Source organism: Xiphophorus maculatus, chromosome 4 (genome assembly GCF_002775205.1).
Source record: "Xiphophorus maculatus strain JP 163 A chromosome 4, X_maculatus-5.0-male, whole genome shotgun sequence".
Classification (NCBI taxonomy): domain Eukaryota; kingdom Metazoa; phylum Chordata; class Actinopteri; order Cyprinodontiformes; family Poeciliidae; genus Xiphophorus; species Xiphophorus maculatus.
The window spans coordinates 27,362,422-27,650,779 of record NC_036446.1 but is presented as its reverse complement, the minus strand read 5'-3'; the positions used below and the strand labels follow the sequence as shown (position 1 = coordinate 27,650,779).

Here is a 288,358-nt window from a genome sequence, read left to right as displayed (position 1 = left end):
GGCAACTGTGTGAAATTTAAATCCCGCTGAAGGATGGTCAACACTGTAACTTTTTATTAGAAAGTCGGAAGGGGGAAAAATTACGGCGCCTTAAAGCGCTTCTATTGTTTTATCGGCACCATCTCCGGTTTTATACGTCTCATCCTTCTCTGGAAGGAAATATACGGAAATAACAGCCCCGGTTCCTCTACGTCGTCCCTTTGTTTACGACTTTCCAAATTATTTCCCGAAGATTTTGTTAAAGTCTACATCGGCGACGGTACTGGCATGTTACGCTTCACGTAGCGTGTGAAGATTTGCTGTTTTTCCGTGCTGACACAATGTCTTCCTGTCTTGTGTTCAGTCATGTGTGCGCAGGGATTACAGGCCAAGGATAAGACGGGATCCAGCGACCCATATGTCACAGTCCAGGTGGGGAAGACCAAACGCAGAACCAAAACCATCTTTGGCAACCTCAACCCCGTCTGGGATGAAAAGTTCCACTTGTGAGTGCTTTTTAAGAACGCGACATTTCTTTGACCGGCTAATCCTCGCACCGGCGGGATTAGGAGTCGTCTGTTTTTGTGAACCTGGAGTCGTTCGCAAACAAGTTATTTCCTCTGTCATGCTTAACCAGCAGAGAGACACCGCATGCCAGCTGGGGTTTTAGAAATTCATTTTTTATTTTTATTTTTTTCCATTGGTATGCTGCTGCTGCTGCTTCTGTTGTAGTGGGTTTATGTCTTTGGCGAGTAAAAATATATCTCAGTAATCTTTTACTTTTAGATTGACTCCACACTGTAGTATTTCATTTTTGTTTCATTTCTGACAAATTTGATGACTATGACTTGCAGCTTTTGACAACCAAACATGCAGTGCAACGCTGTGGCCCCCGGGGGCTCCCCAGCTTTTCCATGCCGTGGCCCTCCAAAGAGCATTAGTTTCTGGTCAGGAACCCTACTTTGCCCAACCACAGACAATGTTAATATGTACACAAACATCAACTTCTAGAATGTTTTCCTTGAATTTTATTCAATATCTAATAACTATTACATTTTCTTTTAGCATGAATGCTAAAATCAGACCTTCTGATTTTAGTCAGCCAGGCATTATTGGGCGTTTTTGTTTTTTTTACAACAGCAGGACAGTGAATCTGGTAAATCTGACGGGCATTCAATCAGAAAGATGAGGATGGTAAATAACATTTAAATTCTGGTAAATATGGTAAACAATATTTTTACCATATTTATTTTTATGTATATTTTATAGAAATGATTAAAAACAGATTAGATTCTGTGCAAAAAAAAAAAAAAGAATAAAAGTGATTTAAAAAAAGATGAATTACATTTTTTGAGTTTTGAATTCTTTTTTGCTCATTTCTTGCCTCCATCTTCCTGAGGTCCCCCTAGCGCCCCTGCTGGCCCCCCAGGGGGCTGCAGCCCCCACTTTGAAAAACACTGCTGGAGTGTTTTTCAGGTTTATAGACATGCAGCATGTTTTTGTTGGTGAATATCTCCTTTTTAAAAATCCTTTTATTTTATTTCTTATTTGATCACTTTCTGAGAAGCTGAAGTTGGAATGTTAATCAACTGTTTGCAAGAATCATTTAAATTAATAGAAAACATAGTTTCAATGAAAATGAATTGGAAAAATGGAAAAAATAACCTATAATTTTGTTATTTATTTAGAAAAGCCTGCAGTAGACGCAGACGCATTATTACTTCCCATCCATCATTTGTTTTGTTTTTCACTTTTTCTCCCCATAGCAACCTGAATGGGTCACTGTGTTTTCTTGCTCATCTGAATGAAGCTCGGTTCTAATTAAAAACCGGCGTGCAAGTTTCTAGGAAACAACTTTGAAATATTCTCTTCATCCTCAATAACAGGAGGCTTTGGCTTCACTTCGAAAAAAAGGTCGCCATGGTTACCATAGTGCATGTTGCAGGCGTTGAGTGAAACGTAAACAGTGAAACTAGAGGCTGTAAGAAAATTGTTATTTATTTTTTATTTTTTTCAGGAGCTTCTGAGTTAAATAATGTTTTCCTTAAACCCATTTCCAGTTTATTACCTAATTCATGAGCACAGCATTGATAGGTTCTCTCCTTTGGGCCTGTTCCAGCACTAATATTAACACTTTAAGCCAGAGCAAAACAGCATGGCATGGTTGGTCTAGACAGGTGCAAGAAAACCGCAGGCAATCCCAAGGCTTTGTTTTGAATGCCTTCATTAGGACGTCAATTGCTGCTGTTTCTTTTTCCTTTTTAATTTAGCGTAACAATGAACTCTTTCCCACAATGAGCCTACCGGGTATTTGTCTTACAAGACAGTGGAATTATTTCTCTCTTATCACAGTGGCCGACTTTAATATTAATTTAAAATTAATGCGAGGCCCCTTTGCCTTCTCCTAATGCAGTTGGTCAGTGAAGCAGCATCTGTTACGACAAATAATTTGTATACCACGGAGATTTTCTGAAAGTTTTGTGTTTGCGGGGCTAGCCTCCACGTATTTAAAAAGACTCCTGTGGTGGCTCCAATAAAACGCTTTTCCTTTACTACAGGGATGTGGATTAATAGAGCGATACATTACTGTGTGCTTAGCAGAGACTCCGGCCCCAGTGCAGCAGCAGCAAGCAGCCGGTGCTTCTCCTAGAAAGAGATTAGTTAAAATAAACCCAGTGACGGTCAGAGGTGGGTAGACTACCCAGAAATTGTACTCAAAGCGAAATGTAGCCGTCTGAGAAATGACTCAAGCAAGAGAAAAGAAGTGTTTGGTAAAAAAAACTGTCTATTCAAGTACTGAGTAACTGATGAAATTACCAATAATTTAACATTTGAAAATTACATCATCTGATGGACCAAAAACATAAAGTTAAGTGGAAAAGTTGGTATCTTAAGGACGAAAAATGAAGACGATTCATATATGTAACAAAATCAGGAAAAACAAATTTTTTCCACATCAGTTTCTTTAAATAATAATAATAAAAAAAACTTATGAAACTTTAACAGAAACTGCAGGTGTGTGTCTGTGTCTGGTCATGCTTGTCCCTTCATTCAGTGGGTAGAGAATCCATAAATATTACTCGAGTAAGAGTAGCGATACTTCATAATGAAGTTATTCAAGTAAAAGTTAAACGTACAGCATAGTGAAAACACTCCTAAAAGCAAATATAATTGAGTAAATGTAACTATTTACTACCCAAATCTGGTGAAGGTCTCACACGACATGTCATTGAAGAGAAATGTAATCTGTTGGTTTCAATTCTGGAGCGTCAGAGCCTGACTCTGTCTAACATTTCAGTCTGAGCTAAGTTACAGAAAAAGAATTAGGGACGAGAATTTGACAAGTTTTTTGCAAACACTTTGATGTCCCATTAGCATTTTAACATTTCGTCAGGATGCAACCTTAACTGAAGTGTATTTATTAGATAAATCGGCCCCAATTTTCTTCATTTTGGGAGTTTGTGATTGGCTGATACCAATATGTGAAGTCGATCTGATCTGCATCAGCAAAAGTCTAAAAATCAGCCACTGTCTTCTTTGCTCTGCTGTGAGAGAAGTTTGACTAACAGACCTGGCTCACCAGGTCATGTCTGCATATTTGCATTTATCAATAGTCACCTCACTGTTCTTGCTATGTTTATTGACATTTCAAACATAACCAAAAATCAACCATGGTATCGGCCCAAAATCGGATTACGGCATATCATTCTTTTTTATTGACACTGCAATCGGTGCACCGCTAGAATTTATTTGGACTTTTCAGAGGACATATTGACACAAAGTGGTGCACAAATGTAAAGCAATAAGAACTTTTTATTCATCTATTTTTTTTGGTTTGACTTGGGACCAGATTTTATTTATTTATTTATTTTTTACTTACACACAAAATGGTTTCCATGGCAGAAAACAGGCTCTTCATATGACCAGATCCTACAGTTATTCTGCTGTATCTCTGGAGATATGGTACATTTGGTTTGCAAAGCAGAACTGAGCCCCCCCCCCCCAACCCTCTCCACCCCTTCCCTAATAAACTAAGGGTATTTTAAAAGTCGCATTACTTAAAAAGGTTTCAGTCAGTGTCTGAACCTAAACATGCAATGTAGCTGTTACGGCCTCTCTCCGCTCTGCTGATTACCCCGACCTGAAGAACTTTGACTCTCAGTTTCTGTTGCTGTGATTGTGATTTAGCTAACCTGGTGAAATCGTCTTTTGACCCACAGCGAATGCCACAACGCTACCGACCGAATAAAGGTGCGTGTTTGGGACGAAGATGACGACATCAAGTCACGGGTGAAGCAACACTTCAAGCGCGAGTCAGACGACTTCCTGGGCCAGACCATCATCGAGGTTCGCACGCTCAGCGGAGAGATGGATGTTTGGTACAATCTGGGTACGCCGCCTTTTAATCTGATGGACACACGGCGTTCTGATGAGCCGATTGTTTTTGCGTTGTGTGTCATAGCTGACATTATGATGACATGTTGTTTTTCCATTAAATGAAAAGAGACATACATACATACATCAGGAGACACACTGTCCATTACAATTCCAAATACGGGATTTGAGAAAAAAAAAAGTGAGATGTTTTTTATTTAATAGAAAAAAAAAAACTAACGATACAAACTCAATTTGAAATTTTAAAACAAAGGAAAGTGACTACGTAAATAGAAAATGTGATTTCATAACAGATTAAGTAAAGAATGGCTATTTATGTACAGTGTCATATCCTGAACATTGTGAACATTACTCATTAGTAATGTGTTTTTCTTTCAAGCCAATTTTTGTCATGTAAAGGCACACTTTATTTTTTTTGCAATTTTTTATTTATTTAGATTTTGCTTTACAATTTAATAGAAAACTGTAAAAATTAGAATATTATCAAAAAGTGATTCGGGGAGAAAAGTTAAAATCATATGTAGATTCTAATTTCACAGAATGATTTATTAGAAGCTTTTATTTCTATGCTAAAAATCAATTTCTATAAAATCTCGAATTGCTTGTGACCAACAAAAACACCATTTAATACAAAAATGTATTAAGAAATATATGTATTTTTTTGCATGATGTACATAGTTATGGGGAAAACCTATTGATATGAGGCTTGATAACCAGACTGTCATTGATAGCCTCCATAAATAAGATTGTTTATAGGATGGTGTATGACACAATGGAAAGTTAAGTGGAAGGGAAAGAAAAGTTGAAAATGGTGCACAAGAACAGGGATAACTTGAGCTTTGAGGGGATTGTTGTAGAAAAAAATTATCTGCAAGATTTCAGGGGAAACTTACAAGTAAAAACTTTAAGACCCGTTAACACACGCACACACAAGTGCTTTGAAATCCCTGGTGTTGATGCACTCCCGATGGAGAGACCAAGTTACTTTAGTCCCAGTGAAAAGTTTCTGGTTTAGCGATTATTGCAGGAGCTTCTCCAACACCTCAGCAGAGCCACAGGCTGATGACCTCCATATGTACCACACCTCATCAGAGCAGCAATTCATGCAAAAGATCCGAGTAACAAGTTCATACACTCTGCAGTGCATGCACATCTTGTTCAGTGGGAGAACGTGTCTGTTTACAAAGCCATTATTATTCTGTTTGTCTTATGTAATATTCTAAAGCATAAAGACGGGGAGCAATTTAAATCCGCCTGTGTGGCGAGCGTACGAAATCTGTCTGAATCGAGTCGGTAAAATAAATATGTTTTCCAGTGATATTCGGACGTTGCCGATCGCTGATCAGGTGTTACACGTTGGCCTGTCACAATAGTCAATAAATTAATTGCATAATGAGTTAAAACAAACTCAATAATTTTCATTGGCATGATTTATCGTTCATACTTTTTTTTTCTCTTTTTCTACCAAAATCTGTAGGATAAAAGTTTTCAGCTTGGTGTTTTGGTCTCAACTGGCTCCTTTTTTTGAAGGACAATTTTGTTTACAAAGACTTCAAAATCCATTTTATTTGTTGTCTTATTCATTTATTTGGATATTTAAAATGTCTTCCAGACATAGGATTTAAAGTTTATCCATCTTTGAGAATATGCTCTTGCGTTATTATTACGCTATTACCATTACATTGCTTAAAAATGGTCCCAAAACAACAATATCATCGTTCATCGCAATAACTTCTGGAACAATCTATCGTCCAACAGAGTTTGTTATCGTGACAGGCCTGGTCACACGCCTTTCACGTGACACATGCATGAGGTCAAATACCATCATAATGAATTCTTCCACTTCCATTAAAGTCCTATGACTGGCGGCCGTCTCTCTTTGTTTGCCTCTCCGGCTGAAAGGAAGCAATTTGTGGTAGCAGTGACCCCTGTCAGCCACCGCCGCTGAGCGGCTTTTTAAACGTTCAAGGTGTTTAAACAGGACACTGCTGCCGTCGGCGCCCTCCTCTCTGAGCCTCTTGAGCCCCTCTTCAATCTGGAGATTTTTTATTTTTTGCATTTGAAGCTCTGTTCTCTGTCACTTTGTCGTGATGTTACATTTCACTTTCCTGACTCTTGACTAACTGTCTCCAGAGGAAATTTGGCCCATTAGACAAGGACAAGATCTGAGGGCTGTTTCAAACCCCCGCAGTTGTGAGAACTTTGCGTGTTTAAGGTCTTCGTTTGTGCATGGGTTTGTGTCGTTTGTGTGGGGTTTTTTCTACGCTTCCCGAAACACAAAGTGTTTGTAGATTAAAACTGTGAAGCTGAGTAGAGATGTCTGTTATAGCTATCAGCTTGTAATGACACTGGGTTTTTTGGGGGGCGGGGAGGGGGTTCTAGCATGTTTAAGGACTTTTACATTGTGACATTGAGAGATTTGGATTTTAATATCTTAGTGCTTTATATATCTTGTGTTTTTTTATGTTGGCAAGGACAGTTAAATGTCGCTTCTCTGGCCAGAGACATTTGCTGTCCTGTTTTCTGTATAAAACATGGTTTTTACTGTAGGACTTTAGAGGATTCTTGTCTTGCTCTACCATCTCCAAGTTCACGAAAATGTAAAAAGCCGTGAAAAGACAAACAGCTAAGTGGAAGCGTGTTTCAGAAAATGGTAAAAATGATCTCAGATGGGTGTTGGCTATTTTCCTTTCTCATTTATTTTGTACCCAATGTTCGTTTTTTAGTTTTTTCGGGTTATATTTCTGTTTTGTATCAGGATGTTTTGTATTAACCATTTGTCAAATAGCACCTATGTTGGAAAAAAAAAATCAGAGCCAATTATAATTTTCTACACTCAGTTGTCTCCAATTAAGTTGCACCTTTAGGACCGATTGAGACTTTAGAGACAATCTCATTCAGTAATAATTAAATACTTATTTATTTATTCATTGCTGAGAGTAGCTCTGCTGTTTAGTTAAGTTCTAGAAACATACTGACAAATAAAAAAAATTATTTCTTAATCCACTGAGTCTGTTTCAATAAAACATTTTTTTAATAAATAATATCTACCAGCAGGTCGATTAAATTGGTTTATTGTCTCAAACACAAATCAGAACCAACACGGAGGGCAGTAGAGTGTTACACAAAATATCCAGGATAACAATACAAACACAGCCACAACAGTGGTGCTTGGGTTGCTTCTGTCCCATTGCCGTCACTGTTAGGTTTTTTCCTACGGCGGTTCTGTATTCGCAGATTCGCATATTTGTGAGTTTTTCACTGGAACATAGCTCTAAATTATTAATGAAAGATTTGCCTATTTTTAAATGTTTTGTCATAGAGCAAATGAAAAATATATTTTTTTTAAATCCAGCTTTAGAAGAAGAAATACCCGAGTGCAATGCCACTTGACACGCTATTGGCTGGTGCTTGCAAAGCATTCAGCCATTTTCCTTGAAGCTGATTGGCTGTAGTCTCTCTCTGGTGGACATGGGAAAGACAGATGATAGCTTATCTGATTGCCAAGACTGTTTCCACTTTGCATATTAATGCATATTAAGGTATAGTTGGTGGCGTGCTGCATGGTGTGGTGGTAGAGCGGGCGCCATACATACAGAAACTAGTCGTTAACGTCCTGGGTTCAATTCCCAACCTTGAGACCTTCACCTCATGCCTTGGCAACCTTGTGCGTCTTGAGAGCATTTCGACGAACGTTCCCCGTCTTTCTCATGTGTAACAGATAAGAGGACCGACAAGTCTGCAGTGTCCGGTGCCATCAGACTCAAGATCAGTGTTGAAATGAAAGGGGAGGAGAACGTGGCTCCCCCTCATGGCCAGTACACGTGTTTACATGAGGTAAGTGGCAGAAGTGATTTTGTTTCTGCTAAATTTGAGCTCTTGCTCCGATTCAGTCGTTCTCGAGGCTTAGCTTGGCCTGGGCTGTGATGAGATCCCTGCAAAAACACAAGGTTTTACCAAGTATTTTTTTGTCTAGTTTCTAGTGTAAATATCTTAGTACACCAGACATGTACTGAGGTAAATTTTCAGTAAGATTTAGGAGGTTCTTTTAAATCAGTATTTCTTTAATGTTGTTTTAAAAAGTACTGGTTCCACTGGAAGATATTTTCTCCTTACAATAAGATATTTTCCCCATGTTAAAAGTGAAATGATCTACCAGTGGAACTAGCACTGTTTTTAATTAATATAAAGGAATTATTGACTTAAAACAAGCTAAAATAGCTTACTGAAAAGTTCTTTCCAAGTTAGCTTTGTTCTATTTCATGTTTACTGAGATATTTGGCTAAAAATTAGACAAGAGTAATTTTTCCAAGTAGGCAAGATTTAGCATTTTAGCAGAGATAAAATAACAAATTTAAGCTATAGCTTAAAAATCTACATAATTAAACTGCTTTCTTTAAAATAAATATACCAAAAACAACAACTATTGATATTGCTGCCAAAATAATATTTTACTATTACAGTTTTAACGATATCTGATGCCTGTTTTTATTTTAATATTGATACATAGACATATGCAAAGACATAGAACGCATGCCATCTAATTTACGTAGTTTGTGATTTCTGCCGGAAAATATTTCCAAATGGCAAAACTTATTTTCCTTGTCTTTCTTGTAAATGAGGGAGAACAGCAACCCTCTCTTCAGCCAGCTGACTGGCAGTGCGCATTAACATTTTGGTCGTTTTGAAATCGTGACTGTAAAACCTCGTAACTGGCCCACGCCCAAATGTAGCCTGGCATTGAAAACTCTGTTGCAAAAAAATACATCTTTTAAGTTTCAAATCTCTTTGTTTTGTTGTCGTTGTTTTTTTCCTCAACAGAACCTGTTCCACTACCTGACCGAAGTGAAGAGCGGCGGCGTGGTGAAGATCCCGCAGGTGAAAGGGGACGACGCGTGGAAGGTCTACTTTGACGACGTGTCTCAGGAGATAGTGGACGAATTTGCCATGAGATACGGGGTGGAGTCCATCTATCAGGCTATGACGTTAGTACCTCCCCGATCTATGGCCTTTTACCTCATCAATCTGTCATTGTCTCATCGGGCAGAGTGGGAGGAGAGCTGAAGGAACAGAGGAGTTGTAAAGATGTCTCCTCAGCAGAATCGGAGCAGGGGAAGACAATCGAGCTCCTTCGTCCGTTTGATTGATTAGTTGTTGGTTAGTGGGGGGGGACTTCAAACCCGCCCCTGGTCGCATTGATCATGGGAACCCGTTAACGGCCTCGTTTCCCCCTCTAGCTGTCTCTCTGATCAAGTGTTGCCTTGGCTTTCCATAAATGTCGATTTACTTCCATTCCCACACACAAACACAAAGAGACATGAAAAACTCTATTTTAAGAAATAAATTATAGCTAACTATTGATTGCTGACATGGAACGATTTCGTTGAAGTCATGAGTTGATGCTGCAGGAGTAACCGTCATACATGTACCTCAATTTCTAGTGATTCGTTTTTACTTCCTCTTTTTTTTTTGTTTGGGACTTGAATCACACTTTGAAAAGTTTGCCTCTGCGGCCTGTAATGTATCTTGACCATTTACTCGTTTGTGCCATTAAGTGGCTGATAAAATTTGTTAATTTAGAAGCAATCCTCTATTTTCCGACCACTGATCAGAACAGCACTGGAAGCATTTGGCCGTTTCCCTGGAGCTTTCGCTGCTCATTCAGCTGCGTCACTGTGGCTGCACATGTTTTTTTTCCCATTATTTGAATGTTTAAAGGATGATTTAGGTCCTTCAAATTATGACTATCAGTTCGCATCAATATCCTCCATTGTGATGATTTGTTGTCTTTTTAAAAGCTCCGGTTTTTTCTCTTAGTTTTGTTGATTCTTATAGTAGAAGTATTATATTTTTAGTTTACATCAAATTAGCATATTTAGTCAGAGCACTTGTATTCGAACCTCCTGAAAGTTTCAATAACTGAAGTGGAAGAGGTTAATTTACTTAATTTAGCTTTTAATCTATTAAAATACGACTTTAAATTGTTATTACAAGTCTTGTTACGTATGTGAGTCAAATTTTTCTGCACAAAGTTTTTGTAACTATAACAGCTAAGCTGTAGAGACCTGCGAGTTCAAGGCGCTGGTTTTAGCTAACTACTAGCATGATTGTTTTCAAGCCAAAAATAAATTAATCTATAATGAAAACAGTTAACAAAAACACAGCATGAATGGTTTGATTTAAATAGTTTAAAGTCACAGTGCATCCAGTTTCAGGAGTATAATACTTTAGTAGATTTGTATGGAAAGCTAATCTTGTGACAGATTTCTTTTTTCACATAGCCTATCACCTCCCTGTTACTTCAGTCACAAACTTCAGATTGAAATATATAGCTAAAGGTTTGAAAGTCCACATCATGGAGCAAACTAATGCCAGCAGTACATTTCTTAAAAATAACATCTACAAGGAAGAAGCAACAAAATTACGAATTTAAGACGAAAATGTGACGTAAGCCCTTCTATTGAAAGTGTAAATGCCACTACCTCTCCTTTTAAGGCCTACAATTATGATCATTTGTTTCTTTAATTGCATTTTAGGACTTTGTAGAAATCCTGTTCAGCATAGTGTTCACTCCTTAGAGCAGGGATAGACATTTTGAACACTGCTAGCATCCTTTGTTTTTCTAGTTTTCTCCTGGTAAATATAGTTTGGTAGGCAGTACTAGCCACTAACTTTGCAATCAGTAATCATGAAACTTCTTGCTCTTCTTTTGGACTGCCACCAGAATTCATGTAAAAAAAAAAAAAAAAAAAAAGAATTAGAGCTAAAATAAAACAAATGAACAATGCACTTTACTATCCTAAAGTCTTTAAAATGTTGGAAACATGGGACACTTTTCTCACCTCAGGGTGACTAAAGACGTTGCATTAGCAGGTCTTTTAAAGCCTTGTGTACTTAACCATGTTTCAGAGTTTTATTACCCATTTCCCATTAGGCCCTGAGCATATTTGATTCTCCTCACAGCAGCTTCTTTATCAATCGGCCTGCTTTCCCTGTAGGGCCATCATGTCATTGGCTTTCCTGTTAGCTCTGCAAAGCTGCTTTTAACAATCTCTAATCCGTCTCAATAAAAAATAAAAAAAAAGGAAGAAAAAACATCTCTCATTAATATCCACAAGAAATGAGCGCATTTGCTGCAACATTACAAATAATAGTAATCCGATATCACTAAGCAGAATAATCACTGTTTTGGTAGAATTTCTGTGTAATTTCCCACAAGAAGAGTGGAAAGGTTTGCAAAAGTAATGTAAAAATGTTCTTAAACTCTTAAATGAATGTGTCTAAAGCAGGGGTGTCAAACTCCAGTCCTCGAGGGTCGCAGTCCTGCAGGTTTTAGATGTGCCACAGTTACAAAACACTGGAATGAAATGGCCTAATGACCTCCTCCTGGTGTAGATCAGTTCTCCAGAGCCTTAATGACCTAATTATTCTGTTCCTGTGTGGTGCAGCAGAGGCACATCTAAAGGTTGCAGGACTGTGGCCCTTGAGGACTGGAGTTTGAGACCCCTGGTCTAAAGGTTACCAAAGTGATCCAAATTCCACATATAATAATGTATAACAGATTTTTGTTCCAAACTTCCTAACTTAAGTACATTCTAACCGCGTATAGAAAAAAAAGTAATCTGATAGGACTTTTGATTCACAAAATTAAAAAGTAAGTCGGTAAGCTTTATTTACATAGCACCTTTTACAGGTCAGAAACCACAAAGTGCTTTACAAAATACAAGACAGAATGTAAGAAAAGGAGAGATAAAATATCGTACATAAAACAAAAATAACACTAATTAAAAAGCAGTCTAGAGAAATGTGCTTTTTAAAAGTTAAAATTCAACATAAATAGCCACGGCAACCAGAGGCATCCCGTGTCTGTCAGTCTATGCATCAGGATTCAACAGAACAGTATCTACAAACGAGCAGCATCTACATCCCCGCTAATGATTCATCTCAAGAATCCTCCGGTCTTAATCTGATAGAAAACTCATACGGTGTCATCAAACATGAAAGGCAAAACCAAGAAACGCAGAGAACATGAAGAACCTGGTGATACCCGTTCACAGCTGGCAGAACTTGGTCGACTCCGTTCGACGCAGTTCACAAAAATACTGCCTATACGGCTAAATATTAGCTTCATAAGTCACAGAAAATGTCCATCTTGAAGCATTTTAATGTTTTTTTTTTTACAGTAAATACTTCACTATGTTAATGAAACACATTTTTTTCCAACATCCTTATTACTTTCTGTCGCTTGGAAACAGATTTGCACATTTTTTCCCCTTGTATTATGATATAGAACAGGATGCTTAGTGTTCCCAGGACATTTGTGTGTATAGAAATTGAAGCCGATATAATAATTGAGGCTTTAATCACGTTTTTAAAAGCTGCTGCTACGCTTTTCAACACAAACATACATCATCTCCTTTGCTGCTTCGGTAGGGTGTGCAGTTTTAGTTTTTTTTTTGAGGAGGAGTTGTTGTTTCGGGTGTGGCGTTCGACGCGTGCTGGACCGCATTGATTGTCTTAAGTCCAGAGAAGCGAGGGGGCTGGCTGGGGTGGGGGCTTGTTACCGGCTCCATCAGGTGGAGTTAATGCTCCGGGCCAGAAACTTGTTCAGAATCGCTGTTTCTCTCCGGAGCGTTTGTTACGCTTCATCGGGAATGTGTGAATCTCCTCACAGTTACAATTTTTGCTCTCATCAAAAAGCCTCGACTCCCAGTCACTCCTAACATGACTGCCGCATAAATCAGAGCAGCTGTGAGTAGTCACTCTCTCCCTCCCCCCCACACACACACCCACTCATAAGAACTGCAAACGCGCACTCCTTCATTATCCCTCATCTCTCCCCACCAGCTGCCCTCACCTCCTAACCCTCACTCCTCATTTCATAATATCTTTTTCTCATTTCTCTCCCTCTCACCCCCTGCTGTCGGAAACCCTAATATCCCGCAAGAAGGCGCTCTCATTGGCCGCTGAAGACCGTAGCAGGGAAGCCACCGGGTTACACAATGCGACCCGTCTCGAAAATTGGCTCAGGAAATCCAGCTCTGAAAGCATCATGGGAATTCGGCGGATGCCGTCATCACTCTCCCCGCATCGCTCTCTTAGCTCGCCTTACTCCAAGTGCTGCTGGGTAATTTGGAGGCTGAAAGCAGAGTAATTAAATAGGCCTTCCAATGAGAACATATTTGTGTTTGTGTGCGTGGGTGTGAGTGCCTGGACTGCACTCAGAGAAGGGAAGGGAATCTATAATCGTTACCCCACATAACTCTGTGCATTCATGAGGCAATGACTCACTGTGTGCGAGATATTCTTGGTTTTGAAACCTGTTTTGATTTTCCCGTTCGGCACCCGGCTTCGCAGCACCGCTTTAAAATATTTATAGAGAAACATGCTACAACCGTCATCGGGGTTTGTGTAAAAAAGATTCTCTTTCGTGAGATGAGTAAACGCGAGCCTCAAAATAAACTTTGCTCAGCCTTCAGTTTTCTGCGTTCAGTGTCTCAAGCGTTCAGGTGTTTGGTTGCTGCGGGTCATGCCGGAGGCTCATAAGACGCCTCGGATGTGTGTTGTTTACTTAAACAATAAAGAAACTATTATCTCTGCGTTTTCTTGGTGCAGGGTGTAATCTGTAATAATTAGACCGGATTTCCTCTGAATGCAAAAGAAAGAATCTGTCAGGATTCATGACGGGGCTCGTAAAGCAGCACGATGGTTTGGAGTTGTTCAAAGGAATCTGCGCTCTTCACTCATTAAAGTACTCTATCTCTTAAAGCAAGAAATGTGCCAGGTCGGAGTTTTTGCACGGTTCTCAGTACTAATCGTAAACATCGGCGTATGCGCGCCTTTGAAAATGTAGACTGTTACCGTAACTTTGAGATTTTCAAAATGCTGAAAACTATCCAAACCATCATGTTTCATGAAAGAAAGAGGTTGGAAACCTCAGATGGATGAAGCAGAAAGACTTTGCCAAGGCACATCCAGCCTTCCTGTTATCTCCTGAACCCGCTTAGTTTTTGTTAGAGGGTGGGGAGAGGCTTCTGCCATGAACCCCAAAAGACAAGACCCACTCTGAGATGCCTCTGGTTTAATTTTACATAATTAATTTTACAATCAAGCCGACGATGTGCATGTTCATGTCAACTTTCAAAAATCAGGCTAGCACAGTCATATTTCATAGTTGAGTGTACCGATTGCAGACATTTCTTCAGATTCCTTCATTTCCCACAACCCAAGTGGATACTCGTAAGCTTGATGAGCAAGTTGGGTGCATAGCCCCATTTGTTTTCTCCACCTGCAGCCGCCGTACGCCTGTTAGCGCAGCACAAAGTTGCAGTCTGGCTGAGGCACATCCTCGCGACTGGCTCAACCTTATCATCGTCTTGGTGTCGCACACAACACAGTTTGATGTCGACACCATTTCCCGCTGAGCTGTTTATTGTTGGAACACCGAGTACGCAGTCGTAAAACTTTACCTTTGGCCAGACATTAAGTCTGCATTGAGTACACGCAGACCTCTGCGGAGTGAAGTACTCCAGAGTGTCTGGGTGGCCTTAAGAGTGGCCGATATATAAAGAGTTGCACATAGTTTGTGCGTTGGACACCTCACTTTCTAAAAGTTTTTTTTTTCTGTTTAGCTCCTATTCTCAAACATCACCGCTACTGAGAAAAAACTCCATAGGTTGTGTCTAGTGATGTGCCTGTATGATATCGGAGTGGCAAGAAATGATTTTTGTCCAATGTGCTTAGTGCAGAGGTGTTTTCTGTGTGTTTTCACCTCAAATCTGTCTGTAACCAATACGTCACGCTGACAAGCTTCAACGCCAGTTCACTCCTACTCAATCCAGCTGACATGGGGCTTTGACTTCCTCGCTTAACAAGTCAGAAGCCTGTCGATAGAAAGTTAACTTCGAACATGCTTCCCACCTTTGCCCTTTCACCCAACGCACACAAATACCAAAACGTAGCGGTCTAAACTACCTGCCATTCTGTCTTCCAAGTAAATGCAGCTTCCTTTTAAATAGCTTCTCCATTAACGTGGGTTTGCTTTGAAGAGCCAGAGAGCGTCGACGTTAGCGCATCCCGTTAACTCTAGCAGGTACACCAGTCCTGGCTGGTCAGGATGAAAATGTCCCACTCATCTCATTGAATATCTCTTGCTAGAAGCCACACATTTTAGCTTCAGGAATCCAGAAATCTCTGACGGCTTTACTTTGAGAAACCTAGCAGCGACGATTGGTTTAAACGTGCTAATAACAGCTTTTGGCGTTGCTCTAATAATTAAAAAGACGCTTTAGTCCACTTGCACAAAAACAGCCTCGAATCCTCCCCACCACCCCAAAAAACAAAATAAAAACAGTGTAGAAGGTGTTGACTTCCAGAGAAAACCTGAAATCCCTCCCTTAGACAGCTGAACTCTCTTCACACCTTGACATCCTACTCTGACAGCTCACACATGAGCTTGTTGGGCTAATGACCCCACAAGAGGTTTAATGCTCAGGGTTCCCTCTTACTATCAGTTAAAATAATTTTTAAAAAGCCTCTTGAATGAAATAAAAAGATTTGTCTTCAGCGAACTCGAGTGTGTCCGGTTTGCTTTGTTTAGCTCTCAGGATGACTGATTATCTGCACAGCGATACAATTCTTCCCCGTACAGTGGGAGGTCTGAATGTCTCCGAGTTAAAAAGCAGCAGACACGGAAGAAAGATTAAGCTTGAAGGATAAAACCTCTTTCAAGATGCATCACTGTGTGAATGTCGAAATTAATACAAAGAAAAGGAAACTATGTTGTTGTTGTTTTTAGCCTTCGGCCCCGTTGATGTTTTGGTTCATGCATTATTCCATACACCTCAACAGCCCCCTCATGTTGTTATCAGTATTTGACAACAGCTTTGATTAATGCTATGATTTTTGGCCACTGAAGAGACTTTTCTGGACTACTAGCATTCCACCTCTTCTGGCAAAGGTAATTGTTCAGAACATTAAAATGAATCCTGTGACAGACAGCAGTCTGGAGGTGAAAATTCAGCGCTCCAGGACTATTAAGCAATGCGTCTTGTTGTTTCTCTGCCTTGAACATTTTCAAGCATTATGAGGCTGTGACATTATATTTTAGAAATAATAATAATATTAATAATAATAATAATAATAGCAAAAAACTTCCACAGATATTTAAAGGTATATGATGGTTTTTAAAATTATTGTACATTATTGATGCATATGGCATCTAATCAATGCTTTTGAGAACTTATTATTATTGCTGCAAGTACTCTGAGGAAGATTGGAGTTAGGTCTGGACTTTGACTGGGCCAAAGTCCATATTCTAGAACATGAATATGTTTTGATTTGAGCCATTGTATTGTAGCTCTGCCAGTATCTTTAGACTGAATCATCTTTCCAACCAGCTTTGCTGTTCATTCTCCCACAGACCGAGTCTGCCACCATCATGTGTTCTCTGATTAATGTTCTACTTTCTTGGCCTGTGAGGTTAAGCACAAAGTCCTTTACATTAGATGCCATTACAAACACTTTGTCGACATCCTGCTGATGTCGAAAAACTCTAAATAAGAAATGAAATTAAAATCAGACGCCAATAAGCTCTTTTACGTGACAGTTCAGTAGAAATCATGGCAGTGACTAATGTAAACAGTTGCCTGAAATATGATTTTACTTCAGCCATGACACCGGTGCTCATCAAAGAAGATGCTGGCATCTTTTTCGGCCATCGGAGCGGCTGCGTATGTGGCGTTTTGGGGAAACTGCACTCGGCAGTTTTACAGAAAAGCGATGGTATACCGCTCTGCTGTATTTACACTACTGTCATTAAACGACTCGCGAGAGGACTCTATTTACCAGTCACTTAATTTGTACAGGCGGTTAGCGGCAATGTCATTTCATTAGGCGATAGAATCAGCGAGAGTGATTTAACAGCGTCCGATAATTTTCCGAATTGAAAACCTCGCGTCCCCCTCCGTACCTGCCAGTATGACTCAATGTCCATCATGTTCAACGCCGATGGTATTCATTGACGTTTGCGTCTGTAGTTTGTCAAAAAGGTGAAAAGGGTTCATGGCATGAGAATTACTTTTTCAAGGCGCTTTGGGTGCGTCTCTCAGTGCAGTATTTCTTCATGTGGTCCTCGTCTGTTTCTTAGCAGCGAAAGGATAAAAGCGTTTCTCTTCGACTCTCTGAGACACTTACAGTAAGCTGATAGCTGTTTGTTCTCCTCTGCAGGCATTTCTCCTGTCTGTCTGCCAAATACATGTGTCCCGGCGTGCCCGCCGTGATGAGCAGCCTGCTCGCCAACATCAACGCCTACTTCGCTCACACGACCACCACCACCACCACCACCGCCTCCGCGTCTGACCGCTTCGCCGCCTCCAACTTTGGGGTGAGTGTTTGTTTTGTTTTTTTTCCTGCCTCTGGATTCTCAGTTGTCTTTTTTGTTTTTTTTTTAACAAGCTTGTTAAACTTCCTGGCCTTTTCCTGACACCTTTGTATTCCTGTGCTAGTTTACGTTTAACATTCCAAAAGGAATTTATACTCCTTAAAATCAAAACTACTTGGCATGCCTCCCAAAGTCATTCATTCAAACTTTTTAATAAGCTAATGTTGCAAGACCCCAAATAATATTTTCGGGCTCCGAGCCGAGTCTGGCAGCATCGCTAAACAACTGCATTTTACTCCAAGAAGTAAGAATGAATCACTGCAGACAGGCAATACCACAGTCCAGGCGGTGTTATAAATTTATTTATTTTTTTGGCATGGCGCTTTGGGTGGAAGCTGAATTATTGAATTCTGATCCTAACAGAGGGAAAAATTCGTCAAATTGCTGGACCAGCTGCATAACTCTCTGAGGATCGACCTTTCGAAATACCGGGTATGTAAGAATTTTTTTCTTTAAAAAAAAAATTATAATTTGGTGTTTACATGTGTGTGTGTGTGCGATGAGATTTTATTAAAAAAAATTATCGAAAAATTATTTGTGTCGTTTTTGATATTTTCAACATTTAAACCTTGAAAAATGACAAGCGACTGCTGTGTATTTCTGTTATATCCGACCGCTCGTTCAACGCAGTGCTTTGAGAACGTATTCATGTCCATTTATGTTCTTTTTCCCCCCACATCTTGTCTTAAAACTGCGCTGTGTTTGTATGTATTCACCCTCCTGCGTTGTTACTGCGTGGAACCGCTGCAGTTACAGCAGCAAGTCTCGGTCTGTGTCAGAGTTGCACAGGTAAAAACTGAGATTTTTGCCTTTTATGCAAAATTGCTCCAAATCAGAGTAGATAGGGAAGATTTGCGAACATCAATTTTAACATTACTATTCTCTATTGGATTTTATAGACTTTCTCTGGTTGTTGATTGGTTTTGTTCTGCTGGAGGGTGAACTTCACCCACAGCATCTTTTGATATTCAGCACCGTCCATCTCACCAGCTTCCTCATCCCCACAGCACAACACTGCCACCACCGTGTTGTCCTCTGGCGATGATGCAGAGTAATTTGCAGGTTTAGTTTTCCTCCATGCGTCGTCTGTTGCCAAAATGTATCCAGATCACCATCCTATACCTACCTTTTTTTTTTCTTTTTGAATAAAATGCATTAAAAAACGGCTGGTTGCTATTCAATAAATATAACTCATAATTAAAACCCCATCTGATATACAATCCAACACAACCCGTTTAAAGTCATTCGTAACAAACTCAACTTTGCCATAGATGCCACTCTTTCACATCCGCTCATGTTTAAAATAATAATAGAAAATGCAATAAAACAGTAAAATCTACTCATGCCCCACTCTTCAGGTTGTTTCTTTTCAAAAGAAAATAAAACTATGTGCCGTTTTATATCCACACCGCTATTAGACGTAACCTTTAAAAGGATCTATTGCGTTAAAGCTCGATAAAATAGAATAAAATATGCGGCTACGATGGGACTAAATGTAAAAACGCCCAAGAGGTGTAAGTGCTGAATGTGCTGCATTTGGGGGGTTTTTTTAGCCGCTTGGAAAAGTGGACTCTGTATGCTTACATTACAAGTTTTTTTGTTTTTTTGTGCTAAAATATGACGTGTAAGACAGCAGCACACGTCGGTAGTGCCAGTGCATGGTGTATTTACATGTATTTGAGTATGTAAATTTGATAGGTATTGTATTTACACTTAGAAACATGAAAGTCTTCATTATTATGTTTGTTGGTGATATGTCTGTCTGAAATAAATGATCATCATCCTCATCATGATTGTTGCCAGTTATGGCTCGTCTACAGAAGCAGTAGGTGTGATAAACGCCGAGGATAAAGGTTGTTGTTTCATACTAAAAATTCGAATTGAGACGGATTGCTCCGCAAATGCCTCCGCAGACCCGCCGGACGCCGACGCCGTTGAGCAAACGACATCCGCTGATGTGTATTTTGGAATATTTATGTCGCTGCAACGCTGGTAAAAAAGAAAAAAGGAGATTTTGCAACTACAGCATGGTGGTGAGAGGCAGTCATGTTTCCCTCCCAGCTATAGGGGCTCTTATGTTTGTGGTTGAGCTGCAGTGTCATCATTAATTGCTAGTTACTCACCACACACACCGTGCAGGAGCCGTAAACAGGAGCTGATGCACACGCTGCTACAGCTGCTGCTGCGAAGTTGGAAACTTTAACGTCCTGCAGCGGTGAAGCAGCTCTTCCAGTGGGAATCGCCCGCCGGTGATTATCTCAAGAATATTCACCGGAGCAACATATCACAAAGCAGCTCGCTGTGTGTGTGCGCGCACGTGTGTGTTACCGGATACCAGTGCAATAACAAATCTTTATGGGAGATAACAACTTGTATTGAATGGGTTATCTGAAAACAGGGGTGTATTGATCCACGACTGCAAAATTATTCATTTGAAAGTCTGTGATGGCATTTTCGAAGCCATACGTGCTGCGTTGTAAGGAAACGCGTGTAACCTCACGCTCACACTGACTGGGAGAAATATTGTCACTTTATAAAGTGTCGTAAAATGCCGTCGCCCAGCGGGGTCACTCTCACTTGTTAGCCCATATATGGGATGACACCGGTTCATTTGTCATGGCCATTAGTTCAGTGATTGCTGCTGAGTGATAAGCCTCGGGGAGCACCTCTCTGCGCTTAATTATGGCGCTTTATATAGGATTTTCTGGTTGACTTGTTACAAAAATGGCATGAATGTGTTTGATTTAGCCTGCTGTCACCTTCATGTATTAATATGATGAATTCTCAGGCTGCACGGTGTGGCGCTGTCGCCGCCCCTCACATGACATGTAGCCTTTATTTTCTATCATCTTGTTCAACGACGGATAAGATCCATCGGCTGAGGTTAAACGGTGGCAGGTTGGCGCCGGGATGTTTTCTGCAAACAGGATTCCAGAGCAGCCGAGTCTTTATGATGAAAAAGAGGAAGTCCATAGTTTTGTGCGAGACTAACTTTGAAAGTTTTACTTAAAGAGAGTGAAACGGAGAGAGAATCTGAGGATTGTTTTAAATTCTCTTTTATTTTTACACTTGTGGAAAAATAAAATTCACGTAACCAAGAAAGTTTTTTGCTGCCGAGACTCGACGCTGCAAACTACTGTTGAATACGTGCATTTTATTTTTTTTCATTTCTAGAATAAGTCACTTCATTTTTAACAGCAAGATTGGACATTTATTATATCCGAGTCCATAAATTATGAACAAAGGCTTTCTTGATACAGAATGAATTATAGATTTATTGTGCCACCTCCAGAATGGGATTATTAACAGAAAATTGAAGCTCCTATTATGTGGACTTTGCTGATGTATAATTTGTCCATAAGTTTTATCCTCCTGTTAGACATTAGGTAACACTGGAGTTAAGCAACAATCAGACTAATTATGGTTATGAATCCAACCGCAAAAAAAAAAAAAACTTTTCAGTTTTGCACTTCATTAACAACATTATGAGACGTTGCATTTCTGGCTGATGTTTTCTTTAAAATGCTGATCAGAAGTAAAGTAAGAAAAATACTGTAGATATCAAATCAATTAATTCATCAAATCAATCGCTGATTGGTTTTTCACTACATAAACATCTGGGCTTAAAGAGACAGTGATCATTTTGTAGATACACATCTGATTTCAGCAACTTTAATGATAAATCTCTCACATATTGTTTCTCTTATTATTGTGAGATTTAGCAAGTCGAAATAACTTTGGTAATTCTTCCTAGCCGAATACAAGTTTGGACTGACTTAACTCAAACAGTGAGAAGGAAAAAGGGTGCATCTGTCTCTTTATTCAAGAGACAGAGTAATAGAAAGAGATTAATCACACTCTAGCGCTGTGATTAATCACAATTAATCACTATGCCTAACTTTGTTGGCTTGAAATGTGAAAGAAATGCTCATTTTCAAAATGCTTAAAGCCTAACATCTTAGTTTCCCAAACTTTCACCCTCAGGAAGGTTTAAAGAAGCAATTTTGCTACAAACTTAATTTAGAAACGTTGAGCTTCACCGGAAGAATATTTCATCATCGTAATAAGTAGGCTACGTACTACCTCGATTTCATCAGTCTGACTCTCCTCTCTCATCCTTTCACACACGTTTGCAACTCTGCATTGTTGACCGCAGGACAACACCGTGTAATGTGCTTCTGTGAACTAGCTAACCCTACTGTTAGCTAGTCTCTCTAGCTAGCTAATCCTAGTCTCTCTAGCTAGCTAATCCTAGTCTCTGTAGCTAGCTAACCTTAGGGTTGGCTAGAGGGGTTTTTAAGTCAAAATAGGTAAACGGTAACACGTTACCATTGACAGCCCTTTCTGCTCATGGAAATTAATGTAAAGAATTGTTGTAAAGAACTTAATTTTCCAGAGTAATCCCTAAAGAGTTAATCCTGTTAGACAGTCATACCCATCCTGTATTCCTCTTTCTGCTCACACACCCTTCTATATATACACACACCGTCTGAATTCATCTCCTGCTCATTCATTTGTTGCTCTGAAGAGCAGATATTACAGTATGCGGGCACAATCCTGCACACGCTGTGTGCACAGCGTTGTGTATGTTTCCCCGCTGACAGCGTGACAGTAAGCTGTAGCTGAAGGATGACCCAGTCACCTTTAACATGGCACATAAAGCAACACGTTGTCGACTCGGGGGGTTCGGGCAGCGCTTTTGTTCCTCTGTTCTGAGCAACAGTGTGAAGTCCCCAGTGATTGCAGAGCAGCAGGTACGACTGACGAAAGACGTTTTTTTCCGAGACGGGCTGAAGTCGCTAATAGTGAGGGGTACGATTAAGAGGACTTGGCAACGGAGGTGGATCTGAAACGGATGAAGAAGAAGAAGAAGAAAAAAAAGGTGCGGAAGGATGACAGAGAAGGAGAAGGGGGGTAAGTGAAGGAGAGAAGGCCCCTGCTATCGTCACACGGCCCTGGCTGTCTGCCTGCGAAGGAAAAGCCGCGACATATCACATTGCGTTCACCTGCCAGCTCTGCCCTGCTGTTCTCTTATCAACGTCGCCACAGACCGGCGGTTCACGCACGCCCTCTCATCCACAAGCCCTTCCGTTCTTTGTTTTGTTTTTTTCTTTCCGTGGCGTCCCGCAGAGCCGACCTGCCACTGTTCCGCCGTAATAAGATTCAGATCTGGCTGCTCCGCTCACTCACCATATGGATTTCCCTATAATGTCAGTCTGAGGGAGATTGAGTTTGCTTTTGTAAAACAGAGGGGCTTGAATCAGCAGAGAGAGGGAGCTTGGAGTTCAGCTGTCGCTCCACATTTGACCACATATGCACTTTTTTTCTCCCCTCCTCCTCCTTCTCCTTCAGCTTTGCTCCCGACGGCGCTGATGCATGGTGACACCTTGTATAGCAAATCTCTGCTAGCTGGGATTTTGCAAGTCTCTCTGGGTAGAGCATTAAATTGCTGGGTGGGACGGGGCATTCATGAAGCAGAGTGGTCTTCGCCAAGTTTTTTTTTTTTTTTTTACTTTTTTGCAGTGGTTTTGTGCTAGCCGTTTGTTTATTTCCGCACTTGGAACCAGATTTAGATTCTAACTATAGGCAGAAACAAACACCAACCAACAAGTCCAGCAAATGAGAGCGACTTGCAAGAATCTGGTGTCGGGTCACGGTTCTTTAGCCACAAACAGCAAATGGAATAAAATCATTAAAGAAATATAACATTTTTTTTACATTTTTAATAACAAACAATTCCATCTAGATAGATAGATACTCACTCACTCACTCACTCACTCACTCACTCACTCACTCACTCACTCACTCACTCACTCACTCTCCCCCCCATTTGGAAATCCAACACAATTTTGACAATTCATCCCCCCCAAAAACATTTTTAAAAATATCAAGCACATTTAATGCCAAAAAGATCATTTACAGGTTCTGTTAGGTAGCTTCTGTTTTTCATGAAACCAGCTGAAAGCTTCTCTCTTCCTTCTGCTCTGCTTTCAGCCGTTGGTATTTTTTCTCCTGTGCCATCTACGTAACAGATATGTAGCTTTGGTCTTTCAGAAAGTAATACTCTCTTTCTGAGGCTTTAAATGACATTGACATAGAAAGACTTTCCTTTAAATTCTGGCAGGAAAACTCACTTAAATGTGGGCTAGCCGAAAGATGCTACCTGAGCTGGTATTTTAAGTCAGATCTGTATGCAAACCTTGTTTACACATTTAGCACCTTTAAATCCTTCCGAGAAATATCGGTGTTCAGAGAAAACATTGAGGAATTTGTTCTGTTAGTTTAGTTTGGTTTAGTATCTGCCCCATTTTCTTAAAAAGGAGTTCAGGGATTTTTACAGTGACACAATTCTGGTTTGCTGCTTTAAACGTTTTCTTTTGCTTCCTGTACTGATAAAGAGAAAGCAAACCACAAATCATCCCAGTTGCCCAATTATCCCCGTTTTCTCATCCTCACAAGAAAGGAGAGAAAACATAATTTTATCGTTTCTCGAGGAAAGAATTGTTTGGGAAACAAAAGCTTTGGGTGCACAGAAAGTATTTGGGATTATCTAGTTCTTTGCTGAACAAAACCTGCATAATCCAGATCTTGCCGTTGCAAACGCATGATAGACAATGTAGAGAATCCCACCAGAGAAGGTAGGTTTTTATCACCTGTCACATAGGGCGGGGGATAAGACACCTTCCCGGCAAAACTGTCGAGGAAAAACGTGAAAATCTCGAAAGTCGTTGAAATGATTGAACGTGTAAAGTTTTTGCTTGGTTGAAAAACAAATTAACGAGCTACAGAACAATATTTACGGCACCTTTGATGAGTATTTGCAATGAGAGACGAGGAATTCTCTGCTTAACGCAGAAGTGGGCCACGGTGGCTGCAGCTATTTGCATCTGAGTCATCACGCCTCTCTCTGTATCCGTTTTCCTTTTTTTCATTTTTCCTTTTTTTTTTTTTACGGGAGATCCCTTGAGTTTCCCTGTTCAGATGAGACCACCACACGCGCACGCTGGTTCTGCTTTGAATCTTGCGGAGGTTTATGTCGGTTGAACAATCTTATTAAGCACAAAACACACAGCTATCGGAGCGCTGTCTCAGATCAAATATACCCATAAACACTCGGTGGATTCAAACAAAAATACAACTACATAAATGTTTGGAAATACTACTCAGCAGAAAATGTTACATGTTGCAGTTTTGGGTTAAGAACGTATTTTATAGCTGATATTTTGAACAACTATTCAGTTCAATAACTTAAAAAAAACAACCCCAAAACAATTCACAACAAAATGAATTAAATAAATAACCAACTAAAACTTAAATCTATATTCAGTATTTCAATCCAATTAATACTTAATGCAGTATATTCATTTTTGAGACTAAAAACAGTGATTTTGTCACATTACAGCCACAAACTTCAATCTACATTATTAACTGAAGACACTTTGGTAAGATGAGACCAAGCATAGCTTTTTATTTTTTTTGGTCTGAAACAAAACTTATACTGCTCTTTATGCTCGTTTTCACACTGTGAAACATGGCGCTGGCAGAATCATGCTGTGGGATTTCCTTTTTATTTTTTTTTTTCCCCCAGCAGGGACAGAGTTGATAGGAAAATACATGAAGCTAAACCCAATTGAAATCTAAACTGAGGCAGAGGTTCACCTTCAGGAAGGCACAAAGCACTGCCAGATGACGGAATAGTTTGGCTTAAATCATATTCATATGTTAAAATGGAGCAGGAAAAGTCCAGAACTACATTAAAAGGGCATATCTGTGGCATAACTTGGTAACTGAGATAATTTACAGTCTGTAGTTGGGTTGAACAATGAAGGGATGTGCTATTAAGTATTGATTCAGATTATAATTGTACACCACACTTTTAAAAAGAGACAAAAAACAGTCTAAACCACAGATATCTTACAATTAACTGTTTTGCACAACTTTTATTAATTTTTTGGCATAAAATCTCCTTTAAACTTTTGAAGGTTTCAATTTTAACTGAAAAAAATAAAACATTCAAGTTTTAAAAGTATCTTAGCAAACCACTGTACAAACAGTCCTGCTCTGATCATCATAAATTAAGATCGAATTCAGGAATCATGGAATGACAGATGTGTCCGTGCCGATATTTAGCATGCTGTTTAAATTACAATGGCCTAACTAAGAGTTGTTTCCACACACTAGCTTCAAAGCTCTATATGGTAAATTGCATAGGCCTGCATAAACACTGGATTTGTGAAACGGTTTGAAGTTGGTAATGATTTGCTTGCTCTTCCTCGCTGTGTGAACTGTTTTTTTGTTTTTTTTTTTTGTTTTTGATGATAAGCAGCAGCTGCTGCTGCCGCTGCTGCAGAGTTTGGGCTCTGGTCCAAAATAAGATCCGGCGCCGACAACACCAGAGACAAACACCTCAAAGCTCATCAGCATCACTTGCTCCCTGTCATCTTTCTAAGGCACTGATGATGTTTGTCTTGACTTTTGGCTCACAGATGGATTCCCTGCTTTAGTTTACTCATCTGACGGTGCTGGTGTTTTTTCTCCATCTCTCCTGTGTTTTTTGTTTGTTTTTTTTCTTCCCGTTTCTTCTACTGAGCTTGCTTCTTGCTGTCACTGTCGCTTTTCAGACAACAGCTCAGATAGCTATAGCTCTCTTTTTGACATTATTGTTAACACCTGGAGAAAGGAACCCCCTAATGTACAGCGTTTTTCAGACTGCATATCATTTGTTGCCCTCTAGCGTTTTCACATCATGTCAAGTTGCAGTCAGCTTGATGACGTTTATCAGAAATTGTGTGCGTTGTAAACCAGTGCTGTAATAGTTTTTCACTATAGTTTAGTTTTATTTTATTGTGACTTTATATTTGTCTAATTCAGTTTTTAGAGTGGGTTTGCTAGTTTTTACTAGTCATTATTAGTTAAATTAAACTTAGTTTAAGTTTAGTTATTGTCACAGTTTTAGTTTTTTCCATACTTCAGGCCATTTTTGGTGCGGAATTCAGTACTTTATTACAATACTTAATACTGAAAGTATTGTGATTATAGATATATCGTTTGGATAATGAATACTCAGGAGAAGATACCAAAAATCAAAATGTATCAAATCAATGATGGGACAACAAATCCCAAATATAAAACTATATTTGTGGCCATTTTGCGGATTAGCATAATCAATTTCACATCACAAAAATGAAGGACATTTTCGTGATGTTTTAGTTAGTTTTATAAATCCGTAATATAGTTGCAGTTAGTTTTAGATTTTTTTCCCACTAATTAACGTCTTTATTCATTTCAGCTAATGGAAATGTTTTCTCAATTTCAGTTTTTGTTATTTCGTTAGTGTTAGCTGACCTTGCTGTAAACAACCGTCCTCCACTGCGAAGAGAAAACTGCTGAGCCAAACAGGTTTGCAACAACAGACAGACTTCAGTTCGAAAACAGCGGAGAACCTCGACGTCATAACTCCCCCTCCTGCGAATGTGTCCTGAGAAATCAAACTCTATGGGACAAATCCCAGACAGAGCACTCAGGGGAAATGAGAATCCAGCAGATTGCAAAGGAAGGCAAATAGGCCCAGATCTGCTTTAGAATCTGTGACACTGTATCTGCTATTTACAGATTCTCTTCTGACTGACCTTGAGAGATATTTTGCAAAGGAGATTGGACAAAGCAGTCAGAGACATATTCCCCGCCTTTGTGACTGCAGGTTAAAAAACTTTCACGCCACACTTTTCAGGTTTTTACCTGCACAAATTTTCCTTCCATTTCACAATTTCTCTAAAATAGAATAGAATAGAATAGAATTACTTTATTCATCCCAGCAGGGAAATTATTTCGCAGTTACAGCAGCATAGAGACAAGACACACAACATCCACCACTGAGTAGCAATTGTAGACAAGATAAAATAAGAATAAAATGTGACATGCTGTCAATATAAAAAGCAGCTTAGAGCAGTCCTTGCAAGGATTCAAAATGCAGAACAGAATGTATATGTAAATATATGTACAGCAAGTGTGCCACAGTGCAGTTGTGCAAAATTGGACTGATTAGTGCAGAACAATGATTTAGCTTTTATTGTACAGTGAGGTGGCATGTGGCAGGAAGGATTTCCTGTATCTGTCCCTACGACAGCGGAGCTGGAGCAGCCTATGTGAGAAGGTGCTCCGCTGTCTGTCCACTATGTGGTGGAGAGGGTGCTGTTTATTGTCCATAATAGACAGAACCTTCTTCAGTGTTCCAGCTCAGTGTGATTGCCCGGTTTTGGGGGGATGATGATTGTGTGTGTTTATAAATGGAGAACATAATGCTTTAATAACAACCCTGAGCGTCCTGTTCATCAAACTGTAAACTAACAACTTACAGCCTGATGGCGAAGACATTTTGTGGGACTTACTCCTCTCTCTAAATCACTTTGGAATATCAAGTATTTCTGAAATGAAGAGGGTGCTGTTTATTGTCCATAATAGACAGAACCTTCTTCAGTGTCCTCCTCTCCACCACAGTTTCCAGGGACTCCAGCCTTAGTCCCAGTACAGAGCCAGCTTTCCTGATGATTTTGTCTAGTCTATTAGAGTCGCCGGCTCTGATGCTGCTTCCCCAACACACAGCAGCAAAGAAGATGGCACCGACATCAAACATCAAACTGCAAGTTTTTGGATGTTTTCTTTAACTGTTCAAGTGGAGGCATTGGTCTTCTATTAAACCATACTTCATATTTTACAGATTTTGTGAACATTATGCAGTATAAAAGCAACAAAAAGGCTACCACTGGTTGGCATTCATGACTCTCACGCAGCTGAATCAACTGTCACTCAATACCTGACTTAAGTTGGACCTCACTAGCCACAGTTAGCAGTAAAATGTTCTTGTTTTCCTGAATCCATTACTTAAAAGCTAAACCTTGAAGCCTTTTTTTGTCCAAACAGAAGTAGAAAATAAGACTTTATTTTTAGTGTGCAGATTTAAATTCATTATTACGTGAGGGTCAGATAGAAGGCAGAGCGAAAAATGTGAAAACCACGCATTTTGGAGTGCAGTTTCAGCTCTTTTCGATGTCACTTTTATTTGATATAAATGCTAATGTCACCATCAATATATTCTCTGTAAAACCAGGAGAGCTTTTTCTTACTTTACATGAGAATGCTGCAGACTTACCGTATTATGCCTCATTGAAATACACACAACGGACTTAAGTCAGTGTATTAAAGCTGCAGTGAGTGCGATACGATGAGTGTCTCCGACATGTCTAATATTCAAATTGTTCAATTGTATGCGGAAAGGGAAATAATGCCATGCTCTCCAGCTATACTGTGTCGATTTCTAACTACAATTTCTCTTGAATACAATCTGACCTAAAAGGAATTGTTAAATAAAAAAAAACAACCAGTAATTCAACATGTTCATAAATGCAAAACCATATTTTTGATGTAATCTATCAACCACATTCCTTAGATCTAGCTACAGTGTTAAAATAATATTTATATATATATCATAAAAAAAACAACAACAACTTTTATTAGGTCTTTTGGAATCAGTTGCAGAAACAGCTGAATTGTCTCAGGCTGTTTTGTCTAAATTAAGGGAATTTAAAAAGACTTGTAGGCAGTCACATCTGGCTGGAAATATGATTGACTATTATTGCCCCTTTTTTTTTCTTTTACTTAGCGGCTGGTAAATGTACTATTTTTTTTCTACACCTCGGAGAAGATGAAAAGTAATGGACGATGTGGCAAAAGCTGTGTAGAGCGTTTGTATATTTTATGGTGCTTTTGATTTCATGCTCGGATTTTGACAGTACTCAATGCTGCAGTCAAAGACATAAATAGTCCTTGTTAGATATTCAGTAGTGAAAAAAATAAGAAAAATCCTCTTTGAACAGATATAGCACATATGGTCTCTGTGGCAGCAAACAAAGACTGAGGAAGCGGATTATATGGAGCGGGGAAAAAATAAAATCTTGCCATTTTCCAAAAAGACATCAGCTATTGATTCTTGCAATAAATAGATTTTTAGTTTCAATCTTCGCAATATTAGACTTTCCTCTAGTTAAACCATTAAAATCAGCGGGGAAAATACATCAGCAGTATAACAACTCGTCTAGCAGCCTAGCGGCTAATGTGACATAGCTTGACGTTTAGCTTGATGCTAACATTCTTCATAACGATTTGGTTAGTCTGTGTAACTCGTTGCCAGCTTGTCAGATTTTTTTAATCAAGTGGTATTTTTTAAGGGATCGGTGTATCCTCAAGACAATACAATTCATAATGACATTTTTTTTGCCTGAAAAAAAAGTAGCAAACTCGTCTGCTAGGAGTTTGCTACTTTATAGCCTCATCACAACAGATCAACTGAAACACAAATATATACAGCTCTGGAAAAAAAAAGTTAAGAGACCACTTAAAATGACCAGTTCTCTGATTTTACTTTTTTTAAAGGTATTTGTTTGAGTAAAATGAACATTGGGCTTTCATTTTATGAACTACTGACAACATGTCTCCGAAATTCCAAGCAAAAATGTAGTACTTATTTGCGGAAAATGGGAAATGGTCAAAATGGCGACAGAGATGCCATGCTTTCAGACCTCAAATAATGCAAAGGAAACTAGTTCATGTTCATTTAGAAACAACAATACTAATGCTTTAACTCAGGAAGAGCTCAGAGATTAACATTTGGTGGAATAACAACAAGGTTTTCAATGGGGTTCAGTCCAGTGGTCTCTTCGTTTTTTCCAAAGCTGTTGGAAAATATATACTCCCCTATGAATAAAAATAAATCAATGTTGGGTATGTGTTGCTGTTAATAGGGAGAATCATAACGCGATAGCATTTACGCTTCTGGAAAATGGGAGCAGTATAATGGCTATAACCTCATTTCGTAATAATGCCGTTTGCATATTTTTAACACGCTGATAACCGTGACAAATTTCCTCACAGTAATCATGTTGTGCAATTTTCATCTTGCTACGTCTTCACCAGGGACTCACAGAAGCCTCTTGCAGCGTCTTGCAGACAAACCATGATGAAACACTTCAAGAATAGAGTAGTTCCTGTAAAAGCGGTGATGCGAAACAGCATCAGTAAGGCAGAAACAAAAAACAACAAGAGCAGAAGCCTCTATTGATTTTTCCTTTTCTTTTCGACATCAACAGCCAAATATAGCATATTTGCTCATAAGGATGCGTGTCGTGCTTGTTTGCCTGGCGGCTGTTTACTACTCTTTCACCTCTAAATTCGACTCTTCCTATTAATCATGAGCACGGAGGACAGAAACTGTAATTTCTCAGTAGGCCGCTGACTGTTTGTGAGACATTTAAAGGGCCTCCGCACTGTTTTCTCTCTGCTAGCTTTTTTTAGACCCTTCTGCAGTTGTTGCTGCCAATCATCTGTATCTGCTTTTTTTGCCTTCATCGCCTCTTTCATCGGCTCTCGTCCTGAAGACGTGGACGAAGGTCTGCTCCAGCTGCTCGGCGTTAATCTCAGAACTCCCCGGCGCTGCCGTCGTCGAGCTCGGAGGCCGCCGTTGAGACGGGGTGCTCTGTTTTCCGAGCCCCCAATGTGAATTTATCGACGGCGTCGAGCAAGAGACGCAACAAGAACATTTTTATTAGAGCCCGGCGAGAGCTGGAGAAGTAGGAGAATGCATGGAGCAGTAATGCGTTTCCTCCGAGCTGTCAGGGCTTTATATGCTCCCCACCCCCTGCCCCCGTCACGCTGCTCTGCGCCGCCTGATGACTTCATGCCCCTAAAATAGGGATTTTCATCAGCAGAGGCCTCCCCTGTCCACTAAACGATTAGACAGACTGTCATGTCGCCATGATTGCTTGGCATTCCTCGGTAATCAATTTTCCTGTTTTTTTGGGCCGACTAAGTGATATGACGTGTCAGGTGGAGTTGTGTGACGGTGCAAGGCTGCTTCCAGAAAGATGTCCTTCCTCCCTCATGTTGTGTTTTTTTTTTGTTTTTATTTTTGCTCTCTTTGGTTGACTGCAGGACAACTTCCCGGCAGGAAACCCGGAGCGTCTCCAGGATCTGAAGTCCACCGTTGACCTGCTTACGAGCATCACTTTCTTCAGAATGAAGGTAACGTCCAGATTTCAGAATCTAAAAAGCCAGACATTAAGAGGGGCAGTATTGTGTATTTTCCAGGTATCATCATTTAGCATCATTTTAAAGCACAATCAAGTAATTGCGTTGCCTTCAGTTGTTATAGAAATTTTACTTCATGATTTAACACCTTGAAATTGGGCCTTGGTCGCTCTGAAAACTTTTTTCTGAAACTCCGCCTTCAGGAAGTCAGCACATCTCTCCTCTATTAACCCTTCATCAACATTTTTTTTTTTTACCAGCGTTACACTAAGAAGTAGCTCATAAAATGAGCTCAGCAGATGCATGGTTCCACCAGGTGTTTGCTATTTGCTTCTGGCTAGTCTGAAGGAGCTGGATCGGGGAAGCTTGGGAACTGGAGCTACTTGGAGGAGCTTCTTCTCAAAGACAGAGCTAGGTCCAGCGATGCGTATTGCTCGGCTGAATGGTTGCCACGGGAGATTAAACGATTTCTCAAACATGCATGAAAGAATCAAGGCAACACTCCAGGAATTAATTTTGATGACGGAATGGCATTACAACATGATGTAAAGCTCAAAAAAGTAGATTTTACAGTATACTGCCCCTTTAACACAGATTGTACGTAAAATATGACAGGAATGCGTGGGCTGTATGTTATATTTGACTCTCACAGTCCCATTGCCGTTACGATTAATTACATTTTCTGACACACACTGATTGTGTCGCTCCTCTGGAGGTGACTGGCGGTGCACGGGCTAAGCACCGTTAAAAAGCATAGTGTGTGTTGACATGTGTTCTGTTACTTGGTTAGGTACTTTTTAAAAGTTTTTCTTTTTATCTTGTTTGTACTGCTGCTGCCTTTTCAAAAGCCTCTTGGGAATGAATATAGCTGTATTCAACTGAACTGAATACTTTCTGTTACAGATAGAAACCAACTATGATTCCAGCTAATTCTGAATAAATCCATTTAAAATCTGAACAATTTATCATCTTATTAATTTATTGTTGCAAAAAGCTAATACGTTTAGCATCTGCTGCAGAGCTGCTGTCTTTCTCTGAGGTGTTGACCTGTTTTCAACAAACAACCCTCATAGTGTGTTTAAAATTATCCTTGCCATGGTTCCAGTGGCCCTTTGAAATGCCAGTGGAGGTTATTTTGACCCAGTGTCAGAAGAGCCTTTGAAATGACAAGTGTGACATTTAAAAAAGGGCTACTCTTGCTAAATTTCTCTCTTTGTTTTATGTATTTTTAGTAGAATAAGACTCGACCAGGAAGAAAACAAAAAAACAAAGCAAAACTTTCCATTGAAAAGTTAATCTCACTGTAAAGGTAGCTACTTCTGGCTTATTGTGTACTATAGGCAGAAGTACTAATGAGTTCCCATCATCCATTAATGTTATGCCTGGATCTTACAAATTGTGTTTTAATTCATTTTAATGAGATCAAGAAAGATCAGTTAACTCAAACAAATTGAAGCGTTATCCATTGTATTCGATAATATAGGATTATTCTAAATGTGAAAACCTCCACCCACATATAAAATTAAATTATTTAAGACCCATTCCATTTATTTTGCACGTGCTGCGTCCTGCTTTAAAACGGCTTCACGGTCCTACAAATGCTCTGCGCGTCGTAACGACCACTTGGCCGCTCTGGAGTCAAAAAGTCACCGCCATTTTCCTCGTTCCCCTGCTCCTCCTCTGGCAAACTACAGGATGCTGACTTGTTTCCAGGCGACAAGAAAAGCTCGGCTCCTTCCAGCTCCCTTTCTGTGGGTGGGTGGGTTCGGCGCACTGAGGCAGAGCTGAGATGGCAGCTGTGAGCGGAGGAATGAAAACTGTCACTTTAGGTCATCAAAGCCTTCACTCTGTGCTGTACCGATGCTGAGCCCCACTGTGTGTACGGCGTGCACCGCTGCTCACACACAGCCACGGCCTCTGCTTTTACTGTGACCCGCACAAGCACCTAAATGCTGGAGCCTCCAACACCAGCTAAGGTTCATTTATAAATCAGGGGATGAAAAAACTCCCGATTTGTTTAAACATTTAAACAAGAATGATTGGTACCGCTTTACAATAAGGCTCCCCTTATAGATTTTCAATAAATAGTTCATATATATGTTATTAATTCACCTCTAGACGCATTATAAGTCATAAATAAGTGTTTATTATGCATTAACTAAGGGTGAGAAGGAGAAGAAAAATCTACTGGTTTCTTGCCAAATAATGAACCAAGTCTGTTCACTTCTATATTTGATCTAGAGTTGTTATGCTAAACGTTTTAGACTACCTTGTAAGCACAATAAGTATATGTAAACATATTTATTTGCAGCAGAAAGTCTCTTTATCACTCTTAATTAATAGAGCGTTATAGGGCTGTTGCAAACAATTATTTTAGTAATTGAGTATTCTATCGATTATTCTGACGATTAATTGAGTAATCAAATAAAAACTTGATAAGAAAAATATTGGTAAATTCTTTCACCAGTTATTTTAAAGATGCTTATTGTTCCCCAGAAAAACAATACAAACCTGGACATTATTATAAATCAATGAAATTCCCCTTGAACGTGAAAATTGAACTTTATGCACTTGGCTTTCGTCAACAGCTCAGAGGCGGGAGTGAGAGCGTGGCGCAACATAAACAACGACCCAGCCGGAACACGACGCGCTAAATAATGAAACATAACTTAACGGAGCTTCGAGGCAGGTGATTTTCCTCGAGGAATTTTAATAACTGAGGTTCTCGAATCATTCAAGGAATCGCTGCAGCCCTAAACCATTATTAGTGATTTCTAAACTGTTTATTAATGAATGGATAATATATCTGTAAACTGTTTATTAGCGATCAATAAGGAGGGCCTTTTCGAAAAGTGGTAATGAATTATTGTACTGTTAATACCTTATTATGTAAGCATTGGTATTTTGTGAAATTTGAACAGTGGGAAAAAGAAAAAGTGCTTTAAAACTGCTTTGTGGTTGTGCGTAGCTTTGACAGGGAAAGAAATTAGAATTGCATCAACCAAAACCATAGTTGATGTTTTTATCAACTTTTATCTCCTCAACCGAGTGATTAACTTCCCCGTGTTTTCTGGACGGCTCTCAAACTGAACCACCACAGGTGATTACTCTTCCTACAATGACTCTCTTTTATCACCTTCTGATTGTCTCTGACGTAAAATAAAACAATTCTGGTCACTGAGCCGCTGTCAGAGTGATTTCAGCACGGCGCTCTATAAGCTGTCGTGTCACTGCCCCGAAGCTGTTGCTAGGCAACTGAGTTGCACTGGGAGCAGGTGACACAGAGATTGGCCCAAAAGTTTCCCCGCAACAAAATTGTTCCGGTTTAGTCTATCGAATGCATTTCGATTAGTGTCTTTTTTAAGATTTACAATGTTAATAACAATTAAAGAAAAACACGTGGAACCACAAAAAAAACAAAAACTGTTGAGCCTGTCCTATGTGCTTCAAACATTTTCGTTTTTATTGAGGGGTAACCAAGAAAAGCGTTTGTTCCCCCTGTTAGCACTGGTTTGCACTGTGTAGCACATCTTTGAAAGCTGAAAAAAATTACAGGAAGGTTTCCCACAATACAAAGCCGTCAGAAAGTTAATACTTGCTGTTCTTTCCTACGTTCTTTCCAAGTGTGTTTTTTTTAAATGATTTCAATGGTGTATAAATTCTTCAGCGACCATTTTGTATTTATGCTTCTGCAGGTGCAAGAGCTCCAGAGTCCACCAAGGGCCAGCATGGTCGTAAAGGACTGCGTGAAAGCTTGTTTAGACTCTACGTACAAATACATTTTTGACAACTGTCATGAGCTCTACAACCAGCTTCTCGACCAGGTAATCCCGGTTTGTTTTTGTATTTCTACCTCCACATTCAGTGACCGAGGTCGTCAGAGGACAGACAGCAGCACGGGAACCAAGTCGCAGTCTTGGTCAAGTTGTGGATCTTACGTTTGTGGAGGAGCGGAAACACCTCCTGTTTAAAGTTTGGTGAAAAATGTTTGTCTTCAGTTAAGGTGAATGAAGTTTTGATTGAGCTACGTGGACAAAATAAAGAAAAGAAGCTGCAAAAGACATGATGGCATATGTCGAAGAATCAACAAAGTAATCGTGTTGCCTTATAAATGTAATATATTACTTATAAAATATATTCTTAGTGATCCAAATGTTTTTATGTTTCCCGTGACAGTTTGCTTCAATACTGGTAGCATTTTGCTTCCAAAAACCTTGGTAGTCTTATTTTCCCATAGCCGTAGTTTAAACCTGACATTCGCAGCAAGTCCAGCTTGTGCTTTTTATACGATTTTGCAGCTCTATTTTTTCCAGCGTGGAATCAGCACTTTGCCCGTTCTCCTTTGATCTATCCTATTTAGCTGCAGTTGACGCTTTTTTTTTTTTTTACAGCAGAGACTTTCGGTAAGTGGGTGAGACGACAGCTTCACTGACAGCTTGCTGGTGTTCAGGCTGTAAAAAAACAAAGAGTTTTCTGCTCGCCTTTTGGCAGAAGGGGGGATTGTCCCATGTTTTAATACTATTTCTTATAAACAGCAAAAAATGAAGAGAAATTTTTCTTTAATAACACTGTCGCGCTCTCGTCGAAATACTTTCATCAACGCAAACCTTTGCACCGTCATGAAAGTTACATCTTCCCTTTCAGTTTTAGTGTGTTTGTATTGATAGGTGGCGATGTTGGGAAAGATATAAATCCATCCCGTCACGGCTGGAAATCAATAGTCTATATGTCGCACCTGGCATTTACCAGGCTGTAAAATGTTCAGTGTTTATTTTAACTTTGACTTGAAGAGTCTGGAGCAAAGATGAAAGCAGGTTGGGGGGGGGAGCATTTCTCAGACAAATTTATTTAACTGATTTCATCCTTTTAGGGACCATGTTGATTTCTCAAGAGCACAAAAACCTTTTTAGGAGTAATCTTGGAATACACAACATATTCAACCGTGGCCCATAGCTCCCAGTTATATCTGTTTTCATCTGTGAAATTGAGGAATGTGCAAAAGAGTTTGAGAGAAATGAAGTTAGCAAACAGAAGCGATGCAAACAAGTGGAGGTTGCTGAAAGGGGAGATGAAGCCACATTTGGAATGCTGAACTCTGGCACCCTAAAAGAAAATTGGCGATAAGTGAGGATTTATGTGTGGAGGATGAAATTAAAAAAGACTAATATCACAGAAAAGTAGCTTGGAGAGCTAACAGACCAGCACACCTTCCTAGGGATTTAAAAGTGTTTTGTGGTAAACCCCTTGTACTTGTCCCTCACAAAAGTAGTAAATGACCGTAGCTTGCTAAGCAATCAGTCAAAAACGGCTGAATATTATTTTCTTGTTTTGCTCATTTGGACAAGGCACTGACAAAAAAAAGAGAGTTGTGGCTGAAATTATTTTTTACGGAAAATAATGTTTATTTGATACAATGTGTGTACATACAACCAGATGTTTTGTACTGACAGAGGACACACGAGAAGGGAAATAGTTCAGCTACACAAATAACAACTGCAGTGACCTTGGTGGTGGGGCTGTCGACTCCCTGCCTGAGCTGTCTGCCCTAGCAGTAGGAGAAACCCTAGCAGTTATGAAAGATAAAAAGAAAAAGTGCAATGAAGAAAACATATTTTGATGAATTAGGAGAAATTCATTCTTCTCAACCCCGTTTACTTAGCTATGTTTCCTGGATTCTTATTATTTTCCGCTGGACATATTCCGATTAGAAATGTTGGTTTTGTCAAAAGAAAAAAAAAAGGAGGGGAAAAGCGTTCTCTTTTTACAGTCATTGGTTTGATAGACATTTTTTGTAACCTCATTTTTGCAAAAGTCATCCTTGTTTATTTTATAATTATTAGTATGCTTTGAAAAACAACAGCCGAGCAGATTTAGTTATATTTTATACAAAATTAATTCTGCAGGGCTTTTAATGCTAGGCTTTTAAAATGTTAAACACCACTGAAAAAAAGGCTTATTAAAACATCTGAATGATCCGAAGGAGAGCAGTTTTCAGTTTGTGTGACTTTCATCGCCTCGGTTTTCTGCCCTTTTGGTTTCACTTCAGAAAGTAATCAGTCAAAACGCAGCGCCACCCAACTATTTTTACGGCTTAATTCTTAAAAAGAATAGCCTTCGCAATGACAGTGATAACGTCGTCTTAGGTTGCAAGAGGCTGGAGTCTCTTCAAAAGCTGAATAATACGCTTCCTTTGTTTAGAATAGCCGGAAGGGTTGTAAGCAATTACCAAACTTATGCGATAGACACTTGTACTAATTACATTCTCATCTGCCGCCGTTTCACAGTAGAAAGACTCTCTATCAACGTTTTACTGCGTGGATGAGAAAATAACGCATCAGCCTCAACCTACAGCAAGCCCTGACGATAAGTGATTGTGTTCACGTATACTAGGTAGCCTCTGACATGGCAGAGAAAACCCATTCCAGACCCCAGTGACTGAGTGTGGCGACATGAGAGCAGCCGCGGGGTCCAGGCAAGTGGGGAAATACCCCGGCCTACGATGAGGCATCTTGCACAGTAAAACAGCGAAGATATGTGCTATTTGTGGACTACAGGAAAGGGGGATCCAGTTTAAATTATTGTCTTACTAGTTAGTCATGAAACTGAATTAATATATAAACTATATAAATTTTTTATTACTGAAATAGCAATAGTCATTCATTTAAACATGTTAGATGATAGATGATGCTGAAGTTTCTTCTGTAAGGACATTTTGTGACCTCACATGAAAAACTGTCAATCACTTTGATTAATGAGCAATTCCAATGAATGCCAATATAGCATAACTCAGCAGTCATACAGCAAAAAGTGGCAGAAGAAGTGAAGTTCTACACATCAAAAGTAAAATCTAAGTCAGCTCCGGTCCCCATGGTGATGGGTTTCCAGGCGGCCGCCTGACACCGGGCCGACAGGGGGCGCGGCTGATGGCGTGGCCTGTTCCCCGTAAGTGAGCCTTCGGGCCCAGTTAGTGGGTTCTTGGCCCCTAAAGAGCTTCCTAGTTCCTCCGAGTTTCCTAGCGTCCCCTCTAAGCTCCCTAGCTTTCCCCCCCGAGCTCCCTAGCATCTCCTCCAAGCTCCCTAGTGTTCCCAATGTTTCCTCGTTGCCCCCTAGTGCTCCTCCCGAGAACCAGCCTCCTAGTGCTCCTCCAGATTCTCCCAGAGACTCCTTGTCACCGCCTACTGTGGACCGGTCCCTGCGCCGACGTCGCCTGGCAGACCCGCCTCCCACAGCCTGGCCTCTGTGCTCTGGGCCCGGCCCCAGCACCGACGTTGCCCGCCGGACCCACATTTGGCTCCTTCCTGTGTCTCCGCCCACCCTGCTGGGTTGGTTTTTGTTGTTATTTGGACTCTGGCCCCTCGTCCTGCGCCCCTCCACTCACCCTTGTCAGGTCCTCGTCTCATTTGGTGTCATTGTGCTGTCTCTGTCTTTACGCCGCACCTCCTGGTTCCCGTCCCCAGTGCCGTGGATGTCCTCTGGACCTTCTCCGGCGCCGTAGACACCTGCCGGACCTCCCACGCGGCGGACGGCCGCCGGACTTTCCCCGCGGGTTCCATCTCCGGTGCCTCCGCCCACCCTGATGGGTTGTTTTCTGTTGTTTTTGGACTCTTGGCTCCTTCGTGTGTCTCTGCCCACCCTGTTGGGTTGTTTTTTGTTGTTATTTGGACTCTGGCCCCCCGTCCTGCGCCCCTCCACCCACCCTTGTTGTGTTTTGTTTTTCAGACTTTGAACCCTACACTGTATTGGTCCTGTCCTTCTGTGGCTTTTTCGTAGACATAGATGTACCCATTGCTGCAAACGTCAGCTGCACAGTCGATCGTTTCCAGTGATACCCGCTCATTCTCCGCCTTAAACACCAGTTCTCCACACATCAGATATGTGTAAAAGCTGCTGGTGTCAGAAGCAGTTGAATGTCTCCAGCAAATGACGGAGGACAGATGATATAGCTGAGTTCCATTTTTCACAGGAACTTCCAGGGCTGGGTCGGGTATCACAGGATGTCTATCATCTGGACTGTCCGGCCATGGCAGTATCAGGGTCATCACGTCAGTGTCATTAAAAAAGCAATCCCTCTTTTTGTTGGACTTGCAGGTGTCGCAACTTTCTGAAATTCCATTCCAATAATCCTCCAGAAGAGTTGATGTGGTGTCATTTACTTGTTCCTTTGGCAGAGGAATGACAGGACCAAGGTCACGAATAATTCGTGAACACTTCTGACAATGTTCACAGTAGTCGGTTGTATATATTTTAGTGTTTGTGTAGATGCCACACTCCGCCAGATAGTGCAACATGTAAAACAACAGGACTCCTGGCCTGTCCTGATGTTTCACATCCTTAATTTTCAGAATATCAATTAGTTCATTCTGAACAGCAAACACTTCATGTGGAGGAAAGTCTCTTCCTGGATGGCACATTGCTGTGAAGAAGCATCTCGCAAACAATGGTGTCGCTGAAAAAAGTTCAGAAATCTCCTCAGGATGCTGAGCCACAAACCTTCTGACAACAGTCAAGTTAATGATGCTTTGCGTTGTGGAATTCATCCAACAGTTAAAAAAGGAGTTGGAGAATTTACAAAAATACATGGCTGGGTAAATATTTGCATCCATGGCATCGAAATCGTTGGTGTCATTCAGATTTCCGTCTTCTGAGTTTTCTTCTTCAGAAGATGATTCCTCTGATGAAGAAAACTTATATACTTCTCCAAATTCTGTCCACGTATCCTCAGCATTTGGGCTTCCAGAACCAACTTCCTCATCCTTAGAGGAAGCATCAATGTTCTTAGTATAAATGCTGTTGTTATAGTCAGGGTCAAATTCAACATCATCTTCAGAGCTTTCTTCATCTGAAGACCATTCTTCTGATGAAGAAAGCTCAGACACTTCATCAAAATGTGGCACAACATCATCCTTATCTTTAGTGTCCAGTTTCTCACAATGGTCTGTGTAACTTTTAATTTCTGTGTCCCCAGAGAAGGTTTCAAATTCCAGCTCCATTTTGCTATCAGGAAGACATATGCTTTCCAAAGCAGCACTTTCTCCAGATGTCTTTACTGTCAAACATGTATTGGTGGTAACTTCCTCGACTTTAGAGGAAGCATCGATGTCCTTCTGATTTTCAGGAAAAATGTCAAAACTCATGTACTTCCCTGTCTTATCCTCTTCGAATTCTCCCGAAATTCCATCGTCTTTTACATCGTCTTTGGCGACAATGTCAAAACCAGAGTATTCCAATCTTCCATCTTCAGATGAGCTCTCTGTAGAAAGATCACTGTGTTTTACATCATCTTCGGAGACAATGTCAAAATCAGAGGACTCAAATCTTCCATCTTCAGATGAGCTCTCTGCATAAACATCCTTGTGTTTTACACATTCTTCAAAGAAATCTTCAAATCCAAAATACTTGTATTGTTCATCTTCAGATGAGCTCTCCTTTGAAACAACACTGTGTTTTACATCATCTTCAAAATCAAATTGTTTCGAACCTTCGTCAGTTGAGCTCTCTGCTGAAAGGTCTTCATCTTTAATCCGATATCCCAGCAACTTTTCTACTCCCTTCGTAACAAGATACCCAAGGCCCCAACCGATAGTTAAAATCATTGTGACTGAGGTTGAAATGGTTTCTAAAATCACTGTCCGAAATCGTCTCTCTATCAAAGTGTTGTACCTCCAACGTTGAAAAGCAAACTGAGAATTCTTGTATTCCAAATGATAATAATAATCGCTTGAACCTTTATGACATCATCGATGAGAACACCGATGACATGATGATGTCACACGACCTGTGTCAGGTTCTTGTTTGTTTTAGTTGCTATGGAAACACAAGGAGTTACGTATGAGATAAGACTACTGTCAATTAAAAATTCATGCGTAGACATCTAAATTTGTGAATTTAAGTCCGTAAATGTACATAAATGTAAGTTTTGTATTTATCCTGTTTTTCAACTCATACGTACGTGTAACTTTACCTATGATGTGCCCCTTTTTTAAATTTGAGCCCCTGCCCCTCCATAGGTCTCTGCACGGCCCTGCTCCTTCCCACAATTGCTAAGTCTTAGCCGGTCCGCGGTAATGAAAAGGTTGGAGACCACTGTTCTTAAAGTTTAAGGTAGAACATGTCAAAGTTTAGTCTTTCATGACTGGCATCCTCCAACTTTTAGCTGTTCCAAGTCCAACACATCTGAATGAGATAACTGAATGACTTACTCATCCACTCAACTTTCTACTGTGTCCTGCTAATATGCTAATTATGTGCAATAGTTGTGATTTAGGTGTGTTGACACAGAGATGCATTTAAAAGTTGTAGGACAGTGCTCTCTTGAGGACTGGAATTGGAAACAGCTTGGGCCAGTTTTAAAAACCATCTTTCTTTTTTTTTTTAATCATACATTTTCAGTGGCTTAAAATCCCTCCAGCAAAACTCCAGAAAGATTTCTGAAATTAGCACTTTGAATCAAAGCTGGTCCTCCCTTCCCTGTTTCACAGATTTCATTCTCATTTCTGTTGTTTACAAGAACGACAGCCAAGTCCTTGGAAAGATATAACGTAAAGTTGGCTAGCGAACTGAGACCAGCTAGTTAGCCGACAAATATCAGCTTTCGGAGGAGCAGAACAGCATGAAGCCATGATATTCTACACAAGTAGCATATAAATGCTTCTGCTAAAGTCAGCAAGTGTTTGCTCCTTTAAGTACTTCTATCTCTATGTTCATCTCTTAAAAAGTAATTGGCTCGTTTTAAACTGACACTGACTTGAACTTTATTTGACCACTTGTGACTGAAGTAGCATTTAATTCTTTTTTCCCCTCTTGAGTAACTCAAGAACTCAAGTATGTCAGTTAACCTTTGAACCACAGTTCCAAGGTTAACTCAAATACTTACAACAAAAATGTCCTTCAAGAAATAAACAAAATATTAACTTGGGCAGGAAGCTAATGTTTTGTTTATTTCTTGAAGGACATTTTTGTTGTAAGTATTTGAGTTAACCTTGGAACTGTGGTATGGAATATGTAGTAGTAATAATAATAATAAAATCGGGTTTCAAAATGTAATAAAACAAAATTAAAATTGCATTATGTAATGATCGAAAATTTGATAAAATCCAATTTTCAATCCCTTAAGCCACACATGTAATAACATTGTGTGGCGTTTATTACAAAATGTGAAAGTAGTTATTAGGGTCATTGTAGATTCATCTAAAGAAGAGAAGAAGTAAACTTCTGGCAAAAAAATCTCAGACATTTTGAGATTAATCTCAGAGATTTTCTAGAAACAAACTTTTACGTTTCTGAGCTTGAAAAGTCAAAAAAAAAAAAATCCCAGAAAAAAAAACTCTGAAAATTTGAGATTAATTTCCACGATTTCTAGAATATTTCAGAGTTTCAAAGTTCGGAAATGTTCAACTTTTAGAAATTTTCAGAATTTCATAAGTCAAAACCTAGTAAACTTATATTACTATCGGTGCCGACTTGGGCTTTGTACTTTAGAAGAGAATAGTCCTTTATTACCTCTTGAAAACCAAATGATTAAGACAAAGAAAAAAAGCACATCTTCATTATTTATTCACTGCAATTTATTGAGTTGATTATGTAAACTGATCAATATCTGGGTAAAGGAAAACATTTGATTAAATCAATTAAATCATACAGAAAAGAGGGCTTGACAAAAATGACAACAACAAGAATGGGAATGGAATTGGACAAAAGGAGCACATGCTTGTGTTTATCGGGTTCACCTACTTCAAAAGGGTCAAAATGACAGAGTATACAACAGAAAAAAAGTGGAAGAAAGGCAGCATATGCATTTCATCAGCTTCCAGAGGCAGTTGGTTGATGGACATGGAGAAGGGATCCACATTTCTTCCTTCATTCTTAAAAAATGAATAAAAGAGAAAGATGAAGACTTCCCTTCTTAGAAAGTCTCTTTTTCTTTTTTAATCCTCCTGCAGTTTTAAGAGACGGGGATTTAGACCCTACAAGTTTTTTACTCTGTACGCAGTCTGGCAGGGTGGCGCTGACCCCGTGTGTGCTTTTATGAGGTTTTTTTTTTTTTTTTTGGTGAGTATGCGGTTTCGGAAGCTGACGGGACAATTACCCCACTTCCCAGCTGTCCAACTGTGACATTTTCCGTGCTCCTGGTGAGCGTTGGGCTCGGGTTAAAGAAAAAACAAAAAACAAATGTAAAATTCTACAAAGAAGTGTTAAGGAAACTGTAATGCGGTAGAAGAATCGAAGCTTCGTAACGCTGACAAATTAATAAAACTGGAAATATACCATGAAGGAAATTGGTTTACTGATTCAATATTGAGGGATAGTTGGACGTCATTGCAAGATAATTTCCAACCCAGACAGTAAAGAAGTCCACCAACAAAGAAGTGAAACTCTGGGTTTCCTTCAAACCCGGATTTGTAGGAATTTCTACCATTTTCTGCAACAAGTAATGTAATCTCCAGATCAATAGCTATGGAACAACAAACAAAACAAGACCAAGTGTAACATACCTCACTCTGATGTGAATTTGTACTTGAAACCACTTTCGGGCCATGCCCAATGGTCTTTATTTGTTCGTATTTGTAGGCTTTGTTCTTAGATGTACATGGCAAGATAAAAAAAAAAACAGTACATAGCATAATATTTAACACAGCCATATAAATCCAAGCAATACACATTTAATACATCAATAAGACAACTTGTAGGAGTTTCAGTTCAACACATTGCCGATGCTCCTGGGAATTTGATTGTACTCCGTGAGACCAACCTTTAATCAGAAATTCAATATTTCGTGACACGTTGGTAGAATTGATCAGAAGCTCGATGTATGCTAATGCCGAATCCTCCCACTCCAGGAGCCTGAACAAGCAAACCAATCATTTAAACCGCTATGTACGCAACAGAGGAGTTATGCAAGGACTGTTTTGACGTGTCGACACTACCCACTAAAGTATGGAAACTTAGCTTAGACTCGGTGCTGCATTTTTTGCTTCCTACCATAAGTGCAATTGGAGGTGGTGTGTTCTTGGCTGTATAAAGACAGCAGATCACTCAATCACCCCTGACAATGTATGTGGGCTTGTCGCAAGTGAATACCAATGAGGAAAGGGATTCTACTGCACATTTTAGTGGGATGTACACTCTGTTCCATTTAATGGTGATGACACGACCTTCAGTGTCCTTTATGTATGCATATCATTAGACTAAGATGCTCTCACACTAGCAAAGACACTCACCTCCTGCAGAGACATTATTTTACTTTTTGTCCCCTAATCACATGCGAAGGAAACCAAAATTACAGGTTACAGCTCTCTAAAGTAACCACCTGTTATTTATCACTAGCTGTTTTTTGTACTTTTATTTAAAAGGGACAATATACATTACTTAGCACTTCAGTCAGATGTGTAAATATTTCACGTTTAGTTATAGGTGTTCATTTCTATATGCGTTCTCTGGCAGTTCGAAGGTATAAAATACATAAAAAAATAAATAGAAATTTTTTAAAAATCAGAACTTAATAAAAAAAAAATCTCTATGCGCCTGATCTTGAAAAATTACAAATAAGGAGCGCTAAATAGGCAAAAACTTGCACAAGCAGTAAGTTAGTGTGTTGGACATGATCTACAAAGATTGATTTTGGAAATTGATTGACACAAATCTGATTCTGGTTAATTGCATTTTGGGTGGTAAGTCATTACATTTGTATTCCCTCCTTCTACAGTTTCGTAATTTCTGATGATCACCATATGGATGCATATTCATGAAGGCAAACGCGCTCAATGGATTGCGGCTGGTGTGCTGGTTGATTTTGCGGACGCAATCTTGTTTTGCGTGTTGTTTGTAGATCAAGTTTGCATTTTGTACGTGCAAACCTTTGAAAGATCAGAGCCAAAGTGAATATATCATTCTTACATGGTTGCTACTACAGTTTTTGTGTGTACAGCATATACTCCCTAAACAACGTGCATTTATCAAACCTTATAAATTGCTAACAGTCTTTTTTTTTATCCATGCTTACAATTGCTTCCACGATTTGTACCTCTAAATTCTTTGCTGAATTGTGATTGGGTCAAAATTTCAACACAAGCTATCATGGGTCCACTTGATGTTGTGACAAGATTATGTCATTTTCATCTTTATTCAGGAAACAAAAATAATTGGAAAATACAATTGTTAGTAAATTTGGTCCTTTTTGATGCAGGTCATCAAAGAAGAAGAAATACCTAAACTGCTCCAGCTAAGGAGTTTAGCGAGGAATGAGTTGCCTTTTGCAGAATCAGCTGTGAACTCTCTTCTTGTTTCTTGTTGGTGTGAGATTGAATTCCTAAATGCAAAGTCAGCAAGGTAACGCATCAGCATGACATGTGTGGAATCTCCATATATTTAAAGCCTCAATCCGGAGACTAGTTGATTATCTTGGGAATCGATTGCAGTCAAAAAGATTACGTTGAGGATAAATGAATTTGTTTCACCAGACACACACGGACATGGTGTCAATGTTGTTGGTATTGTCAAATAATACAACATGGGTTATTCAAGAGCTAATTTGAATGTAATTTGTTTTAATAGAATATTGTCTCCAGAAATACAATATGCATCACCCTGTCATGTAGAGAAACAAGAAAACACACCCAGGATTTGAAGGGTTTGTTCTTAAAGTCTAGATGGTCTACAAATTTTATGTGCTCCAACTAGTTTGTGCAAGAGCATAAAGTGTACTGATGTGCTAAAAGTTTCTGTGCAGAATTAACTTTGCAAACCAGTACCTGTGTTTTCTGCACAGACTAGACTTTTCCCTCCCTGATATGCAACCTGCTTGTGGCAGATTGAGCGACTGGGATGGCTGCTTTCTAACTGGGGAGCAGTGCAGTCATGCACAGTGTGGGGGTAACAGATGGTAGTGCCAGTGAGCGGTTTTGGATTTGACACCTTTCACTGTAACGTTGGAAGAGAGATTTCCGCAACAGGCTGTGACAAAACATCCACACATACAACGTACAAATACAGCATTTGTATTTGTACGTTCTTTCAATAAAAAGAAACGTATTGAAACTTTCAATAAAAAAGTTATAATCTGGAAGATATTAGAGCTTATTGATTTGACAACATGCCATGTCTGTCTGATGTAGGCAAAAGGTGTGTTGGGGTCAAGACTGCATCAGAATGTAGTATGTTACCTTTAATGTGATGTCGCTGTCTCACTTTACTTATTTATTTATTTCTTTATTATCTACAATAACTTTCTCTGTACAGTGTGCATTCCAATGTACTACCATTTTCCCCGGGTGGTCAAATGATCGTGAGCCGAATTATTCAGAAAGCAGGTCAGGTTTCACTTTTAGTTGGACGCATTCTGCAGGCCAAACTGAGTGAAACTGCATGCAGTTTCACTCAGTTTATACATTCTGTCACTGTATAAAGACAGAATAATGGTATTACTGCATGGTTGCTGTCATAGTTAAGTCTGTCACATTAATTCTGTAGCAGCGTCTCAGATTTGCATCATACATGGGATGTGAAACTTGTTGCAGTTATGTGTAGGAATTTTGTCTAAAAATTGTAGCACTGACTCATCTAGTGGTCAAATTGTGTATGCTAGTTTCAGTTGCATTGTGAGGCGATTCCAGAATTTTATGTTCCCATAGCATCATGAAATGAAAGGCATATATACAGTATGTCTTAGCATAATTGGGATATAGTATTTTGCTTTCTATTCAGCCGGATAGCCTTATTATAATAACAGAGATATAACAGGTTTTTGTTGTTAAGCAACCTTTCATTGTATAACTCGTATGTCACTCAGTGAAGCATTTAAAATCAACCTGTCATAAGATCATCTTGATAAACTGTGTTCCTTTGACCATGAGAGAAATACAGTTTATTTCTACTTTAATATATAATACGTTTTTAGGTCAAAGGGTTTCTGACAGTGTATTGTAAGCCTGGCTGACCTGTTTAGATATTGTTGATAATGTTTCCCAATTACACATAATTACTTAGTGATATTTTCAAATTTCCTGTCAACTTCAAACATTTTTCCTCTGGATTTAGCCAGTTTTCTGGGGGAAACCCTGGGTCAGTTTGCATGAGTTAAACCAATAAGTGTCTGCAATGGGTTAAAAGGCAAGATGCAAAGATTTGCTTACAAACTGCAGTCGGAAAAATACATTCAGCAATCCTACAATTCACATATTGTCCGTTTTTGTATTTTTCCTAACTAGTTTTTTGGGAATGATGTAGCCAGTTAATCTGGGAACGTCAAATCAAGTCTGATGATCCCATCTCAATGTTTCTCATTATCACTGAGGTCAGACTTTCAGCACACCAACTTCCTTTGACCCAATTTTTTTATTATTTTAGCAATTTGCATATGAATGTCAAGTATTAGATACATGTGCACGCCCTGCAAAACACCGCAATTACCCATGCAATTCCATTCTTTGTCTCTTTCCTAATTCGGTGCTCAGTGAAGCGCTGCTTCACCCCTCTTTATCTAAATTTCCTTTTCCACAGAGCCGGAAACAGGAGCTTCCCAGAGAGGAGCAGGGTCCGTCTATAAAGAACCTGGACTTCTGGCCAAAACTCATCACTCTTATGGTATCTGTAATCGATGAGGACCGCACAGCCTACACACCAGTCATTAATCAGTATGTACTTCTTCATTTTATTTCACTTTACTTTTTCTTTTCTCCCTTTTCCCAAGGCATCTAGTCATTGATTAGTATTGTATTTAATCAAATACGTGCTCAAACTGCATTTAGGTCGATGCCGATGTGTTTGATGGGTGAATGGTAATCTTATTTGGGATTAAACACCTTTGTCAATTTCACCTGAGATCTGCTGAATACTTCCTAATTGAAGAAAGTATATAAAAATGTATAAGTTGGTAAAATATTGACAAACATGTCAATAAATGTTACCATATATGTCCGATTTTTTTTTACGATATGATTAGAAAACTAAAGGACGGAAAATGTCACTCTTGAAAAAAACAAACAAATAGGCCTGTCACAATAACAAATTTTACTGGCCAATAAATTGTCCCAGAAGTTATTGCGAAACGCAATAATATTGTTGTTTTGAGACCATTTTCAAGTAACATAGTGCTAATGTCATAAAGACGCAAGAAAGAATGATCAAAGATCAATAAACTGTCATTTCTAATGAACATTTAACACTGGTCCTGTAAGACATTTTAAATGCCAAAATAAATAAACAAAACAACAGGAACAATAAATAAAATGAATTATGAAGTCTTTGTGAACAAAATTATCCTTCATAAAAAAGGGCTACTTGAAACCAATGAACCAGACTGAAGGATTTTGTCATCCAGTTTTGGGTAAAAAAAAAAAAAAAAGAGAGAAAAGCTATAAATAATGCAACAGGAAATTATTGAATTTCTTTTAATTTATGAAGCCATTAATTGATTTATTGCTTATTGCAACGGGCCTATGCACAATCTACATTGCAAGGGGCACAGACTGGTAAAGGTGGTCCCATTTTTATTATTAAACAATGTTCTGTGGGAAAAACCTGCATTCTGACATCCATATGGATATTACTGCAGCAGTTGTCACCTGCAACGTATGACAGAAAAGAAATAGCTTAAAGAAACCTGAGCTGATCTCATGGACTGTGTGCCACTCCGATACCAATCTGATGGGATATGATTGCATCTGTGGGAAATGGGTTCAGCCCACAGGGACCGAGCCTCGTAAACCGCAGGGCCAAAAGGAAGCCATGTTAATATCCTGCCTCTTTCAGACGCTTTATTACACTGCTCTTACGTTCGTTGTTAATTCTCCGACTGGTCTGACGTGTTTTGGTGGCGACGCACTCAGTACTGGGTCTCTTGTTAAAATGTGATGGCTGATGGTCGTATGGTATTATCGGGTTAATGAAACGTGGCCAACAACTGTGTTTCTCTTTTTAGCTGGTTTCCAGTTACTGCCTTTTTTTTTTTTTTTAGAGCTGAACTATTCCTCTACAGGTTTGATCCAATCCCATTATCGGTTTTAGAACTATAATAAAAGAAGATGTAAAAACAGTAGTAAAAACTGCCCACCGTCCATGAGCATTCATTAATTATTTATATTTGGAGCAGAGTTGAAGTCGCAGTAAAACAGGGTTTTACTGGCAAAGATGAAATGACTTCAGTGTTCTGAGAGTTTTGCCTGTCATGTTTGCGATTGTCAAAGCATTTCCAGATGCAACATGTTTCATGGCAGACAGGAGGCTGTAGCTCAGTAGGATGAAACAGAGCATTTTTCTGTAGCTTCGTTCGTTTGGCGAGGTGTGAATGCCCAATCAAACTCGGACGTGGACCAGAAAAGCGAACTCTGCCTAGAAACCTTGGCCTCGATTCGGTTGAAATGAACTCTGGTGCGGTTTGAAAGCATATGTAGATGCAAGTGAACTGGAGACCGCTCCAAAAGCAGGAAGTAAACGATAGCGGCAGGGCATTATGACGTCAACGGAGACAAAATAAAAGCGCGAGTCTTGCATGACGGGGAGAAATAGCTTGTGATCTTCAACTTGAGATGAAAAAAGAAAGCCTACAACCGCTAAAATTTGACTCCACTCCATTTTTGTTTAGATGTTGTGAAGAAGGAAGTTGCGCTGGTCTTCTTCGGCGTTTTCTCTCTCATTTCCTTCTGTAGTTCTTGGTGCAGCGCCACCACAGGTTGTTCAACGGGTTTGGATGGTTTGACGTAGAGCAGTGTCAAAGCAAACCGCACCTGCTGAAAATGTAACGAAATGTTGCAATTTTGGTTCCCAATCCAACCGAGTCTACCAAACTATCAAGTGTGAAAAAAGCCCTGAATCAACAGCAGACATTTCAGAACATGTTTCCTTTTAAATAGATCTTACACCCTAATTATATTATGTTTGTTAATGTTTTGTTTTAATGACATGGGATGTTATCAGGTAAATAACACTCTCATGTTACTTTCCTGCAAATCTTAACACTTCAAGACTTCCAAAAATTCCCAACATAAACTGTTGCAGCTCTTACATATCCTGTACCCCAATGTCCCATCTACACCGTGTTCCAAATTATTATGCAAGTGATATTTTCTCAGATTTTCTTAAATGCAAATGATGCTTAGTATAGTTTTCAAGTCATGAACTATTACAGTATAAATCAAATTTTACTGAACAAAGCTCCCCATGGGAACAGTATTTTTTTTTTCAAAAATAAAAAACTCAAAATGCAAAATGTTCCAAATTATTATGCAGCAAATAATAATAATAATTCAAGCTACACCTTCAGGGTCTCTGAAGGGGCCGACCAATGATTCTCTCCCCATGATTTCGGCCCAAAGCATGACTCCACCACCTCCTTGCTGACGTCACAGCCGTCTTGGGACGTGATGGTCGTCCACCACCAATCCACTACTGCGTCCATCTGGACCATCCAGGGTTGCACAGCAGTCATCAGTGAACAAGTCTGTTTGAAAATCAATCTTCATGTACGGCTGGGCCCACTGAGACCGTTTCTGCTTGTGAGCTCTGGTTAGGGGCCCAATAGCAGGTTGATGCACCACAAGCCTCTGGAGGATCCTCCACCTTGAGGTTCCAGAGGCACCAGCAGCTTCAAATAACTGTTTGCTGCTTTGTAAGGACATTTTAACAGCTGCTCTCTTAATCCGATGAATGTGTCTAAGAGAAACCTTCCTCATTCTGCCTTTATCTGCACAAACCCATCTTTGTTCTGAATCAGCCACAAATCTCTTCACAGTACAATAACGCTTCAGTTTTCATTAAATATCTAATGTTTTCATACCTTGTCATACGGCACTACACTATCTGATGATTTTCGTCAGCAGAAAGATCCTTTCTCTTTCCCATATTGCTTGAAACTTGTGGCCTGCTTAATAATGTGGAACATCCTTCTTAAGTAGATTTCCTTTAATTGAGCTCACCAGACAAACTAATCAACCAGCTCTCTGAAATTAATTATAGTGATTCAAAGAGCCCTGACACACAATACCATCTATAAATTTAATAGCACAGCAAAAAATTTAATCTTTATGACACTTAAATCCAATTTGCATAATAATTTGGAACACGGTATATATTCTTACACTTTATGCAGACAAGTAAATGTTGCTACTAATTATTTAACCTCTGATTCTTTATCATACATAGAACAAAACTTCATGCTGCAATATTAATTGTGAGTCTGACCTGGTAGCAGGCATGCGTTGTGCCGTCGCTCACTAATTGCAAAACATGTTTCATTTTCCAGTACAGGCCAGCTGAGCGCTGGTCAGGGCCCATCAAGCTATAAATCATCATATTCAGGTCACCAGCTGATTTCTTAGGGCAACTCTAAAAATAATCTTATTAAGACCACAGCAAGCCTCTGTTATTCATTAAAACAGGAGGGGGGGGAACAAAAAAATGTTTCCTGTTGCAGGAAAAAAGGCTCGCCCTATTCATATGGTTTGGTGTAATATGATAAACAATGTACATGGCTTGAGAAAAAAAAACGCATTAAAATGTAGCATGTTTGTGTCCCTCGTACACATTCACTCCTTTTTTCTTCTTCTCCTCCTTCTCGCTGATTTACGATGCTTATTAGGCCTTTGTTTATGCCTTGAGCTTTCCTCTCCTATACCAGCTAATGACAGCTTTGCAATATTCATGCTCAGTGTCTCCACCTTTTTTTTTTTTTTTTGGGTCAAGCTGAAGAGTGACAGCGAGTGTGATGTTTTCCTTTTTTTTTGTTTTTTGTTTTTTTCCTCCACAAACTTGCGAGTGGACTTGTTGCCTTAAAATAATAGGCTCTGCAGCCAGAGGGAAATAGCTGTCAGTCTGTTGCTCTCTGCTGAAAATATTTATGTGGGAACAAAGCCGCTGGAAATTTGAGGCAGTAAACTGATCCGCAGAATTGATCTCATGATAGGAAATATAAAACAGAATGCTGTAGTTGTTTTTCAAAGTTAAAAGGAGAAGAAGAAGAAGCAGCAGCAGCATGCCGGGATGTTCTGAGAAAAAAAAAAAATTCTTCTTGCAGATAATGCTTCTCTCCAGCAAAACGTAAATTGTGAAGCAATCCCAAACATGTGCACTGACTGCAGATTCATATTCATTTCCACTATAAAGGGTTTTCATTGCATGATTCAGCCATAATACGCCCAAGCGGGTGCATGACGAGACTGAGGAATAATGTCTGAAAGCAGAAAGGTTTTCGAAATGGTAGAGGAAGTACAACGGCAAAAATAAATCAAAATAGTTTATATTTTGTTTCATTAGAAGCTCAAACTTTATGGAGTTTATTTGGATTTTAAACGGTAGCCTATAAAAATGCAACACATGATTGGCAAGTAGAAGAAAGTTAACTCAGATTATTTTTTTTTTTACCAATAATATTTGTCATTGTGACATGTTTGTGTGTTTAGTGACCCTGAATCATTAAACCCGAGTCAATAATTCAACCACAATTAAATGTCCTGTGGATATTTCGGGGTGAGTCGCCATGACAATAAAGGCTTACCCAGTCTTTCTTTCTAAGATATCTCAAACTTTGTCAGGTTGGGTGGAGAGGGTCAGGTTGGGTCAGGTTGGGTCAAATCGTTCCACATATTTAGAATATTTAGAATTTTAGTTGAGTCTGGATTTTTATTGGGTCACTCCTTCCAACAACGGATTTGAGCTCTTCCATAAAAGGTACGCCGGTTCTAGTCCTCCTGTCTACACACTCTCCCTCGGCCGAAACGAGTTGCCACAGGCAACTCCTCTGATTAGCACTCCGCTTGGCCGACTGGCAGGTCGGTTTAGGTGAAAGGCCGCGTCCTGGTTAGTTTGAGGTTCTGCCATCTTTCCTCGCACTTTTTTTTAAGAGATGCATTGAATAATTCCTCCTGAGGGCTTCAAATATTAAAACGTCCCATAACCCGGTTGTACATTTGAATGCAAATGTACAGCACAGTTTTCAGACCGTTGTTCAAACAAATGATAACGCGTCGGTTTGAAGGTTGTGTTTTTAGAGTGACGGGATGTGAAAAATTTTAAGGATGTGAACATTGCTTAATGGCACTTTATGTAGACTGTAAAAAATAAATAAATCAAATTTACGGTAAAATACCGGCAGCTGTAGTTGCTAGAATTTTACTGCAATTCTGTAGATACTGTATTTCTATAGTATTTTACCATAAATGTTTTACTATATATTTTTTTTCTCCATATGACTTCTATTAGATGATTAATCTTGGAAGAAGATTTTGTCCTTTTTTGGCAGGGGAGGCATTTCGTTTGCTGTACGACACAACATAGCCTCCATAAAAAAAGTGAAATATTTCCAGATAAAATCACCATCTTCGGGGGTGGCTCGGTCATCCTTAAATGTCCTCCCATCACTTCGCCAAGCCACGGATAATTAAACCGACGACATCTCGCATTCAAGCTTTGACTGGAAATCCATACACATTCAAAGCAGATTACTTGCCAATTAGGCTGCCACCAACCTCTGTCTCTCCCTTAAAGTGTTGATCTTTCCTCCCACACTTGCTCTTATGCATAACCGTTTCTTTCCCATTTACCCCTCAGCTCAACCAAAAGTTTTGGGAGTGGCAAAACGGGGGGTGGAGGGGAAGTACACTGAGAGACAGAGCGACCAAACCCGCTTCCACATCTGCTAAGAAAGCTGCTGAAAAAGTCAGAGGAAGGGGAGGACGTCAGAGTCGTCCGGTTATTGTCGCGTGGAAGCATGAGGGTGATTGGAATTTCTCTCGATCCCGACAGGTTTCCGCAGGAATTGAGCGCGGGGAAAATCAGCGCCGAGATCATGTGGAACCTGTTTGCACAGGATATGAAGTACGCGATGGAAGGTCAGTAAATCTGTCAATCCGTTATCGTGTGTGTGTGTGCAAGTCTGATGGAGCGAAAGAATCAGATAAAAGAGCTCAACCGAATGAATGTTGGTCTGGAGTGTATTGTGTCAGCTAATTAGCAGCTTTACTGCCATCTCATTTCACTCAACCCTGCTACGGTTTGAATGTGCCACTCTGCTGTGTTCCCTTAATTGGCTGGTGCTGAGAAGTGTTTCTTTTTCTTGGCTTTGTCCCGCATGTGGTCATCTTTACTGCCTATCTAGATTACACTTCCCCCTACCTATCGATCCCTGCAGAGAAAAAGGAAACTTCTTTAAATCAAGATCAACAGTTGATCAAAGGCACAGCAAAAAACTGATCAGACGCTCTGCTATTTTTTCTTTCTTTTTTCTTTTTGTTTCCCTTCTTGCGTATTTTTGTGCCTGTGTAAATCCAGCAGCGCTCGCAAGTAATTTTAGATGGGGAAAAAGGAAAAAAAAAAAAAAAGAATCTACAAAGAAGGACCGGTTTTGTGCTTGAGAAAGGGGCATGTATGAGATTTGTGTTGTTCACTTTAACCCGTGACGACAGGGTGGCCGGTAGTCATGACTCGCGAGGTTTAAAATCCGAAAATGTGTGACAGAAACGCAGCAGCCATTGCAAGCGGTTGCCCTTGCATTGTCCTGTGTATCGGGCAGTTGAAATAAGATATTTAATACACTATAAAATGTTGAAACCTTTATTCTTCTTCTGAGATGTAATTGGACTAAACAATTTCTGTTTTATGTCAGTCGGGAATACCAATGTTATTTCTATTTGCCCAATTCAAGAGCAAATAGAGAGAATTTTAGATTTTCTTTTCTTCAGTGTTGGGAAATGTACATAAACTGATATTTTGATGCATTTAAACAACTTGAGTTTGCCTAGATAAAGTCACAGTTTTGTGGTCTTTCACATCAGTGAGCCTTAGGGACACTGTATCTTAAGTCAACATCTCAAACACACTGCTTGTGTTTCAGCCGTAGCGATTTAATACCAAATTCACCTTACATAAAATCCACTTTTTTATATGCCTCTCTCTCATAAGCTTTGAAAGTTAAGTATCGATTTTGTTTTAATGTCTGCATCCCAAAGAAAGCAGGGAATCAAACGCTAAATCTCAAATTGCTTTGCTGCTATGGGAGAGAGAGGGTGTTTCTCTTTTTGTCTTGAGTGTTGACTTTAATCCCTAACTCCTATTTTTAATTTTTTTTCCCAAACCCAAACTCCCAGAAGTCGTTTGCCTCCTGAGTTCGGTCTTTTAAGTTGCTCACTTCTGAATGTAACTTTGTAGTATTTAACATGCAGCGTGGATGTGGAAGGCTGAGCAGATTTATTAGGACTTGGGCTGCGAATGAATGTAAAAAGATGTTTATCGAGTGCAGATAGAAGACAGATTCTTCAGTATGAACTACTAGGGTAATATTTGTGAAACTGAAATAGTCACTTTATAAGTATAAGCTTCAACAGATGATGAATTACCATGAACCGTGGCTGTCGACATGAATTTTGTGGCTTCAAGAAAGATAGAGAATTCACATAGAAACTCCATTTTGAATATCTTAATGAGGCCAAAATGAATTTAAATCCTTATTTACATCTCGAAAGACTAACAACTGGGTTACTTTGTCAGTTATTTTTGTTCTGGTTGGCATTCGCTTGCAACAGACACAATAAAATGAACCCTTCATGGCAGGTTAAGACTGCTCCTTGGTTTAACAATCCACACATGATTGTGTTGCAGACAATTTAGAAAGCCTTGTGTTACTGTGATGATGTTTCACCCTGACCATCAACCGAAGCGCACTCACGTGATTCTTTGTTTCTCTGCGTCCTGGTCACAGTTCTAACATGGTTTCTGCACCTGCATCATCAGTTTTTTGTCCTGCTGCATGGGTGGAGCCGCTGTCAGTGTTAACAGCTTATTAGCAGCGTGAAAGAATGAACTAGGTTATTCATTTATTTGACTTGCCTTGGAGAGTTGACATTTTTTTGTGCTTTCTTTCATACGCAATGGCGATAAAGGAAATTCTGATTCTAGTTGGAGACCCAATTCAGAAGCATCGAGTTTTGTTTTTACGAGTCTGTTCTTCTGTTCTGCATCATCTTGGAATATTTACAACTTTTTTTTTTTTTTAAGTCAACCAGCCTATGCACAATTTGGAGACGTGTGCTCCACTCCACGGGGTGCCTTGCACATACTGACGTCTCTTTGCAGTTGGCTCCGTTGTTGAACAGTATTTATAAGAATAGATTTATGATTCGCTCAAAATTAATTTAACCATAATGTCCATAGCAGCCGTGCCCGCCGAGTGTGTTTAATCAATTTACTTTGATTGCTGCCAGCCTAGTGTGAGCTTGATGAGGTTGTAGCCTTGGTAGGAGGCTAGCGAAGCTAATCGCCACAGATAAGCTGCTGCTAACAGACTCCTACACTCCGCAACTAGGAACAGTGTGTTTCAAGCCATGATACCGCCACAGCAGTAAACCCCCACAAAGTCACAGCAGATGTTGTGTGCATGCATAAAACAGCAGGGGAACTCTCATTGTTAAGACAGCGAGCTGTTAATGCGCCCCGCACCCCGAAGTCTTCTTTATGATTCTGCAGAGAACCTTAATGTTCCGGCGGACTCTTAATGTTGTGCTGACATCTTTGTCGGGCAGGAATGGGAGCTGAAAAGCACAGAAACCGTGTTGCTTTTCAGAAAAGCAGAACATAGTCGGTGATTTGTGGATTTGGTTGCGTTTGATTCTGGGTCTGGAAGATGTTCTGCTAATTCAACACATATTTTCTTCGTCGCAAGTTCGCCCTCCGACACGCATCTTTGCTGACTGAAGCTGGACAGGGAGCGTGATATTTGATGCCTTGAAAGGGGGGAGGGGGGGTTTGAAGTGGCAGGAGCAGATCTGCGGTGAGAGTTGATGTTCTTGAAATTGCTATTTAAGCCACCAGGAAATGATTAGCAGAACCAAGCAACCTGCTTGTGGTCGGTGCTCTGCTAAGTGCTTTGCCTTGAACTACAGCGTTGCAACGTTTACATGTCGAGACAGCAAATGAGATGCTCATCAACCCCTACACCTGCCATGTTTTCTTATAAGGTTTGAAATGTAATTTTCTTTAGGTTAGAACGAGAGGGTAGGATTCAGAATGCAGATAACCTTCTTTTGCATGTAATTTATGTGTTTTATGAACTCCAAAATCGGTCTGTGGGAATATTTTAGAGCACTTCTCGCTCCCTCTGCTGCCAAGCTTTAAAAAGATGCTGATTTTCTTTTTGCAGTAGGACTTGGCACCTGCCTACACAGCTGATAATACCAAGGCCTGCTGTAATGCTTGAGTGATATACTGTAGAACCCATGGACAGACGTTTCAGCAGCTTTTCTGATTACATTGATTTCAGTAGAAAAGAACTGTGATCCATTAGGTTTTATGGCATATACAGCTCTGGAAAACATAAAAAAAACACTTAAAGTGATCAGTTTCTCTGATTTTACTTTTTATAGGCATATGTTTGCGTAAAATGAACATTATTATTTTATTCTATGAACTACTGACAACATGTCTCTGAAATTCACAGCAAATAGTTTGTTTTTATTTGCAGAGAAATGAGAAATGGACAAAATAGCAAAAAAGATGCAGTGTTTGTTTTAACTCAGGAAGAGTTCAGAGATCAATATTTGGTGGAATAATGGAGGCCAGTGCAGTGGGCAACAATGGCAAAAATATTTGACATGGGATGTTTATATTTTTGTTCAGTATATATTTTTTGTGATACTGAATGAAATCTACGGCAGGAAATGCTATCTAGCTAGCTAGCTATCTATGTAATTTAGCCCTTCAATTAAATGATCATTTATTAGGAAGCAGGTGTATGTATAACATGTGTACATTAATATTTTCTGTGATCCATGGATTTATATTTGATCATTTCTTGTTACTGTGCCACATTGCTATTCGTCTTGGTTTCTAAAATTATTAGATAACTTCTTTTCTGATTACAGTGATGCAATACTTCACAGTGTTTGTGTCACTCATGCTGTTATTTCTACAGTTTATTTCATTCTCCCTGCAGATTTTTCGACCTCTATCACACAAGCTCCAAACCACCTACTGAGCACTCGGTGCATGTTGCTGTTGATCTCATGTAGTTGTGTTATTGCATCTGCTTTTGAGCTCCAGTGGCCCAGCTGTCAGAGCATTTTCGGCAAACGGAGTCTAATTGGACTTCTGATTCCGGTTTAAAAACACCACCACCACCTCCGTATTACTCGTTGAAGCAACGCAGTAGAACAATTTCAAATTGCGGTATGATGTCTGCGGTAAGTGTCACTTCTCCTTGCAGCCAGGGATCATTGTAGAAATTACAATGTAATTTAGTTACATTGCCCATTTACTAAACTTGTAATTTAGTAAATCAGTGACGAATAACACAGAGAGGGTAGTTCTATCTCTTTTTTTTCTTTTCTTTTCTCCCAGTGCATATCTGAGTCAGGGCAGGAGAACATGTGACCACATAGGGTGTCTCTGACTGCTGTCACAGGAGGTTTACGTTGTGTGTGTTTGCGTGTGCAAGTGTGCGATTTGCCCCCCCGAGGGTGTCCGCGTTACAAAAGGAGATAAGAATCATAGATGCACTCAGTCACATATACCCTCCCTCTCGCTCCTTGAGCCCGACTCCTCTCTCCCTGCTTGGCCTCCTCTTGCCTCCACTTGTCATTGCCCCGGCGCACGCCCACAGTGACACGTGCCAGGAGGAAGACATGACTTGTCATGTTCCTCCGAGGAGCACTTTGAATTACTGCTCATTTCTGGTTCCTTGTACTTGGCTTGTTTTGTACGTTCTGGTTTTGATTTGTTGGTTACGGGGTTGCGCGTGTCTGAAGGACAGTCCGACGTCTCGTAAACCCCAACGTGACGTGGCTGCAGACGCGCACGCTCCGAATCGTATCATCGGCTCTGCTGTGAAGGTCTTCAGTAAAAAACAAACAAAAAAAAAAAAAACAAAGGGACATAAAATGTCTTGTCTAATTCAGTGCAAGTTCAATGTTCAGAGGAAATAATGTACGTAATGTTGCAGAATGTGATGCAGGTTCATAATATGGAAAGAAAAAAAGAAACACTGATCTCGACAATTGCTACAAATAAAAACATATATAGGAAAATTTTTATTATTATTATTATTACTATTTTGTGAAATGACTCATAAATCAGACTGGATGCATTTTTTGTGAAACGTCGCAATGTCAAAAGTTGAATTTTTGTATCATACTTTGAAAAATGCCTAGAGCTAAACAAAGTGCTTTACGGTTAATCTAAAACAAAATAGATAAGACAAAGAAAAAATATAAATAAATGTATATAGAAAACAGAAAACGGCGAGATACACACTGCTTTCATATTCCATTGGAATAAAATGCCAGGGTAGGAAGACGAGTCTTGAGTCGTGATTTAAGCGTCTCTGTGGTCTGAGCAGCAGCAAGTACTGCTAGTTTTGCAAAGTTTTGCAAAGGTCCGGTCGCCTTTACTTTTCAGTCTGCAGCTCGGAATATCTAAACGAGACGGGCCGCTTGACCGGACCGCTCTTACATTTTTGAGAACGTTGGGGAAGATCCATTAGGCCTAGACCAGACCGGGCCATGCTGTTTAAAACAGAGATTCACTCAGATGGGAGAAATGTGTCCATGCTTTCAGGTGCTAGCTTGAAGATGAGCTGCAGAAATCTGGAATATCAATATTCAAGTCTTGCGGCAGACTCTCAATTCTGAGCTTTGGCTTCTTCCTCTGCAAGACGCTGAATGTTTTAGTTTAGGTGCGACACATTGTCTTTGTTTTTGCTTCTTTTTGGAGAAGTTAGAACTTAATATAACTTTGCAGCAGGGTTGGTGTTTGTGGAAAGAAGGAGGCAACAGACAGAGAGTGGGGCGTCTCCACGGGAATCTCTAATCAGAGGCTGCAGGAGCGCAGGTTTCCCACAGAATTAGGGGAATTAGGGGAAAGAGAATTACTCTACATAAAAGGACTCCTGAAACAAAACCACTCAGATAGCCTCTGTTGTGTTTGTAATCTCTGCACCACCTCCTGTTTAGAGGAGGTGATAAGCAGTGTATTGTCTTTTCGCCTATTGATCTGATGACCAAAATCGGAAGAACTTTCCCTTGACCTTCTCTGACCAATGATTGGCAGATCAAATGTTGTTCTGCTCAGTTTCAAGGGATTTTGACCTCTTAGGATAATGGAGTATGACTTAAAGATATACCGACTGGACGGCGTAGTCTGGGAAACATTCCCGTAGCTTCATGCACAAACCGATTGCGGCTGCCAGACACAGACACAACAATCCTGATTTCATTTGCCCTCAAAAATATCAAACCATTTCTCTTCTGGCCAGTCAGTGGGATTTTTTTGGCTAATGGTAACATTGACAGCACAGAGTTCTTGACAATATCTTGATTTCACATGGATGTCTTAGTTTGTAGATCTTCTTTCTTTAACCCCTTTATTGTGAAGACCCTCTTGGAATCAGTGCAATTGGCCCCAAATTTGGGGCGAGAGTTTTAAACTAGCGCTAATCACTGAGTCTTTAGTATTTTATTTCTTGTTTGACCCATTAAATTCAATTCAAAAACACTTTAGTGAGCCCAAATGGGAAATGAAATGTTGTTGTCACTCATATTAATTCAAGAGTTTTCAAATTGTATTTGTTTTTCTTTCTTTCTTTCTTTCTTTCCTTCTTTCTTTCTTTTTTAACATTTTTCTTCCATTTAAAACCTATTCTTTGTTTAGAATTGCTTTAAATAAGTGTAATTTTTGACACTTATTTATATGTTTTCCTCTTGCCAGACAACCTTTTAATTAAAGACCGCTGTTCTTCTGAATAACACCTGGAAACAAACCATTTTACTCACATTTTCAGAGAGAAGTGCACTACAGTATTTGCTGCCTTTGTCCTTAAATAAGGGCCACCACTGGTCCTCACTGACTGGCGCGAAAATGTGCGGCAGCCAATCAAACTTTTTCTGTGGACAATATCAAACTACAAAGCGTCAAAACTCATCTAAATACGCTGAAATGTGACCAAGTTCAATGTTATTTAGATCAAGAAGCATCAAACCCGATGTTTTTCATGATTTTAATATTTTATTGTTTAAACGTAAACGATGAAACTGAACCGCATTTATCCTCAGACAATAACCTAACACGCACAGAAAATAAAGAAAATTACTAAAAATAATCAACAGGTTTGATTGTTTTTAAAGTGATCAAGGTGTGTAGACAATCACACATATATAAGTAGCTGCTTAAAGGTGAGTTGTGTAAATGTGAAGCGCTTTGGCTCTGATGGAGAACTTCGTCAATGGAAGGATTCAGAGGGAGCGATTGATCATATTGATCTGCTGGGAAATGTTGATGATGGTTTATGAGCGTTTAGAATAATCCAGACTGATCATCCTGGAGCTCTGAGCAGAACTTAACGAGCCGTGCGGTACCAGTACCAGTACCGGTCCAGCTGCAGTCATCTTTTGGTCGAGTCACCAGCTTTGTGAATGCGCCTTATAGACATAAAGCGTTCTAGTATTTAGAATAAACGTCCACATTCCCACTCAACGGACTCTCTGACTCTCTGTCTGTCTTTAAATCCCGGCTAAATGCCTGAATGCTACTGTTTCAAACAGGCATTTGCAGGATCTCTTTATTTTTTAATTTGGATTTTTTTTTCCTTTTTCCCAAAAATAAAAATGTATTTTTATTTTTGTGAGGTGACATTATGTGTCCTCAAAGCACGTTTCACATACATATATTGTTATTATTATTATTATAAATACTAATGCTGCTTTGAACAAGGACGTTGCCATGGTTATTGCTTCACGTGGTGGCAGACTTCCGGGTATTTATACTAATTTACATTTGTATTTATGGAGGCGACAGGGCGGACCAGCAGCTGCGCTCAGTTTCACGCAAATTAGGGTTCATAAAGGAAAGGTGCGCGGCCACGTGCGTGCGAAACGGCTTTATGCATCCGTTTTTTTTGTGCGCTGCGGTTTTAGTTTTAGTATGAAAACTGTTCACTCTTTTATGCATGAGGCCCCTGGTTAATGACATTCAACTGATATTACTTTTAACAAAACTGCTTGACTGATAGATTCTTAAATGTTTCCATGTAAATAAAGAGTGAAAATATAAGAGTTATTATTTTTCTGACCTTTTTTTTTTCATATTTAAACAACATCCATTCACAAATTGGTTTCTTACTCTCCATAGTCATTCACATTTGTACCTCAGACAATACAATAAGATGCAGGTAAAGTAATTTAGACCAAGGGGGACATTTTTGTTCACTCCCACATGAATAAATGTACAGTGTTGACTATTTGAGTGACAACCTAAGAGATCGTTTACAATGCCCTCTCTCGCTGCAAACTGGTGTTGCATTTTGCATGCAAGGCAGGCGTTTTGTTACTCATTAGCATATATTTATGGTAAACATGTAAACGCGTTTATATTGGGCTTGTTCATGTCTTGCTGCGTGTGTCGTGCTGTGTCTTTCGCATTAAGACAAATGGAAAAGGAAAAACAAAACCTCACAGTGACCTGTTTACATAATAGGGCACACAAGACTGTCAGAGTGGCTGACAGAAAGCCTAAAGGAGGTGGGCTGGAATGGTCCTGCTTTGTTCCTCTGTAGGCGTGTTTGTCTGCGCATTTGTTCAAGCGTTCAGTTCTACATGAATGAATGGGAATAAAAAAAATAAAAAATAGGGGAAAATGTGTGTACGTCTGTGCTGTGCATGCGCGCGAGCTCGCGGATCACCTAATGAAGTCTTTGATGCATCCTCTGCTTCCTGCTCCGAGGCCTTTCGAGCCGGTGCCGATGCAGAAATGGGTGCTGCTAATTTTAGAATCTCTTGAATGTGTGACGGAATGTGCAAATGAGAGAGGTAGACAAAAAAAGAGCAAAAAATGAAGGAGGGTTTATCGGCGACGGAGTGATGGGTCTTTATCAGGGCTTATTCCGTCGTTCGTTCAGCCACAGTGTGGTTGCTAGAGGATCGAAACGCTGAAAAAAAGAAGCGGTATGGAAGAACAGAGATTAATGTAAATGAACTGGGGAAGCTTGCAGGACTTTTCTTGAGGAAAACAGATTGGGAACCATGGTCAGGGTAACGGCAGAAACCAGAAAGGCACAACAAGAAACAAGATGTTGAAATACAGAGGAGGACTGAAGAGTGATATAAAAACCAAGTGAGTCTATTAAGGGGAATGCTAAACAGCTGAAAGAAAGTGGTAAGCATGGTAACTAATACATTCAGAAAGAGCCAAGTTAAATACAAAGATATTCAAACTAAAGGGGAAAAAATGCCAGAAGAAGACTACTACTATAGCTAGACAATGTGGAGAATATTCCCTGTGATGCAGGTAACTTTCACCATGGCTATCTTTTCTGTACTAAACTTATTACTTATTACTATTATTACCAGGTCTTTCAGGAAGTGCCTATTAAATCACAGTCAGAGTAATACTTAAGTCAAAACTTAAACTTAAGTTTAAAAAAAAGAAAAGCAAATAGGACTGGATGAGAATACAAGTTTATTTTGCCACCATGCAGAGTAAGAATGATTGTAAGCATGGTAAGAAAATAAATCAAAAGCGCATCTCTAAAGCGGACATGTCGGAGAACTGCGACAAGTCCGGGAGAGATCTCTGCTTGCATTTGTCTTGTACTCTGAAATCAGATTTTGCAGTCAGAAGTCCAACGATAATTCCCCTGAAGTTAAAATTGTGTTGGGGAAACTCAGACCAAATTCCAACAAGGATTGATATCCAATATGACTGCTTTACATATATTTAGGTAAAAAATAAAAAGTAAAAAAAAGAAAATATCTACACTTATATTTGTGAATATGTTTCATGTGTATGTAACTGGACAGGATTAGCTGAAAACAGAAACAAAATTGAATAGTTGGCACCCGAAAAACGAGCAAATGCTTCTAATGTTCCCAAATCTCCGTCTTTCAACACAAGTTGAACGCCGTTAAAAATTTTCCTTAAAGAAATGTAATTATTGTACAATTTAAAATTGTGCATTCACGAGGTTGATTGACATCGCTATGCCCCTCCTCCCGGATCTGATTGGTTGTTTTTCACCTTGCATTTTTTTCAGACAGCAATAGCAGCACAGGGAGGAGATCGGTCTTTTCACAGATGATCTGTCTCATATTACACTGTCAAGACATGGTGACAGCTTTAACAAACGCATATAAAAAAATAAAATGTTTCTTTTTTTTCAATAACAGTTACAGACAGCACTTGTAAGGAGTTTTATACATTTGAACCAGGGACACCGACAGTTTTGAGTGGTGCCACGTATCTCAACAGATTTAAATCTTAATTCTTCTTGAAGTTTCCTCAACAAGAAGACAAGTGGCAGCAGAAGCGTTTTACCGTACAGTGTATATCCTCTTGCGGCAGTCTCTGGGGCATGTCATTAAAGCAGCAGCGTTTCAGCAGCCCATTAACTCATCCTCACACACAGAGTGGTGCCTCACTCCATAGAATATTTTTGATTGAATATCAATAATGTAACTGAGCAGTGGCAGATTTGTGTCCATGGAAAGCAGCGCTTACAGGGCTGGGGCCGGGCTTTGGTTTTACTGTTCCCGTTCCACTTCTTTGTGCCGGAGCCATTATATCAGCGGAGTTTATGAAGCACTGACGTGTCGTTTAAGCCTCGCAGGTGCTGCGGTTAGTTCGCTCATGGAGAGTTCATTAATTCTTTATAAATCTTTCTGATAAATCTAATAAAGTCTGCCAATCTGCTGAGACAAAAATAACCAGATTTGATAAAATATGCCTCTTTATAACCTCATTGTTAATGAAAATAAGTAATCCATTTGTCACATGACGTCTTTTTTTTAGTTTTTTTTTTTTTGCGTTACCATTAGCGACTCGCACGTTTGCTTACTCCTAAATTCATTAAGCTTCTGTTGAGCCCCATCTGTGCGGCTCGGCGTCTCCTCGTGTTCCCCGCGCTTCAGCTGAGCCGTGTCAGCAGGCCCTCGCGATGCCGCTAAGGAGGAACCGCGCGACAGAACTGGGTCAGAAACTAAAGATGAATGAATTATGTCACAAAGGAAACCTGGGCTGCCACGGGGAAGGAACTCCTTTCGCTCAGCTCCTTTGTCTTAAGCAAATCTGTCCAAGCCTGAGCTCCCGTAAACGCATTCATCGAGCGGTAATTGTCGGACGGAAGAGCCGCGGTGGCGTTGCAGTTCATCATATTATCCACGGCGTTTAAATCAATGAGGCAGAGGGTGAGTGAGTGTCCCCTGTGAGCTTGTCGGTCCCCGTGGGCCGCCTCACACGAGATGACATCCTCACCAGGGATCTTGGGCCGACTCTTCCCCTAGGACGGCCCGCAGAGTTTAGCACCGGCAGGGCGGCCGCTAACACACACATGCATCAGTCTGTGAGCGGACAGATTTAAGCGTTCAAGCCTACACACATACATACCGGAACAGATGGAGGGTCCAGATTTAGCAAAAAAAAAAAAAAGTGATTAAGGTGTAGTCTTACTGTACTGTTTCATCATGCGTAGTTCTGGTAATTTACATACACTTATCCTTGAAAACATTGACGTCATGTTGGAAATAAATAAACCTTTTTGTATGGCTTTGTACTTTTTTCTTTCTTTCTTTCTTTTTTGAGAATGGCTTCATAAGGGTATATATAATTCACACAGATATACATGTAGAGCTTTGGAAAAAAAAAAAGAAGAGACCACAGCACTTGTTTCCGTTTAATTATTTGAGGTCTGAGAGCGCTGCATCTTTTTCGTTATTTTGACCATTTCTCATTTCCTGCAAATAAATACTAGATTTTTGCTTGGGATTTCGGAGATGTGTTGTCAGTAGTTCATAGAATAAAAGAACAATGTTCATTTTACTCAAACATACACCTATAAAATGTAAAATCAGAGAAACTGATCATTATAAGTTGTCTCTGAATTTTTTTACAGAGCTACATGTCAGTTTAAGCAATAATAAAATTTTTCTGGAATGCAGCTAAGTAACAAAAATTTAAAGCTGCCGAATGTAACTTTGATAAAAAGAAAATTATTACATATTTATTGAAACTGTCACTTATGTCGTGAGTATGGTATGAGACAAATATTGTGTGAATGAACTTGAGCTCCTCTCTGTGCCTCCATTGCTAACTAGAAACAACCAATCAAAGTCAGGAGGCGGGTCTAAGCGCTGTCGATCACAATATTATATGACGCTGCTCATCCAACCCGATTTCCCCCTTGATCTCTGTTACTTTAGCAAATCCTGTCATGAATGCTCAGGCCAGTTTGCATAGCCACCAATAACAATGGATAAATGTTGCGTTAGCACAAGTAGGAATAATTTTTGCCTTATGTGAAAAGAAGAGTGATTATGTCACATGGTACTGCTTTTCCTTTTTAATTTATTTATTAATACAATAGTTTTTTATTGAGAGTTTGAAGTTGCGCGGATAATGTCAGTCTAAATGAGGTGAAATCAGAAAGCTCTTATGCCATTTCCAAATTTAATGTTGCGTTAACAACAGACGGGTGGTGAAAGGCAGAGATCTAAAAACAAAATTGAGTTTTGTTCTGAATTATCACCATCTGCATGCAGACTCTGTACCACTTTGTCTTTCTGTGAGATTTTGCATCATTTACATCTTGCAGTGAGCATGAATGATAAAACACATTTCAAGGCAAATGCAAGTGCCGACAGCTTCAAATCGCGCACACATTAAAACACGCACAAACGTGGTGCTTTGCAATTTTTTTCTTTCTTTCTCCTTTTTTTGTGACAGTTTATTTGAAACCACCAGGCAATCTCTGGAACCTGGATTTGCATAAATCAGCGTCGAAGTTCTCATTAATATGAATGGAATAGCTTCCCACAATTACAGCTTTCCAAAGACAAACACCTTCTCCTACAGAGTTAACTGTGGTCCAGGAGCCACACTTCATCAATAATCGCTGAATAAATTTGTACTTACATCGAGGTCATTTGGAAACTATAAAAATGCTTATATTATTTGAAATAGTCGTTTGAGATGTAAAAGATATAAAAGCAAATCTACTTTCATGATGAAGTCAGCCAGTCCCAGTGCATTCTGTTGTAGTATTTAAAAAAAACAACAACAAAAACCCTGCTCTCTCGGGTCTCGTTTCATCAGGTCTCTCCTTTTGTTCAACAGTCGCACTTGGCCAAGTGAATAGGAAATCAAATCTTAGTACTTGTTTTCAGAATATGCCGAGAGCCAATCTCTGTCTCCATTTTCTGGCGAAATAAAATCATATTTTTATCTCTTTTTTTTTTTTTTGGCTCCTATAGTAAAGCATTTTGAAACTACAAAAGCTTCAATTGACAGATTGACATTACTACAGGGCATTTTAAGTCACCGTATGAAAGGGTTCATTCTTTATCCATAGCATTTATCTGCGATGATGCATTTGTTTGCGAAGGCTAATGATTCCTTTCTGCCGATCATGGAGAACTCTCGACCGGCTTTAATTCTACCCTGTCCTTAACGCCAGGGAGGCGATCTGACTGGGAGACAAAAGACAGAAACACTTTAAATAAGAATTTTAATTAGCTTTACATTAAAAATGCATGATCTCCAGAAGTTGACCATGGCAGCGCTTCATGAATCCTTTCCAAGCAAGTCTTGGAACAAATTTGACCTCAAAGGGGCAACATTTTGTGTTTTATGGCACCATCAAGAAGCTTTTACCTTCAATTGTTATAAAAATGCTGCATAATATTAAATATGACTGAAAAAAAAATTGACTTTCTAATTCAACAACTCTAAACTGAGCAATTGCTTCCTTAAAAACTCCCGCTCTTTCTGAAACTCCGCCTTCAGGAAGTGGCGACAACATGGCTCTTCTAAAAACCCTCTAATAACGTTTTTCTCAAAAAGTTAGCTTGTACAATGAGCTCAGCACACCCGCAGTTCCAACACGTGTTTGCTAGTTGCTGCTGGCTAGTCTGAAGGAGCTGAGTGGAGTAGACTGGTGCTTGGTGAGGAAACCGCAGCTCAGAGGAGGAGCTTCGTCCTCAGAGGTGGTGCTCGGTCCCACCCAGGGGTTTATTTTTGTTTGTTTTGTTTTACAGCTGAATGGTTGCCACAGGAAATTTAAGGATTTCTCAAACATGCATGAAAGAATGAAAGCAACAGTCCAGATATATTTTTGATGAGGGAATAACATTATAACATAATGTGAAGCTCAAAATTCAAATTTTTACATAGTACTGCCACTTTAATCTCTTTCACACGGAAACAATGCAAGGCATCCACTCCACTGGACCTCTGAAGGAGTCCTGTTGGGTCTTGTCAACAGCAGATCTTTTATGTTCTGTACCTTTGCGGGGTGGAGCCTCTATTTAATGGGATTTGTTTCTCCAGCACATTCCACAGATCACAAATCTGGAAGACAAGTCAACACTTCGGGTTGTTGTGCTCCAGAAAGCATTCCTTGACCATTCCTTTCTTTGTGCCCTGCCTAATTAGCCTGCTAAAAAATTATCCACAGCCACCACATACTACCTGTGTTCATCAAAGTGTACGCTTAGCTTGGTGATACATGTCAAAATACCATTCTTGTAATGACCAGACCCAATGTGTGGCCCCCTAATTGGTCTGTGCAACCTCGTGTGAAACAGAGCATACTTTTTTACTCTGACACTTCTCTGTCAGAACCAGCAGTAATTTCTTCAGTGGTTGGAATTAGAAAAGCTGGCAGCACTGAACAAAACGCATGCTGATCTCTAATTTTCTCTCTCTGATCTGACCTCCGTGTGCTTCCTTTACATTAGGTGACAGAATGAGGATGTGTGAAGTCAGAGCTCACTGCAGAAAGGTTGACAAAGTGTGTCGCTTTGTGTGTGTGTGCGTGTGTGTTCCTAAGCTGTACATGCAAAGCTAGCAATTCCTGTGTGCTGGCTTAGTTATTGAAGTGACACAGCCACAGTAGATCCTTCGGCGCAGGCGCTGTACTGCACATTCTCTGCAGCTGAATAAGCGCACGTCCCTTCCACCGAAACAATCTGGACTCACTTTCACAAGGTTTAGGCCACCTGCTCCCTCAGTGACACACGCTGAACCTGTGAATCCAGGTGAGACCTCAGCAATTTCAGCCCACAAGACTGCCTCGGCTGAGAAGGTTAGGTGCTGATGGGAGCCGTGACATTTACGAGGATTTATTTTTAAGAAGGCGAATTCACAGTGAATGACATCACTGAAGTTTTGCTTTTCCACAATGTGCAGCATGCGTCAAATCTTCTAGGTTTTGTTCAAATTTGCTTGACTTGTATTGTTTTGTTTTTTTTCCTAATGGCTTCAATAGCAGTGCTACTCCAGTCAGCCAAATGTTACTTATGTTATGGGACTGGCAAAGGCTTGTTACGTCCCCAGACACAGGTTGCTGTCTCTAACCCACTGAATCACTGAATCTGAGGCTAAATTTCTTGACCAAAGTAAAGGCGCATTGATCCCTCCAGTTTTGGGGGTAAGTCTTTGCGTCAAGTAAAGATGTTCATGGTGTTGATATTTTGTTCATGCGTGAAGAATCGAGTGGTAGATGAGTAGACAGATTCGATCCTCTCATCCGGTAATGTGATTTGCTAGAGAAGCAAATCTGTTGATTTACAACCATTCAACCTTAAATCATTAGGCTCAGATCCCGGACACAATTTGGTAGGAAATTGTTTGCTCTGTAAAATTCCTGACTTTTCTTTTTGTTAGTGATTGGATGTGGAGGTCCGTCATGTGGGCCAAGCTCAGAGTCGACATGTCAGCCAATTTATTGATGCAATAATCCTGATCTGGAACCTCGAGTTTGTTTGGTGCAAATACTCAAAACAGCCTGGGCAAAATATGTTACAGCTAACTAGCAAAATGTCATCAGAAAAGTATACGACTACACAAATATGTACAGTACGTTAAAAAAGACCAAGACTGCTAAGCAGAACCACTGGAAGAAGGCACTTGAGCCAGTTCTGGTATGTGATCTGGTGACACCTTGAGTACATCCGTTTGGAGATTTTCCAGGGTATTCCATGAGGAGGAGCTCAAACCTGGTTGTGGAAAGTATACAGCCTTGGCCAGAACATCCACTGAGGGGAGATTTCAGTATTTTACTCCTGTGCCCGTTACCTCAGCAAAACAAGGTAAAAAAAAAAAAAGAAGATATCTAATACAATGGTTGGTTCATAGTCTTCCTTATTTTTGGTGAGTAAAAGTGTTGCATTGCACCTTTTGACTGAATTGAGATACAAGTACACTAATAAATACGCATGTGTAAATATTTTCTTTTGAGCTCCGGGTGACAGGCTGCTATTCATCACTGTAAGCACCGAAGCACTTATCGGGATTAAGCAACGCCAGCCGAGGTGCCAGGCTCCGGATTCAAACGAGGCTTTGATGTTGGTGTGGATGCATGTACGGGGTTTATGAACTCTATTCGTGTTTGTGAAAATGCTGCTTTTATTTCTGCTAATCAAATAGGCGGTGTCGTAATGGCGGAGCGCTAAATTGCACTTTACGCCGTTGGAATTGATAAACGTTTTCCAAGGCTTATAATTTGACCTTTTCGTATTTAGTATTTTGATCCGGGCAAAACTGCAGCACACACTGTACAAAAAAATAAGGGCGTCTGCATTCTGAATAAAATGCTGTCTGTGCGTAAATGTGAAAGAAGACCCCGTGCAACACTGTGAAATAAGATGATGTTCATAGAGTGAGGGACTGGGGAGGTGAGTTACCCTGCAGATAGGGGCTGGAGGAATGTTGACCCGCCTCAGGTAAACGCAGAGATTAGGACATTTGTTATTCACCTCATCAGTGCATTATGGAAATCATCACCTGTTATTGCTGTTTGCAGACATGAAGAGGCAATGTTCTTTTGCACCCAAAAGAAAGCCTTGGTCAGGCATTCTCCTCCATTCTCTTCTGTGATACAGAGAGCCTTCCTCTGCAGTATTTGAATTTAAAACAGAAATCTACTCCCTAATTGTCTATTTTCCCAACATAGGCCTGATTAATGGCACTAAGTTTAAAATGTTGGCCTAACTCTGAGTGGTAAGGAGCTAAAGTGAATTTTCCTTACATTTTTTTTTTTCTTAGATCAGACCATGAAGTGTCGAGATTCTTTTTCCTTACTTTGTCTTGTCAAACAGGTTCTGTTCCTCAGAGTGTATTGGACTTAATATACTATTAGTGGCTCCAGTTCAGGAAACCTTCTAGTGCTACATAGCAGTGAACTAAAGTACCGTTATGTTTTAGGTCCAAGTTTCGTCATATCGATGTCTCTATAGAGGGATTATTTGTTTGAAAGCACAGCCTATGCTCGCGCAACTCGACTGCAGAAATAGCCGCGCCGGCCTTTTGAGCGCTCACTGGTTACCATGGTTACATACAATTACCTTGCTGTTTTAACATTAAGATTTTAACATTAGCATGTTGTCAGTCAGTGTTTGTCACAGCGTGATGAAATTAGTTACTTTACCAAACTGACATTAGTGAATGAGAAGCGTCTTCATGACCCAAAAGCATTAAACGCAGCTGAGCCGATGAATGACGAGAGAAAATGACACAAACAACACTTACTAGCAACAATAAAGCAACTTTCTTCACGGTAAGGTAATCAGCTTTCAATGAGATATGTCAAATCCCTCTAAATAAGACCAACATGGAGAGCAATAATAGCACTGGAGTAGGGTTTTCCTAAAATGTAAGTTTTTATTCATGTATATGAAAAAGGAATTCATATTTAGCATGCGGAGAACAAATAAAATACAACCATTTCTTTCAGCTTTTTGGTCACAATTGGGGGGAAAATGAAGATGTAGCTGCATCCATCAAGGCAGGTGATAACTAAGCCTTCAGGAATTAAAAATGCAGCGGGTTGAACCGGAGGCAGTGCGAGGTGCAGAGACGATGTGCTAAAAATCCAACCTCTGACAACTACCACATAGTACACTGTTGTATTTTCTACTGTAACACTGCTTAAAACGTCACCACTTCATCCCTGACCTGTCTCTTTCGTTTGTGTTGAAAATATTTGCTTGGACTTTCTTTAGTCTGGGGCATCGGGACAAAGAGGTTCAATATTTAGGCGGATCACACTTTTTCAGAATTCACCTTTTTTCTCTTTTTTTTTTTTTGCCCTTTGCCTTCCACGTCTGTCTGAAATAAAATCCCAATAATAAAAAAAAACACCCCAAGTCTTGCAGCTGTAACGTGACAAAATCTGATAAAGTCAGAGCGATTACTTTTTCAAGGTCTTCCAAGAGGAGAAATGGAAACTTCTCAATAAAAGCGGCAATACAGCTTACCTGGGTGCTTCATCAGATAATGGCACGAGAAGAAAATGTCTTACCTTTTGCAAAGAGCCTGTTAACAATAAAACTTACAGCAATGGGATTCAGTGCTATATCAAACCAGCAGGATTTTGTATTATTTAAGTGCTGAAACCATTTGCGTTACGGCTCTGCTTTTTGTGTCTGTGCTTTACAAAATGGATAATTCCCTTTTGGCTTAAGCTGTGATTCATATTAAAAGGGCCTCATGGTGTGAGTCCCTCTCTCTAATTTTTATTTAGTTTCTTTAAAATGCCATATTTTCAGTCAAACTGCCAGTCTCAAAGCCCCCCCCCCCCCCCCACCTCGTCAAACATCTGTCTCCCACTGATGGGAGGATAGTAGCCCTCTCTCTCTTTCCCTCTCTCTCCCTCTTTTTTTTACTTCTTTCCATTCTGAATTACACCAGCGTCTACGCTGACTGATCCGACAATGGAAATACCTCAATACTCACCTATCAGCACAGCGGCCTCTGCAAACCAACACATTTTGCTCAAATTCCCAACCGGATCGGTATCCATCGATGGCGGGTTTTTTCTTTTAACGCCGCTACGACTTTGCCTAAAGAGGCGTGCCATTTGTGTCTCTCCGTTTTGTGCTGCTTCGATTTATCGATTAATGCTGTCAGAGTTCCTCCATTGATTGAGAAGCAGGAGCGAAGACTGGCAGTTGCAGTTTTTTTTTATTTGTTATTGTCACACTCTTGAGAATCTTTCCAGTAATTACTTTCCCCTCCTTCTAAAAGTGTGAAAGCGCTGTTGTAGAGCTGCTTGAGAGGCAGCACATCCTGGGAGCCATTTCCCTTTGAACTCTGTGTTGTTTCTCATGCTAACTTTCTGAATCACCCTCCATCTAAAGTTCTTTGAACGGATTGCAAATTTATTCTGTTTTGCCCTTTTTTTGTCCATCTTCTGTCTTTCGGCTCATCAAATTTTAACATTAGACAAAGGCAAGCTGAGTAAAATCTAAAAGAATTTTGGAACTTAAATTTAAATGTACCGAAGGGGAAAAAAAACAAGATCTTCAAGTCAATCTGGTTCTTAAATTTAAGAAGTAATTCTCCCCTCATTTTAATAATCGGCTGTGCCACTCTTGGCGGCAACAGATGCCATCAAGCATCTGTCGAGGAACTCTTCTTCTTCTTCTACTTTTTATTCTTGGCAGAATTGTGTGAAATCAGCCTCAGCGCTTGGAAGGTTTTCAAAGCATCTCAGTCAAAATTAAAAACGTTGGTCAATCCAAAAGCTTAACTTTGTGTTTCTGAGTCACTCAGAGGTGAACCTGCTGCCACAGGATTATTGTCTTGCAGTCCAAATGTGCTGAAACCCGACGGTCGTGAAGTTGCGGTCGGACTTTCTCTTCGAGGATAACTTGGAAAGGGAAGATTCCACGTCATTCAGGTCTTAAAGACGCAAAGCAAACCCGAAAGAGCCCCCACACTGAAATTTTTTTTTTCTTTGAAGCAACTTTAAGAAAATTACTCTAATTTGCTACGGCTAATTTTAGTAGTTTTGTTCAAGCTATAATGGTGAGATCATAATTATAGTTAAGCAAAAGTAATAAAAATAGCTATAATAAAGTAGAGGGTTTTTTTTTTTTTAAGTTGCCCCAAAGAAAAAAAAAATGTCAGTGCACTGCCAAAATTATATTTGGAAGTAATTAAAAAAAAATAAATGTGTTAGTGTTACTCAGCTATATCTTCACTCAAAAAGCTGCACGTTTTTCTTGAGAGTTCACAAAATAATTTTCCAAAAATCTTTGGATTCATTATGATATGCTTTGGTCGTTTGACTTGGAATAAATGACCAAAGGTAAAGAAAATTGAGGAAAAAGAATCCTGCCTGCTGCACAGCATCCAAAATCAAAATAAATAGAACTTTTCTGCCAGAAACAGAGGAATTAAAGAAAAGAGAAATCAAAATGTAAGTAACAGAACTACTCCAACATGCTGCCAACATGAGTGGCATGATTCTGCAAAATATGTAGCATAAAACATGCCTTTATACAATATACTGTATCTATAAATATTTTTTTTGCCTTTACTCCATGGTACTCTTCTCCCTCGGTTCTTCCTCTTTTGTCTGTTCTCCCTCTCCCTTTCTCCTCCGCCGGCTCGCTCTCTCTCTTTTCTCCTGGATTTCCTCTGTCCTCAGCTGCACCGTCGCCATGCGTTTTCTCTCCGGGGGGAATTCCTCAGAAATGTTTAACTCTCTTTGAAATTCCTGCAGTGACTCAGCAGACATGTCGGCTGATTTGAATAGCGCTCCACTTTGGCATCGGTTTGTTGGCGATGATTAAAAAGACCTTCCTTTGTTTGGACAAAGTTGGGCACATTTACAAGCTCTGTGTTATTTTCTCATGCTTTAATAGCTCAAGGCTATATATATTAAAAAGAAAAAAAACTGGGCCAGAGAGGATGTTGGCATGAAAGCATCCACTGCTGCTCCGTGCCTGATGTTCGCGTGCGTTTCTGTCTGTTCTTGTGAATCTTTTAAGACGCTGTGGAAGGAACAGCACATGCGACGTACATGCAGCTGAGATGTTGTGTTTTGTAGTTGTCCCAACTTCGTTTATTGCTGCCCACAGTGAAATGTTCTCTTCTCTTTATGTGTTTGCATTGCAGAGCATGATAAGCATCGCCTATGCAAAAGCACGGAGTACATGAACCTTCACTTCAAAGTCAAATGGTTCCATAACGAGTACGTCCGCGATCTGCCGGCCTTCAAGGATGTTCCACCGGAATATTCTCTGTAAGTGGTCATTTGAATAAGAAGATATCCTTTACCTTCTGTAGACATTAAATGCTGGCCTAGTCTCTAAATTTAGATCTCAGTTTGGTAAAAAAAATAAAAAAATAAATACATTTTTTTTGGGTTGTATTAAAAAAAGTCAAGAAATCAAAATGAAAGTTTATTTGCATAGCACGTTTCAGCAACAAGGCAGTTCAAAGTGCTTTACATCATAGAAACATCATAGAAATATCAAAGCATCAGACAGTCGCTAAATGTGAAACCAGTAACAAACATAATCAAAATCATCAACACACATCAAAAATGTTGATACATTTTCCAGTTATTATGAGCCAAAAGCAACTGGAATTTTAGCTCTGATTTAAAGGAGCTCAGTGTTTCGGCTGATTTGCAGTTGTTCTGGAAGTTCGTTCCAAATTTGTGGGGCATAGAAGCTGAATGCTGCTTCTCCATGTTTAGTTCTGGTTCTTTGGCTGCAGAGTAGAACCCAGAACCAGAAGACCTGAGAGGTCAGGAGGGTTGGTGGAGCACGAACTGGATCAAAACCCAGCGGGTCTTTAGAGTATTTTGGTGCTAAACTGTTCAGTGAAACGGTGAGATGTGGATGTTTTTCAGCTTTACTCAGTTTGTTCTTGACTCACCATGTAGTTTGACTTTATGTTGTATAAAATATGCAAGAACCGTGCTGACAAAGGCCTTCTTGAAACCTTCTAATTGCCTCCAAATAGTATAGATTAAAGTGGTACGTTCTATGTGAGATATAGATTTGACAGGGTTTATGTTTAGACTCATGGAAGAAGGATGTTTTTGAGTCAAGTTATTTTTATAAGGAAATGACTTTTTAACTAATGATATCAATGATAAATTGATGATATATAAATGGCTACTTTTTGCACATGGTTTTTTAGCATGCACAAACATATAAACAGGTGAATCTTTGACCTTTTTTTCTTTTACAAAGTTATTTTAATTATTACTTAAAAAATGCATTTTTACATTTGTATTTTTAATCTTCTGACTTCACCTTTTCATCTTTAAGATCTGTTATTTTGTGCTGGCACAAATAGCAATATTCTGATCGTCCCTGAAGTAATTTAACAGTGATTATGTCATCAGTGTAACTAAGTTGCAGGTTTCTTAAATTTCGTAACATTTAACGAACAAAATCTCCGCTGCTCTCTGGTCATCTGCCGATGTATTTCAGAACGTCTGGACCCAGTGAGCAGAAAAGGTCACATGACGACGACAGGATGTGAACGACAGTTTAAATCTTAGAAAAACAAATTATTAGGAAAATAAAAATTTTTTAGATCACGTTGAGCACATAAACATAGATTATCGTAATCATTTTATAAAGCTGGTTTACGGGAATTTGAGGACAATCACATGCAAAAGGGTCTCATTTAAACCACTTGTCTAAGTTATAATTAAGACTCAGTAACAGCCAGTGTGAGATTTTGCTGTCATTCATCAACGTGAACGAGGCTGCGATCGGTACGACTGTTATTTCTAAGGGTTTTATGAAACCAAACCCCATGAGGCGGCGGCAGCTCTCATCGATCGATCACAACAACAATTGGAGATGCGTTCGAGTGCCGTGAGACGTTTACTGAAGCTCGTTAACTCCTGCGGTTTAGAGTAAGGATGCTAGAAATTCTCAATGAGACACCTGTGTGTCTGTCCTTTCCCTCAGTGCATGTTGCACGATGACAAACATTTACTAACTACAGAAAGGAAAGGCTTAATTAAAGCAGTGGGAAGATGGATAAACGTGTAAATGGAGTGACTGATGGCTTTCCAATACCTTTCACGAGGCTTTATGCTGATTAAACTAAAAATGATCCGAAATGAAATGAAAGTGAGGACTGCTGCCAAAGATCCCTCTTGACTTTGGAGCGTAAAATGGCAAAGACCGCGACATTTTCTTGATGCGCTGCATAAATATGGCCACATGAATAACTGCCGTGTTGTTTTATTAAACAGAATAAAATCTCGTTTGAGTTCCAGAGTCGGGCGACTCACTGGAAGCAAAGCACTAATTACTAATTACTAATCACTGATTACTAATGATTACAGACCTCAGAGATTGAAGTCTGTAATCATAACATGTTTATCAGTTTATACTTTGAAAGAAAACGTATTTTTATATTTCGGTAACATATTGACACCGTTTATGATATGACGTGACAAATGTGGACATTGTAATAATGTCACACGTTGGAATGTGAAAAATGCGTTCTGATGACTTGCAGTGTTGCTGCATGAAAAAAGTTATGTTGTAGGAACAATTAGCGTTTCATGTTGTAAGATGATGTTGCTCTATACTTATTTTTTGGAGGGCCATCTTTATGCTTCTGTATTAGCCTCTTGTTGTTCCTATAGCAACCTGTCTTCGACAGAAAAACACGCATATAACGGTACAAAGAAAATCTAAATAGTTTATTACAAAAACAATGACCTTTCTGCTGTTCAACAGGATTATTATGATAATAATGATGATTTGATGTTGAACTAAAGCAAAGCGTTTTAAACATGGCCTAAAGGATAAGTATTGAAAAGTGCAATAAAAACAGAAAAAACAAGAATAAATTGAACATAATTTTGAATCTTCCGCAGGAAATTCTTCTTATTACCACAAGCTATCAAAAGAACCGTAGCGAACCTCAATGTAGTACTTTTATGCGGCTCGAGAAGACGATTTCAAAATTGTTCTAAATTTATTTCCGGTGCTCGCCACGAGCAGAATTATTCTGCAGCGACGTTCAGCTCAAACGAGATGGAAATTCAAATCAGACTCCGGGTTTAGATCAAACCTTTAGTCATTCGTTGTGTTCGTATGATCTGATTCGTTGCAGCAACGCCTTAAACTCCGTTTTTTGATGACGGGACGCCTTTTTTGCGGCTGAGAAATGTGTTTATCGTTTCGCGTGCGTAACCTTGTGCAGCAAAGCCAGGATGGCCGTGGTGTAAACACGTGTAGCGCAGTGAGGGAACGCCGTGCTGCCTCCCGTCTGACCATTCTATCAGATTAATGATTCGCCCACCTTGTCTCCAACAGCGTCACTCAAATGCCGGATTGATTCTACCGGAGGCTCACCCTGCAGACCAGACACACACAAACACACACGTCTCCATACCACATGCTTGCCTCCTCTCTCGCCTTTCTCTGTCAACACACCTGTTTTATTTGTTCATTAGCTTTGCTTTAAGTGGCAGCTGCCTACAGACTGGGAGTAGATTTATCTTGAGGGAGCAAATTCAAGTTAAAGACATTACTGCACAATTACAGCACTACTAACATCGCTGTCATCTGTCCTGCTTCGTATTTTATTTCTGTCCGAACCTGGATGCCGAATCTCTCCACAATCTGATACCTTATACAAATCCAGAGGTGGGCAGAGTACCCAAATATTGTAGTCAAGTAAGAATTGCACTACTAAAACATATGTAAAGTAAAAGTAAAAAAAGAAAAAAAAAAGCCATATGAGAAGTTACTCAAGAAAGAGTAAAACAGTATGTGGTAAAAAGGCTGAAAGTACCGAGTAACTGATCAAACCATCAATCATTATATGTAAAAAATGTATAATCAGATGGACCAGATATAAAGTTAGGTGGAAATGTAGGTATTTTAAAGATCATAATAACAATAATATGATTACAACAATTGTTAAATAAAATCAGGCAAATGTTTCCAGATATTTGATCAAAACTTTAGCAAAAACTGTGTCTGGTGACGTTTTGTTTAAAAAAAGCCTGTTCTTCCATCAGTAAAGCTATTCGTTGTGGGTTGAGTACCCAGAAATGTTTACTCAAATAAGAATAGTGACACTTCATAAAAAAATTACTCAAAAGTACAGCGTATAGAAAATACCCCTAACAAGTACTTTTCCCAAAAAATATTGCTAAAGTAAACGTAACCGAGTTATTCTAACTAGTTTCCACCAAAACTCTGTACAAATCCCTGCAGGTTCCGTGAACCTCTGTCAAAACCACACATGAATCTATTTTTAGTGGGAAAACAATCAGCGTCGTGAGGCTGATGTGACGAGATGCTGTTATACCATTTCATCACTTGATGTTGTGATTTCATCATGAGAAATCACAACAACATCCAGCCACATGTCCTTCTTGTCTCGCAGGTGGTTCGAACCCTTCGTCATTCAGTGGCTCGATGAGAACGAAGCCGTTGCCATGGACTTCCTCAACGGAGCACTTGAAAGAGACAAGAAAGACGGCGTGAGTACAGCACTGAATTATTTCTCAAGAAGTAAGTTTTATTTTTATCCAGCTGTCCGGGCCACTTGACGTCTGCTTCCTTAATAACCACGGTGGCCTCCCGAGACCGAATTTACATTTTGAGGAGAACGAGGGGGGTTTTGGTAGGATAAAGGAAATTTTGCACAGTCAAGAAACACCTCTCGCCCTGAGACGTGACAAGACAGGAATACAAAAGAAATGTTTCAATTAAAAATTGATACCAAGGAAGGAAGGAAGCGTGTTTTTCAGAGCAGAAGAGGCTTCTGGGGGACGTGACAGGAAATCTGCAGGAGTCGCATGGAGCTGCTGCGATAGACTGATGCATGACCACATTTCCATACTTATTTATTCCGTTTTATTGAGATTAGTTGGAATCGTCCCTCTGTCTGATGAATTTAGATACACACAAAGCTTTTATAAACTGCTCTTTTGAAGAGATGCTCGATGCACAGCTTTATATTCATTCCTAAAGTTAAAATGTATTGAGTTTTTATGCTGAATAACAAACACAGTTTGATAACGTCACCCTGATGTGACCTTTCTGAAGGCTTCAGAAAAAGCGGTGGGCAAATTCAGTCCATAAGGGTTTTCTCTATTTAAATACACATTTTTTTTAAATGAACACACAATTAGTAGAAATTGGTGACAGACATAATAAATCCATTTAAATCTATGAAACTAGATATATACTGATCAGAATTAAACTATCGATTTTGTGACGTCATGACATAACAACAAATTTTAGCTTTAAGAACGAGAACAGGAACATCAAAATACTTTTTCTGCTTTCTCAGTAAATAAAAAATGTAACTCTTTTCACATTATTTTCTAAAACAGAAAAATGAAACGTGGATTCCTCACCAACAGATAAAAGTTACAGAACCATCTTCCTTTGCATTACAAACAAAATCTACAAATTCAGTAGAATAAAGGTCTCTAAATAAAACCCAACTGAGAATTACAGCACATCTCACCTTCAATAAATATCATAGCTTACAAGCCATTTGTTTGACTTCTTTACATGATTATGGAACTGGGTTTTTTTTCTGCACAACATATAACAGAGGTGTTCATGAAAATATATGAGAGAAAAAAGACTCCAAGTTGCTGATATTATGCTGAATTATTCATTCAGTTATTGTAAGTAAAAGGAGCTTGACAAAGACTTTCTCTAACTGATTATTAGTTTAAAAAACCGGGACCAGAGGTGACATCATGTGTGTAAGAGAGAGAGAGCAGGCAACCTTACACAGCTCTGCACTTAAACAATATTTCACTGATATTTCAGAACAAAGAAAAACGATTACAAAGTTGGCTTTGTAAACTGTTTTCAGTGCTTTCTTCTTTTTTTTTTGAGAATGAGTAGCACAGCAGCGATGCATTCAAAGACCCTTGCATGAACCGTAAGACCTCCAAGACTTCAAGCATTTCCAGATACAACAAGTCCCACGGCGGATGAAATTGGACGGGTAAAACAGGGCAGCTTCACTGGAATAGCTTAAGCTTCCTCTCATCCAACTGGTGTCTAACTATAAATAGTTAGATCTACTGATGTGCTCCAAATACGCCTCCATTAAAAAAAATAACATCTCTCTGCGTCTCTAATTCCTTTTTAAGCACCGCGGCGATACTGAAAAGTCTTATTTCAGTCAGTTTCCATTCTAATGTTTGCTGTTCTCTGGTAGCACTTATACATGTTGTGCGTTTAAAATTCGAAAAGCTGCAAGAGTTTTGGTGTTTCGATGACCAATCAGAGAGGGCGAATTGGAAAGTCGTCCGATTTCGATCACCAGTCTATTTTCTTTGGAAACACGTCCAACCGTTTTCAGGACAACAGCCCAGGAGGACCAGAGCTGCCATCCCCAAAAACCTCAATGTGTAATGTCGTCGTTGATTCGCTGACTTATTTATTTAGTGCACATATTGTCTGCTTCAGTATTTCAATTCATATACACTCAGAATTTCAGTCACATGATTAGCTCACATCAGCTTTTACTCAATCTCTCCTGAATCGTTTTCCTTTTTCTCTCTCTCTCCGTCTGAACTCTGGCCCCATCTCCCTCCCTCTGCTTCAGTTCCAGCAAACCTCGGAGCACGCCCTCTTCTCCTGCTCCGTGGTGGACGTGTTCACTCAACTAAACCAGAGCTTTGAGATTATCAAGAAGCTGGAATGCCCAAACCCGCAGGCTCTGGCGCATTTCATGTGCCGTTTTGCGAAGGTCAGTTTCCCTTGCAAGCTTCCCGTTCTGGTGCTGCTGCGGCCAGTGGAACCTTTCAGTTGAGGTGTTTGTCATTAGTCTGGGAGGATTTGTTTCGCGTACGTCTTTTGTTTAATATCAGCGGCGTAATTGACTGCGTTTGCTGACCTAGTAAAAGCCGAGCAAACAAACAGTAATTATAATATCCTTTCTACTCCTGCAGACTATCAACAAGGTTCTCTTGCAATATGCTGCAATCATTTCCAAGGAGTTTCCATTGCATTTGAACAAGGAGAACGTGGTAAGTGCATTCTCATTCCCTGCCGTTTACATAAAAGACACTGAAATACTTGGGTAAATACAGGAGAAATGTACGGCAGCAAAGTTGCACCGAAGTTATTGGGAGATGTCAAGTGCAAACCTGGTAACACACACACACACACACATGAAAAAATAGTTTTCTATATTCAGTGTCCAGTAAGGGTTGGCTATGGAGGCTATGAAAGTATTTTTAAGTCTGACTCTTTGTGCAGAGCTTTGCAGTATCTCCCCTAAAGCCGTTAACATCGTCTCTACTAACGCAAATGAAACAACTCATTTCTCGCCCGCAGCTGATGAGGTCGAGTCATTGGTACTTTCTCGGCCTATTGTTTAAAGTGACGGATGGCTAAACACACGGCTTTGTGAGTGGCCTAATTATTCACATTGGATTTTGAAGCTGAAAGAAGAGATAACAGGCAGTGAGGGAACAGATGTTTTGTTACAGTGCTGACGGTCTCATTACTACTGTCCCAGAGAAGAAAGTAAGGCATGCCTTCCCTTGACAGGACTACAGTGACAGATGATGGGAAAAATACAGGAACTGAGATGTGAGCGGACTGTTGTGTTTGTGTTCAATTAACCCCGCCGCAGGGCCAGGGAAAGGTATTCACTGACGCGCTCTGTCACTTAATAATCATAAACTTCAGTGTGTTTCAGAAGGATTTTAAGTGCCAAAGGAGCATGTACAGTAACTGTGAAGCAGTATGAAAAATATGTTTTTAAAAGTCTTACTGATGACATTTTTGAAAATTGTAGTGTTTGAGATCATCAAGAAGCTGGAATGCCCAAACCCGCGGCTAAAAATAGCTGCGGGTTATTTTTAGCCCGCAGCTAAAAATAACAACGTTTAGCTATTTTTAGCTATGTTTTTAGCTAAACATGGCTAACAACATAGATATGTTTAGCTAAACGTAGTTCAACTCTGTTTTTGGCTATACATAACCAAAAGTATAGCGATGTTTAACTATGTTTTAAATCCAGTGTAACTTTCTGTCCTCCAGACCTGATATAATGAGTAAACTGAGTCCGTAATTTAAGCTCAATAAAAATGCTGCTGTTTTGTGGCGGACTTTGAGATTTAATAGAAAAAGTTGTGGAGAAACTTAAATTACAAATATTCCAATATTTGGAAATCTCTTTAAAATCTCTCATCAAACTAAAAACGTTAAGAGGGCACAACTGCTAACCAACCAAAAGAAAACATAGCTGTCAAACTAAGCTGGCCAGCCATTTGAGGAGGGGATTAATTAGAGGTCAATAGTAATTCAACTCAAATGGAACAATTCTGTTAAAAATTGCAGACCCAAGTGAAAGGATTGAAATAAATACATATTTTGTTGTGAAACTGCCTTGTCAAATTTAAATACGTTTCAGAAATAATGACAAAACTTTAAAATTGATCTCCCCAGACGCTCTCCATCCAATTTGACTGACCTTGATCTGCTTTGCAAAGGATGGACAGACATTTCAGTCTTTCAGCACGGAAAAGTGTTAGAGACATACGCCTGATTTGTGTTGCTTTATAAGAAACTTCTAATAAAAATAAATTATAGTTTGTGATTTTTGCAAATCTTTAAGTTCTGAATGTTTTGGCAAATTGTTGCATGATCTCTATTGCATTTCTGTGCATTGTCTGCTAATATTGGTCAAGATGGGTTACTAGTTCTTGTTTGCTACCCAGAAAGTAAAATAATCACTCAGGGACGCACCGATCCACTTTTTTGCAGTTCCGATACCGATATTAATATCTGAGGTTTAGTATCGGCCGATACCGATCTGATACAGAAACTGAACTGCTGAACTGACTTTAAATGCTTCTTTTTCAAAACAGACATAAATGTACACTTAAATACACCAATAGCTTCACAAGCTTGGTCAAACATGTAAAAATAACACAACTTTAATTTGTTAGGACTATAAAGCTAGTGCAAAATAAATAATAAGGAAACTGAAACTTGCAAAAAAAAAATTTTTGTGAGTTTTTTTTTACATGTAAAAAAAATAAACTGCATCAAACCTTCTTTCAAAGGGTTCAGAAAGTGCAATTAGGAATTCTAAATATAATGTAGAATAAATAATAAAGCATGACGTCGCTCAGAGTAGATCTGTCCTTGGGCACATTGCCACCGATAGCCAAGCTAGAGTTTTTTTCAATATCGGGACCAATACAGATATTGATATCTGTATCTGTATGTGAACCTCGACATTATCTGGCACTGGAATCATTAATCTATCCGAAAAGAAAATGCAGATGTCAGGTTTGCTTTTAGATGACTTGAATTATGCTGAAGTACTGTTCCAAAATGTTACTTAGGTTTAGTACTTTGGTTTAGAATATCTAATCATTTCCACACATGTATATGCTCATAATTCTAATGGAGAGTAATCCATCAACAGCAGCAACACTGTTGGCTGCTTTGGGGGGGTTTGAAAGACACCAATCATCCTTTTCCTGTGGGGCCAGGGATTATAGTATTAGTAGTATTCATTACTGAAATATTAATTAAGACATTTCGTATTGCCTTCTGTTGTGTTTTCTTGTGAGCAAACAACTCGCATAATATACGAGTTGGTGAGAGTCTCCAGATTTATTCTGGGTGTCTGTAAAAAGTGGCGTGATTAATGTCTGTCATCTGTTAAACTTGTTGTGGAGCAGAGAAATCGATAACGTCTGACACATTCAGTGCAGACATTTCTCTCCTCGTCGTGTTATGTATTGCATTTCCCTGCTGACGTTTTGAGCACAGACTTCACTTCTTTGTATAGATGATGTGTCACGACATGAAAGCTGATGGATTTCACGGTGGTTGCCCCTATCATTTTTCTTTTGACACTTAAAAAAAATATAAAAATTATCATTATTCTTGTGTTTCCAGTTATATTGGCTAATCACGGGCTCCCAAACTATAACAATACAATCACAACAGCTGTCAAAGCAGGTGGATGGCGGAGTGGGATTAAACGTAAAAGAAAAATCTAACCACTTTCATTTTTTACTGTTTTGCAGCCGTGCATAATCCTCAACAACATCCAGCAACTTCGAGTCCAGCTAGAGAAGATGTTTGAGTCCATGGGTGGGAAGCAGGTCTGTGCATCTACATGTGTTGCTTGCGAATGTTTTCTGGTCCGAATTTCGAAGTTGTTCCATATCCGACAGTAGCGTTAGGTTTAGTGCAGCACCTCCGGGGCTGATGGGATGTCTTGAGAAGTGTTTCACTTGAAGAAAATTGAACCAACCAATCTGAGATCCGCATCTGCGATGCTGATTTTCATTAATATGCAAGTGCTTATTTTTTATTGCGTGTTATTGAAATTGATTTAAGACACCCTTGATGTCCTGATGTTCGTCTGTTAGCTCTGTGCTTAATAATCTCCTCTGTCTCTTAGCTTCCTCAAAGCCCCAGCTACACTATGGATATTTTACAAATAATTTTTCTAATTGAAAAAATAAAAATAAAAAAAATAAATCTGCCTATATACTCCAGAGGATTCCTGTTTAAAAAAAAAGAAAAAAAGAAGAAGAAAAAGTCAGATCTCTGTCGTAGCAGCTGGCGGTGCCAACGTTGGCATTAAAAAGACCAGAATTCATTTGTTGCTTCTAATATTTCCTGGACATTCGAGCCACACCAGGGTTGCCAGCTCTCTTGTCATCGCCTGGACGTCCTGTATAAAGGAGCAACTGATTCCGTCTCGTATTTGTCCCGCGTGTTGAAAGCTGTTTTTTGATCCCGGTGGCGCTCTGACAGATTGCGGCTCTGATTAGGCTGCGGCTACCTAGCATGTCTCTGTTTTGTGCCAAATATGAGGATCAGTACACGATTCTTGTCAGAAACATTGCTGATCTATATGTATGGTACATATAAAAGACAAATTTCTATTTGATTGTTCAAACCAGTCCATTCAGCTACAATCGGAAGCAAAAAAGAGTCAACAGGTTAAACCTGTCTGCAGTGATTCCCGCTGTCAGGAGTTTTCAATTATAATCAAAAATATTTAAAAAAGACAAAGAACAGAGCACAAATTAAACATAAAATAATGAACTAAATCATCATTGTGATGTGAATAATTATTTCCTCGTGTCCCTGCTGATAGAATAGAATAGAATAGAATTACTTTGTTCATCCCAGCAGGGAAATTATTTCACAGTTACAGCAGCATAGAGACAAGACACACAACATCCACCACTGAGTAGCAATTGTAGACAAAATAAAAATAAAATATAACATGCTGTCAATATAAAAAGCAGCTTAGAGCAGTCCTTGCAAAGATTAAAAAAATGCAGATACAGAATGTATATGTAAATATAAGTACAGCAAGTGTGCCACAGTGCAATTGTGCAAAATCGGACTGATTAGTGCAGAACAATGATTTGGCTTTTATTGCACAGTGAGATGGCATGTGGCAGGAAGGATTTCCTGTATCTGTCCCTACGACAGCGGAGCTGGAGCAGCCTATGTGAGAAGGTGCTCCGCTGTCTGTCCACTATGTGGTGGAGAGGGTGCTGTTTATTGTCCATAATAGACAGAACCTTCTTCAGTGTTCCAGCTCAGTGTGATTGCCCGGTTTTGGGGGGATGATGATTGTGTGTGTTTATAAATGGAGAACATAATGCTTTAATAACAACCCTGAGCGTCCTGTTCATCAAACTGTAAACTAACAACTTACAGCCTGATGGCGAAGACATTTTGTGGGACTTACTCCTCTCTCTAAATCACTTTGGAATATCAAGTATTTCTGAATTGACTTGAACTGAACCCAATTTACTTTGGCAGGCTACGGTTGACCTGTCACGATAACAAACTTTGCTGGACGATAAATTGTTCCAGACGTTATTGCGGTAAATGATAATATTGTTGTTTTGAGACCATTTTCAAGAAATATAGTGGCACAAATAATAATGCAAGAACATATCCTAAAAGGTGAGTAAACTTTAGATTTTAATGAACATTTAGCACTGTAACTGGAAGCCATTTTAAATATTCAAAACAAATAAACAAAACAACAAGTCTTTGTAAAAAAAAAAAAAAAAGTCCTTCAAATAAGGGCCAGTTGAGACCAAAGCACCAAACTGAAGACTTTTATCTACCAGTTTTTGGTAGAAAAAGAGAAAAAATGAGATAAATCATGCCAATGGAAATTATTGAGTTTGTTTGAATTTATCATGCAATCAACTGATTTATTGATTATTGTGACAGGCCTATGCTACAGTGTGTCTCTGGTTTAAAAAAAAAAAGAAAGAAAAGTTGGCAACCCTAGTTGACATGCAAATCCTTAACAGAGAGAGAGAAAAACTTTGGAAAATGTTTTGACAAATCTTCAAATTTCAGTTTTTCCTCACTAAATATTGTCACAAACTCATATTTGTGAAATATCAATGTAGCTGTGGGTCTGAGTGTCCCCGAAACTACTTTCCCATCACTAACCCTCTGTTTTTATCCCCTATCCGTCTACCGTGTTAGTAAGTGTTATGATGAATTTCTAAATTCTGTGTTGCAGTTTAAATCTGGCTGATCTTTCCTGCTCCCCTCCAACCCCTCTCGTTACCCCTTCACCAATCTCCGTGTTTCTAACCTAAAATCTAGCCTGCCGTCCCCACGATCGCTTACAACTTCAGCTGCATGTGTCTCTGTAGTTTCTAACACCTGTCTCGCCTTGCATTTTGTCTCCTGTCGTTGTGTCCTCTGTTCCCCTCCGTTTCCTTCCTGTGCTCTCTCTCTCTGTCTCCAGGAGGAGGGGGTTGTCTCCTTCTGTAAGGTGTGTGCAATAGGACTCATCAGCAGCCCTTTACCATTTACCAAAATATTACAACTAAACACTCCACCACACCCGACCCCTTGCCACCCCTCACGCGCCTATGCCTCTCACACTCCACCAGTAAGCATGTGCCACAGAGCATATGGAGCTGAAATGACCCATCACCCTTCTGGACAGGCTGCTTAACTGGCTCAAATCATTGGATCCCATCGTTATTTTAAGCTTTCTGCTTCTTTTTTTTTCTTCTTGTTTTTTTCCACTCCTCTGCCACTTTCCTCCCTATGCTGGTTATTTTTGGATGTCGTTTGCCCCTCTCTCTGCCATTAAAAAAAAAGGGAAGTAGTAGGCTCAACGAGTCGATGGCTGTGGTTTTTGTTCCTTCTTGTTCTTTTCCCGAGCTGCAGGCACAAGAGCTTTAGACAGTTTTTTTTTTGTTTCTTTTTGTTTTTTGTGAGATGACTGTGTTTAATGAGCTTCTCACACACAAATTTCCCCAGACGTGCAGACGAGTTGCTGTTTTGCAGATCTAACCCCGGATCACTCAGACGGCATTATTTTCAAACGCATATTGATTAGGTTTGATCAGTCCTGGATAAGTTAATGGAAAGTCATTTAAAGAAACAATCAAAATGTAAAAATTACTACAACAGGAATGCCACTACAGGACTTATTTCCACTTAATCTAATTGTTTGCAGATCTTTCCCTGGATTGCTCACATGCCATTATTTTCAAATGCATATTGATAATATTATACTTTTAGCAGTACTGGATAAAATAATTTAAAGTAAAAAAAAAAAGTAAAAATTACTACAGACAATGCCATTTTTGGTAGGGAATAAATCAGAACACCCTGAATTTTGTATCTAGTTTACAATCTAACTGTTTGCAGATCTAACCATAGATCCCTCATAAGCTCTCATTATTTTGTATTTATTTAAAGCATATTGACTCCGCAAAAGTTAATTTCACCTTCTAAAAGTCACATTTTGAACTCCAAATTACGACTAAGAACCGCAAAGTAAATGTTTGCTAACCCTGCCTGTGACTTTGCTCTTTTCAGATGCGAGTTTCTCATTGGTTTTCTCCTTGTAAATTTCACTAGTCGCCACAGAATCGTTTTCTTTCTCTTTTCTTTTTTTTTTTTATTATCAGTAATGAACTCGCAGATGTAAGAGCGCCAGTGTAATTACCTAGAGCCGTTATCAAATCGCTGCCAACGACAGAGATTTACAATAATCTCATGCAATGGATTCATCAGCGACTGATCTCCCTAGATTAGCATCGGACTTTATTTTGGGGCGTCCGCGCTGTTTGCTGATGTGCTTCTCCCGTCCTCGATGAAATGGCCCTTTGTAAAAATCTTTCTTTACTCGGCTCCGAGAGTCGCTTTGAGTCATCTGTGCGGCGGAATAACAACCTGCCAGTGAGTAGATATTGGACTGTTGAAACAGGGAAAGCGAAGTGAAGCTGGGCAGCAGCTGATAGGCTGTCAGCCAGGGGAGTGTGTGTGCACTCCAGAGAGCCCTGCATGCCAGTCAGTGTCGATCGAAAGCAGCTACCATGGAGAAGCCAGGTGTTTCATGCATTCCAAACAGGATGTTTTCCTCATATTATTTTATAATGAGCACGCTTTATTTTTGTTGTTGTTTTTTTTATCCATCAAGAAAGGTCGGTGCTTGCGTAACTCGGTGCGAGAGATGACGTTCAAGAAATTTTATTTGTGTATATCGTTACAATAGCTGATTTCCGTATCTGACTCCTCTGTAAAGTTGCTTATACTACAGTATATTATATATTGTATTATCAATATATTATATTAGCTGCCGTGCCAAGATTAAAGTTACATCTTACATGCCCAATGTTGAGAAGGCACATATATTTAGTAACAAAGTGGTTGTTTTTATAAATTGATTAGTGATTTTTGTCAGTATATATTTAGAATGACACTTAGCGATATTATTGTGTTTTGTTGCTCAGGTCTGAGGGTGGTTGTGTTGGTTGCGTGTCGGAATAGAAAAAGATGCTGCTATGTTTTACCCTTGCACTGACTTGCTTGGCATTTGCACAGAAATCAAACTTAAACTGTATTAATTTAATTTTATACTTGACCTTTTCAAAAGGCTGCTGTTTTATTTTATAACTGCAGGTTGCGTTGTATTGCTCTCCGTTTGTTGCGCAGACAAAGGGCACGTTATGCACGTTCCGTTTTGTTGTTTTTACGATCACACACGTAACGTGATTATTTACAAGGAGCGATCGTCGTTATGCAAACTGCATTTTGGAGCAAATTTTCCGAGTTCCAAAAGGAAAAAATGGCCCTTCCCCTGTCGATCTTCATAATAAAAATGACATCAAAAATCTGATTTGTTTATTGCATTTCGTTAATTTGATCGATGCAACGAAACACAATACATTAATATTGTAACGGAAGGAAACTTAAAGCACCATCGTACAACAGAGACACATGGTGCGTCATTCCGTCCAGGACGCGCAGCAGGGAAAATAAACATTTAATCACGAATGCTAATTATGTATACACTTAGTCATTTTGATAATAGTCTACTATAAACACTTAAAGCCTGCTTTGCCTTAATTATAAGCCTTATATAAGGCTTTCAATTTTTTGCGGCTCCAGGCAGATTTGTTTTTTGTTTTTTTGGTCCAATATGGCTCTTTTTGGGTTGCCGACCCCTGAACTAGGGCATCCTCATATTTATTCCTAATGAAAATTAGTAAAATTACTTAAAGGTCAGTGACCTCAGGTGCACTCAATGGGAACGGTGTGAATTTGCCTATGTTATCCTTACTGTTGAAGTGAAAAGTGAACAACATTTTGAGCTAGAAGGAGCTTCGTAAATCTTTTAAAAGAACATTTTATCTGAGTGCGAGACTTTTAAGAGACTTACTGAGGTGTCAAAAGAATGTGAGATCAGCCATTCCAATGTACGGAAGATATTTTCTAAATGTGTGACATTTAAAGCACCTGCCAGGTCACACTGTCCGAGCAATTTCACCTTAAAAGCAAGATGCAATCTTTTGTCCTATTTTTACAATTGAATGTAATTACTAAAACATGAGCGCCTTCCATTTTGTCATTTGTGTGTCAGCCAGATGTTTTTTTTCTTACGTGTCATCCATAACAGTTCCAGCTGGAGCACAACTAGGGATGGGCTGGTTACCAATGTCACGATATACCAAAAGTTAAATTGCTCATTTTTTTTCTTATACCTTTACAGTGTAAAGTCTTTTTATTTGGGAGCCAGAGATTTTTTTCTGGCTGTTTGGAGTGTGGTATTGCAGCCCCGCCCATCCCCCACCTGTAGCTGCCAAAAAAGTCGCTCAGCTGGCTGACATTTCCATCCTGCAGAGGCTGTCGTCTGGTGAAATAGCACTCCAGAATCATAGCATCATCTTCTCTTCTAAGGAGTTTAGAGGGGATTTGGTTTATGTCACAATTGGCTGTTATTTGGCAGCAGTGAAGACACATTGTGACAGAGAGAAGAAAAAAAAAAACCCAGCAAGTTGAAAATCACAGTTTCTTAAACCACCAAAATAAATATTAGAGCTCGAACTGGAAAAAGTGAGTGATGGATTTTTTGTTGTTTTTTTATGTCTTTCTTTCCTTTTTTTGTTTTTGCTATCACTGGAAAAGATGTTATCCGTTACTCAGCCAGTGAAATAACAGCCTAACCTCAATAGCCAATTTTCCATGCGACAGAAAAATATCACACATTTACAGAGGCATAAATCTGTCTTGTTCGCGGTGCAGATAAAGGCATGTGTACAGAATCACAATGTCTATGAAGACATAGGTCTACATATGCGCTTCCCAGCTGAGTCATTTGCCATCAGGAGTGTGCGAGATGAGCGGCTTCATGGCTGAGTTTATCGGCTCCGATGTGCTGGTTATGCATGTGGCGCCGTGCTTTTACCTCATATTAAGTATTCCGCACAAATACATTCACGTGTTTAATTCTCTCGGCATAAAGCCAAATGCCAAATGAAGACAAACATGAACACTTGTGGGGACATCCATCATGTACATAAGCTCAAATATGTTCACTGGCCACTTTATGGGTACGTCCAGCTGGTACCAGGTTGGTACCCTGCTTCATACACAACTGTCTTACGTCCTTTGTGGCGTAGATTCGACTTGGTGTCATGATGGCATCATCCTGGTGCTGTAGATAAATAATGCTCTTTTCTGTACCACTGCAGTTTGGTGAGCATTTGAAAATTGTTCTTTGACTTTCTTGCTCTTAGCTCACAGTAGTGGCACCCCTTGCACTCTTCTGCTGATGTAACAGCCCTAATGTCCCTTAAGTGCCTCTATGTTGTACATTTAGAGATTGTTCTACTTTGGTGGTTATTTGAGCTCCTGTTGCCTCTCTATAATCTCAAACCAGTCTAACCATTCTCCTCTCAGCAAGACCTTCTTGTCTACATAACTCCCCTTTATTTGATATTTCCCCTTTCTTGGATCATGTCCTGTTATCCCGAGAGATGGATATGTCCTCTGCAGTAGATTAGTAGTTTCTGAAATACTCCAGACCAATTAATCTGGCACCAACTTCAACACCATGTTCAAAGTCACTTCAGTTTCATTTTCTTCCTCCCTTCTGATGCTCACTTTGAATATCACCAAGTCACCTTCATCAAATGTAGAGGCCTAAAGGCTTCGAGTTGCTGCCATGTCTTTGACTTACTCACAGTATTTGCAAATAATTCGCCTGGTTCACCTGATAAAGTGGCCGGTGGGCATATGTATCCTGGACATGCCATGCATGGGCATTCGAATGATTTGTTGAAATTTTGGTAACGTTTTTACTGTCAGCTTATTTAAAACATACTCTAAGCTCAGTTTTGTTCTGTGTTTAAGCAGTAGCTAACTGCTCACTGCCCTTCATTACATCCATATTACACCTCAATGCAATTAACTTTTTGGTTTTTTTGTATTCCCTGAGACATAGCGAGTTGTAACTCATGTAGCGGTCCACGTAAATGTCCCTGTAGCTAGCTCCCTCGCTGCTGTCACCATGTTTTATGACTCGAAAAGCAGTCCTAATTACAGCGCTCTTAGGTGAGCTGTACATTGGTATTCAGAATACAATGGGAGGCAGAAGGAGCGAGGAGTCGCCGGCGAGCACCTCCCTCCGCTCCCCCTAAAGCAACCCCATCACAATAGAGGCATCCTCCTGAGACACAAGGCTCTAGTAAGTGTGGACTGCTATATGGAGTGGGTAGATGTAGTGACTGTCTGTCTCTCTCTGCACTGACAGCTGGATGCAGAGGCCAGTGATCTGCTAAAGGAGCTGCAGAATAAACTCAACACAGTCCTGGATGAGCTCAGCGGGGTGTTTGGCTCCAGGTGGGTACTGGTGTGACTCAAAACTCCACGTGTGGGAGTCTGTAACAAATCCTTTATGGCCCGTCGATGCATCCATATTTTGTCCCAATGAAGGGAAATTATGCCATGAGGGTGTTTTTTCATTGTCAGTCTCAAAATTTAATTGGCTCAAACTTATGCTTTGTGAGCACAGCGAGTCGCGAAACATTTCAGCGTGAAGAAAAGACGCCTCTTCTCTGAAAACCTCTTTTGTTGAGCTAATGGGAACAGCGGGACTCAGAAAGCACCTACTCAAACATCGACTGCTTCAGCCGAGACAAATATAAAGCCATAAAAAAAAACAACTCTTGTTGTGTGCACAGCTTTAAACCTGTAATCGAGGACTGTGTGAAGCAGATGAACCAGGAGCTGGTCCAGATGAAAGGGCCAATTAAAGGGAGCAATCCTGCCATGGATGCAGAAACCGTCTTACGGCCTCTTATGGACCTTCTGGATAAGAAGTGAGTACCTGGTGAAGGCATGATGATGGAAACAGTCGTAGGCGTTTTATTTATCAACTTGCATGTCCTCTGGCAAATTAATCTAGAGTAGTCAAAGAATAATTTTGTTTATCACATTCTTGAGCAAGACGCAACAAAGGTGGATTTACTTGTTACTGATAACATAAAATGATGATCACCCTTGTCAAACAACCCTGAAGCATAGCGGTATGGACTCCATTTGGCCCATAAAGGCGAGCTGTGGTCTCTGGCTCTAAGATGTTAGCAGATGGTATCTTAAGTGCTCTATTTTCTTAAGTAAAGCCACCATTAATGCTCAATTAGATGGAGATTCAGCAAATTTGGAGGCTAAAGACCCCCATGTACTTCATATGAAATGTCGAAATTGGTTCTCATTGATGTAGACATGTCACAAAAATTGCGTCATTTTGTTCGGAGAGAGGCATATGCCTGCCGAACTCGACACCAGCCCCGGGTCAAACTGTTTCGATGGAGCTCTGTGCAAAGTGTTGTGTGATTGGTCAGACATTTGTTGCAAATGTGCTCTGATGGTAACATTGGTATTTTGCTTTAACCAGTCCGCTTCCAGTATTTGGTTTTTGTATCCGCAGGAGACATGGATACTTGTGATTCTTCACTAAATAACTTATAGAATAATAAGACTGGTAAATGGTTAACAACTCCTGGATGAAAATTGTAATGTTGTTGTTGACGGGGAACGCCGTTGTCCCACAGCTGGTCTGCGCCGTTGTATAAAAGTTGTCTTCTAAAACATCCCCAGAGCATGTGACTGCACGTCAACTGTTCAACTTCAGATGAAATATGTGGAAGCCTTTAGTCAACACCTAAATTGTATTGTTTTGCTTCTCAAACCATTCCTGCTTGGGCAGATTGCCCTAGTTAAGAGAGTCCCCAGCCACATGGTCTGAAACATTGCTTAGGTAATTGATACATGTCTCAATAACACCCATAGCTTCCCAGTCACCGAAAGCATCAAAGAACTTTTTCTGGCTTGCCGTCTTCCCTATCTCCTTCCAACACATTAACATATCGCTCTACCTATCAGTTGTCATAATGTGATACTTGAGTGGTGTCGATTTGTGCCGCTTGAAAGAGAAAACGTCTCCAAAAAAAGGGAGACATTCTAATGACAAAGTCTATCAATACAACTCTTCGAGCTGTATTTACTTCTAGGGTTTTCTTAACATGCAATCTTAAAAGAAGAAAAAAGATGCCAGAGCTGAGCTTGGAGAATCATTCTCCTCCATTTTTCAAAGCAACATAGAGGCCAATGGGGTATTATGAGAAATCCTCTTAATGATATGGAAATAGAAAATCCTTCCTGCCGATTCTGAGACCCTGCTCGCACAAAGGGGCGAGATTAAAGCACAAAGCCCCAGCTTTTATTCTCAGTCACAGGTGTTTCATTTTTTATGAATATTATACAGTAAGACATCATTACTTGAAGCCTTCAGCTGTGTTAGATCTGGTAAAGACACGTGCTGAAGGTGTTGACCTAATCCCCTTTCTTTCTGCTACTTCCCAGCTTGATGTTGTTCGCCAAGATCTGTGAGAAGACCGTGCTGAAGAGAGTCCTCAAAGAGCTCTGGAAAATAGTTCTGAACACCATCGAGAGAACAATCGTTCTGCCTCCGCTTAGTGACCAGAGCGTGAGTCGATCACCTTTTAAATCTTATTCTCACATTCACTTGTGCCTTACTTTTATTGCCATTTATCGGCAACACCGCTGGGTTTTAGAAGTTTAGCTCACTACCAAGTTTGACTTTCACATTAGCACTGTTGCTAAAATGATTATATCTGCATGGAATCCACCATTTTTGCTCCAACTCAGTAAAAATTGCAGCTACAAGTCTTGTAACGAGTCGTTCATCAACAGAATTCATATCTGTTTTAATGGTGGCGCTCATATAAACAAAGCAATCAAACCAAGTTCTGTAAACACAGACTGTAACGATAGCTTGAAGCAATATATTCAGTTAAATTCTAAATAAAATGTTTAATTAGGACTTTTTGCTTAAAAAAAAAAGAAAGAAGAAATTAATCTGTTTAGAATTTAACCATTATGGAGCATTAGATTTACAAACAGATATGCTTGACTTAAGGCAAAAAGTAAATCATTTTAATGGATAAAATATAACCCAAAATAACTTTATACAACAATGGAACATTGTGGGTTCACTAACCATTCAAGCATATGAAGAGATTTTTCTTTCATAGCTAATAATTCCTCTTTAAGATTAAATAATATCAGTTTCTGTGCTTGTTTCTTTGATTTCTGGTATTGGTTCTGGTGCTTTTGTGTCACTTTTGCTTCTCAGTTTGCCATATGAAGTTACTGAATTACCAGCGCTACTTTAAAATTCAAACATTTCATTTATTGATATAGATTTTGTGTTCCTCTCTTGCCTTTCTTAGTCTGTTCACCAAATCAGTCTCATATGATTTAATTCTTTCATGTACTCATAAAAACATGTTTGTATGTTCAGCAACAAGGAGCTCAGATGATCTTTAGTGCTGCCAAGGACCTGGGACAGCTGTCCAAACTGAAGGTAATCTAGTAATGATCCTGTAACAGATGTTTCCATGTTTCATGATTCAGACCGTTCATAATTCAAAGCTCATGTTCGACCTCGGGTCGAATCTGCATTTAAACTGCTTATACACACATTCAACCATCAGGTATCACGGATCTAACATGGATGTTGTTGCCCAGCAACATCTCACTTAATATAGATTTGGGTTTTACTGTAAAGTAACTGCAGCAAAAACACCAGAAATTCAGGATTATTATTTAGAATATTTATTATTGTTCTATATTGTAGATTATAGTAAGTTAACATGTAGTCATTAGATGTGCAGTATATACTTTACTGTACCTACTGTATGTCCGATATTTAATTTAAAAAAACTAGTATATATATATATATACTGCATATATATTTGCATACTGTATATATATACTGTATATCCCCAGGTGTGAGAGACAAAACTCTCACATCCTGAATGTGTTTCTTTTAAATTGATATTGATTTTTCTCTAACATTTAGAGTCAGTCTCATGCAAATCTTTATGGACTGTCCGTATTCTTTGGACGCGGCTAAAATTTGACCGAGCATTGTGGCAGTGATTACTTCAGTGCTTCAGTTTCCCCGTCCTCCTAATTCATAAAACATTTATCGCATTCTGGTGGTTGTGCAGCGTAAGGAGTACCGGCACCTGGGAAATAAAGTGGTGCCAGAACTTATTTACTGCAGTCAATTCGAAGGTCAGGAAAGCTCCAATTAGAATCGACGAAAACATTTTTCATGATTAAAATAGATTTTTAGCACTCCGCTGTAGGATGGCGAGGGCTGAAGTTTATCACTCAGCGGTGTAAATGATAGTTATTACCATTACGGCGGTAAGCATCTCGAAGCTGAGAGTGTATGAATGTGATGTTGTTTTCCTCCTCGCTGCTCTGCTGCCATTCCCCTCGCTTCGGTGTCCCTCCAGGAGCATGTCATCCGAGAGGACACCAGAAGTCTGACGCCTCGCCAATGTGCCGCCATGGACCTTGTGCTTCCCACAATCAAGGTAGGTTTTCTGCTGAGTTAAAAGAAAAAAAAAAGAAAAAAAGGTGGCACTGAAAGCAGTAAAGTAGATGCAAAAAAACAAAACAAAAAGGCATGCAAATAAGTCAATCAGAATTATAGATGCAAGAAGCAGCTAATGTTTTTGTAGAGCCTCAGATCCTATATGAATACATTCTGAAGGATGTAATAAAAACCTTCACAGTGACGGATCTCCGCACCTTCTAATAATGGGAAAAAAAAGCAATTGCAACACTGGGTGGAAGGCAGATTGAAGGCTCAGCGCTATAGAGATAAAAAAGAAAGCTGTGGTGAAGTGCTCGCTGCATCATGAAAACTAATTGATTTTTACCGTCACCATAGAAACTACCTGCAGGTTTAGATCAGTCACGTCGGTGCGACTCTTATTTATTTTTTTCTCGCCAAATGAGAACGGCATCTCAGCTCTGGCAAATTAACGAGAACGATCTGATCACATAAACTTCTTCAGGGGCTGCGTTGTGCAATATGACGCTGCATCCAGTGCAAAATAGGAAGGATTCAATTCGTTGAAAAAAAATAAAATAAAATAAACCTGTTGTGAATATTGAAGCTTACATATGCTGTAAAACTACACATAATTTTCCTGGTATAATGAGACCAACCTCATGAAAAATCTGCAGAAAATATTATGTTTGGTGGAACAACAACACAGAAACATAAACCAAGTTGCTCACAAACACTTTCATTCTCTCAATGATTATGGTAACTGGCAATATTTCATCCAGATTAACCTTTAAACCTGATAAAACATTATTTTTTTTTAAAAACTAATAGGGGGTAAAATGAATGAATGCACTCATAAAAGCCACTTTATGTGGCCCATTTAACAGCGACTCAATAATTCCTCCTTTATCCCCTTCTTTGAACTGTGACCTGAGCGTTGTTGTGGAGAAATGCTGACTCGGCTTTGAACTCCATCACCGCCAACGCTGGGCGCCCGTGTGCGTCTCTTTAACGGCTATTTCAGGTCAACCAGACATTTTTTAGTTCGTTTTTTTAAAAACTGTTTTAGCCCTTACATTCAACCTCTAGTTAGCTCAACCTTTTAATGCAGGTTAACCACTTTCTTCTATATCTGTGGGTGTTGATAAGCAATTTCATTGGGTTTTAGTGTGTCACTTTGTGCTGCCCCCTAGTGGTCGAAAGTCACATAGTCGCCAATCAACAACACCTGAATAATGTCTTGCCAGTCCTTCTCCATGGTGAATTAATAAGTTGTCTAACTGTTAACTTAACATTTAGAGGTGTTAGTTTTATTTTATTTTATTTTTAGTTTTTGAAGATATTTCTGCAGCAGTAAATAAATGTTTTGGTAGTGAAGTGTTTTTTTTTTATAATACATGTTATTAAAAATCTCATCGAAAGTCATTTATCCCCTCCTCCGATAATCAACAAAAGAAATCTTTCACAGCAATTAAGCCCTTCTGATTATTGCTGATCAGCTTTGAGGCCGTGATCTTCAGCTTCCCTCCACAAACTGTCACGTTCAAGTCAGGGCGCCTGCTTGACAAGTCCAAAATGTGAATCGCATCACTTCCTGTCACAAGAAACAAGTTGCTTTAAAGCTGTAATTTTGGGGCCTCAACTGCATGTGAGGCCCCAAATTTGTAATTTTCAATACATTTCGTTGTATATATGGATGGATGGAGCAACTCACAGAGGTCTGGCATGAAAAGCAAAGAGTGGATGAAAAGGAGAGAAAACAGAGATGTGGTTTTTTTTTTTGGTCTGTGTTTTTGCCAGAGGCAGGTTGGTATTTTAGGCCAGCGACTTGTCTGTCTTTAAAGCCACAGGCAGAACCATGTCAGTTCCCAGCTGGGAAAAATAACACGTATTCCAATGTGAAGCAATGCTTATCTTTAAAATGATTTTTTTTTTTCTGTGCCAGTGATAAAACAGCATCTTTTTGTCGTTGGTTAAAACTGCAATAGATTGCAAGGGGGGAAACTCAGCTCAGAGACGAAGGCACGATTTCTGCAGACAGACGCTGGTTCTCCTTAGAATTTACCTGCGTTGGTGTGGAGACTTTCTGAGGAAATCAAGTGAAACTTTATACCACCACCTAAAAGTAGAAATGCCAAATTTATATGATGCAAGCAGACAAGCAAGTCGAAAAAAAAAAATTAAAACTCTTTTGAAATTATCCAACATGCATCAGCGTAGCTTCTATTAAAACCTAAGTCATGTTTTCCCTGCACCTCTGACTCATCTTTGCACATCATATCATTTTGTAGTTGACATGTTGGTCTTATTTTATGACTCATGGGGCCTTCATGGGTCGCCTCCTTCTGTGCTGGAATAACGAGAGCTCTGACAGGACAGCAGGATAAGAGATAAAATATTTACAGACATCTTGCCTGGACGGGTGTTGCCATGTGTGATAAAGATGCAGCTCAGATGCTGGTTGCCAGGTTGACTTTATGGGTTCGTTGTTTTGTTTTTTTCTTTCCCTGCCCTGAGCCTGTGGTAGACGTGGGACTTCAGCTGCTTGTCAGTGTCTGGGAACATAAATTCTGATTTTATTTCATTTCAGTTGAGCTCACAAAGTGAAACTCGTATACAGCGTACGTTTCTTACAGAGTTTTAAATGTCAAGTTTACTGTTCATTGTAATGATTGTGACTGTCAGCAAAGGAAAAACTCTCAAATTTGAGTTTGTCAGAAAATTTGACAAAACAAAATCACAAAATGAAAATGTCAGCCTACAGAAAAATACCTTGATTTTTCATACACTGTAGTTACCCAACACTTGGTTGAAGCTCCTTTGGCTTGACTTATGGTCAACAGTGTGAGGAGCCATGGAGGCAATCAACTTGTGGCTCTGCTGGGGTGTTAGGGAAGCCAAAGCTGCAAAAAAAAAAACAAGACAGAAACATCAGGATACTGGTGACATGGACACTGAATTATCACTGACTGTGCAAACTTCACACTGGACCTTAAAGACCTTCACTCTTTGTGACTCTGGGAACTTGATTCTCAAGGAAATGGATAAATTTACCTTCACCTGAAAACAGAACAAGAGCACCAATCCTCCGTTTTTCTCCTAATCTTTCAGGTTTCTTTCAGGTTTCTTACCTGAAAGATTACCTGTCACCCAGGTGGGTGACAGGTAATCTTTCAGGTAAGAAACCTAACAGCTCAGTAGAGACTTCACATCAGGAACATGGCGGTCACAGTCTGCCATGTTCAGTCTGTGTCCTGGATATATTTGTGTGTGGTGGCTCTTGAAGAATTGATTCCAGCTCCTGTAAACTATTGAATGAGGGTTTTCTTTACCATCCTGTCCTGGCTGCTATTATCTCTCTTCCTTGTGCGCCTTTATTGGCCAAGCTTTCTTCTTTTACTCATCTTTCTATTAAAGAGACAGTGTTATGTAAAATCAACTTTTTTGAGCTTTACATCAAGTTATAATGTTATTTCCTCATCAAAAACATGTCCGGAGTGTCGCCTGGATTCTTTCATGCATGTTGGAGAAATTCTTGAATTTCCCATGGCAACCATTCAACTGCGCAAAACGCCTGGGTGGACCTAGCCCCGCCTTTGAGGATGCAGCTCCTCCTTGGAGCTTCTGCCTCACAGAGCATCCCTCCCCCGCGACTTCCCCACTCGGCTCCTTCAGACTAGCAGCAGCAATTAGCAAAAACCTGGTGGAACTGCGCATTTGATGAGCTCATTATAGGAGCTACCTCTCAGTACAATGCTGGTAAAAAGGTTGTTAAAGGGTTAATAGAGGAACGATGTTGTGATGGCAAAGTGTTGGAAAAAGCAGGACTTTCTTAAAGAGACAGAGACCCAATTTCAAGGTGTTCAGTTGCAATGTCAAATTTCTTTTAAGCCATGTTTGATTCATACAGGATTTTTATAACAACTGAAGATGACAGAGTTAACATGTGTACTATAAAATGATACTCTGTGGCTGGAAAACCCATAATGCTGCACCTTTAACATGGACACGGCAACACTCTTTCATCTCCATGTTTCTTTATTAGTTGACATTTGACATTAAATGTTTTTGTTTTTTCATATAATTACTTGTTCAAAGTAAAACCAAAACACAGAAAGGCCCCACAGATTTGCCTCCAAGTTCGAATGTTCTCTCTCTTCCCAACTTTCTTTCCTGATAAGGTCTGACTTCATCTGTCCGCCCACTTTTCACACGTAGAAGTGGGGACATGGTTTCAAAAGAGAGCAAAGCTTTGTTTATCCCCAGCCACCACGCTTATCAGCACAGAAAGCACTTCAGCCATCCAGGCAGCAGCTTCAGATTCAAATACTTAGTAATTAGCTAGCGAAGTTGCTATTAATGTTTTTTGTGTGTGTGGGCGTGGGCGGGTGTGTGTGCTTCTTGAGTTTAAAAATGCACATTGTCCATATAATCCTGTCTTATTTATCGGCCATTTGCAACTTGCTGCTGTGCAAAACTGCTGAAGAGGTTTTCTTTTTGAAGTTATTTTGAAGAAATCCTATGTTCTCTTTGAAGAGCCCGGGGTAATGGGCGTCTCTCATCTTTTCTTGCAGCAATACTTTCATGCTGGTGGGAATGGACTGAAGAAAACCTTCCTGGAAAAGAGCCCTGACATGAAATCGCTCAAATATGCTCTCAGCCTTTACACTCAACCTACAGATGCCTTGATCAAAAAGTATATATGCACCCAAAACTCTCAAGGTAAGGATTCGGACAATGTATTTCGATAAAACCCCCTATGCTATAAGTTTGTTTGTATAGCACTTTTCAGGAACAAGGCAGTTAAAAGAATAAAAACAAAACATAATACGGTAACCACTTATGAAACGGCAATAAACATTAAATTTTTGTCAAATGCCATCATCAAGATTTTCAAGTGGGTTTTTAGCCTTAAGTTAAATCAGTGTTTCGGTTGTTTTGTAGTTTTCTGGAAGTTTGTTCCAGGTTTGTGATGCATAGAAGCTGAATGCATGTTACATGTCAACATGTTCCATATTCAATATATCTGGATTAGTCTGATTACGTTGCGCTTGAGACGATATTTATTGCGATTTAGCTCTAAATCACGTGTCAAACTCAAGTCACATGGGCCAAATCCAGGCCGACGAAGCTTTTTACGTGGCCCTCTAGATTCTAGACTAAACACTGAGTGTGCTTGAATATTATGTTTTCAGTCAAATCAATGCAGTTTTTAATCTGCTTCCTGCCAAATTATATCAATCAGTCCCTCCAGTTTCTTGAGAATTATCTTGGAAATTCGCGCCAAAATCAACAAACCCCCACACTTCTTTTGGCGCTAATGCATAATGGGGAGTTAATTACAGATTTTTCTCAAAAATGGTCAAAAACTGTTTTACTTGTACTAAACAGCTGCCTCAGCCTTAAATAACATCAGATTATAGTCCGTGATCTTTATAAAAAGTTTGCATTTTACAAATGTTTGCAAATATTTCCAAATTAACACCACGAACACTTTGATTTTTACTGCAAAAAAAATCACAAAAAGACTCAGAAAATGTTCAATAATATTATTTAATTTTAAGGATTCATTGATATTTTAGCAGTTTCATGAAAATTTTTTTCTTTTTTTCTTTCCCCAATACATTCTGGCCCTACTGGCCCTTTAAGACCATTCGTGATCTCGATTTGGCCCGAAACGAAAATGAGTTTGACACCCCTGCTGCAAATAAACTAAATTAAATGGAAGTTTTGGAACATGCCCGGCTTCCGTGCTGCATTGTGTTCAAAACCTGTGGTTAGGTTCAGGCGCCAAGGGAGCTATTATAAAAATAAATAAATAATAATAATAATTAAAAAAACATGGTGGAAGTAGCAGAATGAATGTGAAAACAGAAGACAGATTGTGATGTGTACATGATACTTTCATTTAGCGCCTGATAGTAAACATCCATATTGAGCGTGTGAACTGGCTCAGCACAGAATATTTTGTCGTCGCTGTTATTCACCGTCTCTCTCCAACGTCTGAGTGAGAACGGCAACCACCTCTCCTCCATTTGTTTTTAGTTAAAGCGCCGCTGTTTGAAATTGATTGCTGCAAGTCCAGTCGATCCCTTCGGTCTCAGCTGTAGTTACATCGTAGCTTTCGTATCATCGTTGGGCATTTGTTTTCATCCCTTCCCGTCTTCTTATAATCCATCTGTTCCATTGTGAAGAGGTATTTGCGCTCCGTTAGCCTCAGATATTTAATTCCATTCTGTTTTCCGTGTTTTTTTTTTTTTTCTTTTTATATTAATTTTCGAAGCGCTGCTTTTTGACAAATGCGTTGATGTAAATCTTAAAATCCCCTGTGCTTCGGTTTTCTCCTTCTCATCATTGACCTCATTTATTATTGCCTCATTTTTTCTGCCTTTACATGCCCCCCCCCTCATACCCCCTCCCCAACACCCCTGCTATAACTCTGCATAACAAGGCAGAAATCCCCTCAGGTGTCCAAATAGCCCCACTAGGGACTTGCGACCCAGTGGGGCATCGAAGCTCATAGCTCCTGCTTGAGCTCAGTGTGCTTAGCCTTGCAGAACACTCTACATGCAGGCAGTGAGGAGGCAGAAAGGCTGCGGGAAGAGGCTTGTCTGCCAGCCAGGCAGCCAGCAGGCCAACCAGCCACGCTGCTTTCCCCTGACTGGCAGATGGGGCCGAGTTTGTGCGGCTTTTTCGCCGTGTGCTATTTTGAGATTGCTCCGTGTTACTCCTCTCCCCTCCCCACCGCCGCCTCGCCCGTCTCTCATCCCATTTCGACCCCGTCGCAGGTTTCTCGCCGCGCTGTCACTCTTTATCTGCGGCGTTCCTGTAAAGATGTCCGCAGGTAGTGAGGTGTGCTCGACGGGGCTTTACGGCGGCGGCGGCTTGTTTCGCGACGCCGTTTTCATTAATCGGCCGCCCCTGTGCTCCGATGGCGACGGCAGATTGTTTCAGGTTTGGCTCTGTCAAAGTCGCTCTCACGGTGTCACAGTCTCCATGAATTAGGACGTCATGAAAAGATCATCTCGTTCAGAAACTCATTTTTGAAATGAAACACCTCATATTTTTACTACCCCCACGCATTGAGTGCTTATATAGGCTGAGATTTTAGTTTCAAAATCTTATGTTTTCTAAGGAACTGAATTAGTTTTTTTTAATTAGAGGTAAACAATCTACATAGATTTGTAATGAATCTATAGTCATAGGTTTAATATATTTTTAATTGAATTAATAAAACGAAATCATCAGTGAAATTGAGAATTTAATGAGGTGAAGTTTAACAACCACTTCAAAGCCTCAGTGGGACATAAATACTTTCATTTACAGTCATCCCACTTGAATGGTGTGCAGCTAAAACGTTAATAACTTGTGAATATGGAGAGGGAATAATATTTGTGCAAAAAAATAACAGATCTAATCAACATCTCATCTTCACTTATCTTTTTTTTTTCTATTACCACGTTTTCTCAGTTAAACTCCTGACCCGACTCACTGTTGTATCGTAACTACCTTTGCTTTTTTTAACATTAATCCCACTCCGTCTGCTTATTTATTAAATTGTCTGTTATTTTGTCAAACAATACCTGTAACTACACATTTTAACCAAAATGTGTAGTTACAGGAGTTGTTTTGTTTTTTTCTCACCCATCTTGGTGGAAACAATAAGACAGGTGAAATGGGCGGAGCTCCCCCAAATTACACAGAAATTCTTTGTGATTGTCCGTCCCTCTTTGAACGAACCGTAACTAAGGCGTGACTGGGTGTGTTGTTCTGCCTGAATAGATGTTTCCTCCTTGAGGTTGGTCCTTAGGTTCTTTCTCCACTGGTTGGTTTCACTTGCTGGTTCATCGCCTTCATGCTGTTGTAAAAAAACAATTGGTAACACTTTATTTGTAAGGGTGTGCGCAAGACGTGCGCGACACTGTCATAAACGTGACATGGCAACAATCATGAACATGAAGGAGTCTTCATGAAGGTTTACCACCGTTGTCATGAAGTCATTTGGTAAATAATGACGCTTTTAATGTAAAGTTGCATTAAAACTTGCATTAAAAGTCTATTAAAATGGTCAACTTTGCATTAGAAGTGTCAGTATTTGCCGAATGACTCTTCATGGCGTTTGTAAACATTAATGAAGACTCCTTCGTCTACATGACAGGTGTGAAGTCATGTTTAACTTATTTACCAAAATTTAAAAAATTGTTGAACTTTTTCACCTTTTTCTTCTGCATCGCAGTATTAAACATTGATATCAATAGTTAGCTTGACTTAGCTCAAGCTGAGTCCAACTGAATCGAGTGTCTGTCGAAACGCTCTTTATAACAGATGGATATCTTTTTATCTAAACTTTTCCGTTGTGGTCGTTAGTCTAATGTTGTCCCGCCTCTTTCCCATTCCCAACACTGGTTTTCTTCTCGGTTGCTCTGTTTGTAGCCATTTCGTCATCAAAGGACCTGTAGAAGAAAATATCCATCATAAAAGCATGATGCTGCCACCACTATTCTTCATGGTGGAGATGTTTTGCATTTAGGTGAAGCAAATGTAATTTTTTAAATGAATAGTGATCCAGCCTGCTGGCATGTCGTTGTTTAGACTGAGCACATTAGCTCTTTTTAACATTGGTCAAAATTGGTATAAAAAGAACATCAAATTTTTTCTGTAAGTGGGCCTCGAATAACAAAGTGCTTTTAGTTTGATTTTTCAACATTTATTTTGTACAACTACTTTTGTTCTTTAAACAGTTTCATGCTTTCTTCCTTCTAAAACTTTAAATGATGTATATATTTTCTTTCTCTACAGCTTAACGATAATAAAAAAAATAAATAAATAAAAAAAACCTTCATTAATTATCTCCTTTGCCAAAGAAAAAAGCTTTTTTTCTGGTTCCATTAAGTGTTTTTAGGAGTGTTTTAGGGCAAAATAAAAGTAACTCACCCTGGTACTTGAGGGGATGGCAACGCTGCGGTAGATTTTCAGAAGTGAGATAATCTCTCCATTTCTGTGTGATTGATGAAGCCGTGGTAAAATGAGGAGATAAAAGCCAGTTTTGTGTTGCATTTCTTCCCAACTTCATTCCTTATTTATCAGGACTAAAATACAAACAGCCTAATTCTGTTGACTGATAGGCAGGACTTGTGGGCCCCATAGGTTTCTCCTCACAAGTTATTAGGGGTAAAACGAGGCTGAATGCAAATAAATCCCACCGTTTTCAGAGTAATTTTGAAAAAACAATGACTTTCCTTCCTTTTCAAATGACGTTCTACTTTGTATTTATCTGTTGCATAAACTTGCTATAAAATCCATTGAAGTGTGCCGCTGAAACGTAACAAAATCTGAAAGTAGCTCCAAAGAAAACAACGTTTTTATGCAGCACCGTACATTAAAGATCATTTATATCCCTTTTCATCTTCACGTGGGATATTATATTTATTTAGTTTACCTCGTCTTTTCCATCTGCTGTTCCAGTCCTTTTCAAAACAAACACATTACGGTTCAGTTCTGTTTTTATTTTTTTTCTCTCTGTTTTGGTTTTGCCTAAAGTCAAAGCCTGGCAGTGTTTGCTTTTCTTTTGCGATTGGTGTATAATCTAGTCCATCCTTCACGTTATAATCTTTCTGCTTCGACATGGTGAGGTGTTTATACGCAGCTCTCAGGACGTATTTCTGGATATCTCATCTATACATATTTATAAAAAAAAAAAGCTTCACCCACAGGTTTAGATTGTTCGCTGGCGTCTCCTCTCCGTCTTTCTGCTCTTCCTGGCATCCTTCCCTGCCGTTCCACTCCGGTTTTCTTCATGCCTCCCTCCAATGTTCCCGTTGCTGTTTTTGGTGTGTCTCCAGGTCAGTCATCCAACGGATCCGTGGGGGAGGTGTCAATGCAAGTGACTCTCATCTCTCACCCTGGCACAGGAGAACACAAAATCAGCGTTAAGGGTAAGCTTCCCTCCCACGCTCGGGGCCCGCCGAGTCAGAAGTGTTCTCTGCAGATTCAGCTCCTAACGGGAGCGTCTCTGCTGGAAACTGTCCCTTCAGACAGAAACCGAAGGTGAAAAACACTCCAGGTTGAAGTAATCGCGCTGAAGACCGTAAATGTTTCAGACATCGGCCTGGTAGCTTGCATTAAACTCAACCTTATTTATAAGAGTGTCTGTTTTGTCACAAAGCTAGGACGGCAGTGTTTATTTGAAACATTTGAACAACTGTTGGGTTTATTGCAATTAAATTTAGATGACTCCAATCATGACGTGACGTCTTCTGCCATACTGGTGTCTCATCAGTTTAACAATTTGATATTCTGACGGATCTCGTTGGAATGTAATCTGAAGCATGATAATAAATGTTTACGCACTCAACCAAGATGATGAATACGGCGGACAATTTACTTGTTAGTTTTTTGCCTGTTGATACTCGATTTTATCTCCAACTGAGCTTCAATTACCACAGTCACAAGTCCGCTATCTTCAAATCCAACAGGTTCTTTAAGACAGATTGTAAAATGTGTTAGCTAATGAGTATTTCTTCATATTTTTAACCCTCCTGTTATGTTCGTCTCTAGGGTACAGCAAAACTGTTCGTGGGTCAATTTGACCCGGGGAGTGTTTAATCATGCAATAGTGTCAGAAACCAAAAAATTCCTCCAAAATATTTTTGTATCTGATTATTAACTCCAATACTAACCATTTCAATCAATATTTGTGCAATGATGTTTTTTTTATTTCTCAGAAATTAAGGATCAATGACGACAACCTGCTCATTTACTCACTGAAAAAAACCTACAAACAAAAAAACTATAATTTCCTTGAAATTGATCTTTGGTAAAAAAAAATTTATATTACACTTAATTTATTTTTTTTCAATGGGTGATCTTTATAATTGAATTTGAGACAACAACAAAAATCCAACTTTGACTCTTCTTTTCTCAGCAATTGCTCCCTCCCTATTATGGTACATTCACTTATTGGAAAAATATCAGATTTTTAAATTCACCACTCTGCGTTTTTTTTTTGTTGGTGTTTCTACAATTGTTTCTTCATTTCAGTGGTTGGCGTAAACAAGCTCATGTGGCAGACCAACGCCATGTTCCGGCCGTTCGTGGAGGTCAGCGCCATTGGTCCACACCTGGCTGACAAGAAGCGCAAATTTAGCACCAAGACCAAGAACAACAACTGGTCGCCAAAGTACAATGAAACATTCCAGTAGTGAGTATCAAGCTCTGTTTGGGTTTCACAAAACATGGCTTGTAAGGGTTTGTCCTTTGGGTTTTTTTTTTGTCTAAATATGATGCAGCTGTAAGTCAAACAATTGAGGAGTTCTTTGCACGGTTTCCACCTGTCCCTTTATTACCTCACTGAGAGGTTTAACGAGTATCTTAATTATTTAGAAGTCCCTAATGTATTTCTGCTTTAAACAACAGCAACAAAATTTAAGTACCGGCTATCTGAAGAGGACTGCAGTCTTCAAATACAGCCTGCAAAGCGAAAAGCCGAGCCAGCTGACGTAAAACCGCGATTCAAAAAGCCAGAATTTACTGCATGTCACTAACTGGTAAAAAAAAAAAAAAAAGAAGCCCAAAAACAATAACCAAATCTTGTCATGGTATTGTTGACAATGTTTAAAGAAATTTAGACTAGCCGTCTACAGCACATACCAAAAATCCTCAAATTACTTGTAAGTCTGGAGACTAAAAAGGCTAATCTCTTTCTGTTTCATGCTCTTTTCATCATTTTAGCTCAGTGCACCCAGTAATGTCATGTTGATATATGGCTGTGCCATTGGTGATGAATAACCTTCTCATTCAGTTAGGGCTGTTGTCAACTAATATTTTAGTAATCGAGTAATCTATTGACTATTCTTACAATTAATCGAGTAATCGGATAAAAAAAAAAGATAGAATAAAACATTGGTAAATCCAACATAACAGCAGTGTTGCTATCGCATATCAACATGGGTCCAATTTTTCACATTTGAGCTTCTCTAACAATAACTTTTCTGTAGTTTAGAAAGTTAACCTGAAACAATAATGGCTCACTTTCTAAGTTAACCTGAAGAAAAGTTATACAAAAATCTGAACTTGTAGAGACAAGCTCACAAATACTCTTATAAAAATGTCTACAGGGGCGTGCCGTGGTGGCGTAGGCGTTAGCGCGACCCGTATTTGGAGGCCTTCAGTCCTCGATGCGGCCGTCGCGGGTTCGACTCCCGGACCCGACGATATTTGCCGCATGTCTTCCCTCCTCTCCTTCCTGGTTTCCTGTCAGCGCACTGTCACATAAGGGACACTATAGCCCACAAAAAAGACCCCTTGGAGGGGTAAAAAAAAAAAAAGTCTATAGTCCAGCTTTTTATTTCTGTATTCATCTTCAGTGAGTTTAATAGATGAACTCTCACCTTGCCCAGACATTTATAGCTTTTGTGTTCATGTTAGCGACGGGATTTGACACCTTCGTTCGTCACACACAGAAACATCTACCAGCTACGTACCGCCACAATGAGCTCCGCCACCCATTTGTTGAGACCGGGATGATATAAAATAAATTTTCTGATTCATCCGTAAAGCTACACTTAGGTTAACTATCTAATGTGCAGCCGCCCGCAGTGTTCAGTCTATCCGCTCACCTGTATAAATACACCTGCAGTGCTCTTCCCCGCCGTTCGCTCTGAACCGGCACCAGGCAGCAGCTCTGGGAAGGAAAGAGCTGCCGTACTCCAGGCATCGCGCCAGTCATTTCAAGGATGCTTATTGGTTCCCCGAAAAACGACAACGACACTTCATTACTCTTACTCGAGTCATTTCTTTGCATGGCTTGTTTTTACTTTTTTTTCTGTTTTGATAGTCTTGATTTTGAAATATGAAGTCTGTGTGCAGTCTTAAAACTGAATGATGATGTACAAATCCGGTCAGTTACTTTAGCCCAACAATCTTTCCCAAATGTAAGACCCAATTCCTGCTCCCGTTTGGAAGCAATGTTTATTCTTCTTTTCTTTTTCTTTTACTTCTACTTGAGTAGATGTTATGTTGGAAGTGGTGCTACTCTTAATTTTTGGGCACTTTACCCGACACTCTGACTGAACCCCTCTATGATCTGCTCATCTCTCTCAGTATTCTGAGTAACGAACACGGTCCGGAGGTCTACGAGCTCCACGTCTCGGTGAAGGATTACTGCTTTGCCCGCGAGGACCGCATCATCGGCATGACGGTCATCCCGCTCCGGGAGCTGGCGGAGAAGGGCAGCTGCTCAGCCTGCTACCCGCTAGTAAAGAGCATCACCATGGACGAAACGGGCCTCACCATCATGAGGATACTCTCTCAAAGGACCAACGACGAGGTGGCCAAAGAGTTTGTGCGTCTCAAGACGGACACCCGATCAGCGGAGGAAGTGTCATAGTCCGGAGTAAACTAGGCAAAAAAAAACAAAAACAACCCGAAAAACAAAAAAAAATTGCGGTATTAAGAGTCGTGTCGTCTTCAGATCGGATAGATGCGGGGGGGAGCGTAGAGAGAGCATGGCCGCGCGCCCCGTTGTTTGGGATAGACGCCGGATGCGGCATCAGAACGAGTTCATCCAAAGAGAAGGGAAGCCGGCCCAAACGTGGCGAAGCAGCGAGAGCGAGAGTCGTGTTCGTTTGTTTTTTGTGCATGTGCGTAAAAACATCTGTTGGAATGTTCATTTTAAAACTAAAAGTATGTACAAGTGTTTACTTACCGTATGCTCACTATTAAGTACTATATTCTACGAGTTATTGTAATGAGACATGGATACCTTTTGTACAACATTTAGTCTTTTTGAGCAGAGATTTGTTCCAATAAAGTGCCAAACCAGTGAAAAAAAACAAAAACAAAACAAAAACAACAAAATTAACATATATGAATTATGGTGAAGTTAGTATGTATGAAATTTGCTCGGTTATTTTGTCCGGTGTAAGTAATTTTCTGACCGTGTGGCGTTTTGATTGTTGCAGACGTCTTGATTTCGCACCCTTGGTTTGAATTTACTTTCTTTATTTTTCCGGCTTCCTGTTTTTCCACTCTGCACTGTTGTGCATGTCTTCTTTCTCAGTCATGTCTTTCCCCTGATTCCACAGTGACCGCCGAGCAGGGTCCTGTCCCTCGCCTTTCAAAACTGTTTGTATTTTACGTCGACCTGAAGTCAGATTGTGTGGTTTTTTTTGTTTGTTTGTTTGGTTGTTGTTTTTTTAAAATGGCGATGACTGCTATGTAAACCCTCGTAGATGTTTGTAATTTTATAACCGTGACAACGTTGGCGAGAGCCTCCAGTGCTAACAGTCTTAGCATAAAAGAGTGGAATTTCTCTCTTTTTTTTTTTTTTTTAGCGTTTCGTTTTGTGTTTTTCCAAGTTATTTTTTCGCGTCCAGCCTTCCTGAACGACCACTGTGAACATGAGCTTTGGAAGGCAAGCTTAACACGACATTGCTTACACTTTGCTATTGTTTCGTATTTTTCCTCCAACAACTTTGTTCCTGATAAACTGCCAAAGTTATATTAAATATTTGTACCAGAGCAATTCATTACATGTATGAAGGCATATATGTAACGTGATCTATTTTTTTTCCCCATGGCTTGATATTTGATTGTTGATAGGGTGGTACTAAGATTTTTTGTTTGTTTGTTTTTTATTTCCTGTGAAGCTGTTTAAAACTATAAAAGTTGCACATGTAATTTTACACATTGGTTATTTCGACTTTAAACATTGAAATTATTTTTCTTCATAAAGGAAAGAGTCTAACATTTGGTAAATATGCAACATTCCTATGTATTGCACTGATGGCAAATTGTATGTCATGTAAATATATTTAGTGAGATATTGTAAAAAAAAAAAAAAAAAAAGGAAAAAAGTCTACTTTTCTTCTATGTGCATAAAGTTTGTGCGAAAGTGTTATAACCTTCGGGTCATTTTGAATAGTGTTCCAATCTTTCGAGCCAAAAGTATACAAATTATGAATATTTGGCAAATAGGGGCAGTGCGCCATAAAACCGCAGTTGGATCTCAGTTATGAGATGTAATCCCTTGTTTTTAATTGCATTGGTTTTCCTCGAAAAATTACATCTGCACTACAGTGCCTTGAAAAACCACTTGAACTTTTTCACATTTTGTCAAGTCACATTCACAGACTTCAATAAATGGCAGGAGTGTAACGGTACACACACACACGCCCACAAAAATCCCGCTTTGGTACATGTTCAGGTTTTAAAGTCATGGTTTTGTATATTTTGAGTACGCTGGTAGCAAAAAAATATGAGTAGGAATACTTATATACCTACTTATAGAAATATAAGCTACTGCTGATTCTTTTTCTCTCAGCAGTAAAACAAAGAATATTTTTTTCATTTCTGAAATAATTTTTCAGTGAATATAGTAAAATTCAGTCAAAGTCATCGCCTGGCTATATAAATAATATAATAAAACCAGTTGAAAACGGTCAGTGTTAATGGCCTTTGAGTAAAAGTGTGACCATATTTGAGAATAAAACATGGCTCGATCACTTCAGAGATGTTTTGATATCTTGATAAGTGACCCAGCTAAACCTGGAATCAGCAACATCCAGCTGTTGATAGTAACAGAAATTACTCCAACCTGCATTTAATGCGATCCGATTGGATACTACAGGCAGCCATTTTGAAGTCAGTTGATTTGTCTCCAGTTATTGGGTTTATGTTCTGCTTCACCTTGTTTCGGATGACTAAGGTAAAAAAGTGAAGAGTTAGCTACAGTACATACCCTGTTGCAGTTGAAAGTTGCGTTTGCGGAGTTTTGGTTTGGTTCCTCTTTGATGTATCACTGTAACTTGAGAAATCTTATTGTAACAAAGTTTAGTGATAGCTGGGAGTCTTCTCTGTTTTGTCAATTTTACCGTCCAAACGTCCTTAAGAGTTTGGAACCCATGAGTTTTTTACTCTACGCTTTTCCATGTTTTGGTGTGTGCGTGTGGGCGTGGCTGCGTGTGTGTGTGGTTTCCGGAACTGACGGTCTGACGGGACAATCTCCAATCAGAGGGTAAACGTGAACTGTAGTACACTGCGTTGCGCACATAAACATTGTGCATGTGTTCATCATTTAGGTCTGAATATGTGCACCGTTACACCCCTAATAAATTATTTTAGTGAAATAAAATTCTGAATTTTTTTTTTTTTTTTTTGGTATTTGCATTCAGCCGCCTTAAATCTCAAACCCCTAAAAATAAAATTAAGGGAAACCAAATGCTAAAAGTTGTGTATACATTTACTGAAGGACCAGACTTTTAAATAATATCCCAAGTTGGGAACATTTCACTACCAGAGCGTACGAGGGCCACGGTAGATGGAAAGAGAAATTAGTAAATTTCTTCACAAAAAACATTTTCTAGAAAAGATTTTCTGAGTTTGAAAAGTCAAGAGTATTCTAGAAAAAAAAACATGAAACTTAGAAAATATCCAAAGGTCACAGATCTCCAAGATTATATCTAAAAAATCTCTGAGATTTATCTAAGAAATCTTTGACTTATCAGCAAGATATAAAGGATTATTTTAAGTCAGTAATTCCTTAATGCTTATGAAAAAGTACTTGTTCCACTGACATGCTATTTCACTTACATGTATTTGTTTTTTTAACTAAGCTGCCAGTGGAACTGGAACGTTTTTCATCAACATTAAGGAATTATTCACTAACAATCTTTTATCTTGCTGAAAAGTTACTTGTAAGTTCATTTTGTCTTATTTCAAGTGTACTAAGATATTTGGACTAGAAACTAGACCAAAATACTTGGTGAGATTTTGTGTTTTTGCTGTCTAAGGTAAAACATATATTCAAATGCAAGAAAGACCATTAAACTCCAGACATAACTTTAATAGATATGGCACTTATAATTTGACTGAGCTTCAGTTATTTCAAAACCTAGTAGACACATACTGTACCTCGTAGCATGCATGCAGTTGTAATTGCCAGTACAACTTCACTCAAGGTGCCCAAATACAAAGTCAAACTTTAGATTCTTCTTGTAAGACAAGTTTAAGACATATAATCTTTTCCTTCCACTTCTCAATGATGTGTTACTTTGTGTCGGTCAATCCCTCGACGTCTTAGCAAAATTAAACGTTGCCGTTTTCACAGGACCAATGTGAGAAAGTTGAAGGCGCATTATTGCTTTTTTCAAGCCACTGTATATATATCAAGTCATAATGTTGCTCCTCACAAGCCTGGCCCTCCTCCTTTTGGCTCCATAACCTCCTTCATTTCCTTTTATCACTTATAATAGCTTTAAAATACTCCAGCACGGATTGGTAATAGTTCATGCGAGGCTTAAATTGCTCTTTAATGTTTGCTCCTCAGAGTGTCGCGGCAGAGCTCCTTGTTTTCACCTCTCCAGCAGCAGCAGTGAACGTTTGATCGAAGTGGTTGCAAGCGTGATACGGCGAAGTGTCGGCTCTCCACTTTTAAACGCTGGAAATGTTGTCTCAAAGCAAAAAACAAACAAAAGATTTCCAAATGCTCATGCAAGAGGTTGTTGATTTAAAAAAAAAAAAAACCCTTTCAGCTGTTTTTCTAGCTTTGGATTTATCTGTCAAAAAGATGGTGTAGGTGTTTTATGTGGACAATATGGCTCACAGCCCAGGTTGGCAAAGCGTTGGGGGGCGGACTGAGCACTAGGGAGTTTTTCTTTGAAAATGCTAACACTCATTTGTACTCCAACCATGTTTTCTATTGCTTTTCAGATGGGGGATGTGGCGTCACACGCAAATGTCTCTCGCCATGAGTCACTGATCTGATTTGCAGCATCTGATGCAGCACTTCAGTAGAGGATAATTTGTCGTTGTTTTTTTTTATTGCTCATTTGTGGAAAATGGCAAACAGTCTAAACTGAACTCTCCCCGTTTATTTGGTATGGTGACCAAGTCTGATTCTTATTGGGTCGCAGGAAAAAGCAGCTCGCTCTCCAAAGATGTTTTCTGTTTTGTTTTTTCTTGTGGTTCAGTTCTTGGAAAATGCCTGGAAAATGTCTCCGTCTTTAAAAGCGAGTCGGCTTTTCATGTCACACTGATAACGCTTTTTTTTTTCTCTTCATTTTTTTGTCACTGAAACCTCAAATTGTCACAGGTGCATGAAAACGTGATGGGAGCATTCCTGCAGGGAGAGAGGCATATCTGTCTGAAATGTAGCAGAAATCTCACTTAAGAAAAGATCTCGCAATGAAAGTTGGATTGTAGTTGCAGGAAGACAACAGTGCAGTGGGATGTGAGTGAGAGCTAAAGAGAGAAAGTGGAGTTATAGAACCGAAACAATAGTGAAAATATGAGGAACATGTATATTCTAGACAAGTCTGAAAACCACAGAGGGAGCGATTTTGACTAACTGAAGTCGTTTTGTGGAAAGGCCAAGGCTGTGCTTTTCTTTTTGTTGTCCTTTGTCTTCCCTTTTTTTTTTTAAATCATGCCGCGTGAGATGAATGTTTCCTTGTTCTGTCATGCTCTACTTACTGTCAGCATTTCCATCCTCACCCTCACGAAGAAATGAACATCTGTGGGCGGAGATAATCCCACCATAATTTGTCACCTTTTTTTTTTCCACTTCTTTTTTTAAAAAAAACAAGCACCATCTGTGGCACTGTGGCTTCTGCACTTGACACAACACGATACTCCAGGGAATTTGCGTGTCAATCAAATGAAGGGGCTGCCCGTCAAACGTTGGCAGTTTTCACCGCAGGCTGTCTAATAGTTTAAAGCTCCTGCAACCAATACGCAAGACAGTCAGATAAAGTAAGTCCAACTGACAGTGAAGCTTCCCCCTTTCCTTTTTAGTCTGACTTTAGGTCTAGGAAGGAGTGTGATTCAAACAAAAGGAGATGTTTTATGAATGCGAAAGAAAAAGGAAAAGCAAGATCTGGAACAGATCAACGAAATAATGACGCTGTTGGATCCGTCGTCTGTGTCGGCTTATCCTTGCAGTTTTGGTGGTGGCGTAGCTAAACGCCACACATTTGTACGTTATTTTATCTCATGAGACAGACACATTTCATTCGAATCAATTTGTTTACATACTTTGGTCCAAAGTGGACCTGCTAGGATAAGAGGGCATGGACAACGGATGTAAAGAACGCCTTATAATAATAAAATATAATGAAATGCTAATAACTTTAATAATAGTAAAAGATATACAGTACTGTAAAAATATTAACAGAGACAAACAATGCAGGAAACAGACAGTAGCAGTTGTTTTTGTCTTCTGTATTTTGGATCCACGCATGATCTGGGACTAAATTAAGATGGAAAGTCAGGTTTCCGTCGCTTCTTCCTCGTCGGCCATGTTTCTTTACGCTGGTCTCGCGTTTGATTTTGAGAGGTTTCCGCCGGATTTCTCGTCCCGACGCCTGAATGCCTGCGAGTGAAAACTGTCCGTGTGGTTGTACAACACACACTGTAGGACCAAACCCGTTTATATCGGCCTCTGTTTTCTTTGACAGTCAAACGATCATTTTAAAATCTTGCCGTGTGAACCGGGCGCAGCGAGGCATACCTGTCAGGTTTTGGACTTTAGAATACAGGAAATGTCGCCGTCCGGTGCTACAGTCAGAACGAGGAGAGGGAGGCGGAGACTAACATGAGTGCTACCTACTAACGTAAGACAGTATAAACCATAAGGAGAAAGACTAACATGATAGTGGGGGGGATATTTTATATTTAAGGGGAAATAATAATATGGGAGCATGGCAGGAAAGTGGGTTGGGGGTAAAAAACAGTAGTTTCCCGGCCAAAACGTGAGACTTGGCAGGTATGTAAAGAGGCTGAGCCAACTTTGATTTTACAGTCACGCCTCCTCCTGAGCACCGTGATAGTAGAAAATATCGTGTGTATTTAAACAAGAAGACTACGATGATGAAGCGGTACATTCAGAAGTAGTTGATCGTATTGTACTGTGCCAACTGAAGAGTGAACGACCTCAGGAAACCCAGTGAGTTACGTTGAGTGGTAGAATTTGCAGCCATTGGAAATCCTGAGCAAAAAACCTAGCGACATCTCTTTTTAAAGACCACATTTGCACCAGAAGATTTTATTAAAAGCCTTTTTTTAAGTTTTCATCCTCTGTCCTCCCAAAAAAATAGGGAAAGCTCCCTTACACCTGACACTGTTGTATGTTGTCATCGGTGACATCGTTTTCTTTTCTTGCCGTTCAACAAAGAGACAGGTTGGGGGAAAAGAGAATCGTGTTGTCTCTGAAACCAAATTTATAATAGAAAGGAAACACTCCCCTCTCACCTCTGTCTTTCCACAAGGCTGATGATATGAAAACTCTCACCTGACTCATTTCCCCCAGTAAGGCTGCCAAGATGCAAAATGACACTGACCCACACAACCTTGACCTCTCATTTGCATTCTGTCAGCTCTGCTGGGAATTTTTTTTATTTATTTATTTTTTGTCATTATCTGCAGCATGATGCAGAGGACAAGCTGATAGGGTGGAAAACAAACAAACAAAAAATATACATAACAATCTTTCAGGATCTGTTTATTTCAGGTTTTGTTTTTAGATCAAATCCCTTATAATGAAGCCTGAATTTCCAGGAGCCATTTAAGTGAGGAGAGACAAAAACAGCAGCGAAGATCAACAAGAGAAGGCAAGTCGGGTTGGTGTGTGTGTGTGTGTGTGTGTGTGTGTGTGTGTGTGTGTGTGTGTGTGTGTGTGTGTGTGTGTGTGTGTGTGTGTGTGTGTGTGTAGAAGGGATGGGAGGTGGGCAGGGGCACGGGAACATGTCCATCTGTGTGATGATGCGACGCTGCCAGCTGTTATGTATGAGGAACAGCTTGACAGCCGTGAAGCCTCCAACCTGGACTTCTCTGTGTCCTTCAAAGCAGAGAACTGGTTATTCGTCAGAGGAAGATTGATGGAGCTCTCCTTGGAGAAGGATCATTCTCTTCTTGCATGGATTTTATTTCAAACCAGACAGAAAGTCCAAATTGGAAGGCCTTTTAGCTTTTGGGCACAGACAGACCCGGGTGACTCATGTAAGTTCATTGGAAATAACTTCATATGACTTTTTGCAACCTGCGGCAGACTGGCGACCTGTCCAGGGTGAACCGGCCTCTTGCCCGGAACGTTAGCTGGAGATGGACACCAGCACCTCCTGACCCCACCAGGGGACAAGGGTGTAAGAAGAGGGATGAACTTTTCGCAACAGTCAGAGGGGCAGCGCTAATGTTGATTTATTTCTTATGGTATATATTTTTTAAACACATTTTAACTCAGCAGTGTCATAAATTGTGTTTCCATCCCCGAGCTCTTTTATGCACATGAAGTTGATGAAAAGGAGAAAGTCTGAAACGATTCCCTCGAAGGCTTTTTGTCGAAGAAGAGTTAACGCGCTGAAGGGGAGATGGGAACACATTTACTGTATAAATTCGGACGCATCAAACCTTCGCCTCACATGACGGGTTAGCTGATTCCGCTGTCGACGTTTGCATTTCTTTCTCTGCGTCTCCGTGCGACATCTATCATCGCCCGTAGTTTACATGGTAAATGTCCATTACAGAACAATTACAACTTATCTGATAGCAACACATTTCTGAAAAACCTCTCACCATTTTCCTGATATGTGTGGTCCATGCCTGTTTGCAATCTCTACTTCCAGTTTCCTACAGCCATAGGTAGCATCAACATGTGATGAAGTTAAGCTTTGATTTACTCCAAGCCAGTGTGTGGAAACACACTTAACTCATAGTTTCTCCCTCTCACAGCCCCATTTTTGCAACATTTCAAACGTACACTTTACATTTAATAAGTTTCTTTCAACTATATTCACACACCATGCACTTTTTCAATTTTTGTTTTGCTTGGAACCTCAAACCTCAGCGTATTTTAATGGAGTTTTAACCTGTCTAAGCACTTTAACTGTAGTGCTTAGACAGAAAAATCACGCAAATTTGTCACCGATGAAAAGTTAAACAGTGTAACACGCGTATGTGTCTGTTGCCATTTGATACCTATAAATAAATCCAGTGAAATCTGTTGCCTTAGAAACAAACAAGATGGCTTCCTGGTAACTCTAGATAGCATTGACTGAATGCCAAAGCATGCCGCACCTTTTACACTTTAATTAGTTTATTATGTTTCATTGTCTATCTGGTCACAATGTTGAAGAGCTGGTGGGTGTAGAGTGACAATTTATCATTTTGAAAAGTTCCCACTCTTTTCAAACATTCCAGATCAGGGTCATTACCAGGGGTCAGTTAAAAAGGAATGTTAGACAAAATGATCTCTCACAAAGTCTAATTAAAATATTTATCAACCAGGTTTGCTTGACTGCAAGCTAATTTGAATATTCCGTTACTGGAGGCATGCATGTTTGATTTTATTTATTCATTTGGGACGTTCGATTATCCTGTTGCAAACGGTTCATGAGCTCCAGCATTAAATTGTTGTGGGCGTGGAGACAAAAAAACATTAATAATAAATTAATTAAAATAATCTAGAAACGCCTCGGGTGATGCACGAGGAACCCGGCACAGACGACAAATACAATTGACTGAGTCAGGATATATCATCAGGTTGCTTAAGAGATTAAATAAATGTTCACTTGTGCAATGAACTGATGTAATGACGTTTGTAAAGCGATAATTTATTTTAACAATTTAATTACAACGTGAAACCAGACACACAGAGTGACTGTAAACACTGACTGCTGCTTCTTTTTGGAGAGAGCCAGAGCAAAGCCGATCCCAAAAAAGTTCACCCTCCTCCTGCCCCACCTGTTGTCCTTCTCGGAGTCGAGCTCCGATATTTGTTCATAATAGATGGACATGGACAATTATACTGAAACCTGATGGCAAATACTGACCACTGCCCCTTTGGCTACAGTATATTAGACAAGTTGTTTCTTTCAGTGAGTCAACATTTTTTTCAGATGTTGTTGTTTGGTTCTTGATCAATATAAAAAAGGGTTTCGATAACTCGATTTATCTGGCAAAAAAATGTAATTTTGTGGATTTGGAGTGTCCCACACCAGAAAAAGATTGGTAAGTTCACATAGAGAGATATTCTTTGATATTTTTTTTTTACTTTAACAGAAAAACAATACAGAAGCAACCAGATCAGAATTGTGCCAATACGGGGACAAGGAATAGAGAGTAAAGGTTTTCAGCGGGGTTGATTTCTGGAGTGTGAAACCGGTGAGTCTAAATGGCAGAATTTGAAAAGGTTGTGCCTAAATCATAAATTATAAGTTTTTGTGAGGATGGCTAGTTGACACAAATAACCTACAACAACTTGATATAATTACGAAGACAAAGAATACACACAACCGAAAAGCAAAAGGACGAAAACACGAGGCTCATGGAATCATTTCAGTTGCATTTTCTGTCAGTAATGCTTTTGTCAATAAGATTTAAAGTAATATTTAATATTTTTCTCACTCAAAATAAGTAATTTATCTCCACTGTAAGAAGCATGACCTCAAAATGGTTAATTAAAGAATAACCACAGACATTATAAAGACACAAAACAACTCGCTTTACTAGTTGGTTTTTGAAGCTGACCTGTCAGCACTAATGTGTCCCAAAAAAAGCAAATTTTCTTTTTATCCATTTGCTTTGTCAAATGCAACCTAGATAACAGCATTTCTAGGCAACATTGCTGCAGATTCTGTTTTCACCCAGAAGAAAGCCTTACGTCAAAGACAAATTAGGAAAAGTAAGGACTCGGTTAAATTTCCTAATTTGCTTCATGAAAACCCTTCATTGAACAGATTCATTGTTCTTAAAGTTGTCGGAAGATTTCCAGTGTCTCTCTCTGAGTGTGACGAATCATGGTGTCGCGCGTGTTGTGCAGTTAGGGCCGACGTCTTCAATCATGGCAGAAACGAGAAGACCAGAACATGGCTTGAATACGTTACTAGCTGAAGGTTCGTATTCGTTCATTTTGAACGAGGAGGTGTGTAGACACGTTTGACTGGGGCTGGTACTTTGTAAACAAAAGAGAGACTGCCGAGTGAGTCAATAACTGCCAATGATGATGAATCGGGGTTTGAAAACTCGAGTTGGTGCTCACGATAAAAAATTAAAATAAAATAGTGCCTGAAGTATCTCTGTAAGCAATGTCAGGCAGGCAGCACACAAGACGCAAAGGGACCAGAATCAGGGAGTTCTCATGTTATCAATCACTCCTCTTAACATTTGGCTTTATTAGAGCGTAGAGAATGATGGATTCACACATGGCAAACCTTAAAGCTTAACAACACTGATTCAAGTTTGCAGGTTAGCATCACGACGTGGACGGTTGTTAGAAACTAAAGTTATCAAGGATTTTAAAACTTCAGTCCGGCTTTACATGGGACTCCGGTTTTTCCCAGTTTTATGAAGTTGGGAATCGTGTTTATTTCTGCTTCAGTGCTTCTACATTTGTAAGGAAGAGCCAATAAAAAATGCGAGGCATGCTATTTCTCAGCAGGAGGAACCAGGCTGCTCTCTCATGCACTGCAGAAGCCTCGGTTGGCTAAGTGAAAAAGTTAACACGTTTCCAGAATATCTTGTTTCTTCAAACTTTAGTCATTCAATTCAGTAAACTACATTCAATCAGATTTAGTTTGAAAAATAACCTGTTTGATTTAGAGCAGATTTGGCAAAATGTATCATGACACAGAACTTTGCAGCTCACATAAAAAACACATTCTTTACAAATGTGGCATAACCTAAAGGTCAATAAACACTTTCTCCAATGATTTCCAAAGATTTATTGCCAACAACCATTGATGTATTCCTCCAACAAGTTATATATCCAAACTCTTATTTATTTAAATCCTTAAATCCACCCACTCACCCGCAACCCTTGAATTTTTTTTGTCATGATACTGACTGTCTGTGTTTTGATCAATTCTGAGTCATTTGTTGTTGTTTGCAATTTTTCAGTCATCAGCTGATTTCTGTGTTAATTATCTTTTTTTTAACCGCCCCGCCGTGTTGGCGAGGAGCGCGGTAGAGGAGGAACGCGGCAAATGTCACGGTCGGACAGCAGGGCAGCTGGGGCGGTTGTCCCATCAGACCGTCGGTTTACGAAATCACACACACAAAATTAAGATCTCGAGGGGGTTAACTTATTTTGGTTCATCTTCTTATCTGTAAGGTTCTGTTTGTGCAGTTAGGTTATTCTTATACGTTAGTCTTGTAACTCATTTTTTGTTTTGGTTCAGCTCCCTGTTCAGTTCACGGTGCTGGGGTTAAGAACGGGGGTAGCGACAGTCTCCTTTCTTATCGTAGTCCTACTTTAAACCCATAAAATACCTCAATTTTGTACTTTGCCACATTAGAACTGCAAATGCCAACATGTCTTTGGAAATCGTATGAGATGACCAACTCAATAAGAAGGTGCCAGATGTGATTAAAAATTAAACCTTCATTCCAAACATTGTTTGTGGAACTCTATGACTGCACATCATGACTCACCGTCTTCATGTTAAAATGCGGCGGCTGCATGATGTTTGTCTGGATGCTTTTCTTCAGCGGCAGGAAGGAAGCTCTTGAAGTTGATCGGGGAAATGGATGAGGCTAACTACTGGAAGAAAACCGTTTTTTGGGGCCAGCAAAAGACTGGGGCATGGAGGTTCACCCTCAAGGAAACAACCACTCTAAATGTGCAGGATAAGATACAGTCAAGTTCCAGATCTTAATCCAATTAAGAATCGGCAGAAAGGTTTAAAATCAGTATTCACAGACACTCTTAGTCCATAAGGTATTTAGCAAAAAGTTTCAGATGTGCAAAATTGATACCCCGGTAAACTTTGACCTTTAATTGAACTAAAAGGTGGCTATGACAACCATTGACTCAAGGGGTATAGATAAAAATGCGTTTTCAGTGTTTTTTTTGTAAAGTATATTTTTTAAAAACACAATCATGCCTGGTTTTCCAGCCAGCTAGCTTCGTTTTTGTGTCATATTGGTACGTGGAGCTTGCACCTTCTTTCCTTTCCAATCTAAGGGTAATTACAGCTTCCTTCCCCTCAGTTATTTCCACTGAACCAAAAAAAAAAAAAAGAAAAAAAGATCTATAGTCACAAAAGGGAACCAGTAACTCAAAGAGGTCACCCGTTAACTTGTTGGGCCCTAAGATCTTATGGTCGTTAGACACACAGAGAGCCATGCAGGACAATGGCTCTCTGCTGACCACATCCTGATAGATGCGGCGCTGAAAGTCAACCATGACATCGAGAAGTCAGCCTTCGGAATGCGACCGGCTCAAACCGTGCTGTAATTGCTTTCGCCGGCTGACAGTTTCACAACAGACAGTCGTGACGTCTAGGGAGGGAAAAATATGGCATTTTCCTTTACAATGCAGTCATCGGGCAGTCGCTTTCAGTTGACAAATATGTTGTTTGGGTTTTTTTTGTTTGTTTTTTTTTTACATAAAAAGGAAGCACTTGGATCTACCAAATTGACAAATCTTTCCATTTGAAAGCCTGCAGCTGTCTGGCCCATATCAAGAGCTTCTCTGAAACTTCTTGGCTGTGACCGCTGCTCATTTGAGGACTTTGAGCAGGACGTATCTGCCGCTTGCGAACTTCCCTTTTTAAAACTGGAGGATCCCTGAATTATTTATGTGGCAACCCTAAAGTAACCTTTTTTGCAGCAAGGTTTATTGAAAGGTTTAATAAATTATACTGTCTTATTTGATTTCTCATCCTTTTCTCTTCTTGAACAAAGTCTTGGCCTGACAAATTGTCTGCGTGATGAATGTTTCTGCCTCTGTCTGCGCCGAGGCAGACAGAGGCAGAAACACAACAGAACACAGGCGATGCATTATTTGTATTGTTCACTCGTAAATCACCTGCACAATCTCAAAGGGAGAACAAAGGACAAGGCTCGCCCTGCGTCTGAGTCACTTCATCTTTCCCTCATGGGAGTCCACAGAAAGGCTATCCGAGCCTCCAGGTTCACATTGTGTGTGGGGTTTTTTCCCCCCACGTTCTTTTTAATACGACCAGAAAATGCAGAAATTATTTAAAACCAGGCTAAAAAAACCCCCCAAAAACTAACTATAACAAAAATCGCATGTTGTCTCTCGCTGCATCATTTTCACAGAACCCTGCCAGACGACATCCAGAGGTGCTTGATGGAGCTCCGGTGTCTCCGACTGCGAACTGGGCACCCCTCCCTCGTACTGCGGACAATAATCTGTGTGTAACAAAGGGCAGCGAGAGCTCGGTGCGCCGCAGGTACAAGCTCTGAGAGGAGGAGGGACTGAGGGGAAAGAGTCTTCCAGCAGAGCCATCTGTTCATGTGTAATTACAGTGCCGAACCTCAGCCGATTGTCTCTCTGTACATTCTGACAGTGGGGCCTCCTGACCAGCCCAGAGCCTGGCTGAGAGGCAAATGAGCGTCTTGGATCACCGGCTCACGGTTTAAATAAAGAGCGAGCTTTTAAGCAAGAAGCATTGCAGCTTAATACAAGCGTAAATATTCAAGTTGGAGTGTAAACTGAACGTTGAACTCTCAGTATTTTTCTACAAGGTTTTCTTGCTCTTCTGCCCAATTTGTCTTTGTTTAGCCACATCTACCTCATAGGTCACGGCTAGCGCCACCTTAGGGTGTTTTGCGGCACATACCGCAAAAACACAAAATCGTACCAAATATTTTTGGTCTGGTTCCTAGTGCAAATATCTTAGTACACTTGAAATAAGACAAAACTAACTTCAAAGTAACTTTTCAGCAAGATACAGGAGCTTGTTTTGAGTCAATTATTTTCTTTGGGGGATTATCTGATTTATAACATGGCATCTCTCCAAAGTTACAAGTGAAATAATCTGTCAATTGAACTAATCCTTTTTTTAAAAAAAAAAATCAATACTAACGAATTGTTTAGTTCCTGATAAAATGAAGTTTTTTCTCTCTAGTCCCACCAATTACTTTCTGAAAACGGGGGATTGCTGTAAAGTGAATGACTTTACACAGATCGGTATCATCAACAGAATCTGACTACATTGTACGCTAAACAGGATCAAGCAGAAAATTGTAATTTAACTAATATGTTTGTGTAAATTGGGCCTGAAGCATCAGAAAGCATGCGGCGAGTGAATCCTCCAGCATCGAGCTTTTCTCAGTGATCCATTATTGCTGGTTTTGACTGTGTAATAACACTTTGAAGGGCAAAACAACAAAATCCGGTCTGCTCCGACTTGATGGTAATAAGTGGTGGACATTTCACAACAACGGCGCGTCAAAATGGAAATGGCCGTCATATGTTCAATATTGCTGATTAAGAATGGCAGTCGTCAAACACGTTTGCAATTATGACGTGTGCCTTACCAGGGCAACGATGCTCTGCCTTTCAGGCTAATGAGACGCTGCATGAAGAGGTGCGTAATCTCATATACAAGCATTAGGCCTTAGCATTTGCACTGTGACAGTTTTACTATTAATCACAATCAACCAAAGCCCTTTACGCTCCATACATTTCAAGTTTGCTCATTTTTCCCCGTGACATTTGATGTGATAAGTGTGTACATTTTCACAGTGGAGTGTGTATTTCTGAGCATCTGCATGCCTGTATGGTTGAGTAAGTGTTTTTTTTTTTTTATGTGTGTGTGTGTGTGTGTGTGTGTGTAATTTACTGACTGACTGGCTGGATCCAACATGACATTTTGGATTCAGTCAGGTTCCCACACTTGCACCTATCAACAGTGGCGCCTTAAAAATCGAAGATGAACAGTTACAACCGAGGACGTACTTCCCCACTTGCAAGGCGGCTACGTTTCGGTTTGAACGCTGGCCACCAGCAGTCTGCCTCTGTTTCCGTCCAGACTGCAGAGGATTGAGAATAGCCCTGCGGCAGATGGTCAGTGAGTGTTTTCATCACTTCCCACAGAATCGCTTAAGTGTGTGTGGTAATCTAAACGGACGCGTGGCACTGCTGCATCCCGTGCTGTTCGTCTCTCTCTCTCTCTGTCTGTCTCTCTCTCTCCTCAAAATATGTATATCCGCCCACGACGACAGGAATATGCAAACAAACAAACAAACAATAACAAAGAACTGCAAGCAGTCCGCTACTTCCATGGCGATTTATATGCGATGTTTCGGCACGCAAATTTAGAAAGGAATTCACTTCTTGTTCTTAAATAGCAAATTAATGCATTTATGGCTGATTCAATTTATGAATTTCAATTTGCCCTACGTTCAACGACAATGTGAATTTGTCAAAAATCGAACATTAGAGGCTTTTCCCACAATGGCAATTATTATTATTATTATTATTATTATTAAGGTGAAAAGGTTCAGAGAAAGCTGCAGCTGCAAGTCCACTAAGATTTGCTGTCATTCTGTTTGTGTTTGGCAGTTCCTGTCAGCAGCACTGACTGTGGAGACTAACCCTGCATAGCTACTCTGATACATTTTAGTCTATACAAAAATGTATTGCAACTTTTTCTTCATAATTGGCTATTTTGAAATGTTTTTTTTTATTATTTTGTCAAAAACACATGGATAGTTATGAGATTCAGTACCACCAATCAATTTTAAAACTACGTTTCGCGAGTTACAAGTTACAGAGCCCTTTAGGGGACATGAGGAATTATTTGTTTTTTCTTTTGCGTCACACCGCAAAACTTTGTAGCATTACCTCACAAAACTTTTGCGTTCTCTCACAATAATGTACTGATCAGTTCATGTGGCAAAATTGACTACTGTAAGCCTTTCTTCTGGTGGCCATCGTACTTTCTGCTTTAATATAAGGCTTTTGTGAGGTTTTTCAATGTATGTTAAAATCTCGTTATGAAATATTTGAAGTTTTATATCTTTTTCTTTAGGATGGAGTTGCTCACAAACCTATAATATAAAAAGGAACTTTCCATAAGTAGGAAAGAAAGAAAAAAATACATCCAAACTTGGATTTTTTCCGACTTATTACTACAGGGTAATAAGTCGTCTGACAGTTTTGATTGTGTCGCTATATATATGTGCTGGTCTGAATGGTGTAAAGGGCCGTTTTCATGTGCAGTTCCTTCTCAGCCTTACACAAACAAACATAAACATGCAGTGAATAAGTTGATTTTCAATCAGGTTTTTGCACCAATGAGTGAAGAATAAACACTGAGGCTCTTTAAGTGTGTAAATATTTGAAATTTTAAATTGACATTTGTGACTGTATACAAAATAGACCAGCAAATATTGCAGTAAGCGTACTGCGAGGGAACGCAAAAGAAAAAAAATTCTCCAACTTTTCCCCGATGGAGCCCTCTAGGTCTCCGTACCGACTAATTAACTTCCTCATCTTAGCTTATTTGGTGGATTAGTTAAGTTTGCAAAAGTTTTACACAAATACTTTGTTTTATGTACGGTTATGCACCATTTTCTCATTTAGCCTCATGACTTGCACGGATATTACCAACGATCACAAGACTATAATTGTGTAACTTCTTTTTTTTTTCCAAACCTAATGAGATGCTACCTTTACAGTCCCTGTGAGAGAGCTGCTGCATAAAGTACGGCTTGTGTTCTTCAAGTGACAACAGTTTATTCTATTCTCCGTAAGTCTAGGACAAAGAGTAGGGTTGCAAAAATAATAATAATTTTTTTGCACAAAAACACCGGTGGCTAAAATATTGTTAAAGCTTGTGGGAGAGTTTGTGTTATTATGATCTGATTAAAGCAAGTTACATTTCACCGTTCTAATCCCAAAAGGTATATTTGGTGCAAAAATGACCAAATGTGAGTAAAACAGAGCCAGTTTGCATCTATACAGAGAATAGTCTACGTTCAAATAAATGCTTAGATCTATCAGACGATGATATTGGCTCCTATGATGTAATCTATGAGATGTAAGAGGTCCTATTTTTATTATAAGAAAAGAAATGTAAACTATGTGGAAACTTTTAGTCTCCCAGACCATTTAGACACTTTAAGTAACTGAATCCACAATAAGTTTTGTGCTTGGCAAAGGAATAAAATTCCCTTGGGAATACTGATCAATTTCCATCTACCTTTTTCACAACTGTTTGAATCTTTGGCCCCACAAACAAAACGGTCTCTAGGAGAAAAAGCCTGTCAGTAAAACTTTAAGATAGTTTTTAACGTAGAACAAAATCACAGAAAGTCTGCAGTCAGCGTACAGCTTAGTTAAAAACCATGCAAGTGGGACATGTGAACAAAATATGTGGCTCATTAACTACATTGATTATTTACTGTCTTAGTTGTTGTTGAAATGGCATTTTTATTCTTATGATATCAGCATCATTTGATCTGCAAAAGAATGAAGCTGCAGTTAAAATCTAATTATTATGGAGATCTAATCTTTACACACAGACATCCTTGTACAGTTTTTGAATTCAGTGCCATTTAATGGCGCCGACCGAAAATTAAAACCAACTGAAAACCATATGATCTTTCAAGTCACTGAATGCTACTTCATCCTCCCCAGGTACAAGGTTTCTGCGCCCAATAAATACATACATGGGAAAGAAAATTTGTTTACTTGACAGAGCCTGGAAGCTCTGCAAGGTGAGTCAGTTCCTGTATTGATTTTTTCCTCTCTCCTCCAGTCCTTTGATTCTCGGAGACGGAGGAGCGAAAGAAGGAACCCAGATGTTGAGGGGTTGGCAGATGAAACGATGGAGCTCGGCCTCAGATTTGAAACTTGAAGGGGGAAAAAGTGAAGCTGCTTGTTCAGTTCTGAATTCTGCTGACCAGCTTTATGGTAAAGCCCCGTCTCTCCCCTTGAGGGAGCGTCTCCACAACACTGCAGTTAAAAGCTCATCTGGCCTCAGTGTCTCCATATGGCTGCGTGCGATTTAGTGGAGCAGCCCTAATAACCTTTATGGAGCTGCTCGAGACCCGGCTAGCTGCCTGCATAATAATGTCAACGCACACAGAGCGTGGAGCTCGTAAATCAGCTGAGGGCTCTCCGGTTGTGCTGGTGTCCTCGTGGCTCCATCGCCTTGGAGACCCAGAACCTCCTTCGTAGACGTTCACGAGACGACATGACGTGTGTATAATTAGCACTATAAAGGGATTATGCTAACCAGTTCCCGCATTGTTACGTTTGAAATCACATTTAGCATTTTCAGACATAAAAAACAAGATAATTTTGTTTTTAAAATATATTTGTTAGAAATATTGGACAATATGCATTTATACTTTGTAATATGAGTGACAAAAAAAATCATTAATACTATTTTTTGTACATATATTTTCCAGTGTAACAAAAATTACTATATTTTTTACTCTTCACTTTCGTGTTATCGTGCCCGTCTTTAGCTCTTCGTCTTGATTCTTCAAACCTGCCACTCGCCCGTATTTAACTCTATAAGTGATATTTCTACAAAAGCAGTAGACCTATATTGCTAATGGCACTAAACAAAAATGCATTCATTAATAAACTCAGGAATATCATGTATGAAAATCTCTTTATACAAATAAATAAAAAAACAAGCCTCCCATACTGTTCTATTTTAGCATCCAAATGTGACGTTCAGGTAGGAAATCCTGAACTTATTCAGCTTCTTTAGCTGCCTTAGCAACCTCATATCACTGCAGAATAGTTTACTGCTGCCTTTTTTTCAATAAACAATATATCCTCTTATGTAGTCAAAAACTTCAGAAAAACTGTAGCCTGTTTTCCGAGACCGAGAAGTTACTGTAATTTCCTCCCAACTCCCAATGTTAGTAATTCAGTAAAATATTTGAATTTTATCAATGTTTTTTTTTTACTGTACCTCTGCCATGCCAGAGGACTGGCTATAATCAACAATGTGATCCCCGAGTTGCTCTGTCTCCGTGGTTTTCATGGATTTTCAGCCATGTGGGTTCAGCAGGCTGGATGGCTGCCAAAAGATTACCTTCGCAACACAAACAAAAGATGAGGGTCAAGCCTCGGCCATCCAGGCGTCAGACCTCGGTAACGCCGCCTGCAGATGAGAGCTGTTGGAAGCAGCTGCCAAGAAGCCTGATTTAAGTTGAGCAGCCGCTGTTTCTTTTATCGTTTCAACGGCTTCCCAGATGCTCTCAAGATGACGACCGAACTCCTGTGGAACCAAAATGAAATGGGAAATTGTCCTGTTTTTTGTGCTGTTGTTTTTTTTTTTATCGCGTTTACAGATCGGTCCACCAATTTGCACAGCATCACTGTGTATTTCTTACATCAAATACATCAAAACTGGAAAGAATGCTTTACTTTAGTGCATCAATCGTGCCTCCCATTACCTCCCATGATAGATGTTATTGTGCACGTAAATGGCAGCCTTAGACCACTCAGCACCTCCGTTTTTTTTCCTTCTGTTATCTCCATAGACGAGTCCCATGTGTGAATGATATGGCTATAATAATAATAATAATAATAGGGGCAGATAGCGCTGCAATTTACTGCAAAGATCTGCTGCAATGATCAGGTCGTGCATTAACTGCTCAGCCCTCAAGTCATTTCTTTTGCCGCTTTGTTTAAAATCATTACATCGCCGCTGGTGTGCTGCAGCTAGAACAGCCACTAACCCTTAATACAAAGTTTACAGAACAATTGCTCTGTTTACTGAAGCCTATAAGGCCCCTGCTTATACATTCTGAATAAACTGGCTGCACAGTTGTCACACAGAGTACAAACTGCTTGCTGAAGTGCAAACTATTTGCCGTTGATGTATTGTTTTCATTGCACCTCGCCTTGTGGGACTATATTTTGTTTGTCTTCTTCGAAAAGTACTTCAAAATGTACTTCGCAACATTATGTTTTTCAAGGTATATTAATGTTAAGCACATTGTTTTCAATGTTATGCAACTGGATCATTTTTCCAGCTGAGCATTTTTTTTTCCAGCATTGTCAAAACTGATGTTATTGTGCAAGAGCAGAAACAATTACCACGTGCAATGTGTTTCAAAACAGCCGGGTTTTTGTTTTGTGCAACTTGTCCGACCAATTTTGTTACTCAAAACGCAAGGATTATAAAATATATGTGTAATATGCTTCAACAGAGCCTAAGTAGTAATGACTTGCATTGGAATATTTGTAGATACTCATCAATAAGCAGGTAGTAGGTTCACATTGCAAATATGCTGTGACTTTTTAGTGTGGAGTTAGCCTTTTCTCATGTGTATGTGAGATTTTTGGCCATCATTCAAAATACTGGATGTGGGTAAGACACTAACATAGTAGCCACAATAAAAGATGGTGGTGGCAGCATCATTCTATTGGCAAGAGTTGACCGGTTGATGGATGGAACTACATAACTAGCAATCAGCAAAAATAACCTATATTTGACTTGAAACAGAGGCAAAGACTTACATTCCAACAGAACAACAACTCTGAGCTATACCAGAATAGTTTCATTTAAATCATGTTTATTTGTTTGGATGTGCAAAATCCAGACCTAAATTCAATTGAGAATATGTAGTTAGCAGATAGAGCGCAAAAGTCAGCCGTCGGCCATATTGGGCGGCCATTTTGAGGGTCAAATTGGCCGCAATTGGCAAAGAGGGAACGATTCATGTATTTAGATCTTACCGTTGATCCTCAGCCTCCGGGCCGACGCCATCCCGCTCCCAAACACATCAAACGGAATATTTTGCTTTTTAAAAAAATAAATAAAAAATGGGCAAAACAGAAAGAGATGTTTAAAGTAAAAAAACAAAAAAAACAAAACAGAAGTGTTTTCAAGGAAATGTAGTTCTTTAACAAACTTACACAAAGGAGGCTGGACGTAATGTTTTCAGAAAAAAAATTTAAACTTTGTGACTTCTTCGCCATTATACTCTACTTTGTGCTGCCACATTAAATCCCTACAAAAATACATTAAATTGTTGTTAGCTATTTCACAAAGTGTATAAAATTAAAGAAAGTATAAACCTGCCCATCAAGGTCAGCAGGGGTGAGCAATTTGGTTGCTGTAAATCTCTCCACCTCTTGTGTAACATGCTTTCTGTTCACATATTAGATTAGATTGGCACTGTGATTTCTTAACAGTTTATTATTTTTATGCAAATTGAATATATCTTTTTGTGCACTTTAAATCTAACAAGTTAACTGGATTGAACAAAAACTAAATTTTTGCAACAGAAACTTCAATGTCTTACACTGACTTACTGAAAGTATATTGACAATCACTTTTTTAGGGAGCTTTGTTTGTGTCCATGGGACACTGGTGGAACATTAAATGAAGGGATCCAGAACTTGACTTGAGGAGGCATTTCTCAAAACTTTAAGAACAAGTAGTACCTGCAAACAGCTTCGTAAATCTGCTTCCTAGTGACTCACACACAAAAATAAACTAACTTTTAAAATTGCTCAAACTTCGTCATCTTCTTGATGATTGATCATGCTAATGCTTGCTTGGTCAGTGGCAGCCAATTAAAGATGTAAAGTTTATTACTTTTAAGCATGACTGTTGATGGTCTTCGGAACATGATGTCAGTGTTGGACCAGCCTCGGTCCCATCCTCTAACTACGAGAAGCTGGCCGTGACTTTGTGAGCAGATCTAGATAACAGCCACGTACTATGCGATGTGAAAAGCACGGTTGTTACACACATTTGGAGAGTGGCGAAAGTGGGTCAAGTAGCCCACTGAGATTCAGCCTGTACCATTCACTGATGTGGAAATAAGTCTCTTGCATTGGATCTAACTATCAAGGCTGCACTACCAACCAGTGCCAAAGTCAAGCACCCAGCTTTGCGCTGCATAAACATACACAAACGAGGAAGCAGTTTTCTTCCCATCCTTAGTTTTAAACAGAAATCTGTCATTTTTAGGCTGTAAAATCTAGCATGCTCGATTTTCAGTTGTGTTGATTTGTCCTTGTTCTCATAGTTTTTTTTTCTGTACTATATTCTGTCCTGTAACTTTTTTTACATTTCAGAATTGCAGAGAACAGTCCATATTATCCTGCAGCCACAAAATCAACATGGCTATGACTTCCGATGCCAGACAGTACAGTTGTACCTTTTGTTGTTCCCAAAAAGTTCCCAATGTGCTAAAGTGGTGCAGTGATTGCAAACGTCTCAACTCCTGCAGCTCTGACATTGGGTCAGACTTCGACATGATACGTAAACCTTTTCCGAATGACCTTTGTCAGATGGCAGGATGCCAGTTCTTAACTCTCACCATGGTCTCACTGGCAAGCAAAACCGCAGACGACAGTGTGTGTGCACCGCCTAAAACTGGAAGCTTTAATTGCAACGGTTGGCTCACAATAGTGTCTGGATCAATTCAAACGAGATCTTGTGCAAAGCCAGTAAGAAACTTTTTGCTGAATCTCCAACCAGCTCCATCTGGTAGAAGAAGAAACTTAAATCCAAAAGAACTTGTTCTGTGCTTTAGTTACTACAACACCATATCAATGTTTTAATCAGTTTGGGTTTTTTTTTACCCTAATATCTTACGTTCAGTCAAATTGATTCATTTTTGATTGATTTTATTTATTTATCCAGAAAGTTATCAGATAATTTGTTATCGACACTTCAAAATACTGCAACAATTTAAACAAGTTGACTGAAAAAGTACAGGAAGAAGCACAAAGCTAATTCTTATACCTGTAAATTACCCCTTCAAAAATCCTTACAATATATATAAAAAGCACAAACATTGTATATTAATCATCAAACAGAAACATAAAAGTAAAAAACAAACAAAACAATCCACAACCAAACCTGAGACAACACAATTTGAAGTTATTTACCATCGTAACCATCAAATATTTTTCTTGTCAGTTTTTTTTAAAACCACACCCATAAGTCATTTCATAATTTCATAATTTAATTCCAACGACTGCAAAAAAACAGTCTTTTTTTTTAATGATCTGTTTTTTAGGCTGTTGTTCTGTAAATTTACAAATGTCTCAAATCATATTTGGATTCATATGTTGTCAAGAGAAATCTTTGCACTCCAACTCAATTTTCCTCCAAAGAAAATTATTATTTTCTTAATTGTTATAATTATTATAACAATTATTTTGTTATAAACCAAATCACAACATTTCATGATGGCACACATAATAAACAGTGGAGTTGTATGTTAATAGTAAACGAGCCTCGGCCAGTAACCAGAACAGTAACTGTGTCATATGTTTCCTTTTTCTTTTTGTCTTTTCTATATGTGTTCATATAGTACACATCAGATTTATCATGCGGCTCAAATATAAAAGTTTAATTTCAGCCTAATCTGAATGTTTGCAGTCTCATATGGTGCTTGTGGCAAAATGTAAATGGGACTTCTTATGGCATTCTTGTGAAGGGGATGAAATTTGGGCCTTACACAACTATATCTAGTGAACAGAATACACAAATACCTTCAATTAAACCCAAAGACTGTAGGAAGTTGCCACTTTATATAAGATTATAACATTGCGGTGGAAGAAATTGGTGTACAGTACATTTTAAAGCTGGACGCCCCCTGGGGTCTAATTGTGGTTAGCCAACAGTGAATGGAGAGCAGCACAAAGATCCCAGGGGAAAGCAGAGGTCCAGGCAAACAGTCTAAAGTCATTACTGACATCTCCTTGTTTTTCTCTGTCAGCCATTCCCCTGTGAGCTCACCTACAGCTGTGCTATATGGTACATTAAGCTTAACAGCAGATCGCACATTAAATCAAAATCCAGATACTTGTGTGTAAAAATAGAACGACGGCTTGTTAGTAATCCTCCTTTTCAACATCAGTCTGCCTGACTTTGTCCATCGTCCACTTCATTGTGTTTTCTGCGTTTGTTCAGGTTTGGAAATATTTGACAGGCAAGGCGTAACCCCCTACAGAGCCACGAAGGACTTTACTGTAAATAGCAAGTCAGTCATTTTGTCAAGTGGATTCATGAACGCAAGGAAACGAGGGATAGTAAGATGGTAACAAACAGAAACAAGAATCTGTATATTTTTATTTTTTGTCTAAGGCAGGTAAATGCTTTGACGTGTCTTAATCTGAACGAAGAGACCAAACATTTAAGGACAGTGATTTAATGAGGTCGTGCCCTTCTTAAACGGATGGTGGAGCCTTTCACGATGGGCAGACATATGCAAAGCAAAAACTCCATTGTTTTAAGGACAAAAAACATCAGATTACAAGATGAAGTCTTCATTACTAATGAAAAAACGCAAACTGGATGCTCCTCATGTTTATTGGTCTGACGAAATGCCAACACAATAACTGAAGCTGGGTTTCCATGGTTGCAGTTTCATATTAGAAATGTAACGCCACAAAAGGATTTTGTTGCTGTGAAATATTGTTAGTATTGTTTTTGATGTTGTGAAGTGGCAGGGAAAAGAAAGATGGTTTGCACATCTAGAGACTGAAGGTCTGTCCAGTTGTTTTTGTTGGAAAATAGCTCAAACTCAATCAAATTAAATAAAGAGTTCTTGTAAACATACATTTTTCACTATTACCATGGATATCAATTTAAATTTGGTTCAAGACATCCACCCACCATCTATGTCTTTTGGTCTTTTGATATGGCGTGCACAACTACTGGTCATTCTTTGCTGGGAATCTACCATGCAGCCTGGCAAAACTGTGTTCACATGTCTGACTTAATGAACAAAAGAACTTTGAATCCCTGAATGCATTTTACTACTGGCCGTGAAATAAACCAATCGGCTGAGGGAATTCCTACTAAGGAGGGATTTGTGTGTTTTTCCAACCATAGTGGCGGAAAACTGAGACTAACATGCATGAGGAGAATGTGTAAAGAGTCTTCAGGAAGGAGTCTCTAATACTATGTTGTCTGTGTTTTCTTTCCCACATTCAATATGGCAGCATTATGTTCCAGAGACATGCTAGATTTGGTCTGTGTGCTGCTTGCCTGTTATTCCACCATTGCACCAAACTCACACACAGACATCTAAACCCACATCCAGCTGTTGATCTGGTAATAATTTGTCCTCATTCCCATCTGGTCTGCTTGGACACGCTGTACTGTGACGTTACTGCCTTGAGAAGTTCAAGAATTTTGCTTGTTAGCTATTTATTCTCCATCATTGTTTTTGTTCTACCTGGTAGTTCAGTTGAAGGTTTCTAGATGTAGAGTTACTAGTATTAGGCTAGTTCACATGTGTTTCAAAGAGAAGTTCTGTTTGAACGTGGGCAGTGTTTGCTGTTTGGGAACGCCTGGGCACAGATTCACTGTGACTACTGTTCATATAGTTACCACCAGATGGTACCTAGTGAACAAAATCCTGAGTAGACTAAAAGGTGTTTTGCTTATTTATTCCTGATGAATCAGGTGGTGTCCCAACTTGTCTTTAATTGTCTTTAACTGATTGCCCAATCTGAGCCCAGCAAATTCTGGTTAATTGGTTAATTAATGCCCTTCTTGCCCAGCCTTCCAGTTTGATGGATGGCCATATCTTGGTAGGTCTGTAGGTATACCACCTGTGTTTCATTTGAAGCATTTTAGCAGCGATATGGAGTTTGGAATACATTTGATAATTTTGCACTGTTTTAAACTTCTTCACAGTCTTATCCTTGACCATTTTACTATGTTCCTTGCTAATTAGGAGACTTCTGAACATCTCTGTAGTCGACTGTAATTTGGAGTACCAGAATAAAGCAGGATGAATACAAGTTTACGTCACTGAAATTTTCCCCAATTCTCCTTCAGCTTCACATTTATACACAAATATGTATTTGTCTACTACCTACAATTCACATCAGACAGTTTGTGGCTCCTATGTGATCAACATTTGAAAAGTTCCCAGGACTTTGAATACATTTGTAAGACACAGAATGCTCTGTAATGCTGCTCATGCAACACAGTCCAATTAGATCCGGTTTATTTTTGCTTCAACTTTCTGAGAGAATCACCAGATACTCTCATTTTCTGCTGGTGCCTTTCGCCAGGGGAGGTTCCCATTGTAGTAGCACAGGCAGGAGGAGGCAGGATGAATGGGCCGTTTCAACATCTTCACTCGGTTATTTCCCCACAGGCGGCGAGCTCTCCCTCATTAGCACAGCCCTCACCTCACTTCCTGCACTCCGCTCGCCTGTCTCTCAGGTGAAATATGAACCCAGATGACTCCGCGTTGTTTCTGAAGGAGGGAAACAATTTCAGGGTGGCACAGTGCAACAGAAAACGAAAATCCAGGTCCTTAGTGTGTGCACGCGTGACGTTACGGACACAACGCCATGTCTCGACCCCTCCCAGGGATCTGCAGAAAAGCCTTGATTGGTGATTAACACTAAAGATAGTGAGACTGATTTCTCTGTCACTCAGCTGGAGTGAATTGTGGCTTGTGATGGCGGCTCATTCCTCCCGTCTTAACTCTTGTAGGCTTATCTGGTCATCGCCTCCTTACGTCAGTGTTGTTGTTTTTTTAAACAACTCCCCTTTCTACACACTCTCTGTTGTGTAGAAAGAGTATACTCTTTTTACAGTTCTCCATTTATTCAAACAAACACACTTGTATATTTTTTTTCTTTTTGTGATAAAATGTTTTTTGAACATCCCTTTTTTGTCAGCCACTGATCCTACAAAAGGATAAATACAATTTTGAAGAGCAGTTGCTGATCCAGGACACCAGAATTCACGCAACTGTTTCTGGTCTTCCATGGGAGTGGCACAAATTAAGTTGCTTCGTTCCTAACAAATAGTGAGAAATGACAACACTGCCCCCTGCTGGCTACTCTAAAGTTTACTCCTACAGCCATGTAGGAGCAGAGCAGAGCAGGAAGCGCTGCTGTTGCTAGCGGTGTTGTTGTTGCCTAGCTACAGTACGAGTCCAAATAGCAGCTGACAGGTCAGTTACTAAAATGACTGATAAATGTATTAGTGTGCTTCACCTCAGTGATGTCACACTTTGTGTATGATTGATTGATTGGGGACAGTAAACTCTTAACAATTACAATTTCTGAAATTCATTAATTGTGTATTTATGCTTCTTGAATTGAGGAAGTTCTGTTTTTTTCCCTATCACTCAAAAGTCTTAATAGTGGGGAGAGGAGTATTTGTCTTGTCAAATTTTAAAGTGAGTCGTTTCTTGTTATTTTCTTTTTTCTACATGTAGAGAAGAGCTGAGTCTGTTTGAGTTTTGGTCTGACATTTAACCTTTCTAGCCTTACTCCAATGTTCAAATACAATAGTAAAGACGATATAAAAAAGTTCAAAATTAAGAGAAATTTAAAAAAAGGAAAATTATAAAAAGAAAACACCAATTTTATAGGAGAATGAGATGAAACTATTCTGCAAGAACAACATTGCAGAATAATTTTGAAAGACTAAGGATTGGTATGAACTGGTGAGAATATATTTTTTTCTCTATTTCAATATCTTTATTTTGAAATTTGTTCTGTTTTTTGTGTAGTGTTACTGTATTTTGCTTTTTGGGACCTTTTATACATTATAAAACCGTCTCCTGGTCATATATAATGTACCTGCAGTAACAAACAGCACATTGTTGTTTTTTTGTTGTTGTTTTTACAATGTTTTGTTAGATACGATACAGAATCCTGCAGCTAATAGCATATAAAATATACTGGAATAAAACTAAAACATAGTTTATTAACCCTGACAGTAAATTTAAGACAATAAACTTAAGATAAAACTTTAAAAAAATCTGAGCTCAGATTACAAAACAAAACGACTGGTTTCAGTATTTTGGCCTGTTCTAAAAAAAAGCTGATGGGAATATATTTATTAATGAAGTAATTTCTGAAGGCAATTGATTGCACAACGCTTTATTCATGGATTTTAGGGGAGTGAACATAAATAATGCCTGACTACAGATCTATACTTACCTATAAATAAAATATGAAAACCGTGTATCATGTTACTTCTGCCGCCCATCTATACACAATACTTTGTCTCGTAAAATCTGAGTGAAATACATTGACATTTCTGCCTGTTACATGACATTTAAAAACAAGATACTGTATTGAATAAATAGCACAACCCTAATAAGACATTATATGTTTCTATTGATTTAAACACGAGGATTAACGGATCACCCCCAAAAAAGATTGAATTTATTATTTTTTACTTTGAACTTCTTGTTGGTTACCTATTTGTCTGATTCTAAGACTAACATGGAGAGCTGATTTAAAAAAAATTTTAAATCTTGCAGAGCGATGTTTTAGAACAGCGAAACTCAGGTTTGATTAGGGCAAAAAACAAGTTAAAACAAGATGTGGGGTTTTAAATATTATTCCTTAATTAACTTAAATAATTATTTTTTGTGCCATTTCAAAATCATCATTTGTTTGTTGTTACTTTTCCTCTACACTGTTTGCCCAATTCTGACCCAGTTATAGAGTCCTGGAAAGTCCCCACGTCTTTCACGTTACTTTGGAGGTTGTGCAATCCTACAATTACAAACTTCACCCCAGTGGGATTTTACATGACAAAATAAAGTCAGAAAAATGTGGCATGCCTTTGCATTCAGCCCCGTTTTAGTCATTTTTCTCGTACGCACTCTTTACTTTCACAGGTTTACTTTGATGGGAAGATGGCAAGAGAGCTTCACCCAGGATGTGAAAATTGTAAATATCCTAAGAGCGCAAGAGCAACAAAAAGCACCTTTTGCGTTCAAGAAACATACGCACACACCGAACGAATTACTTTTAACTGTCGAGGTTTATTTACATAAGACAAGTTTTCAGGCGTTGTGAGATTTTTTTTTTTTTTCTACATTTGCACACGTGGCAACACAGGAAATATCTCCACAGAGCACAAGCAAATCACATCCTTTGATTGATTTCTCCAAACAAGCCGAGCTTTTTAAGTGCAGCTTTTCCCTACAGTGAGTAATCTGTCTGCGGTCTCATGGGCTAAGAAAATCGCACTTCTTAAAATGTAAATATGACAGGTTAAAGTTGATTATAGCCCCTAAAAAGTGGCCACTCTTCTAAGTGCTCCTATAATTTGCTAGCATGGTCTGTGGTTGCTGTCAGCACATGGTGGCAGAGGCGTCTGATGCGAGTAGCAGAGCGTGGCAGCAGAGTATAAAAAGCTGTGGCCCACTGAGAAGCAGGACAGCGTCGGCACACAAAAACCAGAAAAGACAAGACGGTCCCGTCCTGGAGCGGCGTGAAATATTGACAGTGGCAGAAAGAATAACAATAATAATAATACAATCTGCTCACAGTGAAGCACCAGAAAGTACAGAGCCAGAACGGCGTGGAGAGATCAGAAGTGCAAAACAGACATCATCGTCAAACGTACGAGAACTTCTCTGATTTACTTTTGAAAATGACCACACCAAGCAACAGGTGGCGTGCTTCCTAATGCTGGCACCAAATTCTTGCAAAGATGACCTGAGTTGAGAACTTTCTGTCAGTAAACGGCAGCCTGAACAGAGGAGTACGAAGAGTAAAGTGGAGGAGATATCAGAAGTCTTAACTACTGTAGTTAAACTTTTTTCCCTCCGATAACCTTGTTTTTGTTTTTTTGCTATAAAGTTATTACCCCTGCAGACTAAATGAAGTTATTTAATCCCCAATTCTCCTCGCTACAACATTTGTTCACACTTGCATTGCTAGTCAAGAGCCACCTTGTGGCTGTAATGAGTAAAAACTGTCTCTGAGTTATGATGGTAATGGTTTTTTGCTTTTTTTCTCTTAAAATGTGATTGTTCTCGTCAGCAAAGCGAGTAAATTAAAGTTTACCGAAGACATAAAACTGTTGAGAGAGCTTCCATATGGAAGGCAGGTTTTCTGTGAATCCCAGTCACCATGACTGCAGTCAGGCTACAAAAACAGAAAAATTGAAAAATGTAGAAATCCACCCACCTTATAACCTTTTTTTTTTACATTTATAATGATAGATTGAGCTACTGGACAGATGTTTTTCTGTCAAATTGGTCAAATTCACATTAGATTTGGGTTGTCGGCCAGAACACGACACAGTGGTTTTTGTTTTGTTGTAAAGTGAAAATCAAAAATAATAAACGTTCACACATATGCTTTTACCGACATCACGGAAGGAATGAAGCAGTTAAGCATATCTACAGGTGTCTGATTATTTTCTGCATGGCTGCTGTGCAGCATGGATTTCAGTCAATGGCCGCTATAGCTGAAACCGATCACCAGGGAAACAGACCTGTGAGAAATGCCGTGGATGCACCTGCATTACAACCTACGCTGTCGCCGCAATTCCAGTAAACATGAGAGGGAAAGATTTATGCAAAAAGAAAAACAAGAGGCAAATAGGTAGCCAATCAGAGGGCAACACAGAAAAGGAAATATTAACAGGTTCCTGGAAGTTAAAAGTTAAGAATACACCTTTGCTGTTCACAACTGGATCCATCATAGTTTTGGGTTCATTACAACCAGATCAATGATTAAAAAAAATTATTTTTTTTACAATTTCCGCTTGACCAGTTCCATACTTTCTACCTTTTCCGCTAGACTCATTATCTCAAAAATCAGTTTTGTAGTTTGGAATATTTACCTGTGATAATAAAGGCTGCTGCAAGTCAAGAAACAGGCTTAAAATGCCTGAGTCGGGGAGAACATGCTCAACAAGTTCTTTATGTAAAGCATTTAGGAAAAGGTCCGACTACAGTGACTTAACTTGCTCATAATATACTGAGGGGAGAAGGGGAGTGAATTCATGTTCCTTCAGGAACATAAAATAGGAACTTTTAGCACCTTTGCTAATCTTCCATGGCTAATCGTGGCTGAGAGTAAAGCTGGAATGGTTTTGTGATATACAGTCTTTTTAGGATGATTTTACACTACTGAAATCTCCAGGGGCAATACGACACAAGCACGGCTCTACTGGTTTGCCTTAGCCTTCAGACAGAGCACATCATCACAACACGAGGTGTTTTACTCGCTGAAGGAACAAATTCCTTCAATTTGCTCACAGCTTACTTTTTAGTTAGCCAGTGAAGCAAACCTGCCGTGACATCAAAGATCGGCTGCAAATGAAAACTGGCTTGGCACTTCGATTTGTTCAATTGCAGTAGTACTTCCGTGAGTTCGTGTTTTGTATATATACATATATATATTCATTTATTTTTTTAACAATCCCCTCATTCTTGCACTCGAGAACATTCATTTCTGTCGATAAATTAACTACAGAGAAAATAAAACACAATCACAAATATACACTGGAAAGCAAAAAAAATAAAAAGAATAGACTTGGAAATGTACCAACACCGTATCTGAAATGACAAAGGTGAGGCGTTCGAGAAAACAGTGTTTTGCTGATGGAAACACGCTGAGGTGGTTCTGGAACATGCAGTAACTTGGGTTGAGCTTGTTAGACTGTCGCAGCTGCACAGAAACGCGCAGAAACGGGGAAAGGAGAGAAAGGTGAAGCTTGGTTCCACGTCAGGTCTGGCTTAATTAGAAAACCACTGGAAAGAGGACAAGCACTAACTTGAACTTTCTCACATTCTGCCATTACAGCCACAAACTTCACCGTATTTAATTGGGATTTTACGTGACACCTCAGCACAAAGTGGCACACTACAAATTTCAATATGTTTTTTTTTTTTTTTTATGTTCTATGAATAGAAACGGCAAAACGGTTAGATTCATATGTGAACTTTCTTTCTGACCTTGAGTCATTTTCTTCACGGAACAGCTGGATTTATACAAAATTAAAGTTCACACTTTACCATTTACTAATTTGTTAACATCAGAAGGATATATATGATATACTGTATATATCAGTGGCAATATTTCATTAGGATGTCATATAATCTATGAAAATCAGTTATGTGCAAAACAGATGTGGTCCCAGTACTCGTCCTTGTGGAACACCACAAGTATACTTTATCTTGCTGTATCAGATTAAAGGGGACTGAATGCGAACAGATGTCATATTTTTCACATTTTGTTGGTAAAAAGAAAACAACTTTTCAATCATTTGTCTTTCCACTTAATTTATGTAATACACCAGTGTTGGCCACTCATCTACTTTCCCAGGTGAACACACTGAAGTGTGCGGCTGTAAAGTGTCAAAAAGTGACAAGGTTCACAATATTTTCTTGAAAAGGTAACAATTCCTGTGTGGATTGTTACAGATTTCCAAATTTTAATTTAGAAGGTCATACTTGCTACTAAGCAACTTGTGTTACCAAAAAATAAAAAATAAAATAAAAGATACCAACTTATTGCTAGCATATAGAAATTACAGATGGTAAGTTGTAATGTCTATTTACAGTCGTACAAACCAAAGTTTCCACCTTCTTTCCATCCCAAGTAAAAAAAAATCTCTCAAATCATAGAGTTACTAGCCTTCAGAAATTCTTTTTATAACAAAGGGCAGAATGGAAGCAGCTGAAAGCTGTGTCACAGAACGCACAAAACAATGACACCAGCTGCAACTATTGACGTGTTGAGCTGCAGAAGTGTCAAAAACTCCCAAACGCCTCATGCCCTCATCCACTAAAACATCTGAAGCAAACATTCAGATTTGACAAAGTAGCCACAGAGGACGAAGGCTTTTGGTCGAGCGCAGAAAATGCAACAGGGAACTTTTACACAGAGACAAAATCCACAAACGGCAAAAGGACATACATTCCTTGTTTTGATATAAAAGCACGACCGCAGAGTCTCTGTCCAACACTTTCTGTTTGCACTGAAAGTCAGACGAGTTTAGAAAACTTGGCGTGTAAAGGCGCCAGTGAGGGTAAAACAAATAGAACAATAGTTCTGAAAAGAAATGAGGTAGTGATGTTGAGACAAAAAAAAAGAAAAGAGGGATGCACCAGTCCTTGTGAACACTGCTCCAACCAATAATGACATCAAAATGAATCGGGCCGAAAGTACAAGAAATAATTTCACCATGTTTATGTTTTTATTCAAAATCACATGAATATATATACAAAAACTGGGATCATTTTTCCATAGATTTTGCTCTAAAAAAATATTTGCTCCCTTATAGATGCCTTTTTTTTCTTACCCTTTTGTCAGTCTGGCATGTTTCAGATTACCAAATCAATTGCACATATCTGGACTTACTTGTTGAAGTCTGATGTTTTTTATTATCATTATTATTATTATTATTATGAATTAACTGGCCTTTAACAGGCCAAATTATAGCTAGAACTGCAGAATCAAAAGATCAGTCGAACAGAACCTGTCCCACAACATGAAGTAGGATAAATGGTTTTAAAAACAAATCCTGCCCGAATAAATTCAAGAACAGATTACAAAGTTATTGACAACCATCAGTCTTGTTGGAGTTCAAAGGCCATTTCTGAGGCTTTTGTATTGCAGTCAGAGCCATTATCCACAAAATGGACAAAACATGACACGGTGGCAAACTTCCCCAGGAGTGAAGGTCAATCTTTGTCTTCCAACAATAAGAAAAACCAGGTGAAATTTGAATTCATGCAAGAGTGCCATTTCCAAAACCACTGCTGGCCAAAAGGAATTCAAACTGACCTGACCCCACTCTCAGAAAAGGAAAAACAACAACAACAACCTTTTGGAACATAAAAAACTCTGGAAAGTTCTGGAGGGTGCGCTTCCTAGTATGTCTGAGCTAAAACAGGATTCGGCTAAGTGACATCACACGTGTCGTATTCACAGATCCTGCTGTGGTGTGACCTCAAACATGCCATTCATTCGAAAACCCTCCAAAAGAGCTAAATTGACTTTCACTAAACTTTAATTCATCAATTTTAATAAAAAAAAAAGAAGAAGCCTTTTTGTATTTACTGTGATTATGTTTGTGAGATATTCAATTTTGTTTGATCATCTGAAACATTTAACTTTGACAAAAAAAAAAAAAGAAAAAAAAATCTGTAAGGGGGCAAACACTTTTTGAGCCACCAAACAGGCTCGTTGGAAGAGTTTTAATTTTTTGTGTAACAGTGTTCTGACATCAGTATGCACAGAGGTGCATCCCTGCTGAGCTAAATCAGGAGAGTGGTCTGCACATGGATTGCTGTAAAATCTCCCCTTTGCTTTCCCTCCAGCTTAATGCAACCAATGTTGCAATACTCTGATAACCAGTAAAAACCTAGTTCCCCCCACACTCCCAAATGGACATTTGGCTCCACATCTACCGAACCTTGTTCACTCTGACATGGTTTGTACTTGCACTGAATAGAAAATATACAGAGGTTAATAAATGCACCTAGAATATTTAGGCACCCGAGATCCCTCCCAACCCCGCGGCACCCTCCACTCTCCACTCAGGAAATGTTTGTACGCAGGACTGGTGCTAGCTAGAATCCCTGTGTGAGTGTTTGGACCCTGAGACTACAGGATGTGGCTGTTCTGCACTCTGACATCAGTGAATACTCTTTAAGGTCATTCCTCAATGCCACATTGTGGGGATATTGATAAAGCAACCCACCCTGACACGGCTGACGAAACCCCGTCCAATTACTCCATCACTTCCTGTTGTAATGTCCTCCCCGAGTGGAACACCACCAATAGGAAGAGCCCGTCTATAATTCACTCCCTTCTGCTCTGACCTGAGTGAAGTTGCCCCGCACCACCTTGTCAAATCAGGCAAATTTGGTGTCAAACGTTTGTGCAGCAAAACAATTTTTGTTCGTGCCGATATCATTTTAAGGATATTAAGAAATGTTTCCAGGGGTCATGAAAGGTCAGCCAGCACCCCCAGCCCCCCTTCTTCAAATTGTGTCAATCAACTCGACTACATTTGTGCTGGTTTGCAAAGATTTTTGTTTGTGCTGCTTTGGCTTTGAAGATATTAATAAAAGTTTAATTTCATTTTGATTTAGTAAAAGTAGGTCGGAGGGGGGGCTGGCTGACCTTTTGACCTTAAAACTTTCATTAATATCTTCAAAGCCAAAGCAGCATAAACAAAAACTTTAGCTGCACAAACATAGCCGAGTTGATTGACACCAATTTTGTCTGATTTGAAGAAGGTAGGGGTTGTTGGATGACCTTTCATGACGTCTGGAAAAATTTCATAATATCTTTAAATTGATAGCGGCACAAACAAAACATTTTGATGCACAAACACCAATTTTGTCTGATTTGAAGAAGGTGGGGAGAGGGGCGACTTCACTCAGGTTCTGCTCTGCTTATATTCAAACTTTCCTGTCTTCTTCTTGTGATCTGGAACGAATCCACAAAGATGTAGAACCTGAAACAGTTCTGGACCTCTACAGAAAACACGTCTTCTTATGTATACAGTATACACATATGTGAAATGATGGATTCAGAGTACCTATGCAAGGAAGAGAAAGAAATCCAGTGATAATGTGCATAAAAATATATTTTTTCATGGATTCTTCCTGGAAAATAAGAAAAAGAAAAAGTCTGAAATGTCCCTGCGTAGATGAAGTTAAGGGCACAGATATATGTGAGCAGCTGAGGTAGAGTGCACGAAGCCGGGGCTGACAAAGGGTGCAGAAGGTAGTCCAGCAGAGATAGCCTTCCCTGCAGCGGACGGGCAGTGTCTGGAGTCTTCCATTTCCAGATGCTCAGATTTCAGCATGGGCCTCGGAGTCTTAGGAGAGTGGAAGCCATTGGTGAGGCATGTGTCCGGCTGTGGCTCCCTGTCGGCGTTCTCCTGTTGCCTGGCGCCTTCTGCCTCCTTGTTGTGATGAGCCGCCAATGTTCTTGCGGGAAGACTCGGGGGGCTGAAAGTCCCCCGAGCGGAAAGGTTTTCGAGGTGCTCCGCCTCTTCTCTCGGCGAACTCGGCCGGCTCAGAGGGGAGTACACGTCCTCTGATAACGACGGTCCCCGGGTAGCGATAGAATCCCGCTCGCTGCCCTCCTCCTTCTCCCTCCCAGGGGGGTCTGACAACTCAGAGTGCACAATGACTTCTGCCTCCACCTGGTTACTGCACAGAGACGGGGAGAGATGATCGTCTGTTTCCTGCAACACAATGAGGCTGCTATTATTTTTAGGGCTTTCAGTTAGTGATTCTCTTGAAGCGTTAGTACTAAGAAGCAGTATGAAGAAAAAAACACATGAATAAATTGAAAAAATAGATTACTGCTGTGTGCCCTGCGACAGACTGGCGACCTGTCCAGGGTGTACCCCGCCTCCCGCCTGGAACGTAGCTGGAGATAGGCACCAGCAACCCTCCCGACCCCATTAGGGACAAAGGGTGAACAGAAAATGGATGGATGGATGGATGGATTACTGCTGTGATGGCCAGTGACAAAACATGTGTGGCATTAATAAAGTCATAGAGTGGGTAAGGCAGACCTCTCTAAGAAAGGACAAAAATATTAAAGAAGAAAGTGAGTACTAAGAAAAAGAATATTTATATCATAAAGAATATGCTGATAATAAAACATTATTTTTTTGTCTGCTTTGAAGCTGCAAAAATATGTCTCCATGTCCCAGACATAAACTCTTTATTGAAAAGAGGAAAACAAAAATGTTTACATGCTTTAACAAAAAGGAAGAGACTCGTGTTTGAAACACAAAAGTCAGTGTGCATCGCTGGTTGTTTTACCGTGCCAGGCGCAGTGATGAACATGTTGAGCGCTCCGTTCGTCAGCGCCGGAGACTCTTCTGTTATAGTGTCTCTGTATCGGGTGATCCTGTTGACCCAGTTATGACTCACAGAGCCATTCCAAGCAATCTGTGAGAGAAACAGCACATCAGAGGTATCAAAGTGAGAGTCGTTGCTCCATCGACACACACACACAAAAAAATAAAATTACGTAAAGAGCTACAGGCTTGCCCCCTCCTCCCCGCCTCCCATTGAAGGTTTTGACCTTCAGTTCAGGTGCAGGAGCATCGTCCTCCTTCCCCCCCGGATTAGAACTTGCCATCAGACTCTGTTCCTCCGGGTCTTTTGTTGGCTGCTGACCCGACTCCTGGGTGCCTGGAGGCATCAGTGTCTCCAGTTCGTGGCTATCGCTGCACTCGGGCACACTGGCTGGAGCAGGGCAGCCGCCTTTCCTGCACTGAGGAGTCACAGCTGTGGAGCTCAGGCCTCCAGACGGCTCTCTGTGTGGGGGTTGGAATCTGACCGTTAGGCAAGGAGACTAACACTCTGGAGGCAGGTACAGGACCGCCAAAAAATACAAAGGCAATACGAGATTTACAAACTTTAAAGAGGATATCGTGTGACAAGCACATTTGAACTCATTTTAAGATCACCGATTCACACTTTGGAGGAGTCACAACAGGAAGGGCTTTAGAGAACAGAGGAAGATTAAAAGGTTTCCAGGAAATTAGAGATTACTATGACTTGAATAATCATGAATTATTTAGATATCTATAAGAAAGAGATTATTACAATAAAGAAGTCATAAAAACACCGGACTAGAGAGGATCTCACGATGTCTTAGTTCATTGTGCAACAACAATCCCATGCCAATTAGCAGGATTTAACAAAGACTTATACTCACTCAAGTGACAATGTAAAAGAAAAGATGGAAAGAGGAGGAAATATTGAAATAATAAACAGGTATATAGCGATGTATGTGAAAAAATATCAAAGTAGAGGTAATTCTTATGGAAAACATCATATATATATATATATTTTCTCACTCCCCTAAATTAAGAGTACATTTTTCATAGGAGCCTTCTATGCTGATGAACATGTAAAATGATTGATAATACCCATGATTATATATTCAAGACATGTTCAAAGATAATACTGTTTTGATAAGATGTAATACAAAAAAAAAAACAACTCTTGCATATAATTTGCTTTTGAATGTTTCTGTTCAGGAATAATACATATTTAGTTGAAATTCTAATGAAGACTTGCAATAACAGAGAAATTGGGACAGAGAGAAGCAGAGACTCTAAACCGATTTGGCTGGAATTAATGAAGAAATCTACATAATGGAAAAACTGACAAGACTGTAAGAGCCCCAAGTGGAAGAAGAAGAATCAGCTATCTGAGCCGACTTGATGCTCTAACCAAGAGCATCTCCCACATTTTTTTTCTACTTTAAAAATCACAGACTCAGGAGGAAGAGCAGAGCTGTTTGACGTTCCGAGCAACGCTTTTATAACCGTCTTATGCAATATTAAAATCTCTGAAGAGACCGATTTTTATGATTTCATCTACTAAAACCCATATGTATCGAAATGCTTCTAGTACATCTTTCTAAAGAGCTGTCAAATATAGAAGTTTCACTTTTTTAGCTGAATCCCCCTTTTAGTTGGACTAACGTTTATTGAGGTCCACCTTCAGGGCGTTCTTAGGAATTGCAGCTAAAATAGAAAACATGCGTAGAGTGTAAACACTGACCTGGGTTTGCCGTTTCGAAAGCTGAAACACATGCAGAGGAGGATGCAAATAAGTCCCAAGCAAACGCCGACTATGATGCCTGTGACTGCGTGAATGTCCAGCTCTGGTCAAACAGGCAAAGCAGAAAAAAAATTAGGATGTTTATTAGGCTAAGCATACAAATTTTACAACGTAGCACAGAAGACAGGTAGAAAATATTTGATCCTGCTACCGAGTTTCATATTTGACTTATAAATCACTAGAAACATTTTTTTTTAAATTTTAGCTTTAGGGAACGCTGCAATGGCTGGAATGATGGCTAAATTGAAATCAGCACAGTTGAGACAGGATGGACTTATTTTTCATGTAGGGGAACGTTAATATCGTCGAGATATTTGGCTGCATTCAACTTGTGGAGAGCAGACCTTCGTTCATATTCATTCATATTGGCAGTGTGGATTAGCAGAAGAGGAAAAAAAAAAACAGATGGCAGGAAAACTCAGCCACCCACACATCTCCACTTCCATTCACATGCAAAGAGTGTTACTCTGTGTTTTCTGTTCACTCGAAAAGTTTCAAAGTTAAAGGTAAAGAAAAGTGAAAGACCATTTTGTTTGTTAGACAGTCTCTATTCAGCTCAATGCTTGCATAAAGTATTCAAACATTCTCATTGATGTTTTATGTGATAGACCGTAACACAAAGAAGTGCACAATTCTCAATTGTTTCACAAATAAGTGAAATTTTTACACATGAGAGTTTCTAGGAAAGAATATTATAATTTACCAGGTCAAACTCAGACATATTGAGCATTAAACTGAACATTAAACTTCAAGTCTTGCCCCAAACTCTCAGATAGTTTTGAGTTTTACTTAGACTAAGGACGCACGACAGCATTTGCATCGCTATCGATAACTAAAACTGGTCAATGTTTAGTTTCCATCTTGTTGCCGTTTGTGTTTCAGGAAGGGGAGTGGAGGAGGTTGGTCATGTGGCAGTGACAGTGATAGTGATGCAGGGCAGGACTGTGGGGTGTTTAGCTGAAGCAGAGAAGCAATATTCATACCATACGTGGACAGGGGAGTCTGAACATCCATAACGGGTGAAAAAGGCCCTGATCCCACTTTTGTGGAAGCTCCCACTTTAAGGAAGTACCGAGTTCCCCCTGACAAACCGTGGACCTCCACACTAAAGATGCCCCCTGAGAAAGAGAACATGAGCGACACCAGCTGTGACACAAACAGCTGCATCCAGTATCTCCACTATGAACATGTTTCAACGCGCAATCGTTACTAGAGAACATACCACCCTCGGAGAGATTCCTCCACTCGTCTTCAGGCTCACTCAGGTTGACGGTGTACAAAATCTTGTAGCTGACGATGATGCCATTTGGCTCCAGCGGAGGGCGCCAACTCACCAGCACAGACGAGGAGTTCAGAGCTCTCAGCTGCAGCTCCTCGGGTGGCGTGGACGGCCCTGAGGGAGACAAGAGGATCAGGTAAGTCATCAGAGCCCAGAAATGAGGCCTCACACAGCTGGGGAGTGTTTATTGTCTTGGTGGGGGATTTGACTCGCTGTGTGATAACCATCTGTGTCCTCATGTCCCTGCCACCTGGGTACAACAGAGGATATACTATGAGGGCAATAGGGGGGGACAGGGAGAGGCTTAGGTGATGACGCACGTTGGAGGAGAATGTGAAGAGGTTAGCCGGCGCTATAATGATATAACCCACCCCTCATTCCAATTCAGCAAACAGGGGTCATTGGCCATTTCCACACCTGAGCGCGTCATTAGTCAGTCAGTTATTAGCAACCGCTGCCAAACGCGAATCCCCGTCTGATCAGTTCATTTACTCTCTGCACATAATTACTTCCATATATAACATGATCCATCAAACTGCCAGAGGTACACACAGTGCAGATTATTCGGGCCTCCAAAAAAAAAGAGCAAGGTCAACTTAACTTTTACTGGAACAGATAAAAAGATCAACTTCAAAAAAAAAAAAAAAAACGCTCGCCGACTCTGTCACTTGCCGCTTCTCATCAAGAGACATTATCAACTAGATTTTTTTAATCAGCTCGCCCAAAGGAAGCTGTGTATGAGCGTTAGCGTCAAATAGAGCCCAAAAATAAAAATAAAGAGCTGAGACTTTAAAAAAAAAAACATTTTCTTTCCACCAAGTGCATGCAAGAAAGTTCATACTTGTCATATTTGTACTGCTCTGAGGATACTCACGGTCAGGCAGGGTGGCCTCCACCATGGTGCTGCTGAAGGGTCCTGCAGTGTTCACTCCATTGGACCGCACTGCCAGCTCATAGTGGGTGAAAGGCCTCAGTCCCCTGAGCAGGATCTCCAAAGAAGAACTGCAAAACATCAACAAGTCAGTCAACGAGCACACAATGTGCTGTGCATAGTTTTCATGTTTTCTCTCCTCACACAAAACCTTAAATTAATTATATTCTGTAGTTGTTGGGATTCCTATGGAGCATTTTATTTTGTCAAAAATAAGTCTGAGCAATGTCTACATGATTTATGGACATCTAGGATGGATTTGGGGGAGATTTAGTGGAAAATGTTGTTTAGAATGAGTTTAGATGATCCTTAGAACTCAAAGGATGCATTTCTGCCAGCCCCGTGGAGTTCGCTTTAATCAAAACTCTAATTTATTGGCCTAAAAAGTCTGGTTTGTTTGGGGAGGAGTGAATGCGCACTCAACGTCTGATGCAGACCAAAAAAAGTCAACTCTGGCCTGCCAACAGAGGTCTCGGTTCGGTTGAGGTAAACTCTGGCGCGGTTCGAATGCATATTTGTATGTCAAGTGGACCAAACACCACTCGATCCAAGAGACATTTTTTTACATTTTTGGAATTGGCATTCCATTTAATTGGAATGCCAATTGGTAGTAGTAATTTCCTATGTTCCTCCAAAAGTAGGAAACTGACAAAAAAAGAGGGGAAAGGAAGATAAGTGGGCCAAAAAGTTAAAAGGGAAAGAGAGAGGTAAGGACAGAAGAGAGGAAGAAAGGTAAAGAGAACTTCACTTGTTACGAAACAATCACATCCTCTAGGGAACAAGTTCAAGTCGCATCTAAAGTCATTATTTTTGAGACTTATGTGCAACTGGAGTCCAAGTCTCAAACACGAATCCCCATCTCTCTCCTTAAATTTGTTCTACATGCAGCCAAGTGGAAAAACCGGAACACCTTACGACGGCCCTGTGCGTTTTTTCGAACATATTTGGATATATAAAAATTGTAACTTTTATTTAAACAATACTGAAAACTGTCTCAGATACTCATCCTGATCTTCCGACCTGGTGTAATAAGAGACAAGAGAGGCGTTGGTGGTTCCTGCTGGGCTGCAGCGCACCGTGTAGTTGATGATGCGCACGTTGATGAACCGAGGTTTCTCCCAGCGGAGCCAGATGGAGGTGGAGCCGTTGGCCGTGGCTCGGATGCTGCTGGGGGGCAACGGAGGGGACGAGGACGGCCCAGAGGCTGCAACACAAGCGTACCATGACTCCCTTGAACGCCAGAAAGTGCAAATGTTATTCTGGCGTCATCAACATGGAGACGTCATGTTGGGTTCTTTTACTGTTTAGAGATGCATGACTCTAAAGGAAGTCTTACGTCTACCATGGATCTTATCCGTCCTTCCCTTCCACACTGCAGCTGCTCCATCCTTTTGCTTGTCGAATGCCCAGACCCTCACCTCATACTGCCGGCCAGGAGCTAATAAAACGCAGAGGAAAAACCCGGAGAGACATACTTTTAAAGTAGTATTCCATTTTCTCGGATACAAGACAAATGTACAAAGATCCGTCAAAACGGCGCATTGTTAGATTTTAGAAACGACTAACATCTTACCGAGCCCCGTCAGCAGGTGATGCCTCGCCTTCTTCCGAAGCCTGACGGTGTGTGCGTGCGACGTTCTGTCTCTGATGGAGAACCTGTCAGTTTCCGCTTCCCGATAGGAGAGCTTGTAGCCAGAAACCAGCGTGTGATTTGGTGAGGGTTGCCATGTCACATTAAGAGTGGTCACTCTGGTTCTGACCTTCAGCTCAGAAGGAGCAAAAATCACTGGAAAAAGATTTTTTTTTTTTATTTAAAAAATTGAAGAATAGCCCATTACAACACTTTCCCCCTTCAACTCAGCTCGTTGAAATATGCCGATACAACTTTTAAAATATATCGTTTTGCTTTTTACGTTATTTGTGTGATCGGTTTGTGCCAAAATCAAAATTAAATTATGAATTTGGTTAACTGCTCAGCCCGGTTATGGTGTGTTCATCATCTTCTGGTTGACAACAGCTCTTTAACTGAGTTTAGGTCAGGTGAGATTGCTGTCCAATCGAGCTTAGTGATAAAGTTCAATATAATTTACCAGAGGGACCAGGTGCCACACCTTGTTAGAAAATAAAAATAAAGAGTTTGAAGCATGAAGTGCTCTCAAACGTCCTGGTACAAGGATGACCTAACATTATTCAAACTTTGTTTTTATTTAATTTATGGCCATAATCAAGACAGTTTCTTTATTTTTGGAGTACAACAGGTATGATCCTCTAAACGGAGGTAATATTTTGAAAACCACGAGATACAAAAAGTAGGCAACATGTCACATGGAAGGCTTTTAAATATTAAATGACACATAAAGTAATTACCGCAAATGCGGGTGAGCCAGGCATTCTGTTACCTGTGCTGTTGTCACTGGGGCCGTTGCGAACTATTGTCTGCTGCAGGACCCACTCAGACGGAACGCCGAAGCCCACAGCGGTTCCAGCAGCTATCCTCAGTCGGTAAACCTGGTTTGGGCGCAGCTCCCTGAGCGTCAACTGAGTCTCATTGCCCCTCAGCTCCACTGAGAACACAGTGCCCTCTGTTGAAAACACAGAGCACACTCTGATTTCTCCAAGGCCACAGGGGGTTTTGAAAGAGAAAGTGGACAGGTACATTTTTTTTTTTTTTTATAGTTATCTTGCAATAGAGAATTGTGCAAATTATTTCTAAAATAGATGTGCCGTTTCTGCTTTATATTATCTACGGAAAATTGTTATGGAAATAAACTCCATAGATAATTGGACTGGTAAAACGAATCAACCTGTAACGAGAAGAAGTCGGTTTAATTGTTTTTGTTCTGCATCTCAGAAAAGAAAAAAAAAATAATCCACTGGATAGGGTTTGCATTGTTCCATATATGGGCATGGTTGTCTGGAAATACGTTAGGAGATTTATGATGAAGTAGGAATTTTTAGCAAAAATGTTTATAGTACCATCTATAGGCAGAATTTATTTTAATGGCAACACTTTTAATGAGTTGCTTACGGTGTCCCAACCTTTGGTCGATGTGTGGAGGGACCAAGAGTGATTTTAATTTCGTGTCTCATTTAATGGAAACACAGCAATTGTGAAATTGTGTTCTTTTCTTTGACATTAACATAATTTGTAATGGAAACAAAACAATAAGGCAAATTCATTTTTAATTTGATTAATATGAATGAGTATTAAATAATATGAACATGTTAACACTGTCCTGTAAATTCTTAACTGTCGACATGCTAAGAGTTCATGAGAGGGCTCAGTAGGTTGGGCTTGGAACCCATATCCAACTGCTTGCAGCTCTAATTATTATTGCTACGTTCCACAAATTAGTTTTCAGTAATTCTCAGTGGGTCACAAAAAAAAAAGTGTTGAGCTTGTCCATCAGTGAAGATTACTCACTCTGATCCAGCGCACTGTAATCAATGCGGTAGCGGGTAACAGCCCCTCGGCTGTGCTGTGAAGTCAGCGGCTGCCACGTCAGCCTGATGTCCGTGGGGGACGTGCTCGCGACGGAGAGCTGAGGAGGTGCACTCGGAACTACAAGCAGAAAGGAGGAGACAAGACAAGCTGATTGCCGTGCGCAGTAAGTCCGAAAATGTTTGATAGAGTTTGACAACACAGCAGTGTTCTGGTTGAAAAAAAAGATCCATTTGTAGAAGCAAACACAGAATGTGAACTTGATTTTGCCAAATCCAAAGCATTTTTTGCATGGGTATCATTGGTCATTTGTCAAGTCCTGCAGCCGAACATATGTCACAGACTTTAGTTTTTAAGATCTGTTTGTGTTCCAACCCCGGCTAAATTCGCTAATTGCTATCCACCTCTGAGTACACCTGTATCACTCGGATGCAGCTGGAACACAAACACGCCTTAAAGCATGCAGGATCTGATGCAGCTTTTCAATCCGAGAGCAGAATGACCTTACTTTGTAATTCTTTGCTTTATTTATGAGTTTAGTTTCATTTGCCTTTTATAAAGGTTGAAGTACTCACCATCCTCAAGCATCTCTATGGTTATAGGCAGCGATGGAGGACTGGCTCCCATGAGCGAATAAGCCACCACAAAGAAAGTGTAGACAGTGTGGGGGAGGAGCTCTTTGACGAAATACTCTGTGGTGTCGTTGCTAACTGCTAACGAAGAGTCCTCATTATCTGACCCTAAAACGAATGAAATTCATATCAAACACGTGGATTTTTTTTTATTGATTTATTTTAGCTCCTTACCACATCCGCTTAAAAAAAACAAAAAACAAACCTGTAGTGAGTTGGTAGTGCACGGAGTAGGCAATGATTTGGTCTGTGTTGTATTCGGGTTTCTCCCAGGAGAGCAGGGCCGTTGTGCTGGAGTACGGCATAGCAGTCAGGCGGCGAGGGCGGCTGGGGAGACCTTCCTTCACAATGACCGTCAGCCTGGCAATGGCGCAGGCTGTCCCGAGCCCGTTTTCAGCGATGCACTGATAGTAACCTGCATCCTCCAGAGCCAGCTGGTTGATGAGCAGGACCCCAGGGCTTTGCACCTTCATTCGCCTGAAAGATCTAATGGGTTGGCCGTTCTTCAGCCAGTGCAGCACTGGGAAAGGTTCCCCAGAACTGTTGCACAGAAACCTGGCTGTATTCCCCCTGGAGAGGGACACAGACTCCGGGGGCTGAACAATCACTGGAGGGGCTGTTCAAAGACGAAAGTGGAGAACCCTTAATAGTTGCAGCTCGAATCCAGACTGCATTTTTAAAGAAGAGCTTAAAAATCCTTGTTATGCACACACAAAAGAAAATTTATTATTTTACATTCCACTCTTTCAAAATATCATGCTTACTTGTTTGGGACAAAAATGCATTTTTAAAAGTTTCCCCATTTAATTAATGCTTTAAATTACATTAGGCTGTTAATACCGTGAAGATGTTGATGGGGACTATCCTCACTCACTTATCTCAAGATAAAACTCAGCATATAAATGGTGTAACATTACTCTTACCAGCAACGCGCAACTCAGCAGCAGCAAAAACAAACTCTCTAGTTTTGGGCTTGTTGGCTCGGCAGACGTAGACGCCGGCATGGTGACGCCTCGTGTCCCTAATCACCAGGTTTGTGGCAAGGACGATCACGTCTGTGGAAATGGGCTCTCCGTCTGATCAAAAGAGAAAGCGATGTGGAGCATCAGCACAGAGAAATAGCTGCTGGTAACTGACTGGAGCAGAGATCTTGTTTTTTTCAGTCTTATAAATGCCAGAGAAATGTTTCGGAAAGGAAATGCTTTGAAGAACACTGGACAGGATCAGATGGGAAACCTCACAGAGTGACCAACAGGGGGCTCTCTGATTTTTCTTAGACAGGGTTCGCAGAAATGTCTAGATGCAGTAATAACAACCACACTCTTAAAAAAAGCATGTGGTTATTTTAAAGTCGTGGTACTCATTCGTGACTTTCTTACCAGTTAGCATGTGTGCAAAGGAAGACATGTCCAAGTTACTGCAAACAGGCAAACTTACAACTTCCCATCTCATCAACAAAGTTTAAGGAAAGTGGATATGGTTAGTCTTAGGTTTGGGTACTTAAGGTTTAATTTGGTTTTGGTGTTACACCATGAAAAAGGAAAGGTCTAGCAGGTACTGACTCCTCAGGGCATTGAATGACACTAAGCGGACTGGATAGGTAGCACCAGAAGCTGTGAATAAAATAAATTTCCACTCACTTTTGAAGTGAATGGAAATCTTTGAAAGTCCTACCTTCTCTGCTCCATGACACCAATGGTTTTGGCTGGCCTCGTGCCACACACTCCATCACAGCAGGATGGCCGAGCACCACTGTGGCATTCTGGGGTGGCGCAACAATCACAACTGGGCTTGGGCTGTCAATGGAGCCTGTAAAAAAAACAACAGTTTATCTAGTTTATATACTTTGGATGAACATTATGAGACTATGTTTGAGACTCCTGTTCTTCCAACCAAGAAATGAAATTAGACCAGAGGATACTTAGCAACCCTGAACAGGAGCACCTAGTTTAGATCAACATTAGATTCTTTTTCTTCTTTTGCTCTTTCCTTTGATTTGTTATTTTGTTTGTATTTCCTTTTAATTCCTGTAAAGCACTTTGTATTGCCTTGTTGCTGAAAATGTATTATATAAATAAAATTACCTTTACCTTTAACATTGGAGTACACTTCAATGTAAGTATTGAAATGACAAAATCTTACACTTTAAATTTGGTTTGGAATGTTTCAGCCTAGAACTACTAAGGTAATCTAATTTAATATATATTTTGTCCAAAATGCTTTTTTTTCCCACTGGACATGTGAGATAGCAAAAGACTTCTGCATTCAAAGTTATTTACTTTCAACTTAGCTCAACAGATTCAATGAGCCACTACCTGAAAGGCTGAAACAGAAGAAACTGGAGAAACAGGAGGTGGTGTGTCAGTGACGATGACACCTGAAAGTGCCAACGTATTTGGCCAGAAGGTCGAGCCAAAGAGAAGATTACACAGAAGAATAAGGCTTTTCAAGGGCCCTAAAAGGTAAACCATTATATCAGGTCACAGAATGGTTTCAGTTATCCAACGGAAGAACTCTACTCCTCCTTAGCGACAAAGAATGCCAATGAACGAAAAATGTCTCTACGCGTCTAATAAGCACTCGTTTCTTGATCACACCAAAGTCGCTAAGGTCCAGCAAGTGTTAATGAAAGAAATAATCTCGGCAAAAATGGTCTTGCATACTGTAAACACGCATTAATCATTGACATTACATGCAGCAAACCTTGGTGATGCAAAAGGCTTTAAGTGGGTCATGCTGCCTTTGCAACAACTTTCTAGCAGAGGGTGCCTACAAAGTGATGCGTCTGATAGGTGTGGGTGTAGTGCACTGCCAAAAATAGAAGCAATAGCAGAAAACAGACCGAAGAAAAACAATAAAAAACCTCTAGCAGTGCCTGTTCATGTCTTAGGTTTTCCTCAGCTTCTGAAGTATTTCAGTCTATTACTTCAACACAAAACTGCTGAAGCGTTCCTGTGGGTGTTGAGCTATTCCATTCATGGAACTGAAACGGAGAGAGGCGATAACATTAAATATGACAGAGGTTTAATGTAAACAGACAGCATTGCCAAGTGCCTCTGTGATGTTTTTTTTTTTAATGAAAGTAGCGAGCCATTTTCTTGAAAAACCTGAAAACATGACCTCTCTGCAGTTGCAGATGAAGAGGTTCATTGATTCATGCAAGTCAAAGCACTAAATGCTTAACAAATCTCTGAAAGACACCGAGTGTAAGACTGTTTTCAACACTCTAGTTTATTCCAAATCACGCTATTGATTTTGCCTTGGTTTAAGGTAAAGAAAATCAGCACTATTGTCCCTGCGACAGAAAAAGCAACTGAAACATGCCTTGGTCTCTACCAGACTGTGGCACTTAACTGAAGGAAGTGTCTTAGTAGCTTTAAAATTTACCTCTCAACATATGTCAGGCCTCTACAGTTTGCATATTTTGTCAGCCTTTACAAAAACAATGCAGTCAACAACAGCAGACCGTATTTATATTCTGTTTTATCCCACCTACAGCAGAACTAACTTGGAGAACAAAATCAGCTGCGGCATGGTTCTGTGTTTTGTCACCTGAGAGTTCAACATATTCTCACTTTGTAACTTGATTTTAGAGTTACACTCAGTCAAGTCAATCAAAAATATCCCCGAGTTCGTCAAGGATGTGTGCTCAGTTCTTTGCTCGTTACTCTGCTGACAAATGACTGAACTCACTAATTTGTCACAAATCAACTCTTCAGTAATGGAAATGGTACAACTGTGGTTTGACTCATCAGCAACACTATGGGGATGAGTGACTGCTCTTTACTGGCAAATGTCCTTTTTATGTACGTATATTTTAAAAGTCTTTGCAGTAGGAGCAGAACAGATGTCAAATTCCTTGTTTTGTGTGCACAACCTTGCAGCTGATTCTGACATATTTGGAGTTATATTTCCTGTCAGTAGTGATTTTTGCCCTTTGCCATGTGGAACTCCACCCTTACAGCGATGAGAACGGCACGCATTGCTTTAGTTATTGTTCTGGGGTGTTTTTGCGACATTGTGGATGCATTAATGTAATATTTCTTTAGGCTAGCCACACCAGGAAGGTTCACTCCGATTGAATGTTTTCTTTATTTGTTGCTCTCACTGTGTCGCAAAGTCGTAGAAATGTCTTTGCAATCCTTTGTGAACTAATAGCTGTGATTTATATCGTTTCTCGACTTCTTTGAGATCAGGGTGTATTTTGACATGTCTTACCCTTCCTCTTTGCCCCTCACACTGAATCTATTTCAAGGGATTGCTTGATTGTGTGAGTCAGGCAGTGATCAGGCTTTGGTGTGACTAGTGTAAGTCATTCAAAAGATGAAGAAGGCAATTACATTTTACTCAGGGCCAGGTTGGTTTGGATAACTTCCTTTCCATTTAATACATACGATCATCATCTATGGTGTTGATAGATGATGATCCCCCCCCAAAATAAAGAAAAAGGAAAAACACTTGCGTTTAGTGTGACAATTCCTGTATTTTGCACCATCAGCCTTCATGCCTATTTTCATCAACGCCCTTTGACTTCTTCACCTGCTCTGGTTTTGGACATAGCTGAAGAAACCCAGCAGGCAACACGACCCTCAGGAAACTCTTGACGCTCAAGTTCTTGGAATACTTTAGCTGATAGTCAACAACTCTCTATGGCATCGTCTAACCCGCATAGGTATAGAAATAGATTCTTCCATTCCAGAAGGTTAGTATTTGAGGCAGCTGAAACAAGAACAATTTGTTAGACACAATTTTGATTGAGGAACTTCTTAATTTAGCTAATCCAAAGTCTGTTATTAACCACCAAGTTGTCTCAATTAATCATTATTACAGTGACATGAAATCATACATTTCAGTTTAGTTAGACTCGTATGCAAGGTTTTTTAAACACATTCTCCAACAGGAGACATTTGCACACATTCCCTTGTTATTTGGTAGTGTTGTCATTAAACCACTTTACAATTAAATTTCAAATATAATTAAGGTCACTTTCAATTGGAAGTTTTAAATTCCTGAATTATGTTTTTAGCTATCATTTCAATATTTTAACACTATGATTGGTGAAACAATTTTTTATTAATTGTCACCAACTGAAAATAGGAAATGCTTAGTCTGAATTAATGTAAAATTGAGTATGGCTCTTTTGATCCAACATATGCAAAAACATCTGGTTTGAGCTGCATGAGGCATCCAATTTCATTAAACTGATTTACTTGAACTAATCTCATTTAAACACGCAGTTATTTTAAAAATCATATCCCCTGATACTACAACACACAGCTACCCTATTAGATAAGCATATCACGCTCCCTGAATAATAAAACCAATATGTAGTTTATAATTGTATTATCAGCATGCAACCTTTCTTGTAGTGCTACATTAATGTGATTTACTTAGATGGATGACCTCCCTTGTGCCACAGTGTGAAACCAGAGGGCAGCTCTCTGAGGATCCACTGAGGTGAAGGTGAACAATTTCTCGTGAATCACCTTGAGACACGGCGCCAGGGACATGAAACGTCACTGCAACTGACGCAGTGTTGATGTTCAGCCTATTCAAGGAATAACATGGAGACTCAATCATTGCGTTTTTAGTGTTTCAGCAGTTTTATTAATCAATTATATTGACAATAATTGATATATCTATCAGACGTAACTCTCGCATAAGGTTAGATATGATATCCCATAGGCAGATATTTTCCAGCAAGTGCTGACTGATAATTTTGTATTCTTAGTATGGTTTTCTTTTTTTTCCTCCCTCTTTCCTTGATTCTGTCGCCTCCCTGGCTGTGCTTTTGATTGCTGCTGTGTCAGAGACTTACTTGATTCCAGTCGTCTTATTTAGCTGCAGCCTAAAACGAGCAGCAGGACTCTCCAGCGGTGCCTGATTGTCCCACTTGATCAAGCTGCCCTAGCTCTCCTAAATGCAATATTTCAACATGGCGTGTTTTTACAAGCTATGTTTCTTACGGTATCTCCTTTCGCTCTATTCACCTACCTGGATTTTACCCCGAGCCCAAGGACACTTAAAAGGAAAAAAAATAAACCTCCACTTGAACCAGGTTCCTTATTGAAAAACCACAAAGCGGAGCAGCAGACCTCACCTGTCGTGACAGTGAGCCTAGCTTCGCTGCTGATGTTCTTCCTTTCAGAATTGGATGCCACACAGCGGTAGAAGCCCTCATCCTCTTTAGTCACCTTCAGAATCTGCAGCACCCCATTAGGAAGAGAAATGAACCTGTTGCTCCAAAAGGAAAGCAAAACAAATTTAAAAATAAAAATACAGAAAGAATAAGAGAGAGAATACAATAAATGACTTAATACACTGATCCATGAAGCAGCAGGCTGATGAACTCTACTGTTCTGTAGTTTTCCAAATTGGTTTTTTATGAAATAGAGATTTGACCTGACAGGACTTCAGTTACTAGCTATACACTAAAACAAATTAACTGTGTGTTGGTCTCCCTTTTCTGGTGAAACAACCCTAACACATTGACATGAAGATGTACTGCTGTGATATCAGACAACAAGATGTTAGCACGTTTGTCCAATGAGTCCCATTGGGTTGATACCAGGGGAAAAACAGATTGAAGACCTCCAACCTGTTGTGCTTCTAATTAAACCCTTTCCCCCCCGTTTTTGGCAGGGTACCTTATCTTGTTGAAAAAGGCTATCTGTGAATGTCGTTTGAATGATAGGGTGCGCATGATGTGCAATACAATGGATTAAAGCAGTCATGGAGTCCCAGCAGAACACTGCCCAAAGCGTCACTCTACCTTTGTGGGCTTAACCTTCCTCCTATACAACATTCTGGCGCCACATGGTTCCCAAGTTAAGCAATGCACATGAATTGCTTTGCTTTGTAAAAGCAAAGCAATTTGAGCTACAGTTGGCTGCTGGATCAGACCACACGAACCAACCTTGCTACTTGGATGCAACATTGAGCCTTGGCCCGTCATGAACCACTGTTCCTTCCTTGAACCAGTTCTGATGGATTCTGACCAAAGCAGAACAGGAACAGCCCACAAGAGCTGCAGTTTAAGAGATGATCTGACCTCTACACATATACGTAGCTAAATAACTTCCATTTTACTGTCAGTCCTGCACTTTATATTTTATATTCATATTTATATTCATATTTTATACTGTATTTTATTTTATTCTGGAGTAACCTCACAACATTGGAACCTCAAAACATTGTCCTGAGCCGTATGCAACGAAATTTCGTTCTGTATACACCCTGTGCATGCAAAATGACAATAAAGTCAGTCTAAGTCTAAGTCTTATGCTCGCCCATTTCTTCTGCTTCTACCTCATCAGGTTCCTGGAGAAAACATTCACTTAAGTAAATCCCACCTGCTAGCAGGTGCTATTTTCGAAAGGTAGGTGTTATTTGCTTCACCTGCTTACAGTTAAGAGAATAACTCAAAGTAAATAACAGAAGTTCTGTGTTCAGGTACAAGATTTAAATCCTATAGAAAAATTCTGGTGGCGCACATGCACACACACATCACCTTTGGAAACGAAAAAAAAAATATATATATCAAGCCCAAGATGATTTATGCTGCAATCCAGCGTATTGGTTTTTCAAAGACAGAGAACATAACCAAACCATGGCTACTTTAACGGATGCAAAGCGGACGTGAGAAAAGTTTAAAACAAAGAGTGATTAAGGAGAGGCTGTGAATAGGAGAAGCAAATAATAAGAAAAGATTAACATGATGAACAAATGAGAGGGTGAAGGTTAACAGCAAGGAGATAATACCTAAGAGATGGCAGAGGGTCTGAGTGAGAAAAAAAATCCCCTAAAAGCAAAAGGTAACAAAGGAGAAAAAGGCCTCTGTTTCATCAGCTATCCTTTGACTGATTTCTGCGAGAGACCCATTAATACCGCCTGGGGTGGGAGAGCCACACTGCACCAATAAGAGGTTTTAAGCAGCAAGCTGTGTGGAGGTCATGCCGCGATATAGCTGACATTAACAGTTCGATCTGCGTAATAAGACCGAAAAGAAATTCACTGACCCCAGGGCCACAGCAAAATGTCTATTTCGCTAAGCCATAAAGGAGAATATTTTTGTGAGCCTTGGCAAGGGAGATCTTTTGAGGAGTCACACATTTGAAGTTCTTTATACATCTTCTTTCATTTCTTTGAGCACACAGAAGCCTATTATGTTATGTTTCCACAAGAGAAAGTCCCTCTTAAACATGTCGCTTTAAGAACAAGCCCTGCTCTCAGATGTCCCCATTTATGCCGGTCCAGTTTTTGACCAAGAGAAAGAAAACAAATCCTCGACTCAGCTTTTAAAGGATTGTATACAGTGTCACGGCTACACCACCCTAACATTGAGCTGTAGTGATGGAAAGAAACACGACTGTTCAATAGGAGCAGACAGTTACCAAGCGTCAAAGATGAGTGTTTGTCTTGTGAGGTCACATCACTGCCAGCAAAGACGTGCACAAATGTATAAATGTTGCATGGTAACATTGTCTTGTTTTCACTAAGGTCGGTCCCTCAGGAAATGTAGATCCACATTAGTTGCAACGATCGTTATCATACTCTTTAAAATATGCTTGCTGATATTCGTCATTATTACTGGGGTATGATACCCTTTTACTGGGGTATCAGCAGGGAAAAACAGCAAAAGGAAACATATAAAACACATATTTTACTGCGTTTTATTCATTTTTTATTAAAACTCTGAATCTAAAAAAAAGAGTGTACCCTGCATTTCAGTCAATTTTGTGGAACCTTTAGTTGCAAGTCGTTTGTGGTTCGTTTCTTGTAGTTTTGCACATCCAACAAAAATGTCAATTCGTCTTTGAAGAAAAGCTCTGCCTCTGTCTTGAGAGCAGTTTCAATGGTTTGCCATGAATTCTCAAGCGGATCCAGGTCTGGACAGTCAACGATATGAAGCTAAACAATTTTGTTGCAACTTTGGCTGTACGTTTACTGACACTGTTCTAGATGGTGGATCTCTACACCTGTCTTCGACACTACCTGAGCCTCTGGCAGAATCAGAGTGAAATGGTCCACCATACTTTTTCAGATTTTTTTTCCCCCTAAAGATTTATAAAAACCTGGACTCTCGTCCGTTGCAATTCAAAAGTATGTGCTACTCTGTGCTGGTCTATCGTGTAAAATCCAAATAAAATGTGTGACTGTAATGATACAAAATATTTTTTGCAAGGCACTGTGCATATCTCCTTTTACCAACAACATCTGCGTGAGAATATTAAATGCACTTCAGTCTAACACACAACTTACCTTGTCTCGTCAGTGATAGTCACGTTGTCTTTTTGCCATGTTATGACAGGTGTGGGTACTCCCTCAATCTGGCACTCAAACCGAGCAGAACCCCCAGTGGTCACCGTTTGTGGTGATGGCTCCGCAAAGAAGCTGGACAGACCTACACAGGAAAAAACAGCAATAATGTATAACCCATTGAATGAGGTCAAACACCTATATAGGATCGATAATTGGTCAATTCATTGCCATGTCATTAGTTGGGTTAAAACGGCAACATGGTTTCAAACAGTTTAGTATCTCTTCAAACCATTTTGCAATTTCTATGACACAAATTATAACTCACTTGTCCTTGCAGAGACCTTTAAAAGTAACATTTTAATTTAAACAAAAGAATATGTGTGCCTAAGGGGCAATGTGAAGCACCAGATGGCAGCAGTGAGTAAAGTCAGTGAACCTATGACCTGTTACCCCCCACATGCTGGTGGGGGTGAGAAGAATGAACAAAACAGCTTCAAGTGTCCCTCACCACTTCAGCCCTAGTCCTGACTGCGATGAAAAGTACGGGGGATGGATCAAAAGAGAGAAAACACATAAAGAAAACAGAGGTGGGAGACCAAGGGGTTTGAAAAAAATAAAAAAGTACAAGCCAGGGGAGAACTGAAAACCCTAAACAAGACTGGCACAGATAATAAAGCTTCCAGTTAAACTCACCCTACAACGGACTGTGAGAACAAACAGGGAGGCGTCCAGATGAGCGACGCATTCTCAAACATTCCATCAATTTCAGTGACAGATTCTCTGTGTGAACAGATCTGCATAACCAATTCAGAACACATTTGTCAGACTTGATGTCAAAACTGTTCCGCGAAACTATGCATACAGTGTTTGCGAAAATGTTGGAGCTATACGCCTGTTGGCAGATGTTTTAGTGTCTCACAGAGGACATCTTTCAAACACTTAGGACAATACTCAGACATGGCTATTTAGTATTGTAGTGACCTCTAACATTGACTTAGTGACCTCTAATATTTTACACTATACTTTAAACATTGCAGATATAAATTTTACACATACAATACATTACAGGTGCTGCTGTTACAGTAACAACTTGTGAAGAGGACAGTGATATTCCTGATCAGTGTTGCCATAACAATCTGTTGGAATAATTTGAAAAAAAAAGATCATCAATGTGTTTTTCTTTGCTTCTATTTTTTATATTATTTATCAGTTAACTTTCCCAGGATGGGCTGACTGAGCAAAATTACACCGACTGCAGAGCAAGGACTCATCCAACAGGTCACAAACAGACCCCACAACAAAATCCAAAGAGCGGCAGGCCTCATTTGCCTCAGTTAGGGTCAGAGGTCATGCATCCACCATAAGGAAATTACCTGCATGGCAGCGTTCCAAGACATAAACCACTGCTCAGCAAAAAGAACATTAAGGCTTGTCTCAGTTTTTTCAGAGTACATCTTGATGATCCCCAAGACTTTTGAGGAAACAATCTGTGAACTCTTTGGAAGGTGTGTGTCCTAATGCATCTGCCATAAAAGTAGCACCCATTTCACACAGAGAACATCATACCAACAGTAAAACATGATGGTGGCAGTGTGATGGTCTGTGACTGTTTTGCTGCTCCAGGACCTGAACACGGAGCCAAAACACACCGGCATCTCCACCGCTTGATGGCTGAGGAAAACCAAGATGAAGACTTTGGGGTGGCCTGGTCAAAGTCCTGACCTGAATCCTATTGAGATGCTGTGGCATGACCTTAAAAAGTCCAACACTCCTCTACAGCTGGAAAAGACTGTTATTATAAAAACTGCATTTTGTGTTGACTTGTGTTGTATTTGACCCGTAAGTAAATAGTTTTTAAGGTCTGAAACAATGACGCGTGGCAAAATGTGCAAAAAAAAAAAAAAAATCCCAGAAAATCGAGAAAGTGGGAAACATTTCTTCACACCATCACATCCAAACAACGAATACATGTTCTAGATAAGCACACAAAACAGTTTCTATTAGTTTTTGCAGCAGTATGAATCATTGTTGCTTTTTCCGTTTCAAGAACATGTTTTGTCCTAAAACTAATGCAGCGAATCTTAGTTGCTATCACTCACGATTTATCAACATGAGAATCTCGTCGCTGACCACAACAACTGCTGGCACTAGCAACACCCCGTCCGTCTGTCCGTTATGGCACTGAGAGACCAAAGTTTCTCGGTGTGTACACAAAGACCGAAGGACGTGTGGTAATGGTAGCAGAAGGGATCTGATTCATTTCAGAAGGATCCTGAGTTGTGAGCTTCAGAGGAGGCATTGATGATTAACCCCTGACACATCGCTCCGCACCATGACCTAAATCCCAGAGTTCCGCACGATGTGCGGAACCGGCGCCTGACGCGATGCCAGACTGTCCGAGCGTGGGCGAGCTCGTGAGTCGAGGGGCTTTTGGGCAAAGCTGCTCTTTCCCTCACAGTGTTCGGTCAGCGTCGGTGCCTGCAGACACACTCCTTGTGTTTGGATTGGTGGATTAACTTTGTGTATCTCCTCTCTCACGGTGTGTGCACACGAGGGTGAATGACAGCAGATAAGCAAGGGTGCACAGCAGCAAATGTCAATGAAAAGAGAGAGAGAGGAGAGGGGGTTGTTCAAAGAGGGCTCTTTGCCCGTATCGCGATGGGACAATGGTGATTGGCCGGCCTTCCACCTCTGATTCTTTCAAAGTATATCTGTGTACATCTTTTTTGTTTGTTTGTTGTTTTTGTAGAATCTCAGAATTTGAGATGGAATTCCACAGCAGATCCACCCGATACCCCAATGATCACCCACGTGGTTAACGTCTGACACAGAGGTAACTTTTCATTGACATTCTCACAATAAAGGCAACATTCCAAAACACAGCTATAAATTAGGATGGATTTTTAGGCATCCTGTAGTCACACAGCTTATAAAAATAAAAAAAACAGGGCCAAATTTAGTTAACCGCTTTTCTTTTTCTTGTCTGTCTTGACTTTCCCCCCTGCTCTCTCCCCCTGTCTTTGTCTGTCCCTCTCTCGGTGCCCCACTCTTCGGCCCCTCGGCTATCAGATTGCAGCGTTTTCCCCCTCCCCTTGTTCAAGCAGATAATTCCACCCGTGACCTCTTTGCTACCCGGCTCTAGGGCTGAGATTGTGAAAGCTCATCAAGCATACCTCCAGCCTGGACGGGCTATTTGTAAAAGCTACCATGGAGCATGTGCAACTCGGTCAGTTCGGACACGCAAGAAGGAAAGCCCTTCAACGCTGCCAAAAGGAGTATTTGAAAAAAAAAAAAGTCTCCTTTGCAGGACCGCGCAGGTGTAAGTTTTGGGAAAAGGATAAAAAAAAGAAAAAGGCCGTATTGACTTGTAGAAGGACATCATTAAATACATTGGAATTTTACAAAACTGTCTCATAATTACAGTAGGAAACGTAATTACTTCATGTTCAACAACCACACTGTATCTGGCCTTGTTTGTGTTTATTTCCCTTCTGTTAATAGGCTCTTTGCTGTCTTTGTCTACACACTGAAGGAGAGAAAAAAAAATCCATCGCTCTCAGAAACTGTATTTACAAAAAAAAAAAAAAAGGAGAAAAAGTCCTTGTCCGTCTCTATGCCTTTCAGGGACAAGCACATGATTCATGCTTGCACGGCGACTGCGAAACCAGAGCAGGTGGCTCTCCTAATGTGTTTTCACAGATGTGATCTCTGCTACATTCTCTCGCGAAGACACCGGGGTGGGAGGGATGAGGAGGTCTGCTCGAGATCCGACGACCGGGCAGACCGGCTTCGGACTCCCTCACATCCGACGCCTCGTTTCGCACTTCTGGTTCGTCTCAAAAGGTTTTTGCAGAGAACCCTTCACGCGCAGACTGCAAGATGCACTGACGCTCTATTCACGCTCCTTAAATTACGCATGTTGTCACAGTAAAAATCCACAAGTCAATGTATTGTACTGCGGTTTTATACAATATGCCCTACCAAACACTTTGTGTGTATTTGCAAAGTGAAAGCAAAATGTGACGCTTTTATTTATTTAGAGGAAAATGTGATATTATTTGTATGGGTTTGTATTCTGTCCCTTTAAACCTGATTCCCCTACAAAACAATCCACTTGAACTAGTCGCCTAACGTCATTAGTAAACAGTATTGGACTGTAAAAGGCTTGAGATTTGGGTGGAAATTCATCTTCCAGTAGGAATACTCTCAACATACAGTCAGGATGTTACAATGGAATATTTCATATCTGAGCAATTTCACAAGTTACACTGGACCAGTCAAAGTCTACACCTAAATCCAATTGAGAATCTTTGACAAAACTTGAAAATTACTCTTTACACACACTCTTCATCCCCCCCACCCGTGACTAAGCAGTTAAGGAACTGGCAAATGAAAAATCAGCCTCTACAATGCTAAAGCTAGTGCAGATAAAAACCAAACAATTTGAAGCTGGATTTGCAGTGAAAGAAGATTCTACAAAAATATTCCCTCAGACAGGATGAGTACGCGCGAATGCCGCACACTATTCAATATTTTTTGCAGTAATATTTCTTTAACATATAAATCTCTGCTGCCTTTTTTGGGGGGTGGGAGGGTTAAGCATAAATAATTGTAATAAAATACATTGAAGATTGAAACTGTAGCTTAACTACAAGGGGGCGTGGATCCTTTTGCAAAGCCCTTTCATTAGAGAGGCTGTAACTCTCCAAATTCTCCTTTGCTTTTTTTCCCCACCCTTCGTAGCATTTAATCTAACATCTCCCCCACCCCCTCCCTATTAGCACTTTAGTCCTTATTGTTCCCCAAAGAAAAGATCCTCATAAATAAGCATGCAGCAGCTGACAAAAGACAGGAGATCCACAGTGGATGGTGTCTCGTCTTACACAAAGCTAATGACTGAATAAAGAGCAGAACTTGGGAGTCTGAGGGAAAGTCAGTTCTTCGGTCAGACAAAAACTTCCATCTGTCCCCCTGCAGCTTCATATCACGAACTTCCGGCTAATTGAAAAGTGGCATGGCTTTGTGGGGTCGAGAAACACGGTTGTCCTTCAAAGAGCAGAAGAAGAAAGCACAAAGAAAACGACTTTTTCTCTACACGCTAGGGAGAACAAGTGTCCGACTGCAGAGGACAAGTTATTATTGATGCACAGATCAAAAGGCCAGTCATCAAGAAGCCAGAATCCTTTCAAAATGCCAGGCGATGAGCAGATCAAATACCTAAATGTCAGATTTTTTTATAAACTGAAACACTGAATCAAAAACTGTACCACTGAGCAAGACTGTGACACAAATGAAGTTGCGTAGAGAAGGAGCACCATGTCTAGCTACTAATGAATACACGCTACTTGTGCCACATAAACCTTTACAAAACGACTGGTAAAGCTGGAACCAAAGGTTGTGTGAATTTTCCACTTAAACGTACGAGATTCTCCCACTTTGACTGTTTTCTACAAGTTGATAGTAACAAAATTGTTTCCAATCTGACTCATTGTGCGCAAGAACTTCCATAATGCCCTCCTCTAAACAGCTGCATTGCAACTGTTAATCATACCAAAATGCCAGATGCTTGTACTTCTAACTTACAGTCTAAGATCACAATTAGAACTGCCTAATGCAGTGGTTCCTAAAGTGTGGGGTGTGCCCCCCAGGGATGGTGCAGTGTCATTGCAGGGGGGCGCAGGAAGCGATATGGATGAAAAAAAAAAACACAACAGTTACACAAAAGTGTTTCACTGTAAAGACGGTTTGTAGTTTTGTTGCAACCTGAAGTGTAAAATAAACTTCAGTGGAGTTTGAAAACAAAATATGTGTAAAGGTTTATGTCTGGTTGAGCGATATGTGTGCCCAGTTGATTTTTTTTTTCTTTTTTGGGGGGGATTTTATAGTATTCCATAGGGGGGCCCAGAAAATCTTTGGGAACCACTGGCCTAATGACATACTATATACAGTATAATGTGCCAGATCTGAGGCTCACATGACACTAAAAGTCCTCATTTAGTCACCACTGCAAACAAACACGTTGAACCAGTTGTCAAAATCTGTCAAGCAAGTTTTGTTGTATTTAGTTTCTTTATCATTCTTTCCTGAAAATGTCTCTCAAATTGAACAGTTTCTCTCAACTGGACCTCAGCTTTTACTGATGAGGAGTGTGTGAAGAATTAATTGTGACCAACGATCAGCCACTTTTCCACCGTCACTCAGAGCTCAATCCCTTGACCCCGCAATTAGCAAGCGTATATATTATGCAGTGACGTGCGGTCAGGGGAGGCAGGTGAGGCAGGCAGTTCTCTTGCCTCATGCCAGGGGGCGCTCATGATCCCAGACATTGTGACTCCACAACTGCAGAGTAAGAGACGGTAACAGCAAGCTAGTGATACAGTAAAGTGCAGCGATATATTTGTAGTTTTCTCCTCGTACCACTTATTAATAATCGCAAAATAAACATTAAGCCTAAAACCATACCACTGCAACAGACTGAATGTTCTGCTCTTTGCGTGGGAAATATTTCAGTGTTTTTGTGGCGTTGTTGTCAGTTGCTATGGCAATGAGTTTGCGCGTGGCTGCGCTGATATAGAGAGCGAAAAAAGCGTGGTTTTGAGTTTAACTTTAACAGTTTTTCCCTTTGCTGTGGAGCACAGCACGAAATTAGTAACATCTACATGTCTAAGTTTGATTGAGTTAATGGAGTTATTCTACAGCTGCAGCGCAGCTATGAATGGCATGTAGAAGGATTGTCTTTTTGCCCTCCAGCAATGTCTGCATGCGCAAAATTTGCTTATGAAACAATAACATGCAGGGGGTCTATATTTGTAAATATGATTATGATAAAGTCAGTGCCTCACCAGCTATGAACCTCATGAGCCTTATGAGCAGAGTAGGACGTAGTGTGTGACATTTTAGTTTTAGGATTTGATAAAGCACTAATTTATCAAACAGGAATTATACAGAATGACTTTTACATGGAGACGGACAGAATTCACCTACATATCAGAGACCAGTCATTCAGAAGTGAGTGTGGATTGGTCTACTTTATGCACATTGCTCCACTGCTTCCATATAAATATAAATGGGCTGAACTTATATGGCGCTTTTCCAATGATTTTGAACACTCAAAGAACTTTACAGTGGAGTCACACTCACAAGCGCACACACATTTATACACTGATAGGCAGATTAGTAGGCAACTTGGAGTTAAGTGCCCAAGTTGCACGCATCAACATGTGACAGGAGGAAGCTGGAGTCGAACCTACAACCTTCCAATCACAAGATGACTGTTCTTCCCACAGAGCCACAGTCGCCCCCATGGTGTGATTTATTGAATTTAGAAGTTAGAAGCCAAAATGCATTAATCTGAATTTTGGTGTATTGTTGGCAACCTTTGACTTTTACTCCTAATAAGGCTCTGGTTTCAAAATAAAGTCATTTAAAACAAAAGGCGTTCATATAAAGTTTGGGTTAGACTTTGTAGAACAATTATCAGCACGAAAGCCATTGTAACTTTGGGACTTTCAATGGTTTCTGCCACTTTTAATTTTTCTTGGTGAAATGATACATAGTAGTTTGGCGTTCAAAAAGGACAAATCCACATCCAAACTGTTTTCGAACGGATAAAGCGACCTAAAATCAACCAAACACAACTCAGCATTTCTTGCACTAAGTTTTAAGACAGAGTCCATGTCATAAAACTGGTCAATTTGAATGATCGCTGCTATTTCTTATGAGGAAAAAGGGTCAAATATCCAGCTGGAAATCAATCAGAAGCTTGTTGATAGCTAGCTACATCAAGGAAAACTTGCATGAGAGAAAATCCACAATCAATTCAAATGTGTGCATCCCGTTCCACCCAGAAAAAAAAAGAAAAGAAAGAAAAACACAGCTGAAAAGGATCACTGGAGTCTGAATAGAGCCAACAAACACAGGCAGACAGACATCATGTAATGCTCATCTGCAGACTGGACTGAGCCTCAGCTTTACATGAGCTCAATTACAATCTTCAAAACGACAGCAGAGTGTCCTGTAAATTGTGCGACGCCTACTTGCAAGCAGCACGTTGACAGTCCGGCTGGTCAGGGCTCCGATGGCGCTGGCACTCACACAGCTGTAGCTGCCCTCTACGTTCTGGGGAGGCTGGCTGTCTGCGGAGGTGGGCGACAACAAGAGGGATCCGTTGGTCAAATACTGCAGGCGATCTCCCGGCGCCTGTGGCAGGAGCTGGCCATCCTTGAACCAGGTGACATTGAAAGGAGCGTCGCTGGAACCCAGGTTGCAGTCCAGCAAAAGTGGCAAACCTAGCTCCAGAACCACATGGCTGGGCCCAGCACCACAGCTCAGTTCCACTGAAACAGGCTTTTCTGTGTAGGAGGAGAGGAAAAAAAGATCAGTTAACTAGGATGTACCATGAAAGGTCTAAGACAGTTTAGCTTTATTTCGTATGACTTTCTACAAGGATCTCTCAGAGTATGTGAAAAAGAAAGCATTTTTCCTCACTTGTCCAACTTCTTTTACTATGTGATAAATTTGGGCAAAACATCCTACTTTGAAACATTTTACTCGTCTCTGCAAAGTTGGCAGCACGGATGGATTTGACAGAACATTTATAAAACGGGCTGTTCTGAAATAGAACGGAGACCGTTCTTGGAGGAGGATCTTTAAAACTGAGATTGGCACAGCAAGAGTTTATTGGCACCGCTGGTAAAGATCTCTAAAAAAAAAGCATAAATAAATCAGTCTTTCACTGCAGTGGGATAAAATGAAAGACTCATTTTTAAAAAGGGTACAAAATGGGTAAAAAAAAATCACATATTAAGAAATAATTATTTCTGACAAAATCACAACTTCCATAATTACAGACTTTTTCTACAACAATAATTTTTCCCGTATGACGATAACTTGTCACGATTGAGCAAACATAGAACAGGGATCTATGAACCTGTTCTGTGTTTCTCTCTAGATTGTTTTTTTTTTCTCCATTTCACATACAGATTTCCTATTTTTTAGTCCTGGATCCTGTCACGGTCATGATAGAAAGCTGTTGTTTTGTCTTTTGATTTGGCCCTGTGTGTAGAATCATAAAAGATCCACTTACATAATGCTACACTCTCCTATAAGGTTCTCAAGGTCTTTTGAAGAGAAATGGGTTCACTGCATCAGCATCACAAACCCTCATGAATACTTAACACTGCTTTTCTACATATTTGTTCTCCGTTTCCAGTAAGCCCAGCCCGAAAACTTCAGTCTGTTACATCTGACCAAAGTTTAAAGCTCCGGTGAAGTTAGGCAAACTCCAAATGTTTACGCTTTAGACGGGAAGACAGAAACGACTTCTTTCTGGCATGCTTCTTAGGCAGCTGGCTGGCATGTAGACAGTGGCTAATGGTTGCTATGGAGACTCGGTGACCTCAAGACACCTCTCTCTTTGCAGCGGTTCCCACACAGAACGCTTCGGAAATTGATTTCAACTCCCTTATCGTCCCGATCAGCAGAGAGCTTGTGCTACAAATGATGTGACTGGGTTTCCTTCCAAGTATCCTCAATTTAAATGTTGCTTTTTGATTATTTAAAGAATAATTATTTTATTTGAAACACAACAAAACACTGACGTAAAAACATCGGTTTTACAGAGTCGTACATTTTAATCCCCAGGGACTCCTCTACAAACGTGTCAGTGGTTGCGGCCATCAAGTTACATTTGGTCACTGTGCTGTGTGGCATACCGAAAGCAGGCGTTACTCTAGTAACCACAGTCTTCTGGTGACTTTACCATGTAGTCACTTTTCCTTCAAGTCTTTCTTTATTGTGCATCTTGAAACTACCGCGGTACTTTTTTTTTTTTTTTTTCGGAGTTCAATATGCGTTAGCTGAAGCTATTTGGGCGCTTTACTTTTGAATCAGAAACAATTGGCTGAATTATTTTTTTGGTATAGTTCGCATTGGCTTGGTTTCAACATAATCCCAAATGTTCCACTTCTCAAGTAGAGTGTGAACGCAGCATATACTGTCATTTCCAAATCCTTGGAAATCTTTGTGTTCCTTTTTCCTGGTATATCAAGTTCACAAACCTTTTTCTGCAGAACATTTGATAATTAGTTTACTCTCTTCAGAAAGGGCAGACAAGTGAAAGTACATCCCATTATGTGATAATATAGTACATTAAAATGCTAATCATCTAAATACAGTCAGCATAAATTGTTGTCAAATGCTGATTGATGTTTTGGGTTTGCTGCTGGATTGCTTATGTATTTTTAGCAACTGTACTGCATGGCTTTAAATAGACTAATCACTGTTCTGAGGACAATTGATAACTTGAAAGTCAGCATCCTTTGCCATGCATTATGCATAACATGCACTTTGTAATATGCATGAGACCACAGGATGTACTTCTCATGCTAACCAAACAGTAAAGTGAACAAAAGTATGTTTATCATTTCTTAGAAAAGGATACAACAGCAAAAAAAAAAAAAAAAATGTAAAAAAGATGAAAATCTTGAAAAATGTGTGCTGGCTTTTTGTGAAGTTGGCCTTATGGTGATGTGTATAAATCAGATAAACTGAATACAACAAGAACATTTAATCTCAGAAGTCTTTTCCCCTTGACTCTGGAGTGCAAAAGGAAAGTTCAGCTTTTCTCAAAAGAGCTCTTCTAACACAAAACCACAATTTTTCCCCAGTCCTCAATCATTTTGCGATCATTGGAAGGTCATTGTTTCTCTTTCACTGCTTTTTTATGTCACAGCCAAGGTTTTTTTTTTTTTCACCTAATAAATTTTAATTTAAATGTTTTACTTTGCCTTTGCACTGACATTCGTTAGCATTATACAGTGACTTGCCTCACTTTGCTCTGAAATCACTTTTAACAACCTGGCCTGAATTGCTTGACAAAAAGAAATATTATTTTGTGAAGCAGCAAGATTCCCTGACAAACCTTAAGGCTTTTTACAGTGTGTGGAGTAGTCTGATGGTTAGTGGCCATTACTGCTGAAGACATTTTTGCATCAGTAAAAGCTCTGGGTTGTTAACACTCATTCCCTCCTAAGGGAAGGTGAGGGAGCATCAGGTTTTGCTTTTGTCGAATATTTATTGCTTGCAGACCTAGTGAAAACTGCATGTTACTCAGATTTAAATGTTTGGAAATGATGTGGCATAACACGTCTTGTTACGTCTATGAAGCATGTAGACCCACTTCTATGTGCTCTCATTCTGAATAGCGCATTTATGTTTTAATTAGTGGTGTGGAATTTGTTGCAGTTTTTTAGTGCGAGAATGCAGCGTGCTTCTTATGCAGTCATACTCTTAATTTATTTCTATATCAATCAATTGATACGTTGGAAGGGAACCTTTAAACCTCTATGAGTTCTTCCAGGTAAGTCATATTTTCTTTTTTACTGAACTATTTACTAAGCAGGCCAACTTATCCATTTCACCTTCAGTTTCAAGCCTTCTGCATCCTGAGTGAACCCTCATCAGTTCAGACACAGCGTCCGGACACCACATCATGCAGCGGTGTGCTGCTTGTGTGGCATAAATTGCGTCTGGTAGATTCTCCAATAATATTTCCAAATAATTATTTGACCATCTGGCTAATCTGGTGATTGAATTGATTATTCTAAAATTATGCCAAAGCCTAATCTACCTATTCTACTGTCTTTTTGTATGGAAATGAAAGGCAGATATGCAATAGCATAAAAGCGGTATGAGCTCAGGGAAGCATCGTCGAAGTTAACCATTGCGTTTTGTCAATCAGCGTAGAAAATTCTGCATTACATGATGTCATGTCTTTGTTCCGACGACAATCTAATCTGAAAAATCGCTTTTATAGTTCATCTTTAAATTGGTCGACTTTCACATACACACGGAGCAGGTTACTTCCAGCTTCCCCATCTCTGCCGACCGACTAATTAAGTTAATGGGAAATGGAATTCTTCCCTTGATTAAATGAGGCCTGACTCCCCACCATCACCTCCTGATGAAGAGGTTGCGCTGAGTGAGGCAGCTGACACATCCACACATATCTACACTGAAGAAGAAGGAAAAAAAGCTGCTGTACAGATGCATCAACACACCCAAAGAGCAAATGCAAAAATCAGTCAAACTAAAGACTTGCACATGAGAAGCATATTAAAGCTTCTACGTAGCTGGTAATGTGTTTCAACACAGACAGATCACCCCTGACGGCTCCTTGTGTCCTCTGGTCCATTTCTAGTAATTAGGTCTCATTAAGCCATTAAAATGCGAACAGCGATTTACCGCAAGTATGTTAAAAATAATTCATAATTAAATGAAAGGCGAGTATGACTCTGTATCAGCCCTCAAATAGGAAATAAAGGTGTGATTAAACAAGAGGAGGACATTACACAACTCTTTTCATTAATAAAACTTGCCCCTTTTCATGTTATGATGTCATTATATTCCAGAATAAATCAAACAATAGGAAAAAAGCTATGAAGATTTCCTTAAATGAGGTTCAACACAATCACCCGTCCTCTGCAGCAGGATTTAAAAGACCAGGCATGTAAATCTGACTCCACATTCACGTGTGTCTGCTCCAGGAGTATTTGCTGATTTGAAGCCAAAGGTGTTCACATGGTGTAGAGTCGCACGCACCAACGTGGACCGACGCTGACAGATGTTGTAACGCTGACGCAACAGCAGCAAGCGTGACATGAGGTAATGGTGCAGTGAAAGGAGGAGAGGATGTGAGACGTGGTCATTCTGCCAGTTTTCTTCACATATTGTGTCTGCTGGGAAAATGAGCTGTTGCAACAAGCGGCAACAGAGCACAACAACAACAACACAAAAAACACAGGTGATCCAAAACAGATCAGGGTGGAGCAAAAAACAAGTACTGAAACATGACAAGACAGAAATATAAAAGCAACACAGAAGAAAAATGGGCAAAAAAAAATATTTTATTATTTATTTATCTACTGTCAACTAATGAGAAAGCAGAGTCGGTGTGTGTAATTTAAAATTCAGCCTCAATACAGCTGTTCTGTGAACGCCTGGGAGGTTTGTTCAGTACAGGGATAAAAGTCGGAGAGAGCGTCGGTGCTCAGTATCCTGAGCCGCCAACCTCCCATGGAGGACTGCTTAATCCGTCATCTGAAAACGAAGAGTATGACACAGGCGCCACAAACCTGCCAAGACAAGGCCGTGCACCTAAACCGAAAGGGCCAGCGAGGGGCGCATCACGCAGAGAAACAGCTAAGAGGCTCACAGTAAGTCTTGATGAGCTGCAGAGATTTGCAGCCCAGTTGGAAGAATATCTTCAGCTGCTCCAGAGTCCGGTAATGTACAAAATGGAACAAATGGATTTGTACAAAAAAAAAAAAATCAAAAAAAAAAAAAAAGAAACATCACCCATAAACTGTCATTAAGCATATTTAGGTGACGAGAGGAACAGTTTGGCACCTTAAGAATTGGCTTTGGTCCAATTTTGGACTACTGTTCCCAAAACAGACTGTGCTAAAATCAGGAAGGGTCTCCCGTACATATCCACAAGTTAAATTGAGGCGCGTATGCCGGCTTTGTAATCAATATCTGAAGACACGGGCAACATGATCTGCAGCTAAAATTGCCCGTGAGTTCCCCCAAATGTTTTGACCATTCATAAAACTTCAGCGGTGGATCCCTGTCGAAATAGTTGCAACAAATCTTGTTTGTTGCAAATGACTAGATTTATCTGTAACATTTGAAATCCGTCAGCCTCAAACATTCCTCTCTCGCCATCACAACCTCCCCTCCCTAAAAACAAAAAGCATGCCATGTTCAGGACTAGTGGCTAATCTTCTGAGGGACCATAGAGATCAGTCTACACTTCCTGTAGAAAGGAGTTCCTGGCTTGGAGAGATTTGCTGTGACCAGTGTATAATTCTACATATAGGAAACTATTTCACCTCCATCATTTCATCATGCCAATAAGCCGCTGAAACACTGACAGTTTTCATTGCAAAAATAATAAAAAAAAAAAAAACATTGCCAAGCACTGTTGGGTAAAAATCACTCCGTCAGACTTTTTAAAATTTGACACCACGTTTCTCTACAAGGCTTAAGCCTCTCATCTCATACAGAAATCAGTCTAAATCAGTTCAGCTCCTATTGTACTGCTTCCTAAAGTTAAGAGAAATAAAATTAGTTTACTTCTTTAAGTATGCGTGTCACATTCATTGTGCTCCTGTTCCGAATGGCGCGTGTATACTGAAATCAAGAGTGTGGAAAGCGCACCGTTTGGCCACGTTCACATTGCATTGCTTTCGCTGTGGAAATACAGTCTCGTTTCATTTATTTCACATTCAAGGATCAAGTGACCATCTGGGGATGAAAAGCCGTACTCCCTGCTCCAAAAGGGCTTGCCTTTTTCGAATTTCTTGAGATCCAGCAACATCTTGGGCACCTCGATAATGGGCAGCGTTAGTCTGGTGTAAAATTAGAGGAAGTGAAAGATTTTCTATCTTAGTAGATATTTATTCCAAAAATAATGGCTGTGACACTTACCATTGTCTTTGCTTTAAAAATATGCTGACATCTCCTATTCTCTCTCGAAAACATTCTGTTTGGTATAATGGAGGCTATCGAAGCTTTGTAGTCTGCAAAGTGTTTCAATTAAATCCTTAAATTATTCATCTGAGCCATGACCACAACACTCAAGACTATAAAAAGAAGATACAATGGTCCTTCCAGACTTACAACTGGACAAAAGGTTGTGCAAAGTCTTTTGAAAACCCAATGACATATTGTATATATTTCATACTTGGAACAAAGGCGGTGTTGAAATGTTGGTGTCATAACAGAGAACTGTTGAAGTCATGAAGTATTCATAGCTCAGCATTGCAGAAAAGTTATCTCACATATACATAAAAAACAGTGTCTGATAATAAAATGAAGCAAAAAGAAATTAAACAGTATTGCTCTAATACACCGTCAGAAAAGTTAAAATTCGACAGAAAACTAGAACTAAGTTAGGGTTCTGTTTTTGTAGTGCTCACCTCCTTTAAACTGATTCTGCTTACTTTGACTTGACCTCGTGACTCAAGAATGATGCTGCAAATTATCCAACATTGCTGCTAAAATGCCTTAAAGTTTCATAACTTTTTAAAGACTCCAGCAGGATGTTGGATTTGGGTCGTATAATAATATAATAGGTAATTTCTCATTTGAATGAAAGTGCACAATGAAACAGATGGTGGCATCTGTATAAATGCTACCATCTGTACCATTGCCCTGTAAATATGCTAAATTGATCCATAAACAGCAATTATTACCATGTATTTGCGTTTCCATATTTTTAAAATTGTATCATGCATGATAACACTTCTCTTGGAAAAAAAAACATTGTCTGAAATCAAGAGCAAATTTGTGTTTTGTCTAAGACGTAAGAATTAAATAACTGACCACTTTTAAAAGCTCACGGTCAGAAATCAAATCTCAGCGCCCACCATGTGAATGAATCGCTATTTCCAAGCTGCAGTTTTGATAACTAAAGCAAGCAGGGTTGTGATAATTGCTGCAGGGAGACGGAGACTCCTTGGTTTCAACGTGAAAGTTTAAATGCCTGTGCAATAACAGAATATCAGCGACAGTTTTAATCTACTGCTGTCTAAATGTTTAGCTGTTCACAGAAAACAAATATGGATTAGTTTATTGGATCTAGCTGTGGGCCAGACTTTTTTTTTCCCTTCCCACTGCTGGGATTTCAACATGTGTGGATGAGTTTTCAGAGCTAGTAGCTCACATTTGTTTTTGCCCTTCAGTCAGTTTGTCAGTCAGTTGAGTGTGATGGTTGAAGAAAGCACTGACCTTTTGCCCCCTTGCGCCCCGTCATAAAAGGAAAGTCAGCTGTTCGGGAATTATTCCAGGTACAGAAAACAACTTAAAACAACTTCCTGAAACAAATCTCCAAGGCAACCATCTTCGGCTCTTTTTGAGATTTGACTGTCTTGGAATAAGAGTGAGTCAGCCGGTTATTAGATGGTTTATTAGGTCAATAAAAAAACAATCAATTATATGATTAGTGAACTCACTAATATGAGCTCGTCAGGCTTCCAGAGTCAATTAATTTATGATTACTATTTACAGCTGATGCTATACAACTTTTGTTTACAACACTAGTTCAACTATATTATAACAATTTTATAAATCTAAGTAGGATTTTAAAGATGAAATTCCTAATTAATTGTATTAAAATACATTATTTTGTTTAAGCCTTAAGGATTTTCAAGATATTTCAACGCAAGTCTTTCTAGATACTGATTTTAGTTCAGTCACTGGAACTTCATCTTAGGGAGTTATTTTATGTTTGGTCATTTTTTTAATGCCATTTTAAACTGTACATCAATCAAGTATAAATGCTTGGCAAATATATATATACTGTATATATACAGTATATACTGTATATATATATATATATAAATCCCACTCAATTAGCCAGATCAAAAAATAAAAAATAAAAGTGACGAATAATCAAAACATAATAACATGCAGCAGTGTGATTCTAGCTGAAACTATTAACCAATAACTTTCCGTATCCTGTGGAGAGGAGCCGCAGTGAGGCTGTTAGTCAATCAGCCATGTAACAGCTGCTGTGTCGAGCGTGAGCCATTCCAGCTGCGTTTCCTCGCACACAGATACACCAGTGTTTTTATCACACCAACTTACGGGCAGAAACAGAGTTGCAGTCCTAAAAAGCCCACAATAATTCAAAGATTTCAGCAAAGGTGAACTCTATAGCCGCATAGTCTCTGTAAATGCTGTCTCTTCATGGCAGCTCTTTAATCGGAGCTCAACTAAAATGTAAGGAATGTTTTTTTGAGGGGGGCGGGGGGGTTCCCCTTTAAAACTAAAAGGACACAGTTCAAGGTAAATTTAATTTTGTGTTAGTCACAAGGCTGCATAGAGGCGACTGGCTGAAGCGACTGACAGTAACTACTTTTAATTTTCAGAGTCAGAGGTGACAATGTTTATAGTTAGGCCACATATCTCTCGTAAAACAGCACACAATGTAAAAGAAGCAAACATTTTATCAGGAAAGTCATGTTTTGCAATGCAGTGACACCTGAAGGTGAGTTTTCGCCACCAACTGACCAATCACAGTTTGTCGATCATAAATGTATATTTAGGAAGATAATATTAGATATATACAATTATTTAAGTGCATGTTATTATTGTCTTGTTTATACACCAAATTTTGATTGTGTGGATGTTTTTGTTTCTTGCAGTTGATCAATAAATATTTATTGACATAGAAGTATTGCCTGGTCTGTATATATACAAGTTAGAAATAATCAAATTTATTTGGGTAATTAAATCAATGAGTATAATGATTTCAGAAAACCTTTCAAATATAACTGATTTTATAGAATTTTAAAATGACTTAAAACTATGTTCAAGTAGATAATTTATACTCAGAAGCACTGAATAGAGTACCCCTAAATTAAAAGTCTCACACCAATTGTATTGGTTAAATTGGAATAGTTTGTTGTGCTGATGTGGGGTGATAGGGCAACGCGGAGCTAGAGAATGAGGGGGGCGGCGTTTCCCTGGAGTCTCTGCTGCTCTGTGTACAGTGTTCATTCATACCAGCTAAGCTTCGTCCAATCACGGAGCTCCTCTCCTGCATGCACTGCCCCCTCCCAGCTACATGGGGCCTCCAAATGGCCATGTCAAGGGCCAGATGCACTTGCAAGAGTCAACAAGGCTTGCAACAACGCTAACATGGGAGTAACACAGCAGGTTCTGGATATAAACATCCAAATTCACGGCACAGTTATCCTACAGTAAGGAACTGGCAACACCAGTTTGTGAGGTAGAAGCTGTTGTTAGACTTACTGGCGTGAAAAATGAACTAAGACGATGTGAATTTAAAGAAAAAGCAACATGTGGGCTGGACACTTGCAACAACTTGTTTTAATCTCTTTGCTCCTTTCTGAAAGATGAAGCTGTAGCATATCTATATGACGCTTCAAGGGCTCAGATTTCACACAAGATCAGGATGAGGCATATCACTGCATAAGTCATTTGACATCATGCACTGCGGTGAGGCTCTGATCAAGCTTAACATATGCTCACAGCGGGATTCTCGCAAGATATTTCCTATCAGAGGGCTGTAGTATGGTCTTTGAATAGTATGCTGGATGTAAATGAGGACCATTTGCATACTCATTACGAATGCACAAATATTTGTTAAGGAGATCCACAAAACATGCTTATTTTGGTTCTGTTGCGGAGAAAAATATTAGTGGGCTACAAGTGAAAGAACAGCTCAACAGGAAGTGCCAGAGAACTGCCTCTTCACAGAATACACATCGGTAAAACCTCGACAAATAACCCACTTCTGCCCCTCCTGCATGGCCACCTACAGAGCAACTCTGCTCTCAAGAGGCTGCGCAAACAGCAAGGAGATACTGAGAGCTGGCGACCTGCGGTTCGATTAGGACGACCGGATGAACACAAGTCTTTCTAGATACTGACACATTGATCACTGATGTGACACGCTGAACCCGTGTTCTGAAGCCAGAGGAATTTCTGTACAGCCTTTAACCTAAAGTACTGCTTGCTAAATGCTTGACTCAGAACATGTAAGAAAGCTGAGAACATAATGAAGTAAGATGGTGCTGTAAATCAATAATGTGCCTCAAGAATAATATATTATCTCTTCACTGGCATTAAAGTACAACAAAGTCAAAGCAGCAGCAGCAAAATTCAATCAGGTTTCCTCTCTTCAGGACAATGAGATGAATCAAAAACATTTGTGTTAGAGAAATCTTAAAGTTTCTGTACTTTTACAGATGGATGAATAGTCTTTCTGGTAACTGAAGACAAAAAAGATTAGACAACAAAGTTCGCCACTGTCATCTGTTGCATTTTGTATTGGTTAGTTACTTGGTTTCCCTCTTAACTGAAAACTTCTCTAAACATCCAACCAGTCCTTACCTAGTAGTCACCCTCCCACTTTCAATTATTTGTCAGATCCACCCGTTGAATTTCTGCTATCATGCCCTGAGACCTAGGTAGGATACAATTTCCCATTTTATTTTGCTTAGGTTTCCTTGTGTTTATTTCAATAACTCAATGATTATTTATAATCTTGGCTACTTCCTGCTTGCGTTTCGGACCTCCACAACCATAATGTGATAGGTACACATTGCATGGCCCGTTATATTGTGCAAGTTTCAACCCCCGCCACATTGAACAATGAGAGGCACAAACCTGCCACAAAATTATGTCAGAAAAGTCTGACAGAGTTATTATTATAACAAAATGACAGTTATTAATCTGCTATACAACTTTAAAATGATCAGTCTTGATCATAGTGGTACACTTAACTTGAAGATTACAAGTTTATTGTCAACTTTAAACATAATTCACTTAAAACCTCCACAGTTGCTGTAAAGTATGCTTCTACTTTTTTCTAAAGAATTTATCTTGGTGCTTATTGTGTTGAAAATACAGGAAATTGGTACAGTTGGAGGTTAATCCTTTTTTAATCAAGTTTTTTTTTTATCAAAAAGACCTAAGGAAGTAAAATACAATTCAGTTCTCTCTGATTCCGAGTTAAGTAGCACAGGGGCCCCTGAAGGTTGCGTCAATTCGCCTTACCTTTTTATTTTGTACACAAATGAATGTGTCAGTTCTCAACCCAATCAGTATATAATAAAATTTTCAGATGATACTGTTATTTTGAGTCTTTTAACAGACAATCCAGACAGTCATAGAGCTGCCATACAGTAGATGAGTTTGTTTTTTGTTGTGACTATCATAAACTACAGATAAACACCTCAAAAACTGTTGAGTCATTTCTGGATCCTAAATCAGTCACTAACTGGAGTCCTATAGCCATACATGGCTGCTCCATCAAACAGGTTACATCTTTTAAATATTTAGGTGTGTACATACTAGATGGTGGTGTGAGTTGGCGCACACATGTGACAAATGTATGTGCAAAGGTTCACCAGCGTCTCCATTTTCTTAGACGACTTCGATTGTGTGGCGTTTCTAAAATGATGATGTTGATCTTCCATAGGGCAACCGTCGAGTCTATTCTGAGATATGGCATTACTGGATGGTTTGGAAATCTCACTGTTAAATTAAAAACTCAAATTCAGAGTCTGGTGAAGATGGCAAGTAAGATCATCAACACTCTGGATCCATCTTCTCCACAGCACCTGTTTGAGCAGGCTACCATCAGGCAAGCTCAGAACATCTTGTCTGATGGGTCACATGCGCTCGCATCAGAATATGTTCTAGGTAATTCAGGGAGAAGGTTCAGGGCCCCCCTGTGCAAATATAACCGTCTGAAACATTTATTTGTACCTCTCCCCATTAACCTGATAAATGGCAGACTAGCGGGGCCTGGACAGAGTAATAGGAGGTCCAGACGGTGATCAAGAGTAGCATGTAGAGGATGTATTGTATGTGAATGGAAATGGTTATGGGGATGTAGTGCCGACCTGCCATTTGTGCTTTTATGTATTTTTTGTTTTTATGTATTTATTTATGGTTACTGTCCTTTTGGATGGCCTTTTATTGTTGTATTGCAGTTTTGCCCCTGCTTCCAAGACAAATTTCTCCTATGGGAGACTAATAAAATTATCTTATTCTTAATTGTACTCATAACAGTCTTTGCTCATAAGATGTACCGGTGGCGTCCTAATGGACATGTTACAAGCAAAGACTACACCCAGATATTGGTCAACAGATCCAAAGGAGTGGAGGAGAAGACGAGAGGAAAACATTGGGATACTCTGCTACATCTATCTTTAGGATCCACTGACCCCTAATAACTAGTGTTACTCCCCGTTTGGCTAAACTAACTTCAATGAGACGCTTCTTGAAGCCATCTACCACTCTCTGAAATCGCTCTGAGGAAAACTGTCACACTCCTTACATTCAACTGTGTGATTCTTTTAGAAGTCAGTGCTAGTTGCAGCTTGAAGTCTTTTATCAGGGTGAGTTTGTTTCTATGTACAGACTTGGGCAGGCAGGTAGGCGGTGGTTTTTAGTAGTCTTGTATGCCGCTGTCTACAGTGAAATGAGTGATTCATTTCAAATGCTTTTGGGGCCTCTTTCAATCCCTTGATGGACACTTTGTAATTTTCTTTCTGAAGGCCTCACAAAACTCTTTCAGTTCCACCATGGTGCTCACCGTCACGTCAACCGTCAGGAGAACTTTAAACTAAACATCTGACATTTAGACTGGACAGAAATCCTTTAAAATACTTTGTAATAAGGGTGAACTTATTGGAGTTTTGTGGCTAATCACTGGTCTCTAAAAAGTTTGACTTGCCTTGTCCAATTTTGGCCAAAAAACGATTTAAAACCCTTTAACTGTCACCCTCAAGACACATATAAGTCAATATGCTCATGAGGACACCAGTGTACTTGTGACGTTTAAGGGGTTAAAAAAAAAAGTTATCCACACCCTCACTGAAAAACAAAAAGTCACTAGAGAGATCTCCAGGGATGGATCGGTGCACCCCTGCTTTTTAATGATATTGTATTGATGCACACCTTTTGTGCTACAGCTGTGTGTGATATTAGGCATTTTAAGTGGGTGAGAGTGTTGCAATACCAGAACACAAACAAAAAAAATTATGTTTTATTAAATTTTACTGTAAAACTTCAAAAAATGATTTTTCTCCAAATAGTATTGTTTATTTTTATGACTTGAATTTTCAGAATCCTTAGTATTGATATTAAATGTTCATGACCAAATACACGTGACCAAAACTCTCTGCTTTTTGAAACAGAGCCACATGCTCGGACATTTCGAGAGCCACTGTCACCAACAACCGAATAAAAACATGCACTAACCTTCACCATCACACTGACTACTTAAAGCTGTAATTGCTACAGCACAAGATGACATAAAAAAAAAAATCAACATATTCATTCCACAAATATAACTTAACCCAGGGCGTCTTTAAATAATATGCATCCAAAATTAGTATCTGCTCTCTGGGGAATGGATCAAGATGCAGTCACAAATCACAGCTAACACACTCAAGCTCCCAGACAAGCAAGGAGGAACACTGGGAACATTGCATTACCTAACCAAACGCATACACACACACCCACACACACACATACACAAACAAACAGAAGCTTAATTTGCCAGGTTCCATAAGCTGTTCTCTAAACAGCCTGTTCTACTGTTAAAAGTCTCAAGATATCAGCATGTGTGTCAGAAATGTAAAAGAGGGATGAAAATTTCTCAACAACACTACGGATATTTGCGTCGCTGAAATTAAAACAAAAATGAATAAACTTATTTGGTGAGGAGGAGAAATAGATGTGAAAGGAGAATCTTTTTTCATGCTTACATTTTAAAAAGCACCATCTTTGAGCGATATATACGTATATATATATATATATATATATATATATATATATATATATATATATATATATATATATATATATATATATATATATATATATATATTTATGTGTGGGCTTTTTCACAAAACCCACATTTCTGATTTAAAAATTTTTCAGATGATCTAATGTAATACTTTCATTTTAAATATATTTTCATTAACTGTACAGCAGAAAATTGCCATAATGATTAGAAAAAAAGGCTTGAAAACATCAGTCTGTGGGTAACTGATCTATATAATGTCTTTCACTTTGTGAATCAAGTTTCTGAAATAAAAGAACATTTCATTGATACTTACTAAATATGACTAAATTATCTTGCAGAAATGTTTAAATGTTAAATGTACTGTTGCCTCCAGACTCCAAAAATATTAAACATAAACGATACATGTATCTTGTCAGAAGTTGGTATTAGCAATTACCAAACAACAAGGAAATACCCATAGGTGAGTTTTTTTTAGATATAATTACAGTGCCAATTTAAAATTGCAGGGAAAATACTTTAAAGCTTAAGTTACAGACTTAAATGAGCTGCAATAAAACATGTGAAATGTGTGCGTATGTAAAATGGGTATTCTCTGACCGATTGTGTCACTTTAGTGAAACTTTACAGCCATGTGCTTTAAGTTAGAAAATGGACTTTGAACACAGCACTGCTGTGTAATCAATCTTCTGTCTCAAAAACACTTTCCACCCATTTCTGTCAAGGTGACTAAGATTTTTTATTGTCTACATTTTGTTGCTAGCTTTACAAAAGTATTTATCACATACTTTGCAGAAGGGTTAATTACTCAAACCTGACAACAACAAGGATATATTTCTTCTAAGTACTTACTATTTCAATTATATTTATAGCCACCCTACTACACTCTCAAAATGAGAAATTCATAATTAAAGTTATGATATAAAAATGTGAGTTTTAGGGTGATTTAATGTCTTATTTTAAAATATAGTACTCTATTAATCATTTTCCCCCATACAAGTTCAAAGTGTTCTTGTGATTGTTTCAGTTTTATGTTATCGCCCGTGACCCTCCAAAGAGACCCAATTAAAGAAATCGTAGCAAGCGTTTTACTGCGATACCGCCAAAAGATTTATGAAGTACCTATTTGAAGGTTCAAGTTTCCACTTCAGTCACCAGAGTCTGATCAAAGGTGTGCAGGAAACATTTTTATCATGACAAATGGCCCTGATAGGGAACTATTACTTTGATAATCACCTAAAACCTTAAAGTTGAGTGTGCGGCATTCACATTCTCTGACTGATCAAGCATTCCACATGTAGTATTTTTTTCCCCCCATCTGGTCAATGTCACATTAGAATGAATCAGCACTTTAGTTTGTAAAATGTGTCAAGCAGAAATCGTACTACATGAACCGAAGCAAACGGATCTAAAAGCTTCTGTGCAGGAAAGTCAGAATTAAGCTTGAATGCACAGATAAACTTTTAATAGCCGATTTCTTTTTTGACCATTTTTTTTCCTCCACTTCAACAACTGCGACAAACAAAAGACAACTAACATGGTGGTTCTTCGGTCTAGATAATAGGTTTTCTGATGATCAAATACATTATTTTAAATATTACACTAATTTGTGCTATATGCAGCCGCCTGCAAATAAGTGAAATCCTAACACTTGAAATGCCCTCAGAGAATGCTTATAACTGCCTGTTTTAATATCATTAAATATACCTTAATATGCATTTATACACACAGTAGAGACTCCCTTAAGTAGCATTCTGGCTGGGTATTCCAAGTGTTCCAAAACTACACATGGTAACTTATAATCAGCTTGCTTGTAAAGCAGCTGACTGCAGGCTAGTTCCCCAACTACTCAGCTTAAAAACCAAGTAATTTGCTTTTTATTTTTGTGTTATTTAATGAAGGGCAGAGGAACAAACAGGGAACCTGTCCTGCACAAGAAGCCCTTACAGCTAATTGGTAGATGAAATGAAATTATGTTGCGCTTTTATGACCACACTCAAGCCGCATTCACCCAGTTGCACACTACGTGTCTTGTTCAAGGAGAGGTCAGCATTTTACAGGGGATGAAGCTGGAATTAAACCCACAACTATCCTATTTTAAGATGACCACTCTTCCCATTGAGCCACAGTCAATGCAGGATGGTTAACAATACTTGTAAAAATACTTAAATGACAATATGTTTGTTGTATTGTATAATTTTGCTCCAGGTTGTGTATCAAAATCAAAGTAGCAACAAGTCAAGGTGATTACTAAGAATATAGCAGAAGGAATTAATATCATTTTTGCAGCAGTAGGAATTATTGTTGCTTTTGTGAGAAATAAAGACAATCAGTTCATGTTGTGCATTTTTGTTTAAAATGTTAAATTGCAAAATACAGTACTATGGATTTTTACTAAAGGTTATCGTACCATGAGAATGTCAATCCAGCAAAAGCCCATTGGAGAATGATTTAGAATTAAAACAGTGAGGTCATTATGTCTAATTTGTATCTGAGAAAAGCACGTCACTGACATTTTGTTAGAACTTCAGATAATGATGTCAACACATTATAAAATCTTGCAAAAAAAAAAAAAGTACCCCTTCTGAATAACTACTGGTTTCTAATCTGTGAGACAAACTAATTGAAATGTACTTGCAGTCAATGTTCTGTCTAGAACTCATGCATGCTCTACTGACGAATGCGCCATGACAAGACCAGTGGAAGAGATGAATGTACATTTAAGTTTGATCAAGGCATATCACACTCTGCTGCTTCTGTGGAATTATACCAGGGGGAGGGTGGGTGTATTGCCAAAAGTGGAAGCTGGGATTTTAAGCTGGACAAAGCAGAAACACATAAGAAAAACTAGTTAGCGCACAGGGATAAGATAAATGTGAGTTTTTAAAAGTCATGCTGTCATGTTTAATAAAAATGGTGTTTTTCAGGTTAGTGTTCAGTCACTACCTGTGACTCATTATTTTGAAAATCCAATTCAGTTTCTTATAAACCCTTGCATAACTGTAGATAATTATCTTTTTTAATAGCTGCAGAACTGTTTGACTAAACACAGGGAAAACAAAGAGCTGTCTAGACTTTTGTTAAATTCATTTGCTTGTGTTGTGTTAAGTGTAGCGCGCTTATTTCCATTTGATACTTGGAGTAGACAAATTCATATTCCTTGTGCATGTAGGAATAGCCCTTGACCTCAAGTTTGCCCAGCACCCATTAAGGCATCCCTCACTGTGCCCACTGCTTACCAGCCCGTATTCCCACTGCCACTTCCACTCAACACTCCAGTTTAGGAGGTGAGTGAAATGTACTCAAAGGTCTGCAACAAAATGACGGTCACTGGTAATAATCCAAGCAGTGAACTATCAGACACATACGTAGTAAAGCTCATCAATCAAGAAGGCTCACTGTTTTTCATAATCTAGTAAGTCTGAAAAATGGTCAATGGGTGAACAAAATGGTAAAAAAAAGGATCTGTTTGTAAAAAACTAAACTGTAATCATTTTTATATATGAAAAGCCATTATAAGTCAATGTCAAACGTCAATGATGACAAGAACACTCAGGCAAAGTTCCCTCTCCCAGCACAAATTAGTACAAACTTTTAGGTGAGTACATTTTTGCAGTTATCAGAATATTTGTATTTTTAAATCAAATATCACTATTATTACTAGTAGCACTAATAGTGGAAGCATTGTAGCATTTTCATTTCATCAGCAACATACATTTTTTTGTCAGTGTCACTTTATCTCTTGTCTGCAATCCAAACACAGAATAAATCCAGCTTTCTCAGCATTGTGTTTTTTCGAGCAAAGAGGATATTGATTAAGGTTATTATTATGAAGCCAGAAACAATGGTTATTTCTCAAGTTATTTTCTAACTTGATGGCACACAAACAACAGCTTGAATAGAAGACTAGAAGACCAAACAATAATGCCCCTTTTCCTTTGATGGTTCTAACCCCGCAGGGCTCCTCTTCAGGGTTTTCCTCAGTGTATTATAAGCCTGGCGGGCCAACAAGCTTTACTTGTGCCCCCACAAGGCTAAGCATTACTTTATTTAAGTTTTTTAAAAATGTTAGCATTTTTTAAGATGTTCTAGTTTGTGTTCTGACATTACCGTATTTTCCGCACTATAAGGCGCACCTAAAAACCTTCAATTTTCTCAAAAGCCGACAGTGCGCCTTATAATCCGGTGCGCCTTATATATGGACCAATATTGCGCCACAACAGGTCTCGCAACTACGGTAAGCAGCCGCCGACTTCATTTTCCCCTGTAGAAGAAGAAGCGCGCAGTGCATGCTGGGATATATGACTGCGTGAAGCGTGCCGTTTCATTTCCATTTGTGTGTTTGTGTAAAGACCCCAAAATGGCTCCTATTAAGAGACACGCTTACGACGCAGAGTTTAAGCTCAAGGCAATCAGTGACGCAGTAGAAGACGGGAACAGAGCAGCAGCGAGAGAATTTAACATGAACCAATCAGTGGTTATAGCGGAAATGGATATATATTGTGATTGTTCTAACGTTTGATTTACCGTAACAGTATCAGACTGTTTTTTACGTGTTTATTGAATCGAGGAAAAGTTCCCCTCCACTATATGTTATACCTTGCTGTTGTTAAAAGATAAACTGTGTCATGAAAATACCACGTCACTGACTTTACCTCGGGGAAAATAATACAACAGCTGTTTGTTCATTTTGGGAATGAACAGAGTTTTCAGAACGCTGGTTTGTAATCTATTAATAAAGTTTGACTGACCTATCTGACTGTTTTTTTCACATTCCCTGTAGCGCAGTTCCATCTAATGGATGCCTAACGTAACCCCAGCCTCTACTGTAGCGTCTATTCTATGCGCCTTATATATGAAAAAAGTTTTAAAATAGGCCATTCATTGAAGGTGCGCCTTATAATGTGGTGCGCCTTATAGTGCGGAAAATACGGTAATCTTCCAATAGCACATAAGTGTCAAGTGATATTTTCAAATTTCCTGTCAACTTTAAACATTTTTTAACTCAAAAACACAACAGACCACTGGATGAATGATTGCCTAATCACCCCAACCACCAGGCATAGCTAGTTTTCTGGGGGAAACCTTACACTTCACTCATTCTCACTCTACTCCACATGGAACAGTGATGGGTTTTGATCACTACAACCGATTCTTTGTAGGGAATCAAAAGAGTTGACTCCCATTCACTGCTCAGCTCTCAGTCTCAGTGGCTCTGCTCTGATCAGAACCTTGTTTTGATTGGCAGCATATCTTCTCAAAACCAGGGCAAAAAACTAAGACTCACATCAGCCCGTCCATGCTGAGGCATTACATTTATCTGAATGCCAACCTGCACCGAGGACATAGATTGGTCACTGATTTTGGTTCTGTTATGATTGCCTTTGGTAGATTTCTTAGCAGTGTTGTGTTTATTTGATTTTGTGTTAAATATTTATTATTTCTAAGCTTTTGTGAACAGATTTTGAAGCACAAAACCTCACAAATTTACAGACCCTTTTTGTTTCTATAAAAGGGAAAATTGTGTGAGGCTTTTGTATGTGCATCTGAACTGTGGATTTATTAATTATAGCATGCCCACCTGTGTGTAATTCAAAAAGCTTAGTTCCAAATAGTAAAAATTTACACTAGTTCAGAAGACTTTGAACATTTATTTAAACAATTATTGCACTCTGAACAATCACTGACAATTGCTTTTGGAATGTCCAGAGGCTCTTTCCTTTGGATTGGATTCATAAAAAAAACCTTTCTGAAGACTTCAAGACACATTCGTAATAAGTGACAAATATGAAAATGGTGTCTCGCAGAGCTTCACTCAAAATTAATAAGCTTGGCATAGCATAAGAGGGTAAATAATTACAATAGTATCCCAGGGTGATCAGTCCAGATTGAAACTGTTGGCTTCTAGAATTTTCATTTCAGAAAACCGCTCTTGACTGAGACTTGCACTTGAACTACAGCAAACATAAACAATCAATCAAAAGTAAACTTCAGGTGAAGAAAATACTGGGCCTCCTGAGCGTACAAAATACTGGCAGGACTACATATCCCATCTGGCCTGGGAACAACTCAGAAATCCCTTGAATGGGTTGGAGAGTGTCACTGGGGAAAGGAAAATCTGGGTTTCCCTCCTGGACCTGTTATTCCTTTGACCCAATTTCAGATAAGGAGAACACAGTAGATGTATGAATGGACCACCTGCTAAAAGTTGCTATAGACATTAATGGCATTTTAAACACACGGTAAAGACGTTTCACGCTCTGTTTTGATGCAGACAGTTGATCCAGTCATCACTGGACCGTAAGATGATAAATTATGGACTATTCAACTCAACCTTTATTCCTCTGTTTTATTTCTCTTATTTAAGAATCCAGTGGCATGTGGCTTTAAACAGAATATTCCAAAGAAATAATGTTGAATACCAGATAATAATTATAGTATACTAGCTTTCTATTTATGTGTCAAACAGTAAAATCCAGCTTGTTAGCTAAAGTATGCATAAGATCGTTACCAAGAATTCAGTTAATGTTAAGCTACTGAATACCAGCATTATTTAGTTGACCAGAAGCTAAACATTTCAAAGAATTAAAGCATAGATATTGAACAAACCATATGCATTTCTGTATACATATTTGATGAAATCACAATAGACAACCTACATACTAGATTTCTGGTTCTAGGTGTGATGGCCTCCATTGTGAGATCAACTCATATAAGGAGGATCTCAATGGGGGGAATTTTATTCTAACTTACTTGGGGCCCGTAGTGCGTGGTTATCCATGGCCCTCTATTCATTTATCAGATTAAAGTTAACAAAGAACACATTCAGTCTCCTTCTTTCCCCCAACCTTCTCGACTCAGCCTTCTACACTTCCACATCAATTCTTGCACATTGTCCCTGCTTTCTTTGCAATTACTGATACCAACACATAATGAAAGAGGCTCAAGGCGAAGCAGCACAAGGTGCGAAACAATGTCCGGACAGAAACAGTTGTTGAATGCGAATAAAGGTGGTTTAAAGACATTTCATTTTAAAACGACAGCAAAACTTGCAGTATGTAGTGGAACGTAGACACCTTTTCAATTTAAGACACATAAAGCCTCATTTGTACGGAACCATAAACTATACATTTCATCCAACCATCTGACACTATAAGCAAATCATGCTGAGATATCTACCCGTCTATCTATGACTACTACATCTATTCAGACACAAGCAGAATTCCTAGTATAGATTAGATTACATTGACAGTTAACACATGCAGACTTGCCAAGCATAAACAAGGTGTGAGTGTCTGCTGAGGTTTTCTGTCTGTTAAGTCCTGTCATCTGATTGTTTTATGTAGAAATCAGTCAATCATTAAAACACACCGGAGACACTGTAACTGTATCACTGCTGTAAATGACATTTAAGAGATCGAGTACTCAAGATTAAGACTTTTTGCAATTTAATCTGTCGCATCTATTATCTGATTAAATATTTTTCACAAAATCGAATTATTACTTTCTTGAAATCATTAGAAATACAGACATTTGAATGAGATGCGTTGCTTAGAAAGTTGCTGACATTAAAAAATTGGACTATGCGTTTGTTGCTTTAGCGAAACAATGTTGCTGTAAATGTAGCTCTAAATCTCCTTCTTTGACAGGTTGGTGAATTTGTAAACATCATAGAACGTAGGTCTTTCCCAAGAAGGAAAACTTTGGGTTAGTTATATATAAACCCCAGTTTACTGAACTCCATGCCTGTAAACTATGTAGTTCTTTTTAACTCAGGACAACAGTGAGTTTTACAGTATATTGCTCGCACTGGCAAACAGTTCTAACATTCCTCTCAATAAGCACTGGAAAGCTACAGCCAAATTCTAATCAAAATTTAAATGAATTATTCTATAGCTCACTTATTAAATTGGAATAAACAATAAATAAACGCAACACCGTTATTCTAGCTGGAATAATCAAGGAGCAGACATTATTTCTGCAGGAGTAGAGAACTAAACTGTTGCTTTTACGTCTTAAATAAAAGCAAACCACGATATATATTCATCGTTTCATTTGATCATTTGCAGACCTTTTGTGGGTTTTTTTTTTTGGCGTGGATTAAAAAGATGTAATGTTGCGCTTGTTTCTTCTTCTTCTTCTTCTTTGGGGCAGTGGGTTCGGGGGAGAAGGTGGACAGAAAGCCAGAACTCACTTGTCTTCACACTGAGCCACCAAACTTTCCCTGTTCAGCTCAATGCGCCGTGGCCGCCCCAGCGTGTTAACATTCGGCTCTTCTGCAACTTGACAACCCCCGGAGTCCTACGGGCGCCTTCTTTGCTGGGAGGCAACCGAAGCACAGATACAAGCCGTCGATCTCATAAACAAGCACAGAGGCCATGTGAGGTGACGGCGGAATACTGAGGAGACGCAGCCAGGCGCAAGGTGCAGATTTCCCCCCAGCAGCAGCTCTGTCCTCTCTGTTTGGCAGCCGACTTTGGTGCCGACTGCACTTCTATGTAATCTGAGCGGCCAGTTCACCCGGCCGAAACAAACACACATACAAACAACCCCCCCTCACCTCTTTCATGATTACAAAAAAAAAAAAAAGGAACATTACCTTGCTTGGTTGGACCCCAATACAGCAAAAGAAGACAGAACAGCCAAATAACATTCTCCACCGCCATGTACAGCCTTTGATTTCCACCAGCGGGGCAGAAGCGTGCGCCTGTATACAATCACATACACCGTAGTTTCAAGCCCTCACGGCGACATGCACACGCTGGAATCCGTTATTGTCCACGGCGGTGCGTAACGGAGTTTCTGTGGAGGTTTGGGTCTCTGTCGGGCAGCGGTCCCCGGGCTTTCCGCGCAGAACCACCGCATTACTCGGGGCAGAGCTGTCGTGTCTCTCGGCGCTTCAACGCCATGTTGCGAGCGAATGTTAAGCGTGTGTGTGTGTGCGCTGCTTTCCTATCCTCACACCACACACACATACACGCTTGGCCGCACACGTGCACACGTATCCCCTCACGCACGCGCCCGTTTACCAGACAGTGGCTGACTGGCTGGCAGTCCGCTGGAGTCCGGAGAAGCTGTTGGTGACACACACACGCCAACACGCACACACACACACACACACACGCCTTTCTCTTTTTGTTGGACTCCATGCCTTCCTCTCGCCCTTGGGGGACCCGTTCGTAGCAGACACGCTGCCGGCTAGAAATGCACTTGGAAATTTGTTACAGCAAATGCATCTCAGCCCCATGGCTGCCCGCAGTCGGGGTGACGGGAAGGGGCTCATCTAGTACAAGGATTCTGCATTTTGCTGGAGCAAAAAATAAAGAGTCGAGGGCGGTCCGGATGGGTGTCTGTGTAGACTACTAATGCGTTGTGCGGTAGCGATGTTTAGGAGCTCTGAACAAGTAGCTGCACACAACGTGAGAGCAATTTATTTAGATAACAGCACATTCATTCTTAAAAGCTTTTTTGTAGCAATGTTGTGTGAAAGCATGCACCTTTGTTAGTAAAGGAGATCATGGTTTTTAAGTAAACCCTGGGCTCATGTGCACCCTGAGTTAAAAAAAGAAAGAGGTGGGCTGGTGAAGGGGAGGGCTTCTTCTGCATCCCAATCAATCAACCAGCTGCTGCCCCCACCACTGCTCCATGTGCTGAGGGACCCACTGACTTTTGCATGTAAACACATAGCAGGAGCCAGCTGGAGCCGAGCCTACCCAGTGCAGACAAAGACTGCCTCCTGCAGCGCTCTCAGCATCACTGATGCCAGCACCATCTCCAACACTCGCCAGCACTAGCGGCCAGGACAAACGCGGAGCTTTACTGAAGTTCCAGACCATATGACAAGACATTCTAGCAGAAAGAACTCCCCGAGATAAAAGGAAAGTCTTGTGCTGATTTTTATATATATTTTTAAATCCCACAACTTTAATATGTGCTGTTAAATACGTGTTGTTTTACTATTCTGGTTATAAATTCTTATGTTGCCTGGCACAAGATGAAACAACAGTGAAACCAAACCAGTCTGAGATCGAATTGTTCTTTCTGGCAATAACATATCATGTTACCAGATTTCCCGCCTCGCTGTATTCATTGATGCAGGATTGATTGGCGCTGATGAAATGGGATGGATGCAGCTCCCAGGTGTCTGATTAAAAGCAAATGTCTGAGGTGTTGGCTCATGAGATTGAGCCAGATAGAATTACTGTGTCCTCTGCAATTGTTGTCCAGCTCTAATTTTCCTGCTAATCCTTCTTCCTCTGCTGGTGTAAAACACTGAAAATTTGGACCGTTGCCTCCACCTGATACCCTGTGGATTCCCGTTCATTATGCAAGTTGCACCTATGCAGAGGAGGAGATTTCTTTTTTTTACTGCAGCACTAACGGCAGAGACAAACACAAGAGGAAAGCTTGCTTCTCAGTAATGTTTCTGAAAGCACATATGCAGCAGCAACATCCAAAGTCCTATCTTTAATTTGTTTCCCCAAGTGTCCTTGCTTACAGTGCTGTGCAAAAGTAATTATACCCTTTGAACTATTTTTTGCACATTTTGTCACTCGCTAACCACAAACCTCAAGGTGCAACTTACTGGGATTGAATATGACAGACTAAGACAAAGTGGCACATAATCGCAAACAACTCAGGTCGGACAATCTGTCAACATGACTCCACTTGGTGCACGCCGCAAACCCGCCTTTTCAAGAAGAGTGGCAATCATTGTTGAAAGCAAGCCAGGAGAGTATTTTTTGAATGAAAGGGACAAAATAAAACAAAGCGGAAGTGTTTAGAGTGCACACAAAAAGCTGTTGATGGTAGAAAGGGTTCACCCAACACCCTCAGTCAGAGTTGATGAGAAGATTGATGGAGTGCTGAGGAATCGTGCAATGAAACCTGTGTAACTTTTACAAGAATTGAACCTGGAGCAGAAGCTCGCTTTCTATCAAGACAGCAAGCCGAAATATAATCACTGCAGCTACAATTGTCAAAGCATATCGATGTGCTGAAATTGTCCAGACAACCTACAGATATACACCCAACTGAAAGATTTATAGATGGAAAAAAATCACTGCTCACAGATGCTCCCCATCCAATTTGACCTAGCATAAATTATTCTGCAAAAGATGACTGGCAAAACGTTCAACTTCTGGATGTGTACAGCCGGTAGAGATAAACCCCAAAAGATTTGCTGTTGTGTTATGCAGTCATAACAGCGGATTCTACAAAGTATAGAATCAGGGTTGAAAGCATATTCATCATGTCTCACCTTCTGTAGTAATTATGTAAAAGAAAACTTGTGTCCTTAAGCTGTTTTGTACATAACTAAATCTTTAGATGTGCAAAGCGGGTAGAGGCATAACTACATGTTTTTTTTTTTTTTAAGATCGTTATTTGTAACAAAAGTCGCAAACATTTTCAGACATTCCAGTTTATACCAGATCTAAAGATCTACTGCTGACATCCCAGGACCAAACACCTCAGTGTTCCCCAGAGAATCGATCTGTGGGTCTGATCAGCATACAGACACGAAACTTGTGATTTACACAACAAGCTCAAGATTCAATCAAGCTATGACTCAAGTCCAAAATAAATGAATGAAAATGTAATTAGTGGTGACTATTAAAATCCACATAAATCTACTACTATGACCTCTACATGAGCTTAGAGTGTAGCACTGATTAATGGCAGTAAAATGCTTTAAATTAGTAACTTCAGCAGGATAAAACAAAGGTTAATGATACAGCTAATGATGATATTGATTCTGTTTTCTTTCTATTGATCATCATCCCCTTGTGTGCTGTTTCATCTGTTGCATTCCTCAGAATAACTGCAAATTATAAACTTAGTGATTTAACACACTTCCTTTAAGAACTTTATTCCTGCTGGAATTACATCCCCTGCATAAGATTGGGCTGACAGTTATATTAGCCTGATAATATTTTCTTGCTTTTCAATTTACGATGCCTTGAAATGAAGATTTTTAACAACTTTTCAACTCCTTGAATTTTCTCATATTTTATCCTGTTACTACTACAAACATAATTGTGTTTTACTTTAATTTTATGTGAAATGCCAGTATACCGTAATGCAACAAATTAAAATGGAAGTGCATGGCTGAGGAATTTCTTTTAGGCCTGGCAAGGAGTTCGCTGTCAGAGGAGCTGCCATGAATTGACAGTAGAAGAGACCCACAGCTCGGGGCAGGGGGAGAATCCGTTGTCACAATAACTTTTAGTCGCGCACTCCACAAATCTGGCTTGATATGGAACCCTGGCAAGGAGGAAGTCATGCTTCAAAGAAAATTATACAAAGTCTTGTTGGCAGTTTTCTGCCAAACGTGGTGGTGGAAAAAACTAACACTGCATATTGCACTGAAAAAAATGACCTTTTCCCTCGACGAAACGTGTTCCCCCCTGAACACATTTCGTGATGAAATGTGTCCATGTGACGATGGATGGAGCTAAAACCACGGCAATCCCGCAAGAAAACAACTTGAGCAGGACAATGACCCCAAGCGTTCAGCCACAGCTGTAACTGAACGGTTTAGATAAGGGGTCTGCAACCTTTACAATCCAAAGAGCCATTTTTGCCCTCAGGAGAACTAAAAATGGATCCATTTACCTCTGTCCAATTTTGATACTTGTGGAATATGCAGTAAAGAGAAAAAAAAGCTAAATTTTCAACTAGCAATGCAAGTATAAAACATAAGGATTTTTTTTTTTGAGATTCTGTTGTGAAATTTAAATGCCGTGAAGAAAAAACAAACCTGCTAAAACTGTCATGTTTAGATGAGTGACCCACATGTGCATACCGTCTTAAAAGATAGTTTTAAAAGTTTTATTAAAGAGCAGTAGCGGGATGTGCTGTGGTGGCGCAGGGGTTAAGCACAACCCACATAAGGAGGCCTTGGTCCTCGACGTGGCTGTCGCAGGTTCGATTCCCGGCCTGGTGACCTTTGCCGCATGTCTTCCCCCTTCTCTCATTACCCACTTTCCTGTCAGTTAACTATCAAATAAAGGCCACTAGAGCCAATAAAAACCTTTAAAAAAAAAAAAAAAAAGAGCAGTAGCTGCGTTTCCATTACAAATGTCCGCAAATATCTGTCCGGACAGAAATGCAATTTCATATATGTGATGTTTCCATTAAATTAGTGAAATTAGCATCACACATGAATAAGCTTGTTCACGCGATAAGTCATTTAAAAATTATTGCAGCAACGTATGTAAATATAAACATGATATATGTTTTCTTATCTCAGTCATGGCACTAGTGCTCGTCATCCATCAGTGGACGTGTCAGCGTCTTATTCGGGCGTCGGAACGACAAGACCATTTTACTTGGGAGTGGCTGAGGATGCGGCATTTGGGGGAAATTGTAGTGGCCGATTTCACAGGTTTTAGCACAAGGTTCAACTGACTGACAGCCACCTCCTCAAATACACCAACCGATAACTGATTACATGCAGGTGTGCAGAAGCACACCTGTTAGCCCCAACCCCCAGGTCTCAGGCGGCTGGTTCCACCGCGCCCTCTGGTGGACACCTAGAGAATCCAGAATGGAAAACAAACACGAACACTGTACCCTCACAAAAACATGCATTTATTATTATATTTATATTTAAAAACCATTAGCAAATTCATGAGGATCGATTGTGGAAGGTCTGTAGAGCCACTTACAACTCCACATTGATGCATATTTATGCCTTTAAAAGTATCCACTCAAAATCCATACCTACACCAAATTTGGAATCTATGAAAAGTATTGAAAATAATTATTTACACAAAAATCACTGTCAAGTCTGATTGACCTTGAGTTATTTCTCAAAAGAGAATTGTCATAAATTTAACTTTCTACATATGCAGACCTGGCAGAGACCCACCCAAAAAGACTTGCTGCTGTGAAAGGCGGTTCAACAAATCATTGCCGAATGCCTGTCTCACTTCTGAAACTGTTATTTGTAACAATTAAACAATAAGATAAATCTCCTATTCTTTTTCTTTCACTTCACAGTTATATTTAGCTTTGTATTGGTATGTTAAATAAGTCTCCAATAAATGCACTAATACAAGTTAGATTTTTATGAAATCACAAAATGTGAGAGTGAATACTTTTGCAAGGTGTTTTGTGCGGTTCAATTCTAATTTTACCTGCAAATAACAAATTTATACACTTTCTGTGTTGAATTTTTTTATCATTCTTTTTACAGATATAAACCCAGAGTTTAAGAACAAGTTCTTCAACGAAGTCTGACTGTGGATAATGTAACATTTATCTAACGCCTTGTTTCTGAACTTGCGTCCGCGTCACAAGCTTGTAGCATCCAACTAAAGACACCTGACAGTTAGAAACTTGTCTGTTATTTTTATAAAATAAAATTTTTTAAAAATTAAAACACAATAAGTGCTTGTGGCTGAACTGAAACTACCACGTTTCAAACTTGTAGACAGACACTGACAACAGTGCCCCCTTCTGGATTTCAGTGGTGTGACCACATCTCACCCAAACTGATTTCATTCCAGTCTGAAGCTGAATGCTAAATAAGTTAAATGAATTTCTCATGAAGTCTGCATAACAATTTGCATTTCTGACATTGGCTTGGAACTGCTTGGTCAGCATGAAAAGATCTCCATAGAGACTCAGAAAACACTGAACACACACGGCAACAAGGTTAAATTATGCTCCTCATGAGGGCAAGGACACAGAGCTGCAAGGATACATAAAGAAAGAGTCACTTAAGACTTTGGACAAAACTGATCAAGAATGACCTGCTGGACTTGAGATTGCAGAAGAAGTCTTTGTTGGTTCTGAACGTCTGACTGATTTTGCCCTCTAAGGCACCAACAGTGGACGCATGAGTTTGACCTCACCGCGTTTTTCTTTAAAAATCTACGTTCCATTCTTTTGTATTATTCACATTCGGGATGATTGTTTCCAAACGTCGCCGCAAAACTGATACCTCAAATCATCGCAAACTGAAACTTTTCACGGTCCTTTAAGCGACTTGGATTTTATGCCTCTGCACTCTCCCTCCAAACTCTCTGATCTTGATTTCCAAATGGAATAGATTCAGTCAGAAAAATTTGGATCAATGAACAACAATCCAGACATTTTTCGCTTTAGTCCATGTAAAATGATTTTGATGTTGTCTTGGTTTTTCACTGGCTTAACAGGTAGTAGTAGAAGCAGTAGTAACAAGGATTTTAGCAGTTGTAGCGCATGTCCAGAATGTTTTTTTTATTTTATCCTTTCACACTTTTTCCTTCCTCTTAACTTTCTGTTATGTGTGGATACAGCACCATGCTTCTACAAGTATGGCTTGTCTAAAATCTCCAAAGTCAGTATTCTGAAATGTCAACAATAGGTTTTTATGTAAATCTAAAATCACGAGTATTAACAGAAATAAACAATTTCTGTGCAGTGAATTGTTATAATAGTCTTACTATTATATTTTACTTTTAATTATTATTCTAGCTTTACCAGTACCAATTATTGCTAATATGTTTAGAAGAGTTTTACTACTTGTCTTGAATGACTGAAATTCTGATGTATTTAGATGCACCTGTGAGATAGTTTGTTACATAGGATCTGCGCATAAGTGTCAGGATCACGATGTGTTCAAGACACCTCGGAATCCTAAACGATAAGCTCCGTCCCTTACTGATTTAACACGGTAGACGCAACTTATTCATAAAACAAGTCTCATAAAATTCCGTATTTTAATGAACATGAAGCACAATACGAGCTGTTACGGTATTGAAAACACCACAAATTGGTTTAAAAAAAACAAAACAAAAAAAAAACAACAACAGAGAATCAGTCTCTTCCGACAAAAACTGGCGCCTCAGTCTGTGCGTTCAGCACCATGGACAGGGTTCCGAACAGCGATTGGGCCAGCAATTCAACGTCAAGGATTAAAGTAATCCCACCATTGGACAAAATCAAAGCGACAGCAGAGCTCTGCGCGGTGATTGGTGGAGGATTAGAATAACCATAAATTATTACTGCTGTTGTACCGTGCGGAAGAAAGTACTGTTATCTCCCAACAGCGAGGCCTTAGATTGGTATTCACAGCGTGTTCGGGACACAGGTGAACTCACGGTGTGTGCGTGTGTGGGCGTGTGTGTGTGTGTGTGTGTGTGTGTGTGTGTGTCTGTGAGCATATTAGACCGAGGAGCCGCTGCTCTCTGAGGTAAGCAGATTAAGTTTCCCGTTGAATCTGTAATTCCTGGCAGCGACAGCCAGCTCCCACATTTCCACCATTCGCAGTACGCAATAGCGCGTCTCATCCGCTTCCAGGTTGCGCGAGGCTGTCACCGGCCTGCGCGCGCGCGCGTGTGTGCGTGCACTAGTGTTTCTGCATGCATGATGAAAGCGGAAAGATTGAGTCGTTCACATCTTAGCAGATATTCCATTTTCCCGCAAACGCCTGGACGGCAGCCACGAGCGGTTCCATCCACTGTTATTTTATTTCTTTTATTATTCTTTTTTTTTTTTTTTCTAAACTGTTGAGTGCAGTAGCTGTGCGATTCACCACATGGAGTATTAAAGTCATCTGACAGTTATCGCGAAGTTCCCAGTTAAACCAACCTGAAGTTTCCTCTTGTTCGATAGGGCTGAAGGGCCTGGCGGGAGATTAAATCTTAAAGCAAACCACTACCGCGTGTCCTCATGGCTGGTCAGTGTAAATTGACATTCACAAAAAATAATAATAAAAATAAATAAATTCGAATATATGTCTAACCATTGTTTAATTATTTACAGATACGGAGCCCAATTTCCCTCCCCTGCCCGGGTTTGTCCCTCTGAAGCCCTGCTTCTATCAAAACTTCGAGGAGATCCCTGAGCAGCACCGCAGCATGTGCAAGAAAATGTACAACCTGTGGATCTGTGAGTAGAATCGCACTGGATGCTGGATTCACTAGCATCATTTCCTGACCTACAGTGCTCTGCAAACTGAAGCTTGTTCACATTTTTCTCATTGTGCACATGCAAACCTTTCTGTGTTTAAATTGAGTTTTATGTGACTGAATAAGCAAAATTGTGTCATTTTGAAGTGGAAGATTAATGATAAATGGGTTCATTTTTGTCTTTTATTTACAAATAGAAATCTGCAAAGTGTGGCATGCGTGCTAGTGTTGGTCGTAGGCTTCTGAAAATAAGTGGTTGCTGTTATTTTCTTTTGTATGTTTAAAATGTTACATTTCAAAAACCACGTATCCTTTTACTTTTACATAATCATATAGTGATGATGCCCTGCTTCCTGTTGCCACAGGAAATCCCTTTGAAATACGATGGTGTAATTGTAACAAAATGTGAAAAATTCAAAGGCTGCGACATTTTTTGCAAGACACTCCGTACGTCTTGCGCTGCAAACTAACTGTACAAGTCTTTTTTTTTTCTTTCTTTCTGCAGGATCCGTTTTTTTTAAATAAATGCTAAACAGAAGGTATTTCACTTGTAACCAAAGCCATTCACTTTTTTTCTGTGCCTGATTTTAATTTGGTAAATCATGTGGTACGAAACAGTAATGTGCATGTTTACTGTTTCTACGTTGTGTTTTCTTTTTTGTTGTTGCTTTTTTTAAAAATGTTTTCACATTTGTTTTTATAGCTTCACAGAAAACCTCAAACCAAAGTGACTTTGTGCATGGAGCTTTTTCTTTTATTGTTATTATTATTGTTTAATTTCTCTTGTGTTTAAGCACTGCATAGTTTTTTTACCCCTCTCCCGCCCCCAAAATCCTAAAAACACTTTATTTCCTAATCAATGCGATTCCTAAACTGTTTGTCCTTCCCTCATGGAATAATAGCATCATATTCTGATTATAAAAAAGTCTGAAACCAAGTCGCCTTTTTACATTAGCGCAGGTTGCCTTCCTATAAATTTTATTCTCATTTTTCAAAACTCTTCTATGCATGCGCATGAAGTCGATATAAGCTTTTGTTCACGTTTCGCACTACAAAACCCCCAAACTGTCTCTGTGGTTCCTTTGCAGTGAACAGTGCCACCCTTGCAGTAAATTTCATCGGTTGCTTTGCTTGGATGTTTGGCGGCGGTGGAGTGACCAACTTTGGGTTATCCCTCATCTGGCTCCTGATGTTCACCCCTTGCTCCTATGTGTGTTGGTTTAGGCCCATTTACAAGGCATTCAAGTAAGTCCAACATTTAAAATGTGCAGCTTTCAAACAATATCCTTACTGGGTCGGATGATGAAGTTGTTGTAAATTGTTAAAAAAAAAAAGGTAAATCAATCTGAATGCGACAGTGTCTGGTGTGATTTTATCTTCTAGTGCCGAAATCAAGTATCTGTAGATTACAAAGGACATTTTCTTCCAAACATACGCATGTGACATCATAGTGTGATTTTGTTCACTGTTTGCCAATAAGTGACACGTCCTCATCGTTCATCTTTCATTTTAATAAACGTCAGCTTGAATTTATGTTAAATGTGTACATAATCACAAGATGAAGTTTAAGTTAGTTGAAAAGGTGCTTCCAGCAAAGGAGAATCTTTGCTGGAATTGGCATCTCTGATCCATAAAAAGACTAAAACAAAAAAAAGTCAGATAAAGGATGTAGAAAAAGTTAAATAGGTTTGCGTATACCCCATGTTAAGATATGCACCAGCATCTCTAAGTCCTATTAAGGACATGTAATCATGCATTTTTTTATTTATACATTTCTTTTTTAATTATCAGGATGTGCATGAGTTCTTAATTCAAAATCCAAGACAATCTGTTGTCACTTCATGTGAAAATAGTGTGGCAGAGAATGCCAGCTCTCACAGACATGCTCCAAAACCAGAAAAGCAAGAGAACGTACCGGTTAACTAAAGCAGATCTTCAAAAGTCCGGGGAAGGCCACCAGAAAATGTGTTACTCAAAACCTGCCACATTTAAATGCAGCTGTGATCGATAAGTTTATCCAGCTAACAAAAACCCTGAAGAATAAGGAAGGGAATGTAAAACTAATTCTTCAAACATCACTGACATAAAACTGCAAGAAAGTTGTTAGTATGATGTAATGCTACTGCGTTAAAAGATCAGTTGATTTTTAAGGATGTTACACACAGGTCTCACCAATGCCGTCGACATTCTTGGGCAATGTTTAAGACTTATATCAACCAGGAAAAATAAGAAAGTAAAACCTGAAAAAAAAAAGGTAAAATAGAAATGTTTTTTTTTTTTTTTGTATTTTTGTTAGGACAGACAGCTCCTTCAACTTCATGCTGTTCTTCTTTGTGTTCATGGCCCAAGTTGGAATCAGCATCATCCAGAGCATCGGTATCCCAGGATGGGGAGTATGGTAAGAGTTAAAGAGAGGCTCTACACACAACATCTGGTTCAAAATGAGATTTTTTTTTTTTTTACTTTCTCATCCTTCTGTTGTTGAATTAATTTGAAGCTGTTTCGCCCATTTTAACTCTGTGATTTGGACCTAAATTTCCAAATGCCCACCCCCTCCGTTTTTTATTTACCTTACTGTGAGTTGCTGTGAGAAAGGATTTAAAAATTTTGCAGAACAAAATATTAAGAGGAAACTGAACTTGGCTCTAGTACCACCCTTACCGTCAGAAAATGGTCAAATGTAAACACAAATGAAGTTAATTTAAATAAAGCTAATGTGCTGCTGGCAGATAGTGAAAGAACAAGACAGAATTGCTAAATTTACAAAAAAAACAACAACAACAACGTAATAATAAACATGTATTTACAATGCCTGAAGAATTCATACCCCTTTAAAAGTTTAACACATCACATTACAACCACAAAATTCAACGTATTTCATTGGGATTATTTGCACTACACCAACAAAATGTGTGTGTCTATAGAAGTACACTTTCTTGCAATCATAGCTGCAAAACTTTTAGGGTATTTTACCGATTTTTTTTTCTCGTTCATAGAAAAATAACTTAGTCAGAGCATCAATTTTCAAGTTTTTCCCAGACAGATGCTTAATTGTATTCAGGTCTGGACTTTAAATTTGAATGTATGAACATACTTTGATCGATAAACTGTCAATAGCTTCGGTTTTATGTCCAGTGTTGTCATCCTGCTGGCAGGTGAACCATTAACCCCCATTTTAAACCTTGCGCAGTCTCACAAAGACTATACGTCCCGTCAACAGATTCTATTTTGTCTTGTGGTTGACGAGACAAAAAGTGAAGGATACCTTGAGAAGTACAATTTTACAAAGACAGTTTCCAAGAAACCAAATCCCAACATGAGAAGCAACCAAAGTCACTTTTTTTTAATCAAAACCGCATGGTGAAATGTGTCATTTGCTATAATGTTTTATAAATTAGCTATGTGCATAAAATGTTAAGCTTCATTTTGTATATATTTAGAATGACAGAGAAGTAAAAAGTCTTGACATTTTTTAAAGAATATAGAACAAAACATATAAAATCCCAAAAGGTTGAAGGTCACTTCTTTGGTCTTAATCATATTTTATGCTTAAGGAGAATCACAGTGCCACCCAAATTAGACATACAGTTTTTTTCCCCCTCTCATTGCTACTCATAAAGATTACAAAGTCAAACTCAGATATTAGCTCGCTATAACTTTTATGTTAGTCCTCATATTATACTTTGAGAGGCCATTAAAGTAATCCTGTAAATGTCACCTGACTCAGGCTGATGGTCAGAAATTAATGTTATGACAGCCTCTATAAAGTTAATAAATGTCACCATGTGCATTGGGACGTTCTCATCCATAAAACCTTAACTTTTTATAGAACAATACTTAAATCTATGAATATTACACCACTTAGCAGCCAGATGTTCAGCTCTGTAAGGTGGAGGAACACCACAGAGTCCAATATTAGATGGTTTATGTTCTCCTTTTCTTTTCTTTTTTTTTTTGTCCGGATTCTCTGACGCTAATATTTAAGTAATTAAATGACATTTTCTAACACTCACATCTTTTTGTTTTACAGCGGCTGGTTAGCCACCATCTCCTTCTTCAGCTATAACATTTTCATTGCTTTAGTCATGCTCATCCCGACAATCATGTTCACGGCTGTGGCTGCGCTGTCCTTCATTGCACTCACCAAGGTAAAAAAGGTTTTACAGGTTCATTGCTTTGTAGAGCCACATAAGGTAATATAAAGAAACCAAACAATGTATGTAGTTCCCCCACCCCGGAGTCAATATCGTCTAGAATAACTTTTTTTTTTTTTTGCAGTTTTTGGTGGTATACCTTTACCAGCTTTGAACATCTTGAAAGTGATTTCTTTAGGTGTTCTCTTTTTGCAAAGATGCCAGTAGGAAAAGTCAGATTCAAAGTTTTGAAGGAACATTTTGCTAACAGTTGCAAGTTGTTCAGGGTATTTCTATTCGTTTTGCATGTCTTTTACTTGTTATCAAAAAAGTTCAGTTTTGATAACATCTGACCAGAGCGCCCTCTTCCACATGTTTGATGTGAAAGCCTTGTGGCAAACTTATTTTATAACTGATATCATAACTTTATATTTATTTAATTATGTCTGTATTTACTTATTTATTTGCGCTGTCTTCAGTAGTTGCTATTTTTATTCTTATTTCGATGCACTGTCTTTCACAGTGATGAAAAAATTCTAATTCTAATTCCAAGCTACTGCAGGAAACATTCCCATCATGCATGACGCTTTCCTGTAGTCACAATGCCCAAAAAGTCAAATTTTACTGTCTTGTAGTGAGAGTACCTCCAATTATTCACTTTCTGTTTCCTCTACTTGGTTTGTCCATGTGGCCAAATAAAAACTCGACTAATTTCGGATTTCTTCTTGCTTCACTAACAGTTTTTCAGCCGACAAATCCTCCCACCCGAGCTGCCGCTCCTCCACAGTTACCGAGGTCTTCCTAGTAGCTTCTCTGATTTCAGTGGATGGTCGTGTGTTAGCACATTAGGAATTGTGCCATATCTTTAGAATTTTCTAAAGGATTGGACAATGCTTTGTGAGCAGTTCAAAGCCTGGGGTAATATTTTGTAATTGAACTCTGCTTTAAACTTTGACACATTATCCCTCGCCGTGTTGCACTGCTTGTTGATGCTGTTTGCTTGCTAAGGTTCTCTTAAAAAAACAACCCAAAAAACAAAAGCTATCTTTCATAAGAAGCTGTATTGTTAATCGTTCATAACCTCATCTTGCGCGCAGATCCATAATTTCTATCGCGGCACTGGGGCGAGCATGTCCAAAGCTCAGGAGGAGTGGGCTACGGGAGCCTGGAAGAACCCCCACGTCCAGGCGGCGGCCCAGCAGGCCGCCATGGGGGCAGCTGGCGGAGCCATGCAGGATCAGTTCTCCAGCCCGCAGTACAACGACAACCAGATGTAGCGCCGCCAGGGCGGGAGACGTCAGAAATTTCAATGCCAAAGATTTCACTTCGGAGCATCAAAACCATTTTACATCGAAAATCGAGTGAAGGAAAAGTAGCAGAAAAAAAGAGCAGTGAATATCTGTTGGTAGCTGGGTTTTTTTTTTTTTTTTTTTTTCAAATCTCCATAAAAGGGCATTTGTATTCTTTGAGGTATTTTTAGATTTAATTTTCATAAGAAAACTTTTTCCTCTTCACTTTGAAGAGGAGATAGGTTTAAGTACTATAAGTGTTGTGATGACATAAGAGCCGTGCGCTAATTTAAAAACCTTTAGCAATAGAGATTTATATGAACAAAAGTAAAAGTGAATGTACTTCTCATGCTTTCTGCATATGGAACGTATTTTCATATAAATATGTACAAATCATGTATCCATGATTTATAGTATTTATTGTATCTATAGTATTTATATAGATATTTTTAGTTTTTGTCATATTTTGAATTTACATGTAAACCAGAGATACTAATTTTGTAAACATGTTTTGATGGGTGTTACTCGCAAAAACCTCAAAATTGTGGAACATTTACATGATCTTTAACAATAATCTTGTTCGGAAATGCAAATGGATGTATTATAATAAAAAAAATGGATTAATGCATCACTTAAAAGTGGATTTTGTCACTGATAATCCGAACCTTGATTTTAATTTTGCTGTCTTTGTTTGGTACCAGACAATTTCGGTCATATTTCTCATCCTGAAAACATGATATTCATATCTCATGCTTAGATAAGCCTCATTATTCTGTTAAGCAAGCAGGAAACTACAGTTCTAGTTGAATGTTCATATGCATTCATAATTAGCATGAATGTCATTAATTTGGACTTTTACTAGGCTTATTTAAACTGATTCTTTTCCAGGATGGAATAATTGCATAAGACATACATTTTCTTTAAAAATGGATAAGGGAGTCTAAATGATACATAAGAGACTAAAGCATATGTACACACCCCCACTGCATAATCTCACTAAGCATGACCACACTGCTGAAACAAACAGAAATGGTAGAATTTATTTTGATAGCTAGGTTTGCTGGATTTTAAGCAAAGTCGACAACATGGGATGGGATCAGGAACATCCAGAAGGTTAATATGAGCCTTTTATCGATCCTGTGTTGGTCGCAATAGAGTGAGATTACAAAATTTTGAGGTAGTCCTCATTATTCATTACATCATCAACGATTGTGTGATATACCATCACTAGATGAAAGAAGAAAATAAAACTTGCAGCTGGTGTAGTTGTCCGGAGGCGAATTCAACACCTTGACGTCTTCATAAATACCTCCTGCTATACTCAGATTTTCTTGTTAGGTCAAAAAAGTTTTCTGCTCCATGTGGTTTCACCCAAGCTTAAAGTTTTCTTTTGTCATAACAAGAAATGGGTTTTTTGGGGGGGGGGGGGGGTCATCATGCTAATAATGAGAAGCTTTGGACAGCATCACTGGTGTTTTGGCTGCTTTCAGTTTGAGTCTCAGGTCGTTCCTGAACATCTTAACCTTCCATTAAACTTCCTGCCCAGGACTCCCAAAAGCCACTCACGCCAGTCACTGCAAACACTTGTGGGCAACAACTAAAAGTTGGGTCGGGTGCAGATAAACCACACAGAAAATTCAAATGAACTCTGCCAAGAAGAGGGGTCAAATATCCAGCTGGACTCATGCCAGAAGCTTGTAAATGACTACCCAGGATGCCTGGCTGCGATCCAACCCGCTAGGGAACGCAAAACCAAATGCATTAGACATTTAAGCCTGCATGGATTAACGGAAATCTTCAGGAGCTCCAAACTTTTGCACGCAGTTCTTGTTTTGGAATATAAAAATAATATGCTTTAAGCCGTTGAATCATTCCACCCTGGAAATATAAATGTTCAGTTTGAACTATGCCAAAATGGAGCAGAGCAATTATATCCGCAGTGAGGTTTGGGGTTTAAAGATCAAATTCATATATTCTACTGCTTTTGTTTAGTTCTTGACTGAACTTCATCTTAGAGTTATTTTTGGACAGATAAATAGTGGATTCAAAGAAACACTTACCCGTCTTTGTTTTGCTGTATGACCACACAGGGGCGCTGATGGATCTTGTATGAAGTAAATAAATTCAGCCGCCGCATTATCCCCCATAACCCTTCAGGAATGCAAGAATACAGTTCATTTACCTTATGCTGCTGTTATGACAGGTCAGTCGTGGTGGTGAGAGTCCAAACAGGAAGGAATGAAGACGCTATAAACCAGGACATATAGCTAAAAACAGCAGTTTTTACCACCACTGATCTGGGGTAACCATCACTCATCCAGTTTTTCCCTTTTCTCTATGTTTGCTATTCATTGTTGTTTATCTCATTTCATAAAGATGCTCTGTTTTTGGTCATTAAAATGTGATTCATATTGTTTCCAAAACATTACACACAGAAAATGATGCTTCAGTCACACTGAAACGCTGTCATTATCAGAAATCACAGAGGGCAAACGCTTACCTGTAGATGGCGCTACACACCCATAATCCTGGTCCAGCATTCCCCACAGACTGACCACCGGGGGCACTAGATGACAGCTGTGTGTTTTTTTTTTTTTTTTCTACAGAAAAACTTTGTTCAAGAACATAGAGGATTCCGAGATATTTAGTGTGATTGGTGCCCCTTGCTTCCACTGAAAGCCATCATCACATGCTTCAAACAGCTCCTCCTTTGACACACTGTAAACAGCAGACCGTCATAGAACGGATTAAAAACAGTCTAAACGGATTTATCGGAGTTTTTCTTTTCCCTTGTACCTACTGTTTGCCTTTCCCCAGGCTGTGAGAGATGATCGAATTACCCCGCAGAGTGGGGATGAAATTAGACCACAATATAGATGCCCAGAGGACCCACTAGCAGCCAACAGCAAACTCTGTAATTGCTGCGCCCGCAGAGGCTTCTCGAGACGAGTAGTGACAGCAAAGAGTTGTGACATCGAGTAAACAGCTCTGTTTGACAAAAGGCATTAATTCAGGATGGATCGACGCCGTGCACCTCTGTGAAATCTGTTTACAAATGTAAAAAAAAAGTGGAGGAAACGATTCACATCTATCATTATTTTGCGCTTTTAAGTTGCACATTTGGATTTTAATGTGGGCTAGCTAAAGCTATGTTGAACCTGAGAGTAAGCTGATAAGGTACAAGAGGAAAGGTACTGGTCCCTCTACACTGTGTCTTCTTTAGCGCTACCTTGTATTTCACAATATGCTGGATTTAAAATGAGTTTATTTATTCGTCTGTCCAAACCTCAGCAATACATCCAACAGCAGAAATAAGGGAGTCGTGCACAGGAGACAAAAACGATTAGAACATTACAACGTCTGACATCCTCATTTGAACTTTTATGCATTTTGTTAGAGTACAAACAAAAACCTTCAAGGTGTTTTTTTTTTTAAACAGACCAACACAAACTTGTGTATTACTGGCGAAATAAAAGTGGAAGGAAAATGACAAATAGCCTTAAAATTTTTCTTACAACTCAAATTTCCTTGACTCTTCTTCCCCCTCCTCCGGCTGCTCGCCTCAGGGGTTGCCTCGGCTGATTACCTGCCTCCACCTCACCCTATCTTTATCCTTTGCCTCTACAACTGTTACACTAACCAACTCTCTGTCCTCCTTCACTATGTGCATTAATCCTGTTCGGGTTCTTCTTCTTCTCCTCCCACCCAGCAGTGCCAACATCCTTTCCCCAGTACATCCACGGCTTTAAGTGATTTCCAATTTTCCAATTTTAAGGCTTAGGTGTCTTCTAAGAACTTGTCCAAATCACTGACCTTAGCTGTTTCTCTGATCTATTTATTTCTAATCCCGTTCATCCTGGTCACTTCCAATGAAAATCTTGGCACCTATTCATTGTCACGTTCTGCTCAGTCTCTTGTTTTCCAGACAATGCCAGGGTCTCAGAACCATTTACCACAGAAGCTATAACACCTTCCTGCTGACAATCGTCTCCATCTGCTGATATTCTTCTTCACCTCTGTTTTTTACGCTGCCCGCTGTTGTCGATGGTTGACCCTGGGTGTTTAAACTCTTCCAGCTTCACCTTCGTACCTCTCCTCACGATCATTCAGACACACACTATTCTGTCTTGCTTTTGTTGACCTTTATCCCTCTTCCCTCTGAGGCAAACCTCATCTAAGTTTCCCTTCACATGCTTCTGACCTTCACCGCAGTTTACAATGTCATCTGCAAACATCTTGTTCTATGGAGCCTCTTGTTTAATCTCGTCTGTCAAACTTATCCCACCCCTTATTTGAACCCATCAGTCACTCCGTCAATCATCCAGCATTTTCTCACTCTCCAGGACTCTGTTGAACAAGCTGGTCAAAAACTCCACTGCCGTCTCTCCCAGACATAGCCATTCCTCTACAGGTATAACATCTGGACCAGCTGCCTTTCTACACTTTGACCTCTTCAAAGCTGTCCTAACTTCACCCCCACAGACTTTCCTTATTCTCTAGTTCAATATCTATGCTCCATCTGTCCTCCTCTTCCCCTCATTTCCCCCATTCATCAGCTCTTCAGAGTTCTCCTTCCACTCTCTCAAAAGATCTGCCAGCAGAGTTCATTGTTATAAACCAAACCTGCTGCACATCTCTTCCAGCTCCATGTTTCTGGTTAGCCAAGCGGTACAGTTCCTAACTGTTTATGTGTTTCACACACTTACCCTTGATTACAAGGGTGTATTACATGTGTATCACATTGCTGTCAGTTTTCAAACAATCTATTCCACTTTTAAGTAATTTCAGGGACGTATGCATGTGAAATTCGAAGTTACGCCATTCTAATGAGGCGGAGTGAAAGCACACATCATCTTTGCGTTGCAGCTGCAGCCAGGGTAGAGCTGTTAGCAGACAGCTTTATGAGCTTAAACACAGAACAAACAGAGGATGTCATGAAACGGAACAGACGTGTAATTCGTGGCGCATGAATTGTCTCTGTCTAATTCTGCGTCTCCGGCATCTCTACACCAATAAACGGATAGGAAAAGCAACGACAGGTGTAAACTGAAAATGGTGAACAAAATGAACAGTTATGATAACCCAAGCCTCATAATGTGTCTACAGGGTTTCAGCTACAGTATATATTTTAGAAGCACTTGAGAAGTCAAAGCTACCAGGCCATATTTTATTTAAAAGACAATCTGATTTGTATGACAGGATGGCTTTTTTTTAAACAATCTTGAGCATACTCTCGACAATACAGGAATCCAACATCAGAACGTCTTCAGTCAGAAGACTTCAAAATTATGTTTTCTTTAATGTGTCCAGTTTGTTTAATAATATGCGATTGGACACAAGTATAAGCTGTAAATAATACTTAAAAATCAACATTCAGATCTGCAGAAGCAGGGACAGAAGCCACCTTTTGGTTCTGCTTTATTATTAGATATTTGTGATAGTCTGCTATGCAAAAACACATTTGTCTCTGGTTGTAACACAGCCAAATGGGAAATGTCCATGGATGTGCTGGAAGCACTAATTGCACATGAGACATCTTCAGTCTCCCACTGATTGTGGGAATTGGAACCAGGTGTGTGATAACTGATGGACAACAGCTGGGAGATTAACAAGGCTCGAATCAACAGTGGGAAACTATTACAATGAAAAGACGGATCAAATGAAAACCTGGTGACCACCATGATCTCATAAAGACAAACGTGAACTAAAATAAAAATCCAGTAGAAAATACACATCTCAAACCCAAACTGAGGTTTTCTAAAGGTGGGGGGAAAAAACAAACATTCTGTCCTACAAACTTCACGATGTGTTTTTGATATTTTCAGATTCAGTGCGAGACCCGGCAATACCTTTTGCCTTTCTTATAACGTAAAGGTCATAAAATGAACAAAGCGACAGTATGCATTTTATCTGCCATAGTGTTTACCTGTAGAATAAGCAAAATTAGCGCTGCTTTTTACGTCCTGGCAAACTTCCCCCTGCTTTCAGACGACTGTTTTAGTTTCTGTGACAGCTTTTTAGAAATTATGGTTGAATTTAAACCCAGTCTTTGTACTTACAAGGCTAGATGAAAACATGAGCTATTTATGCTCAGAACAAAGCACATAAACAACATTTGAGCAAACCTCCAGGTCTTCTTTGTGATCAGTCACGTCAGCGGCGGTGCAGCAGAGCAGGACTGTGGGAAAGAATAAAGTAAGGCGCATCGGAAGGCCGTGTTATAACCTAAAGCCGACGGAGCACAGTGGCTGTTTCTGTTTGAGTTCTCGAGAGAGAAATAAAGTGCTCTTTCATGCTGTTAAATACGTACACACCCAGTCACGTCGACACACCGAAAACACTTTAATAAAGGTGGACACACACACACGAAGCCAAGCCGCCACACAGGTGCGACTGTGTGTATTTGAGCAAATCCTTCACAGATAAAGCGTAACTCCAGAACTGTCTCCTGTGTCAACCCCAGGCAAAAATGAAGCAGGGTCAGGACCGGGTGGCCTGAGGTACTCAGACAGATAGCAATTTGTAAAGCGGCTCATGCAGACCAAGGCCAGACTCTTGGTCATTGGTCATGGAGAAACATTTAAGAAGCAAAATGATGCAAGAGCAATACTGAAAACCCCACATTTCATTTTTGATATTTGTCTTAAAGATAAGAAAGGTTAAAAAAGGAAAAAAATTCACTCTGAACTAGCTAGCCATAAAACACAATCTCCTTAAAATCCTTCTTAATGTCATTATGTTAATCTAAGTGTCCATTTGCTGCTATTTTGTATGAATGCCAGTTTTAACCCAGTTTTTACATGCGGCTAATTTTAAATGGAGGATTTTCAAAAAAATAAACATGTTTAAAGACGACTACATTCATAAGAACTTTATAAGGACTGACAGTAGTATACAGTGAAAATACTTAAATACTTAGCATTACTATTGCCTTCAGTTAACACTTTGCTGGACAAGCAAGTGTTGCAGATCTCAACATGAACTCGTCTCGAACAAGCAAAATAAAAATGGAGAGTTCCAGTTTCAAGGGGTTCAGCAATTTATCTCCGAACCAAAATATGACTCAAAGCACATTTATGATGGACGCTAGTATGTATTCAAAGACTGAAGCGACCCACAATATAATTATGCAAGACACATTGGAGATATAATGTGACTACCGGGTTGATTGGATCCGTTATCAGTCTGTCAGGTTTGCTGGTACTGCCAGCATATGTAGCTAATTGCTAATTAAAATTCATTTCTGTCCATTTCAGCTCCACCTACCACTATTCAAGCTTTTTCAATGTTTTCTTTGTTGATCAAATACCTAGAAAGCATGCGGTGTTATCATATAAGTCTCGTTTGCTTTGATGCAGCTGTACAGAATACAAATAAAATCCAAAGAGAAACTCTGAAAAAACAAAACAAAACATGAGTAGTTATATCCTTTGAGCTCATTAGCCACACTTGACAATACTCCGTTCTGTAGACGAACACCTCCTTTGACATCGCCAAGTGAAGCAGGAGCCGGTTTTGTGCTGTTTTCGTTTTACGATCTTCTGCGAAAAAAACAACAAAACAAGCTGGTTCTCATTCACCGATCTGTAGCACCGATCCCGGTTAGGAACTGGAACCAATTTGGTGGAAAACGCCCGCAAGGCCACAAGCCTGGTTTAATAAGCGCCTCTGGCTCCAAACGATTCCCATTTTCAACATTTCCAATTATCGTCTAATTAGGCGTAAATTAGTGATCCGAGATCATTGTTTTGGATGCATGGCTGGACTGAATGGAATGCCTATAATCCAATGGGAGTGACTGACATGCTGTTTGGAAAAGATATGCCCCAGGAGGAATTTTCACAAAGGCACACTAGTGGCATGCTAATTATCATGATTCATGAGCTGTGCTTTGTGTCAATACGGTAGGTCATCAGTTTTCTACAAAACCTTTTTTTGAGGGTGTGTGTGTGTGTGTATTTGCTATTTGGTCAGCAGGTATAGTAGGAACCAAATTAAAACTTTTTCTGTTTTTTTTTTTTTTTTTTTTTGTCTGTGCTCCTGTTCTAATGCACAAGGCGTGTCTGTGAAATGTAAGCACAATGTTCCACAAAATTTATATTTGAGTTCAAAGCATTTTATAGTATTTTGAATTTACATATTCTGCCCACCAAAGACCAGTAAATTAGCTTTAGCTTGTGAAATCACCCCCGCTATGAGGAGGGAGGGAAGATAGCTGGACACAATGAAACCAAAGAGATAAAAGGGTTCTGAGAATGGGGATTTGTGGTCGGAGCTGTTGATGAATAAAATGTTTTGAACATCGCAGGGCGGAGATCCGCTTTCATACCGAGTCAGATGGGCCAAGATTAAAAGACGATCAGTAACGTCTTGCAACCGCTGTAGCCAATTAGCGTTAACTTAGCATTAAATTAGCATAGAAGCTTTTGCTTTTAAAAAAGAAAATTCTTTAGAAATTAAGACATTATCAAAGTTAGCGCTGTCAATCATCCTCATGTACTTGCTACTAAATGTGCTAATGATGAAAATGCAACTGTTTGCAGAAAGTCCGTTTTTCTGACATCACAGGTGCTGACTGTGCCTGACTAGCCTGAGCGTTCATGACGGCTGGCTATACCAGCTGGAGCATAACAGAGAGCAAGGGGGAAGAAGAATGAGCAGTGCCACACGGTGGGGTGATTGACAGCGCTGAATCCCACCTCCTGGCTCTGATTGGTTGTTTCTAGGTGGTGCTGGGACCACCAGGAGAAGGCAGAGGAGCTCGATTCTTTTACAGATAGTCTCATAACATCATGTCAAGACATAGTGGCAGTTTTGACAAACATGTAAGAAAAAAATATATTTTTAAATAAAAGTTACAAACTGCAGCTTTAACACCAGGAATGCTGCAGCTGCAGCTCGGGTCCTGGTTACTTATGTTAGTGATGTCTCCTAGGACACTGACTCCAACTGCAAACCATGTCTATGAATTCACTGAATGCATTTTCCTTTACAATCCTCTCAAAGCAACCAAAGTTTGTACCACACTTTTTCCTTCCACTCAACTTTCTACTATTATACTTAGATGCTTCAGAAGCTGCCATTATAAGGGTTGCTATATCAGTCTGCGCATTCAAGGGGAATGAGCAGACAATACTGTCACACATCATAGATAAAACATTTATATGTTGTGCGTCAGTAATTATAATATTGTATTTATTAATCCTAGTATGTATATGTGAAGGATGAGAGGAATAAAAGCCCGTCACCAAGAAGGGGAGTCACCAAGCTGTCTGGAGTAAGGGGCGTGTTTGTCAGAGAGGGGACGGGAAAGCTGCTTCCAGCAGGCTGTGGAGTCACTGATCTGACGATGGAAGTCGTCCTTCCCCCACACTTCCCCCACCCCCCACCCCCGACAGTGCAGGAAACGTTGACGCAGGAGAATGAGTCTGGTGAAATATGGGCCTGTCATCAGGGAGAGTCTGAGCGCAGCGGAGCAGGGGCCGTCGCTCCCCCGTGGCTGGCTTGATCATCAACACTCCCCACAGAGCTGAGGGGGTGACAGGGTGGAAGGAGGAGGAGTGGAGGTGTAGTAAATGGAGGCGGCCCGGTTAAGGCTCGAAGCCTATCTTACCTGTACAAGTTGTCCTCATTTGTTCCAATTGCCTCAGACTGTAAACACAAATACACCAACTTCAATTTCTGCCTTTCAGGGAAAGGAAAAGCCTTAATGAGAATTTATTGGCCCCGTTGTCGGGACCAGGAAGACTCCCAGGGATTTTTGGAAGAGTTGTACATTTGCATGCACCTTAAAATTAATGACTTAGAAAAGTGAGGGAACTAAGACGTAAGAAGGATGCTTCTGCTTTCTTCGTGTTTTTGCAGCAGCAGCAGCAGACACCAACAAGTCGAGACCCATGACTCAGCGACGGCTTAAGCTGCTCAGGTGAACTGGTGCATTCAAATAAACCTCGTGTATTTGACATAAACATGAACTTTTTTTTTTTTTTTACACACTTTCAGTTTTCAGTGTTCCTTTCACATTTTAGCATGTTGCAACCACAAACCTTAATCTACTTTATCACAATTTCATGTGAAAAAAACATACTGTATTTTTTTTTTTATAGAAAACAAGTCGTTTCAATTCAGTCACACATACATTCCTCTTGATACTATTCACCAGACACTGCATGAAGTTCAGTTCATTATTCCAATTAGTGTAAAGATGTTTCTCTTTAAGGAAACCCAGCAGGTTGCATCAAGTTATTAGCTGTGCTTCCAGTGACCAAATAATTGCGAAATTTGACATTTTCAAAATAAGTTTGCTTAAAGGAAACACGGCCACTTTATAAAAGTATCCTGTTTTTCGATAAAAAGGTTTTGGCGCTACACCATAGGGGAAAAAAAGGTCTCTAATTTATGGTAAATTAAAGGCACCGTAAATGCCGGAATTTGACCATATAAATACGGTAAAAATCTGGAAACCAGGTACTTTACCGTAAATTTGCCATTTTTTCTTTAAGTGTAGAGTGAGATACTTTCACTTTTGTGGCCATATCAAAATTGTTTTTTTTTTCTTGTAAAACTGCAATGGAAACACTTTTTTTTATTCGCATCACACGAGTCACACAAAGAAAGCACAAGACATGAATCGGAGTTGCTCACGTTAAAGCAGGAAGACATGAAATGTGCAGCCAGTGGTGGAACAGAATGATTTTCAAACAAAGCTCATCCCTGTGCTAAAACGACCCTCAATACCCAAATCCAACAGAGAACCTGTGGCTAAAACCGATGTAGAAATTAGTGTTCACACACTCTCCATGCAATCTGACTGAGCTTGAAGTATTTTCCCCGAGGAGAATGGGCAAAAAATGTCAACCTCCAGATGTCCAAAGCTGGTGAAGACATCTTCAAACTACAGCTACAGCAGTACTGAGTGAGGATGGCTGAGCTCAAATACGCCAACGCAGAGATTTATATTCATAGAAGAGGTTTCGAAAGCCGTGAATCGATTTCCGTTTTTATCCCCATCAGTCACCACTTTGTGTAAAACCCCAACGAGGTAAATTGAAGTCTGCCGTAATGGCAAAAAATGTGGAAAAAGATGGAGGCGCGTGAATACTTTTGCAAAGCTCTGTCTAATGCCCACTTGATTCATTGTGGTGATCCAACATGAGAAGTGAAATATTTGTTAACTCTGATAAATGTGGCAGAGTCAGCTCTGTGTTCCCGATTTTCCATTATCAAAACAAATGAGCCAGCAACTGCAGCTTCATGTAAATCTTCTTTTTTTTTTGCACTCTATTAAAACATCTTTGGCTGTTCTCTGTCTTCTTGCATTTTCTCATCTGCCTCTATTTTTCACGTACAAATCCCTCTCACTCTTACCTGTCCCGTGCAGGAATGCGTTACTCCCTACAGAAACCAAGATTTGCTCCACATCTTCGTGCATTTAATTAGGTCGCAGAGCAGAGACCGAGTCACAAGATGAATGACTTGCAGATTTGATATTGTTGCAACAGAATTTCCAAACAGTGGTCTCTGCAAAAATCACACGTTGAGAATGGAGGTTTCTGTTTTTTGGCCAATATCAACACACATTTTCTATTTCCATTAATTTCAATTGTCGCTGCATAAACCCGCTGCAGTGAGAAATGACTTTATAAAATCACGTATTTAAATTGTGTTTTACTGTTGGAGGCCAGTTTCTGAAATGAGGAAAAAAGAAGTCAAACAAGGCAAACTCATGCAAAAGCTAATGTTTATTAAAAAAAAAAGTCACTTCATTTTATAAACACGTTTTAAATGCTACAAACATTGTTTCACATAAAAGCTATCCTGAATAATAGACAAACCGCCTCAAAACCGGTCTTGGTTATTAAATAAAGATTTATTCAGCGAAAGCTTCGTGATGCTCTGGGACATGTTATATGCAGATTGTGCAGCCAAAGTTCCCCAGAACAACAACAACAAAAAAGTCTGATAAAACACAAGCAGTAATTTTATTTTAAATACAAGCACTCGACTCCTGAGTTGACCCCAGCATGAACCGAATAACGCGCAAGCTAGCTGTGGCTAAAGTGGGGCTGGGATAGAGGCTGGGATAGTCAACATGATACCAAAAGTCAGACATAGAAGGAAGAACAATTGTGAATCATTATGCGATATAAAATCTTTGGAAAGAAATATATATATAAAAAAGAAACTATATCTTGGATTTAGGTACGATTGTGGCAAATGCAGGCACAACTTCATAAAGTCAGATTTTGAAGTCAGTAGGGAAAATTCTAATAAACCCCAAATTTAGTTCTTGGGGTTTATTAGAAATCAGATAATTATTTAAGTTAAAATTGATACATAAATAGATACACACTTTCAAAGAGTCCAAACTTTCACAGGAAGGATAACTGAGTTAAAAGCTGCTTAGCGGACGGCCACTGACATCCTGAGAAAAAGACTTTTCTTCATGGATGAAAGAAAGAAAGGATAATTGTGGCCTTGAGAGGATTGCGAAACGCAGCCCCTTCAAACGTTTGTGGGGAGATTGACAAGACGTGGACTGCAGCTGGGCTCGGTGCTTCCAGAGCCAGCGCACACAGATGTCTCCAGGAAATGAGGTGTAAACTGTCACATTCACTTTGCTAACAAACTCCTGAAGAGTTTTACCCGAGCTGGGGTGAGCGGTACTGGACTGTTGTGAAAAAAAAAAGTTTTTTTTGTTTTTCTTTTTCAGATGAAAGTAAATTGTGAACTTGATTTGGAAATCAAGGTCTACGAGTCTATAGGGAAGAATGGAGAGGCGCAAACTCGAAGCCGCTTGAGGTCCAGCGTGAAGGTTTCCCAATCTGTGATGATTTGGGAGGTTGAGTCATCTGCTGATGTTGCTAAAAGTCCAATGTAAGCAAATAAAATTCTCTACTGTTGTCATTTACCTGCCTTCACTGCTTTAATGGCTTGATATCATTCTGCTGGCGAGTTTCTTTGTTGAATTTAAATACTGAAGTTTATGAAATAAATAAAACACAAGGTTTCCCTAGAAAACCCACTAAGGTCAGTGGTAGGTATGTTTTTGTGTTGGAAAATGATAAAAGTTATAAATATGTGGATGTGCCCAAGCAAGTATCATAAACTGGAAATAATAAAGTGAGGCCAATGGGCATGTACAAGGACAGATCAATTGGTGTGCACCCCTTGCATCCAGTTCAATGTGCCATCTGTACACATAGCTTAATCTCTCTTTACTGTTACTGGTGTATAAAAAAACTCCATTTAAACAAACAATGCTTAGCTTGGTGGAAGGGCAAGCAAAGCCTGGTGGCCCGCCAGGCTTATAATACTCTGGGGGAAACCCTGAAAGCGGCAAGGTGTCATACTGTAGCGGGTTTGTAGAAAAATCAAGTGAATCCCTAAAATATCCCTTCAGCAACGTCTGATAGTAACGTCAGACGTTACTATCGGGAGTAACGTCCATGTAACATGGACGTTGTTCGGCAGAGTAAACAACAAATTTAAAGTTGCTCTAAAAAAGGTAAACATGCTAACTAGCTAATATAGCATTGTTATCTTAAAAGAACAAATGCTCTACGGGTTTCTTTTTTTCACTTGGCGTCGATCTAACACTGACTAGACAATCAGCATCACACATTGCTGCTAATACTGGTAATATTTTCTTAGAGCGGGACTGAAAAAAATCTAAACGATAATTTTTAGTATGAGTATGTTGAGTATGTTTACTCATCATTCAGATGAGTAAACATACTCATCTGAATGATGACCAGTCGTTCATCACGTGTAACAGCTGGAGATTAAGCCAAAGGACTTTCGCAATGGAAAAGAAAAACAACATAATTTCAAAATGGCAGGCACTCAAGAAGTCTCCTTGTGTTTGTTCACTTCTGATCCTCATGTTCTTTTGTGTATTCAATGGCGTCTTGTGCCTGAGAATGCCAGAAGACGTAATCAGTCTTGCTTCACTTCACTCGGTCCGTTTCCGCAATTAGGTTGCGAGTTTGCGGCAGCACGACGTCTGCTGCTTTTACATGGGCTTTCTGGTCAGTGTGGCTTGTTGTTAAAGGAAATGTTGAGTCTGATAGAGAACGTGTTTACGGCTCTGCTTTCAGATCCTCGGCTTATCGAAAGTTGGGCGTAGCATTTCATTGCCCAAAGCAAAACACAAACAAATGGGAAGTTGGTGCAGTCCACAATACTATTTTCAGATTTAAAATTCAACATGCTCTCATATCATATCAAGTGCGGATATTTTTCCTGAACATGTTTGTTGTATAGCCTAGTCTAGTAGTCTTGTATCTGCCGCGCGAGTAGGATGACTGTGAGAAAATATTCTCCTGTTTTTATTCAGTTATTTAATTCACTTACAGTTTGTTTGTCACATGTAGACATAAACAAAAGTTTGGAATGAAAATGAGTAGCTGGAAGAAGAAAAAACTATGCCTATATATTCTACCCATTTTCTCAAACGTCAGTTTGCTACACAAAACAGGCAATGTGTAAACATAAAGATATGAATAACACAGAAAACAACATATATCTTTGTAATGAGATAACACTCAACTGAATCAATATACTTCACTATACCTTGACAGGATATCATATATGAATATTTTCTAAAAAGTAAAAATTTATCTACTCTGATTTCTTTAGACACTCTTCCACATATTTCTTTCATTTGTTTAGTTCTGATGTTTGTTTTTTTAAACTCTGTTCCTCTCAAATTAAATGCCATCAGTTTTAATTTTTTTATCTTTTTTGAAAACGTGCTGAAAATATACCGTTTTGCATTTGAAACACCGGGTCACAAAATTTCACAACTTTTAAGGTGAAGTTTTTTTGCTAATAACTGTAACAGCTCCTCTTTGCAAAAATAAAAAAAACAGCATTTGAATACGCTTTGCAGGCATTCCCCCAAACTTCGAGACACCGGATCCAACAGGGAACGATCAGGGAATTGTATAATAACATCCACAACGCTTCATCGTTTAGCCAATCTTTTCTTTGACGCGTTTTTCGGTTTAGGTAGGAAATGCCTGTCTCGAAATGTTACTTCCATATATAGTTTCCTTGTTGATTTAAATGATTCCTTCGATCCGAGTGGAATACGACACGTTAAGTGGTTCTGTCCACTTGCCCTGACACTTCCTCGTACCACACACCACTGCTGGCTGTCAGAACTCGTTCTTTTCGCCATGCCCGTGGCGGCATCGGGCACACATCACAAATTTCATATCTCAGCGATTCAGCATGTGTCTGTTGGGTTCTGCTCTGTATACCCCTCGGGGTATTTTCATATGCTCCGCTTAGAATCTCACACTCTTTGGATTCACTCGGGGAAACATCCTCTGGCATTTTTTTTGTTCTTGAAAAATCCCAATTGCATATTTGTTTGTGCTTAGATCCTTTGTCTAGGCGTGTGTGTGTGTGTGTGCAGCTCTACAGCTTTGACAGCCATTACAGAAGCAGCTGTGGTGAGTCTCGTCGTTACCGCTAACAAGAACCTAGAGCTAAAGCTGTAAAAGTGCCTCCTTGTGGACATTGAACATTGCTGCCTTTAGTCCGTGGAGGATTACTGAAAGAGAGAAAAATAAACTTCTTAAGTGTTATTTGAATTGCAGCGGCAAGAATGTAAAACAAAAAGGTAATGCTCTGAAAAAAAAACAACCCTCTATTCTTTGTTTTTTTTTTTTGTTTTTTTTTACCTCTTTACAAATAATTTCCGTGGCATGCAGTACATCGTTCAGCTTTTCTCCTTTATCATGTCTGCTTGTCTTGCACTCTGTTCTTCCAGTAACAGTGCAAAGCGAAGGACAAACTAGAGTGCCATATTGTACACACTGTTGAGAGCGCGGCAGAAATTGTTGGTTTTGTGTGAACAGCCAGAACAAACAGTTCGAACCAAGAGGAGGCCTGAAACAAATGCAGGGGGAGCAGGCGGGGGGGTTAGGGTTTTGTTGGGGCAGATAGCAAATGAGAAAGAGAACAGCGGAGCAAAACAATCAGATCAAGGGTCCTAATTCCTCCGGGAGGCAGGAAATTCCTGCGTGAGGAATGTCTCTGCTGTTCAAATGCCATATTTCACAAGTGAAACTTATTACACCGAGTCCCCAGTTTAGCAGGTAAACTGTTTAGTTAGATACACCCAAATACAACTGCCATGAGCAATGTACCTCAGAGCAGATGTGCATCCACCCCTCCACCCTCATCTTGTCTTTTTTTGCCACTAAGAGAATTAGCCGACATTCCCTGTAAAGCCTTCGCTGTTGCTTTTTGAGGCTTTTTCAAACTTTGTTTTTGTAATTCTGCTTCCCAACTCACATTTTAACATGGAATGTCCACTTATTTCTACATCAAACTTTCTTTTCAAGTTTTTCTGAGTGTTCTGTGACTATACGTTTAGTTTGACTACGAATAGCAAATTATAGACAATTATTAACAAAACTTGTCACGCAGTAGCCCGGACATCGCAGTTCCGCTCGATTCAAATGTCACTTACAGTTCAGTCAGGGCTTAGATTTCTCAGGTAGATTTTCTACCGAACCGATCGGCAAACAGGAAGTTGTGAACGATGACGGCAGTTTTCTGCGCCGTTTTGAAACTGCCGTCTGCCTGTAGCTTTAGCAATAGCAGCGGAGGAAGCGAACAAAGCGGTTCAGTCCGTGTTGGCCACGCTTCCGAATATTGAATTAATATTAACAGCCGCCTCGTTCCGACTTGGCACTTCGTTGTTCGCAGTGGAGGACGGTTGTTTGCGGCGCAGGCAATTTCCGGTAAGCGTCATAGTGTTGACCGGTGTTGAGGAAAAATGATTATTTTTAGTGCTTAATACAGTTAATCTTACGGCATGTGTAAAAGGTATATTGAACATTCTTATTTTGAACAAATTTCTTAATTTTGAACAGGTTTGTGTTAAGGATTTAAAACTAAACCAGATGGGCAAGTATTCAAAGTATCTCTGAATGGGCCTCCTGCTGTGTTGTCAGAGGGCAGGAGGCCATAAAATTAGCATCTACTGCAGGGCAATATCACTTGAGCCTGGAAGAGATAACGGGAGAGACTCCGGATTTCACAGGTATCTGTGAAATTTTATCTCATGTTTTTTCTTTACCCAAATGACCGTAGAACCCAGGAGGCCAGGACGCAGCTGTTGGCTCTTTTGTTTTACCAGAGAGCAAATGGCCTTTGATCTTTGGCGTAAATTAGGGGGAGTTCTAAGTTTCTCTCAGTGTCCAAGGTAGCTTCCAGTTGGTCAACCAGAGGTACGCCTTAATTGAATATATTAAAAAGGAAAGACACACCTTCAGTATAAGACTTCGTGTACAGGAGTAAAAATTCAGAGAGCTGCCACTATTTTGCTTTTTTTGCATCGCTCTCTCCAAAGACGCGTCTTTGTTTTTTGTTTATCTTTGTTTTTGTGTTTGTTGGTCTGTCTTGTCTGTCTTTGTCTGTATAAGGTAAAGAATGCATATCTCTGTTCCTCTGCAGCTTTGTTGTTGATTCATATGTTGCTTTGTATGGGATTAAACTCTGTAACTCTGTGACGTCAACACGCATTGTTGTTTTCCTTGTGGCCGCACGTCGCCCGCTGAGAGTACCTGGGATCCAGAGGAAGAGAGAGCCAAACTTTTTTCCAAAGTTAATTTATAAATTATTCTTCCTTAACACCGGCCAAACGTTAGCGACTGGATAAAGTTTAAAACCTCAACAGAGTCCACGCCTCCAGGAAGGAATCGTTTCTCAATGTACCTTACCAGAGGGGCCGCTTTTCATTGGCTGATGCCCATTCTACCTGGTCACGTGCGTGGCCGTCTCACAAACACACTTAGCTTCCCGTTAGCTAAGTACAGCATAATGGCAGAACTGATACAACTTCTACACCTTGAAGCCTGTCTGCTACACAGTCTTACGTTAACTAAACAGATCAATATGCAATGTGTCTGTATCTGACATACACTAAAGATTTTTATTTTAGCAGAAAAGGTTTTGTACTAAACTGTTACTCGTGTTAGCCACGTTAGCACCAAGTACAGCTAGTCAATCAACCATCGCTGTGTTCAGGGAAGCGCTGATTAAAAATCGAGAAATAAATATCAAGCCTGGAAACTTGATATCGTAACGGACTGAATGTTATGTTTTTAATGTAATCTTTGCTCGTCTTGCGGGGCGCAGGCGGTTGCCACAGAAACAGGTGTGCTTAAACTACAAAGAGAGAGAGAGAGAGAGTAAAAAGGTAGGAGTGGTTTTGAGTTGATCACCTGTTCGGGTTATTTTACCTTTGTTTACCTTTGCTGTGGCTCAATACAGCCGCTGTAGTTTCTAAACGTTGGACTAATTACCTCGTTCGTTTGTGAGTTTACGTCATTCACAACAAACATCAAATAGAACAAATATATTTCATAAAATTTTAACAAACAAATGGCTTCTACCGCGGTAATTATGTGAAATTAAATTAATTATATCCCAACTTCAGAAGATTTGCCTTTACCTTTACAGAGCTCTTTGGTTCCTCCTATCAGTCTGTAGCTTCTCATATTGACGTCATCAAACCAAATGTCAGATCTACCATAACTGACTGACACCTGCTGGCCTCAGGTTTACAACCAGTTTGTGACTGAGAAACCAGTAACCTCCTCCCAGATGATGACATGAACTTGTTAGTTCCTCTGTCCATTTAGTAGCTGAAATATTGTGAAAATCCCGTAGAAATGATGCACTAATCAGTCATGTTTACATTGAAACAAGGCGCCGCGAGGCTGTTTGTGAGACTTGCGATCACGTGGGTCGGTTGTGGGCGGAGCTTGGTAAGGTCCATAGCAGAGGGTCCAAACCCTCTGTACGAAGCAAAACACAGAACAAGGGGCGGGTTTTTACCAGAGTAGTAGTTTAGATCAAAATTACCAAGTGTGGAGCTGTCTTCTCTCTTATGGTTATGGCAAAGTTCTTCAGCTGGAATGCAGTCACCCATTACCCAGAAGGTAGACTGAATATTTACTTTGGACCGAGTGTCTGCAAACAAAGAAGGGGGTTTCACGCACTTGTATGTCTTACCATTGCAGTCCTCTGTGGTAAAGAGATGAGCTTCCTTCAAGGATTAAAGTTTTTGTTAAAACATAATGTACTGTAGTCACACAGTGGTTAGGTATGACATTCTGATTTTTCAGATATCATACCTAATGTTGTATGAAGATACATTTTGTGTGACAGGATAGGTTAGGAATTTTCCTACTCATCCTCATCACTCTATCCCAGTACAACTGCACCACAACACAACTTCATAATGTCAGTACACAAGGAAGACATTAATGTATTTATTGGCTTTTTTTTTTCATTTCACTGTTAGAAAATTACAACACTGGATCAAAACATGTCAAAAGGTTTTCTATTCCATTGAACGTCAGACTCTTTGGTGTTTGTATTCATTTTTGTCTATGTAAATTGTGATCTAACAATGTGGTGTGCAATTCGGGATCTCTTTTCAATTAATGTTACAGTACAAGTTACATCTTTTTAAGTAAAAAGTTGTACATCTGCTTATCGCATGGGAATATCAAACACACTTGTAAATATTTGTCGACACAAAAACAAAAATCCCATGTCTTTGGGTTACTCTCCTTGTCATTTCAGATGTAAAAAAATAATAATAATAATGACTTGAGCTAACCAGATGAAATGACACTTCACTCACTTTTCCCATTCAGGGCTCCGGGAAGGCGGACGTAGGATGTACAAATTCATGTAATAACAGGTAAACTTCACACTAAGGGTCTAAGCAAAGTTTTGACATGAATAGCTTCTAGCTTTGTGTGAACTAAGCTAACCAAAAGATCCACAGTCCAGCTCTGAAATGGCACCAGTAAGCTGTGACGCATGCTCTCCTTTCCAAGCATTCTGTATGTTACAATGGGACATTTAAGGTCCAAGAAATGTGTTTTTTTTTTTTTTTACAAGCTACTAAATATCAAATCAAAAGATCTGATCATTTACAGTACTAAATGAAAGCCCTACAGTAACAATGAGTATACCTGCTCTGAACTTGACATAAAATATGCTTCCAAAAATCACGTCGCTGCATTATTTGACCAATACATTATTGATATACAAGGATTAGCTTGTCACCAGAAAGTGCTTTCTGTAGGAAGTCGGAAGCATTAGCAAAAGTCAAATCCTACAGTTGTTGGTGTTCCTCTTGAGATGCAGTTTTGCCATCAAATTAGAGTTGATTCGTGCAGGAATCATTTAAATAATTACCTCAGCAAACCCATTCGGGTTTCGCGCTTCTAACTTAAAACTGTCTGCGGATGAAAGGTCTTGGAAGCGACGACTCGCTCAATGGGAGAGGTAGGAAGAGAAGGCTTTCTGCAACTCTCCACTGCCTGCATCGTACGCAAAGTATCTGCAGCGCCGGTTTCTTTTATGTTTATTGGTTTGTTTGTTTTTTTTTAACAATTGAGAAAAAAACATACCAAAGTTAAACTGAGCAATTACAGTAACAGATAAAAGTGAATAAGCAAATTACAATCAGTTACATAAAATGATCTCCATCACTAAAATCATACGTTGGTTGAATATCTGTATAAACATTCTTTAAAAAAGGTAGAGATGACCCATGTGCCATCTGACCAGTGTTGGAGTGTGAAATACAAATAAAAAAGGGTAATAATAATTCAGCAAAAAGAATGCCGCAAGTTTTGTTTTCTTCAAAGCACAGTTTTCTGCCAAGATATGCAACTCCCTTGTTTTTTTGTTTTGTTTTGTTTTTGCAAAGAGTCTGGCTTTCCGTGGCCTGTTAACGAATGGTATGTCTTGATGTTAACACATGCAAATTAGTCCTGCTGTCTTCTTCTCACCGTCAACACATTTAACAAGATGTGGCCGGAAAAAAGAAAAAAAAAAATTACAGGATCCCATGCTGGTCTGCCAAGGTGGTTAAGAGAGAAAGACGAACACAAACTGACAAATTATAGCTCTTCTGAATCACTGGGCATTTCTGTGTGTTGCCACACAGCACGGATGAATGCGGACCGTCGTTCTCCCTAATTTCGTGTGTTGAATTGTGGCTGAAATGAGCCTCAACTGCGTGGAAATACAGTAAACACGGCTTTTAGGCGTCAGTGATGTGAACTATACTACGGAGCCGAGCCAGGCTGGTAACGCTGTCATTTGAAACACATAAAAGCGCTCTTAGCAGGAAATGTGGGGCTGCGCGAGCTGCTGGCGCGTTATCGGGATGCCAATGTGTGAGATGCATTATGCAAATAAAAGGTAAAGTGGGGATGTTTAAACCTCCGTGTTTTTAGAACCAGCGAAACTCTGGTTTGCTGTTGGCTCATGAATCCCAAAGCACCACACTAAACAGAATTTAAAAAAATAAAAAATAGAAAAATCAAACAGAAAAAAAATTTGATTTATCCAAGAACAAATGGATTCCATTCACATTTCAGTGGAATATCACTATAATGTGGCAGAAGTCCTATGCTGGATCAAGACCTGCGAAGGAAAACAGAAAATGTTTTACATTTTTGCTAGAAGTTTAGCACTCAGTGCAACATTTCTGTGCCATTTGAAAAAGAAAACAAAAATCTGCCTGCTGCACTTCCACATAATTTTCTTCATACACGGACACAGTATGAAATTTTTTGTAAATACTCAATTTTGGAATTCCTCTTTATTTGTTATTTATAGGATGTTTGAGAAAAAGAAACAGAATTTGAAACCTTTATGCCGTCCATTGTTGTTTGTTCTATACCGCTGTCCACAGTTTGACTTTTAAATTAAATCAGAGTGAGAAGGCTGTAAATAGGTGAAATAGGGCCTATGGATTAAACTCCATTAGGGATTGTTTTTTAAATGTTTGTTTTCTTCAAGACAAATCCTTCTACAAATGAACAGTGTGATAAACATTTGATCAAGATTTTCTAATAACAAATTGTGATACTTTTTTAGCTTTTTGTTTTTTACCGTATCTAAAAAGAAATCAATCAAATTTGGTCAATTTTACTTGTACAACGAAAAAAGATCTGTATTCTGACTAAAAAAAACATTGGAAATATGAGAAAATGAGATTAAAAAAAGTCAGAAAATGAGACAACATTGTCAGTTTTTACAGTTACAGAAAGTGTTTATTTAGATTCTCAAACCTTTCTGAAAAAGTTAGAATTTTGGAAAGAACCAGTGCTAAATTTGTGTCGTGTATTTTTTGTATATTTTTAGCCGTCAACAATAGTCTTGGCCTTCATACACATATTTGAGGCCATATTTAAAGAACACATATATTTCTGATACTTTTCTAAACTTCAACGTTTGGTTTGACTTCTTTTTCACGCATCTAAAATTTCAAGGTCAGTGCCCATATATCACTAAAAAGCAGGTAAAGGTGGGGGGAAAAAAAAGCATCTTAATTCATTTATAGATTTTGGTGGCAGCTCTTTAAGCTTTTGCCTAAAGGATGCCATTTTCTCTCTGTCAACGTTTAAACCGAGCTAGCGTGTTTCACCTAACTTTAGACATGCTTTGACAAATAAGTCTTTATTTCACGCATAAGAGAGGCTGGCTGTAGTACTTGAACCTCTATAATAGCTCTTTTCGAGAGGATCTGGGACTAATTTTACTGCAGTGATACACTTTCTAATAGAGCTATTTGCAAGTTCAATACCCTTGGCGCCCCTTCTGAGGGAAAATATCAAACTTTGAGAGGATGTTAATCTTCACGGGAGAATGAGAGCATAATACATTAAACCATCAAATATTTCAGTCAGGAACCTATTAAGTTCCTTAAATGTCTCAAAACATTACAAGGCTCCCTGTATGAGGGTATTTAGTCTCTGCTCTCTTATAAAGACGAGTGAGTGTCAGTGATTCGATTGGTAGAGTATTGGTTTAACTTACAAAAACAAACACCGATGTGAAAGATTTAACAGCTGTAGCTCGAGGTCTACCAGTTAGAGACGATTAAAATCTACCATTTTCGTTTAAGTGCTCTGTAGAGTACTTTACTCACTGCGCTAACTTGCAGTTGTTTGTTGTGACGAATCGCCCGGTGTAGTGAATGTTGCACCTCACCACGTTGTTGGTGAAATCCGACTCGAGCACCAAGAATTTGGGGTTCACCACAAGCTGGAGGGACAAAAAAGACACACACACAAAGGAAAGGAGGTGAAGCCGTTCAGACTAATGTCAAAACTCGGGGGGCAAACAACACACATGCACAAGCACGACCTGGTACTGCTTTCAAACTAATTATAACTCCATCTTTTTTTCCTTTTCCAAGGCACAGAAAATGTGACCAGACAAACAATTCAGGAAGGCAGCGAACTGCAGCCCGAAAAAACCCCCGTCTCTCACCTGGAAGCTGAAAACTTTATGAATCGGATCAATTTGTTTTTGTGGCCCTGACCCTCTCCCGTTTCTATGAAATGCAGCCACGCTTGCGGTCTACAAACTTCACGTTTCAATGCACATCCAGTTCTCTGCAGACTCTCACCTTTAGTATGTAGTTTCCAGGCTTGATGTCGGTGATATCGATCCACTGGCAGTCAATATCAGCATTGTAGGTATCGTAGCAGCCTGGACTCAGACCCTGAAGAGGCAGCGGGGGAAGGAGGAGAGACTTTGAAAAGAATACTGATTGGACTAAGCTCCAGAGGTCAAACGCAGGTGCCTTGCTAAATTATTCCTACCCGGTGAACGTCTCCCACGTTTCTCATGTTGCAAGCACAAAAGTTCAATGCATTTTATACTGATTTTATTGGATTAACCAACCGCAAAAACAAAAAATATAATAACTGAGGAATGTGCCACTAAGTATAATTGTATTGACCCCCTCTTTACTCTGATATGACCTGTACTACTATTGCACTTTATCAACCTCAAAGTGCTTCACACTACATTCATTCATCCATTCACGTACACATTTATACGCTAATGGTGACAACCTACTATCCCTAAAATAATATCCAATAATTTGTGTTTTTTTGTTCCCTAGAATTTGTAACTAGAGTTCAACCTGTGCATAATTTCATCTCAGTATATCATACTGAGTGTGAGTGGGATATACTGCACAGTGGCGCAGTGGGTAGAGCTGTTGCCTTGCAGCAAGAAGGTCCTGGGTTCAATTCCCTGCCCGGGGTCTTTCTGCATGTTCTCCCTGTGCATGGTGGGTCCTCTCTGGGTTCTCTGGCTTCCTCCCACAGTCCAAAAACATTGACTGAACATGATTGCTAGGTTAACTGGTCTCTGTAAGTTGCCCTGTGAGTGTTTGTATGCGTGGTTGTTGGTTATATGTGTCTTTGTGTTGCCCTGTGACGTTGCAGTGGCGAGCTATCTGGGATGTACCCCATCTCTCGCCCAATTTAATAAAATAGTCAAAATTTTGAAGGGCACGTTTGTTCCAGCAAAAAATAAATAAATAAAAAAAATACCGACATATAATTCCCTTTTTCAGCTGATTATTCTACTTTAGTTTGTGACATTACCTGAGTGTGAGAAGTGCAGGCGTAGCGCTTCAGGTGACCGAAGTCACATGTGGTGTCCTCCAGGCAAAAGCTGGCCTTGTGTCCCTCTGCCACCTTGCGGCCCGTGCCGACCTCCAGCAAATCGTAATGGCTGAACTCGTCCATGCTGTGGTAATGTCTGTCAAAATACGCATTTCAAAACACATGAGGGTGAACGAACAAGAAGGGTCATGGGTTCAAATCCGGTGTATTTCCATCGCTCTGGGACTTTCATGTTCCTGTTACAGTATGGATATGTTAGGATATTTAGAACCTCTACACTGTTTCTTTCTCATATTTCTTTCTATTGACCCTTTGTAACAGACTGAAAAGACCGAAACAAACATTGATATCATAGATGTAATGTTCAACTTACTTCTCAATCAGCCACTCAACTACTCAACAGGTCACACTGTCATGTGTATCAAATATAAAAACTCCAAACTGTTTAGTACTTTTTAAAAATACACTTGTAATGATAGTTACCTTAAATAAAACACAAGCAGCTCACAATGTAACTTGTGGTTGTAATAGATTTATGTTGTGTGTATTGAAACTGTTGACCTCAGAAGGTAACGTCTTCATGAGCAAAGCTGCTCCTTGACAGCACATCATCATGACTGATCAGAGGATAATGGATATTAATTAATGCTTTTATTAAAAGCATAGCTGAAGCAAGGCATCGCCGCCCTAACGTTGGATACATTTTTAGTTAATTAGCTTGTACGAGATCGGAGCCGTCTGCGTGTGGGAATTTGCGCACAGGCCTGCGCGTCGCTGCTTCCGAGAGCATGCACACACATCTTTGTTTGCCTCGGCAAGTATGTGTGTGTGTGGCAGGGTCGGGGTGTGCGCGTCGCGGCGTGCGTTTGTTTGTTTGTGGATGCGTGTTTGCACAGCTGTAGGAGCTTAGGCAAGCCTGGATACACAAGGCCACTGATCGACTCTCAGCCGAACCGTAGCGTGAATCGTGGAGTTACTCTTGGTGAGAGACCGAGTCAATGAGCTGGTCCATTTGAAATCATCTGAGGTGTTAACTGCTGCATGCGTTGGTGCTCTCCCAAGTATTAAAGTGACCCCCAGGTTGCTTTTCACTTTCACAAGCCTGCCGTGCTCATAATTACGCCTCTTGGTGACGAGTGTGCGTTTTGGCAGGGAATGACAGCAACATAATTCAGTAGAGAAGAGAAAAGTTCTACTTTTATTTGTTGCTACTGGCGACTTCATGCACAACATCAGCTGCGTTTCCATTACAAATGTGCGCGATTCTTTGTCTGTTTTCTGCTAATGTAAAAAAAAACACAATTTTGTAAATTTGGTGTTTCCATTAAATGAGAAATTAAATTACAATCAAGTGTGAATAAGCTTGTATACGCAATAAGTCATTGAAAATTATGTAATTGAAACATTGCTTAATTATTAATAATTAAGCAATGTTATGTAAACAGCTACAAATATATATTTATAATTCAGCCATGGCGCTAGTGTACATTCATCAGCCATCAGAGGAGATGTTCAATCAAAAAATCAATCAATTAAATTTTATTTGTATAGCACATTTCAGCAGCAAGGCATTTCAAAGTGCTTTACATCATATCAAACAGAAACACAATGCAACATAGAATCAACAATCAAAACACGACATTAAGTCAAGTTCCATCAATAAATTTGTAATTGATTACATTTCAAATACAATTCTAAACGGTGGGTTTTTAGTCTAGATTTAAAAGAAGTCAGTGTTTCAGCTGTTTTACAGTTTTCTGGAAGTTTGTTCCAAATTTGTGGTGCATAGATGCTGAAAGCTGCTTCTCCTCGTTTGGTTCTGGTTCTGGGGATGCAGAGCAGACCAGAACCAGAAGACCTGAGAGGTCTGGAAGGTTGATACAACAACAGCAGATCTTTAATGTATTGTGGTGCTAAGCCGTTCAGTGATTTATAAACTAACAACAGTATTTTAAAGTCTATTCTTTGAGCTACAGGGAGCCAGTGGAGGGACTTTAAAACTGGTGTTATGTGCTCTATCTTCCTGGTTTTAGTGAGAACGCGAGCAGCAGCATTCTGCATCAGCTGCAGCTGTTTGATTGATTTGTTGGACAGACCTGTGAAGACGCTGTTGCAATAATCAATACAACTGAAGATGAACGCATGAATGAGTTTCTCTAGATCTGGCTGAGACATTAGTCCTTTAATCCTGGAAATGTTCTTCAGGTGATAGAAGGCCGACTTTGTAACTGTCTTTATGTGGCTCTGGAGGCTCAGGTCAGAGTCCATCACTACTCCCAGGTTTTGGGCCTGATCGCTGGTTTTTTGCGAATAATGTGTTGGCATATTATTCAGACAAACACCTACTACCTGGTAGTGGCTACTTACATACTAATATGGCTACTTTCATAAAGTACACTGAGATTGGGTTACACTGAAGGAAACCCAGTCATCAACCATATGATTGGGTTTCACTGTTAACCCAATCATTTGGGTGAAAATGAAAGAAACACTGATCTCAATGCTACCATACTTACGGATGAACTTAAATATTACTTAAACTAAGTCCAACTTACTGCTGTAACAACTATTTTAGTGCGTTTTTTCTTCCCCTTCATGCTGTAACTCTGTACATATTCCACATATGACTCAGTGCTGCTGGCTTTAAATATGTCGGTGAGGTAAGCAGCTCCTACAGTCTCGTATTGTCAGAAAATCTCAGAATATGAAAATATTGCCCTTTTTGCCTTACTTCATCTCCCAACTCTCAAAACAGCATCCAGTTTTACTGGAAAAGTCATTAAAGATTGTTAGTTGACTTTTAAGGCAAAGTGTGCACGTTCCACTATTGGAACAAGTAAACATTCAAGGACTCATATGTTTCGGGAGACAGGTGACTGACTAAAAATAACATCCAGGTAGAAACCTGTCTGGTGTTATGGAATACAGAACACCGTAGTGTTGTCACGGTTCTGGGTGTCTGTAATTTATCCTCTCGCCGACACGCTAACAGTCCTGAATCTGTCTTTTTAAAGATTCATAGTGCTTTTAAGAATTCACAGCCCTTAAGGGTGCCCAAGTCCAGTCTGTATGAGCTGCTATCCTGCAGCTTTTGGATGCATCCCTTCTTCAGTACATCTGAATCAGATAAATGGCCTGTTGCCAGGCCTCTGCAGAGCTGAATGACTGTCAATCGGAGAATTTGTGTATTGGATTGGGCTGTATGTGGAGCATGGTTGCGGCTGAAAATTGTAGGATAGTAGTGAATAGTAGTGCAGTGAATAAATTGATTATCAATCAGTTTTTTTGCACCAAAGAGTTAATAATAATAAACACGTTTTCACTGAGGCCTTTTAAATGTGTATACATTTGACACTTTAAATTGACATTTGTGACTGTATACAAAATAGACCAGCAAACATTACATTAAGTGTATTGCGAGGTAACGCAAAAGAAACATTTTTCCCCATTTCCCCTAAGCGACTCCGTAGAAAATAGCTGTAATTAGAGAAAACTGTTCAGTTCTTCACCGAAAAACAGAAACAGCCTCACAAACCTACCAGCACATGGCTGTTCACCCAACCCTACAAGGCCTGGGAGAGAGAATATTCCTCACAAAATTAGTCAAAATGTCCAAGGTACGTTGGAGAGGCAGAATTTTATGGAAGGGTAACTATTAGTCATGCACTTAACTTTATGGCCTCATTTGCAATTTGCTACAAATTGCGGACCTTTTCCTCCTATTGGACCAAAATAAAACCGTTTGGTGAACATGCAGAACTCTATGTTTGGTGTAAAACAAACACTGCACAGCATCAATGCAAATAGGCCCGGCCGATGTCCCGCCCCCGAGAGCAATATACTCCACCGTGATTGGTAAGTTCGTTCAGCTCCGCACACAATACTGAAAAGTGCCAATTATATCAAACTCGCGGGCCGCACTAACATTAAACTTTCATATTAAGGCGGGGGCCACAAACTATCGTCCCAAGGGCCACAGTTGGCCCGTGGGCCGCGAGTTTGAGAGCCCTGCTCTCGACAGTCTGGTGGAAAATCTGGCAGAAGTGCACTTAAAAGACTTCAATGTGAGCACCGTTGTTGTAGTATTGACCGAGGATGGCTGAACAAATATCCATCACAATGTTCAGATTTTTATTTGTAGTCATTTGGAAACCTTGCATCATTGTCCTGCCACTTCACAATTATACTCTGCTTTGTGCTGGTGAGGAACATAAAGTCCCAAGAAATTACATTAATGTTAAAATGTATGAGTACTAGGCCTGTCACGATAGCAAATTTTGCTGAACGATTAATTGTCTCAAAAATTATTGCGATAAGCGATAATATTGTTTGAAGACCTTTTTACACTGAAAATGATGTAATAACGCATGCGATTTCCTGCCAAAGTTAGATACACTTTATTTTCAAAAGAACACTAAACACTGGAACTGGTAAACAAAATAAACAAAACAACCAAAAATAAAATGGATTCTCAGTCTCCATTAACAAAAAATGTACTGGAAAAAAAACTAAACAACATAAAGGCAAAGTGTAAATAAATACTGCATTCAACCTAAAGAGTGCAGATTATGAAGTGTGTATATTATATTGCCCTTCAGTAATAATTAGATTTAAATAGAGAAGATGGGCACATGGACTACCTGATGCAATAATTCACACTACACGATTTTTTGCTCCTATTTTTCCCCATACAACAATCTTAAAACGTTGGTCTTTCTAAGATTGTGTGGTGTGTTACGGTAGATCATCGTTGCCGCTCTGATCTAAATCAGGGTTTTTTCTCCACTGGGATCTTAACGCAGCCTGTTGAATGTGACAGGCAGCCAATCAGAAAGCGCGGATTCTCCTCCGTGTTTTCTGAGGGGAAATTACGGAGGGGAATCCCAAACAGCTGACACGGCGCAACCCGAAGTCCAGCAGACATTGGAGATGATATGTGGAAACAACATTAATGTTTATTCAACATGCAAAGAATATAGAAATGACAAGGGGAGGAGTTGGAGCGAAACCGGTAACTTTTCAGCTGTTCTTGGTTAACGTGACGTAAACAGGTTCTGATGATTTTCATTCAGTCAGGACTTTACGCTGACACTAGCCACATGCACTGCAGGTAGATTGTAGTAAAGCATTGATTAATTGCCTGGTTTTAAAATTAGTTCACTGGACTTGTAGCCATTATTTTGTGCCCATTGTTGGACACCACACGGCAGGAACGAACCCGATCGAACCGTTATACCTAGGATTTCTGTCGGCTAATGTGTGATCTGTCAGGTTTTGAAAATGGGCCGACAATCGGCCGACAGCTCTAAGATCGTGTCGTGTGCTCTGGGCTTTACACTAAGGAAATGAGGAAGGGAGGAGTCAAGAGATACAGCCGGCATTAGGAGAGCAAGCTGAGTAGTATAAAAGTTGAATGGTGAAAATAGCACAAAGTATGCAGGAGAAGAAGCCTGGCGAAATTTACGGAGCAACCAGGAAAGTGGAACTCAATAGTGTGAATGAATGCCTGCAGCATTCACACTAATAAAAATGTGTAGGGGGGTAAAGTGGAGGGACCAATGGTTCCCTGGCCCAACCTGTTCTGGCGAAGCTGCGCAGGTCACTTCCAGTTCAGACTTGTGGGAATAATGTATTTAGTGCCCACAGATAATTTATTTTCATAGCGCATGCTCACTGTGAGCTATTAGTACCCCAGCAACAGTTGCCATGCTGCTGACAATGATGTCATCAGCCTGATTTCAAATGATGTCAGTGCCAGGAGGCCCTTCTAAGGATGCCTCTGTGATGTCATAGTCCATGACATCACCAACTGATCAGTTGAGTCTCCGGTCAGTCAACACAAAATTCATTTGGACACTTTAGCTGACGGAATAAAGATGAGCAACGAAAGTGACATTTATGTGAGACCCAAGGTCTCCTTTTGGAGCAAAGTCAGAAAGACGTGTTCTAATAGAGTTCATCCTGGGCAAACCACCCCAGACTATAGGAAGAAGAAATTTCTCAGCGAGCTTCTTTGGAAAATAATAGAGAAAGTGGCAGACGGCCCCACCATCCATCTCGTCAGGAAAATCTTTGTAGAACAGCACAAAAAACTTTTGGCCTTACTGCTGAGGAAAACAGGTGAAATAAACGTGGACGTACTTTCAGATGTAGCAGAGGAACTGAGCGAACGAATTTTTCAAAGCATTGCGAGGGACGCGTTCCACTGTGCTTCAGGTCTTAATTTAATTGCCCTTCTTGACTACCCAGAAGGACATGTATTTATCGTAAGAAAATTCAAACGCCACTTGGAGGATCCGGTTCCTAAAAAGAAAATGTTTACGAATACAAAAATGAAGATCAGGAGGACATTGTTTCCCAATGAAGATTTGTACAGTGATGAAAATTGCCTGAGTGAGTCTTACACTCAGGCAGAAATGGATCCAGATCAGTTTTTAAAGGACGCAAATGAGCTGGGATTTAAACGGGGAACCGAAGCTCAAAGAAAAAATATGGTGGAAAGAATATTTTGGAGACTAATTTATATCTCAAGTTACAGATCCAGCTATGGTGGTTATAAAATGAAGGACACCGACCCCGTCCACAAGAAGCTTGGTCCAAAACTGTGGGAAGCGGTAAAAGACATAGATTTTATATTTTTTGAGGACATGGAGACAAAACTCGGCAAGGACATTTTTCAACTTCTGAGCGGAAATGATGACGTAGTTCAAGAGTTATTATTTAAAATGATAAAAAGTGAAAACCCGCTGGTCATTTATAAACTAACCGAATGCTTCCGAAGAACCCTGGCACGTCCAAGAAAAATTCATTTTAAGAAAAGTTATATAAGAAAAGCGTGGAAATGGTTTGAACAGGCAATGTGCTGTGGAGAAGATTTGGAAGAAAGTCAAGATGATTTTAACAATGGACCAAATGTTGAGCGTCGCCCTGCCGCTGACTCGGTACCGGCCTCTGACTCGGGACCGGCCTCTGAGTCCGATCCAGCCCCTGGCTCGGGACCGGCCTTTGAGTCGGGACCGGCCCCTGTCTCGGGACCTGCCTCTGACTCGGGACCGGCCTCTGAGTCCAGTCCGGCCCCTGACTCGGGTCCGGCCTCTGACTCGGGACCGGCCTCTGAGTCGGGGCCGGCCTCTGAGTCGGGACTGGCCCCTGGCTCAGGACCGGCCCCTGACTCGGGTCCGGCCTCTGACTCGGGACCGGCCCCTGACTCGGGACCGGCCTCTGAGTCGGGGCCGGCCTCTGACTCGGGGCTGGCCCCTGACTCGGGTCCGGCCTCTGACTCGGGACCGGCCTCTGACTCGGGACCGGCCCCTGACTCGGGACCGGCCTCTGAGTCGGGGCCGGCCTCTGACTCGGGGCTGGCCTCTGACTCGGGTCCGGCCTCTGAGTCGGGGCCGGCCTCTGAGTCGGGGCTGGCCTCTGACTCGGGACCGGCTCCTGGCTCGGGACCGGCCTCTGAGTCGGGGCCGGCTCCTGGCTCGGGACCGGCCTCTGAGTGCGGTCCGGCCCCTGACTCGGGTCCGGCCTCTGACTCGGGACCGGCCTCTGACTCGGGGCCGGCCTCTGACTCGGGGCTGAGTTGGGACCGGCCTCCGAGTCAGGACTGACCTCTCAGTCGGGCTATAGGGCGAGTCGCCTTTTGGCATTTCAACTTAGGAAAGCCCAAATAAATAGACACGTCCCCAAAATAAAACCCCCCTCAACAATGCAGACTAAAACACAACCCAAAGAAATAGCTGAAGCATTCGCAGAATACTATAAAAAACTATATGATAATACGGACAAAAACACTCAGGAAGATGTAACATCCTCTTTTTTCAAAAAGATTAATCTCCCAACTTTGTCAGAAGAAGAGCCGCTGGAAATGACCCGACCTATAACTTCACAGGAAATTATGATCGTTATTAAAAACCTCAAAAACAACAAACCTCCGGGGACAGATGGACTGCCAGGGCAATTCTACAAAACATTTAGCCAAGAACTAACGCCAGCAATATGTAAGGTATTCAACTATGCACTAACAGAGGGGAACCCCTAAATCACGGTCTGAAGCCATTATATCGGTAATCTATAAAGAAGGTAAAGACCCAACTATGTGTGAAGGCTACAGACCCGTGAGCTTATTATGCAACGATTTAAAAATACTAACAAGTGTAATGGCAAAAAGAATGCAAAAATATATAGCTAAATTGATTAAACCAGACCAAATGGGATTTATTCTGGGGAGGCAGGGAGCAAACAATATTAGAAGAATATTAAATGTAATGTCATATACAAAATTTAAATCATTATCCTCCCTTTTAATTAGTTTAGATGCCCAAAAGGCTTTTGACAGGGTAAAATGGAGTTTTCTATACCAGACATTATTGAGATTTGGATTTTCACAGCAATTTGTTGAATGGGTGAAAGTAATCTATAAAAATCCAAAACCCCGAATTCGAATTAATGGGTACTGTTCAGAATTTTTTGATCTCAAGAGAGGAGTTAGACAGGGGGACTGTCTAAGCCCTCTACTATTCGCGGTTAATATTGAACCGATGGCAGAAGAAATAAGACAGAATAAACAAATCCAGGGAATAAGAGACGAGGGAGGGGTGGAACATAAAATATCACTGTTTGCCGACGATCTATTAGTACTCCTAACAGAACCACTCCGGTCAGTACCAGCTTTACTAGAAAGCCTTAAAGAATATGGGAATATCTCTGGGTATGCGAGTAACGAAAGTAAATCAGTAGCAATGATGGTATCAGGGGAATGCTCAGCACAGCTAAAAGATAAAGTAAAGTTCAAATGGACTGATAAAGGATTTAGATACTTGGGCATAATTATCACACCTCGAACTTCACAATTATTCAAAGCAAATTATGAGAAACTGAAGAAGGAAATTATAAAAGACCTAGAAAGATGGGAGATCCTACCACTGACCCTCAGGGGGAGGGTAGAAACAGTCAGAATGAATGTATTACCAAGACTACTGTTTGTATTCCAATCACTCCCAGTTTCCATTCCTAACTCCTTTCTTAAAGAGATGGATAAAAGAATATCAAGGTTTGTATGGCAAATAAAAAGGCAAGAATCAAATTTAAAATACTTCAGTCCTCAAAGAGTAATGGAGGGTTAGGTTTACCAGAATTAAAGAATTATTATTTAGCTGCTCAACTGAGAGCCATAGCTCTATGGTTAGCAAAGGATCAAGAGACAATATGGGTAGATATGGAGCAAAGAGCCTGCCCAAATCTGTCCCTAGAGTCACTGCCCTTTACAACAAGGAGGGTTCAAAGAAATCTCAAAATTCAAAATTGCTGGATTAAGGAAACGATTAACATTTGGTCAAGAATAAAAAAGAAATTGAATTTCCCTGACTCTATATCAAAAATTGTAAAAATAGCGAAGATTCCAGATTTTACCCCAGCTACTATGGATACAGGGTTTGAGAGATGGACAAAAGGGGGACTGGTATTTATAGCACAGCTTTTTAATGGATCAATAATGAAATCTTTTGAACAAATCCAAAGGGAATTTAATCCACAAAAAACAGATTTTTACAGATACTTGCAACTTAGACATTATCTCCAGAATCATAGTGAATGGCAAAAAATCTCAACAGATATGACCAAGACTGAAGAAATTTTATTATCAATAGCAAAAGGTGAATCAACAAAAGGCATGATCTCAAAACTATACAAAAGCCTGCAATATGAATCCAGTGTTACTTTTGCGAGACTCTGGACATAATGAGAAACATATGGCATACAGTCATTCAAAAAGTGTGTGTCTGTAAAACCCAAAAGGCTTAAAGTACAATCATTGTTTCCGTTCCGGAAACTACCTTTCAAAGGCTGCCCTGAGTTTATTATTTATAACTTATGTTGTCATTTCCAGGGACAAAAGAGAGATAGAAGCAGAAAGCCGGATGAGAAAGACGATAAGCTGCCTGGATGGGTCCCCAGCTTCCTTGGAATCCTGAATCCCCTCACTGCCTACGTAACCTGCTGAGAATGTAGTGCTGGCAGGACACACAGGATTTCAAAGAACGCCTCGTAAACGTAATGTGCAAAAAAAATAAATAAATCCACTCCGTTTTTATGGTCCAAAGGCATTTTTCAACTCGTGTCACATCAAATACAACAGGACTTTTAAAGTTTTTTGGGGTTTTTTTGTTGTTTTTTCAGGGCCGCATGAAACACAGTTTTATTAATAATTCATATTTAACAATAACATGTTGCTTAGAGAACTATTTCACAGTGTCCTGACATTTGCGATCAGAAATGCGCAAGTGGGACACACGTCCAAGAACCCGAACAAACACTGAGACGGCTTTCGTAAGAGAGCGAATCAGTGTAGGATTCAGGAAATATTTTTGTAACTTTAAAAAAAAAAAAAAAGACTAAAAAAACCCCCAAAACACATACATGAATAAAAACCCATGCTTTCCGTTCTTACTCAAACGGGCCATATGCAGTGTGTGAAAATGTTTGTCTTTGGTGGTTTTAAAAAAATAAAAAAATCACAATTCCCAACATTTCAAAGGCCTCGATTCTCAGGAGAGCGCCGCTTCACTTCCCTGGTTTTGTTGCTCCAGTGCAGAAGATTGGGGTGAACGCCGGGAAAAGCAACACGGCGTATTTGACAAAAATGTAGGGCAGCAAAGTTTATTGTAAGAATCTGGGCTAGTGCATTTCTCCCCATGAAAAGAGATTTCGTTGTAACCAAAACACTGTCCCAGAAACCCACATCCACTCCACCATACTTGAGCAGCCGCCCGGTCTGTTGTGACGAATTGACAGGAAGAAAAGTATTGATTCGTGATTCTGATCGCACAGGCAGTGGAACGATTGGCTCGGTTTATCCGTCTCCTGGGAACCGCCGCGTAGATGTCAGACTGCTGTCAGGCAGCGACAACATTGCCGACTTCCTATCGGCCACTCAACATTCCTCCGAGATGAGAACAGGAAAAGAGAGCCTGGATTCGGCTTTAGAGGGTGATTTGTTTGGACACGAGATAAAAGTCGCCCCGCAATTTGTGTAATGTCGGGGAAAATGTGCGTCTTCTGTGGCCACAGTGCCTAAATGTGAGTGTTTGGCTTAGATTAGCTCAGGGCGCGGACTTGCGCTGAAGTTTATAAAACCATGAGCCCTGGTCGTTTTCACTCTCCAATTTTAGGTTTCGAGACTTGAAAGAAAAAAATCTTACTATGTTTTCATGTAAAATTCAACTAAAAACAGACAAAGCTGTCAGAAGGAAGTATGTACAGTATCCAAAAGGCTCCAATAACATGGACTGCAGCTGGAGAAGTGCACACTATTAAAGTAATACTAAAAGACCTTTTGATTTGACTTGAGCGTTCAGACATCTTGAGTCCACATGTGTTCTGAATTATAGTCAATCTGATAAAGTTGATATGAAGTTCAGCTGTGCTGGTAGGAATTCCTGAAACTGGCTGGAGGAACACACTTTGGCCACAGTTTGCAGAGTAGTTAGTTTGATTCACAAATCATTTGTGAACCACCTTGTTAAATAAAGTTTATCAGGAGTACCCTTTTGGAATTTGGCCATAATAAAATATGTATGAGGGAGAAGAACTGGAGTGAAATGGTAATTTAAAAAAAAAACATTTAAATATGTTCGCCAATGTTCGCTAAAGCTGACATAAATTATATGCTAACGAAAATAATGTTTTGACCTGGATAGAACTAGTTCATATTGCGATGGCGGATTTGGTTTTGTACGTTAACTATAAATATGTTACTTTACTGTTCGCAGACAGTAAAATGAAACTGTAAAACGTAATAGCCGTACCAGTTCCAAATGGGGGATTGCTGCTTTTTCCCTGCCATCCCTTTTACTTCTGACGGTAATTTATACAGAAGTTCACAGATCATTAACAGAACTGTTCCACGTTACGCTAATTGAAAAACAGAAAGCATTGAGAGAAACTGTCTGCTGGAAAAGTTGGTAGCAGGTCAAGGTGGTGTAAAAACAAAAGTAGTGTTTGTTTTTCAAGCAAAAATGAAAGCATTTTTGCTTGAACCACTAATAATAATAATAATAATTATAATAATAATAAAAAAAATCCCAATTCAGCAGAGTTACATTTCACTAGAAACCACAATTGAACATCAGACACATTAATCGATTGCATTTTTTGAAGTGAAATAATAACGTAATTTGACCAAATATGTCATAAGCTGGTGAACAGTTCTATACTACTGCATACTTGTAGCTGACTACATAGATTATAGGAGGTACGTTGCAGACTTACTGATGACAGCTGTGCCATTCCCAGGTATGACGAGGCCTGTTGGGCATGAAGTCAGCTGTGCCTTTGTTCTTCACCCTCTGCGGAAATCGGAGCAGGACCCTTACGTCATAGTCGGTGGTCTCGGGGCGGTAGGCAGAGCTACAGGATGGAGACAAGCATGGAGGGACAGAAATCAGATAAGGGAACATGTACAACGTCTTGCGAGAGGAATGTCTGCGTGTCTTTTTCTCATAAGTAAAACAGCGGAAGTAAAAAAGAAATGTTAAAAAAAGAGGCAGAACTGGAAAACTACGAGCCAGAAGTATATCTACTAAATAATTTATCCTAGAGTTTATAACCATCTCTTAAAACACACCGTTTCAACATGAAAAACACAAAACAAAACAAGATACATATTCTTTTGCGCAAACTGTTTTTTTTTTTTGTGAGAAAAAGGAGGCATAACCCTCAGTTCACAACCACTGAAGATGTAAGTCTTGTGACTGTTGTTCACATTGGAGTGGATGGCGAATTACAAAAGCCCATCTGTGGGTGATTGCAGCAAACTCAGAGAGGATATACAGGCCTTTGTGCTTCTGACGGGAAGAGGGCAAAGTGAACACCCATAGGGACGACACATTTCATTTCAGCAGAGCCCGGCCTGGGGCTCAGAGGAGACTTTTCACCAACCCAGACGTTAAACCTTCATCCCAGAAAAAATAAGCACTTATGCCCCTTTTCCACCGGCTCGGCTCGCTTTCGGAGCTTTTTTACCGGCTTTTTTTCCGGCCCTGGCCTTGCTTTTTTAGGGTCCTGATTCGGAGCAAGGCCAGCCGGGCCCGCCCTGTTTTGGTGGGTGACGCAAGCTGCGCTCCTGTCCACTGATTGGCTGTGGGCGTGGACAGACGGAGCAGCAAAGAGAGAAGAAAAATGAAGGCGCAACGTTTGAAACTCGCTGCAAGACGGAAGTGATGGAAGATACAAGCAAGCCGTAAAATTAAAGAATATTCGCATTTCAATATTCAGCGGCAACTCAATGGAGCGGTGAGGAACGAGTGGATTTTGTCAAAGTAGAGGAGAGAACGGAAAGCCCACTCAGATGCAGCTAATGCTGCTGTCCAGCCAGGTGAGCAGTTTGTAGATATATCTGTCTGGTTTTTACTATATTTAAGGTTGCACACATACAGTCACGGAAGACATTTGAAACACAAAGTCTGCTGTATTTTTATTGGTCGAACACAACATGCGCATTTTCTGAAGATACTCAGTGGCACAATCCTCAGTTCTAAATAATGCCAATATTGTACAGCATGTTTCCCTACATTTGTTTTTTATGTCTTATCTTTGCGTGAATCTACGTGCTTCGATTGTTTCTCATTTTGCTGTGGTTGCGTCGGAGTTTCCCCTTGTTATTTGATATTCCATCATTGTAAAATGGCTACATATCAGTTCTCTAATTAAACGGTTATGAACTATTAATTGTAGAGGACATAAAAAATATCAATAAACCTGAAGAAAACGATAGTGGTATTTTATCTATGGCTGTATGTCAGCATAGGTCTAAAACTTACAAGTAATTACGTTTTGTCTTTAACTTACACAACTATTCCAGTTATTTATAATTCTGTATGTCTGGATGGTAAAAAAAGTGTTTGTATATAAAGTGTCTTTCTGTGTATGTAACTTCCATTTCATTCCAGTGTTTTGTACCTGTGGCACATCAAAACACAGCAGGATAGTGGCCCTTGAGGACTGGAGTTTGACACCCCTGCCATAGACCAACGAGCCTCCATCCGCTGGCAACCTGCAAGTGTGTGAGAGCAGGACATTCTTGTGCAGATTGGTCAGCACACAGGCTTTTTTCATCAAGCCAATTAGTCCAAGCCTCTTGTAAATGCATTTACAAGAGGCTTGTTGGTCTTTGGGTATGATTAGGGTGTGAGAGGTCCTGGACAAGCCCCTTCGAATGCTTCTGGAAGATGCAATCAAATCTGGCTATAACATTCAGCATTCTGGCTATTTGGGCAATCTTGTGTCCATCTCACTTTTTTTTTTTCTTTTTTTTCTCCGAAGAGTTTTTGCAGTGCTAGTGGCTTGTATTTTTTCGACAGTAGGCAGACAGGAAGGGGGGAAGACATGCGGCAAAGGTCGCCGGGACCTGGAGTCGAACCCGCGGCGTCCGCGTCGAGGACTAAGGCCTCCAAACGTGGGGCGTGCTAACCCCCTGCGCCACCACGGCACGCCCCAGGAACTCCCTTTTAAAGGGGCAAACACAATTTCATGAGTAATTTTTTTTATTTTATTTTTCTTAGAAAAACAAAAGAAAAATCCTATAACAGCTAAAATCTGATACCATTCCGTTTTTTTTTTCATTTTGTGAAGAAGGAACTTGTGCTCAGTTTCTTCTTCAGACGTTTTGGTGTTTCCGTCAGTGGTTATTGTTGCAGCGCCACCACAGGCGAGGAGGTGAATGTTTTTTTTTTTTTTAAAGCATTTAATTCATTTAACACAGCACAGTATGAAAGCGAACCACACCGTCTGAAAATATCACAGACGATACAATTTTGCTCCCCAATCGAACAGAGTCTACCGGACTATCAGGTGTTAAGTTAATGTGTAGTCTATCATTTGAAACTCATGCAGACTTCGCTTTACCTCGACAAGCATTTTTCCTCTGCAGCACAGCGGAGGGAGTACATGTGGGCTCTTTGGATGTATGTTGAAGCCTGGACATAGTTCGGATCCGGAACCAGATCAGGCAAACCTGAAACGATGAAAAAAACACCCCCAAAAAGCATGTTTTTCATTGCAACATATTCAACACTGCAACAGAATGCTCCAATGTTTGTTCAAGCTACCGCATAATCAAGAAAGAGTTAATTAGGCCTTAAAATAGTGAACGTTATTTAACCTGCCAAATTTACTCGTGGGGCTGCTGTGTCATTCCAGGTATATCCGAAGCGATCCAAAGGTCAGCACTGTCGGAGTGCTTGTTAGCATGCTGGTCATTATCTTTTGTGATCTGTGAAATATGTTGGTGCCGACTGAGGATGTGAGGGGCAAAAAAAAAAAAACCTGAGCAACAGGACCCACAAGTTCAAGTCTGGATCACATCAGGGAGACTCAGACACTAATTATTCTGCTATTCAGAATTTTATCATCACTTTATAATAAGAGGCTATGTTTTTTTTTCAGTTCAGCCACTAGATAAGAGTTGTTGATTGAGAGAGCGAGAGAGGCCACAAGAGCTGCATTCAGGTCTGTGGTTGCAGAATCACTGGACCAAAAAAAGGCTTCAAAACTCATTCTCAGCTTCGCTTTCATTTGGTTTACATCATGTAGCTTGTTATTGCGAGGGGTAATTTCTTCTCAATAGAAAAACCACACTGTATTTACAAAAAGAGCATACCATTATTCAGTTGCTTTTATTCAAAACCAAAACACAACAATTATTCCAACTTCTGTTAAAAGTATATGTATCATGTTCAATAAATTAAAATGGGCTTCCACCAGGGCTAATAAAAAAATAACACCTTTAAGCAGGTATTAAACTTTTCATGATGCTTAATACCACGTTCCTGTATAAAATATATTTTTAGTGGTCTGACATTAATAATATAATCTTTATTAACTGTGAGAAGAAAATCATCATAATCGCTGGAACTAAAGGCTTGACTAATCTATATATTATGATTCACTTGGTGAAATACATCAGTAAAATAAAGAAAGTAAATGTACTGAATGGGTTTTTAGGTGACTAGTGTAATATTTCTATTCATGCCGTGTAAGTATTGCTCTTTTCATTGGGATTCATACTAAAGTATACATTTGAGTAAACTTTGCTAACATTGGTAATATATTGATTTTCTGCTTTTTAAAGAGTAATGCAATTAAAACAACTTGATATTAGTTGGTCAGGCTGCCTGCTGCAGTAGCCAGTCCAGTCAGTAGCTTAAACAAACAAACAAAAAAAAAAGATGTTGACCTTAATAAGAGCAAGTTTCCATACCATTATTGTCCGATTTTGGTCTCACTGGAGATACTGAAAATCAGACAAATTCAACTGTCTTTTAACAGGTGGAAGACGGAGAGTGCTGGTACTCTATGCTCCATAAAGCTGAAACAAAAAAATCTAGTTGCACCAATATTTTCTCTGGCATCTCATTAAAATAACTTTAAACCATAGGAGCTAGTATGTTGACTGTGGAAACCTGCCCATGCCTAAGCGATGCAGTAGCAGGTTTTAAAAACTGCGCCTTGCCAGAGTAAAGGTCTGTATGCCTGCAACGTTACCTAAAATGGCTATGCCAACTTGATCTCTGTCGAGGCTTATCAAACTTTTCTGTCCAACTTACGAAGGCCAGACATAGTCCTGATGTGAATTTGTTCCAACCATCTCAAAAATTTAGCTCGGTTTCCAATTCCATCTGCTTAACAGAAGTGAGCCAAAAAAAAACCAGAAAGCAAACTTCCTGCTACATTTGCCTGGCACTTCACACCTACGTGAGTCTTCCTACCTTAGCTGCAACTTTAAGTGCAGCCTTTGCCCTCTGCGCGGTCTGTGCAAACTGTCAATCTGACATGTCTATCTGAGGCTGACATGTAGGGCAGCGGGAGGCTTCCTGGGGCAGACAATGTAAAGACTGTAAACCAGTGTGAAAGACTGAGGTTTCCAAGCATCACTCTCAGTCCAACTTTGTTTTTTTTTTCTCCTCTCCTTTAAAAGGCTTTGTTCTCTGCCCTCTAATCTTTTGAAATGTGAAAGTGGGTCTTTTCTAGGAGTATAAAGTGTATCGAGAAGCCAAAGCTGATCAGCCCTCAACTGTAAGCGACAACACCCTCTTACTCTCCAAGTGGGGCACAGAGAAAAGAAGTCTTGGCAGGGTTTCTGGCTTATATGAGATAAAGGAAGAACAGGGGTTCTCCAATTTTTTTGCTATAGCTTAAACTACATCCTGTTAGATGGTAATAAATAATACACGTTTGACTTCACAGGACAGATTTTGAACTTGTGACCATTTCTCAGGTCATCTCAGTCCAAACTGATGTGCAAGGGGAGGATTTCATTTAGAGTGAAAGGTCAAAGTAAATCCATTGACTGATGGCATGGCACTAACCAGCATATGACATATGGTTATTTAAAGAGTGCCATTTAATCACGTGTTCCTTTTTTAATCAGAGTTCGAAATCTCCTAGATTTCAGTTTGAAAAATTGGCAGCAAGTTTCCTTGAAGTGGGAATTTCACCTGGGAAATAAAAGAAATTTCATCCAAAAACTAAAGTAAAGTAACGAAACAAAACCAAATTTAATTCCAACAGTATATCATTTAGACAAAGCTCCATAAAACCTCACTTAGCGAACATGCAGCTACACGTCTGTGAGGTACAAATCTGAGAAAGACATTGTTTTTAGTATGCACTGGTAGTAGTAGTTAGCTGGGTCGCTAAACTAATCAATTACAAAATCCGATTTTGTAATTGATTCTGACTTCAGAAGGAAATGAAAGTCTCTATTCCTCGCTCACTGCACTACAGTTTGCAGTTTGACTTCTTTAATTTCCACCCATTGAGCTCCTCTGTAGAAACATCCTCTACATGACATTTACTTTGCTTGGCTTTAACTGACACCAAATGTCATCCTCAGTACAGCTGAAAGGAACAGAGTAAAGCCAGTGGTATTTTAATGTTTGTTTCAGCATTGTTAGGTTATCCAGGGGGTGTCCAAACACCAATGTTGTGGAGATTCTGTGATTCACAGGGATCCTGGTAACGTCAGCTTTCTCTGGCCTAACAGCACATAGTTTTTATTTATCTTTAAGGGACACTGCCTGCTTTGAGTCATTGCTCAGGTCTTATAAATTCAAAATCCTGTTGGGTTTAATTTCTAAATAAAACAAGCTTTTGAGATGGGAAGATGTGAAATTTCCAAGGATTGATGACTTTGTGTTCAAGTGGCTATATATCTATTTTATCACTTTGCTCTGTGATTCAATTTTAGTGGCAAATACAAGAGTATTGTGCTGCATCCTTGAATTACTGAAGCAATATTTAAAAATATTAGAGACCTTCAAAATACCGTAAATTAAATGAAGTCACAAGCATCAGAAGCCAGTCCAGGATACAGTATTCAAGGATACATTGAATACTATTTGTTTAAAACAAATTGTACTAAAGCCTGTAAACACAATTGTCCTCTTGATATCACTCTAAAAGTATACATCGGAAAAGTTACAACACTGTAAAAATGTTTATGTCTTACTGCGAAGTAGCACAATAAAGATGTCTGCTTTTCAAAAGCTCTTAACAGCAGAATCTATACTGCAGTGATTACTGAGAGCACCAAGGCATTTATGCACATGATGATGACTTTTTTGTGCTGCATGCTAGAAATGGCTCACAGCTCTAAAGCGGCTAATGAACTATGGTTGGGAAGCGCACCAGAGCGGCTGCTGTGCAGGACAACAGGTTGTAGCGAGAAACAAAAATGATAAACCTGCATTAGAGAGCTCGAGAATCTGCTCTCCACTCGGTGCATGCGCAGCCTCTGGCACTCTGAGCTCAAGCACCCATGTTGTTGTTTTCTGATCTCTAATCTTTTCTCGTGTGGTAATCTTTACCAGTGACAAGAGAAAACGTCTTCATCTCGCTTGTTCAAAGGAATCTAAATTGGTTGCTTGGAGATCCACAGAAAGTGCCTGCTTTGTTCAATAAACATTTTGGGACAGCAGGCTGCATGCTTCCACACTGCTCATTTTTCTCCTCCAAGTACCCTGACTAAATATTTATTTGATTTCCTGTAGCTGAAGAAATGGACCCCATGTGTTACAGGGACTTTCCACTCTCCCTCCTTTCTAGGATTGGGGTAGAACCGCTTCTCCCTCCCTCGTTCTCCTCTCTCCTGCCCAGACGTCAGCCACCAACACCCCTTGACACTAGCCCACTTATGAGGTCACCACAGCCATTACCAGAATCAAAATGCCTCAAGAACCAGTCAATTTTCTTGTAACTCCGTACTCCCCCCCCTCCAAAAACAAAGTGTTTTTTGTGTCTGCTTGCTCTATGTTCACAGGCTTTTGCGCAACACCTGGTTTCAATAACTTCACTGGCAGGGGAAAATGAACTTTGGATCAGCTTCACTTTATTTGCAATTGAACAAAAGGGGGAAAAAAAAGAAGAGGCTTTACTTTCAACCAGCTGTTTCATTTTGATTACATCAGATTGCTGACAAAAATTAAAAACAAGAATATCAGAAAAAAAAATGCAAATGCGCGCTGGCAGGGGTGAAGGTGGGTGTGGTGGGCATTCCTACTCCCCTGCGGATTTGGCATATTTCATATTAGTATGCACATCAACAACTGAGATCAGATGAGAAGCGTTTCATCTTTTCTCCTTCGGGACAGAAATACCTTCAGCAAATCTGTAAGAGACGGCGTGAACCTTGTTTCTTTTTAAAATGTAAAACAAAATGCTTCAGGATTTCCCAAAAACGTAAATTAGTCATTAACTTCAGCTCTCTATCAATACTTGCCCAACTATGCTTACAAAATAACTTGATAAGTGTTGTGGTTTGTAATTCACTAACCAAGTCGTAACATACCTCTTTGGGCTCCTCGATACACATTGCCAACGTTGGTACCAGAGTTCTCTACGGCAGAGTTTGGAGAGGTTCTGCCTTGAGGAAAAGGCTGCGAGAAAGGAGGCTGAGGTCTTCCAAAGGGAGGAAACTGCTCATATTGTGGGCTTCGGACTGCTGATTGCCCAGCAGCTCCTGGTCTATCCACCACAACAGGAAGCGCTTGGTTGGCATCAGGGATTGGGTTGGCAGGGGCAGATTCCTCATTGAAAAGGCTGTGGGTGTACCTGTGATCCAGACCATCTGCAAAAGGTGGCTGGGGGGCACTTGCGGGTACCACTGGATTGGGTCCGTAGCCGTATGACTGGTAATAATAGTAACCGTTTTCAGGGAATTCAGATGGAGAACCAGGGAACACTGAGCCCAGACCTCCTCCAAATCCACCTGCAGCAAACCCTTGTCCAGTCCCAAATGTTCCTCCGCTGTATCCGGCGCCTGGGACAGGCTGGAAAGGCGGCTCGTAGTTTCTGACCGGGGCGTCTGGAAAACCGCCGTCAAAAGGCTGGAAGGGAGGCTGTTGGGGAAATGGGTATTGTGGGTAGGATGGTATGTTATATGAAGACGAGGAAAAAGACGACGACGATGGACGACGCTGACTGCTCGAGGAACCGTGGAACTGGCTGGTTCCTGTGCTGCCTGTGGTTTGCCTCCAGTTATCAGGCACTTGTCCAAAACCGAAAGGATGCCTTGCCTGGCCACGAACAGTTTCGGAGGACCCCCTCGGGGGAGCCTGCCTACGGAGATTGCCTCCCTGGCGTCTGCGTGAAGGACGGGGATCTGACAAAATGACCCTGGCAGCTCTTTCTTGGCCTCCAGTCCCGGCAGGAACGTACTCAGCTCCACTGTTCACCAGGCTGAACACCTGTCCGTTGTTTTCCCACTGTATCACCTGTCTCCAAGGGGTAGCGGAACTGTCCTGCTCTTGACCCTGTCTCTGGCTTTGCCCCTGAGTTTGTGAAGCAACCTGAGCCTCCCCTGAGCCCACAAGAAAAAACATCACACATACCACAGGAACAGACATCATATTGGCTCAAGCAATTCAGGGGTTCACCCCAAGAGAGAAAGAGAGAGAGAAAAAGAAAGGTGGAATGGTTCAAAGAAATAAATCCAGTCAGCCACGGGTTCAAGCCACTTGCGGTTCTGTCAATAAAACGTGTATCCTCTTCCCGTGGGCACAACTTTGGTGTGCGTGTTGAGACAGGGTTCCGAAGTAAGCCTGTGTTTGAGTGCATCTGTTGCTCTTTGCTTGCCAGCAATTGGAGGAGCTTGAATTTGCATTCAGAGGCAATCACATCCAGTGGAGTTGGCTTCAGAAGACCCACTGTTGCTGTAACCGTCTGCTGGTGCAACGAGAATATGTCCTGACTTCTTGCCGGTCTACTGGCTCTTCCTTCAGTAGAGTAAGCATTGCTCTCCGCCTTCTTGAAAGAAGTGCCTGTTCACTGCACAACAGCAAGCTTCTATTTGCCTGATTGCTTACAATGGGCTGAGAAAAAACTCAAACTTTTTTTTTTCTTTTAAAGGAGAGGTCCCACATGGCCCTAGTGCTAGTGATGTTTCCTGGCCTGCAGCAGCCAAGCTTCCATGAGGTTTCCAAAGTCAACACCACGAGCTGCAAAGGCATTACAAATATATTGTAACGCACGTCAGACTTTCAGCGGCTTCTCCCTGGCCGTGTGCTCTCGCAGAGTCATCAGCAGGGGTTTTAAAGATTTATTTCACAATTTCCGTGAAATAGAAGTTAATTGTGACAATCTGTCTAATTGAAACCAGGAATGTAAGCAAGAAGCACCTAAGTGTACGAAGAAAAAAACAACAACACAACTGCTCAAACACAGTTCTCTGTTTATGAAAAGAATTTGTTGGAAAATGTGATTTGGATACTCCACCCTAAGAAATACCAAACCAAGGTCAGTTAAAAGAGCTCACAGTGCTTTCCTTTCACCAAACACTAACACACACATGTAGAGACACATATGCTCCTGCCCATCCCAACCCCCACACACGCACACGCCCTTCTCATTTCCCAAACTCCTTAATCACATGGGGTTATACTGTGAGTTTTAATCTGTGCATACATTAAAACTATTTATGTGTATGTAATTGGTAATGCTAGATAGAATCAGAATTCCTTTTGTTATCAAACTCAGCAGTTGATATTTGTGTTTTCCTTGGCATGGCTTGTCAGGGCAGTATCCACTGTGCCACAGAGCAAGAAAAAAGCAACATTCTTCCAGGGCTACAGCAGTTGAACAAGCATTGCACTCCTATTGGAATAAATGATGACAATGTCTCGGTGGAACAGGCTCTAACAGAAAACGTACTCATTTCAAAGTCCGGAAAGTGACTAGTTTAAAAGAGCTTCATCATAAAAAAAAAAATATCTGCATACAAAAAGATCCATCAGTCCAGGAATGAACAAGGGAAGAGCTGGAACTTCAGCACCCTTTGTGATAAAAGAAGGATATAGCAAATGGATTTTTCACTAACTTCTCACAAAACAGCATTAAAAAAAAACATAGTTTTCAGAAGAATAAGGGATGCTAACAAAATGGAAGTATTAAAGGGGAAAATAGAAACAAGACACAATACATATGAAAAAGAATGTGCTATTTTTGTTGTTCATGTAGAAGCTAGTGCTAATTTTGTGTGCATTCAGTTATTATTTATTTTGTATTTAATCAAATGTGACTTTTTTTCTTCGTAGATACTAGTTTGCTCTGCAAAAGCCTCTGCGAGTGTCCATGATACCATGAGAAAAATACTCCTAGTCAAAGTGCGGCATCTAGGGCACTGTAGATAAGGAAACAATGGGGTAGTAAATGAGAAGAACAAAAAACGCAATAATAAATCTTGTAAAGTAGTATAATAGAAATAATACACGAAAGCACATGTGTACAACCATGTAGTGCACAAGGTTGTACACATGAACAGGTTGGTATCGATTTTGCTATTTTTGTTTTGGGGAAACACATGACCCAAATGCGTTCAGTGATGTTCTTGGCGATAACGTCAGCTATCTTGTAAAATACGGCAAGGCCTTGTTTACAAGACGTGTTCATTCACATTACGGTATCATTTTCTAGCTCAAACTTGTAAAAGTGGTCGGACAAGTCTTCTGAGGCTGTCTTGTAACTCTGCTATCGAACTACAAAAACGTCAGAATGGGTCGGGGTCTGCGACCTGGAGGAGGGTCCGGGGTGTGAAGTGCCTAAGTTTCGTTTCAAGAGACTGCAGGAAAGTGAGTTGCTCTCAGACCCATCACAGGACAGAGGTAAGAGAGGAATTCGGGCCAAAACATTGCCATTCAACTTCATGGGAATGAATCAAAAGCACGGATCGCAGAACTAATTCTTCACTTGTGCAACTTTTGAGAAATACACACAGCAAAATGAAAAGTCAAACATGTCACAGACACGTTGTCTTGCACTGACATACAGGATTTTTCTTAAAAGAAACGTAAGTTCACATTGTTCTATTCTGTTCAGTTCTTTCTTGAGGTAACATTATCGGAAAATGATCTGTCCTACTTAAAATTTGCTTTCATGTATGTCTGTTAAATAACCACGGCCAGTAGTTTGGCTACATCAAGCTCAAAGTGTTTTGTTTTGTTCCTTTTTTTTTTTTTTTAATTACAGGCAAATCCCAAGGGATTTTCTCGGGAACCAAAAGTGCTGCCTGAGGGAGGCAAACCAAAAGAGTACCTCTATGCCTTGAAAGTCTTTCAGTGAAACATTCCCCTGAGATTAGTTAAAGTTGTGAAGTCAAAGATGGTTGTTTTTGTGCGACGGCTATATGTGTGTGCGCAGCACCGACTGGAAACACCATGTACCCTGTGAAGCAAGGATTGCATTGATCTCAGAGAGGATGCAGCACAGACGGAAATCTGAGGGAGTGGGTTCCCTGCAGAGAGCAACCTTCAGCTGCACAGAATCAGAGCTGTCAGACAGGGGTGTTCCTCTCTGAGTCAGTGAATGTATATAGCTGGGAGCTCACTCATGTCTTGTCACAAAACATTTATCAGCGCTCATGCCTTTTTCAAGGGAACAGATGTGGACAAAATCTCTTCTATTTTTAGACTGTTGATCCCATTCTTGAGATAGCGACGTCACAAGAGGATATGTTTTTGTATCAGGGGTGCAACTAATGATTATTTTAGTAATCAATTAATCCTGCAATTATTCTGATGATTAATCTGTCCAAAATATTTGGCACATTATGCAGAGTTTCCATTTAACCACTTAAGACTTTTACACAATATTGGAAATGCATTAAAAGATGCGGAAGCACTTTATTTATAGGGGCGTGAATAAGGCGGACATGACGGTGTCATAAACATGACAAAGCACCCATCATGACCGTGAAGGAGACTTCATGAATGTTTGAACATTTGGTAAATAATTACACTTCTATTTCAAAGCTGAACTAAAACTTTCATTAAAATTGTTAACTCTGGGCGTGCTGTGGTGGCGTAGGGGATAGCGCGACCCATGTTTGGAGGCCTTGAGTCCTCGACGCGGCTGGCGCAGGTTCGACTCCCAGACCCGGCGACATTTGCCGCATGTCTTCCCCCCTCTACTTCCCCCTTCCTGTCAGCCTACTTTCGTATAAGAGACACTAGAGCCCACAAAAGACCCCCTGGAGGGGTAAAAAATAAATAAATTGGTAACGCTGCACGTTTCAATAAATAATGACACTTTTAATGCAAAGTTTCATTCAAAGGTCCATTTAAAACATCAATTTTCCAATAAAAGTGGCATTATTTACTAAATGACACTTTGTGACAACAGTAGACTTTATGTTTATGACAGTGTCATATCAGTCTTATGCACACCTCTTCAAATAAAGAGTTACCAGAGATGCAAATGAACAAACAATTCAAATTTGTTATTAAATGAGATTAAACAAAAAAAAAAAAACATTGTATTGCCTAAAATTCAATGACATAACATTCCTTTAGAGAACACTTCATCATTTGTGGTAAAGGATGCATCTGCTGTTCAAAAATGCTTCCAACATCAACATGGGAAAAGCTCTATCACTTCTGCTGGACTGAACATCAATCGATGATTTGTTGATTATTTTTAGGCAGGTTTTTGCCCAGGACAGTATAGAAGATCAAAATGAGGCGATCTCATAATTGTGCTGAAAAACATCTTTCTTTAAGAAAGTTTACATTTGCAGCTGTCATATGTCGCAATACTTGGACTTGCATCATCCTAATTTAGTGCTTCCTCTTTTCCAAACAAAAACATCTACCCAAGCAGAAAAAAAGAATCTCTTACATAAAAAGAAAAAAAAAATTGAAACCAAACGACAACCGTACAATGTAGACTAGTTGTCAGTGTGTCTGATATGAAGTAAGACCTTTTGTGATGCTGAAGTGATGTTTTTAGCATCAGTTGCGATAATAAGCCACTTCCTGATGTTGCCCAAGAATCTGACAAGTTCAGCAACTTGTTGTCCTGCAGCTTTCCTTTCCATCTGTAATCTGCTGGAGAAACAGAAAAGATTGCTGCGGCTGCATTTTCTGTGGCACATTTCTGGCTACTTTGCAAATGATTTTTTTTATATACATGTTTATAATCTTTTGGGTCACCCTGGGGATTTCTTTGTTATCCAATCCAAACATTAAAGAAGACTTGCGGCCCGTGTTGTTTCGGGAGCATTGATTTGATCTGTGATGTAGGTGTTGGAATAGGTCAGTGAAATTGTATAAATGGTGCGGCAATAAAAAAGTAAAAAGGGGGTTTTATTGGGACACTGAAAGCGGGTCTGTGATGGAGCAACACAGCACACACACCCTTTTTCACGCTGCTTAGAGACTTACGGCCCAATAGCTTTGAAATAAAAAGCTCATAAATTGTCGGTGACAATGCTCGGCCACACACTGTATCTGCAGCCTGACCCTGTAAAGACTGTTGACTCTTACGGAGCACATCAGATCTTTCCATTTGTTTCTTTTATCTTCACTCTCAGCGCTTCCAACATTAGGTAATTATTTCCATTCAAAACTTCCCTGTGACAGAGACCCGGCAGCTGAGCTCAGCGACTGAGCAGGCGTTTGGTAATGCTGCCGGAGCAGTCAGCCTTTGAAGCACCCACCTGCTTTTTATTCATTTAATTTTCACTGTAGGAGAATCATCAGGCACCTGCACTCTCCACTTGGCTCGTCGTCAGATACAAGGGGTAAACATACCTACAGCGCAAAAAATAATTCCATTCACGGGATTGCAGGAATTTATTCACACATGTTGAACATTACGATTGTGATTAGAAGAAAGAAAAAAAAAATCATTTTTGTAATCTGTTTCTCTCTGTAGAGTATTTTAAAAATAGCATTTCTTATGTAAAAGGTTCCATTTTAATGTGAGATTTGATCACATCTTCAGATGAAACCCAACGTCGGTGGTCGCCTTCGGGCATAAACAGATATAGTTGATCAAAAAGTACAAATCCTTGTTGTTACATTTTGGGGGGGAATCAAATCTTGAAAAAATAATTTTTACACTGTTTGTTACGTTGCAATTCAGCAGAGACAGAAACTAATCTGTATAAGTAGGGAAAAATGTGGAATAATTTATTGGTGAAGCACATTTGTTCATTTAGTTCACCATTGTCTATAGACAGGCTACAAAACGTGTTGCACTTAACAGATAAGTTGTCCTGCCTGACTGTCAATTTCCAAAACCGCTCAACAACAACAAAAACTCGTAAAAGCGAGTTTACAAGTGCGACCGCGCTGGACTGCACACAGAGTAAAAACTCGTGGGGTCTAAATGACTTTGTCTCTTAAAGGAATCAGTCAGAAGAGGAGTTCAAGGTAATAAAAAATCATTGTTCTCTGGTACTTTATTAGATAAACCAATTCAATTGCTTGTCAACACAGGAAATCAGTCGAATCGTATCTTGACCCATTTAAATGTCATCAAGACCCATGGAGAAGTAAAGGGGATTAAAGTGAATGTGTTGTTGGCAATATGTGGGTCTGTTGGGCCTTCAGATATCCGGTGTATAAAACTCTTTTCTGACTGATTTCTTAAACCAAACCTTAAGTCACTGTACTACATGTGAAAACAACTTTGAGAAATACTCCCCAATATTTTTGTGGAATCTATCTAAAGACAAAGTGAGGTTGTTCTGAAAGGGAACCCACTAATACTATTAGGTATTAGTTCAGAGAAAATGTGATGGTGGTTACATGGAGAAAATGTGAGAGAACTACAATACGGCATAAAAAAAAATAATACTGTATGTATCTCCAAAATAAATGAAAACACAAGACAGAAACTGGCAAGGAGGCTGCTAAGGGGCTAACAGAAATACTGTAGGAAAGTACTGTTTGTTTTGTACATGTTGGAACAAATCCTTCTCTTCCCAAAGACAAGATCTTTCTCTCCCGTTGAAACCATCCAGGCTTGTCTGGAATCTCTAAACCTTTTTTGGCACAACATGGTGTGGGGCTGATGAAACCAAATATTGCAATTTGGGGGAAAAAAATAACAACAAAGCTTTGCTTAGTTTCAGGTAAATGAAGCCTCTGTACTCTAGAATACGTACAACAACCCGAATGCAATGATTGCAATACTAAGAAAGCCAGTTTGCACGTTTGCTCAAAAAACACGATGTGTTTTCCGCCAGTTTTACAACCACAATGTCTTTAAACACTCAAATGTACAGTATATATCTGGTATACTTATTTTTATTATTTTTTTCATTAAATCAAGAAGTTTTTTTTTCTAATGAGACGCATCTCTCAAAAGCAAACGAAACAATGCAAAAAACGGTATAAAAATTGTTCAGGTTTTATTATATTTTAATAAGACGCGTCGATTGTTGATTATTGTTTCCACCATTCTCAATAATAAAATCAAACCCTTCTTGTAAATTGGTGACCAGCTTGTATGTAAGCACTGGGACTCCGTTTACCACATCAACATGCAGTTGGTGAGGGGTTATATTTGCAAGTTCGGTGTCATTGACAAAAGGTAGACGAAGGTAGAAACACAAATGCGGCAAATTTCATTGACCTATAATATACCTTGTTTGCCTTACATCTATGTGGCTGCACAACGAATAATAAAATAAAAACACAAGTGAGGATCGGAAATATTTAGCATTCTTTTCACGTCCCCTCCATAAATAAGCCAGATCTGACGAGTTATGAGCGCTTTCACTACCCTCGTTACCGTACAAATGTCCAGGTGGACCTTTTTAGATGGCACTTTTCACTCCTCGCACATTGTGAAGGAACTCGGGCGGGTGAGGGCGAGGATATTAAATCTGCTCAGCTTATTGGTATGACTTTTTTTTTTTTTTTCCTTCTTTCTATCCTTTAGGTGTGAGCCTACAACCTGTAACCCCGCAGTGTCTAATTTGAGCTCAAATATCCCGACGGCCTTTTCGCGCGGCTCGGCTCAACCTCGAGGGAAGGACGCCGAGGCGACGCACAAACCTTAAATCAAGACGATTGTAACGCAAACAGCCCTGTGGGGCTCACTAATGACTAAGGTGAGCCTGAGATGCGGCTTTGGCTCCGCTTTGGAATATCAATTAGGTCTCTCAGGAATGTGAAGATGGAAAGAAGTGACTGGCATAGCAAGAGCCTCGTGCGTGTGCGTTTTTTCTTTTTCTTTTCTCCGGGCTCCCCTAGCACATTTACAAAATCGAGTCAAAGGGAAAATAGGTGGGGGTGGGGGAGTGGGGGAAAGTGGAGACATGTAAGGAGACGTGGGCGTGGTGAGGGTGATGCAAGACGGAGGATTCCATTGTCATATGTTTCCCATAGATAGAGAAGCCTGTACGCTTTGCTTGCCTTTCCAATTAGCTCCAAAACATCCACAGCTGGTCACCGGGGGAATTATCTCCACAGATGTGCTGCGTGTTGTTGTTGTCGTCTTTCGCAGTCCAGAGAATATGCCTTTGTCTCTTCCTCCCTCCCTCCTCTAAGTCCCTCCGCTGCCTCCTCTCTGAACAACACCACAGGGTCTCGATGATCAAATCCTGGCTGAGCCGGCACGCGCAGCACCACAACGGAGCTGAATATAAAATTATTTCCACACCCCATACTTGATATTGTTCAATGAGAAAAGGAGGAGTCACCCACGACCCTCTTCTGCACAGGTGAAAGGGAGCGCAAACTCACTGGCAATCAGAACGATGTGGAATAATGTGAGAAAAAAAAAAAAAGAAAGAGAGAGAGAGAGAGAGAGAGACGGCTTTTAGAGGATGCATGAATGCAGAGTGGTAGAGTGTTTGTTACATGGTCACAGAAAAGCGCCACATGTAGAGGAAATTACAAACTCACAACCTTTTAGATTGAAACAAACTAGCTGATTAAGTTAGCTAAGGCAAACTGAGGAGTAAAAAAATTGCCTCAATAGGATTTGTATATTTTGAACATATGTGACAGCTTTCTTATTCTCATAAAAGGATGACCTCATGTTGCTCTCTGAGATTTAGAGAATATTACATGATTGCTTTCATACAACAGTGATTTTTCCCCCCCGCTTCCCCTTTTTGTTTGGTAACCATGAGTATGATTTAATGCAGATGTTTTCAGCATTTTTTTTCTTCAGATGACTCGGGTTCATTCCTGATAGTTTTTTAAAAAAAATTTTCTTACCTGCAATGAGCCTTGACATTCATCTACCGTCTTCACAGTAATTAAATGGATATCATTTTATACCAGGCCCTCTGACTGTAGAGACATGAATTTTAATCGTCACTAAGCCGAAGGTTGGCCGGTCATTATTTCAACCTTTTTCTTTCTTTCTTTCTTTCTTTCTTTCTTTCTTTTTTTTTTTTTTGCTGGCTGTTTTCTGACTTTCTGGATGAGTTGTTCAGGTACTCTTGGGAGAATTTTGAAAAAAAAAAAATTACTGGCTACTTCTGGTAAAAAAAAATTACTTTTGTTTTATGTTTTTTAGACAACTATCACTAAATTAGTCTAATTTCTTGTTTCTAAGCAGCAAAAATACACTGACCAGAATGAAATGTGAAATGTAAATGTCACTTTGCAATTTGTTGAGCATGTGACAAAAGTGCAATAGTTCTAAAAATGCAAGTAAAGAAATCCTACTTCCTCTCTGCCAAAGGTTCATTTTTCAGAAAAAAAAAAGTTTTATTTTTAATCAGCTACACTTCCCCATTTTTCCTCTCCCCCTCCCGCCTTTCTGCCTCTCTCTCTCGCTCTGAGTGACTGATCTGATACGCTGTTGAGTCAGATTACATTATGCAGTTCTCACTGATAAGGGAATAGCGAAACAACTATTTTCTTTCCCCTTATCTCCTCCAAGAGGCTGTGTTTCTAAAAGGAGAACTAGCCTCCGTGGCCAGATATCATTATTCATTTTGATCTGGGAGCCTTCAGCACACTGATTACATTTTATAGGCTCCTAAATTTCACAACACCATTCAGCTCCGCGGCTGCTGCTGCTGCTGCTGCTCCGCGTTTTGAGATTCAAAGCATGGTTCGGGGTTGGGTTTTTTTTTTTTTGCACGGTCGAGCCGAAAAAAACGTGAGGCATTCTAATCATTTCTGGTAGGTGTTGAATGTGGAGCGTCTCGCCGAAATTCCTCCTTTTTAAAAGCTGCCGCTGCTTAAAGTCACGGGTCAGGGGTAGCAGCTGCGGGGACCGAAGCACCTTATGGGAAGTGAATGCATTTCGAGTTTAGCATTCACTGGACTAACTCACTCAACGTTGCAAAAGGCCAACCCAGAGTGAGTGGTTAAAAACTCATAGAAATGTATAACAACTTTCACATTCATGTAAAGTAGTCCCGGAGGAATAGCAATACATGTATATATATATATATATATATATATATATATATATATATATATATAGCTGCCAGGTATAGTAGGAGCCAATATGTACAGTACGAGCTGCCTTGTGAAGATTTCCCAGTTTGCAGTCAAATGTAGCATTTCTGTTACACACTGCTCAGTCCAGTTCCAGTCCTATACTGTAATTGATTAAGGGCTCCAGAGTCCATGCATGCCTTTGACCAATGGATTTACAGTATACTGACGTGTGGGGGTCAGTGCCAAAGAACATTAGCAGAAAGGAAAAAGAAAAAAAGTGAGTGAGAGTTTGTTGCAAGCATATTTCAGCCCAGGAAAAAAAAAAAAGAAAGAAAGAAAAAAGCTCAAAACGACTGCAACGCTCGTTCCTGGGCTGCCAAATACAGTGCTACGCAAAAGTAGAAAAGCATTTCTACCTCTTTCGTATTTGTGCATTTGTACCTAAATTACAGCTATACACATGAAATTATTTATTGGGATTTGACGTGTCTGTCTCTGGACCCGTCCCTAATCTGATGATTTCAGGAAAATAATCACATTTTCGTGGATAATTTTTTTTTCCAGGAATGGACAGTCTAGGTGCGGAGCAAGCAGAGAGTCCACTTTATTTGTTTTCTGAAAATGTGGCCCTGTTTTAGTTAAAAAAAAAATTTAATATAGAAAGAGAAATGTTTGCTTGCTTTATTCGTACTTTCCCCCCTGTGTTTTTTTAGAGGTGTTAAATATTTTTTTTAGTTGAAGTGTAAGGCTTCCAGGTCTTTTGGCTTAGATCTCTTCACATTAAGAAAAAAACCCATTAAGCTCCACTTGCACTTTTAAGGTTTCTGTCTTAATCTGAATGACTCCACATTTCTTTGCCTGGATTTACTTTTAAGGTAACATAGCTAGGTGTTTACTATAAAGAGCAGATTATCTGAGGAAAATGTGAACATACTGGCAGGAAAGACCATAAAAGACAGAAGTTGGACTTTCCTTTTGGTCTTTTACTGGGAGGATGTGATAGACAAACAACAATTAAACATTTGGAAGCTTGATGTCTCTGGACATCTTATTCTCACTTCTCCCTCTTTCCTGTCTATTTGCTGCTCAATAACAGCCTCCACAGCCTAAAAAAAGAGTAACATTTCATTTTTGCCGACTTACACTGGATGAAGAACATCTGTCAATGACAATATTCAGCACAGATTCCCAATCAGATTTTGGTCTTGACATTGACTGGGAAATTGAGAAATGGGATTGGATATAAATAATTGAATTGCAGCTCTGTTTTAGGGTTGTTGTTGTTGTTGTACTAAAAGGTAAAGCTCTATTCTCTCCTTGACTGGCTGGTAAATTAAGGTATTAAGGTGGACAGCCACATGTCTTGGTATGTTTGCAGTTATGCAAAATTACTTGTGGCAGGTGGTCATAACAGTGATTGCTAATGTTTCTTCAGAGTAATCAGAGTTAAGTGTACGGATAAGATGCTCACACTATGCTTCGGAAAACAGTGAGTTTTGGTTGTAACGAGGCAAAATTTGTCAAAGGTCAAGGAGATATAGATACTTCTGCAAGGAACTGTAAAACTTTCTGTCGTTCAAACACGTCACACCTAATTTTCTTGTATTTGCAATGTAAAAAGAAACATCCTGGCCTGGGTTACACTGGTCTAAATCACGCTGTGGAATGGTAGAAGTAAAGACATGAGGTCATACTTTCTCCTTCTCTTTCCTTGTGCTGTAGAGTTTCTTAAAGGAACACACCCATGTGCTCATCTCCTCTAAAAGTTCGCTGTGGCTTTCTTAAATGTTAATTCAGCTCATGGAGCAGCGTAACTATGCTACAGGTAGCATGGTATAATTCAGAACTGTTGCATCAGAACTATTGAGGACATCAAGAAACTGGTATGAGTGGACAAAGACAAAAGAATTTTCACATATTTTATCTTATAAATCGCACATTATCTGATAGCATCTAGAAAAGATTATGACACAACTGCATATGCACATTCAGAATCATTTCTTTACATAAGTATTTATCTTAGTTAGTTTACATGGGGCTGCACAGTGGCGCAGTTGGTAGAACTGTTGCCTTGCAGCAAGAAGGTCCTGGGTTCGATTCCCGGCCCGGGGTCTTTCTGCATGGGAGTTTGCATGTTCTCCCTGTGCATGCGTGGGTTCTCTCCGGGTACTCCGGCTTCCTCCCACAGTCCAAAAACATGACTGTCTCTCAATTCTCCCTAGGTGTGTGTGAATGGTTGTTTGTCCTGTATGTCTCTGTGTTGCCCTGCGACAGACTGGCGACCTGTCCAAGGTGACCCCTGCCTCTCACGCAGAACGTAGCTGGAGATAGACACCAGCACCTCCCGACCCCATTAGGGACAAGGGTGAACAGAAAATGGATGGATGGATGGATAGTTTACATGGACTTAAAGAATAGAGTCCTGTTGTAAAGATCATGTCAAGTAACCGAAACTGTATTTCTTGCTCTCTGAAATTGCATTATAAATTGCATGCAGTGCTTTGGTTTTGTTGGTGAAAAATAAGCCTGTAGCTGAGATGGATTGATAGCACGCTGCCTTATTGAGGCCCCCTCTGAAGAAGAGCCTGAAGGTTCAGCCCACCGATTTAGTTTCATTGGACCCCCTGAGTTTTATGTCCTAGTTACTACATGAATCGCAGTTTGCAGATTCCTACCCACACGCAAACATCTCCGAATGGGGATGATGTCCTATGCTAGCCCATCTTAGCGCCTTTATCTTTCACCTTTTCTAGATTACGAGCTTCCCTTGGCAGGCATAACCACCCTAGTACGCTGACTTGAGTCGCGCGTTGCCAGATCCTTTCAGCTCTAGCTAACTACTTTAAGTACTATAAGGTGTCAATCTCAAAGCACAATAACATTTGAGGCATACTTTGGAGACATGCGTCCTGTTGAGTAGGAAGTTGTGATGAAAACTAATCAATTTCAAAGAGAGTACTCAACTAAATGTATATAATTTTTGTTTTAAATGACTCGTTCTTTTTATGATGCCCTTATTGAGTCCTTATCAAGCGTCCGCCTCCCACTCCTCTTTTCCAACATGCTGCCTTTCAGGACATCATCTCAGTTGGATTCTCCTCTTCTCGCGAGATAAACACGCCGGTTTTTTCTTTGCTTGAGAAATGTGTGACGAAAATTCCAAGATTTGCTCTCCGAGTTAAAAAAAGAAAATGAAGAAACATAATGAAAAAGACAAAAAAAAAAGAAAAACTTTCTAGCTTATCCGCAATGAAAAATGTCATCTTGTCCCTGTAATAAATCACATGGGTTTGTGATGTGTTTGCTTATTGCAGTGTGCCGCATCGCAGCCGTCTGCGCTCTTATTTACTCCCTCGGCCCTTCGTGTGTTTCCCCAAATGCAATTTAGCTTTTTCGCTCTCCTAACTCACCTATCCTGTTTCCTTAAGGTCTTGCTGGATGTGTATCACTCAGTGCATATGTTCCATACAAGCCCAAACAAGTGGTAAACAAAAATGTCAACAAAACACAGAAAATTATGTTTTCAGTGTTTGTTTTTTTTTAACTGGGAATTATTTACCAGATTCCTCAGAAACTGTCATTGAGAATTGTGCAGTTTCTGTTTAGGTGTTTTAAAATATTGCTTGTTTGACAAGCATGGGAAAATGAGGCAAATTCTCCCCATCTGCAAAAAGAAAATTGCGTAAGAGAAATCAAAACAAATCTGGCGGTAACGGTAAAAATCTAACTTTTAAAAATTAGAAATCTTTAAAAAAAATTTTTTTTATCTATCTTTGATTCCCAGATAAAAGTCAATGGTAATGTAACTGAATATCAGTGACCTATAAAAACCCTTTCAGAGGCAAACCCAGTTTTCAGCTCCTCACCAGTCTAATCGCACAGGTAATCTCGCAACTTATGATGCTGAGTGATGGCGAGAGGTCTTCCCTGCTGAACTGTCATTAAGCAAAATGTCTGACCTCCATTTTGTCTCATTACAAACGCTTACTGATGGGAAAAACATTGTGAAAAAAAAAGATGGGAAGCTGTTTTTCGGCTGCTGTTTTTAATCATCTACAGATGCACACACATCTGATGGCACCCCTGGTAGGAATGTGTAAAAAGATTTCAAATAAATTCAACTTTTTCTGTAGAAGAAGAATCTTGCCAGTGAAAATGGAAGAAAAGTTTCACCTTTAACACAACTCATGCAATTGTGAAAGGCACTTTGTTTTAAGATACTTGCTTTTAAGAAAAAACACTTCTATACGAACCGCCACGATTCCCGTAAACTCAAACGTAACTGAAGCAGTTTTTTTTTATACCCAACTTTAAAAACATTCTGAGAATTTTTTGTTAACATATTGAATGCATGACTCAGTTTTTCAGGTCTAGATGACATGACACAGAGTACCATTTTTATGAGCCAGTTATATAAATACGCAGAAAGATCCACGTCTTGCCTTTTAGTATCCTGGGACAACCATCAGACATTCACAAGCTTATTGATCTGCTGATCAATAAGCCAGCGTGTTCAATTCCTATTTCATGTTATCCTTTGCTATTGAAACAAGAGCCACATGTGTTATTGTGTGACAGGAATATAAAAGCTGTCCTGTTGACAAAAGGGAGATGTGCAAAACACCTAAAACGCCAGGGGTGTCAGTAAATGTGTCACCAGTTGTTATAGCAACTATTTATTAGGGTGACATAATGCCTCTTCCATGTTAATATTGTCTTTACAGGAAGACTTAGAAAGCCAACAGGTCAGTGTATGTCTGTAGTGTGACTGCAGTCATTGGTTCATCAACCTTTGGACAGAAAGCCTGAACCTATTAGTTGGCACATTGTTGGGGTTACGTACCTCTTATGGCAAAAATCGAATCAAAAACAGGAAAAAAAAAAGGTTGTTTATCTTTTTTTAAAAATTTTTAGTAAGGTTGTTCCCAAAGGTCGGAGACGGACAACAAAACTAAGTACACCTTGAAAGTGGCAGGAGTTTGATGAGTTTAATTACAGCTCAGCACCTCACCTGACAGTCGGAGCTTCAACCTGCTGCTGGTGGGACCGAACCCTGCGGCCGCACGCCATTCTGCTCCAGCCGTCATTCCTCCCCTTTAAGCCATTCCGTCGGCGTTCCCCCGCTTTGCGCTTTTACAGTGTTAGCTGATTTAGTCATTCATTCATTCAGAAATATTCACAGATCTGCCTAAAGGTGTAATCAGCTCACTTTTTTCTTTTTTTTGTTCGTTTTATTGAAGGAGCGGCGATTTAATGGGATTTAATCTTCTGCTCTTTTGAGCCTCGTGAAAGAATCTCCGCGGAACCATGAGTGGATATTTTTGTGCACCACTGTGTATGAATGGCATCATCCCTCTCCCCCCCTTTTTTTTTAAGTTTCTGAGGCCTCACACACTCTTTCCAGCTCATTTCATCTCGGATTAGTCATGGCTGCTCTTACTGAAAAAGCTGCAGTGCTGAGTGAATGTGAGATATTTTGACAGTATATTTTATAAATAGTTTAAGGTTTTTTTTATGTTGCTAACAAAGAGGGCAGTTCTTTTTTACATCTTGCATCCAGGACTTGGATCCATGGCAGTTTGTCATGTGAATTATAAATCCCTCCTTTGTCTGTGGCAGAGGAATCTACCAGCGTGAATGGGGGATATTCTAAATATGAGCATCTTTTTACTTGCAGAGATGATCTACATGGTGAAGAAGAGTTACTGGGATCTCTTGTCGTTGACAGAGTCTTTGGGAAACTGCAATTGGTATCTTTGTGTTGCATTTGGCGCGGAGACTGAAGTGAGAGGGTGTCTTCTAGGAGAATTATCTTCGCTTAGTTTTACTGTCAGTTCTGGTTAAACACATTATTGCTAAATAATTGGCATCTTTCTGTTTGGTCTAAATCGAACACCTTACAAGTTAGAGCCGTTTAACACCTTAGCAGTGGTGGTTCTTGGCAGAATGGTGCCCTGGGTGAGCCCCTCCATGCTCCTCCCACAAACCAATTAACATGCAAGTAATTCAATGTTTTTGTTTGTTTGCTTGTTTTTTTCAGTAGAAAACAGGCAGGCTAGTCTCCTGGTACTCTCCAGTAAGCATAGGAAACATACAGTTTTTTCTTTTTTTAGTTCTTGGGTGCCCCATGCCTTTCTAATGTCGCCCTGGACAACTGCCCACACAGCCAATATCAAGAACCACCTCTGCACCTAAGCCACAGAATGTCCTTCTGGCCTCTTTTGTCTATTTTAAACTATTAAAACTTTACATGATGGATCACATAATTGCTTAGTAGAAGGAGAATGATAAACAGTAGAGTACGGGGTGCATTTGTGTTCACCCAATTTACATTGACGCTGTGACGGTCCCCTCCTATCCAGTAGGTGTCTCTAGTCCATTATTTGTTGTCTTTGTTCTTTTCAGGAAACAGGGGGATGGTCTGTTAATTGAACGCACCGGGTGGCTGATAAATACTGACGTCCTGTCAGTCACTGGGTCTGCTTGGTTGGCCTCCGGACCAGACAGGGACAAGCAGCATTGGTCCACACCTCTCTCGGACTGGCTGAGCAGTTCTCCCAGCGCATATTTGGATAAAAATAAATTGTTGTGTCTATGGATCCGCTCGTCTGTCTCCCATTTTTGTCATCGCCTATGAGTGGGGCGTGACAACGCCACTAAATAATATTCATTGCAACTAATTAAGAACCTCCTAATTAGTCAATAGAGTCCATCTGGATCTCTTTTAAGGCCTTGGAGGTTTGTCAGAGGATGTTACTGAACAATCAGCTTCATGTTTAAAACAGAAGTTTAAAACAGCACTAGGTTGAAAAAGGAAGGAGTGTGGCACAAATGCAAAGCTACTGAGACATAGCAGTCCAACCAAACTGACAGGCCAACAGTTGCATCCACAGATTAGTTCGGAGAATCTGTCGACGGGACAATCTAAAAGTTAGACATTGCTCAAGTCTGGCCTTCATGGAAGTGTGTCAAAAAGAAGGTAGTTATTGAAGGGAAGCCAATAGGAGTCTTGTGGGAGACACATTGAACATGCGGAGGAAAGTGATCTGATCCGATGCAAAATGCGTAGCAGAAAACCAACATTTGCACATCGCCCTGATACAGAACCTGTACTATATAACAGTCTCATGCTGTGGGAAATGTGTGTCTGCAGCATGAAGCCGATCAGAGCTCTTCATGCTGCATGCAGGGCAATCTTGAACTGAAACTTGTTTGAGGCTGCAAAGCCCTTTCAGAAGGATAACAGTAAGCATAGAGCCAGAACTACAAGGAAACAGTTTAGATCATGGTACATAAGCCAGATCTAAATCTGACTGAGAAAATTTGGCAATACTTGAAAACTGCTGTTTTCAAGTTTTTCGTGCAGTCTGTCTGAGAATGTGCTACTTACATAAAAAGAAATGGACAAAAGTGTGAGACCTTTGGAAGTGCAAAGCCCCAAAGACTTTCAGCTGTAATGGCATCAAAAGACGGTTCAATAAGGCATTGATTCCTGAAGGTTGTCTATACATGACTGCCATAATTTTCTGATATTTGCATGTAAAAAAAAAACCCTCGGAAACCCATATTCTTTTGCTTCTACTTCACATGTACACACTATTTCTTATGTCTGTCTATTTCATGAACCCCAGTAAAACACATTAAAGTGTGTGTTTGTATGTGACCAGCGTCGAAAAGCTTAAGGGGTGCACATAATATGCAAGGAAGTCTGCGTGTACTTTCGCGTTTCAATTTAGAATGACAAAAAGAGTAAATCTTGGACAAATTTTTCTTTTTCCCTTGGTAAGGGGGAGAACAAATTGAAGCATTGAGTTTAAATACCATGTTCAAACTCAAAAATACTCCCAAAGAAAAATAAAATGTCATAGCACCTCATATTAATTCAAAATTCTCCAAAGTTAAGTCTTTTTCAGTTAAATCTAAAAAAGAAAAAAACCAAAACTATTAGAAACACTAAATGAGTGCTGCTTGACACTGTCAGAGTTAAAATTAACCTGGTGGGGCTCAACAGTTTAAGCCTGAGTTAATATATGGTTTGTTCCGTCATTTAGGTCATTTATTGAATGACTTTTAAATCTAGTAGCGCATAATTTGTAGCCCTGTGTTTTGGAAAGGTTTATTTTAGTGCGAGGGAATGAGTGAGAGAATGGGAGGCTTAACTCACTGAGGTGCAAAAACTTCAATATGCACAATTAAAGCAAGCCAACACTCATTTGTCAGTGCAGCCAAGCCTTTCAAATTGATCATGCCTTTTTCAATTTTGTTCATATTTCACCATTCTTGCTTTGCTCGTGCATAAAACAGATGGTTCAGCACTTTCTGCTTCCTTGTCTTGTTTGCAGTGTTTTTTATTTACTTATTTTTATGTGATGTTGCTAAAATCCCTCAGCAGATGAGAGATTGGAGAAAAGGAGCGCCTGGGACCTACAAGGATGTACTTTCTGGTTACAGTGTGTGCATGCGTGTCTTCGGGGCGAAGCCTCATGAAAGGTTGAAGTTGGCTGAATGGCGAGAGGGTGGACAAAATTGCACATCGCCGTCCACAAAAGGAGGAGCAGATTGCTACTGTCAGCCTCACAATATGGATTTCCCTCACCTGACTAACAATACGTTCATACAATGGATCATGCATGCTGACACTATTGAAAAAACCTCCTATCCAGTCCCTTAAAGGACTGTTGTTGTTTGTTTTTTCCCTCTCTGTCTGCCTCTGGCCCTTCTCCCCTGTGTGGTCATTAGGAGAGGTTAAGAAACGCTCCGCTTTTCTACCAGTAGATGGCGCAGGCGATCCTAAACCGGAGCTCCTGGAGGTAACCGGCTAAAAATATGGAGGGCTTTCTGCCTTCTCAGACTGTCATCATAATGATGTTACAGAGTTACATAAGAGTGCAGTATCTCTCGGCAGGCTCTCCATAAGAAATTATGTTTTAGATCTCAGCCCAAAACTCGCTGCTTTTATTTCCCTTTGTTGCTGCGCAGAGCAAGTAGCAGAGAGCCAATAAAAACATCCGCGTTTTCTCCCCTTCCCTTTTCGAGTGACAGAGAAATCCTGCTTTGATCACTGACCTAATTAATGAGGCAATCGATGAATATAAATACCAGATTAGTAATGCAAATGATTGCAGAAAAGGAAGCGAGTGAAAAAATGCATTGCCCCGGTAGGAAGTTTTGAGGGCACAGGCATTATGAATGCACAAAACAACATCTTGTTTAGGATAAACTGTTAAAAAAAAAAAAGCTAAACAGCTAAAAAAAAATTACAGGTTTGAGAAGTTTCAGGGTAATATGTAAATACAGCTGCAGAATGACGTTTTTGCCTGTGCAATTCCTCCGTAAGCTAAGTAGAGGTATTCATTAAAACACTGATTTTTACACCAATGTGTTCAAAAATACATACATGGTTCGATGGACATTTTGAGTTCTAAATGGGCTGTAAGTGAGAGAATGTATTATATAAATGCTGTTTTTGCATCAAGTCAAAATCAACTCCAGTTAGTTAAAAATAGCTGCAACGTCCTAATCAGTGTCTCTGCTGTACAGTTGTTGGCTGACGAAAAAACTAAGACTGAGACAGTTTTATATTTTGCGATGATTATGTTTCATCTCCATGAGATGAAAAATCACAATAAAACTACAGAGTGCTTTGTAAAATGTACCTGTTAATAGTCTGTTATTAGCACCCCTGATGAAGATGTGTAAAAATCCTTGAAGTCATTTTGTTTTATATTGCAGTAACAAAATCTCAGCACAAAATGGGGGGGGGGGGGAAGCTCCCTTAAATTGTAGTGTAATCCTTTTGTAATGGATATTTATTTCTATGGGAGTTTTGGTGACGTTTTTACAAATTTCCCCAGCGAACTGCATCTGCCAGCATTCATAGCGAGACGCCATTGTTCAGGGCGGCACAAATAAAGTCCTATAAGCTGGAACGGCCCTAACCTTCATCCCACGACAGTTATAATTATTAATAACTACATAAGCCATACATCCCCAACACTTGCATAAAGAACTTTGTGTTACCTTGATTTTTCCATTTTGAGAAATATTCAGAAAAAACAGTGTTTAGTTTATCTTATTACTTTACAGTCTCTGACCAAAAAAGGAAAACTGAATGCTCAACTGAAAGATCCGCAAAAGGGGTAAAATGTAATTCTTTACCAGATTTGTTAAATGAAACATTTCTCAGCCAAGAAAAGCTAAACTTTTGAAGACTTTTATTGGACTGCTACACCATTTGTTCTAGTTCTCAAGGTTCCTGATCTATTTACAGTACCTTAAAGATTTTTCAGGTAGCACTGGCCGTTATTTGACAGTGAGCAGACCAGAAGAGGGCGGAGAGGGTCAGAGGTCGTAGACTAGGGATCGAAGTTACGCTGGCTGTGCCAACCGCAGCAGTGGAGCTAAGCAAAAACCCCAGGAGGCCTGCTCTTCTAAGAAAAAACATTTTTTTAAAATTCAGCAAAACAACGGTGTTAATATGCTGTAATGGGTCAATTCAAAGTCAGGGGTTCATGACTTTACCTAACTCACTCAAGAGTGCCTTGAATTAATTAGACATGGACCGCAGGGAGTGGGACTGCTGGGTCTCCAGAACCAAGGGGAATTCCAACATGCCATACACTATGATCATGATGATGTTGAAAATAAGTAAATATGTATTAATTGTTTTTTTAATCACAGAGACATATGTCGTAGTTTGTAATGCCTCAGAAAAGTACGATTTATTGATTAAAAAACATTTAAAATATCAAAATAGAGAATATAATAAGTTGTTTCTGTAATGCTCAGTGAATTTTTTTTTCCAAGGATTCATGCATTTATTGCCTTTTAATCTGATAAACATTTGTCACACCTTTTGAAGTGTAATCACAATTTATGGAGTAAAAACCATTTAGCAGACAATTTAAAAATATGACTTATACAGACACCCACTGTTTGGTCATCATCAGTACAGTCATAATCTGCAGACATTACCTCCTTTTTTTAAATTACATTTTAAAGTTTTTTTTTTTTTTAAGAGTCCAGCAGAACGCCACGCATTGAACCTGTCGACTTGGCGCTCTACCCACTTCAAGGCTTGAGTGGCCATTATCCACTGGTCATTAGAAGCAGTTCAGCAATGTGGAAAATAGCATGTTCAGTATTTCCGACCGCAGGTTCATGAAGCAGACGAGATTAGCACTCAATGAGAAGTAAGAAAACTACAAAGTTGCCTAATTAAAAGCCCCCAGCATCTGTTCAGTGAGCGATTAAATATGAGAGGCATTAGTGTGTGCTATTTAAACAGAGTTTTGGCACTATACTTTCTTTAACAGGTGATTTAGCAAACAGCTGTTGGTTTCCGTGAAACAAGCGAGATTTATTTATTTATTTTTTTTAATCACTCTGCAGGGCCACTTCGTTTCGCTCTTAATTCTTACTTGGCAGTGACGTGTAGCTTAGAAGTTTGTTCTCGGGTCAAGTTGGCCGACCCGACAAATAATTATCGTCTCTGGACCGCAGCGTGACTTTACAACATGCTTCTGTCTCATAACGCTGTCCGCTGTGCGACTCCGTTTCGTATTTTTCAAGGTTATTTTAAAAAAATAGGAGAGAAAAAAAAGTGAAGTTCCTATTTATTGCATAAAAGCTTAGTTGTGGAAAAACTGAATGTGCATCCCAATAAATTGTAGCATATTAGAAAAGCTCATGTGTTTCAGCTATCAATTCAAATCATCAAATACAGTGCGGTTCATTTTAAGTATTAATTTCTCTTAACTTTTAACATCAAAGTTAGACCAGAAGTTATTGCAATAAACAATAATATTGTTGTTTTGAGACTATTTTCAAGTAGTACAATGGTAATGGTAATTTGTACAGCAAGAACAAATTCTCAAATGTCAATAAACTATAAATTCTAATAAACATTTAACATTGGCGCAAACAAGATTGTCCTTCAAAAAACGGGGCTAGCTAAGACCAAACCAACAGACTGAAATCTTTTGTCATCCCGTTTTTGGTAGAAAGAGAGAGAAAGAAAGAAAAAAAGAGAAATTATGCAAATGCAAATGATTGAGCTCGCTATAATTTATTATGCGATTAACTGATATATCAGCAGGCCTAAATGCAGCCAACTGCTGATGAAAACCTAAAATTGCACTATGTAAAAATAAAAGAAAGATAGAAAGAAAAAAGTTATTTATGTTCATCCACTGTTTAGTAAATGAACTCAATATTTGGTTCGAAATCCTTTTCCATGATTTTCTGCGTAAATGTTGCATCCAGGAACTCTTTGATTTAATAACTGACTCCAGCTCATCAGCATTGCCGACTCTGGTTACTCTCTTCTTCTTCTCGACAAAACCACTTGAAGTCTGCGTGGAGTTCAGATCAGGCCAGTTAGTCAGTCAGGCACAGTGATACCATGGTGATTAAACCAATCGTTGCTACTCCTGACAGTGTGGGCAGGTGCCAAGTCGTGCTGGAAAATAAAGTCAGTATCCCCATAAACGTCATCGGTGGAGGAAAGCATGTTGTGATCTAAAGCATTCTGTTGGATAGTTGTGCTGTCTTTGGATTTGATAAAACAGCAGATAGCCAGGCTCCCCAAATCTTTGGGCGACTGTCACCGACTCGCTTTGACGAATTGCACAATTTGCTTTCGATTTCTGGTTCAGGAGTGGCTTAATACAAGAAACACAACAGCCTGGCTATGTCTGTGTTTGGCGGTACATTGAGTTTGTTATTGAAAAAGACTGATAGGCATCTTTGCATATTTTGATGAACATATTAGATACGTTCATCAAAATATCATGATGAAAGTATTCATCATCATCACACAATGAATACGTTGATGAATACGATGATCAATACGTTTGATGAACGTATTAAATATGTTCATCAAAATATGTAAAGATGCCTTCCTTTCTTTCCTGCGCTCTGCTGCCATTCTTTGTTGTCCGCCATCGTGAAAAATTACTCACTGATGCTTATTGCTTATTACCGGCGATTAGATAGACATCTTCTCCTGCTCTGAGGAAAACGCTGCTTGGAGTGCTGCGTGAGAGTTAAAGGGGAAGGCGATGGGTGACAGCGGTAACAGAAACACGTAATCAGTAAGTCGCGTTATTGCTTGGATTTGAGTGGGTATGTTTTTGCATTCAGTAAAAACAAGAATGTTGGCAAATAAGCTGGACAATATATTGGCAATTTAGTGTCATTTGCACAGTTGTGGTCTTGACCAGTCTTGAAATAAAATCCTGAGTCCTCAATGTCCGAGACCGAGATGGGACCAAATACAGTCGAGTCCGAGACCCAGAGAGAACCACAGAAATACACACAACACAGAAAAAAAGCATAATTTCTTGCCCTTATTTACAAATTCTATGATTTTCCATGACCTGAAATGAAAATTCATGACTTTCCAGGCCTTGAAAATGGAGAAATTAAATTCCATGACTTTCCAGATTTTCCATGACTGGTATGTACCCTGGTATTCAGCATTGGAATTGTTTTGAGTTCCCTCCGCCTGGTGTTACAGTAAGATTAAAACTGAAACATTAACAAAAGTATTAAATTGCCACCGCAATCATAACTGTGAGTAGGAAACGAGTCCAAGAGTAAAATATAGATAGCCACCATATCCCTGATTTTCTGTGACACTTAGGTGAACACTGCTGCAGTGTAACTTTGTTTTTTTGACTTCTGTCCATTGCTCCACCACTGCAGAGTTATTAGAGAAGCTGTGCACACACCATGAAAAAAAAAAGTGTGTAAAAGAAGACAAAATGTGCACAGCAAAGTCTCCTGTGGTAGTCCCCTGTTACTACCACAACATAAAGACTTCCTGAACTGCAAATACTGAGGTCTAGCTGTCTGACAGTTGGCAACAAAGAACAAGACTGTGAGATTAAATGTTATCAAAATAAATTAAATCTAGTTGGGGTAGATTAAATGTTATCAAAATAAATTAAATCTAGTTGGGGCAGATAGATAATCACGGTTTCACTATGTGTTTTTATTTGTTGCAAAATCTCGTCATGTATTTCTGTCACGTCTTGTCGGACAGAAAAAATGCTAGCTGGTCTTGAGCTACATCCATTTGCTGTTCTCTAGTTTGCATGCATTGTGGACCTGTTCTCAACCCATGGAGTTTCACCTACTTCTAAAGAAAACTATGAATAATTTTCAATTCCCTTCAACCACTGCTGTTTCTTCTCCACGCTTTTTTGTTCCCACTGATAAACAGTAAGTTCCAACATAAAAGCAGACTTGGTTGTGGAAGGTGGCTTAAATAAAAATGACAGTCGAAGTCAAAGAGGGTGAAAGCTGTATAAATGCTATATCTGTAGCATAAAATTAGATGTTAAGAAGGTTTGGTTCGAAAACAAATAATTTGCATCAGGCTGCAGAAGCTAGATATGAAGGGACAGGGGTTCTGCTTCTGTTTTTAACTTGAAAACAAAATGAGTAAGTGATAAGTCAGGCATAGCCTCACCTGTCATAATGAAAAAATATGATGATAAAATAATTGATATTTCTATTTTCACCCTGTATTTTGTACTGTAAATTATTTATTTTTAATTTAGCTACACATTTTTTATTATTTTTTCTTCAAAATCGCTGAATTTTCGCTTTTTCCCATTCAAATGCTTGGAAGCGCCTGGCGAAGCAGCAGCAAACTGAGCCTCACCTGGGATTGATCAACCTCTCGCTAACTGCACTGGCTGCCACTCTATGAGAACATGTTCCTCCTGTCTGCTGTCAAGGAAATCGAGCTCATCCCACTTCCCCATGCTGGAGATTTTAGTTCAACAGTAACAATAAATAAAGTTACCTTTAAAATTAAATCACACAAGTGACATCTAGGCCCAACAGTAAACTTAAACATCAATAAAATAAACCTGGTTGTGTGTGTGTTGTTTTTGTCTCCAGCAAACTTTGCTTTTATTCTACGTCTTTTTTCTATCTAATCATAAGAAATCATAGTCAGACAGAGAGAGTCATGAGACAGGAAGAGCAAGTTTCCTGAAAAAAGTGCGGTCATATATGTGTGTGTGCTTAGATTTCAGTTCACTGAAAAACCGTTGAAACTAGTCCACACTGCCACTTTCAAGATGGCGGTGACGTAAGTAGGACTCAGCGTATACGTATTCATGACTATTGTCCAATCAGCGATTACTCAGGTCTCCAACTGGGACATACCCTTTCTGTTTTGTTAACGTAGTGCTTTCGTTAATGTTGTTGTGTTTTTGATTTTGTTGCAGTGGTTTGCGCCTCAGGGCCACTGTAGGGATCAGCCCTGTCTACAAGTTTCCTTGTCCTGAGCTAGAGTTCTTTGTCAGATTTTGTGTTGTGGCAACTGGGAACTTGCTTGTTATTGACTGCTCTCCCTACTTGTTTCCCATAAACCTTTTCTGAATCTCCATGGAGAGCGATTCCTCATCCTGGGCTCTTTCTGGGTAGCTTCCCAGAAAGAGCCCAGGAAAATATAAGCTGGTTTATTCACACGATCTTTAAAGCAACAATCAACAGCCTGATCCACCAGTCAGACCCACTGAGAACCCTGTGATAATCCCTTTCAAAGTATACTTATGTAGTCCTTCAAGTAAGGCTCAGTATTATTGAGGAATACTCACTCTCTGTGTTAGCATATCATCAACCTATATCTGCATCTTGGTCATCTACAAACTTTTTTATAGTAGATGACGCTTTCATCATTCATGGACTCAACAATTGCATCCTTTTCACCTCTATACCTGGTCATAGGTGGGCTATCTGCATCAGATTACACTAATGTGTTTTTTATGACATTTATATTTAGAGATCACTGTGGAGCCTTTATAGAAGCAGTGGGAGTTTTTTTTTTTTTTTTTTTTTTTTCCATGTGGCACAGCCACCCAGTAAGAGTGTTTTGGCTGTCAAGTCAACAAAATTCAATCTGTCATCATTATCGCTGCATTGTTCCAGCTGTGATTTCACACTGAGTCACTGGACACTCATGATGACTGATCCTGTATGAGTTAGTAAGTGAGATGAACAAGCCATCAATTTTTATGACCTGGATAAAGCCATTAGTATACCGTGATAAACAAGGCGCAGATAACAGAGCACAACCCCCCCGCCCCCCTTTATTATGACTGGGGGTCTAATTTGGAGATACGGGAGGAATCTTTACATGGTTCTCCATCTCTATCGTGGGTCCTCCTGTGACACTCAGTAAGACAGTTCTTCTCCTCCTCTGCTGACATCCCCATTAAAGCAATCCAGCTGAAAAATGCCAGCCAGATTACGAAAAAAAAACGGTGGTTTCATTTGGATGTGCTCTTTAGGCAGCACTCCAAGACAGGCCAAGCTTCTATTCCCTGCCTTTTAAATTATACCCTGTTTCTTCACACAGTCAACCCAGAACCCCCCCCCTGCACCTCATGGTCTATGAATAATGTATAAGGATAATCAGGACCTTTCAATGAATGCACTTGGAAAGAATGGATAAATATGGTATGGATTCGCTTCCTGTTTGCTGTATGATTAAAATGGTGAAAATAATTTATATTCGCTCGGGGGGGAAATATGCAACCGTTCAATAAGTCAGGTGTATTAATCAGGTCTTAAAGAAAAGAGAAATAAATTCAGAGTATCACACATGCATTTATTTCTTCTCCTTTTTTCAGACCAAAAACCTAAACGTTTATGTAATTTAGTAATGTTGGATTCAGGTGATTAACAAAAAGGCTGATTTTCTAATGTAGCATGAGCCACTAAATATTCTGAAAATGTCAGTCTAATGAGTAAATAATTGATAAGTAATCAATCTGGACCAATGAAGTGGGTTTCCAAAGGAACACTTGCTGTCTTTGCCCCGAAGCTAAATTAGGCTCAGAAGCCATCTTACTGCAACCCCACTTCAGTGCTTTATCAGTGCAACTAGAAGTTCAGTTATAGAGGAGGAGCAACACAGAGATATGCCAAAGAGGAGGAAGCTTTATCACAGAGCACCACCGTATTTCTGTCTTTGTAAATAAAGCCAGTTTAACCTCCAATCTATCAAACAAACCAGCCTGAACAAAATCTGAGTAGCCACTCTATTATGTTAGATCTGCCGCAAAGTTTGAACGGATTTTCATCGAGTCATTTTGCTCTAATTGTATTTCCGGTTGAAATGTGAATGACTTTTAAATATTAGAATGTAGTGACTATTGAGTTAATTTCAGAAATTTAACTGATTTTCGGAAATATACAGTGAAACCTATGAATAGGCACTTCATTCTAGGAACCAGTTTCACAACTGGAAAGAAAATGTACATAACTTACTTAAACTCCACACTTATACCTCGCCAAAAAATCCACAGCATGCAAAACAACAATCATTTTCAACACTTGCTGAACCTTAACTGTGATAGTTGTTGATCCTTTATAAAATCAAGATTAAAATTATTCATACCCCTGGCAGATTTAAATTTGAAAGAACTTTGTTTCTGATAGGGACTGAGACTGATATCTTTTTAAGTATATTAAAACATTGGAAAAGGTCTACAAATGTTGCTATGATTTTTAATGCTCCCAGTATGCAGTGGGACAAAAAATGTTGACTGTCCTCAATGTAAAGTGCATTTTGTGGACAGTATGACTGAAAAAGTCCTATGACTTCAGTCAAATGATCAGTTACTGTTGTGTAAATTAAACTGTAGAGTTGTAGAGGTAACATGTCCAGGAGGAGAGACCAGACTTCCTACTTCCTTCCTTCCTCAGCGACACTCTCAAACTTATTCTGGGTGATCCTAAAGGCCAAGACACGCTGGAGATGTTTTGGCATGCGATCTGATGGGAAATTGCAGAATTTAGAACAAATTAAAATTAATGGAGACTCAAAGACCGCCAGTGGTACCTCAGTCTGACCGACCAAGGTAGATCTGGGGTCTATTTTGGTCTGAACAAAGGAGCAATTTGACGAGAATCTCATGAGTGAGACTGGAAGTGAGCCACAATGGCAAAGTAAAATGTGTCCACTTTGGGGAAGGATACCAACTGTGGTCTTTCACTTGTAATAAAAGCAGAGTATTTGTGGTAGGAGCTCAGAAGTACAGTAAAATATTACAGAGTAAAACATCAGTCTTGTTTGGGGTTGTTTGCATGGCTTTGAGTTTACATCCAGACCAGCATGTGTTTATGTAAGCTGGCGTAAGTTGTTGTGTTGTGTGTGTCTATGGAGGACCCATCTTTATTTGGAGCCTGTAATTGGGATTCAAAATTTGGACAGAAGCATGAAGAGCCGGACACAAACGGTGTGTTATGGTCTTATCAGTCTACAAGAAACATTCACTTTTTTCAAGATATTTCTAGATCTGCTGCCTGGTCAGTTGTTTCATTATTATTTTATCAAATTACATCTTGAGTTTGAGGAAATCTTTATCAAATACCAAAGACAGTGAAAACAACTTTTGTAGAATGAATATTGATTTGATATGATGAAGACATTTGAGAGATTTTTTTTGTTGTTGTTGTTTTTGACATTAAAACTTAAGGCAACATATCATGGGCTGCTCTCCTCTCTAGCGCACTAAGCACTAGGTAAATAACACAACACATTTCAGGAGCAATGGCTCCTACACAACCATCACTACACGCTGCAAACAGTTGCATTGCCAAGTTGCTGTTGAAAAACCAATTGGTTTATAAACAGTTACTACTGCCTGTTTTTTTCGAAATGTCAGAAAATGTGTCTTAATGCTGCACTTGTAACGCTGAATGAGACTAAAGCTTCGATGTGGACGGACGTTTTGCTCTTTTTGTCAACCACCTACTCTTGAAGGGATTTGTTAAAAAGCACCTCTACCATCAGCTTCTATACTGTCATCGCAGGAAGTCTAATCGCAAAAAGCATCAAGCATGTAGTAGCGAAATGGAGAACCCAACAGCAAAGTAAAGCCAGGATCATAAGAGAAGTACGGCGATCTCGATGGATTCTCTGAGTGCTCAGGTTTCCTTCAAAACCTGCATGTGTGTGGATGGTTTTTTTGTATCCTATCTGTCACCTTGTGGCCCTCTGACGGACAGCTCACCTGTCCAGGGTTCATCCCACCTCTAGTCCACTGACCACCCTCAAGGACAGAGAGAGTACAAAAAATGGATGGAGAATTACGTAAAACAAATCTCGTTTAATTAAAGACATCTCGACAAATGATATGCAGTATAATGATGCCAAAAGTTGTTTTTACCCTCCCGCCCCCTTTCTTTGTGTTAGCTTCAGTCTGGAATAACAGAAAATGACAACTTGAATGATTGCTTTATGATATATGGCCTTTTTGTTTTCCTGACACTGGCATCACTCATAGCCACCAGAAGGGCAGCAAAACGGATCAATCATCTGCCAAATAGTTGTTCGGAGGGTTGCAGTGAGCTCGCAGCACACGGTTTGTTTACAAGCCGTGACAGTCCGTCGCCATGGCTACAGACATTACTTCCATACTGGCACCGGGGGTTTGGTCCAGACACTGACAAACGACAGTGACAAACTGGTCACATGCACATTGATCTACATCCACAGTTTCCACCTCAAATTCAAGCACAGGCCTCATTGGAGCGTCGTTTGGATGTATATGTCTGGTCTTTCATTGTGAGAAATGGAGTCACAACAGGCAAAAGGTCCACAAAGAAGGAGAGAGACAAATTGATAGTTGCATGAATTTTGTTCAAATCGAAGACTTATTTTTCCTACATCCCATGGATTTATTTCCAAATGCTTTCAACATTTAATAATGGCGTTTCCAGCAGCAGAACTAGATTTATATGTAAGGGATGACCAAAGAAAAGGGTTGTAATCTAGCAAAGAAAGTGTTCTGTTCCTTTAACCTGACACCTGGCTGGGTCTTGGTCACATAAAGAATTGCCTGCCGTACAACTGTTGAATGGGGCGACAGTAGACAACTTGAGAAAGAAATAATAATAATAATATTGCATAAAGAAATTTCAATGAAATAAATATTAGGAGAAATGTGCAGGAAGGGTCAGATTCTGAGATCTCCATCTTCCAAAGTGCACCGAGTGGAGCACAATCCATTCACAATGTAGCATAAGGTTGAAAGAGCGAGTGATGAATTTGAAAATAATAGAAATTGAGTTGTATACCAATGTGGCCGCTTTAAAGACTAATGCTGCCGGGACCCTCTCGTTTATTTTAGCATGGAATTTGTGGTTTTACTCGCCGTTTTGTCGTTTGTGATCTGTTCCTTGGATTTCACCTTATGAGTCACGGAAACGTTCAAAAAGGAGAGTCCTTCAGGTCTGGCACGCACGAAGAAAGGGGGAGTGGGCTGAAGCGACAAGCGAAGCAAGTGAAGTTGCTCAAGGTGAATAATTTTACAGAAAATGAACCTTAAACGCAGATAGAAGCTGTTACACCAGCATGTTTCAACAACAGGAGTCTGCAGCTTTTTCATACAGACGTCAACTGTGAAAAATTAAGAGCAGCCTGCATCTCCACACGTTTAGTCATCATCTGATTCCTAACATCTTTTACTCTAATTAAACAATCCGGAGCACTTGGCACAACTTGATTGGGCCATGTGTAAATCTGCTTTGGTAGTTCCATGTTGCTGAGATTACAAATAAACCCTGATCCCACTTACCAAATACACGCCGACACACAAAGGACCATGGGAGCAAAATGCAATATCCATGCAAATTTTGAATATCCTTACAACAATATTTAAATATTCTGCGTGACTGTAATGGAAATCCTCTGTTTATCTTCTTCTTCTTAACCTTTTGTTTTATTTATATTTATATATGTCAGGATCTGTGTTTTCTGTGTTCATTTAGAGTTTTTTGTGTCCTTGCGTCTCTTAGTTGTCCTGTCCTCCCCTTGATTGTTCCCAGGTGTGTCTCGTCTCTGTGATTACCCTCCCGTGTATTTAACTCCACCTGTGTTCTTTGTTCCTCGTCGGGTCCTCGTCGAATGTGTGTTCTCTCTTCCGAGTTTCTGTTTTGTTTAGCGGTTGCTACCGGCGTCGAGCCCTGGCTTCAGCTCGGCCGTGCGGCCCGTTCCTAGAGTGTGTTTACCCTTCATTAAAAACATCATATTCATCTTACCTGGGTCTACAGCGTCTGCCTCACCACCTCTACACACCGCGGCATGACAGAAGGACCCGACCCGACCGAACGGTGAGGCACGCTATTTTTTACTTTTCACCATGGACCCGGAGGAGTTAAAGGAGCTGACGGACACGATCGGGGAATATAAGGAGGCGATGGCCAAACCGTACGCTGCCTGCAGACGGCTCGGTTTCGCCATCCGCTTGGGGCTCCTACTGGACTACTGGGTTCCTCGTTTTCCGCACCCGGGGTTGGTGGAGTTGCAGAGGGAGGCAGAGTGGGAGCGTATGGCGGCTCTAGCCGTCATGGCTGGCGAACCTCTGCCTCCCAAGCCGCACAGTTTCTCCGCCAGCCCGGATCCAGCTCCAGCTCCGGGACCAGCACCCCCAACCGGTGCGGCCGGCGCACCCGGGGCCGTTTCAGCCGGCGTTACAGCCGGCGCACCGCAGGCCGAATCAGCCGGCGTTCCAGCCGGCGCACCCCAGGCCGCCCGGAGACAGCGACGTGAGCCGCCGGTGGACCCGGCCCCTCGTCGCCTTCCGGAGCTGTCACCTCCGCAGCCGGTTCCAAGGCTTCGCTGCGGCTCGCCTCCGCGGCCGGTTCCAAGGCTTCGCTGCGGCTCGCCTCCGCGGCCGGTTCCAAGGCTTCGCTGCGGCTCGCCTCCGCGGCCGGTTCCAAGGCTTCGCTCCGGCGCACCCGAGGCCGAGTCAGCCGGCGTTCCAGCCGGCGCACCCGAGGCCGAGTCAGCCGGCGTTCCAGCCGGCGCACCCGAGGCCGAATCAGCCGGCGTTCCAGCCGGCGCACCCGAGACCGAGACTCCCTGTGTTCCTACCGAGACTCCCTGCGTTCCTCCAGAGACCCTGACCTCCAGCGTTCCTCCAGAGACCCTGACCTCCAGCGTTCCTCCAGAGACCCTGACCCCCAGCGTTCCTCCCGAGACCGAGACCCCCAGCGTTCCTCCCGAGACCGAGACCCCCAGCGTTCCGACCGAGACCGAGACCCCCAGCGTTCCGACCGAGACCGAGACCCCCAGCGTTCCACCCGAGACCGAGACCCCCAGCGTTCCACCCGAGACCGAGACCCCCAGCGTTCCACCCGAGACCGAGACCCCCTGCGCTCCGACCGAGACCCCCTGTGCTCCACCAGAGACCCTGCCTCGGGGGGCTCGTCGTCGCCGTCTGTGGGCGGCCCCCGGGACTCATCGCCACCTCCAGCGCCGCGGACGGCCGCCGGACCGCCTCCGTGGTTCCCGCCTCCAGCGCCGCGGACGGCCGCCGGACCGCCTCCGTGGTTCCCGCCTCCAGCGCCGCGGACGGCCGCCGGACCGCCTCCGTGGTTCCCGCCTCCGGGGTTCCCGTCTCCGTGGTTCCCGCCTCCAGCGCCGCGGACGGCCGCCGGACCGCCTCCGTGGTTCCCGCCTCCAGCGCCGCGGACGGCCGCCGGACCGCCTCCGTGGTTCCCGCCTCCAGCGCCGCGGACGGCCGCCGGACCGCCTCCGTGGTTCCCGCCTCCAGCGCCGCGGACGGCCGCCGGACCGCCTCCGTGGTTCCCGCCTCCGTGATTCCCGCCTCCAGCGCCGCGGACGGCCGCCGGACCGCCTCTGTGGTTCCCGCCTCCAGCGCCGCGGACGACCACCGGACCACCTCCGTGGTTCCCGCCGCCGCGGACGACCACCGGACCACCTCCGTGGTTCCCGCCTCCTTTGCCTCCGCCCACCCTGTGGGTAGTTTTTTGTTTGTTTATGGACTCTTGGCCCTTCTTGTGTTTCCGCCCACGATGGTGGGTAGTTTTTTGTTTTTCTGGACTCTGGCCCCCCGTCCAGCGCCCCTCCGCCCACCCTTGTTGTGTTTTTGTTTTTTCTGGACTCTGGCCCCCCATCCGGCGCCCCTCCGCCCACCCTTGTTGTGTTTTTTTTTTTTTGGGCGTCTGGTAGCCGCCCTTGAGGGGGGGGTACTGTCAGGATCTGTGTTTTCTGTGTT

The 288,358-nt window shown here is 40.0% G+C and overlaps 4 protein-coding genes and 1 long non-coding RNA gene across 10 annotated transcripts in view; 3 read left to right on the top strand and 2 right to left on the bottom strand.

The window, feature by feature from the left end:
- Window positions 1-112,730, top strand: part of LOC102230312 (protein unc-13 homolog C) — a 156,258-nt gene extending 43,528 nt beyond the window's left edge. For 2 of the 3 annotated variants that reach the window (XM_023332688.1, XM_023332687.1), the window contains 25 exons: window positions 344-485; window positions 4,200-4,369; window positions 8,096-8,211; window positions 9,196-9,359; window positions 17,602-17,758; window positions 18,179-18,247; window positions 31,799-31,888; window positions 35,590-35,718; window positions 48,389-48,522; window positions 54,626-54,711; window positions 75,755-75,881; window positions 80,021-80,117; window positions 82,214-82,357; window positions 82,560-82,637; window positions 85,665-85,742; window positions 88,385-88,411; window positions 93,692-93,780; window positions 94,122-94,259; window positions 95,806-95,929; window positions 96,767-96,829; window positions 97,773-97,853; window positions 102,409-102,556; window positions 107,677-107,769; window positions 108,875-109,034; window positions 110,936-112,730. In XM_023332688.1, the coding sequence (XP_023188456.1) occupies window positions 344-485; window positions 4,200-4,369; window positions 8,096-8,211; window positions 9,196-9,359; window positions 17,602-17,758; window positions 18,179-18,247; window positions 31,799-31,888; window positions 35,590-35,718; window positions 48,389-48,522; window positions 54,626-54,711; window positions 75,755-75,881; window positions 80,021-80,117; window positions 82,214-82,357; window positions 82,560-82,637; window positions 85,665-85,742; window positions 88,385-88,411; window positions 93,692-93,780; window positions 94,122-94,259; window positions 95,806-95,929; window positions 96,767-96,829; window positions 97,773-97,853; window positions 102,409-102,556; window positions 107,677-107,769; window positions 108,875-109,034; window positions 110,936-111,221 (2,990 nt within the window). In that variant the 3' untranslated portion in view covers window positions 111,222-112,730. The remainder of the gene's footprint in view (window positions 1-343; window positions 486-4,199; window positions 4,370-8,095; window positions 8,212-9,195; window positions 9,360-17,601; window positions 17,759-18,178; window positions 18,248-31,798; window positions 31,889-35,589; window positions 35,719-48,388; window positions 48,523-54,625; window positions 54,712-75,754; window positions 75,882-80,020; window positions 80,118-82,213; window positions 82,358-82,559; window positions 82,638-85,664; window positions 85,743-88,384; window positions 88,412-93,691; window positions 93,781-94,121; window positions 94,260-95,805; window positions 95,930-96,766; window positions 96,830-97,772; window positions 97,854-102,408; window positions 102,557-107,676; window positions 107,770-108,874; window positions 109,035-110,935) is intronic. The other variant, XM_023332689.1, reaches the window with a different exon arrangement.
- A 27,582-nt stretch (window positions 112,731-140,312) lies between these two features.
- On the bottom strand, window positions 140,313-196,923 carry LOC102231531 (immunoglobulin superfamily DCC subclass member 4). Of its 2 annotated transcripts, none has more exons than XM_023332697.1 (20): window positions 196,419-196,923; window positions 173,505-173,819; window positions 165,469-165,610; window positions 162,308-162,447; window positions 157,882-158,016; window positions 157,131-157,283; window positions 156,413-156,823; window positions 156,151-156,315; window positions 155,558-155,695; window positions 154,533-154,715; window positions 153,707-153,919; window positions 153,470-153,571; window positions 153,154-153,337; window positions 152,077-152,204; window positions 151,146-151,316; window positions 150,907-151,041; window positions 149,864-149,966; window positions 148,425-148,605; window positions 148,106-148,234; window positions 140,313-147,516 (listed from the first exon to the last, which is right to left on the bottom strand). In XM_023332697.1, the coding sequence occupies exons 1-20, from the start codon at window positions 196,483-196,485 to the stop codon at window positions 146,980-146,982; spliced, it is 3,732 nt and encodes a 1,243-aa protein (XP_023188465.1). In that variant the 5' UTR covers window positions 196,486-196,923; the 3' UTR covers window positions 140,313-146,979. The 2 variants fall into 2 exon arrangements, with proteins under 2 accessions (XP_023188465.1, XP_023188466.1); XM_023332698.1 differs by having other exon boundaries at window positions 162,308-162,441.
- On the top strand, window positions 168,086-168,775 carry LOC111608433. Its single transcript, XR_002752656.1, has 3 exons — window positions 168,086-168,137; window positions 168,218-168,301; window positions 168,538-168,775. It is a non-coding gene; the product is annotated as an uncharacterized LOC111608433 (long non-coding RNA).
- Window positions 196,924-203,811: 6,888 nt separating the features above from the next.
- Window positions 203,812-210,773, top strand: LOC102231267 (secretory carrier-associated membrane protein 5-like). Of its 3 annotated transcripts, none has more exons than XM_023332701.1 (7): window positions 203,812-203,900; window positions 204,425-204,488; window positions 204,575-204,700; window positions 205,809-205,965; window positions 207,017-207,118; window positions 208,751-208,868; window positions 209,951-210,773. In XM_023332701.1, exons 2-7 carry the CDS (start codon window positions 204,482-204,484, stop codon window positions 210,128-210,130), a joined length of 690 nt encoding a protein of 229 aa, XP_023188469.1. In that variant the 5' UTR covers window positions 203,812-203,900; window positions 204,425-204,481; the 3' UTR covers window positions 210,131-210,773. The 3 variants fall into 3 exon arrangements, with proteins under 3 accessions (XP_023188469.1, XP_023188470.1, XP_014328589.1); XM_023332702.1 differs by having other exon boundaries at window positions 203,812-203,911; XM_014473103.2 differs by having other exon boundaries at window positions 203,812-204,002.
- An 18,637-nt stretch (window positions 210,774-229,410) lies between these two features.
- On the bottom strand, window positions 229,411-256,125 carry loxl1 (lysyl oxidase like 1). The gene is made up of 7 exons (XM_005810526.2): window positions 254,465-256,125; window positions 249,523-249,631; window positions 246,889-247,026; window positions 234,604-234,760; window positions 233,613-233,708; window positions 233,130-233,245; window positions 229,411-231,619 (listed from the first exon to the last, which is right to left on the bottom strand). Exons 1-7 carry the CDS (start codon window positions 255,522-255,524, stop codon window positions 231,613-231,615), a joined length of 1,683 nt encoding a protein of 560 aa, XP_005810583.2. The 5' UTR covers window positions 255,525-256,125; the 3' UTR covers window positions 229,411-231,612.
- Between the last annotated feature and the right edge of the window lie 32,233 nt (window positions 256,126-288,358).

Excerpts from the sequence above, each read along its gene's own strand:
- LOC102231531 (XM_023332697.1), bottom strand. The coding sequence starts at position 196,485 with ATGGCGGTGGAGAATGTTATTTGGCTGTTCTGTCTTCTTTTGCTGTAT. Across the intron at positions 156,316-156,412 it reads GCACTACCAACTCACTACAG|GGTCAGATAATGAGGACTCT; the intron begins GTTTGTTTTTTG and ends CATTCGTTTTAG. Across the intron at positions 152,205-153,153 it reads CTTGTCTCTTATTACACCAG|TTCTTCTTTGGAGATCCTGC; the intron begins GTCGGAAGATCA and ends GATGTTTTGCAG.
- LOC102231267 (XM_023332701.1), top strand. Across the intron at positions 204,701-205,808 it reads AATGTACAACCTGTGGATCT|TGAACAGTGCCACCCTTGCA; the intron begins GTGAGTAGAATC and ends GTTCCTTTGCAG. Across the intron at positions 205,966-207,016 it reads CCCATTTACAAGGCATTCAA|GACAGACAGCTCCTTCAACT; the intron begins GTAAGTCCAACA and ends TATTTTTGTTAG.
- loxl1 (XM_005810526.2), bottom strand. The coding sequence starts at position 255,524 with ATGATGTCTGTTCCTGTGGTATGTGTGATGTTTTTTCTTGTGGGCTCA. Across the intron at positions 249,632-254,464 it reads GTATCGAGGAGCCCAAAGAG|GTTTGCCTGATCTGGTTCCG; the intron begins GTATGTTACGAC and ends TCATCGTTTCAG. Across the intron at positions 247,027-249,522 it reads GAGGAAAAATGCTTGTCGAG|CTCTGCCTACCGCCCCGAGA; the intron begins GTAAAGCGAAGT and ends TCCATCCTGTAG.